This window comes from Oncorhynchus gorbuscha, linkage group LG26, assembly GCF_021184085.1.
Source record: "Oncorhynchus gorbuscha isolate QuinsamMale2020 ecotype Even-year linkage group LG26, OgorEven_v1.0, whole genome shotgun sequence".
NCBI lineage: Eukaryota > Metazoa > Chordata > Actinopteri > Salmoniformes > Salmonidae > Oncorhynchus > Oncorhynchus gorbuscha.
In genome coordinates, this window is record NC_060198.1 from 19,303,316 (window position 1) to 19,547,615 (window position 244,300).

At 42.7% G+C, this 244,300-nt stretch overlaps 4 protein-coding genes across 10 annotated transcripts; 1 reads left to right on the plus strand and 3 right to left on the minus strand.

Annotated features, from left to right (window-relative positions):
- Window positions 1-6,759: 6,759 nt before the first annotated feature.
- On the minus strand, window positions 6,760-115,225 carry LOC124015681 (signal-induced proliferation-associated 1-like protein 2). 6 transcript variants are annotated; one of them, XM_046331075.1, is made up of 23 exons: window positions 115,029-115,225; window positions 73,926-75,641; window positions 70,868-70,995; window positions 68,920-69,108; window positions 65,510-65,684; window positions 59,619-59,722; window positions 57,007-57,164; window positions 51,800-52,379; window positions 49,527-49,801; window positions 47,698-47,913; window positions 32,041-32,190; window positions 29,996-30,093; window positions 29,328-29,425; window positions 27,281-27,699; window positions 23,784-24,008; window positions 20,089-20,200; window positions 18,863-19,103; window positions 16,970-17,101; window positions 14,627-14,653; window positions 12,154-12,216; window positions 10,053-10,170; window positions 8,917-8,998; window positions 6,761-8,197 (listed from the first exon to the last, which is right to left on the minus strand). In XM_046331075.1, the coding sequence occupies exons 2-23, from the start codon at window positions 75,310-75,312 to the stop codon at window positions 8,048-8,050; spliced, it is 5,127 nt and encodes a 1,708-aa protein (XP_046187031.1). In that variant the 5' UTR covers window positions 75,313-75,641; window positions 115,029-115,225; the 3' UTR covers window positions 6,761-8,047. The 6 variants fall into 6 exon arrangements, with proteins under 6 accessions (XP_046187035.1, XP_046187031.1, XP_046187029.1 ...); XM_046331073.1 differs by having other exon boundaries at window positions 10,053-10,173; XM_046331079.1 differs by lacking the exon at window positions 23,784-24,008 and having other exon boundaries at window positions 6,760-8,197; window positions 10,053-10,173.
- Window positions 115,226-116,887: 1,662 nt separating this feature from the next.
- Window positions 116,888-154,342, minus strand: LOC124015682. Of its 2 annotated transcripts, XM_046331081.1 has the most exons (20): window positions 153,274-154,342; window positions 147,932-148,096; window positions 147,535-147,653; window positions 144,726-144,840; window positions 144,337-144,414; window positions 138,163-138,278; window positions 133,927-134,080; window positions 133,479-133,621; window positions 133,286-133,379; window positions 132,833-132,985; window positions 129,998-130,147; window positions 129,566-129,775; window positions 128,505-128,657; window positions 124,419-124,636; window positions 124,053-124,236; window positions 123,707-123,865; window positions 123,216-123,353; window positions 123,021-123,086; window positions 119,341-121,056; window positions 116,888-117,314 (listed from the first exon to the last, which is right to left on the minus strand). In XM_046331081.1, exons 1-19 carry the CDS (start codon window positions 153,760-153,762, stop codon window positions 119,365-119,367), a joined length of 4,596 nt encoding a protein of 1,531 aa, XP_046187037.1. In that variant the 5' UTR covers window positions 153,763-154,342; the 3' UTR covers window positions 116,888-117,314; window positions 119,341-119,364. The 2 variants fall into 2 exon arrangements, with proteins under 2 accessions (XP_046187037.1, XP_046187036.1); XM_046331080.1 differs by having other exon boundaries at window positions 123,021-123,353; window positions 153,274-154,341.
- Window positions 154,343-168,970: 14,628 nt separating this feature from the next.
- rrp36 (ribosomal RNA processing 36) lies at window positions 168,971-172,838 on the plus strand. The gene is made up of 8 exons (XM_046331036.1): window positions 168,971-169,120; window positions 169,675-170,113; window positions 170,387-170,519; window positions 170,772-170,838; window positions 171,152-171,256; window positions 171,459-171,536; window positions 171,632-171,749; window positions 172,148-172,838. Exons 1-8 carry the CDS (start codon window positions 169,118-169,120, stop codon window positions 172,282-172,284), a joined length of 1,080 nt encoding a protein of 359 aa, XP_046186992.1. The 5' UTR covers window positions 168,971-169,117; the 3' UTR covers window positions 172,285-172,838.
- Window positions 172,839-221,086: 48,248 nt separating this feature from the next.
- On the minus strand, window positions 221,087-226,006 carry tmem264 (transmembrane protein 264). Its single transcript, XM_046331215.1, has one exon. It carries the CDS (start codon window positions 224,543-224,545, stop codon window positions 223,517-223,519), a length of 1,029 nt encoding a protein of 342 aa, XP_046187171.1. The 5' UTR covers window positions 224,546-226,006; the 3' UTR covers window positions 221,087-223,516.
- Window positions 226,007-244,300: the final 18,294 nt, after the last annotated feature.

The following is a 244,300-nucleotide window of genomic DNA, read 5'->3' on the forward strand; positions in this document are numbered from 1 at the left end:
TGCTTTCCATTGTGTGTGTAGAACTCAGTGAAAAATACCAATGCATTGATCTTTTTTCCCTCTCTCGCAGCATTTTTTCATGAAATCAGGTCATCGAACCTATGAATTATAGATCCCTCTCCATGACAAACTCCGGCACTTACAACATTGCATAGCTTTCTTTTTCCCTTCGGTTGAACGCTTCTGTTCGGGATTTAGCGTGCCTTGTGCTTCGCAAGCATCTTTGTAAAGTGTTGTTCCATTAAGTCAACTATTCGTTCAAAACATGGGATCATTGGGAAGGATGGTACACAGCATCTTCTCATTTCGTGTCACACTTCTCGGGTCGGGGCTCTCATCCTAAAAACACTTTGTCATGCGGCAGGTGCTCTATCCGTTTCCCACGCAACCACCAAAGTGCTCAAAAATACTCTGATCGGCTCCACTGAGGAGAACGCTGGGGTTTTGAAATGGAAGGTGAAACATGAGCTAGAGTAAAGGGGGTGACAATGGTGCTCCATTCAATATTCAGCACTCCATCCATCCTATTTTTCTTCCATTGATCTTTAAAAAAAAGCTAACTTCGAACTATTCCACTGGCCCATTTGTCTTCCCCTACTTGCAGGATGCCTCTCCTGTTTGATCGCTTTTCTCCTCCTGTCCTTCTGTTTCTCTCGGGCCCTCATTTTTTTAACTCTCTTTTTCATCTCCAACCAAACCTTGCTACTCCTCCTGGACTTCAACAATGTGCATGCGTGTGTGTCTGCTCCCAATTGCATGTTTGAGTGGGTGTGTGTCTCTCTCGGTTCCTCCACTTTTTACATATGTGGCCAAACCATATGACAGAGAAGATGGCACCAAAGAACACTGCTGAGGTTTTACATTCTGCCAACCAATTGTGTAATTTTGTAATTTTTTGTGTGTTTTGTGTAACTTATTTTAAAAAACGTATTGTGTTCATAATTTTGCTGCTATTGTCTCTTATGATCGAAAATAACTTCTGGATATCAGAAAAGCGATTACTCAGCGCGGACTGGAATAAACTTTTTCCTTTAATGAATCCGACGAGAAAGATATCCTGCTTCGCCTGGAACAGGCCCGGATCCACGCCTTTTGCATGAAGAAAAGACGCCAGAAAAGAAGATGCAGATCAGGCATCCTTCTGAGAGTCCAGAGGTGAGCGAGCAAACTCCCATTCTGGAAAATAAAATTGATGAGCTTCTATTAAGATGATCCTACCAACTGGAAATTAAAAACTGTAACATCTTATGTTTCACCGAGACGTGGCTGAATGAAGAAACGGACAATATAGAGCTCGCGGGATATTCCATGCACCGGCAGAACAGAGACACTACCTCTGGTAAGACGAGGGGTGGGGGTGTGTGTCTTTTTGTCAATAACAGCTGGTGCGCGATGTCTAATATTAAAGAAGTCTAGAGGTATTGCTCGCCTGAGGTAGAGTACTTTATGATAAGCTGTCGACCACACTATCTACCAAGAGAGTTCTCATCTGTATTATTTGTAGCCGTCTTTACCACCACAAAGCGAAGCTGGCACAAAGACCGCTCTCATCCAACTCTACAAGGCCATAAGCAAAGACGAAAATGCTCACCTAGAAGCGGCACTCCTAGTGGCCGGGGACTTTAGGCAAACGTAAATCAGTTTTAACACATTTTTACCAGCATGTCACGTGCAACCAGGAAAAAAAATGCTAGACCACCTTTACTCCACACACAGAGATACATACAAAGCTCTTCTCCGCCCTCCATTTGGCAAATCTGACAATAATTCTATCCTCCTGATTCCTGCTTACAAGCAAAAACAAAATCAGGAAGTACCAGTGACTCGCTCAATACGGAAGTGGTCAGATGACATGGATGCTACACTACAGGACTGTTTTGAGAGCACAGACTGGAATATGTTCTGGGATTCATCCAATGGCATTGAAGAATACCTTAGTCATCGGCTTCATCAATAAGTGGGGCGGCAGGGTAACCTAGTGGTTAGAGCGTTGGACCCGTAACCGGAAGGTTGCAAGTTCAAATCCCGAGCTGACAAGGTACAAATCTGTTGTTCTGCCCCTGAACAGGCAGTTAACCCACTGTTCCTAGGCCGTCATTGAAAATAGGAATTTGTTCTTAAACCTGTTAAGTCTCCCCCTACTTTTTAGAACATTCTGTTAAAAATCGCACAACATTTCAGCGTCCTGCTACTCATGCCAGGAATATAGTATATGCATATGATTGGTATGTGTGGATAGAAAACACTCTGACGTTTCAAAAACTGGTTAAATCACGGCTGTGACTATAACAGAGCCTGCGTTTCATCGAAAAGTGCAAGAAAAACTAATCACTGAAAACTGGAAAAGTATCAATGCGCCACTTGCATGTATTGTTTATGGGAAACCAAATTACATGGGGCTGAGATTGCAAGTCCTACAGCTTCCACACGATGTCGCCAGTCTTGTCAATTGCCTGCGCTTTGTTTCTTGGTCAAACGAGTAAGAGAAAGCCCATTCCTTCCGGTCTCCGACAGGATGTTTTGGAGTAGAAATTTCTGAACATGATTTCAAGACGTGGAGCTATTGAATACACATCGCCCCGTGATCAATTTGATAGATTATTAACATTTACTAATACCTAAAGTTGGATTACAAAAGTATTTCGAAGTGTTTTGTGAAAGTTTATCGTAGACTTTTTTAATAAAAAAAAATGGCGTTGCGTTTTAAAACTGTGTTTTTTCCTTGATCACACACTCTTCATAGATCGATATTTAGGTATATATGGACCGATTTAATCGAAAAAAAGACTCAATAGTGATGTTTATGGGACATCTAGGAGTGCCAACAAAGAAGATCGTCAAAGGTAATGAATGTTTTATATTTTATTTCTGCGTTTTGTGTAGCGCCGGCTATGCTAATTATTTTGTTTACGTCCCCTTCGGGTATTTCGGGGTGTTGCATGCTATCAGATAATAGCTTCTCATGCTTTCGCCGAAAAGCATTTTAAAAATCTGACTTGTTGGCTGGATTCACAACGAGTGTAGCTTTAATTCAGTACCCTGCATGTGTGTTTTAATGAACGTTTGAGTTTTAACGAGTGCTATTAGCATTTAGCGTAGTGCATTTGCATTTCCAGATGGCTAGATGGGACGCATGCTGGTTAGAGCGTTGGACTCATAACCGGAAGGTTGCAAGTGCAAATCCCGAGCTGACAAGGTACAAATCTGTCGTTCTGCCCCTGAACAGGCAGTTAACCCACTGTTCCTAGGCCGTCATTGAAAATAAGAATTTGTTCTTAACTGACTTGCCTAGTTAAAAAATATATTTTTTAAAAAGTGCATCGATGACGTTGTCCCCACAGTGACTGTACGTACATACAGCTAAATGCATTTTATGCTCACTTCAAGGCAAACAACACTGAAGCATGCACGAGAGCACCAGCTGTTCTGGATGACTGTGTGATACCGCTCTCGGCAGCCGATGTGAACAAAACTTTCAAACAGATCAGCAATCACAAATCCGCTGCGACAGACGGATTACCAGGACGTGTACTCAAAGCATGCGCAAACCAACTGTCAAGTGTCTTCACCGACATTTTCAACCTCTCCCGAACCGAGTCTGTTATACCTACATGTTTCAAGCAGACCACCATAGTCCCTGTGCCCAAGGAAGTGAAGGTAACCTGCCTAAATTATTACCGCCCCATGGCACTCACATCGGTAGCCATGAAGTGCTTTGAAAGGCTGGGCATGGCTCACATCAACAGCATTCTCCCGGACACCATAGATCCTCTCCAATTTGCACACCGCCCCAACAGATCCGCAGATGACACAATCTCAATCGCACTCCACACTGCCCTTTCTCACCTGGACAAAAGGAACATCTTTGTGAGAATGCTGTTCATTGACTACAGCTCAGCGTTCAACACCATAGTGCCTACGAAGATCATCCCTAAGCTAAGGACTCTGGGACTAAACACTTCCCTCTGTAACTGGATCCTGGACTTTCTGACGGGCCACCCCCAGGTGGTAAGAGTAGGCAACAAGACATCTGCCACGCTGATCCTTGACACTGGGGCCCCACAGGGGTGTGTACTTAGTCCCCTCCTGTATTCCCTGTTCACCCACGGCTGCGTGGCCAAACATGACTCCAACACCATCATTAAGTTTGCTGACGACACAACCATGACCGACAACGATGAGACGGCCTATAGGGAGGAGATCGGAGAACTGTCAGTCTGGTGCCAGGACAACAACCTTCCCCTCAATGTGAGTAAGGAAAAGGAGCTGATCGTGGACTACAGGAAAAGGCAGGCCGGACAGGCCCCCATTAACATTGACGGGGCTGTAGTGGAGCGGGTTGAGAGTTTCAAGTTCCTTGGTGTCCGCATCACCATCGAACTATCATGGTCCAAACATACCAAGACAGTCGTGAAGAGGGCATGCCAAAAACATTTCCCCCTCGGGAGACTGAAAAGATTTGGCATTAGTCCCCAGATCCTCAACAGGTTCTACAGCTGCACCATCGAGAGCATGGCTGCATCACCGCCTGGTATGGCAACTGCTCGACATCTGACTGTAAGGCGCTACAGAGGGTAGTGTAAATGGCCCAGTACATCACTGGGGCCAAGCTACCTGCCATCCAGGACCTAAATAATAGGTGGTGTCAGAAGAAAGCCCATAAAATTGACTCCAGTCACCCAAGTTATAGACTGTTTTCTCTGCCAACGCACGGCAAGCGGTACCGGAGCGCCAAGTCTAGGACCAAAAGGCTACTCAACAGCTTCTACCCCCAAGCCATTGGACTGCTGAACAATTTATGAAAATCGCCACCGGACAATTAACATTGACCCCCCCCCCCCCCTTGTACACTGCTGCTTGTTACCTATGCATAGTCACTTCCCCCCACCTACATGTACAGATTACCTCAACTAGCCTGTACCCCGCACACTGACTCGGTACCAGCGCCCCCCTGTTTATAGCCTCGTTATTATTCTTATTGTTACTTTTTATTTTGGCCTACTTAGTAAACATGTTCTTCTTCTTGAACTGCACTGTTAGTTAAGGGCTTGTAAGTAAGCATTTCACTGTAAAGTCTACACTTGTATTCGGTACGTGGCAAATAAAGTTTGATTTGATGTGGAGAGGTGAGGTAATGGGACCTAAATTGGGTGGCTGGGGGCTGCAGGAGAGGCATCTGGGACATAGGCCTGCTGTTGTAGACAGGCTGGGCTGATATCTGTACAGACTTCCCCACCATACCACAGGTTATTGTCCCTAAGGGATGGGAATGTTCTCAATCTGCCATACATAATGGCTCATCTGTTGGACACAATGAGAGTATGTTGCCTTCTTAGTTGGACATGATAGGGATCCACCCCTTTTTAAAATGTTCACCAAAATGACATACCCAAATCTAACTGCTCAGGACATGCAAATTCTTGATACCATTTGAGAGGAAACACTTTGAAGTTTGTGGAAATGTGAAATTAATGTAGGAGAATATAACATAGATCTGGTAAAAGATAACACAAAATAAAATAAAAATTGTACCATCTTTGAAATGCAAGAGAAAGGCCATCATTTATTATTCCAGCCCAGGTGCAATTTAGATGTTGGTCACTAGATGGTAGCAGTATGTGCAAAGTTTTAGACTGGTCCAAAGAACTGTTCAAAATGTTGTATCAAGGCTGCCCAAATGTGCCTAATTGGTTTATTAATAATTTTTCAAACAATAACATGGTATTATTTCACTGTAATAGCTACTGTAAATTGGACAATGCAGTTAGATTAATAATTTAAGCTTTCTACCAATATCTGATACGTCTATGTCCTGGGAAATGTTTTTGTTACTTACAACCTCATGCTAATTACACTAGCGCACATTAGCTCAACCGTCGCGAGGGTGGGACACCGATCTGTAGAGATCCTTAAGAGGTAAACTGGTGTCGATCAAATCTAGGCCTTGTTTTCAGAATGTATTCAAGGTTTTCATAAGAGACTAGTTTGGTTGTGTGAGGTTTTAGGAAAATAATATAATATAATAATATAATAAATACTATACTCTGATTTCTCAACACACAAGACTTTCCAATATGTTAAGTCTAATCGAAAAGGAATAAAAGCAATTATAGTCCGATTACTATCGTGTGAATTCTCCAGTACAAGACACAAGTTTGACAGCTATTTGCACTGAGCAAAATAAGAGCTGATAGCCCTACTCCTCAGAGACCTCTGAGCCAAATACTTTACAGTACCATCATTTTGGGGCAAATCTATATTTTTTATTCTTTTAACATGGCTCCAGGATCCAGATCTGAAAATTCTATTGCGAAAGTATTATAATGATATTTCTTCTAAGCCATGAATAATTCAAGGTTTATCTAGATGATGCTTGTGGACACTGCCGGCCCATCTGGGTCTAACAAGATTTGATGATAGTGTACTACACTCCAGAATACCCATTTCCAGCCAGCCAGGCATCACTTTTTGCTAGATCCTTTGGAGAGAGGAGCTGTTTTGAATAATGGCCTGACCTATAAAAAAGGAAGGCACTATGCGGATTCCCAATTGTGCCGAAGATATGATCCCTGTACAAGTGTTACCCATAATTCAATACTCTAAACGACTGCATGCCACTTATCAAACAGTGTCTAGCACTGATTATAGTCAGGGGCATACTATAGGATGTCTGTTTAAGACACAATTTGTCTGCAAAACAACACGGAACATTACAAAAAAAATACCGTAATACTCACAAACGTTGTCGCTGGAATTAAATGTCACTGTTGAGTCCATTTGGTTTTTTCCAACATCCTACATTTATTAAAAAAGCAAACATTTTGTCCCATCTTTAACAAAACATCTTACAAAGAAAGAAAGGCTTACAAAACAACAGGCTGTATTCTAGCAGCATCCAAACGTTGGGCTTCCCAGAAATAACCCTTTATAAGTATATAGTATTTATATCTCATCTCTTGCCAACTATACAGACATTGCCAATAAGGAGCCATTAATTGTTTTAGTGCAGAAAGGATCAAAATACTCAATATTAAAATAAACAATTTGGAGGGTAAATTTAAATAAGAGTGTTAAATTACAAGACACTTTCTCTAAAGTACTGTACAAAGAACATCAAACACACTTTGGCATTGAAAATACATAATTCGTACACTTGGTGGTACCTTATGTACCTGCAAGTGTTCAGGATCAACTGCATAAGAATACTTTTCTCTGTGGCAAAAAGAAAAAGGTCATAAAATCATGGTAGACATCATTAGTGAGAGTGGTGGACAAGGTGTGGGGTTGGAAAAGGATGAGGGACTACAACAACAGAAAAGACTACAGTATCCATACACCACTGGTTAAAGTCAGGCACGTTTTTGTTCCTGCAAAATAAACACTTCCAAGTAATCCAATACAACCGCAATTTCGACAACACCACAATCAGTGCTAACCATTAATAACAGTTTTGTGACTATCACCATATTTATTGCTAGGACAATTTCATTTTTTTGTTCAAAAGTGGAGTATTTACAAAACTTATACAAGAACCTTGTAACACCTTAGTTATTTCCTGGTTATTACGTAATGCATTAAAAGTCAAGGTAAAGTTGAGTAAATGTATTTGGGTGAACTTCTTTTCATTGTTGTTTACTGAGGGAACCGATAAGTTTACACTTGCCTTATTCGACAAAAGAATATAGATTTCACATAAGTTACATTCATTTGTTTTTTTAAATTCACAATGTTCCTTCCTATAACCAAATATCAAAAAAACATGAGATCTGAAGCATTCTTCCCTTCCTCCCCTTTATTTTAACCTTCTATAAATGTATCTCTTTACCCTCCCCCTCCCCTTGGTATATTTACACTAATTCATGTTGTTGTTTTGATTACAAAACAATGCTACTAGCATTAGCACGCTAACTCGCAACTTCTCCCACTCATGCGATGGCTATTCACTTTGAATCACTGTAGACATCGTCCCTCTTGACACGCCACTGGCTCAGGTAATGTGGAGTTAACGGCCATGTTGCAGTGTGTCAGTGTTTTTTTTTTTTGTTGCTCAGGGCTTCTTGTTGTCGACCGAGTTTAGGAACCATTCGCTGAACTTCCTGAGCTGGCCGGCTGCCGTTTGGCTCTCCTCGTGCAGACGCATGTTGTCCTGACGCAAGTGCTGGACCTGCTCCTGCAACATGGCCTTGTCCTCTTGCTCCTGTGGAGAGGGAACACACACACACACACACACACACACACACACACACACACACACACACACACACACACACACACACACACACACACACACACACACACACACACACACACACACACACACACACACACACACACACACACACACACACACACAGGTTATTACGCAACCTGGCATGATGACATTGGCTATACATATGATCATCATTTGGCACAGTAGACAAGATTTGGCTTCATTGTGACATAATTGTCTGGTTGTACACTGGTTTTCTGAATGAGAATACAAAATATAACCAGATTACAAGCAACTGGTCTCTGTTGTAGCCAGGTAAAGATGCATATTATATGACGACGTCACCACATCATGGGAAAGCAATCATATTTTTGCTGTTTATCTGGTCAGATAAAGACCTATTTTTCTGGTTGCTGAAAAAACGGACAAAACGTCCTTTTTACAATCAATATTCCACCTGACTATGACAACTGGTTTTCGCTGGGGTTGTATGATTTACAACATACACCAACAGAGAAGCATACATTTTAAAACAACAGCTAATTGTACAGACCATTTTAGTGTATCATCGTAGTATACTGATTCACGTGTTTACTTTCATCCAAAGGGATGTGCAGCTATCAGCTAAATGACCATGTTATTATTGTTATACATGCTAAGCGATTCACTGGACACATTGCTGATGTGCTGCGGGGAGTTGACTATACCTTTCGCAGGTCGAACTGAAGCTGTCTGAGGATCTCTTCCAGTTGGATGACTTTGCCAGTGAGCAGAGCAGGAGAACCATCCCTATATAGAGATAGAGAGACAGGCTTCTTCATGTTTTGCGAGTCTATAGAGCAGTCTATAGAATTTGACCTCTTCGTTATGTCTGTCTTTATTGGTATATGCTTTTATACAGCATCAATTACACCACTCTTTGAAGTGGAGTATAACTACTGACAAAAAAATGGTATTGTTTACTAGCTAACTTCAGGTGTGACCAGGTCACTGACTTAAAACATATTTAAGTGAATAGTGTTGTAGGTCCACACTCAAGGTCATTTATGTGAAGTGAAGGTCATTTATGAAAATGTTTACATTTTTACAATTAAGCACCTTACTGTGATTGTTTTCAATTAAAATAGTCAAAAATAAACAAAAATAGCTTCTTAGCAAAGAGCCATTTTTCCAAGAAGGACTGCTAGGAGTGTCTGGGAGGGGTCTGAGTGAGGAGGAGAACATTGAAAACTAGCTGATATTGGCAGAGAGGTCTGGAACTCTTTCTTATTGGTCTATTAGCTCGTTTGTGTTGACACCAGGCAGGCCAAAACTCCATCCCACCAAAACAGGCAGAAATTTTAGGCAGTCTTTCAAAAAGCTCTTACACTAGAAAGGAATTATCATATTTTTCACAATTTCACAGTATTACTCCAACCACAATGTGATTTTTTTTAACACACACACACACACACACACACACACACACACACACACACACACACACACACACACACACACACACACACACACACACACACACACACACACACACACACACACACACACACACACACACACACACACACACACACACACACACACACACACACACACACGAGAGAAGGAAAAATCACATTTTTGACTACACTGGGCCTGTAATCGGAATATTTTGATCATAAAAGCGATTGATTCCTTTAGAGGAGGATGAACAATATTTCGGCATTCATGCTATTGTCAGTGCATTCAGTCAGTAAGTGGTGTTAAACATGCGCATATGTAAGACCTTCAATAACTAAATCCCTTCTCTACTAAGTCAAGCTCCTTTAACTGCCTGCCCCACCCAAAGGCGCAGTACACCTACCCTGCCTCCAGAGCGGCAGCCTCCGACGCAGCCACCCTCCGACTCAGCTCACGGGACAGCTCCATGGCCTGCTGGGCCTGCTCCACGTCCAACATGGAGCAGAGTGAACCCTGGTCCGCTGCTAAAGAAAACACACACACAATACTATTAAAGCCGCAATAGGTAACTTATTTTGGGGGGTAGATCTGTTCTATGTGCTCTATTTCTATGCATCCCTTTCTTACGTTTCGTTTTTTGCGACTTTTAGTTAGTTTTGCACACCAGCTTCAAATGGCTGAAAATACAGTCAACAAAAACATAAATGCAGCATTCAACAATTTCAAATATTTGACTGAGTTACATTTCATATAAGGAAATCATTAGATTTTTTATTATTATTATTATTATTATTAGGTCCTAATCTATAGATTTCACAGACACAAAAAAAAGGCAGAGGCGTGGATCAGAAAACCAGTCAATATCTGGTGTGACCACCATTTGCCTCATGCAGTACGACACATCTCCTTCGCATAGAGTTAATCTGGCTGTTGATTGTGGCCTGTGGAATGTTGTGCCATCCCCTTCAATGGTTGCGTGAAGTTGCTGGATATTGCCGGGAACTGGAACACGTGGTCGTACACGTCGATCCCGAGCATCCCATACATGTCTGGTGAGTATGCAAGCCATGAAAGAACTGGGACATTTTCAGCTTCCAGGAATTGTGTACAGATGGTGGAGGATGAATGGCACGACAATGGGCCTCAGGATCTCGTAACAGTATCTCAGTGCATTCAATTGGCCATTGATAAAATGCTTTTGTGTTGGTTGTCCGTAGCTTATGCCTGCCCATACCATAACCCCACTGCCACCATGGGGCACTCTGTTCACAACGTTGATATCAGCAAACCGCTTGCCCACATGGTCTGCGATTTTGAAGCTGGTTGGACGTATTACCAAGTTCTCTAAGACGACGTTGGAGGCGGCTTATGGTAGAGAAATTAACATTCTATTCTCTGACAACAGCTCTGGTATACATTCCTGAAGTTAGCCTGCCAATTGCATGGTCCCTCAAAACTTGAGACATCTGTGGCATTGTGTTGTGTAATTTTAGAGTGCCATTTTATTGACACCATCATAAGGTGTACCTGTGTAATGATCATGCTGTTTAATCAGCTTCTTGATATGCCACACCTATCAGGTGGATTTATTATCTTGGCAAATGAGAAATGCTCACTAACATGGATGTAAACACATCTTTGCACAAAATTTGAGAGAAATAAACTTTTTGTCCATGTGGAACATTTATTTCAGCTCATGAAACATGGGACCAAGACTTTACATTTTTGTTTAGTGTACAATGTTTTTGGTTGTGGAATATACATTTCACAGCAGTTTAGATGGTACAATGATTCTCTACACTACACTGCTTGATTTGTCACAAACTGAAATTTGTCAAATTATTAGAATTTTAGCAACCAGGAAATGGCGGAGAGATTTCTGCATAGCGTAGCTTTAAATACCATGACACACATCTCAACTTCAATAATGTTCTTAACTGCTGGGAAATGCCAGATTAGAAGAGGAGAGCAGTTTAATCAGGCGTGTTAGTGTAAGGCTGGAACAAAAGTTAGCAGGAGAAAATATCACAACAGAAGAAGTGGTTGAGGTAACACTAGGCAGAGGCACAAGGCAGAGGCACAAGGCAGAGGCACAAGGCAGAGGCACAAGGCAGAGGCACAAGGCAGAGGCACAAGGCAGAGGCACAAGGCAGAGGCACTAGGCAGAGGCACTAGGCAGAGGCACTAGGCAGAGGCACAAGGCAGAAGCACTGGGCAGAGGCACTGGGCAGAGGCACTAGGCAGCTAGAAGGTGGTGATAGATGTACAGTGGTAGTAGTAGCTGCTGTAGTGTTACAGAAATGCTCGTAAAAACCCTCATTTGATTTGGTTTCAACATTAAATAAAATTGTAGCAGTTGTGGAGGTCCCATAGCAGTAATAGCAAAAGCACCAACGGCAGTAAAGGTGAAAGAAGCTTTAATGCCAGTAACTAACTAGTGGTAGTAAAAGACAAGGAATTCCAGTGAAGAATAGAGTGCCTCGCGGAGCAAAATGTCATGTCACCTAGTGAGTCTTTTGGACAGTCTTTATCACACAGACGACTGGTATCCTTGTCGAGCTCCAAACCTGAAAACAGGAGACAGCACATCCCTCAGATACAGTTCAGTTACCCACACTGTGTACAGTCAACTTTCAGTGCAAATTAACCTACAGTAGCGCTTAAATGCTCCAAAAGCAATGTTCTAAGGAAAGGCACATTCTGGTGCAGCCCTTTTAAGCAGTCCAATCTTGCAACCATGAAGGTGGAGAGCGTGACTAATAGGGAGTGATGTAGAGTAGAATGGATCCTGTGGAGGTGCTATGGTTAGCTCCCATCCCTAAGCCTTTGCCAGAGTCTATCCTAAAAGCAACAATTATGGAGCTACTTTCTAATTTTTGCTATTTTTTGCATATTCTTTTATACTGAACATTATCAGATCTTCAACAAAACCTAATATTAGATAAAGGTTTAAGATCTGATAACATTCAGTATCAACAATATGCAAAAATAGAGAAAATAAGTAAGGGGGGAAAATACTTTTTCACAGCACTGTATTTACCACCTGGATCCACTCTCTCGGGGGGGGGGGGGGGGGGGGGGGGGGGGGGGGGTGAAGAGGGCACGAGCAGGCTGCGGGTTAAATATGAGAGCAAACTGGATTTCACACAGTTAAGGCCCCACTCACAGTATAATACACAGTGCCTTCGGACTGTATTCAGACCCCTTGACCGTTTCCACATTTTGTTACGTTTCAGTCTTTTAAAATGGATTTTGAAAAATGTACAAAAACTCAGCAATCTACACACAATACCCCACAATGACAAAGTGAAAACAGGTTTAGACATTTTTTACAAATGTATACAAAATAAAAAAACAGAAATACCTTATTTGCATAAGTATTTAGACTCTTTGCTATGAGACTCGAAATTGAGCTCATTTGCATCCCGTTTCCATTGATCATCCTTGAGATGTTTCTATAACTTGATTGGAAAATTCCATTGATTGGACATGATTTGGAAAGGCACACACCTGTCTATATAAGGTCCCACAGTTGACAGTGCATGGCAGAGAAAAAAAACAAGCCATGAGGTCGAAATAATTATCTGTAGAGCTCCAAGACAGGATTGTTTCGAGGCACAGATCACGGGGAAGGATCCAAAAAACATTTCTGCAGCATTGAAGAACACAGTGGCCTCCATCATTCTTAAATTGGAAGAAGTTTGGAATCACCAAGACTATCCTTAGAGCTGGGCGCCCAGTCAAACTGAGCAATCGGGGGAAAAGGGCCTGGGTCTGACAAAGCTCTTCTGTGGAGATTGGAGAACCTTCCAGAAGGACAACCATCTCTGCAGTACTCCACCAATCAGGCCTTTACAGTAGAGTGGCCAGACGGAAGCCACTCCTCAGTTAAAGGCACATGATACCCCGAGTTTGCCAAAAGGCACCTAATGGACTCTCGGACCATGAGAAACAAGATTCTCTGGTCTGATGAAACCAAGATTGACCTCTTTGGCCTGAATGCCAAGCGTCACCTCTGGAAGAAACCTGGCACCATCCCTACGGTGAAGCATGGTGGTGGCTGCATCATGCTGTGGTGGTGTTTTTCAGCATCACTGACTGGGAGACTAGTTGGGATCGAGGGAAAGATGAACGGAGCAAAGTACAGAGAGAGCCTTGATGAAAACCTGCTCCAGAGCACTCAGGACCTCAGACTGGGGCGAAGGTTCACCTTTCAACAGGACAATGACCCTATGCACACAGCCAAGACAACACCGGAGTGGTTCCAGGACAAGTCTCTGCATGTCCTTGAGTGGCCCAGCCAGAGCCCGGACTTGAACCCGTTCGAATATCTCTGGAGAGACCTGAAAATAGCTGTGCAGCAACGCTCCCTATCCAACCTGACAGAGCTTGAGAGGATCTGCAGAGAAGAATGATAGAACCTCCCCAAATACAGATGTGACAAGATTGTAGCATTTTATCAAAGAAAACTCAAGGCTGTAACTGCTGCCAAAGGTGGTTCAACAATATACTGAGTAATGGGTCTGAATACTTATGTAAATGTGATTTAATTGTTTTTATTCATTATTTTAATAAATTTGCAAAAATGTCCAAACCTGCTTTTGCGTTGTCATTATGTGGTATTGTGTGTAGATTGATGAGGGGAAAAAAACTGTTTAATTAATGTTTATGCTGTAACCTAACAAAATGTGTAAAAAGTCAAGGGGTCTGAATATTTTCCGAAGGCATTATAAGCCAGTGATTCTCAACTCCAGCTGTAAAGACCCACATGACTGCACATTTTTGTTCTAGCCCACAAAAACTAACACACTCGATTCAACTAGTCAACAACTCAAACAGCCCGTGGCTAAGTTGAATCAAGTGCATTAGCACTGGGCTAGAACAATAAAGCGCAGTCAGATGGGTTGTCGAGTGGAGAAACACTAGAAGCCAGTACCCTTCCTTAGTCACTGGCATGGCACAGCACACTATTGTTACCTTCCAGATAGAGAGCATAGGACAATTCTGGATAGGGAAGAAGACAAGAAAAAACAGACTAAGCTTGTGAAAAGTCAGAATAGCCTAGCAGATGTCCGAGTGGGCATCACATATCAATTTAGAAAGCCGGGGAAAATGAGGTTGAGGAAAGTGAGGTTAAGTTTCTTGCGAAAGGGCAGCACCAACCATCCCCCACCTGCATCAGTCTTCTCAATATGTGGATGGCGTTGAGAGGTGACGCGGATTTGGAATGTGGTATTTGATGACAGAAAGGAGGGAGAAGGGGAAAGGGATGGGAGCTGTTCTCGCTAAGATTATTCTCGCTAAGGAGGGAGAAGAGGGGAGAGAGAAAAAGGGGAGAGAGAGGGGTAAAGAGCGAGAGGGAAGAGAGATGAAAGTGGTTCTCACTAAAGATAAGTGTCTCACTGAAGTTGCTTCTGAGAGCCAAGCGAGAGACTGAAGCTTTGAAAACCGCCCATAATTACACGTCCCTCTTTCTTCCTTTTAACAATCACTCCGTTCTAATTGAGTCTCAACATTGGCTGAACATTGACCGAAGTAAATCACAGGTGAAGTGATTGTCATAGTGGAAAACAAAGAACACAAAAGAGGAAAAGGGGGAAAGTAAAAGAGGGAGATCTAGAACAGAGCCAGGTATTCCTTTTCCTTAAAAAGACTAGCCTATAGTGAGTTGGAAACAACTAAAACACCCCATGACATTCTCTCTGTAATGTTCAATATGGAAGACAAACAGTCTAAGTTAAATCTTGAGGTTAAGTTTATCATTGATAAATATGAATCACAACTGAAGAATGAGACGCACAAGGAGAGAGGAATGTCTGTGTTGTGTCTGCTCTGCTGCACTCTTGACTGTGAACCATTTGTCCTGTTCTAGCATGCGTAGGTCTACGGTAACATAAATAATGCTCGCTTGTTGCTACTAATGCTCACCCTGCCCTTTTCCCCCAGCATGCTAATGAGGGCTAGCATGCTAGAGTCTCTGCGCGCTTAGCAACACTGCCTTGAGAGCACACAGCGGGCGACACGAAACAAAACAAGCCAATTAAAACGACACGGCATAATAACGCCAGGGTCAACACTACCACGACTCTCCAAGACAATGAGTTCCCCCTCTTTTCTCTGGTGTTGACTTCTACACAAATCGAAGGCTGCTGTGCAGCCCGATGCTAATCCATGTCCCCGGCCCCGCCCCTCGTTGCTCAGGGTGAAAAAAACGTGGTCAACGGGTCCAAACTATCCAGTCTATAAACATCTGTTGGTCATGAAGGAAGCAGGAGCCATTTGCAGGAAAAAACAACATTGTGAGTACATCACCCTGTAATTCCAGATGACCAGAAACACAGTTGGACGAGGTAGCGAGGCTATAATTGCCAGAGAAAGTGTGCAAGCAAGAGGTGCAATTACGGCGCGAATTGGCAAAATGGTTCCTTGCTGTGCGCTCCATTGTCATACAATGCTTCGTTTCTCAAGTCCCCAAATACTCTCTCTCTCCTTCCACTTCCTGCTAATTAGCACCTCGAGGTAGACACAGACAATGGGAGAGACTGTGGATTTTGACTGGGTCAAGATTATATTGGGGGTCAATTTGAATTCACATCAAGTCGCTTCAGCAAATGAATTTGGCAGACTTGAATTGGATGACGGACATTGAAATCCCATCTGAACATTAAGAGAAAAGGAAAAACAACTTTTATAATGGTCTTTTCGCACTTTGAATTTCACGCCAAATTAGATACCTAAATTGACCAGAGTGGATTTGGACACCGAATAAAGGCCAGGAATTGTTGGCAGCAGCTAATGGGGATCCATAATAAATAAAAAATACTGAGTGAACAAAAGGGTAACAGTTCAAGCGCTGAAAGCCTGATGAGAACTGGGGACAAAAGATTTGACAGCCTTTGACAGTATGTCACCTGACAGGAAGAACCTTGGTAGCACCAAATGTTAAATCAGGTACCACTTACACCTAGCTAACATTTCTGCATTCCCAGAACATTTCTGCTAGGTAGGGAGATAACGTTTATGGTCGGTCAGGGGATAACATTTGTTGGTCCAGCTTTTAAGTGCTTTAAGAAAGTCTGTCTAAAGGGATATTTTCCTTTTGACATCGTCCAAACGTATCAATTCCGAACAAATGTGAAGATTCCCCTTCTGATGTTCTCACATCACAACCAAATGGGTACCTGACAAAAAAAAATCCATACTGTTCTAGGCCATGTTAATTGTTAGCTGGGTAAGCTTTTGGGAGCATCAAAAGGTCAAACAGTGAATAAGTACTCAGTTTTGTTTAATGATGATGATGAATCTAGACGTTGTCCTTACCTTCAAAAGCTCTTGCGGCATCAACAAGATGGGACCAGTCCAGGCCAGACACTGCTTCCGGGAGAGGCATCAGACCGCCATCAGCCATTTTGCAGCGGTCGGCCAGGGAGCTGTCAGAGAACCACAGCTCATCTGTAGAGATGAGACATTCGGGTTTAGATAAGTGACTGACAAGCTCACCGATTTGGTTCTCTCTCCCTCTCTCTCTTTCCCCCTCTCCCTTCTGTCTACCGATAATTAGACATCAGTGCTCATCCATTCTCCACTTGGAACACCTGCTCCTATAATAAGCCCAAACTGCCTGCAGATTTCCAAAGTCATTTCAGGGTTTTAGGTTTCAAAGTCAGTAAAAACACAAGTAGAGTTTAAATAAGATAATACTCTTAACGAATGAAAGACAGGCACTTTCCTCCAAAGCATAAGACAAACATCACAGAGTTATCCATACGACTTGTATCACCTTTTTTAGAGACATCTGGAATTCCCCTTGAAGCAAATACAACTCAGCCTGTTCAATTTGCACCAAATTGACTGTGCGAGACAAACCCCCACCCAAAATGTAAAAAAAAAGCTAAACAATTACACTCTCAAGGTGCACTTCTGCTTGGAAAACTGCCAAGAACATGGTTACTTTTTTAAAACCCAATGTCAGTCTGTTGAAAACTGATCAGAGGACGGAGACGAAGGGGGAGCTTCCCCCCGTCAGACAGACAATTCACCTGCATCTAGGGGACACCCCCAGGGGTCAGCTTTGGCGAACATACTCACACAAACCTTGGCATACAAATGTGTGCATAAAAACACACATACGCACCTTAATCTCGCACACAGCTGGAGATTCATGATGCACCCCCCCCCCCCCATAGAGTTAAGGCGATCTGAATAAGACACAGCAATCACATATCCACACACACACAACCTACACCCTCCAAGGTGTGTGCTTGTGTGTGTGTGGGGGTATTCAGCCCCTGTGTGTCATTGTGAAATACCACAAGTGGTTAGAATGTGACAGACAGTGGGTTAATATAGGGTTAATATCTTGCATACTCAGCAAGATATTCAGCACATACCGGGATGTTTTTCCCAGTGGAAAATATCCAATATCTTGCCGTGTTTCTTATAAACAGAGTAAACTTTTTAAAATAGGTTTGCACAAGACAGATGGGAAATTGAAAGTGGCATAAGCTGTAGCTATTACAATGGGTCTAGTTCAGCTTCAAGTTCAGCTTCAGACTGGCAAGGGCGTTTGCATTTAATTGACCACAATGAGCTCGCAGCTAGATATTTTTTATTTCTATGGCCTTAATTTGAAAATCAAAATGGCTGCCCTGCCACTTTGTTTACTATAAAGCTGAGGAATGAGTCTGGAGAAATATAAAAGTGGCTGTAAATATCACAGAGTAGGCCTTTAAGTGCTTTTCAGGAGTAGGTGAATGCAGCTGTCCACTGTCCATTTAATGTGTTTGTCCATTTGCCCTGTTTGCGTTCCATCTTTGGCAGATACATGATTTCGTAACATGTGTTCCATTCCTAAATGAATGTCTGAATCAATGAAATGTACTCCAGGGTTTCCCTAATATATAATAAAATGTAGGGCAAATGTGGTACTTTTACACCGACTATACAGTTTGGACATATTTCGATTTTCAGGTAAAAGGGGCCATGGCGGTATTAGCGGTATTAGCTGAATATGGTGAGTTCGAGCCGGGCTGGAAGAATATATATACATCCTGTAGCTCTCTAGGAGAAAGGTTGGCCATCCCTATTACCTCTCAACCACATATATAGATTAAAGTATACATTATCTGTTCTATTAGATTCTGTTTTCACAACTGACAAGACCTAGCTAGCGAGAGACTACGCCACCCCTACCCTAAATGGGCAGACACTCACTCTTGTGTAGCGGCGCCCCATGGCTGTGGCCGAGGTTCACGCGAGGTGGCAGGGTGCTGTGGTGGGGCTCAGTGGGGGTGCTGAACAGGATATCGTTGGGCAGGGCCTGGTCCAGGAGAGAGCTCCGAGAGCTGACCAGGGACAGGTTTTTCCTGTAGCTGCTGCACAGGCTCTCGTCCGACAGGGTCCGGTACAGGGACCTCCGTGGGGACATGGGCAGGCCGCCAGGACCAGTCAGACTCTGCGGGAAGGGATGGAGAAAATGAGGGAGGGAAAAGGGTGACCGAAAATGCTGAGACATTTTACATCTTGGAGGGCTGCACCACGGAAGGGGTGATTCAAGCTCCAACTGGTTGTGCTAAACTAGGAAAAAAACTGCCTGAATCTTCCACAAAATTGGCAAAACAGTAACTTCGGTCTACCACAGTGCCAAAAATGAGAGCCGATAATTTCCCCTCAATTTTATAACGCTAGCTTCCCTGCGCATAGTAGTTGGTATCAATGCAGGGCATCAGATAATAATGAAAGACTTGCATCTTCCACTTATTACAGGAGGGTATGTCAAGACTATTGACTATTAATTTGCTGGCAGCCATTTTCCTGTGATGTATTTTTCAATCAGTGAACAAAGAGGACTGAAGAGCAGCTTGCTTGCTCCCAGATCAAATCCATTTGTATCAACCCCTTCCCATTCTACCTCCACCCTTGTTTCCTGGCCACATTGTCTTCTTCTAATTCCCCAAGAGCCTTTACATCAAGTGGTGTATTTTTTCTGACGCTAGGCCGGTGGTATTGAACGGTAGATGTCTAAATTAACCTTTCGACAGGCGGAGGGAAGCTCTGCTAGAAAAAGGGTAGCCCAAGTCTGGCACCTTATAATCCCCCTTGGTTTTAATTTCAGTTCATTTGAAAACGGCGGCGGCCTTGATTTTTAATATCACAAGCAATCTGAATGGATTATGTCAAGCGGAGGAAGGAGCCGACTGAAGGAGGGAAGGAAATTGAAGCAAGACACTCATTGTCAGGGGAGGAAATGGCTAACACTACACTAGATAATGCTGTCAGCTCTATTTATTAAATTTCTATCTGCGACATTCAAACATTTCCTTTAACTGAACACAGCCCAGAAAGCATACGAATGAACCACAGAGTCAGAGTGAACCAAGTAGAGTGAACTAGTGAACCAAGTAGAGTGTGGAGAAAAACTAGCGGGAGCAGGGGCTCACCTTGCCACGCCCCCCCTCCCCAGGGGGACTGTCGGGCAGCATCATCTTCAGGAAGGCCTCTCTGGTCAGGCTGGGCTGGACCTGGCTGTCTGCACCCAGCATGGCCCGCAGCCTGCTCCCCAGGGGAGGATGGGGGATGCAATGGAGAGCGGGAGGGAGGGGAAGACAAAGAGGCGGAAGAGAGAAAAGAGATCGAGATAGGGATGAGTGAAAAGGGGTTAAAATGAAGAACGATGGTAAGGTAGAGAATGTAACGAGACAGTGAGGGTAGAGAGAAAGTGGGGTGGAGAAAGGAGGGAAGAGAGAGATCGGGATGAGAAACGAGAGAGAGAGAGGGTGTATATTGGAGGCAACAAAAAAAAAAGGTAAGAGAGATGCATTAGAGACAAGCTTATCAGTTTCACTGAAACTTTCTTGTGAAAGCTATTGTACAAGGGTAGGTGGAAGGCAGCCTTTCCTGAACAAAGAACAGGTGTCTAAAATTCCTGGTCAAACGCAGTGCACGACATCTGGAATAGAGGGTCATTTGCACACAAAGGTGCGGTAGAGGGGGCATAGTGACACGTGTGGGAGAGTAAAGGACATTACTGAACAGTAAGACCGAAAACAGTAAGACATATATAGAAGCATAAAGCTATCAAAAGTAAGACGAGGCAGCACATTACACTGCTCTTTGGGAAGGACAAAATAATAAAACAAGGTCATAAGAAATAAGTATACTACCAGAACTACTGTAAAGGGTTATTGAAAGTTGAATATCAACACACACACACAAATGGGGAGTAATTTATTACAATATGCCGTCCGGAACCATTCAATCACAGTGCTTCAACTGGAGGTCATCTAGTTTGGGGAGTTGCGGTTTCCAGGTAAACACATAGAGTGAGGGTGGGGTGTCACGGAAGGCACAGTTTGCATTGTGTACAGACACCATGCGAATGACAAAGTGGGTAGACTTATTTTACCAGCCCATTTCAACCGGGCTCTGTCCAATATTTATTAAGAAATTACACACTTAACTTGGAGACTTCCACACAACCAAATGGTTATTTTAATCTCAAGAAACAGGTAAATATTATATATATCTCAATTTTACAATGTCATTTCTTAGTGAATACAAAGTAAATAGTGGACTGTAAAATAAAGCATAGGTAAGAGGTTTATTGACCAAAGAGGGTTCCGTAACGCTAGTGTACCTGGATCTCAGTGTTAGAGTCTTTAGTAGGAAAGACAATACACCTTCCATTCCACTGACGTAGAAAACCCCAAGTGAAAAAAGGAGGGAAATCATGTACATTGAGATGTAAACAAAAAATCTGTATACATGGCTGATATGCAAGCATATTGCTGTCAAAAGTCTTATGCTATATGGTCATACCTCAAATAAAATTGGCCTTATAAAGAAGACTATGTTATAAACCTGTTACTTTTGTGTTAATTGTTTCTGTACAGGGGTAAGTACACTAACTACTTGTTCTTGCATACATAGTACAAACTAATTACATACAGTGGGGCAAACAGGTGTTGCTGACAGGTGTATAAAAATGTAGCACACAACCATGCAATCTTTGGAAAAAAACATGCAACCATAGACAAACATTGGCAGTAGAATGGCTGAAGAGCCATTTACTGAAGAGCTCAGTAACTTTCATCATAGGATGTCAAATTTCTTCCCTGCTAGAGCTGCCCCGGGCAACTGTAAGTGCTGTTATTGTGAAGTGGAAACGTCTAGGAGCAACATTGGCTCAGCCGAAGTGGTAGGCCACACAAGCTCACAGAAGGGGACCCCGAGTGCTGAAACCTTGGTTGCAACACTCACTACCGAGCTCCAAACTGCCTCTGGATGAAACATCAGCACAAGAACGGTTTGTCTGGAGCTTCATAAAATGGGTTTCCATGGCAAAGCAGACGCACTCAAGCCTAAGATCACCATGCACAATGCAAAGCGTCGGGAGGAGTGGTGTAAAGCTCACCGCCATTGGACTTTGCAGCAGTGGAAATGCTTTCTCTGGAATGATGATTCACCCTTCACCGATGGGCGTGGAATATCTTTCCTTCTTAATGCGTTTGAGACAAATCAGTTGTGTTGTGACAAGGTAGGGGTGGTATACAGAAGATGGCCCTATTTGGTAAAATACCAAATCCATATTATGGAAAGAACAGCTCAAATAAGCAAAGAGAAACGACAGTCCATCATTGCTTTAAGACATGAAGGTCAGTCAATGAGGAACATTTCAAGAACTTCGAAAGTTTCTTCAAGTGCCATCGCAAAAACCATCAAGCGCTATGATGAAACTGGCTCTCATGAGGACCGCCACAGGAAAGGAAGACCCAGAGTTACCTCTGCTGCAGAGGATAAATTCATTACAGTTAATTCCATAAATTAACTTTCAACAAGGCATTCCAGGTGACTACCCCTTGAAGTGCAAAGCTGTAATCAAGGTGTAGGGTGGCTACCTTGAAGAATCTTACATTTAAAATATATATTTGGATTTGTTTAACAGTTTTTTGGTTATTACATGATTCCATATGTGTTATGTGATAGTTTTGATGTCTTAGCTATTATTCTACAATGTAGAAAATAGTCAAAATAAAGAAAAAACTTTCACAATTTAAAAACATGGGTATTAGAAATTATGCAGACAATTACATTGATGGAAGCTATGCTCGCAGGGCGCCAGTTGGGGAAACATGTTCTAGATTAATCATGCTTCACCATTTAGCAGTCCGACGGACCAATCTGGGTTTGGTAGATGCCAGGACAACGCTACCTGCCCCAATGCATAGAGCCAACTATAATGTTTGTGGAGGCGGAATTATGGTCTGGGGCTGTTTTTCATGGTTCGGAAGCAAGTCCCAGCAGCAATGTTCCAACATCTAGTGGAAAGCCTTCCCAGAAGAGTGGAGGCTGTTATAGCAGCAAAGGGGGGACCAACTTCATATTAACGCCCATGATTTTGGAATGAGATGTTCGATGAGCAGGTCTCCACATACCTTTTTTCATGCAGTAGCTGCAGCAATCCAAACTTGTTTGGTATTATCTATGTGCAGTCCCATCTAAAATAATATATATGTTTATTTTGGGGGCTCTTTGCACACTACAAAGACTGTTTTGTGAACTGAAAATATCAGAAAAGGTTGCACTAGCCGATGGACACTTGACACTAGCTAAATGAGAGACCGTACTCGAGAACACTGCTTCAACTCCTACTTATCAATAAGATGGGACATGTGTCAAGAGGATTCTGTCAGAGCATCAAGTAATCAGAGGTTACTTTTAATATGGCTGTCCCCTTTGATCAGAACCTGCCTAAAATGGGGGCCTTTGGTTAGTATGGCTTGCCACCTTTTCAACAGGACCAAAGCAGGCAGTTTGTCAGCTCGCCATCTTTTTTTACCAGTTCAGTTAACTTAACCAAGAAAGACCGTCAACCTGGCCAAAGGTTAGCAGGAAAGTACTAGTAAAGTTGACACGGGTACGCACTTGTGGCTTCTTTATTAAAATATGACGATGGGGTTTATTTCAACGGGTTACGTAGAGTCGAGGCTGAAAACGTGTCAGTCTGGCAGGGAGAAAAATGATGTGTGGCACTGGCAACTATTATGATGCTATAGAGCATATTGACAGTACTCTAGGAGCAAATTACATGTCCAAGTAAGAATACAACCCCACAAAACACTGCTTATTTTCTCACCCGTAGTCTTTTGGCCTGCCCAGATCCTCCATTGGAGAGCCATCCACGGCTTTCTTCCAGCCAATCAGATACTCTTTGCCTGGTGATTGGCGGGCGTGGATGGGATCATTAAGCCCCGCCCCTGTTACCGTGCTGCCGGAGGAGACTATGTAGACTTTGGAGGAGTCGACCGAGGTGGAGGTCTTAGGACCACGTTCCGAGGGGCTGCCTGAGTGCCGCGAGCCACTAGGAAAACCGAGACAGAGACATGTGATCACAGTTGTTCAATTACGTAAAATATGAATGGCTACCAAAAATCCAAGGTTTGGAATCAGTCCATTTTATATCAGAAAAGTCAGGGGATAATCAGGAGGGATAATTATGCCTCCTGAACTGAACTGACCCAAACCCTGCTACCCATATCAGTGGTTCTCCTCACGATGGGCTCTGTGTGGTTCTCGGGGCAGGTTTTGATCCTAACTCCTATGACTCCACTAGCCTACTTCAGCAGAATTCATGCCAACCCTGCGTATACGGACAACATAGTGATACGAATTGGGGCATGATGACACTGCACTGCTGCCACTGGCAGTGAAGGGCAAATGTGTCACACCTCATTAAATGCTGCATTGTGCCCACTGCGGGGGGAGGCAGGATCCTGCCATGGCCACAGTGAGCCTGCCACAACATGGCAGACCGGTCGTCATGATTAGCATAATCTTGTTCCCAGACACTTTCACCCCAAATGCACAAAGAGTCTGGTGGACCAACGCGTCAAACTTAGCCTTTGTTAGCCAATACAGAGAGCCTGGAGAAACTCCCAGCGCAGGCATTGGTTTAAATAGGCTTAATCTACCAACCAATCATCTCCCAGAATGCTTTCCCCTTCACTATCCCCCATATGCTAGCACACCACAAGCACAGAGCCACACCTCGCAGTCAGGTGTTTGTCTAAAATTCAATTACAAATACTTTACTCAGTAGAGCACTCCCATAGAATTCTATGGCCACTCCCATTAAGGCCAATTTAGAGTGGTTGATATCCCAGGATTATATAGGCTGGGCACAATACCCAGAGGACGAGGTTACTTTTATTCCGGTAGGAAACTGCACTTTGGCTCATCCAGTCTGACTTAAAATGGAGAACCTGATGTCACCGCTCAGCCTGGCACAGCATGAAAATGAAGACTATATCTGGTCTACCTGACCCCAAAATGGAGGTACTGGTGTCACCTCTCAGCCTTGCCCAGCAGGAAACTGCAGACTATATCTGGTCTACCTGACCCCAAAATGGAGGTACTGGTGTCACCTCTCAGCCTGGCACAGCAGTAAAATGAAGACTATATCTGGTCCACCTGACCCCAAAATGGAGGTACTGGTGTCACCTCTCAGCCTGGCCCATCATGAAAATGAAGACTATATCTGGTCTACCTGACCCCAAAATGGAGGTACTGGTGTCACCTCTCAGCCTGGCACAGCAGGAAACTGCAGAGTTAGGCAGGAAACTGTCTACACCGTTTCATTCTGTCTGATCCAAAAATGAAGGACATGAAATGTTGGAAAGGTAACCAGGCTACTGTGCACAAACTTAGAGAGGACGTGCGAGAATAATGGATTGGGAATCTGGTAGGGAGATTGTGATGATGACGACGGTGGTTTCTGCTTAGTCGCTGGCTAAGTAGGTTAGCTGGCTACTTTAGCTGCGTCATTATCGATGTGATGTGCCCAGTGTCTATGTGAATTAATAAAACAATCTATTGTGTAGGCACAGCAATGACCTATTTAGCCTTACTCACAGTAATGGACTGGCCATCTGGAGCACACGAAATGGCTAACACTAGAGAATCATGTCAGCTCTATTTATTACATTTATATCTGCAATGTTCCAAACATTTCCTTTCACTGAACACAGCATACGAATGAACCAGAGAGTCAGAGTGATGGTGAACCAAGGAGTCTGGAGAAAAACTATAAGGAGCAGGGGCTCCCGTTCACGAGAAGTTGAGCTATCTAGCAAGAGAAGTCCACCCAGGAAAACTCCCAAAATCAACATGAAAAAGTAACACCACCACACAAAAGAAACGCAAAAGGTAGGGCCGGAAAGTTAGGGGACAGCGCCAATGCTAACATCAACGTGCATGTAAGCCCATTCCGAGGAGGATGCCATAGCCCCGGGTCATTGCCTAGCAGAAGAAGACAGTGACAGCATAGTTGACGATTGTGAGCCTTGCAACAGCAAAAGTCAGTGCAGCCGAAGCGCTAGGCAAATGGGGATCCAGGGAGGGAGAAATGGGTAACACAACATCAATATTGGGAAAACTAACGAGGCTAACTAACTATACCAGCAACATAATAAATACCAGCCAGACCGTTTCTTGATTAATGTACATGCCAGCCATAGTAATTTCAAGCCCTATTCCTCAACCTTTGTTGAATAGGAACAACAACATATGATTTCATATTTTTATCATATTTTTATTATGTACTTGAGCTTGTGTCTTTAAAAGTGAGTACAGCTCAGCAATTTATAACTATTTTTTTTACCAGAAAGGTGCGATCTTTATCTTTCTTGGAGTATGCGGCATTACTAGCTATTGTTTTTGGCATAAATAATTACTTTTGGGAATGTATATTTAGGCAGAATTCTACATTTTTACATTACATTCAACAGGTTCATGTTTGTTTGAAGCCCTACAATTGACATTAGTGAAATCAAATCAAACTTTATTGGTCACATACACATATTTAGCAGATGTTATTGCGGGTGTAGTGAAATGCTTGAAAAGGCAGCCTTTGACACAGCACAGCTGCCTTTTATTTATACATTTTATGATGATTAATTCTGACTAAACTTATTGCTTCCACTATGTTGTTATATTTATAATCTGTAGCTAAAACAACTATGAATTACAAGTGAATGGTTGTGCTAAGCTAGAGGACAGTGAGCTGCTGAGAAAACTGCTCGTCCAATAAGGTAGCCAGGACATATTTTTCTATAACTTGCTTACATACCATTCTCTTTACGCCCAAATTTGGTGTGTCTTTTTCTGGTTCACTGTGTTGTCTGTAGTAGTGTTGTCTACTGCTTTGACAGAGTGAAGCCAGCCAGCCCTCTCTGAAAAAGAGCCAGCCAGTGCTCTGTCTCACTGAGTATTCTAGCTACTATATATCTTCTCCGTTTTATTGCCTGTGGTTGAATTGGAATGAAAAAGGTACCAGTACTGATTTACATTTTCCAGTACCAGGTTTAGAGTGAATATTCTACAAGAGGTGGCGATGATCAAGCAGAATAACATGTCAGATGCTGGTACTGAGTATCGGTGAGTCGTTGTCAACAATTCAAGCGCTGGTCATTGGTCAGATAAAAGGGATCCATTCAGCCTCTTGGTGTATGGTGATGTTGCCCCTAGACACTGATCATGGATCAGTTTGGCGTTTTCCCCACTAATGGATTGGGAGAGTGGAAGCTGATACTAGATCTGTCCTTTGGGGAACTTTATTTTGGAACTACACCTTACCTGGACATGGAGGAAATCTCACTCAGGTCGCCCAGGCTCCCGTCCGTTACGTGCCCAGTCGAAGTGGCCTGGGTGCTGTAGCCTTGTGAAGTCAATCCTCCTTCCGGCGTCCCCGCTCCATGGTAACCCCCCGCCCCGTGGTACTCCAGCACCCACTGTTCCCCTCGGGCATTCTGGGGGACTGGCCGGCCAGCCGAGGCCCCCGGTACACCACCTCCGCCGCAGCCGGGTAGAGGGGGAGGTGGCGGGGGCATGCAAGGTGCCGTGTCGATGCCGCTGTCGGTAGACGCGCCCTTGATGTAGATGAGGCCCAGGGCATCGGGGTCCATGGGGTCACCAGAGCCAAAGCGCTTGTCGTCGCTGCTGCCGCTGGAGGCATTGCTGGAGAGTGTATTGCTGCTGGAGTGGCTGGAGCCAGACTGGGGGAAGAGATGGCGATCAAAACACAACAACAGTTAGTGGTTAGCAGAATTCATTTGTGTCTGAAAATTAGCGGTTAAATCCTTGCTTCGTCCATTCTTGTTTTCTCAGTCCCTCTGAAAGAGCATTGGAGTAAAGGATCCAAGACCTCGCCCTCCGACCTCCAATGACCTTTGAGAGGAATTGAGGAAACAAGGATTCGGCAGCTAGCATACATAGGCTGTGTGTCCTTACACCACAATTCAATCAAATCTTAGATAAAATCAGAAAAACACATTGTGGGTTTATTCACTGGTTCAGAATGTATTATGAAATTGGGGCCCTGGAAATGTTTGGTACAATTTACTATTGTAATTACTCATTGTTACAATGTATTTACATCAGTAAATTACTCCACTCCTAACCCTAATCTAATCCACCAAGTCGTGTGGGAAAATGACCAACATACCACTTCACAGGCCTTTTAGTGTAACAAAACTGCATTTCAGTTAAAACATAATTTTCTTGTTGCTAGACTATATGTGGTTTGGACTTTAAACCATTCGCATTTTGATTTAATAGAGCTATCCAGCCAATGAGCTTCCTACTCCTGTTAAGAGAGCTATATTCATAGCCGACTTGGGTCTCATTTCAACTACACCGTAGTAAAATAAATAATTCCTGAAGCTGCAATTAATTGAAAATCCCATAAACCAAGCCATTCCAAATGGGTTAGGAGGGCATATGAAACTTTAATGCGCTTTGCATAGGGAGACAAGTACATTCTACCCCTCTTTCTGTTTATCCAGGGCCAATTGTTGGGAAGCTTCCTCATTTGTAGTAACACTAATGAAAAATAAATAACGCACATGAATCGATATTCACCATGCGTAGCCATTACTTGCAATACACTTTTACAGGGCCGTATGGGTAACCAAGCCGTTCTCTACTGCCAGGTGTGACCCTAAAGATCAGATGACTATACGTACGGTATCATGACCCATCTGTCTAGGGTGTCGTGTTGCGGTCCAAACCGAAGACCATGCATGTTGCTCGTAGGGGATAAGGTGGTCTGCGAGCGGGGGCGGCAGGGTAGCCTAGTGGTTAGAGCGCTGGACTAGTAACCGGAAGGCTGCAAGTTCAAACCCCCGAGCTGACAAGGTACAAATCTGTCATTCTGCCCCTGAACAGGCAGTTAACCCACTGTTCCTAGGCCGTCATTGAAAATAAGAATTTGTTCTTAACTGACTTGCCTGGTTAAATAAAGGTCAAATAAAAAAATAAAAATAGCTAGGTCTACCAAAGCCTTTATCAACTGACGGGACTCCTATGGGATACGTTCACCAAATGGCCATGATGTTCTGTCATTGGATGACATCAATGCTTTCATATGAAACATTTGATTATTTAAACTAACTGATTTTGTCCTGAAAAAAAGTGTTACAAGACACACTTTCCATTGATGCTCCATTGATGCTCAAATGTAGGCATATGTATTGCATGAGATGACATAGACGCAACAACAAACTAACCCAAATCCAGCATGACAAGAAAAAAGCGTTACAGTGTAAAATTACATTTAATCTGGCAACCCTCAATAAACATTAAGATAACATTAAGATAACTCTTTCCAAGTATGAGTACTCACATGTTGGTATTTATTGGGGGAGTCCTTTGCTCCTGGTCTCGGCTGGCTTCTCTCCCTCATGTTCAGAATCTTTGTGGAGGGATGGTGCCACTTGGCCTCTGCAAAAGAGGAATAAGACCATTTGTGAATTGTTTGTTTTTTTAGATATCATTTTCTCATTAAAATACTTGTGGTGCAATTTCTACAATACTGTCCACCAGAGTTGATGTCAGGAACTATTATATATTCACTAGGAACCAAACAGATTGAAGTGGGGAGGGACTACCTGAATGTGCCCAATAAGAAACGCCTGTTTTCCTTTCCCTAGTTGCCATTATTGGCATTTTTTCAATGCAGTTCGTGAAATGCCAAAAAATGAATTGGAATGGCAGTTATTTGGTCATTCTATTTTGTGTTATAGGCTATGAAAGCACATTTGTCATTTGTTGACATCACAACATGACACATTTGGTAACACTTAATGTGAATGACAATCGTGAATCTATAAGAATGACAGTTAATATTGCTTTCTGTTTTGTCTGTCTCCAGCTGACCTATTCGCTAAAGTGCATTTCTACTGACAGGCAAGTGAGTCTCTTTCATAGCACAGTTGATAATGATGATGAAAATGATATTGGTGAAACATGATGCTTATGATGGTGCTGGTGATGAAGAAAAGTAACTCATACCTGCAGATCTGGTCCTCTCCAGCTTGGGCTCCCTCTCTCTCCGGCCCTCTCCCTCCTTGTCGCTCGGCTGGTCCAGGAGCAGTGCAGGGGACTGGCATCTACACGTGCACGAAAGAAGGATATGACAAAGCTAGCGGTATCAGCAAATCTTCAAAAGTGGGAGGAAATATGTGATGTCTTTGCTGAACATTCTAACCATGAAGACCATCAGTGACGCACAGGTCAGCCATTTGTTATTTGCCCAAACAAACTCAGTTAACTGAACCCGCACCTGAATGATCCAATGTAGAGCTGCACTGGCAGCTTATTAAAAGGGTTGGCAACCTTTGTCCTGGAGTGACGTAGGAACTTCAAATGTTTTTGATTTAACCGACCTGGATGACCAGGTGTTTTGCATTTAGACAATCATTTAACTGACCATTTTACCTCAGTTGGTCAGGTGTGGTACCTAATCGGAGCAAAATCCTGCGGCACTCCAAGAACAGGGTTGCCTACCCATGCCTTACCTAATCACAACTGTATCAACTTTCAATGCAATACTTTTGTCAAATGAGAACTGGTGTCCTAAACTCAGGCCTCAAAGAGAAAAGAGAATGCTAAGCAGAATATCATGGCTCCCAAACATTACAATTGAGAAAATGTGTTCAAATTATAGTCTTCCCCCACAGCATCCTCAATGCTTTGCCATTGCTTTAGAACCTTTTAAGTGCATTGTAATACTTATCAACCCCACTTCCTGCTTTTCACACCACTGGCCATTGTTTCACTGTTTCTCACCACTTGGCTAGTCGCACTGAGCTATTTCAAACCTTTCCCTTGGTGTGTAACAGTATCCGTTAAGCTGCGGCCGCCCAGACACATTTCCACAACGGATGCTGTGGGGATATTGAAGGAATGCCTTTGGCCTGGAAACTATAACTTGGTCTGGACTGCCGTAGGTCAAGGAATGGGGGTCCTGGAAGAACCAGGATGGGGAGGTAGTAATGGTATTGTTTTGTCCTAGATAGAGGAGATGGCCTATCATATGACACAACTGGTCCCACTACATATACTGAATGTATGGGTCACTGTATTCAATATATACACTATGCTGAATATATGGGCCGATGTACTGAATATAAACACTATACTGATGCTTCTGAATTGTTTGGTCTCTGGTGTTTTAGGCTGGGTATCTGTAAAGTACTTTGTGACAACAGCTGAGGGATAAAGGGCTTTTAAAATAAATGTGATTGAATTTGATTGATTCATATACAGTATGAGTCACTGTGAATGCTGAACAGTTATGAAAATGGCTTTGGATACAAATGCTAAATGACCATAGTATTATTATAGTCCTCTTTCTCTATAGATTATGTGCCATCTTCCGTATGCCCAGGAGGGAATAGTCTGGTTTAAAGGAGTAGAAATATGTATTGAACTTTCGATGTAAATATATAGCCTGTAGCATTATTCATATTAATTTTATTATTCATATGAATTGTGCATTATTCTGTGTTTCTATATATTATGTACTTTGTCTTTTTAAGCACATGACCAAATTCATTTCCCCCTGTTGGGATAATGAAGTTGATCTAATCTAGGAGCAAAGAAAAGCACCTAATTGCATTTTATTAGATGACAGCCATCTCTCCCATTTATTTGTGCTCGGGGTCTGTAGACCCAATGCTCATAGCTGTAGGCCTATCTGTAACCGGGACACACAGCAGATGCCATCAAATATGGACTTGATTATATTGAGAAACGTAAACATCGAATAAACTTTGATTTTGGACTAAACTATCCCTTTAAACAGAATGGTGGGCGGGGTTTCCACTTTTGCTACTATTTCATTGGCACCATTGCCCCAGACAAGCTAAATCAAGCGCAGATACAGTATTTGAATATAATTGTATTCAAACCCAGTCTGCTGTGTACGTAACTCTCCATGGAAGGGTGAGGCTTGAGGTGGAGAGTTTGCTAAAATGTACACCGTAGTTGTCCTAAAATATACACCACAGCTGTCATAAAATGTGCACCGCAGCACTGTGCTCCAATGCACTTACACGTTAATGCATCCCGCCTTCTGGGACCAGGTGCCACAGGGTCCGGGGTCACTGGACGTGGACTGGTTGCTGGGGGAGCTGCAGTACAGTTGTCCTGGTTCCCGACTGCTACAGGAGGCCGTAGGGGAGATCTCATATTCCTGCAGTACCCTGAAAAAACACAAAAATAACATTTAGGGGACATGTAACCAAAATGGGCCTCAACCGCTAAAGTGCCCCACCTGTAGGCTACAGCTCCAATGGCCCTGTTAAATGGAAAGGGTTAGTTGTTTGTTTGATTCTCAAAAGGGCCACACACTCGGTCTAAGGAAACAATTTGACTGTACCTAGCAGACCAAACTAAATTGGCCACTGGGTGGGTCACTTGGGATAAATGCATCTGCTAAACGACCGTGTTATCACTCCTATTATTCTCAGAGTTGTGAAAACAAAATAAAAGAGCTGTCAAGACAATGTCAGGCATGTCAATACAACTCATCACCTAGTCTGGACGTATGATGCATGTGCTCCTGATGTTTGTTTGTTTAGTATATCATTATGTGTATTATGCCAAAGGTCAAACTACACAGTGTAGATAAGAACGTTTATATATATTTTTTAAAAGGAGGGTTTATTTGATACAGACAATACAAATAGTAGGTCAACCGTTATACTGTGATGATAGAGTGCTTGGGGAAATACTTGCGGAACATAGCGTAAGTAAGCAGTTAGGCAAAGTGTTATTCTTAGCCTGAACACACTGTTCCAAGCCTTCGGGGCGTGGGAGATGCTCGAGCCTCCGACTCGTGAAACCCGACTCTCCCGCCAGACCGGGAAGAACGCTGAGACCTCGAAAAAAACACATCATATGGAAAAGCTGAGATGGGATCGTAAATGTGCAATGGAGAAGCTCGCATAATGGAGGTTATATAGGCCAGAGAGGGAGTAAAGGATGAGGAGGTGTGAAAGGTATCTTCAATGCTTGCATCTTCAGCAGCATTGGAGCAGGCCTGCTTTACAAGGCGTTGACAGCTGCAAATTGAGTCCCGCTCCCTCTTAATTAGCTGGCAAAACTCTGATTAGGAGTCGAAGCCACAAAGTGTTTGAATTCAAACGATCCCCACGCAATAAACATATGCAGTGTCTCCATGTATGTTTGTCATGCAGGTGATAGAGGACCCAAAAGCGACTTAACAGAAACAGAGTTTATTCAAGTCCAAACAGGGAATAACAGAAATCCTCTAGTCTGTAGAGGGGAATAACAAGAGAAGCGGCCACAGACTGCAGGTCGCTTCGGGTAGGCGCAGGCCGTAGTTGACAGAGACACCTGCTCACACGCAGCATCTGATGAAGGCAAAAAACACGACAGGACAGGGCGAAACACAATCACAGCACGGTGAATACTAAACAAGGAACCGACGGGACAGGAACGGAACACAAAGGAATAAATAGGGACTCTAATCAGGGGAAAGGATCGGGAACAGGTGTGGGAAGACTAAATGATGATTAGGGGAATAGGAACAGCTGGGAGCAGGAACGGAACGATAGAGAGAAGAGAGAGCGAGAGAGTGAGAGAGGGAGGGGGAGAGAGAGGGATAGAAAGAGGGAAAGAACCAAATAAGACCAGCAGAGGGAAACGAATAGAATGGGGAGCACAGGGACAAGACATGATAATAAATGACAAACATGACAGTACCCCCCACTCACCGAGCGCCTCCTGGCGCACTCGAGGAGGAATCCTGGCGGCAACGGAGGAAATCATCGATGAGTGAACGGTCCAGCACGTCCCGAGACGGAACCCAACTCCTCTCCTCAGGACCGTAACCCTCCCAATCCACTAAGTATTGGTGACCCCGTCCCCGAGAACGCATGTCCATGATCTTATGTACCTTGTAAATAGGTGCGCTCTCGACAAGGACGGGAGGGGGAGGGAAGACGAACGGGGGTGCGAAGAAAGGGCTTAACACAGGAGACATGGAAGACAGGATGGACGCGACGAAGATGTCGCGGAAGAAGCAGTCGCACAGCGACAGGATTGACGACCTGGGAGACACGGAACGGACCAATGAACCGCGGAGTCAACTTACGAGAAGCTGTCGTAAGAGGAAGGTTGCGAGTGGAAAGCCACACTCTCTGGCCGCAACAATACCTTGGACTCTTAATCCTGCGTTTATTGGCGGCTCTCACAGTCCTCCCCGCAGACAAAGGCAGACCGGTAATGAAGTCTAAGGCGATGTGAGACCATGGTCGAGAAGGAATGGGGAGCGGTCTGAGACGACCGGCAGGAGGAGAGTTACCCGACTTAGTCTGCGCGCAGTCCGAACAAGCAGCCACGAAACGGCGCGTGTCACGCTCCTGAGTCGGCCACCAAAAGCGCTGGCGAATAGACGCAAGAGTGCCTCCAACACCGGGATGACCAGCTAACTTGGCAGAGTGAGCCCACTGAAGAACAGCCAGACGAGTGGAAACAGGAACGAAAAGGAGGTTACTAGGACAAGCGCGCGGCGACGCAGTGTGCGTGAGTGCTTGCTTAACCTGTCCTTCAATTCCCCAGACTGTTAACCCGACAACACGCCCATAAGGAAGAATCCCCTCGGGATCAGTAGAAGCCACAGAAGAACTAAACAGACGGGATAAGGCATCAGGCTTGGTGTTCTTGCTACCCGGACGGTAAGAAATCACAAACTCGAAACGAGCGAAAAACAACGCCCAACGAGCTTGACGGGCATTAAGTCGTTTGGCAGAACGGATGTACTCAAGGTTCTTATGGTCTGTCCAAACGACAAAAGGAACGGTCGCCCCCTCCAACCACTGTCGCCATTCGCCTAGGGCTAAGCGGATGGCGAGCAGTTCACGGTTACCCACATCATAGTTGCGCTCAGATGGCGACAGGCGATGAGAAAAATAAGCGCAAGGATGAACCTTATCGTCAGACTGGAAGCGCTGGGATAGAATGGCTCCCACGCCTACCTCTGAAGCGTCAACCTCGACAATGAATTGTCTAGTGACGTCAGGAGTAACGAGGATAGGAGCGGACGTAAAACGTTCTTTTAGAAGATCAAAAGCTCCCTGGGCGGAACCGGACCACTTAAAACACGTCTTGACAGAAGTAAGAGCTGTGAGAGGGGCAGCAACTTGACCGAAATTACGAATGAAACGCCGATAGAAATTAGCGAAACCTAAAAAGCGCTGCAACTCGACACGTGACCTTGGAACGGGCCAATCACTGACAGCTTGGACCTTAGCGGAATCCATCTGAATGCCTTCAGCGGAAATAACGGAACCGAGAAAAGTAACGGAGGAGACATGAAAAGAGCACTTCTCAGCCTTTACGTAGAGACAATTCTCTAAAAGGCGCTGTAGAACACGTCGAACGTGCTGAACATGAATCTCGAGTGACGGAGAAAAAATCAGGATATCGTCAAGATAGACAAAAACAAAAATGTTCAGCATGTCTCTCAGAACATCATTAACTAATGCCTGAAAAACAGCTGGCGCATTGGCGAGACCGAACGGCAGAACCCGGTACTCAAAATGCCCTAACGGAGTGTTAAACGCCGTTTTCCACTCGTCCCCCTCTCTGATGCGCACGAGATGGTAAGCGTTACGAAGGTCCAACTTAGTAAAGCACCTGGCTCCCTGCAGAATCTCGAAGGCTGATGACATAAGGGGAAGCGGATAACGATTCTTAACCGTTATGTCATTCAGCCCTCGATAATCCACGCAGGGGCGCAGAGTACCGTCCTTCTTCTTAACAAAAAAGAACCCCGCCCCGGCCGGAGAAGAAGAAGGCACTATGGTACCGGCGTCAAGAGACACAGACAAATAATCCTCGAGAGCCTTACGTTCGGGAGCCGACAGAGAGTATAGTCTACCTCGAGGGGGAGTGGTCCCCGGAAGGAGATCAATACTACAATCATACGACCGGTGAGGAGGAAGGGAGTTGGCTCGGGACCGACTGAAGACCGTGCGCAGATCATGATATTCCTCCGGCACTCCTGTCAAATCGCCAGGTTCCTCCTGAGAAGTAGGGACAGAAGAAACGGGAGGGATGGCAGACATTAAACACTTCACATGACAAGAAACGTTCCAGGATAGGATAGAATTACTAGACCAATTAATAGAAGGATTATGACATACTAGCCAGGGATGACCCAAAACAACAGGTGTAAACGGTGAACGGAAAATCAAAAAAGAAATAGTCTCACTGTGGTTACCAGATACTGTGAGAGTTAAAGGTAGTGTCTCAAATTTGATACTGGGAAGATGACTACCATTTAAGGCAAACATGGGCGTAGGCTTGTCTAACGGTCTGAAAGGAATGTTATGTTTCCGAACCCATGCTTCGTCCATGAAACAACCCTCAGCCCCAGAGTCAATCAAGGCACTGCATGTAGCACCCGAACCGGTCCAGCGTAGATGGACCGACATAGTAGTACAAGATCTAGATGAAGAGACCTGAGTAGTAGCGCTCACCAGTAGCCCTCCGCTTACTGATGGGCTCTGGCCTCTTACTGGACATGAATTAACAAAATGTCCAGCAACTCCGCAATAGAGGCACAGGTGGTTGGTGATCCTCCGTTCCCTCTCCTTAGTCGAGATGCGAATCCCTCCCAGCTGCATGGGCTCAGTCTCAAAGCCAGAGGAGGGAGATGGTTGCGATGCGGAGCAGGGAAACACCGTTGATGCGAGCTCTCTTCCACGAGCCCGGTGACGAAGATCTACCCGTCGTTCTATGCGGATGGCGAGAGCAATCAAAGAGTCCACATCTGAAGGAACCTCCCGGGAGAGAATCTCATCCTTAACCACTGCGTGGAGTCCCTCCAGAAAACGAGCGAGCAGCGCCGGCTCGTTCCACTCACTAGAGGCAGCAAGAGTGCGAAACTCAATAGAATAATCCGTTATGGACCGTTCACCTTGGCATAAGGAAGCCAGGGCCCTAGAAGCCTCCCTACCAAAAACTGAACGGTCAAAAACCCGAATCATCTCCTCTTTAAAGTTCTGGAACTTGTTAGAGCAATCAGCCCTTGCCTCCCAGATAGCTGTGCCCCATTCTCGAGCCCGGCCAGTAAGGAGTGAAATGACGTAAGCAACCCGAGCTCTCTCTCTAGAGTATGTGTTGGGTTGGAGAGAGAACACAATCTCACACTGCGTGAGAAAGGAGCGGCACTCAGTGGGCTGCCCGGAGTAGCAAGGTGGGTTATTAACCCTAGGTTCTGGAGGCTCGGCAGGCCAGGAAGTAACAGGTGGCACGAGACGTAGACTCTGGAACTGTCCAGAGAGGTCGGAAACCTGAGCGGCCAGGTTCTCCACGGCATGGCGAGCAGCAGACAATTCCTGCTCGTGTCTGCCGAGCATGGCTCCTTGGATCTTGACGGCAGTGTAACGAGCGTCTGAAGTCGCTGGGTCCATTCCTTGGTCGGTTCCTTCTGTCATGCAGGTGATAGAGGACCCAAAAGCGACTTAACAGAAACAGAGTTTATTCAAGTCCAAACAGGGAATAACAGAAATCCTCTAGTCTGTAGAGGGGAATAACAAGAGAAGCGGCCACAGACTGCAGGTCGCTTCGGGTAGGCGCAGGCCGTAGTTGACAGAGACACCTGCTCACACGCAGCATCTGATGAAGGCAAAAACACGACAGGACAGGGCGAAACACAATCACAGCACGGTGAATACTAAACAAGGAACCGACGGGACAGGAACGGAACACAAAGGAATAAATAGGGACTCTAATCAGGGGAAAGGATCGGGAACAGGTGTGGGAAGACTAAATGATGATTAGGGGAATAGGAACAGCTGGGAGCAGGAACGGAACGATAGAGAGAAGAGAGAGCGAGAGAGTGAGAGAGGGAGGGAGAGAGAGGGATAGAAAGAGGGAAAGAACCAAATAAGACCAGCAGAGGGAAACGAATAGAATGGGGAGCACAGGGACAAGACATGATAATAAATGACAAACATGACAGTACCCCCACTCACCGAGCGCCTCCTGGCGCACTCGAGGAGGAATCCTGGCGGCAACGGAGGAAATCATCGATGAGTGAACGGTCCAGCACGTCCCGAGACGGAACCCAACTCCTCTCCTCAGGACCGTAACCCTCCCAATCCACTAAGTATTGGTGACCCGTCCCCGAGAACGCATGTCCATGATCTTATGTACCTTGTAAATAGGTGCGCTCTCGACAAGGACGGGAGGGGGGAGGGAAGACGAACGGGGTGCGAAGAAAGGGCTTAACACAGGAGACATGGAAGACAGGATGGACGCGACGAAGATGTCGCGGAAGAAGCAGTCGCACAGCGACAGGATTGACGACCTGGGAGACACGGAACGGACCAATGAACCGCGGAGTCAACTTACGAGAAGCTGTCGTAAGAGGAAGGTTGCGAGTGGAAAGCCACACTCTCTGGCCGCAACAATACCTTGGACTCTTAATCCTGCGTTTATTGGCGGCTCTCACAGTCTTCCCCGCAGACAAAGGCAGACCGGTAATGAAGTCTAAGGCGATGTGAGACCATGGTCGAGAAGGAATGGGGAGCGGTCTGAGACGACCGGCAGGAGGAGAGTTACCCGACTTAGTCTGCGCGCAGTCCGAACAAGCAGCCACGAAACGGCGCGTGTCACGCTCCTGAGTCGGCCACCAAAAGCGCTGGCGAATAGACGCAAGAGTGCCTCGAACACCGGGATGACCAGCTAACTTGGCAGAGTGAGCCCACTGAAGAACAGCCAGACGAGTGGAAACAGGAACGAAAAGGAGGTTACTAGGACAAGCGCGCGGCGACGCAGTGTGCGTGAGTGCTTGCTTAACCTGTCTTTCAATTCCCCAGACTGTTAACCCGACAACACGCCCATAAGGAAGAATCCCCTCGGGATCAGTAGAAGCCACAGAAGAACTAAACAGACGGGATAAGGCATCAGGCTTGGTGTTCTTGCTACCCGGACGGTAAGAAATCACAAACTCGAAACGAGCGAAAAACAACGCCCAACGAGCTTGACGGGCATTAAGTCGTTTGGCAGAACGGATGTACTCAAGGTTCTTATGGTCTGTCCAAACGACAAAAGGAACGGTCGCCCCCTCCAACCACTGTCGCCATTCGCCTAGGGCTAAGCGGATGGCGAGCAGTTCACGGTTACCCACATCATAGTTGCGCTCAGATGGCGACAGGCGATGAGAAAAATAAGCGCAAGGATGAACCTTATCGTCAGACTGGAAGCGCTGGGATAGAATGGCTCCCACGCCTACCTCTGAAGCGTCAACCTCGACAATGAATTGTCTAGTGACGTCAGGAGTAACGAGGATAGGAGCGGACGTAAAACGTTCTTTTAGAAGATCAAAAGCTCCCTGGGCGGAACCGGACCACTTAAAACACGTCTTGACAGAAGTAAGAGCTGTGAGAGGGGCAGCAACTTGACCGAAATTACGAATGAAACGCCGATAGAAATTAGCGAAACCTAAAAAGCGCTGCAACTCGACACGTGACCTTGGAACGGGCCAATCACTGACAGCTTGGACCTTAGCGGAATCCATCTGAATGCCTTCAGCGGAAATAACGGAACCGAGAAAAGTAACGGAGGAGACATGAAAAGAGCACTTCTCAGCCTTTACGTAGAGACAATTCTCTAAAAGGCGCTGTAGAACACGTCGAACGTGCTGAACATGAATCTCGAGTGACGGAGAAAAAATCAGGATATCGTCAAGATAGACAAAAACAAAGATGTTCAGCATGTCTCTCAGAACATCATTAACTAATGCCTGAAAAACAGCTGGCGCATTGGCGAGACCGAACGGCAGAACCCGGTACTCAAAATGCCCTAACGGAGTGTTAAACGCCGTTTTCCACTCGTCCCCCTCTCTGATGCGCACGAGATGGTAAGCGTTACGAAGGTCCAACTTAGTAAAGCACCTGGCTCCCTGCAGAATCTCGAAGGCTGATGACATAAGGGGAAGCGGATAACGATTCTTAACCGTTATGTCATTCAGCCCTCGATAATCCACGCAGGGGCGCAGAGTACCGTCCTTCTTCTTAACAAAAAGAACCCCGCCCCGGCCGGAGAGGAAGAAGGCACTATGGTACCGGCGTCAAGAGACACAGACAAATAATCCTCGAGAGCCTTACGTTCGGGAGCCGACAGAGAGTATAGTCTACCTCGAGGAGGAGTGGTCCCCGGAAGGAGATCAATACTACAATCATACGACCGGTGAGGAGGAAGGGAGTTGGCTCGGGACCGACTGAAGACCGTGCGCAGATCATGATATTCCTCCGGCACTCCTGTCAAATCGCCAGGTTCCTCCTGAGAAGTAGGGACAGAAGAAACGGGAGGGATGGCAGACATTAAACACTTCACATGACAAGAAACGTTCCAGGATAGGATAGAATTACTAGACCAATTAATAGAAGGATTATGACATACTAGCCAGGGATGACCCAAAACAACAGGTGTAAACGGTGAACGGAAAATCAAAAAAGAAATAGTCTCACTGTGGTTACCAGATACTGTGAGAGTTAAAGGTAGTGTCTCAAATTTGATACTGGGAAGATGACTACCATCTAAGGCAAACATGGGCGTAGGCTTGTCTAACGGTCTGAAAGGAATGTTATGTTTCCGAACCCATGCTTCGTCCATGAAACAACCCTCAGCCCCAGAGTCAATCAAGGCACTGCATGTAGCACCCGAACCGGTCCAGCGTAGATGGACCGACATAGTAGTACAAGATCTAGATGAAGAGACCTGAGTAGTAGCGCTCACCAGTAGCCCTCCGCTTACTGATGGGCTCTGGCCTCTTACTGGACATGAATTAACAAAATGTCCAGCAACTCCGCAATAGAGGCACAGGCGGTTGGTGATCCTCCGTTCCCTCTCCTTAGTCGAGATGCGAATCCCTCCCAGCTGCATGGGCTCAGTCTCAAAGCCAGAGGAGGGAGATGGTTGCGATGCGGAGCAGGGAAACACCGTTGATGCGAGCTCTCTTCCACGAGCCCGGTGACGAAGATCTACCCGTCGTTCTATGCGGATGGCGAGAGCAATCAAAGAGTCCACATCTGAAGGAACCTCCCGGGAGAGAATCTCATCCTTAACCACTGCGTGGAGTCCCTCCAGAAAACGAGCGAGCAGCGCCGGCTCGTTCCACTCACTAGAGGCAGCAAGAGTGCGAAACTCAATAGAATAATCCGTTATGGACCGTTCACCTTGGCATAAGGAAGCCAGGGCCCTAGAAGCCTCCCTACCAAAAACTGAACGGTCAAAAACCCGAATCATCTCCTCTTTAAAGTTCTGGAACTTGTTAGAGCAATCAGCCCTTGCCTCCCAGATAGCTGTGCCCCATTCTCGAGCCCGGCCAGTAAGGAGTGAAATGACGTAAGCAACCCGAGCTCTCTCTCTAGAGTATGTGTTGGGTTGGAGAGAGAACACAATCTCACACTGCGTGAGAAAGGAGCGGCACTCAGTGGGCTGCCCGGAGTAGCAAGGTGGGTTATTAACCCTAGGTTCTGGAGGCTCGGCAGGCCAGGAAGTAACAGGTGGCACGAGACGTAGACTCTGGAACTGTCCAGAGAGGTCGGAAACCTGAGCGGCCAGGTTCTCCACGGCATGGCGAGCAGCAGACAATTCCTGCTCGTGTCTGCCGAGCATGGCTCCTTGGATCTTGACGGCAGTGTAACGAGCGTCTGAAGTCGCTGGGTCCATTCCTTGGTCGGTTCCTTCTGTCATGCAGGTGATAGAGGACCCAAAAGCGACTTAACAGAAACAGAGTTTATTCAAGTCCAAACAGGGAATAACAGAAATCCTCTAGTCTGTAGAGGGGAATAACAAGAGAAGCGGCCACAGACTGCAGGTCGCTTCGGGTAGGCGCAGGCCGTAGTTGACAGAGACACCTGCTCACACGCAGCATCTGATGAAGGCAAAAAAACACGACAGGACAGGGCGAAACACAATCACAGCACGGTGAATACTAAACAAGGAACCGACGGGACAGGAACGGAACACAAAGGAATAAATAGGGACTCTAATCAGGGGAAAGGATCGGGAACAGGTGTGGGAAGACTAAATGATGATTAGGGGAATAGGAACAGCTGGGAGCAGGAACGGAACGATAGAGAGAAGAGAGAGCGAGAGAGTGAGAGAGGGAGGGGGGAGAGAGAGGGATAGAAAGAGGGAAAGAACCAAATAAGACCAGCAGAGGGAAACGAATAGAATGGGGAGCACAGGGACAAGACATGATAATAAATGACAAACATGACAATGTTTCCCTTAGGAAAACATGTCACCTTAATGGATCCATTGTACTACCTCAGAGTCTATCACATTTTTTTTGTAGAACCCAGGCAAAGTGTTACATATGACAAATATGGTATGGTAAAAGTGTGCGGGAAATGTAATGTTACATAAATCATAACCCAGAAATCAGTTTTATATTTCCTGCTGGTAACGGTGTGGTGACTCCCGGTATGCTCCACAGCGCTTATAAGAACCAGTATGTTACTATTAGAGGTTGACCGATTAATCGGAATGGCCGATTAATTAGGGCCGATTTCAAGTTGTCATAACAATCTGAAATCGGTATTTTTGGGCACCGATTTCCGATATTTTAATAAATTTGATTTTTTATACCCTTATTAAACTAGGCAAGTCAGTATTTTCAATGATGGCCGAGGAACGGTGGGTTAACTGCCTTGTTCAGGGGCAGAACGACAGATTTTCACCTTGTCAGCTCAGGGGATCCAATTTTGCAACCGTACTGTTAACTAGCCCAATGCTCTAACCATTGCACTCCACGATTAGCCTGCCTGTTACGCGTATGCAGTAGAAGCCAAGGTAAATTGCTAGCTAGCATTAAACTTATCTTATACAAAACAATCAATCATAATCACTAGTTATAATTACTAATCCAGTTTAGCAGGCAATATTAACCAGGTGAAATTGTGTCATTTCTCTTGCGTTCATTGCATGCAGAGTCAGGGTATATGCAACAGTTTGGGCTGCCTGGCTCATTGCCAGAATTTTACGTAATTATGGCATAACATTGAAGGTTGTGCAATGTAACAAGAATATTTAGACTTAGGGATGCCACCCGTTAGATAAAATACCGAACGGTTCCGTATTCCACTGAAATAATAAACGTTTTGTTTTTTCGAAATGATAGTTTCCGGATTCGACCATATTAATGACCAAAGGCTCGTATTTCTGTGTGTTATTGTGTTATAATTAAGTCTGATTTGATAGAGCAGTCTGACTGAGCAGCAGCAGGCCCGTAATCATTCATTCAAAGAGCACTTTCGTGCATTTTGCCAGCAGCTCTTCGCAAGCACAGTTAATGACTTGAAGCCTATCAGCCTAATGGCTGGTGTAATCAATGTGAAATGGCTAGTTAGTTAGCTGGGTGTGTGCTAATACTGTTTCAAACGTCACTCGCTTTTAGATTTGGAGTAGTTATTCCACTTACGTTGCAAGGGCTGCGGCTTTTGTGGGGTGATGGGTAATGATGCTTCGAGTGTGGCTGTTGTCGATGTGTTCCTGGTTCAAGCCCAGGTAGGGGCGAGGAGGGGATGGAAGCTATACTGTTACACTGGCAATACTATAGTGCCTATAAGAACATCAATAGTCAAAGGTACAATGGGGCAAAAAAGTATTTAGTCAGCCACCAATTGTTCAAGTTCTCCCACTTAAAACGATGAGAGAGGCCTGTAATTGTCATCATAGGTACACTTCATCTATGACAGACAAAATTAGGAAAAAAAATCCAGAAAATCACATTGTAGGATTTTTCATTTATTTATTTGCAGATTATAGTGGAAAATAAGTATTTGGTCAATAACAAAAGTTTATCTCAATACTTTGTTATATACCCTTTGTTGGCAATGACAGAGGTCAAACATTTTCTGTAAGTATTCACAAGGTTTTCACACACTGTTGCTGGTATTTTGGCCCATTCCTCCATGCAGATCTCCTCTAGCGCAGTGATGTTTTGGGGCTGTTGCTGGGCAACACAGACTTTCAACTCCCTCCAAAGATTTTCTATGGGGTTGAGATCTGGAGACTGGCTAGGCCACTCCAGGACCTTGAAATGCTTCTTACGAAGCCACTCCTTTGTTGCCCGGGTGGTGTGTTTGGGATGATTGTCATGCTGAAAGACCCAGCCACGTTTCATCTTCAATGCCCTTGCTGATGGAACTATGTTTTCACTCAAAATCTCACGATACATGGCCCCATTCATTCTTTCCTTTACACGGATCAGTCGTCCTGGTCCCTTTGCAGAAAAACAGCCCCAAAGCATGATGTTTCCACCTCCATACTTCACAGTAGGTATGCTGTTCTTTGGATGCAACATCTTTTTAAGTGGGAGAACTTGCACAATTGGTGGCTGACTAAATACCTTTTTGCCCCACTGTATATGAAATACAAATGGTACAGAGAGAAATAGTCCTATGAATACTATATTAACTACAACCTAAAACCTCTTACCTTGGAAAATTGAAGTCTCACGTTAAAAGGAACCACCAACTTTCATATGTTCTCATGTTCTGAGCAAGGAACTTTAAACGTTAGCTTTTTTACATGGCACATATTTTACATGGCACATATTGCATATTAGCACATATTACTTTCTTCTCCAACACATTGTTTTTGCATTATTTAAAACAAATTGAACATGTTTCATTATTTATTTGAGGCTGAATTGATTTTATTGATGTATTAAATTAAAATAAGTTTTAATTCAGTATTGTTGTAGTTGTCATTATTACAAATGTAAAATATATATATATATATAAACAAAAACAATTGGCCGATTACTTGGCATCGGCTTTTTTTGGTCCTCCAATAATCGGTATTGGCGTTGAAAAATCATAATCGGTCGACCTCTAGTTATTATATTAACTGGTCTGGTCCGAAACGTAGACTGAGAAGGCTAGTTGGAAATACGTGGTCATTTAAAATGTGATATATTGTTTTTATTTTCAAGACATTACGGTCACATTGAAAATTATAACTTTGTTCTAAAAGCTTTCCCCCTTAAGCGTAGCTCAAAGCGCTAACTAAAACCCACATAATAAAAAAGACAATGACTAGTTGGTCAGGATTTTATGATTTTATGATTTTATTTTATTATGGGCGGCAATTTTAGTACTCATCACTGCATTCTCTACCAGAAAGTTTGTTGGCCCTCTGATGTCATGTAGGTTGATACATTGCTATGTTTTAAGTGGGACTAACATATTCACTAAACTTTAGACACCCGGTCTCAGGGATGGCGAAATCTGATAATTCCTTTGGTAACTCAGCTTTTAGTTTTCTGGCACCTTATTTTGTGGAACAATCTTTAACATTTTCTTAAATGTGATGTTTTGGTGCCTCTAGGGTAATTCAGAAAGCTGATTGAGTACCTTATTACTGATGAATGTAATTTCACAACAACCATTTGGTTCCCAGACTGCCACCAGAAGAGTTTGTAGCGAAGCAAACCACCCATTTCCTTTAACATGTCTATAATATACACTGACTGTACAAAACTTTAAGAACACCTTCCTAATATTGAGTTGCGCGCACCCCCCCCCTCTCCGTCAGAACAGCCTCAATTCCTCAGGGCATGGACTCTACAAGGTGTCAAAAGCATTCCACAGGGATGCTCGCCCACATTGACACCAATTGTGTTGAGTCAATAAGGGATCAAAGCTTTCATCTGGATTCACCTGGTCAGTCTATGTCATGGAAAGAGCAGGTCTTCACAATATTTTGTACACTCAGTGTAGACTTGTAAAGTCTTTCATAACAGACATATACAAGGACACTCCAATCTGAAAATAGAGTTCTCTCCTGAGAGGCCAATCCATTCCGCAATCAATCCTGTGAAACCACTGACTAGAAGGGAATCACTTAATCTCAATTTTCCGCCAGCAAACAGGCTGTGCTTTTCTTTCTACAAAAGGTCAAACTCATCCCACACAATTGCACTACTCCTACATATACCGGTATGCTTGCATGCGCACATACAGTTGTCACACAGTTGTAAATGGACATGCACACACTGATTAGATGTAACACCACAGATACGCATGGCATGAACACACACGCGTGTTCAACCTGATATGTAATGCAACACTACCCTGAAAGACCAGTGCTGAGGTAGCCTTACTGTAGCTGTGTGTGTGTGTGTGTGTGTGTGTGTGTGTGTGTGTGTGTGTGTGTGTGTGTGTGTGTGTGTGTGTGTGTGTGTGTGTGTGTGTGTGTGTGTGTGTGTGTGTGTGTGTGTGTGTGTGTGTGTGTGTGTGTGTGTGTGTGTGCAGACAATCGTGGACAGTCCACAGCAGAGGGGCAGTGCAGGGCTGCAAACAAGCACCTCGACACTCCAGAGCTCAATAAAACATTCACACACCATGACACCCTGCTAGCTAACACCCCCCCTTCCCCCATGCTGTGTGCCATGTTAAATAACAGGGGCACAACATGGAGGTCGATCCTCAACCCTCAGACAGAGTGAGAAACATACACTCTAAATACAGGGTAAAGAAAGTCGATGCTTATGGAGTGATATTAGTGCCAACAAAATGAAACATTTCATAACACAAATTCAACATGATTAAATTCTGATAAAAATTATGTTGCCACTAAAATCACTCCATAAAACATGACCCAACATAAGAGCAAAAATAAAACACTAGGAAAAACCGTAGAGTTTATTCTGTTTGTTTATCTGTTATTATTATATCACAGTGCCAAAGAGCACTTCTCATCTACATTCAGCATTGATTCAGTTGTTTTCTCTAGTCCTGGGACCCACTGTGTGTGCAAATACCATCTGAAACAATGTCTATGAGAAACACTGATTTAAGTATAGTAGCCACAGTATGTTAGAGTTGGAATTAGAGCTGGGTCGAGTTCATTAGGCATGAACGGTAGAAAACAGACGAACAGGGGCGGTTTACCTAGACTTGTCAAATAAAAGCTCATTCCCGTTTTCCATTGTAAATCATTTTAGAACACTTTGTTGGTTTCCCTAATGCCCCTTCCGCCATCTTGTTTTTCTTCCTGTCAGAGCCCAGTCTCAGTTTCCCAGTCATGTTTTTGCCACTTGCTAATTTTATGCTAATCAAATTACAAAAACCATGACCTCATTATGCACAGCCCATGCTAATATCGTGCAGTGTCAGTGATACTAAGAATAGAGATGCCATTGTGTTTGTCGAGAAAATTATACAATTTCACTGACAAAGACAAGTCGGCAATGAGTCCCATTCAATTATTTGTACAGGTTCTTGGGATGAGTCAGACATGGTTGGCCAGCAAATCTGTATATGTACATGAACATACTTTCAGAATTGGAGTGACTCTTCATTGCCAAGCAAAGAAGCATGCTTGATGTAATATAGCTGAAGTCTCTTTTGGTGACACACTTTGAGCATGATTATGAGTGTCAAAGGCAGGGATACTAAAATCTGGCCTCAAGACAAGAAGTACTGCTGATGTAAATTCTTTGTTCTAAGCAGGGACTGATTAAGATTGAGATTCTAGCACTAACTAGCACTAACCAAACAGTGACAATGAGTTTACTCTGTTCGAAAAAAAGAAAAAAAAACATCAGGACTTTGGCCATCCAGGCTCAAATGTGAGTACCTCGGATCTAGGGTGCTGGAACTAGGAACTATGAGCCAATTGAGTCAAAGAAGATGGAAGTGGGTGCTGAGGTGTACCTGGTCCCGTCCTGTTGCTTCCTGTCGAAGGAGGTGCTGCGGGAGATGGCCCCCTGGGCGTAATGGAACATCTGCTGCCCGGGGCTGGGGCCCTGTGTGGGGGAGGTCCGGGACATGGATGGGCCACCACCCGGGGCTGCCGAGACGCGGTGCCAGCCGGCAGTCGTGGTAGTCTTGTACTCCACCACGGGGATGCGGTACATCTCCGAGCAGCTCCTGATAGAACAAATCAAAAAGACACATTAACAATTGAGCGTCTTATTATACTGTAAGAGCATGTGTAGGTGTTGTTACATGTTAATATGTACGTCTAATGTAAAAAAAAAAAAAGAAGTATGACGCAATCCTCATAGGTAACTCTAAGTCAATAGGAGATTTATGTGGATGTTTGGCAGATGGACTGCATTTTAAGTGTTAGGTATTTTGAGATTTTTCACTGCCAGAAATTTGTGGAGAGGTTGAAAAATGAGTTTTAATGACTCCAACCTAAGTGTATGTTACTTCCGACTTCAACTGTATATAGACATTTGGTTAAAAGGGGACATTATACTGATCAATAAAATGTTTGAGACTATGGTAAACATTACATTTTGGTTTGTTGTCAGAATTCCATCAGAACACAGAGTACAGCAGTGCCGTCATAACTTGATTGATGTGACGGCTAACATGTTCTGGCAGTTGTGCAGGTGAGCAATAACACTGTCAAGAGCCATTATTCCACACTGAAGACAGGGGAGTGCAAGCCACTAACAGGAATAAGAATTATTGATGTAAACCCCAAAAGGTTATAGTGGTCGAAGTCGTGGGAAATCGATGAAGTAATGATACAAACAGTGTTTAAAGTAGCAATTTTTATTTTGCCAGTGGCAACTTAAGATACTACAAACACAAACATCCAAGAAGCAAAGTTAAAAATAAAGGGACATACTCACCAAGACCCAAACCCTGCACTTTTGAGAAAAATAAAGTTACAGAATAAACCTTTAAAGATTGAGTTGGTTATATACTGAACAAAAATATCAACGCAACATGTAAAGTGTTGGTCCCATGAGCTGAAATAAAATACCCCATAAATGTTCCATATGCACAAAAGCTTATTTCTCTCAAAGTTTGTGCACAAATTTGCATACATCCATGTTGGTGAGCATTTCTCATTTTCCAAGATAATCCATCCGCCTGATAGATGTGGCATATCAAGAAGCTGATTAAACAGCATGACCATTACACAGCTGCACCTTCTGCTAGGGACAACAAAAGGCCACTAAAATGTGCAGTTTTGTCACAACACAATGCCACAGATGTCTCAAGTTGAGGGAGCATGCTAACTAAAGGAATGTCCAACAGAGCTGTTGCCAGAGAATTGAATGTTAATTTCTCTACCATAAGCCGCCTCTCCAATGTTGTTTTAGAGAACGTCCAACCGGCCTCACAACCACAGACTACGGGTAAACATGTCAGCCCAGGACCTCCACATCCAACTTCTTCACCTGCGGGATTGTCTGAAACCAGCCACCCGGACAGCTGATGAAACTGATGAGTATGTATGTCTGTAATAAAGCCCTTTTGCTGTGAAAAACGAATTCTGATTGGCTGGGCCTGGCTCCCAAGTGGATGGACTTATGCACTCCCATGGCTGTGCCCCTGCCCAGTCATGTGAAATCCATACATTAGGGCCTAATGAATTTATTTAAATTGACTGATTTCCTTATATGAACTGTACCTCAGTAAAATCATTGAAATTGTTGCATGTTGCGTTTATATTTTTGTTCAGTGTAAGAATAAAACCCCGCTTAGTTTAAGTGCAAATGAGATGGTGGTGTTTAACCTACCTCCTGGGCGTGCCGTCTTCGTGGGGCTGGACGATGACCACACTGACTGTGTTGGATGTGCGCAGCAAGTCGATCATCTGCTCGTGGGATAGTGTGGCCACAGCCACCTTGCAGATCTCCATCAGCCGGCTGCCCGGACGGAGACCCACCTGCCAGGCGAAGCCGAAAGGCTCCACGTCCGCCACCACGCCCTCGAAGTTGACGTGGAATCCCAGCTGGCCCAGACCGTTTCGCCGAAGGGTCATCTCCACTGTCTCGCAGCCCCGGGTGACAATCTAGGACGACATGACCAAGAGAGTCAATTTCAGCCTACTCTGATCTAATGGCTTTATTAGGGATTATCCATGTTGGCAACTGTTTTGATAAATTATGAGCATTACCTTATAAAGCCTACTGTAGATCAACCTTTACCCCAGTTAACCTCATGGGGGGGCAGTAATTAGCAACTTTGTAGTTTGATCTACTCCACACAAAAACAAAACTTTAAAATCGCACCGAAGCCAATGAGAACTTAAATCATTATCCCTTTCCAAGATGAAGTTGGTTGAAAAGACTAAAGGGCTCCATTCAATCAAACTTGACAACAAAAACTAAATATAGTCCAAAAGTGGCCTGAGCTGGCCTCTTGAAGCGCAGGAAACAGTTACGGGATTTGACAATTTTTTTTGCCAACAACAGAAGAAATCATTTCAGAATAAACCAGCCAAAACACAATGTGAAGCTCTGCAGAGATTAGGGTCGTCACCATGCCAAAGGAAGAAAAAAAACACCATCTCTGTTTGGAGTGGCAACGTGTTACTATTTTTCATCCAGACTCTCCAGTTCTTCACCCCTTTTTGGAGTCTTAAAGCCCTGGGCGTCTGAGGCTAATGGTATCATGACAACCCTAGCAGATGCTTTAGACACCTTTGGATTATCCCATTTAACTGAAATGTAAAGGGCCTGGGACAGAGCACTCAGGGACACCCGACCCCATACGACCTCTCGTCTCCCCCAAAATAACACAATTATCAACCAAATGATTAAATCAATTCCAGGCCAAAAAAAAGCAGGAGGAAAGTACATGCCCTGGCAGGCGTTTATTACAAACAGTGATTCAAGAACAGTAACTTCTAACAACAAACACATGTTGTGAGGCTGAGGTAAAGTGGCGGTATAATGGGGGACATCTGCTGACTAAACCTCTGTGACTTGGGCCGGCTCCCAGGATTTGAGTAATCTTCTCACTGCAGCGTTAACCCAAAGTAAACCATTTAACCTAACAAGATCTTTTCACATCAGATATTTTACAGATCTGATTGGTCAAAATACCAATTAGTGAAAAAATATCAGAATTGGGCTGCCTGTCTAAACGCAGCCAAATACTAAGGTACAAGGTTTTATGCAAGTGTCTTATGATATTAAACTACAGTTCAAAAGTTTGGGGTCACTTAGAAATGTCCTTGTTTTTGAAAGAAAAGCACATTTGTTTTGTCCGTTAAAATATCAAATTGATCAGAAATACAGTGTAGACATTGTTAATAATGTTGTAAATGACTATTGTAGCTGGAAATGGCTGATTTTTAATGGAATATCTACATGGGCTTACAGATGCCTATTATCAGCAACCTGATCACTCCTGTGTTCGTTCCAATGGCACGTTGTGTTAGGTAATCCAAGCCTTTTAAAATTATAAACTTAGATTAGCTAACACAATGTGCCATTGGAACACAGGAGTGATGGTTGCTGATAATGGGCCTCTATGTAGATAGTCCATTTTTAAAAATATATATATATATTTATTTTTTATATATATATTTTTAAAATCGGTCGTTCCCAGCTTTAATAGTCATTTACAACATTAACAATGTCTACCCTGTATTTCTGATCAATTTGATGTTATTTTAATGGACGGAAAACTTATTTTACTTTCAAAAACAAGGACCCCAAACTTTTGAACGGTAGTGTATGTCTCAGGCAGAAGTGGCCAATCTTCTCTCTGGGCCATTGTGGGTACAGCCAAGCAGAAACAAACAAACCCGAACCCAATTTTCAAGTGATAAACTAAACCTACTCTTCAGTAAATACTTGGAGAATTTGAATTATATATGTTCCTTGTGGATCCGATTGGCGACCACTAGTTTAAAGAACTTTAACACTTAAGCCTGGACTAAATATCACTCAATGGAAAATCTTAATTGAAAATACTGCTTAGTCCAGTAATAGGCTTAACCTGTGTACAGGATGTGTAGCACTGAATGATGTTGTCTTTTAGCCTAACACAACCTTCTTACCTCCAACCTCTGCATGATCTCCCGGACGTCGTCCAAGCATCCTTCCTGCGTGGAGAACACCACACACTCGCCTCGCTCGTAGAAGAGCCGGACGCTCCCAGATGTTGCGCTCCAACCGAGGACGTCGCGGCAGTAGCAGTTGAACACCACCTCCTTGGACGCCTCTTCAATCAGCACCACAAACTCATTGGAGACGGCCAGCAGGCAGCCAATGTCCGCCGACTGGCCAAAGTCCCGGGCCACCACGGCCCAAGTGACTGCCCCGTAGCTCTGGAGGTGGGCGTTCCGCCGGGGTCGGCTGCGCTCCTTCTTCTTGACACCCAACGAGATGAAGCTAAACTTGGCCGCTGAAGAGTCCACGGGGTTGGCGCTTACAAAGTTCTCGGACAAATCTTTCAGGTACTCTTGGCGCGTGCGCATGGCCATGGCGCGGAACTTGTCCGACTTATGCACCGCATTCTCACCGTTCATCATCTTGGCCAGAAGGAAGACCCGGAACATGGCCGACTTTGGGAAGAGCACCCCCTGGGGGATGGGAGGACCAAAGGCGGGCACGTCTTTAGATCTGGTGACCGCCACACTAAAATAAAGACAAACAGCTATTTTAATCCCTCTGTCGTTTTCCATCACAATATTTTATAAGTAACACAAACAGGTCAAAACAATACATCTGAGAGAGAATTGTTGGGGGGGAATTTGAATTAAAGCCACTTTCCGGAAATGGAAAGGTTACAAACTGTTGTTCTGCTAACCCAAAGGGCAATTATAAGAGCAGAACAAGTGGTTTCATGATCAACTGTACGTCATATTAGATAGCTAAAGTGCTGTTCCATTGCGTGAATATAATTGACTACACAAGCTTAATTTTAAAATCCTCTATTATAAATAGTATAATGTATATAGACTCTCATTTTTTTCAACTGTATTATTGACTTGTTAATCGTTTACTCCATGTGTAACTCTGTGTTGTCTGTTCACACTGCTATGCTTTATCTTGGTCAGGTCGCAGTTGCAAATGAGAACTTGTTCTCAACTAGCCTACCTGGTTAAATAAAGGTGAAATACTTGTTTCCAGTAGTCTGAGAGCCTTTAGGTGCCTTTTGGCAAACTCCAAGTGGGCTGTCCTGTGCCTTTTGCTGCGGAGTGGCTTCCGTCTGGCCACCATAGAGTCCTGATTGGTGGAGTGCTGCAGAGATGTCCTTCTGGAAAGTTCTCCCATCCACACAGAGGAACTCTGGAGCTCTGTCAGAGTGAGCATTGGGTTTTTGGTCACCTCACTGACCAAGGCCCTTCTCCCCCAATTGCTCAGTTTGGCCGAGCGGCCAGCTTTAGGAAGAGTCTTGGCGATTCCAATCTTCTTGCATTTAAGAATGATGGAGGCCACTGTGTTCTTGGGGACCTTCAATGCTGCAGACATTTTTTTGGTACCCTTCCCCAGATCTGTACCTCAACACATTCCTGTCTTGGAGCTCTACAGACAATTTCTTCAGCTTCATTGCTTGGTTTTTGCTCTGACATTTACTGTCAATTGTGGGACCTTATATAGACTGGTGTGTGCCTTTCCAAATCATGTTCAATCAATTGAATTTGCCACAGGTGGACTCTAATCAAGTTGTAGAGACATCAAGGATGATCAATGGAAACAGGATGCACCGGAGCTCAATTTCAAGTCTCATAGATGATTTCCATAATTATTCAAACCTTTTGTGATCTGTTTATTTATTTGTTTAAATTTACAAAGTTTCCTAAAAATCTGTTTTCGCTTCAGCATTATGGGTTATTGTACGTAGATTGATGAGGAAAACAATTCATTTGATACATTTTAGAGTAAGGCTGCAACGTAACAAAATGTGGGAAAAGGGGTCCGAAAACTTTACAAATGCACTGTACATACAAAATGTGGGTTAACCAGTATGTAAACACTATTAAAGTGACCAGTGTTCAATGTCTATGTACAAAGGGCAGCAGTCTAAGGAGCAGGGGTAGAGTACCACGTGGTAGTCGGCTAGAACAGTGACTAAGTGTCAGGGCAGGGGACTGAGGGGAGGCCGGCTAGTGGGGACTGTAACAGTCTGATGGCCTGGAGATACAAGTAGGGTCTCAGTTTCTCGGTCCCAGCTTTGATGCACCTGTACGGTCTCTGCCTTCAAGATGGTAGCGGCGTGAACAGGCTGTGGCTCGGGTGGCTGAGGTCCTTAATGATCTTATTGGTATTCCCGTGACACTGGGTGCTGTAGATGGAGGGCATTCCCGGAGGGCAGGCAGTGTACTCCCGGTGACGTGTTGGGCTGACCACACCACCCTCTGGAGAGCCCTGCAGTTGCGGGCGGAGCAATTGCCGTACCATGCGGTGATACAGCCCGACAGGATGCTCACAATGGTGAATCTGTAGAAGTTTGTGAGGGTCTAAAGGCGTCCTGCATGTTTCAGTTCGGCCTAAGTCGGCAAATGAGTGTGTTCGCATAATCCCTTCTGAACTGTTTCATCTGGGAAGCATGCGGATGCCTTCAGGGACCAAGCTGAATTTCTTCAGCCTCCTGAAGTTGAAGAGGCACTGTTGCTTCTTCTTCACCATGCTCTCAGTGTGAAGGGACCATTTCAGGCTCTCTGTGATGTGTACGCTGAGGAACGTGTACTTTTCACTTCCACTGCGGCCGTCGATGTGGATTGGGGAGTGCTCTCTCTGCTGTCTCCTGTAGTCCACAATCAGCTCCTTCGTTTTGAAGACGTTGAGATTATTTTCCTGACACCACTCCACCCAGTTCCCTCACCTTCTCACTGTAGGCCGTCTCATCGTTGTTGGTTATCAGGCCTACAATCGTCAGCAAACCTAATGATTGAGTTGGAGAAATGAGTGGCCACACTGTCAAGAGTAAACAGGGAGCACAGAAGGGGCTGAGCACACACCGCTGTGAAGACCAGTGTTGAAGACCAACAACACCTCTGCCACTCTGCCTAACCCTACCACTTGGGGTCGGCCCGTCAGGAAATCCAGGACCAAGTTACACAGGGAAGGGTTCAGACCAATGCCCTGAGCCTCTTTCATCAGAGCGCTTGATGGTTTTGCGACTGCACTTGAAGAAACATTCAAAGTTCTTGAAATGTTCCATGTTGACTGACCTTCATGTTTTAAAGTAATGGACTGTCGTTTCTCTTTGCTTATTTTAGCTGTTCTTGCCATAATATGCACTTGGTATTTGACCAAATAGGGCTATCTTCTGTAAAACCACCCCTACCTTGTGACAACACAACTGATTGGCTCAAACACATTAAGAAGGAAAGAAATTCCACAAATGAACTTTTAACAAGGCACACCTGTTAATTTAAATGCATTCTAGGTGACTACCTTATGAAGCTGGTTGAGAGAATGCCAAGATTGATTACAGCTTTGCACAAAGGTTGGCTACTTTGAAGAATCTCAAATATAAAATATTTAGATTTGTTTAACACTTGTTTGGTTACTATATGATTCCATATGTGTTATTTCATAGTTTTGATGTCTTCACTACTATTTTACAAAGTAGAAAATAGTAAAAATAAAGAAAAACCCTGGAATGAGTAGGTGTGTCCAAACTTTTGGGTGCCAGGTAAGGTAGAGGTGATAAGATCCTTAACTAGTCTCTCAAAGCACATCATGATAACAGAAGTGAGTGCTATGGGGTGATAGACATTTAGTTCAATTACCTTTGCTTTATTGGGTACAGGAATAATGGTGGACATGTTGATGCAAGTGGGGACAACAGACTGGGATATGGAGATAAAATATGTCTGTAAACACTTCAGCCAGCTGGTCTGCTTTGAGGATGTGGCCCTGGCAGCCTTGCAAGGGTTAACATGCTTCAATTACTTACTTACGTCAGCCACGGAGGACGGAGTCTTGGTGAGCGTCGGTAGGTATGTCAACATCTTTATGTTTTTTTCCTCGAAGCGGGTGAAAGTGTTAAGCTCGTCCAGGAGCGAGGTGTAGGTGTCCACAACGTGGCTGGCTTTCCTTTCATAAGCTGTGATTTTCTGGAGTCCCTGCCACATATACCTCATGTTGGAGCAGTTTAATACAACTCCACTGTGTAATGTTGTTTTTCCTCTTGATTGCGTTACTGAGGTCATAGCTGGCCTGCTTGTACAGGTCCACATTCCCAGTCACCTTGCCATGGTTAAATGCGATGTTTCACACTTTTAGTTTTGCGCGAATGCCGCAATCTATTCACGGTTTTTGGTTTAGATGAGTTCTAATCGTCACAGTGGGACAACATCCTCTATGCACTTCCTTATGAACCCAGTCAGTGTGTACATCAATACTACTATTCTAAGGAGGCGACCCGGAATATTTCCAGGTCCGCGCGATCAAAACAATCTTGAAGCATAGATTTCGATTGGTCAGACCAACATTGAGCAGTCCATACCATGGGAGCTTCCTGTACCCATTTTTCCTATAGGTGGGCAGGAGCAGAACAGAGGTGTGGTCCAATTTGCCGAAGGGAGGGATGGGGGATGGCCTTGTAGCCCGCCTCAAAAGGGAGAGTAGCAATGATCCACAGTCCGTGTTGCGCATGTAGCACAGGAGATGTGTTGATTGGATTTTGGTGGCCGTTTCCTCAGATTTCCTTTATTAAAGTCCCCAGTTACAATAAATGCGGCCTCAGGATAAGCGGTTTCCAGTTTGTACATAGAAAAGTGTAGTTCCTTGAGAGCCGTCGCAGTGTCGGCTTGGTGGGGAATATATACGGCAATGACGATGACCGAATAAATGTATTTTGGCGGGTAATGCGGTCGGCATTTGATGGGGAGGTATTCCAAATTGGGAGAACGTTACCACAATCACACAGTTGTTAATCATGAAACATTCTTTTTTTTTGACTGTACGATGGACAGAGAACCCTGCTGGCTGAATGGACAATATATCCACAGTCATGATTCTGTAAAAAAAAGTCTATGTTATACAGTCCCTGATGTCTCTCTGGAAAGAGATCATATCCCTAAGCTTGTCTACTTTATTGTCCAAGGACTGAACGTTAGCGATGGAGGGAGTTGACACTTTATTCAACAATCATTAATAGAGGTACTTATTAAAATGATTGGATTGCAGCCTTATTGAAATTGGGCCCTGAGGTACCTGAATGCTTGAATCAATACAAGTTCATTGAAACCAGCTTTACACATCTCTCACAGCATGTATTTTAGAAGTATCAGCGGTATGCTTTGCTCACCTGTAGCAAACATTTTCTGTGCAAGGGTTGTGAACTCTGACAATGATGAACACGTGCTGGAAGTGTGAGCGAATGTTTTTGGGAGTGAAGGGAAGAGCACCAGGTTCCTGGAAGATGACGGTGACGATGTCATTTCCAATGTGCCTCTTCCTCAGTAGCTAAATGGCAAGAAAAGGAAACGGAAAAGAAAAAGCACATTAGAATTCAGAAAAATAAATGCCCTTACAGTACATGAGAGACTAGGACAAGGTCTCAAAGGCTGATGAAGACCTAATTGATGGAAATCTATCCCACTCTAGAACACAAGTCAAGCTGTGAAGTGGTCAAGGAAAGGATATGGAGGACAGTAAACCATGTTTATTTGGAGTCTATCAGAGGGCCTGTGGGAGCTATAGTACTGTCATATTGCTTATACCTCTCATATCCTTGGCAATAAACAGAAGTGCTAAAGGCAGTGGCTAGGGTCCAGGGGTTTCTAACAGGGCGATAGCTTCCTCACCAGGAGGCCATAATCTGTTAAATCCCTTGGTGTAGGTGGTAAACAAACGGGATGAGGGGTGGAATTGGCTGGATAAAGGGGCTCAAGTAGTGGCAGAGCCTCTGCCGACCTTGGGGGGGGCTTACGGCTAATCTCAGAAATCAAATGGGATCCCAGGGGGGGAATGAAACTTCAAATCCTAATAATCAAGGCCCAAGACACATGCGAAGCCCAAGACACTTGGCCCGTTCTGATTTCGGAAAGCTCAGAAAGACACTGGCCCTCGTTCCTGTATAGGTGCCTTTCTATGAACGCTGGGCAGATTGTGGCATATGTCCAGGAATCAGGATTGCCAAATGGCCACAGCTTTAAGATGGCCTTAAAAATCTTTATTAATGTAATTTAATTTCAGACTTGCAGAATAGTCCATTAATATAAAAAAAAAACTGTGATCCGAATGCTGTTCTCAAGAGCTTTATGTAAGATACTGCTTACAACTGCAAAGCAAATAGAATCAACATGGTGCACGTGTCAATTCATTTACAGGGCGAGTTACTATGGTCTCGATAGAAAGCCCCACCCAGGCATATTCACAGACACCAAGCAGAGTGGGGAATTGAATTAAGGAGTGCATGCGAAATTGTTGTCGTGGCAACATCTCCAGAAATACCATTACCAATTAACATGTCACTGACTGGGGGAAATTATGCGCAACTCTGAAATGATGAGTGCCAATTTCTAATATTGGAGAGCAGATTGTGACTAAAGGATCAACATGGCAAGCTACCTGTTGTAGTAAAGGGGTAGAAACTATAAGAAATGTTCATGACAATGATCACTGTAGTGACGATTAAAAAAAAGGGTTGCATTTAGAGTTAACTTCACTAACAAGTGATTAAAAAAATATTCTTCACAGCAGCTTAAAAACTGTGAACTTGACTTGAGTTTCTGGGGGGGGGGGGGGGTTATTTGGCTAACATATGGAATTGTTTTAAGATGGTCATATCAAGGATCATTTAGCCATTTGATTTAGAATTTTAGAACCCCTTTAGGTATCCCCCCCAAAATATTCAAACAATATTTGATGAAACATTGAATTTGGGTTTACTGAATTTAGCCGATAGAAACACATTGATAACATAATCATACATGTAAAAACAGATCCTTTTTAGATCCTTTTTTTACTAAGTTTGTTTTGAAGTGTCTGTCCTATATCTGAGTGATATAAGATCAGGAAACTATTTTATTATTTTTGCACATATTTACCCCATTATTTGGGCACTAAACTATTTCCATATATACTTTAATTTTGTAACATTTTGTAACTAGTACCGGGTTGCCAGTTAAACCCATGCAATAAAATAGATACAACTATTTTAGACGGACTTTGATGGGAATTTTTTTTAATGCCAATTAGATTGTCGCAGAGTCGAGGAAATGAACTCAAGATGGTTATGTGCAGTGGTGTAAAGTACTTAAGTAAAAAATACTTTGAAGTACTACTTAAGTAACTTTTACTTTACTTCATTCCAACAGAAAATAATGTACTATTTACCCCATACATTTTCCTTGACACCCAAAAGTACTCGTTATAATTTGAATGCTTAGCAGGACAGGAAAATGGTCCAATTCACACGCTGATCAAGAGAACATCCCTGGTCATCCCATACTAAGTTATCTTTACTTTTACTCAAGTATGACAATTGGGTACTTTTTCCACCACTGGTTATGTGCACATTTCAAGTTTAAATTCAGCCCTTAATGTTTCAAAAACTGACCTACGAGATCCTTGTGTTAATTATCAAAAAGGTGTTAAATTGCTCTTGTGGCACTCCAAAATCTGGCTTTAGGGGCAGTTACAACAATATTCAAAAACCTGTGGCAGTGACATGTGCCAAGACCAATCTCTCAGATGACTTACACAAATGTTGGGGGGGCCCACTGTGTGTTGACACAGATTGACTAGAGCTGCTTTAAAAGGGATACTTTGGGATGTTGGCAATGAGGCCTTTTAGCTACTGTCCCAGAGTCAGATGAACTTGTGGATAAAAATGTTACTCATCCGTGTCCAGTATGAAGGAAGTTATAGGTAGCTTTGCTAGCAGATAACCATAGACTTCCAGGGTCCACTCACCTGTTGTCTGTTGTTGGGGGTGTAGGGGAGCAGTGTGGACACGTGGAACATCAGCTCATAGTCTTTGTAAGTAGTGTAGAGAGAATGTGTTCCAGTGGAATCCGCTGTAACACCCAAACAAAGAATTTAGGTCAGAGCAGCTCTAAACAATAGAATTGAAAATAATGTAATACTGCAGTCTCTGGGAAAAATGATCTGCAATAAGATCATTGCGTTCTGCAACAATAATCCTGTGGTATTGCCAGGGACGGCCCAATTGTTTTCGTGAGGCCCCCCATTATTAGTCAAATAACGATAATACAGTGCAAATGATTTTTTTTAAACAAATGTACACAGGACCACTGGGCTGACCACCTATCTTGCATTTGCCTGAAATGCCCTATGGCCAGTCTATTTCTGGGTATTTCTAAATGGCCCGTTCTCTTTCCCTAGACCTCAGAAACGACACTGGCCCTGGTTCCTGTATAGGTGGCTTTATATGAATGCTGGGCAGATTGCGTGTTATGTCTAGGAATCAGGATTGACAGACGGACACAGCTTTAAGATGGCATAAAATCTTGATTGCTGTAACTGAATTTCAGACCTCCAGAATAATCCAAAAACAGTGATCTGAATGATATCCCCAAGAGCATTACGCAAGATACTGCTTAGAACAGCAAAGCAAACAAAACCAGCAGGGTACACATGACAATACATTTATATAGAGTGTTGCTATGGTTTAGATAGAAAAGACCCACCCGGGTTTATTCACAGAAACCAAGTCAAATCAAGCTTTATTTATACAGCTCATTTCAGACATGTAAATGCAACTAAATGTGCTTCACAGGAAATATTTACTATACAACAAACATAAGAATAAAAAAGAGTGACAAAAACTGAATGACTAAAAAGCACCCGAAGGAAAAGCAAAGCTAAAAAGATATGTTTTAAGATCTCATATACAGTTGAAGTTTACATACATTTTAATGACTCCAACCTAAGTGTGTCTTTCAACCACTCCACAATTTTCTTGTTAACTTCTTTGGGACTGGGGGGCAGTATTGAGTAGCTTGGATAATAAGGTGCCCAGAGTAAACTGCCTGCTACTCAGGCCCAAAAGCTATAATATGCATATAATTAGTAGATTTGGACAGAAAACACTGAAGTTTCTAAAACTGTTTGAATGATGTCTGTGAGTATAACAGAACTCAAATGGCAGGTAAAAACCTTGAGAAAAAATCCAACCAGGAAGTTGTAAATCTGAGGTTTGTAGTTTTTCACGTCATTGCCTTTTATTTTTTATTTCACCTTTATTTAACCAGGTAGGCTAGTTGAGAACAAGTTCTCATGTGCAACTGCGACCTGGCCAAGATAAAGCAAAGCAGTGTGACACAGACAACAACAGAGTTACACATGTAGTAAACAATAACAATAACAAGCCAATAACACAATAAACAAGTCAATGACAGAGTAGAAAAAAGAAAGTCTATATACAGTGTGTGCAAAAGGCATGAGGAGGTAGGCAATAAATAGGCCATAGGAGCAAATAATTACAATTTAGCAGATTAACACTGGAGTGATACATGAGCAGATGTTGATGTGCAAGTAGAGATACTGGTGTGCAAAAGAGCAGAAAAGTAAATAAAATAAAAACAGTATGGGGATGAGGTAGGTAGATTGGGTGGGCTATTTACAGATGGACTATGTACAGCTTCAGCGATCGGTTAGCTGCTCAGATAGTTGGTGAGGAAAATAAAAAAGTCTCCAACTTCAGTGGTTTTTGCAATTCGTTCCAGTCACTGGCAGCAGAGAACTGGAAGTAAAGGCAGCCAAATTAGGTGTTGGCTTTGGGGATGATCAGTGAGATATACCTGCTGGAACGTGTGGGTGTTGTTATCATGACCAGTGAACTGAGATGATAAGGCGGAGCTTTACCTAGCATAGACTTATAGATGACCTGGAGCCAGTGGGTCTGGCGACGAATATGTAGCGAGGGCCAGCCGACTAGAGCATATAGGACGCAGTGGTGGGTGGTATAAGGTGATTTGGTAACAAAACGGATGGCACTGTGATAGACTGCATCCAGTTTGCTGAGTAGAGTGTTGGAAGCTATTTTGTAGATGACATCACTGAAGTCACGGATCGGTAGGATAGTCAGTTTTACTAGGGTAAGTGTGGCGGCATGAGTGAAGGAGGCTTTGTTGCGAAATTAGAAAGCTGATTCTAGATTTGATTTTAGATTGGAGATGTTTAATATGAGTCTGGAAGGAGAGTTTACAGTCTAGCCAGACACCTAGGTATTTATAGTTGTCCACATATTCTAGGTCAGAACCGTCCAGGATCGTGATGCTTGTCGGGCGGGCGGGTGCGGGCAGCGAACGGTTGAAAAGCATGCATTTGTTTTTTCTAGCGTTTAATAGCATTTGGAGGCCATGGAAGGAGTGTTGTGTGGCATTGAAACTCGTTTGGAGGTTTGTTAGCACATTGTCCAAGGAAAAGTATACAGAATGGTGTCATCTGAGTAGAGGTGGATCAGGGAATCGCCCGCTGCAAGAGCGACATCATACAGAGAAAAGAGTCGGCCCGAGAATTTAACCCTGTGGCACCTTCATAGAGACTGCCAGATGTCCGGACAACATGCCCTCCGATTTGACACACTGAACTCTGTATTCATTCTGTATTCGCCTATTCATGAACTGAAGTTCAATTTCAAAAGAAATAGCTAGCCAGCTTCTTAACCTTGTTGCTCAAAGCTAATGTTATAAGCAGCCAGCTAGCTTCATCTGGCTAGTGTGTTGTGAAGTTAAGGATTAGGCACAATAGTAGAATTTGCAGGTTGCCTTCAAAATAAAATAATGTAATTGACAGTGATGCAAATGAATACAAATAGTAGAATGATGCAAAAACTTTTATTTTGAAGGTTAACCGTAAAGTCCACTCGTGGCTATTCCTTACCAGCATCATAGCATACGTATCGATGAATCGTTGTGACATATGAAATACGAGTGGTAGTCTAATCAATGTGTATAATATATACGTAAAAAAATGTATGAACGCGTTAAATTATTACGTGACGTGCGGTCATAGTCAGGTCCTAATTGGTCAAAAAGCTTATTTGACACGTCAAATAGTATATTTTTTGACACGCAAAGACCCAAACAGTGTTCCATAGAAATCCTGGCTGAGAATGAAACGACTGAACAAACGTACCACGAAACAGCACAGGAAGTATGCGAAAGAAATAGGTTTTGATCATGTTTTACTGGTAATGGCGACATACGTAAATGCCAACAAAATCACTTTTTGGTCAGTGTGTGTGTGTAACCTTTATTTAACTAGGCAAGTCAGTTAAGAACAAATTCTTATTTAAAATGATGGCCTAGCCCTGCCAAACCCGGACAAAGCTGGACCAATTGTGCGCCGCCCTATGGGACTCCCAAACACGGCCAGATGTGATACAGCCTGAATTTGAACCAGGGATATATATATGCTAAATAACCCCACCGAACAAGAGCTTACGGCTCTTGAACCAACTATTCTTTGTTTGGACCAAATTTTTGCCGTTATCTGGAAAGAAGTTGGCGAAAATGGGACCGGGCTAGCTAGCATGAAAAGGCTCAAATCGGTATTCGCGCCCACTTTGAAGAGGCTAAAGGCAGGGACCTCCAGAACGACAAGTATTGCTCAGCAAGAAAAGAAACATAAATTTTTCAGGACCCTGACATTCAAAGATAATTCATAAGAATCCAAATAACGTCACAGATCTTCATTGTAAAGGGTTTAAACACGGTTTCCCCCGCTTGTTCAATGGCCATAAACAATTAAAGAACATGCACTTGTGGAACAGCTTACAGACAGTAGGCAATTAAGGTCACAGTTATGAAAACTTGGACCACTAAAGAGGCCTTTCTACTGACTCTGAAAAAAACACCAAAAGATAGATGCACAGGGTCCCTGTTCATCTGCGTGAACGTGCCTTAGGCATGCTGCAAGGGGGCATGAGGACTGTAGATGTGGCCAGGGCAATAAATTGCAACGTCCGTACTGTGAGACGCCTAAGACGGCACTGTAGCAGGACAGACAGCTCATCGCCCTCGCAGTGGCAGATCACGTGTAACAACACCTGCACAGGATCGGTACATCCAAACATCACACCCGTGGGACAGGTACAGGATGGCAACAACAACTGCCCGAGTTACACCAGGAACGCACAATCTCTCCATCAGCGCTCAGACTGTCCGCAAAAGGCAGAGAGAGGCTGGACTGAGGGCTTGTAGGCCTGTTGTAAGGCAGGTCCTCACCTGACATCACCGGCAACAGCGTCACCTATGGGCACAAACCCACCATCGCTGGACCAGGCAGGACTGGCAAAAAGTGCTCTCCACTGACGAGTCGCGTTGTCGTCATCACCGCCAACAGCGTCACCTATGGGCACAAACTCACCATCGCTGGACCAGACAGGACTGGCAAAAAGTGCTCTCCACTGACGAGTCGCGTTGTCGTCATCAGGGGTGATGGTCGGAGTCACGTTTATCGTCGAAGGAATGAGTGTTACACCGAGGCCTGTACTCTGGAACGGGATCGATTTGGAGGTGGAGGGTCTGTCATGGTCTGGGGCGGTGTGTCACAGCATCATCGGACTGAGCTTGTTGTCATTGCATGCAATCTCAACGCTGTGCATTACAGGGAAGACATCCTCCACCCTCATGTGGTACCCTTCCTGCAGGCTCATCCTGACATGACCCTCCAGCATGACACTGCCACCAGCCATACTGCTCGTTCTGTGCGTGATTTCCAACAAGATCGGAATGTCAGTGTTGGCCAGGGAAGAGCCCGGATCTCAATCCCATTGAGCACATCTGGGATCTGTTGGATCGGAGGGTGAGGGCTGGGGTCATTCCCCCCAGAAATGTCCGGGAACTTGCAGGTGCCTTGGTGGAAGATTGGAGTAACATCTCACAGCAAGAACTGGGAAATCTGGTGCAGCCCATGAGGAGGAGATGCACCTAATGCAGCTGGTGGTCACACCAGATACTGACTGTTACTTTTGATTTTGACCCCCCCTTTTCAGGGACACATTCCATTTCTGTTCGTCACGTCTGTGGATCTTGTTCAGTTTATGTCTCAGTTGTTGAATCTTGTTATGTTCATACAAATATTTTCACATGTTAAGTTTGCTGAAAATAAAACGCAGTTGACAGTGAGAGGACGTTTATGTTTTTTGCTAAGTTTATATACACATACGGGAATCAGTACCAATCAGTCCTGGTGTTGCCAGCATCAAGAAGCAGAAGGCAACAACAGCTCTGAAGTTGGCCAAACTCATACAGTACCTCCATATACTTTAGTCATATCTCCATATACAGTGGCTTGGTTTTCATGTTCAATGATAACTTGTTTCACATACTCTACACTTTCAAAGCAAAGGAGAAACAAAGTATAGGAGCTGTGTGGTTTTGGGTGTGGCGGAACAGTTCTCTTTGGAAACAGTATTGACTGATAGGAACAAACATGGAAGGTAGTCCTTCGCTGCTTTAGCAAAACTCTCCAAGGCACTTGTGTGTATATATATATTTTTTAAGTATTATTTTGTTTGCACTGTTTTAAATATCCTGGCCATGTAACTCCTTTTTCAGTGTACAGAGAGACATGGACTTTTTTTGTAGTTCTTTTGCAATCTACCACATTTATTTAATACAGAGAAAAGGACTAACTTCCAAGTTTGCTCCGATCAAAAGATATGTCATTCAAAACTGCATTATTCTTCTTTTCAGTTGGTCTGTACAAGATGATGTACAGTATGTGTCCAGCTGGGCCCTGCTCCTCTAACTTATTGCACATTTATCAACCATATGATAAATCAAATGCGAATAAAACAAACAAATGATGTGTGTGTTGCGCTGTGAACTTACTTTTGTTGTCCAGCTGGGCCCGGTACTTGGTGAAGCCCTTCAGCCTGACCCTCTGGCCCAGCAGCTCCAAGAACTCCTCCAGGGAAGGGCTGGCACTCTCATTGTTGTACATCTCCTCTTCGGTGCTCTGGCCCGCCTGGCAGTACATGATGCCCACCTTGTGCTGGAAGCTCAACTGGAACCACAAAGAACAATAGGATCTGCCCAAAATCTGTTAATTCCATGATAATGGGTGGAAGACCCTTGTAATATCGGGGTGGGTTAAAGAGACACCTATTTTTTGTTTATTATACAATAACATATCTATGGCATAACGCTTGTGAAACATTTCTAAAAATGTTTGGGCTCATGCCCAAATTATAGCAGGTGCTATTTTTCATAAGACACGTTATTTCAGCCCAAAATTGGAGATGAGATGGGCCATACAGTTTTCAACAATGCGTTCCTCCTTATCTGCACTCCTGATTGAAATGCTCTGTAGTGTCAGAGACGATTACCGGCGCCGGTCTATGGTGTCAAATTAGACTGAAACGCCCATGTAAGCACTCAGGGAGGAAGGGCTTTTTCAAGAGTTTTACCAGCCCAGTGGATTTTATCTCCTGCTCTCAATACCTATTACCTGACACCCGGTGCTGAGATTGTTCATTTTGATAGCTAGTGCTAAGTGCACTGTGGAGCAGACACACAAAAAAGAGGAAATCATTAGAGTGTGAGTGGCCTTCAGACTACAACTAATTGTTGGTCCTGAATCATTTAATAATCTTAGAAATGCTATAGGATGAAACGTTTTCTTTTGGGGTGTGTGGGGGAGGCTTGGGGTGTGTAGTGCGTATGTGCAAGACCAGGGATCAGTAGACCCTTGTGAAACAAAAGACAGTGGGGGTGCCCACTGCTCACAGCTCGGCAACACGACGAGACGAGCGTTCAAAAGAAACATTTATTAAAATCTAGAAAAGTCTCAATTTGCTTGGCTGGTCTCTTCTAACACAGGAAATAAAGGAAATAAAGGGGCTCGCATCCTGGTGCCGCTGCGGCAGTTGTCGTGGCAACACTGCAAAAAATTCAGTAGGAGCCGAGGCCATATCGTTTTGGATAAGGGGAACGGAAGCTGTGCCGCCTTAGTAAATTATTCACACTTGAGGGGGATGGGGGAAGTACTGCTTGTAAAGCGATGTTAGATTGCCATTGATTGATGTCTTCACTATATCTCCATGGTTGCTTAATGAGTAGCTAAAACAATAATAGCATTACAGTCCTACTTACAGTAGATATAACCGGTGAAAGCTTATTATGATATTATAAACATCACATCAATGACAGGTAATGTAATTAAACTTAATTGAATTAAGGAACATGTAATTCAACTTAAATCGAATTGAGGAATAAGAGATGTGACCGCTAGATATGGACAGAGGTCAAGATTCCCCCCTCCTCGCTCCCTGATAGATTTACAAACCACCCGCCACTTTCCCCAAATGAAAGAGGCTTGTATGAAACGTGATATCATCAATACTCTTATTGCACACTGATGCCATTTCTCCCCCTGCTGTTACATGCTTTAGGAATCGATCTGTCTCGATGCACGTCTCTGGTTACCCAGATATCCAGTTACACGGCAATACCGCTTATTGTTTTCCCCCTGTCCAGAGTTGAGTGAAACAATCAAAATCTGCAGTGTAATCCCTTGTTATAAGCGGAAATACTTACTTATGACAACAGTGACGTAGATTGTATTAGGATGTGTCATATTGTGCACTCATTTCCAATTCAAATACCGTAGTCATTTACACTACCGTTCAAAAGTTTGGGGTCACTTAGAAATGTCCTTGTTTTCCATGAAAACATACATGAAATTATTTGCAAAATTAACAGGAAATATAGTCAAGACGCTGACAGGTATAAATAATAATTTTTATTTAAATAATAGTGTCCTTCATACTTTTCTTTCGCCAAAGAATCCGCCAAAGAATCCTTAATTTTCAGCAATTACAGCATTGCAGACCTTAGACATTGTAGTTGTCAATTTGTTGAGGTAATCTGAAGAGATTTCACCCCATGCATACTGAAGCACCTCCCTCAAGTTGGATTGGCTTGATGGGCACTTCTTACGTGTCATACGGTCAAGCTGCTCCCACAACAGCTCAATAAGGTTGAGATCTGGTGACTGTGCTGGCCACTCCATTATAGACAGAATACCAGCTGACTGCTTCTTCCCTAAATATTTATTGCATAGTTTGGAGCTGTGCGTTGGGTCATTGTCCTGTTGTAGGAGGAAATTTGCTCCAATTAAGCGCTGTCCACAGGGTATCGCATGGAGTTGCAAAATGGAGTGATAGCCTTCCTTCTTAAAGATCCCTTTCACGCTGTACAAATCTCCCACTTTGCCTCCATCATGCTTGACAGATGGCATCAAGCACTCCTCTAGCATCTTTTCATTTTTTCTGCATGATGAGTTTCAGAATAAAGTTAATTGTTTCTGGACATTTTGAGCCTGTAATTGAACCCACAGATGCTGACGCTCCAGATACTCAACTAGTCTAAAGAAGGCCAGTTTTATTGCTTCTTTAATCAGAACAACAGATTTCAGCTGTGCTAACATAATTGCAAAAGGCCTCTCTTTTTGCAGCGCCAGCTGTGCCACCAGAGACTCTGGGTTCGCGCCCAGGCTCTGTCGTAACCGGCCGCGACCGGGAGGTCCGTGGGTTGACGCACAAATGGGCTAGCGTCGCCCGGGTTAGGGAGGGGTTGGCCGGTAGAGATATCCTTGTCTCATCGCGCACCAGCGTTTCCTGTGGCGAGCCGGGCGCAGTGTGCGCTAACCAAGGTTGCCAGGTGCACGGTGTTTCCTCCGACACATTGGTGCGGTTGGCTTCCGGGTTGGATGCGCACTGTGTTAAGAAGCAGTGCGGCTTGGTTGGGTTGGATACCACGAAATTGGGGTAAAATAAAAAATAAACATAATTGCAAAAGGGTTTTCTAATGATCAATTAGCCTTTTAAAATGCTAAACTTGGATTAGCTAACACAACCTACCATTGGAACACAAAAGTGATGGTTGCTGATAATGGGCCTCTGTACGCCTATGTAGATATTCCATAAAATAATATGAGCAGCTTCCAGCTACGATAGTCATTTACAACATTAATGTCTACATTGTTAACGGCCGAGCCATTTGGGCTACATATCACTGTAGAACTGATCAATTTGATGTTATTTTAGATGGGGGGGGGAGAAGAAAAAAAAGTGATCGTCTTTCAAAAGTGACCCAAACTTTTGAATGGTAGACTGACACACACTTTGAAAATATGGAGTAGTTTTATTACCTTTTTACATAATTTAAGCCAGCAAAATGAAGACTGTGCAAGAGGTGCGGAGACTTTCATAATCGACTGTATGTCTATGGTCACTCACCCCCTGTTGGTCCAGCTTGAGGAGCTGCTCAGGGACCTTGGGCGAGCTGGTGGCCAGCCTGAGACACTGGATGTTCAGCTCTGGGACCACATACTCCAACACCTCTTTCAGCGGTAGGCCCCTGGCCATACCATGCTTAGCAGTGGAGGGCACGGCGTCTTCCAGGATGGCCCCTCGGAGAGTGGTGAGCTGGGGAGGACAGAGAGAGAGGCTGGAGGTTAGCTGAGTGTCTAGCCCTGACGGTTGAGTCGAATTTCGAGTAACAATATATAACCTCATGAATAAAGTTGCAAATTATAAGTAAGTATAGATTATGAATAACTGTTTCATTATTTGCCAAGTTTAACCCACTAGAGTGTATTGATGCACCGGTGCATCAAAATTTTTCAGTTTAAGCTAGAGCTGCATCTCAATCCACCGCATCCACCTATGTCACCCTTCCACATCTGCGTGGAGTGGCCGATCTACAGCGCTGTTTGTCAGACCAGGAGACATCCCGAAGAAAAAATAAAAATAAAATCGGTCTTCTCCGTCTCTAGCATCCAAAAAGTTTGTCACAGGACTCGTTTGAAGTCGGTAACACTAATGTACTAACGTTTGTCTATAGTGGCCGAGCCGTTTGGGCTACAAATCACTGTAGAACTGTACGACCCTCACAAGTGTCACGGGATTCATCTAAACGTGACAAATTAATGGAAGTAGGGAGGTAGTTCTGTGCCAAAAAAAATATTTACTGAGCGTTCTTATCTCCTAGATAAAAGACAGAGACTTCAAAACATTATTCATTGTGATTCATTTTTTGGGGTATTTTTGGCCATTTATAAATGTGTAATTCAATGCGTTTCTATGGGTTACAATAGTAAAGGATGATCCATGGTGTGACCTTCTTAAAACAATTCCATATGGCAGCTTAGAAGCCCCCAACGGCTTAAGACTTAAGAATTGAGCACATAGAAGTATTACAATCATTACAATTCCTAGGGACTTAGATACAACATTGAAAGTTATTCATGAAGTGTAAGCATTTATAAAGGCTCATTCGTGAAAGTTGTTATTAAGGGTTCAGATTTGGTGTGGATGTCAGAATCTTTTCTGCACCCACGTTTCAAGAGCAACATGATTCTAAATAATGTTTGCAACACATTAAGTGAGTGGGAATCATTTAAGTGTTTGACTATCTTTAGTAATGCAGCTATGATGTTATTAAAGAAGTATTCCGTTTGGGGGGGGGGGTGCTTACAAATTATGAATAATATATATTTTTTTAACTACATCAGGAAGAAAACGTAAAAGACAAATTACTGTAATACATAAGAAACGTGAGTGATATATGGAGTAGTAAACTAGGATACTTGTGATGAAAAGAGAGTGCCTCCCTAAACAGCTTCAATTTCCCGCTGCATGCAGTTAACCCAGTGAACTAGGAGAGAGACGTTTAAGTTAGGGAATTAGCTTTTAGTCAAACTAAATAGATTAGCTTTTAGCATTAGCGTGTCATAAGAAGTGCAACTGCGAACTCCCCACTTACAGTGTCTCATGGGAGAACTAACATATCGTGGGATCAAACTTTCCCTTTAAGAGTTTAACTTCCATTAACTTGTCTAATGTCCCATTGGTTTTGATCATACAAAAAGTCTGCTCATCTAGTTGACTGTGTATAGTTTCAGAACAGATGTACCTTTTGGTTATTTTGTGATTATCTAGAGTTTAACTTTGGGGTACTGTGGAACTACTTGGTTAAGTTTGAATTTAATTTAGAGGTATTTCCTATTTCACACCATTTGTTGTGATATATTTAATTGATTATTCATTATGTATGAAGGTATGACAATATTCTACGACTTCAGCATAGTCAGCAATGTGAGAGTCCACAGTAAGAACCTGTGTACATCATACATTTTAGGACACCCTCAGCCTTAAATTACATCTACCCTTTTCAATTATTTACCTCGCTAGTCCGGAAGGTTACCCGGTAGTTGTACTGTGCTCCCTCCTTTCCCTCATCCAGCTTTTCCCGGCGGATACTGACCGCCACGGGGCCCAAGTTCTCATCCGTGCCAAAGTAGTTCTGGTGATCTGAGGGTAAATGGTAAACGACGGTACAACACAAATGTTAGCTGTGGTTTGGATTATGATAACATAAGAAATCTTTATTTCATTCACATAAAATAAAAATGTGGCTTTGGCACTCAGGTCAAATGTAAAAAATAAAATAGAATAAAAAGATTTGCAACAAACACAAGTTCAACTTAACATGATTTGCCTTTTGATTGGATGATCCTTTGCATTCCTTAAACTCCATGAATAGTGCCAACACATCATAGATTATAACACTAGCAAAGCCAGAAAAGTAAATCAAATTCACCAAATACATGGACCCACTGACATTGCTAACCCATAAAGAGATATGCCTTAACATAGTGTATCAATAAATCAATGAGTAGACAGATGCAATTCATGTAGTAATGCTCCCTTTACTGATGAATTGACAAGTAGGCATATGACCTTGCAGGGTTCGAAAAGACATGTAACTACAGGCTCATCTCAATAAAACCTGCACGGACTGAAACCAGCAATGCCCAAAACCTACACTGTAGGAAAAACAGTCTTTGTAGTTCCATTAACTTCAGTACGGGTTTCATTAAATTAATCCCTAAAATGAAGTGCATAACAATAAACATAAGTGGAAAGTAGAAAGTGTTGAAAAGGTAAATAAAAGGAGAGGAACAGGGGTGTCAAATTAATTTTGCCCCGTGGGCCACATTCGGATTTCAACGAGGTCCGGCAGGCCGCACTGGAAATGTGTTCAATTTCCTCTGTCAAAATGTACTCCCTGACTGTCTAGCTTTAACTTATGTGATTATTAGCAAGCTGGACAAAGTCAAGAAACTGTATAAATGTAGGCCTATTAACATGTCTACATAGTTGCGATGTGGTTTTAGTCATTTAGTCAAGTACACTACCTATATATATATAACCAAAAGTATGTGGACGCATGTTCAAATTAGTGGATTGAACCATTTCAGCCAGACCCATAGCTGACACGAGTAAAAATCAAACACACAGCCATGCAATCTCCATAGACGAGTGTTGGCAGTATAATGAAGAGCTCAGCGACTTCCAATGTGAGCAGTGTATATAGTTTGTTTTCCCACAACAACAAAAATCCCAAAAGAGCTTCAATGGTCTATATTATTTATAAAATATACAGCACATTTGAAAAGTATTCAGACCCCTTGACTTTTCCCACATTTTGTTACAGCCTTACTCTAAAATTGATGAAATAAAAAAACGGGGCGGCAGGTAGCCTAGTGGTTAGAGCGTTGGACTAGTAACCGAAAGGTTGCAAGATCGAATTCCCGAGCTGACAAGGTGAAAATCTGTCGTTCTGCCCCTGAACAAGGCAGTTAACCCACTGTTCCTAGGCCGTCATTGAAAATAAGAATTTGTTCTTAACTGACTTGCCTAGTGAAAGGAAAGAAAAATCAAATACAAATCTACACACAATACCCCATAAGGACATAATTGAAAACAGGTTTGTAGAAAGTTTTGACAAATGTATTAAAAATAAAAACAGAAATACATTATTTACACAAGTATTCAAACCCTTTGCTACAAGACTAGAAATTGAGCTCAGGTGCATCCTGTTTCCATTGATCATCCTTGAGAAGTTTCTACAAATTGATTGGAGTACACCTGTGCTAAATTCAATTGATTGGACATAATTTAGAAAAGGCACACACCTGTCTATTTAAGGTCCCACAGTTGACAGTGCATGTCAGAGCAAAAAACAAGCCATGAGTTTGTAGGAATTGGCCGTAGAGTTGAAGCACAGATCCAGGAAAGGGTATCAAAACATTTCTGCTGCATTGAACACAGTGGCCTCCATCATTCTTAACCAAGACTCTTCCCAGAGCTGGTCGCCTGGCCAAACTGAGCAATCAGGGGAGAAGGGCCTTGGTCAGGGAGGTGACCAAGAACCAGATGGTCACTGACAGAGATCCTCTGTGAAGGTGGGAGAACCTTCCAGAAGGACAACCATCTCTGCAGCACACCACCAATCAGGCCTTGTTATCAAAGATCCCACCATGTCGAACCAACAATTTATCTGTCTGCCTTTCGAAAATAATAACGAAACTTCCTGTTTCCATCATTGTTGTCATGATTTTTATAAGGTATGACTTTACTCGCTTAAAAAGTGTGGATTGAAACATGGTTATGAGGAGTATGTTGACACCAAGTTGTCTGTATCATGTACGGATCACAGATCATAAGGTATTACAGGAGGCATATAAAGGTCTAAAATAGGCCTAAAACGGCCACTTTCATCATGATTTTTTCATGATTGCGATACAAATGTAAAATGCATGTCAAACATTCTTCCTCCCAATGAAGTTTGTGAGAATTGCCAGAACAAAAACACCAAAAAATATTTTCCAACTAAGCTGGGGTGGAATCGCCCATCTTCAAGTTTAGCTAAAGTCTGTAAAATGGCTGAAAAAAGCTATTACCAACATCTTGGGTTTGATGTGGATGTTCATATGGCTAATATGAATTTATTTTCAACCTATGTATACTGACAAATGTAGAGGGAAAAAGTACTGCACTGCGGTGACTCAACCGTGACTATAGTCATCTCACGCAATGTCAATCACTGACTTATAAGCGACATTTAAGCACCTTTAAGTGCCCAGAAGTTATGGTCAACAAACAAGCTACACTTATGCCATCCAAAAAGCAGAGTGGAAAATTGCAGATTTTTTACATGTACCTGCAATTCTTTCCTCATTCAATGAGCAGGTCATAGATTTTCAGCAACATTTAGCTAAACATGGCCAGACTCTATGGCGTGTCTGCAAACATTGTGCATTTGTAAACACTGCAAAGCACATCGTAAATGAACTTGAAAAACTGAAAAGCCCCATCTGGCTCTTTCTTTAAGTTGCTACAGTACATTATAGTAGGGAAACAATTTAATATTAGGAGGTAATCAATGCCTCTCTTACCTTTATTGTAAAAGTACTTGTGGTAGTAGTAAGCCCCTTGGTCAATGTGTTCGATTATGTAGCGCTTGTACATGTCCCTGTGGAAAGCCTGGCTCTCCCTTGGCACCTCGAGCACCGACACCCCTGCGTTGGTGCACCGGGTGCTGAGCGACGATTCCACAGAGTAGCCTTGTCCTCCACCCCCATAGTTAGCAGCATAGTCTCCGCTCCCATAGCTGGCGCTGCTGGCTTTGCTCAGGGCCACCTTCCTCTCGCCCTCTCCACCAGTCTCGTTACGGAAGTACGGACAGCTGAGCACCAGGGTATTGCTCTTCCCATCCCCTTCATCTGCGTCCATGCTGGCCTTGTGGCCCAGGTCCTCGCAGCTGCCTACGGGTGACTCACAGATGGGCATGGGCGTGGCGCTGTCTCCCAGCCCAGAAGCCGGCGCCTGGCACTGAGAGGCAGCTGATGCCCCAGTGGTAGTGTTCTTCCTGCGACCCAGGTCAGCGCGGTTGGCCACCGCCTCGCTGATGTTGAAGAGGACGCTCTGCACATCGTAGTGGGCAAAGCACTTCTGGAAGCTCAGGGGCCTTCCGAAGCGCCCTCCGTACTCCTGGTCCAGGTACTCGCCCTCGCTCTTCACATTCCGCAGCCTCCGGAAGATGGAGGTGTCGGCCTTCTCCGCCTTCATGCGTTGGATGAAGGACTTCTCCCGCTCACGGCTGTAGAGCAGGGAGCTGTCCACGTAGTCGTAGCCCGGGATGCAGACAATGTCGCCTCGCGCGATCTGGGCGGCCGTCTGTAGGCTGGGTGACAGGGTGGTGTTGAGACGCAGCAGCTCCGGGAAACTCTGTGGAGGAGGCACGCGGGGTTGGTCCGAGCGGTCCTCCATGTGGTAGCCCCTCAGGGTTCCCACAAAGCCGTCGCTGGCGCCGGACAGACTCTGCTTGTCGAGAGAGGACGTGCTGCCATACTCACGGCGCAAGGTGGCCCCAGTGTTGGGGTTGATGGTGGTGTGATCCAAGTCTTCGGCGCCGATGTCACTAATGGTGACCTCGCTGTTGCTCCTCTTGATCCCAGGGAAGCCCTTCATGGGGGAGTGGCTCAGGAGGTCACACAGCGGATACTTGGTCTCTGGGAACTCGGCACGGAGTAACTCCTGATTCTTTTGGAGGATGACCTCTGTGCTAAGATTTGACGGTCCCTTCTGGAAGGTCGGCACCAGGCTGTCATAGCGTGGTGGAGGTTGTGACTCCCAGCCGTCCTTTCGCTGGGGCCAGTCCGACACCCTCGCCCGGACACCCATCTTGGGCATGGCTGGCGTTCCTTGCACGTTGGCATTTGGAGGTCCCATGGGCCCCTTTAACGCTTGGAGTTTCTTATTGAACAGGTTATCCGACTGCATCAAATGATTGGAGCCTTTGGTTCACCAGCTACTCCAGCAAGATTCGCTACGTCCTCAGTCCAGAGGCTAGGCGCAGGTACCTTACAGTCCCAAATTTCATGACTGGTTTCCAATACAAGCCATTTGCTCTGGAAACTGCGATCGGGTAGTACTAGGCAAAAACCCAAATCTGGGGTTTCACTTCACCAGGTCCATAATCCATAGAAAATGATTAGCTTGACAGATCTGCTTGGGTCTCTGAAGGACAGTGCAGCATAGAAGGTGAAGATCCTTTCCTGGTCCACATCAAGCCAATGACCGGCACATGGTGATCCTTTGTGGATTCAGATCTTAAAAAGTGAGAAAGATAACATGGTTAATTTAATTCAATTATAACATCAAAAATAAAAACAGAACTAAAATTGTATTTCAACAATTTGTACAAAGGCCTAAACACAATGAACATCAATTGTCATAGCTATTTCGGTTTAATCAATCGGACAGAGTGCCTACAAACAATGTCCATGTACCAATATTAGAACAAAATACATGTATTGCGGTGATGGGGTTTTTGGCAGCTTTTAACACATTGGGAATGGTGTGGCTGAAAGATTAAAGGCATTTTCAAGTTCAAAGGCTCATTTGCAATCATTTAGAATGAATTATTTCATGTCTCTTGGTGCTGCAAGCTACATGGCTGTAAATGGCCCACAACCTTGTTGAATTTGAAAGATTTATCGCAGTTATCTGATCTGTATTAATGTAACATTCCACACAGCCTATGCAAAAACAAGTAATGCCTCATAGGTCTTACAGAAGAGTAACAATGTCATATGATACGAATCATCCTATCACTCTCAAAGTAAACTGTTTATCACACAGCCTCTGGACTGTGGAGTCATTAAAAATGTTAGTTGTGGAGGGCAGGATTTCGGAAAACAGTATAAAACTGCCAACATTAACCAGTATTTGGTTAGTCATCTTGGAATGTGATTAACCGTGTGAACATGTGACCAACATTTCAACCTTCCTGATAAGTACTGTATGCAGTTGAAAGTGTTACTAATTAGAAATGACAACATTACTGTGGAATTGCCCTTATTAAAAATTGTAAAAAAGAGTGGAGGGAGTATGTTTATGTTAAGGATTCAGAGGATTTATTTCAAAACAGGCTACAATATTTGTGAACAAGGACAAATGTATATCCGTACCAGATTTGAATATCCATAATTCACCATTTCCTATAGTAAACATCAACAGATTTAACACCAGGGGGTATATTAATACCATGTTGGAAAATACCAGTCTGAATATGTCCCAAATGGTACCCTATTCCCTACATAGTCCCAGGTCAAAGCAGTGCACGATCTTTAGATAGGCCCCCAAAATTTGACCAGGCGGCATAGTCCCCCTACCCTTTGAGAATAAACACAGGACTTATCCTTTCATCTGTCTCTTTTGCCTCATTGTATTGAATGTTGAATGGTTCTGATTGGATGCTCATTTTAACTTTAAGGTTACCTTAGTGTAAAAAAATGTGAATAAATAAAGAGTATGATAACTAGAATAAAGTAACATCATGGATTTTTAAAATAAAATTTGTTATAGGATACTTTTGAAAGTGCCACACCCATTCAAACACCATGGACCTTTACTGACTAGTTTATAAATCAACACTCTTAGCAAGAGCCAGACAGACCATTGCACACTAATCAGTGTAGAAACACCTTTAACAGACGGCTGTTTAAGGTGTAAAAGTTATTCACTACAGAGGCAGCCGTGCTATGATTGGACCCGGAACACTGAGGGGGCCCAAGACGCAGCAACCGATGCCAATGACTCCCTGCTCCATTATTAAAAACACCCCAATAAAATGAGGAGGAGATCAAAGTGAGAAAAGAGCCCTCATTAAATGCATGGCCTTAATGTCCGACTGCTTGAGAGCAAACAGATCATGAAAGCGTGAGATGAAAACAGCGTGTGACATACTTTCTTCCCCCTTCAGTACTCGTCAGGAATCTTCTGAAAGGTTCCTGCCTCGGCAAAAGAAGACAACTTTGGTTCTGAGGCTTGAGTCAGTTGTCTGATCTACAAAGCCGAATTAAGTGGATATGGTTTAGAAGTACAAGTTCATGCTGCTTTACATATCAGTATGTATACTTCCTATTGGCCATCAAAAGCCTGACTGATGCTGCAGTAGGGTCTGACTGATTCTGGAAGTTAGGACAAGCTAAAGTATGATGGTGCACTGCATCGGATGCTTGATTCTTCAATATGTCAAAGCTTGTGTTTTAATATGTCTCAAATTAAAAATACATTTAAAAAAAAGCACATAGCACTCTATTAAGCGTTGCAATAAACTGTAATAAACTGCAATAAACACATAGTAATTACCAAGAGTCAGATAAATTGCATGAACATTGTGTTTAAGCATCAGTCAGTCACTAGATGGTCTTTAAAATAAGACCATCTAAAAAGGGGGGGGATTTATAATACCTTGGTTTTTTTTTTACATATAAACGTGGTCACAAATGAACGGGCGACACCGTCCATCAAACGTCAGCCTGAATGTAGGCTACAGTCTCACCACTGCTGGTTAATGACAGAACTGATGTGCGCTACAGTTGGTTCCATGAACCAGCGGGGCACACAGAGCTGGCCACTCACCCAAACATAACGGTAATCAAATGAGGGAACAGTGCAAATGTTAGGGTAGTGACATGGGAGCAACATTTGGCTGGGAGGCAGAGTAGTGCTGTTTTGCTTGAAATCTATAGAACGGACACTATCTACCCCAACTGGGGTACAGTGAAGTGGATGTCAGTACTGGGTATTGGATTCTGTGATTTGGGAGAGTTTGAGATTAATGGTGTGTGGCATCTAGAAATTAGCCAGGCCTAACTTATTGCTGGCTGCAGAGGTTTGTACTTGTTATGTCTGTATGTATGGCTCAAACCCATTTGACATACTGTTACACTGAACTATAGATTTGTGTGTGATCTGGACATTGTACTTGAGCTATTTTCCTATGTGATTAAGCTATAGTTTGCAGTACTACACATATATATTACACCTTTTACTTAATCTTTATTTAACTAGGCAAGTCAGTTAAGAACATATTCTTATTTTCAATGACGGCCTAGGAACGATGCAGAACGAGGCAGAACCTTGTCAGCTCGGGGATCCAATCTTGCAACCTCACAGTTAACTAGACCAACGCTCTAACCACCTGCCTCACGAGGAGCCCGCCTGTTATGCGAATGCAGTAAGCCATGGTAAGTTGCTAGCTAGCATTAAACTTATCTTATAAAAAACAATCAATCGACTGTCGTTGCACCAATGTGTACTTGACCATAAACACAGATGCCTTTCTTAAAATCAATACACAAGTATATATTTTTTAAACCTGCATATTTAGCTAAAAGAAATCCAGGTTAGCAGGCAATATTAACCAGGTGAAATTGTGTCACTTCTCTTGCGTTCATTGCACGCAAAGTCAGGGTATATGCAACAGTTTGGGCCGCCTCACTCTATTATGACATAACATTGAAGGTTGTGCAATGTAACCGGGATATTTAGACTCATCATCGCTTATATTTAGCCAATATTGATCAGTTACCTTGTCCTATGGATATCTACACAGTTATACAATTGGCAAGGTGGTGTAAGTCTACACGAAACACAGACCTTATTTTAATTGATTCTAAAAATATCCTATGGAATAAATGAATGAAGGAACCGCTTTTCAGATTTTGCTAGAAGGTGTCATGGGAATTATGACTCGCACTTTGGTAGTCAATTCTTACCATGTCAATTATTAAAATAGGATTTCCTGCATATAAAAATAAGAGTTTTTGTTTTCAACATTCATCACAGGTAACTGAAACTCTATTTTTATTATTCAAACAGTTGAGAGAAGTCGCTCTGGATAAGAGCGTCTGCTAAATGACTTAAATGTAAATGAGAGTATTTGTCTCCAAAGCAGACTCTTCAGTGTCATTGTCACTTCAGAGCTGTGTGTGTGTGTGTGTGTGTGTGTGTGTGTGTGTGTGTGTGTGTGTGTGTGTGTGTGTGTGTGTGTGTGTGTGTGTGTGTGTGTGTGTGTGTGTGTGTGTGTGTGTGTGTGTGTGTGTGTGTGTGTTTTACAGATGGCAGAGAAAAGCAGAGCACCAGTGTGGGACTATTACACGGAATTGGCACCAGGGAATGCAAGGTGTCTTATTTGTGATAAAGATGTAAGCATGGGGTCAAAAATACCACCCTGTGGAATCACCTTAAGAACACCCATCCAAAAGCCGATATGTATTATATTAAGTTAAAATAAAAGTGTTCATTGTTCATTCAGTATTGTTGCAATTGTCATTATTACAAAAATGTGTGTACATATGTACACGGTTTTTTTGTTTTTTTAATCGGCCGATTAATCGGCATCCGATTTTTTTGTTGTCCTTCAATAAATCGGTAGCGGCGTTGAAAATCATAATCGGTGGACCTCTAATGAGGTGGGCAACAGAAGAAATTACAGAGAAAGGAGGTCAGTGAGCAGTGGAAGCTTTGCAGCCAGTTCCAAAACCCCCAGAGACAGACAGACAACCCCATCATTCCTTTGTTCTCTTTACCATTAAAAATGATTCAGGAAAGTAAAACATACTGTATATATTTGGGGGGGATTTCAAATCGAGATTCAAATTCACACCAAGGGATTGGCCGCAATATGCCTTGAAGCCTTCGAATCAATGGGCTCACGTGTCTCCAACTGCTGACTGGGCCCGTATCCAAACCAAGGGGCAAGAAAACAAGGGCGTCTAGCCTGCTTCCAACACCGTACATGGGGTGCATCCCATTAACTGGCAACCCAACCTGGCATTCACATAACCTCACACATCAATAAGACAGAGCTAAGATAGCATGGACCCCATCCATCTTCCCACTGCTTGTCTGCTTTGCCTTGTTAGGTGCACTAGCCTAAGTACCCAGGCATTCTAAGCCCCTGGAAGAACTACGAGATACTCCCAGTCACAGGGCCTAATGCATTCCATGCCAGGGGAAGTTTCTCCAGGATTTATTCCAAGCGGAGGCAGGCAGGATGGGGTGGGGTGGGGGATCAGTTCACATACACATTCCAGTGCGGTCCTCCGATATGCACTCCACCACGACATACTTGCGTATGTTTGATTTTGATTTCCTGAAGCAGAGACAAATCAGTGTGTGTTTACTTTAAAATGACTACTCCCCCAAGAAGGCAGGTTGGTTGGGGGGTTGGAGAGGTTGGTCAGCCATCGAGAACACTGTGCGGCTGTTTAGTTGTGGGGCTGTAGCTAGTTATGGTCCTTCAGTAGCTCAGTTGGTAGAGCATGGCGCTTGTAATGCCAGGGTAGTGGGTTCGATTCCCGGGACCACCCATACGTAGAATGTATGCACACATGACTGTAAGTCGCTTTGGATAAAAGCATCTGCTAAATGGCATATATATATATGAAGAGGGGCAGCGGTGGTAGTGGTAGGTGGGCCAAATGTAGGTATGGAGAAAGGCCATAAATAAACAAAAAGAGAGGAAATGCAGACATCAAGGAAGTGAATGTAAACACTGATGGCTCTGCAGGAGCTAACTGAAAGACGGACCCCTGGGAAGGTTCCAGGGAGGCACATATGGGTGGGTTGTGGGGAGGATAGTGCATCTGGACATTAACATTGGTTTTGTTATTGTTGTGGCTAATTTCCTCTTCTGCTGGTCTCTCTGTTTACTATATAAAACAGGCCAGCTAACTTTTCTAAATATTTTTTAAATCATTTGAATTGAGTATGGTTTAATCGACGTAACAAAAAAACACAAAATAAGTTGTTTAACTGACTTTGTCAGACCTAACCTAGGTACAACAGATCCATTTATTGTATGGGACACTTAAAATGTGCCTTTAGAGGCCATGCAATTCAGTTCTCATCTATAAAACAAAAACAATTTAGATTAAGAGTCGATATTAACAAAGGAAATTAAAGGACTAACAGTACAGTTAAGATAGCAATAACAACTGTACCATAGCGACACAGAATACGTTAGAGGAAAAACAAAAAGAAATGGAGGAACTTATTCGAGATAAGATACAGTGCAATATATTATAAAAATAAAGCGAACTGTATGGAATATGGGGAAAAAATGCACCAAAATCTTTTTCAATCTTCAATATAGAAATGCTATCAAATTGTTTTTATTGAAACTTGTTAAAAATGAAGTCACGCATGATTCACCAAATTATATTTTGAAAGAGGAAGTAAAGTACTTTAAGAATAGGTTTTCGTTTCAGTCTCCTCCATCTCCACTGACCGATGCTAATTGTATGGATTTTTTTCCTAATAATAATGTCAAATTCACATGAGTCTTTCTGTACAGATGTTAAATCCAAATTACAGAGGAGGAACTTCTTGATGCAATTAAAGCCTTTAAGGCTGTGGAAACTCCAGGGCTGGATGGCATACCAGTGGAAGTACACCAAACTTTTTTTGATATACACAGAGGACCACTATTAGCATGTTTTAACCACTCCCATATAATGGTAGATTATACGGACACGCAAAAGAAGGTCTGATATCATTATTACTGAAACAGGATCCAAGTGTTGTATATATAAATATCCAGTCCATTAAAAAAATTGGAGGCCTCTTACACTTCAGTGTTCTGATGCAAAAATCCTATCAAAATGCTTGGCACATAGAATTTAAAAAATATTGTCAAATATTATTCATCCTAGTCAGACAGGTTTTTTACATGGAAGATACATTGGAGATAATATAAGACAAGTACGGGAAACAATAGAATACTATGAAATATCCGGGACACCAGGTCTGGTTTTCATAGCCGATTTTGAAAAGACTATTGATAAAGTACGACTGGAGTTTATATATAAATGCCTAGAATATTTCAATTTTGCGGAATCTCTTACAAAATGGGTTAAAGTTATGTATAGTTACCCTAGGCGTAAAATAGTAAATAATTGCTGCATCTCAGAAAGTATTAAACTGTCAAGAGGCGTAAAACAAGGTTGTCCACTATCGGCATATCTATTTATTATCGTCATCGAAATCTTAGCTATTAAAATGAGATCCAACAATAATATTAAGGGATTAGAAATCCAGGGCTTAAAAACTAAGGTGTCATTGTACGCTGATGATTCATGTTTTCTTTAAAAACCACAATTAGAATCCTTCCACGGCCTCAGAGGATCAAGCTCATTTTCGGTCACAGGTCCAGGAATGGCTGAAGGATTGCAATATTTGCCTAGAACTAAACGCTGCAGATAGCAATACTGGGTGATTTGAAAAGCCATAATCAATCAATCAATAATATAATAACTATTTTAGCTAAAATGTTTACCTTTAATTTACAATCTGCAGAAGCTATGAGAATAGAAATTATCAGAACTTTTGTGAAGAATCATAGCAATGTTGAAAAATGTATGGCAAATAGAAATCCAAAGAAGATGGTGTTGGGAGACAGATTGGTGCGTTTGAATGGAGCTGAGGGGTGGGACTAATAACAAGATAACCAATGTAAAATATACAGGGTCTGTAAAATGTATATAGTTTCAGAAATATTGTTAAAATGGCACAGTTACAGGTGGAAATCAAACTGGATGGGAATCAGAAAAAGAGGATGGACTAAAAACAAACAAGATATAACTATTGTAAAATAGATTGTTTGTAAAATGTGTATAAGATGTATGGACTGAAGGTAGAAGCCTGAGTGTTGTTGTTTATTAGTTTGCTCCAATTGGGGGAAGGGTGGTGGGGTTTTCGGTGAATAAAACATGTATATTCAAAAAAAAATGTTTTTATCTATATGGGTATGTATTTGAATGTTTATGTATGCAAATGTATGGGCATATACAGTGTGAAGAACAAGTATTTGATAAATTGCAAAATCGGCAGTGTTTCCTACTTACAAAGCATGTAATGTAATAAGGTCTGCAATTGCTATCATAGGTACACTTCAACTGTGAGAGACGGAATCTAAAACAAAAATCCAGAAAATCACATTGTATGATTTTTAAGTAATTAATTTGTATTTTATTGCATGACATAAGTATTTGATCACCTACCAACCAGTAAGTATTTCAGATCTCACAGACCTGTTTTTCTTTAAGAAGCCCTCCTGTTCTCCACTCAGTACCTGTATTAACTGCACCTGTTTGAACTCGTTACCTGTATAAAAGACACCTGTCCACACACTCAAACAGGCTGCCGGCACTGGGGAGTTACAGTTCATTGAGGGAACCATGAATGCCAACATGTACTGTGACATACTGAAGTAGAGCATGATCCCCCTCCCTTCGGAGACTGGGCCGCAGGGCAGTATTCCAACATGATATAATGACCCCAAGATGACCACTGCCTTGCTAAAGAAGCTGAGGGTAAAGGTGATGGACTGGCCAAGCATGTCTCCAGACCTAAATCCTATTGAGCATCTGTGGGGCATCCTCAAATGGAAGGCGGAGGGGTGCAAGGTCTCTAACATCCAATCCACCTGCTTCGTGATGTCATCATGTAGGAGTGGAAGAGGACTCCAGTGGCAACCTGTGAAGCTCTGGGGAACTCCATGCCCAAGTGGGTTAAGGTAGTGCTGGATGTTGATGGTGGCCACACAAAATATATTGACACTTTGGGCCCAATTTGGACATTTTCACTTAGGGGTGTACTCACTTTTGTTGCCAACAATTTAGGCATTAATGGCTGTGTGTTGAGTTATTTTGAAGGGACAGCAAATTTACACTGTTATACAAGCTGTACACTCACTACTTTACATTGTAGCAAAGTGTCATTTCTTCAGTGTTGTCACATTTAAAGATATAATCATATTTACAGAAATGTGAGGGGTGTACTCACTTTTGTGATATACTGTATATATAAAATAGCAAAACTATATATATTTACCCCAAAAATATATGAGGGATTGGGAATGCAGAGAATTGCATTGATGGAAGCAACAATTTTGCCGCAATATTAAGCTGATCCACCCCAAAAAATAAAACCTGTTTAGATTTATTAACCAGACAATCTAGTTATATATGGTTGTTTATAAAAGTTAGCTGGCTAAAGCAGTGATCCTGCTTTATAGTATACCCCTCAGCACCTACCCTGAGCTACTTGAGATCATAGTAGCATTGAGTAAATATGTCTTTACCCCAATAGCCACATAAAATCACAAACTAACGGTCCTGGGTACTGGAGATATACAAAGTAGACCGCCCTCACATGGATGCTTTTAGTGTAAAAAATCATGTGTGTACATGTAGTAGCTTTTTTTATGGCAAGCTGTTACTGAATTAGGCCCATACAGTCTGTGATGAGTGAGATGAGAAGTAAGGAGATAACAATCTGAAAAATCAATTTTCATATCACTACTCCCCGGTGGGCAAAACTGGGCTGAGCTGGCTGAAATGACGCAGTTACAGGTTATATGTTTATTGGATTCTCACAGTGGTTGCTCTTCCATATCCTAAATGTATATGGAATAGCTATCCATGTTGGAGTATAAAGTACTGTATCATTACTTTCAATCAGCCTATGTCAGCAATCTCTAGCAGTTTTTTGGCAAACCAAGTGGTCAACGTTAAGGGCTGCCAATAAAGCTATCGTTGAGTTTTTTTGAAAGTGGGATGGCCATGCTCTGGCTCTGCTGACTGGCCCAGTTGACTTGGATCAGCTGTTCAAATAAATCAATGCCAGAACGCACCAGAAGCCCTTTTCAACCTGTGAACCTACCCCCCAGCCAACATAACCCTTCACAGCTGAGCTCTAGGCAAGCTGCCACATGGAACCAAGATATGGGTTTTTTGTTTGCATAGATAAAGCACTGATGACATCTTTAAACAAGTTATGGGATTTATGGGAACTGTATGTTGGGCTGTTGTTTGATATAGCAACATGGTGCTCCAGGCTCGATCACATCGAGCCCACGCAAGGAGCTCCAGCTGAGATGGAACTGCTGGACTAGGACAATGTTGACTTTTGTTTGTTTCATTTAGGGGGTCTGACATTTTGTTCAACTCCCCCATCTGGACTTCTCATGTTGGAAACACTCCCACTTTGTTCTCCTTCTTTCCCTTAAGAGCAAGCCTTGGAATGCGGGGGCAATTAAGTGTGCTAAGGCTCAGTTATTCTAATTTCTAACTTTAAAGTAATACCTACCATATGCCTTGCAGCATGCAACAATGCCACTCTTCGAGGCTAAGGACCAGACGGGGATGTGACTGTGTCATTACAAAACAACTTGGGACGAGTTTCCTACATATAGCACAAGGATGGGATGGCCAAGAACCAAAACCTTTCAACTGCTGCTGTGTCTATCTATAAAATGGCTCAATCATGCTCCATGCATTCCCCTTTTCTTTTTTGTTAACTTCAGCATACGAAACACTGAACCCAAACTCAGTCCTGGAGGGCCAGTATGGAAGCACTAGACTCTTCAAGATGTCTTAAATGTATGCACATCGTTGGGAAAAAATGACAAAATCACCTGAAAGGCAGCATCAAATCATTGAGAGCATAATTTTTTTAATATGAGTTGAAGACAAGACCAGCATATACGGCAGTCTCTCAAAACCAGGTTGAGAGGGAGAAAGCCATGTTTTTGAAGGGGACATATTCTGGAATGAGACTGAGTAAATGGACAACAGGTGAGCCTGAAGATGCAGATTAAAAGGCGCACAGGTTAGTCAGGCATTGTTTGGAAAGGACCGCTGCTCGAGATAAGACTGTTTACTGTGTCACTGCATCTTATAGACAAAAGCGAGGAAAACAGTAGTAGGACCTCGTCATCACCAAACAGTACAGCTGCAACACCAATATGATGTTAACAGCATACACAGGCCTGTGGACAAATGTCTCTGCGTGATGGTAACTGTTAGCTGAGTAACAAGAAACACAAAAGAAATGGGTCAGCCCTTGGTTAATGACATCAGTTGTTTTTGTTTTTTTCACCTTTATTTAACCAGGTAGGCCAGTTGAGAACAAGTTCTCATTTACAACGGCGACCGAGACAAGATAAAGCAAAGCAGTGCGACAAAAACAACAGAGTTACACATGGGATAAACAAACGTACAGTCAATAACACAATAGACAAATCTATGTACAGTGTGTGCAAATGTAGTAAGATTAGGGACGACAATAAATAGGCCATAAAGGCAAAATAATTACAATTTAGCACTTTTTTATTTTATTTTACCTTTATTTAACTAGGCAAGTCAGTTAAGAACAAATTCTTATTTTCAGTGACGGCCTAGGAACAGTGGGTTAACTGCCTGTTCAGGGGAAGAACAACAGATTTGTACCTTGTCAGCTCGGGTGTTTGAACTAGCAACCTTCCGGTTACTAGTCCAACGCTCTAACGACTAGGCTACCCTGCCGCCGCAATTAATACTGGATAGATAGATGTGCAGATGATGATGTGCAAGTAGAGATACTGTGGTGCTGGGGAGCAACAACAAAAATAACAATATGGGGATGCGGTAGTTGGGTGGGCTATTTGCAGATGGGCTGTGTACAGGTGCAGTGATCGGTAAGCTGCTGACAGCTGATGCTTAAAGTTATTGAGGGAGATAAGTCTCCAGCTTCAGTCATTTTTGCAATTTGTTCCAGTCTTTTACAGCAGAGAACTGGAAGGAAAGTCAGCCAAAGGGGTGTTGGCTTTGGGGATGACCAGTGAAATATACCGCGTGCTATGGGTGGGTGTTGCTATGGTGACTACTGAGCTGAGATAAGGCGGGGCTTTACCTAGCAAAGACTTATAGATGACCTGGAGCCAGTGGGTTTGGCGACGAATATGTAGCAAGGGCCAGCCAACGAGAGCATACAGGTTGCAGAGGTTGGTGGCATATGGGGCTTTGGTAATAAAACAGATGGCACTGTGATAGACTACATGCAGTTTGCTGAGTAGAGTGTTGGAAGCTATTTTTGTAAATGTCATCACCGAAGTCAAGGATGTCAGTTTTACGAGGGTTGCCACTCATAACTCGCCTGGTTTTGGGCTCTTCCAACTTGTTGCTGTTGCAGACACTTTGAATCTGGGCGTGAGGGTGTGAGGGAGTTTTACAGGTTGGTAGTCATTTAGGCAGGTTACCTTAGTGTTCTTGGGCTGATGGACTATGGCGGTCTGCTTGAAACATGTTGGTATTACAGACTCGGACAGGTTGAAAACACTTGCCAGTTTCTCAACGCATGCTCGGAGTACACGTTCTGTCAATCCGTCTGGCCCTGCGCCCTTGTGAATTTTGACTTGTTTAAATGTCTTACTCACATCGGCTGCAGAGAGCGTGATTACACAGTCATCTGGAACAGCTGGTCCTCTCATACATGTTTCAGTGTTACTTGCCTTAAAGCGAGCATAGAAGTAATTTAGCTCATCTGGTAGGCTCGGGTCACTGGGCAGCTCTCAGCTGTTTTTATCTTTGTCGTCTAATAGTTTGCGGGCCCTGCAACATTTGACGAGAGTCGGAGCCGGTGTAGTACGATTTGAATCTTTGTCCAGTATTGACGCTTTGCCTAGTTGGTGGTTCGTCGGAGGCCATAGCAGGATTTCTTGTAAGCTTCCGGATTAGAGTCCTGCTCCTTGAAAGTGGCAGCTCTACCCTTTAGCTCAGTGTGGATGTTGAATGTAATCCATGGCTTCTGGTTGGGGTATGTACGTACATTCACTGTGGGGACAATGTCATCTATGCACTTATTAATGAAGCCAGTGACTGATGTGGTGTACTCCTCAATGCCACTGGAAGAATCCCGGAAGATATTCCAGTCTGTGCTGGCAAAACAGTCCTGTCGTTTAGCATCTGAACACTGTTTTTATTGACCGAGTCACTGCTGCTTCATGCTTTAATCTTTGTATGTAAACAGGAATCAGGAGGATAGAATTATGATCAGATATACCAAATGGACAGCGGGCTTTGTACACATCTCTGTGTGTTGAGTAAAGGTGGTCTAGAGTTGTTTTCCCTCTGGTTGCACATTTAACATGCTGCTAGAAATGAGGTAAAACAGATTAAAGTTTCTCTGCATTAAAGTCTCCGGCCACTAGGAGCGCCGCTTCTGGCTGAGCGTTTTCCTGTTTTCTTTTGGTGTTATACAGTCCATGGTGGTATGTAGACAGCTAAGAAGATTATATATGAAAACTCTCTTAGTAGATAGTGTGGTCTACAGCTTATCCGTGAGACTTCATTAGATATCGTGCACCAGCTGTTGTTTACAAATATACATAGACCGCCACCCCTTGTCTTACCAGAGGCTGCTGTTCTATCCTGCCGATGCAGTGTGTAACCCTGCCAGCTGTATGTTAATCATGTTATTGTTCAGCCACGACTCAGTGAAACATAAGATATTACAGTTAATGTCCTGTTGGTAGGATATATGTGCTTTTAGTTTGGCCAATTTATTATTCAGCGATTGTACGTTGGCCAGGATGGCAAAGCCAGATTAGCCAATTGTCGGCGGATCCTCACAAGGCATCCCGATTTCTTTCCGACATATCTCTTCAGTCTTTTTCTCCTGCGACTTAAGAGGATGAGGGCCTCGCCGGGTGTCTGGAGTAAATCCTTCTCGTCCGATTCATTAAAGAAAATGAATCGGACGAGATTATTCGTCCAGTTCAAGGTGAGTAATCTCTGTTCTGATTTACAGAAGCTCTTTCCGGTCATAAGAGAACAGTAGCAGCAGCATTATGTACAAAATAGTTTTAAAAAATCATTTTTTGTAACTTAACAAAATGGCACGGTTGGTTAAGAGCCCATGAAATGGCAGCCATCCTCTCCGGCGCCAGTGCTAAGGGCAGTGCTCTGTCCAATGGAAATGGTAGCAGAGATAGAGTAGGAGAGTGAAACGAGAAGGACAGTTTTTCGCAAGCCTATTTTCCCGCCAGGATTTCCCCATAGAGCTTGAGGAAAGCAGTCTGTTTCATTGTCTGTTGACAAAAAATTAACCCCATTGGGTGGAAGCGAGGAGGAATCATCATCATTCATTCTGGAATGCTAATGAAAAAGAAAAACGAGGGAAAGAGAGGCGGCAACTGAAGTCTCCTATGAATATGAAAAAGGAGAAGGAAAAAAAACAGAGCAGCAGGTAGCTTGATTGCATTTCAGTCGCTCTGCTTCTCTTGAATGAAGGCAAGTCAGTCATCCCATATCGGGCTATAGCTAGGCCTAGTTGTCGAACAATAACACCTTTAAGGAGAAGTAGATCCATCCACCCCCAAATTTCGACCATCTGGTGACAGAAGGAGCACTGAACAGAGAGCTAGTGAGACTCCCCTCACACCCTACTGTGAGAGGGATGGGATGTGTAGCTAGCTATCCCCGGGTGTCCTTCCCTAAACAAATGCCCACACTCTCCAACTGCCGAACTGATTGGGAGGCATTAGCATGTGTATAGAGAAAAGGGACACCATGACATTCAGTTTATCAGGACAGCAGATACATCCGGATTGTGTCGCCCAAAATAACCCCGGTCTACATTGCACCACCCCCAACTTCTGAGGGACTGAAAGGGTCTTTAGAGGGGGGGGCAACAGGATTGAAGAAGGGCCTTTCAACATATTCTGGGGGGACACAATAAAAGAACAGAGCCCCTTTAAGTTCTGGAGGTTTAAAAAGAAAAATGCAAAGGAGGCAAAGGATCTGGTGCTTTCAGAGCCTCCAATAGGACCTTCTCTGGGCTGCATATTTTTGACTTCCTGTGGATTGCAGCGAAGGAATAGGACAAAGGTATGGAGGGTGAGTGATTTTTCATAGAGATCAGAATGTACAATTCAGTCTCGATTTCGGCCTGTGTGTATGGGTATACGTGCGGGTCTGTACATGCATTTGTGCATCTGCACTCAATTCATCTAACCACTCCCTTTCACTTGGGAGCTTGTTTTGAAAGCGTTACCAAGTCTGACGAGATCATCTGGGATCAACCAAAGTCTAAGAGAAACATCCTCGACAAGAGCTTGATGCTTCTGCTTAATCCTTAAGTACACCGCCACCAGTGCCTCTATTTAGACAGACTAGAGCGATCGGTCTCTAAGTCAATAAGTAACCCTTCCTAATCTCTTTTACACTGGTCTTAACTGTATAAACGTCTTACAATGCAGGGTTTGATGCCGAGTGCTTGATTCTGTGTGAAAACGTCTGCCTGGTGCAACCTAAACAGGCAAAAAGAGAAATCTTGTTCAGTTTGTTTAGATTCTAGGGTGGGGGGCTCTAAATAATGCTAATTTAATCATTATCCGACATGTTTAAAATGCAGTGGTATGTTTTACAGTGGTAAATATGAAAACAAATACCCCCACCTCTCAGTCATGGTTTAAACCATATTTGTATGTGGCGGCGTTGTCCAATCAGTAGTGCTGAATTTCGGCCACAGCTGAGCTCCTTTACACAGTTTCCTGTGTACTTCCTCCTTTTTCGCCATTTGTTTGCAATGTGTCCTTAAAAAAAACTGCCTATGATTTTATTCCAAAGCATTAGATTTATCCTTTGATATATCATTGTTTGCTTTTGTCAGTCAGCTGTTAAGAGTGCTCATTGCTTTGTGTTTCAAGTGTACTCCGTGCCCATAAGTAGATTTGTTTAAATAAATATTTGTTTTCTTTCAGCTGATGGTTGACAATATCACTAGACAACTAGCCAAAAGCTGGAGAACAATGCGCATCCAATCCATCCAACAAATATACGTTAATTACAGTAGGTGTATAGTTAACTCTTTCGGTTAGAAGCATTCGATTTCGCAATGGCATAGGCCTAAATGATTTTGGATTGTTTTCATGGTGAAACATTACGTAGGCATAGTTACACATACAGGACATTTTCCGAGACCTCTAAGATCAATGATTCATACAGGGTTCAATTGTTCAATTGTTAAAGTTCAATTGTTAAATGCTTAATAATGACAAATAACACTGTCAAAATTGTAATTAATGTAAGGAACGGTAGTGTTTTGTCACACAATCTGTAAAGACTCCAAGCATTAATACATTAAGCACTATTTATTTTTACCAGTACACACTGGCTACCAGTAGTCCTATTTGAAGAAGTTCAAAGTAATACACATTGTAGCCTTGTTTAGTAAGTTGACCGTGTGTGTTAGGGTGACCATCACGTTTTCCCCGGGACAGTTTGACGCATTTTAGGTGTCCCGACTTATCAGACCACAAAAAAAGTCAATTTGTCTATTAATGTAACAGATGTCCATTTACCGTCATAAAATGGTGCAAGTATACACGCAGTTTGTATACTGGAAATATTTTAGAGTGGATGAACATGCACAGGTAGCCTACTTTTTTAATTGATTTGTTTGACAGTCAGATGAAAATATCATGACTGGTTGTATTCATGCCACAATAAAAAGGTCATTCATTTTTACTGTTTAAATTAGGTGTTGATTATTAGGCTCAGACCACCCCCCACCCTCCCTAATGTCACGGTGTATTTCCCACTCTGCTTAGGGGTCACACGTGACACCAAAGATCGGAGTCCAGGAGTTGACACAATATTAAAACTAGCGTTAATGTTACTTATCGTTTCAGAGTGCATCAAAACGCCACACAACAATGGTTTAAGCATCAGAAAAACGTCAATGGTAGGCAGTCCCAGTGGTTACAATTGTATGATTACTTTGTCAGTCTTTTGCTCAATCACGCAACAGCAGAATGCGTGAAAACCTTTAGAAGGCTTGTCTCATCAAAACCCATTTTGGTTGAGGGTCAGACACCTCTCTCATTGTAGGTAAAATATGTGGTTCCCATGAGACTAATCCATATTTAACACAAACACGAATCACCAGCGGTTGTTCTCCACACCCCATTGAAAACTTTCCAACAGACAAGTCTGTATTTTAAAATAGATCTCTGTGGGTGAGACATTGGAGGTGTGTGTGTGTGTGTGTGTGTGTGTGTGTGTGTGTGTGTGTGTGTGTGTGTGTGTGTGTGTGTGTTCGGGGGGGGACAGCCAGCGTTTCAGTCTGGTGGAGTGCTGTAGATCACTGCCTCCCATATCAGACAGCTGTCAATTATGTGTTGTCTGTGGGCAGAGAGAGGACAAGAGACAGAAATAAGACAGTGTGAGGCCGAAATGGACAGAGGCAAAGTAAAGAGAAGGAAAGCAATAAGAGTGGGAGTGATAAAGATGGACAGAGGGAGAAAAAGTCATATGGGGAATAATAAGAGGGGGAGGGATTCAAATGGAGACCGAATGACAGACATGGAAGGAGAGAGAGAACAGGAGAAAGACAGTCCTTGGATCAACCCTTTGTCTCCTAACACCAAACAGATCCTAACACATATATGGACACGTTCACTCTGCAGCCACAACAACCAGAGACTAAAAAAGAACCCAGATTGTTTATCAACATACACTACATACATTACACCGGTCCAGCTGACACTTGGCATTGCACATGGGAATCTTAGGCTTGTGAGTGGCTGCTCAGCCATGGAAACCTATTTCATGATTCTCCCGACAAACCGTTATTGTGCTGACATTGCGTCCATAGGAAGCTGTCACTCAATAGTGAGTGTTGCAACAGAGGACAGATGATTTTTACACTGAACTCTTCAGCACTCGATGGTCCCGTTCTGTGAGCTTGTGTGGCCTACCACTTCGCAGCTGAGCCATTGTTGCTCCAAGATGTTTCCACTTCACAATAACCGGACTTACGGTTGACCGGGGCAGCTCCAGCAGGGCATACATTTGATAAACTGACTTGTTGGAAAGGTGGCATCCTAAGACGGTGCCATGTTGAAAGTTAATGAGCTTTTGAGGAAGGCCATTCTACTGCTAATGTTTGTCTGTGGAGAATGCATGGCTGTGTACTCGATTTTATACACCTCTCAGCAAATGGGTGTGACTGAAATAGCCAAGTCCACTAATTTGAAGGTGTCCACATACGTTTGTGTATATAGTACAGTTTCCATTTGAAAGAGGGCGTGGCAATGTAACTGTGTGCCAGTGATGTTAATGGACAAAGCCATCAATCACAGGACACCATTCATTTCTATGTGAAACAAACCAAATTCAAATCGGTTAAGATGGCATCTCATGGAAACATAACATGAACGGTTTGAGCTACTGCAGAAAGTGAGGTTGCAGACTTGCTCTGTGTTACCCCTTCTCATTGAGTAACTCAAGGCCGACCAGGGTACTGCAGGGCGCCATTACAAACTCAATTATCCTCATAACTTCTGTGTGCGATTTTAAAATAATTGGTTCAATGACACAGTGCATTCGGAAAAGATTCAGACCCATGATCTTTTCCATATTTTGTTACGTTACAGCCATATCATAAAATTGATAAAATAAAATAAAAACAAATCTACACACAATACCCCATCATGACAAAGCGAAAACAGGTTTAGAAATGTGTGCAAATGTATTCAAAATAAATTTAAATGCCATATTTACATACAGTGGCAAGAAAAAGTATCTGAACCCTCTGGAAATACCTGGATTTCTGCATAAATTGGTCACAACAATAGACAAACACAATCTGCTTATACTAATAACACACCAACAATTATATGTATTCATGCATTTATTGAACACACCGTGTAAACATTCACAGTGCAGGGTGGGAGAAGTATGTGAACCTTTGGATTTTATAACTGGTTGACCCTCTGCACAACAGTCAGGAGGTATTTGACCATTCCTCTTTACAAAACGGTTTCATTTCAGCAAAACTGCTCTCGAGGTCATGCCTCAGCATCTCAATCGGGTTGAGGTCAGGACTCAGACTGGACCACTCCAGACGGCGTATTTTCTTCTGTTGAAGCCATTCTGTTGTTGATTTACTCCTGTGTTTTGAGTCTATGTCCTGTCGCATAACTCAACTTCTGTTGAGCTTCAATTGGCGCGCAGATAACCTTACATTCTGCTGTCTTGATAAACTTGGGAATTCATTTTTCCGTCGATGATAGCAAGCTGTCCAGGCCCTGAGGCAGCAAAGCAGCCCCAAACCATGATGCTCCCTCCAACCATACTTCACAGTTGGGATGAGGTTTTTATGTTGGTGTGCTGTGCCTTTTTTCTCCACAGACAGTGTTGTGTGTTCTTTCCAAACAAAGTTCACATCAAGCATAGTTCACATCAGGCAATGCTTCTTGTGAATAGCAAACTCACATTTTGTGAGTGTTTTTTTATAGGTCAAGGCAGCTCTAACCAACATCTCCAATCTCGTCTCATTGACTGAACTCCAGGTTAGCAGACTCCTGACTCCAATTAACTTTTGTCATTAGCCTAGGGGTTCGCATACATTTTCCAACGTAAACTGTGAATGTTTAAATTATGTATTCAATATAGACAATACAAATACAATAATGCGTGTGTTATTAGTTTAAGTTTGTGACTCAGATGAAGATCAGAATAATTTGATGGCCAATTTATGCAGAAGTCCAGGTAATTCCAAAGGGTTCACATACTTTTTCTTGCCACTAAGTATTAGGACCCTTTGCTATTAGACTCTAAATTGAGCTCAGGTGCGTTCTGTTTCCATTGATCATCCTTGAGATGTTTCTATAACTTGGAGTCCACAAGTGGTAAATTCAATTGATTGAATATAATTTAGAAAAGGCACACACACCAGTCTACACAAGGTCCCAGTTGACAGTGCATGTCGGTGCAAAAACCAAGACGAGGTCAAAGGAATTGTCCGTAAAGCTCCAAGACAGGATTTTGTCTGGGCACATTGGGAAGGGTACCAAAACATTTCTGCAGCATTAAAAGGTCCCCCGAGAACACAGTGACCCCTATCATTTCTTAAAATGGAAGAAGTTTGGAACCACCTAGACTATCCCTAGAGCTGGCCGCCTGGCCAAACGGAGCAATCGGGGGAGAAGGGCCTTGGTCAGGGAGGTGACTAAGAACCTGATGGTCAGTGACAGAACTCTAGAGTTACTCTGAGAAGAGAAGGGAAAACCTTCCAGAAGGACAACCAACTCTGCAGCACTCCATGAATCAGGCCTTTATGGATGAGTGGCCAGACGTTAGCCACTCTTCAGTAAAAAGCACATGACAGCCCGCTTGGTTTGCCAAAAGGCACCTAAAGGACTCTCATACCATGAGAAACAAGACTGAACTCTTTAACCTGAATACCAAGCATCATGTATGGAGGAAACCAGGCACTGCTCATCACTCTACAGTGAAGAATGGTGGTGGCAGCATCATACTGTGGGGATGTTTTTCAGCGGCAGGGACTCGGAGAATAGTCAGGATTGAGGGAAAGAGAAATGGAGCAAAGTACAAAGAGAACCTTGATGAAAACCTGCTCCGGAGTGCTCAGAACCTCAGACTGGGGCAAAGGTTCACCTTCCAACAGGACAACGACCCTAAGCACACAGCCAAGACAACGCAGGAGTGGCTTCGGGACAATTCAGTGTGGACCAGCCAGATCCCAGACTTTAACCCGATTGAACATCTCTGGAAATGGCTGTGAAGCGTCATCCAACCTGACAAAACTTGAGAGGATCTGCAGAGAAGAGAGACCCTCCCCCCAAAATGTTTTTCCATTCACTATAACGGAGGTTCCTATTGTTTTCTGCTAACAATTACATGATGTACCGCTGTCGGCCTTAAACTGCTGTGGCTTCAATGAGAGGGGGCAGTCCTTCTCCCCTATGTGCAGTTGGCCACCACGCAAAGCAAACATTTTGCAATGGGAAAAAACGGTTTCTTATTGGACAAGTACAGGTAGTGCCTCCCTGTTTCAGTCTGTGTTATTCTGTTTGTTACCTAATGAATATGACCTAGTTACCCACCATCTGCAGAGGAAAGCAGTGCCAGCCACAAGTTGAGGGATCTGTTGGACTGGTGACCGAGTGTGATCACAATAATTCACATAAGTGAAACAGTGCAGGAAAGAGGGATGGGTAACAAAATTATTAGGCAATATTGGAATGGGGAAGAGAGTGGAAGTATATTAGGTAGAGATAAACCAAGAGAGATGGAGATTGTATGGTCACAGTGAGTATGTTTATGCCTCTCTTCTTCCGTCTCTAGGCAACAACCAACCGATTGGACTATTTTCTTCAGAGACAGCAACCGGTCGGCTGGGAAGGCGTGCACCGTATCATTGAAGAGGAATTTGATTGACAGAATGTGCCTCTCCGTTTGGCTTAAGGCCTGTTGGGAAACCATTTTAGAGGGGGATAGACTGTAATTTAAGGCTCTTTCAAGCCTGCATAAAGTGTGGCATTGCTTCAACACATCTGGTGGTTGGGTGTGTGTGTGTGGGAAAGAGTGGGAGTATTGGGGGGGTGGGGGGGGGTTGGCAGGGGGGATAGTCAGCAGATGTTTCTACCACCTGACACTCCCATGTTAAAGAAGTGACGTGCCAACTGTTTTGCAGCCCGCTGTGCCAAAGTCAAAATTCTACGAGTTCGTGGTCCACTTGAGTAAAAACAGGGCGTGTTGCATTTGTGTGAGAATGTTAAAGGGGTAGTGAAGGGGGGAGGTGGCAGCTTGGTCCAACAAAATTACACACAAATGATCATAAACTTTGTAACTAGCTGAAATAAATGTTTTGCTCCAGAGACAGCATAACAGTCTAGTTGAATGTAGAGCAAGTTATTTCCATTCCTTTGTATGCTAGTGGAGGGGTATGGAATGTCCATTCATCATCTAGGGAGAGAAGAAACGGAGCAGTCTAACTTTACAGTAGACTGTAGGTTTCATCAACCAGGCTTGCTTTATCATCATCCAGGCTTACTTTATCATCATCATCATCCAGGCTTGCTTTAATCATCATCATTAGCATCATCATCATCCAGGCTTGCTTTATCATCATCATCCAGGCTTGCTTTATCATCAACCAGGCTTGCTTTAATCATCATCATCATCTAGTCTTGCCTTATCATCATTCAGGCTTGCTTTATCATCATCATTCCTCAGGCTTGCTTGATCATCATCCAGGCTTGCTTTATCATCATCATCATCATTATCAACCAGGCTTGCTTTATCATCATCATCATCATCCAGGCTTGCTTTATCATCATCCAGGCTTGCTTTATCATCATCCAGGCTTGCTTTATCATCATCCAGGCTTGCTTTATCATCATCCAGACTTGCTTTATCATCAACCAGGCTTGCTTTATCATCAACCAGGCTTGCCTTATCATCCAGGCTTGCTTTATCATCAACCAGGCTTGCTTTAATAATCATCATCATCTAGGCTTGCCTTATCATCATTCAGGCTTGCTTTATCATCGTCATCATCCAGGCTTGCTTTATCATCATTCCTCAGGCTTGCTTGATCATCATCCAGGCTTGCTTTATCATCATCATCATTATCAACCAGGCTTGCTTTATCATCATCATCATCATCCAGGCTTGCTTTATCAACATCATCATCCAGGCTTGCTTTATCATCATCCAGGCTTGCTTTATCATCAACCAGGCTTGCCTTATCATCCAGGCTTGCTTTATCATCATCCTCATCCTCATCCAGGCTTGCTTGCTTTATCATTCAAATATCCTCTACGGTACAGTGAAAATACAAATAAAACGCTTCATTTGTTTTCACGGACTCTCAAAGCTCCCATCCTAAATCCTATCTCACACACGCACAGGGTGCGAGCGAGGTTGGTTGCATGCAGCGCTAATGACGTAAGCAATTTAGCTATTGCTAGCTTTAATTACCGTCTCCCCCCTCCATGGAGCCAGAACACCTGCACTATGTAAGCTCTGAAGTGGATGGGAAGCTTGACGCTAATGACAGACAGACTGGGGGTTCTCTTGTGGTGGTTACTGCAGCGTATTAGACATTGCTGTATGACATGTAGGTCTCGCTGAGAGAGTACAGTCGGCCTTTGAAGGGACTGGAGCTTTCTTTAAGGCTAGACCCAAAGCATTTTAGTTGGTTGGCCTCCAAGCTCTAGCCTGTTCGAACGTTTGTCTGAGCTGTAGGCTGTGGACAAATCCTGTGGTGGTTGTCATGGCCATAGGAGTTGGCAAGGCAGCAAAAACTGATATGGTTTTTCTTAGTCTTTGTTTTTACAGGTCACACATGTACAAGAGTGGTGCGAAAATGGAAACGGTGTTTTTTTGCATATAGCAATGAGACATAGAGGCATAGAGTGGGTCACGGCCAGGGATCAGACATTACTGATAGCTAACCTGGAGAATTAGGCATACGTGCCTTGCTCATGTGCAGATCAACAGATTTTTCACCTAGTCAGCTCAGGGATTCAAACTAGCAACCTTGTGGTTACTGGCCCAATGCTCTAACCGCTAGGCTATCTGCCACCCTGAGATAGGGTGCAGAGTGTGACAGGGTGTGTGCGAGTCATGTGTGAGTCACTGACTGGATTTTCAGAACTCCCTTTTACAGTGTTTTCCTGTTCCAGACTGATAGCAAAAGAGTACATCTGTACGTGGTGAATTTGTACAGCCGAACAGATGATGTTTCTACAAACTGACCAGTGGCCATTGCAGTGTTTTCCACAAGCACATCTGTACGTGGTGAATTTGTACAGCCGAACAGATGATGTTTCTACAAACTGACCAGTGGCCATTGCAGTGTTTTCCACAAGCACATGGAGTAGCCAGCCAAATAGAAATAGTAACCAGCCAGGCTCCCCCGGGTTGGGGGGGGGGATTTTCTTTGCAGAACAAGCTCTATTTTGGTTGCCTCTGGAACATTCAGGAAATTTGGGATGCGCGATATGTCGGTGAACATATCAGAATCGTCCAATACTAGCAAAAAATGCCAACATGGACCCGATGTCTAGTTTAACGCTGATGTGCAAAACTGATGTCAAAGCTGACGTGCATACCTATATAAACGTCGGTACATGGAGGAATTACGCCACGTAAAATGTAGCTCTACACGTGCAACACAGCATTCCTCACCTAGCCCAGTGTCTGCTGTGTGGTTCGAGTGGTCAACAAGTCGAGCAGTCATTTGAAAGAGTAAAAACATTTCAACGAGACAACTCAAATTGGAAATCCATTAAAGCCAAGATAATTGAATTCATTGCCCTTGACAATCAACCGTTCTCTGTTGTGGGTGATGTTGGCGTTTGCCGACTGATCGAACACCGGTACACACAACCAAGTGCGCTATTTTTCAGATGTTGCCCTACTGCAGTTACACAGTAATAGCGTCACTGCAATTAGTTTCATGACTGACATGTGGACCAGCCATATCGGCCCCATGAGCATGCGGAATCTGACAGCACAGTGGGCCGTCGAGGATTTCGTACTGAGGAAAGTCGTATTGCATGATCATGAATATGCTGGTTGGCATACCGCTGCTGCCATTTCAGTGGCATTTGAGAACAGTTTTGAAACATGTACACACTAGCTAGCTCCAGTCAAACAACTGACTCAAAAAATAAGCTCATCGACTGCTCCTGCAGCAGACGTGATACCCTCTGTCATGGCATTCAAACGCCTGCTCAACAAAACTGCCGACACAGGCTGTGAACAAGTGATTTGGTGACATTCTCGCTTTACTATGTCGCCACCATGCTAGATGCTATGTACAAGGGCCACCACTTCGATACGGACATACGTAAATGGCAACAAAATAACTTTTTGGTCAGTGTGGTGTGTGTAATCTTTAACAAGACAATTAAGAACAATTTCTTATTTACAATGATAACATTCAGTCAAACCCGGACGACGCTGGGCCAATTGTGAGCTGCGCTATGGGACACCCAATCACAACCGGATGTGATACAGCCTAGATTCTAACCAGGGACTGTAGTGACACCTCTTGCACTGAGATGCAGTGGCTTAGACCGCTGCGTCCATGTGTGTGTGTTAACTATTTAACTGTACTAGAATGCTTAACCTCTTACAGCTACCCCGATACTTTTTTCAATTTATGAAATCTTTTCAAAACCCAAATCTAACTTCCTGTAGCTCAGGCCCAGGACCAAGGATTTGTTTCATTTGAAAGAAAACACTGAGGTGTGTGTCAATGTGAATTGAATGTAAGAGAATACAACACAAGAGATCTGGTTTAGACAATACAATGAAAAAAAAACATACATATTTTTCATTGTTGTATCATCATCTTTAAAATGAACAAGACAAAACAAACATTCAGATAGGATGATGGGGACAACTTCAGTGAAAAACATAAGAGGGCAACAGTACTTGTGCAAAGTTTCAGAATGATAACTTCCAAAAGGAGTGTGCTACATGACATTTACCATTTATCCAGGCATCCCACACAAGTAGCCCAAATGTACCCAAGTGGCCAAATTGGTGAAGTTATACATGAATGGAATAACTATATACAAAATACCAAAATGGTATTCTAACACACCCCCCGCAAAAAAAACTTTTTGAGAAAAAACACACAAAAAAAATATACATTTACAAAATAACACTTTCAATATTTGGAAGACCCTCAGTCCTCTACACAATATTGTGCTGCTGATGCCAGGTGCCATAGCAGTCTCTTTCTGCTGTAAAGCAGAGGGTCATCAAGCATGTGGTGCAGGTGATTGGGGACTTCATTTTGCAAAGAACACAGCGACGCCTCCATGCTGTGCCCTTTTGGCCCTGAGGCACATCCATGCCTGCAGAAATACATTTGGTCAGATGAACACCACTTTTGGCAGGAGCTGGATGAACCAGCTTCAGTGGGGGATGGACACCTTGGCACTGGGGGCTCCCATTCGGAGTCATTGTCACTGTGAAAGAAAATGTTCAGTTAGAATAGTTTCACATATGAGCCCTGTATCAACAGGTATAATAAACAGATATATAGAGAGTACAGGGAACATAAGGTTGAATATAATATTATAGACCTGCTGGATCTACTGTCTCATTTATATTATGACAGACCAGCTAGATCTACTGTCTCCATTTTACTTTGGCCATTGTTGTGGGCCTGCAGTCCCCTCAAATAGGCTCTCATTTCACAAATATTATTTTATATTATTAATTTCAAACAACGGCATTGGCATGAGAAAAACTTACCAGTCCAAAACGGTGTCCTCTCCGTTCAAAAAAATATTCCTCCATTTGGGAATTGCTAAATGAATCGTCCTCCAACAATCTCGGTCTCACTTTCCCGATCAATTTCTTCTAAAATTGTGTGTACATCTGTATATCTAGACTTAGATTTAGCTTTCCCTGACTTAGTCGCCATACTGATTGATATATAAACAGCTGAAGATGCGCTTTACCAAAACAATGCTGTGCGTAACATGCGTGGCTCCTTCTGGTATGAATCTTCAATGGCGAATTAACCTCTTTATGCCGGAGTTTACTACATGGGTTGGTCTTCCAACACATAAGCATTACATATTACCGTTTACCTCAGCTCATTGGCGATATACCCAGCTAGATTTCAAGAGGATCAGTGGTCATTGGGTTAAAATACAGTCAGTCAATCAACAAAACAGAGGTCATATCATTGGTGCACAGTGATGTCATTATAATATATAATAATAATAATAATATAATAATATAATAATTACTTGTCTTCAAATCGGTTTCTTTCAGTCAATCAGTCAAAAGTTGTTACAAACAAACCAGTTGATTGCAATGAAACCAAACATGACTGGAAAAGTCATGTTTAGTGTGTGTATTTACATTGAATGTGTCGTCGAAAATGGAATGAGACGGAATTCATGACACAAGCGGTTCACAAAATGTTTTGTGATAGGCTATAAAAATGGATTTTATCAAACAAAAGACCATTCATTGTGTAACAATGAGCATTGGGATTGCAAACAGAGGAAGATCGTCAAAGGTAAACGATTTATTTTATTGCAGTTTGTGATTTTGTTACGCCTGTGCTGGTTGAAATAGTTGTTTTAATGGGGCTCTATCCTCAGATAATTGCATCGTATTCTTTCGCAGTAAATTATTTTTTAAATCTGACAACGCAGTTGGATTAGCAAGATTCTAGGCTTTCGAAACACGTGAGACACTTGTATTTTCATGAATGTTTAATATGACTATTTATGTAGCAATCACCGTATGTTGTCGAATTTCATCCCGCTAACGGGTTCGGTGCGCAGAGAGGTTAAATGGCCGTCTAAATGTTTAATATCGGTTATCGCTTTTTTATTTTTGAATGGAAAATATCCAAAACATGTCATATCGGTGCATCACTAGAGGAAATAACACCGATCAAATGTTCACACTTTCACAGTGTTACTTGCATCAGCTGTTGTACAATATCATATAAAAACAGAAGAGTCTGCGGACAGCCACAGGCATCAAGCTTCCTCTAAAGATGCATTTTCTAAGCTATTTGCAATACAGGTGTTAAACATGGGCTTTGCTACACAGAAAGCAGTAGATGACTACTCCATTGTCAACACTTGGATTAAGATCATTAGACATATATAAACATGAAAAACGTGAAAAAGTATTTCCCCCCTTTCTGATTCTTTTGATACTGAACGTTATCAGATCTTCAACCAAAACCTAATATTAGATAAAGGGAAACAGTGAACAAATAACAATTACATACTTATGTCATAAACAACGTTATGCAATATCGAATGCCCTGTGCGAAAAAGTAATTGCGCCCTTACATTCAAGAACTGGTTGTGCCACCTTTAGCTGCAACGACTGCAACCAAATGCATCCTGTAAATAAATAAAAAAATGTGTGTTTATTAATTTTTTTAACTACGGTTCCCTTTGTCTAATATTATGTTTTGGTTGAAGATCTGAACATTCAGTATAAAAAACAAATATGCAATTAGAGACTATCAGAAAGGGGGAAAATACTTTCACAGCACTGAACATCATTAGCTTTTTAAAAAACAATTAAATATGTTTATTTTATCACGCTCAGTGCAGAAATGTTAATGTAACCAGAGTACACACAACACACAGGTAAAGAGAGGTAGGATCGACAGCAGTCTCAAACCAGCAATGTTTCACTGTTGTCACTCACTGTGACTGACAGGCACTGTCCTATGATGTTCAACAATTTGTCAGGTATCTCGCTCCATACTTTCTCCCGCTAAAATGAAAGATATGCATCTTCTAGCGATCTATTGATAGGACTCCTGTATCAGTAGGATCGTAAGAAAATCCATACGGAAATTGTTAGGATCATAAGAAAAGCCATGCGTGAAACATAAACATTAAAATTCATCTGTGAACATATGTTACACCATGTTACGATCACAAAATTGGGTTGAAAAGGGGGGTAAAATACAAACAAACAAATTCCATTCTCTACTACTCCTCTGAGCTCTGTCTGCAATCATAACCAGTAGTATCTACCAGGAAAAATGAAACACATAATAATAATAGTAATAATAATAAAGATGTTTGGTGAATCTATGAATTATTAATGACCACTGGAGTCTTTGCATCACTCAAAATCTTGCCAAAGCATATTCTGTAGGAGGGGTTAATATACATTTTTCATTTGACATGATTTATATGAATTGGGTCATGAACATTCTTTGAAATTAACAAGGGAGAGGTTAAACGTAGGCTAAGTCTGGCATAAGCTTATTCCCACACTACAATAAGTAGAACGGGGTTTCCTCTGACACATTGGTGCGGCGGGCTTGCCGGGTTAAGCGGGTATTAAGAAGCACGGTTTGGCGGGTCATGTTTTGGAGGACGTATGACTCGACCTTCACCTCCCGACCCCATTGGGGAGTTGCAGCGATGAGACGAGCTCGAAATTGGGGAGAAAAGGGGGGTAAAATACAACTTTTTTTAAGGGAAAAGTGCAGTAGCAAGAAAGGTAGAGGTCAGATTGAGAGAGAACTGAGCATCAGAAAACAGAGAGAGAAAGAAATCATTAGAGAGAGAGAAGACGCAGCAGACAGCCATTGAAAAAATATAAAATATTGAGGGTGAGAGGGAGAGAGCAGACTAAAAGCCTCAAGAGACAAAGAGCAGAAATAAGACAATGACAGAGGAAGAGTGGAGAGAGTGAGTGAGTGAATGCATGTTTAATGCCCCATTGGGTACATCAGAGCCCTTCCCCGACTGGAGGCGGTCACATCAGTAGATTCTAGGAAGCAGGATTGGGAAGCCTCAACCAAGACAGATTGAACTACTACACCCCCCCCTCTCCTCTACTCAGGGAAAAGGCCTGTCTGCATCAAGGCTTCCTTCAGCAAACATGTCTCCAGGAGCAGTATGTCTAGTCTCTGAAGAGTCACCTTTGACCTCTCGAGTGTGCCAGAGCTAATGATCTCATAAAAAGACATGCCTTTTTAAAGGAGGCAGGTACTCAGATAAAATGTGTATCCTGGGTTAGGAAAGAAAGAGGGGAAAAGAGCATACAAGGCTTTTGGGAAATGCTGATGACTATAAGAATAAAATATTTCTCTGGTGTTATATTACTAGTTGAAATGCCTGTGTGTTTTGGAGCTACTCTGGAAGTGCACAATGAGTGCTGAGTAGGGGAGGATTAGTCAGCCCTACAAATTCCTGCGCCCACACCCACACCATATATAAACCAGATACCAAAACACAACAGTCTAGTAACAAACAGACATATGCCCGAACACCCACCTAACACATGATTTTCCAATTACGAGAAACTCGCACATCCAACAACACATGGACCATATAGACGTCGAAAACCTGGGCCCCATGAATGATATCAAAGAGTATTTTTGCCCATTGTGGAGTGAATTTGAACAGCGCCACAGTGGCTCTTTCTGCGTTTTGACCTATGGCCTTTGAGTGTTCATGGCCGTGTTGGCCAGAAATGTCCATTGAATAATCACGTATGAAGACGCCATCATCCTAAATCCAAAAAGTCTTACTTTTGGGAGTGATTACCATTGCAAACTACGCAAAGGGCATGTTATCCGGTGATCACGGTCACTACCCATTATCTGCAGTTGCAACTAATTAAGCCTGTTGAAACTGCTCTCGGGTCCACGTCGCCGCTCTTGATTAGCGACCATAATTCCAATTAACCTCGAAACGGATGGGGTCATCTTCCATCTAATGGTTCCCTTTGTAGAACGGAAAACTCCCCATGTGACGGCACACAAGAGACGCCACCGGTAATCGGTTCATCAGTGGCTCGTCGTGAGGGCGAGTTCACTATATACATTTCCACAGTTGCCGGAATGGCTTCGAGTGGATGGCCGAAGTGGGATATTGATGGGCTTCCTGGTTGGCGGGGTCAACTTGGGGTTAATGTTACCCGGCAGGATGTGGGTGGCAGAATTGTGAAGCTGGCGATACGCATTCCATGAATTATGAATTAAATCCATAGACAAGCCTATATGACGAGCCATAGACAAGTCTACCCATAGACAGAACTCTTGGTGAGTAAGACACGGAGCAGCACTTTTAAAAGATTTAGCTTCTCTGTTTGAAGCATATGGTGGAATCACTGGACTGAGATTTTTTTTATAAATAAAAATAAAAACAGCTCTTCCTGTGTGGTTGAGGCCTACTGTGCTGAGTACCCTCTACAAATACATCCAAAGGTAGCAGAGAAGATTTAGAAGACTTAGGTACGCAATAACATTTCAACTGGTCGGTAGCTAAAATTTGTGTTATTGTATCCCCAAAGCTTCTTACAAAATCCCTTTTGGGAGCAGCAAACAGTTTAGTGTGGTGGCAGGGATAAATGTTTGAAGAATTGAAAAAAACAGATAGATGGTGAAATCAAAACATAATACTTTAAAACCTATAAGGAAACTGTAATTAAAAAAGCATGACAACAAAAATAGGACTCGATACCAATCCAAAGCCACTAGTCGGTCACACTGTTGGTAAATGACTACATAAGGAAACATCGGTCATGAGGCCTTATGACTGGTAGGTAGTAAAAGCTGGGTGAAATGGCCTAAAAATCATATTTAGATTTTTTCCAAATTGATGGGCGATTCATGATATACATCTCAATTTCTTCAAACGTTCTCTAAATAAGCTTTGTTGGAAAATTTAAAAAAGGTCAATGCACTGCATTGCAAACAGGCAGGAATAATCTAATGAATTCAGGGCGTGAAACATTATACCTAGGCTAAATAAGCATTCCACAATCATAACACACACAAATAATTTAATTATTTTATCAAAATAGTTTAATTATTAACCTGCTTTTTTGCAATAATCACAGATCTGGCTTTGAAGTCAGTCTTCGAAAATTAGATTGTTGGTTACAAATTTAACCTGAACCATGCACATCCACTAGTAATGACCACCTTATGGCAGGCATTGTAGGAAATTAACACGTCTCCTACACAACCTCTCAAGCATTAGGAATTGGTGTCTGTGTGAGAGTGGGAAGGTGCACAGTTCACACAGCACAGAAGAAGTGAAGAAGACGAGACCAAAAACACACCACACTCATGAAAACTAACGGAAAATGATTATTGCGATACAGGCATTGCACTAAAACATAAATTTGAATTCATTTATGATACATCGCACGGCCCCAGTTGGTAGTCATGCATTAGTCTGACGATATTGCCTGATTCAGAACATTCCTATAACATACAAGCCAACATGGTGACAGTAATCAAAACCATTAGAGCCAATATGGTTGTTTAGCATCCAAAGCCACTTAGGCCTCCTAAAAGGGAATCAAACCCACACCCTTGGTGTGCCAAGCACCATCCTCTAACCAACTAAGTTCTTCTTGGTTCCTATAACTGAACCACCAATATGCTGTCATCTTTTTCTACCTTTTGACTTGTCTACCAAAAATGTTCAAAGACACCCGTACATAGAATGTATGCACACATGACTGTAAGTCGCTTTGGATAAAAGCGTCTGCTAAATGGCATATATTATTATTATTATATTATTACAACTTGTGTTTGCTAGTAATCGTCCTTTAAAACTACAAATCGGCAACAAACAACGTCCTGCCAATATCAGCACATCCATAATTTCCCTCAGCCAGCTCTGCTCAGTGGGACTTGATCAGATGACTTCCCATCCCAATTCATAAACGACATCAGCAGAGATAGAAGAGTCAAGTGATCCAAGAGTGTCAAAGGAGATCCCTGAGGGCTTCCATTTGAGATGTCACTTTCGCCTCAGTGAGGAGAAGGAATGCAGGGAGGGAAGGCCGGTAATCTTCTTTTTATCTCCCGTTCGAGGCTGGGGCCAGTGAGGTCAGTACCTGGCTTCTGCTCTGGGCCGGAGAAGACACAACACATCCCCCCAGGTTGTTTCGCCTCAGAGGCTGCAGTTAACCGTAGCACGGCCAGAGGGGTTATCACAAGCTTGAGTTCAGGGTCATTGACATGGCTTTGCTTTCCTGACGTTGTATGGAAATATCTGGTAAGTTGGGCTTAGTTTTTATCTGAAAGATTGAACAATGCAACAACTTTTTCATGGTGTCCTTTATGTTAGCCCTTGCCCTTTAAAATGTTTCAGTCATTGAACGGTCATTCAGCCAAATGATACATAAGAAAAACAAAGACCCTTCTCTTCATCTTTCACAAATATATGGAAAACATCTGGTAGATGTCTGGTAAAGCTGCCCCTGCAACCTATCATAGGTGGCGGATGTCGAACTATAGGGATGAGGTGAGAACACCTCTCTGGGAGCCAAACAGAAAAGACTTCATTGCAGCCTTTTGATTGAGTTAAACCCCTGATTGGATGTGGCTGACCCCCACGTCTGTCAATTTGGTGCATTGAGGCACCGTAACCCCCCAAAATCACCCCATGATTACAATTGGGTGCGGTCTACAAATGGGTCTAACAATGTCATAACCCACCCAGTGTCATTCTGTCATTATCCCAATAATAATTCTAATGATAGTGTATCCCAGGGAAAAAAAGGACATTGTTGTACTATTATTTTATCACCATCCACTAAACGACGAAGAATAACAATACTCGAAGACGACAGATTTGTTATGAAAGCAGTCAGAGCAAACTAATCTTCCTTTACAGCACAAGAAAAAGGTTAAGGAGGATTACATAAATTAAATCAAGCATATCGGGCTCATCATCCACCCACACAAACGAACCCACAAAGAAAAATAGAAATGCCATGGGATATCACATCAGTGTAATATGGCGGGAAGTGTAGGCCACAAACAACATCATTTGTACTCTGCTGTCGAGGACATTTAGTCTACATCCTCATTAATTGTTAGACAAATGGCTCGAAAGTGATCTCCTCTGGCAATGAAGAATGGAAATACTAAATGGTTCCCCGGTCGTTGCTGAAATAACACAAACTGTGGGACTCCCATTTGGAGTTGATAGCTCTGAGGGACCAAATATATTAAACTACGATTAGTAAATCGAGCAAACAAATGATGCAAAGCATAGAAATAGAGAGTAATGTCCCCAAAGGGCTAATGTATGCATTAATACAACAACAAAGTCGCTTGTCATTCACTAATAATTGCAGAACCATTGTCAAACTGTCATCTGAAAAAAAGCCTTGCTCAATCCTCAAATGCATTAGTAGTGTTGAAGGGGAAAATAACACAAGAAATTTGTCAGCACAGCTGCCAAGATCTAATAGAAAACTTAAACGAGACGTTGACCAAATATGATATGACCAGTTAAGACAAGCCCCAGATGATTGTCGATGTAGACTCCCACACTACTGCTTTGTAGCTCGTCACTACTCAATAGTTACGAAGGCCTCCAAGTGTCACAACACTAAATAAACCCGTCTGTCTTTTGATTGCATACACCTCAATGACAACAGCAGTTGTTGCTTTACCAACCTTTTGACAGGTGTTTCTACAATAGCATAAAGGCTTCTCATTCTTTCTTTTCATAGACCCATCAAGCTCGATTCGTTGTTTTGCATTTCCCAGATGGACACCAACCAAGGATCAATTAGAGGTTATTAAGAGGTGAAATTAATCAAATTTTCACCCGGAGGCAATTGCTGACATCCTGAAAACAGCTTCGACCTTGGGGAAATTAAAGGTGGCCGTCTACTTTTAAACACAGTTTGTTTTAAGCAACGTTGCACTTGTCTTTTTTAGTAGTTTGATGTAAAGGTCAAAATGTCTAAGATCTTAAAGTTACTTTCATTGAGAACTCTGGAAACAAAGTGTGCACTTAGCAACTGTATCAGCCCTGGCCTACTATTACGACTAACTCAAAGATTCAATAACCATAAATTCATCCAAATTAAAATGTTGCAAAAATAAACTCTCAGCAGTCAAAAATACCATTTTGCGCAAACCAATTAAACAAATACACGTACAAAAGGCCAAAAGTCCTCAATTATACTTGTCAGCAAGATTGCATACAGCATCCATTTGTCATATCTAATTTGAAACGCATCCAAACCGGGAGGTTGATTCAACACCGCCCCAGCTAAAGCACACAAGCATTCAGACACACTTCATTGGTCCACAGTCATTTTCAAAATATTAAACATGGTTTCAACAGATTCTTTTCTGGGTGAAAATAAAAAGAACGTGTGGATGTGACTCCTATGAATGGAGATCGGCGATCTATTCTATTGGTGTGGTAGATAGTGGTGATGCTTTGTCGTCAGTTTTTAAACCGTCTTTAATAGGAACAAACGCGTCTCTGAGGAGAAGTCGAATTAGATCTCAGTGTGGGCTATGGTGTCAGGTGTCGAGGCAGATGGCTGCATGTTTGGAAAAGGCCTTGCCAGCAGCTTGATCCACTCCCTTGAGAGTATGTGGTGCTGGATAGAGAGAATGTCAGATGATAGCGTAGAGGTTCCAAAATGTTACAGAGACTGGGAATGCGGTTACAACACACAAGCAGGCTAAACGGTATCCTTAGCCTGCTGTTAATCCCATTTCCTTACAGGAGTGTATGAGAATAGCAGTAGTGTTTGATTCAAGCCATTCATATTTTTCCAAGGATCCACCGAGAAGAAACTCTAAAATGTAGAGTTGTCCCATCTAGAAAGTTAATCAAAGGTTGCTTCAGTATTCAAATATTTCATTGGTTTAACTCCTTACGCTTAAGTCTATCCACTTAATTGACCTTAAACCTTGACTGTGGTCCGTGACCTAAGTCAATCACCTGACCAGTTTATGGCGCCAGCCCAAACACCGCGCAGGCCCAGTCACCGTAGAGTAATTACAGCTAATAATAGATTAAACACACAAACGAGTCGAGTGAATAAAGCAGTCCACACTGGTAAACCTGTTAATCCCATTTTTCAACCTGCAAGGGCTATGGCCCCCCGTGACTGACTAGCTGGGCTGGCTGGAAAAGTAGGCTGCTAAGACCAGGTGATTCACGTTTGAATGTCACCGCGATCAGTAGAGCGGAAGTCAGAGGCCTTTCCCCGAGCTGGCATTGCCTCTTCAGGGCTCTCTGCTGCTATCATGGGGAAGGATCCATTTTAATTTCCATCGACTTGCAACTAAACTCTCTATGGGGTTTACGGAGGAGTGGCGCCTGCCTGGCCACAGACTCCTTTCACCTGTGGTATGGAGAATTGGGAATGAAGGGAGGTGATTGTGGAGGCAGCTCCTCCCTCCAGCTTCACGGTGAAATCAAATCATTGAAGACCACAGGGTGGCCCAGATGAAGGGAGGACAACGGGGAGTCCAGCAGAGACTTCCGGACTCCATGCAGGGACACCAAGAAAAGGCCTGGCTACCGCTGTCCATCTCACAGATGGCCCCGGCTAGCTAATCCCAGTCTGCGGCCGTGCATTCCCTTGTTACCAGATACCGGATCACAAGAGTTGATGAAGGCCCTTTAAAAATGTGTTTACCCAGTCCTAAAACCCCTTGTCTGTAACACTATCATGCAGCCTTTCTAGTCAGGCACGTTGAAATAGGTCTACAAGCTGGCCTGCGGTCAGGTTACACATGTGGATGATTCGATGTGCAGACTATCGCCAGTGGCCATTTTCCTGTTCTGCACCACACAGGATGTGTGTACAGAGAAAAAAAGTGTGCGGCACAAAGTTGCAGACACCTGGTTAGGAATTGAAATATGTGCAGTACACTACTGGGCAGGGCAAGAAAAAGGTCAAGTGAAGGACAAGAGGAGAACTTGTTTAGTCTACAGCAGTATGGCACCGAGTCCTTCCTCTCTTGACCTTGTTTGGAGGAACACGAAACACATCAGGCTTGATTCTCTCACTTCATTATCTATAATCATGTAAACCATGCACATGATCTTCCCTGCCAAGTAGGATACTGGCGATGAGCTCACACTCCAATTATTTAACCTCCCCGGGGGAACCAAAGAAGCAGAGTACAAGGAGGTGGGGAATATGGAGACGAGTTGAGAAACTTGACCCGCAAACAACAGATCCAGATAACATTATACCCCCAATGCCCTACAGTAAGGAGTACTGAGTTTCCAAATATCAAGAGTGGAAAGGAGGAAAAGGCAACGCAGATAAGGATTACTTTCATCTACAGTGAACACCTTGCTGAGGGACGAATTTCCTTGGCCTGCTCAAGGGGACCTTAATGCAGACAGAAAATACCCTGAATACACTGCTCTGGAGTGTGGGCTGCATCTATAAACGGGCTTGGCTTGTCTCAGCTGTCCAGCATTCCAGGAACAGGATTAGAAAACAAAAGCTGTGCCTTTTAATTAGCTGCCTCCAGTAAAGAAAGTTGGAGCCCCATTGAGCAGACTTGAGTGCTGACAGGTACTTTTGCAAATTCAGATAAAAGGAGCTAATCTGGCCAAACAAATCACCCATAAGCTTGTCCTCTCAGGCGCTTGGCAATACAAATGCTATTGATTTTAGCCATATGAGGGTATGCAAGCTAGAATTGGTTGCCAGTTTTTAGCATTTTAGGCATGTTGGTGAGTGGAAGTATTTTGGGAGCCAAAGGACCGTGTTTCCATAGCCATTTTTTAGGGATTCTCGTGTGTTTTGGGGACTTCATATTTAGGAAAAAGCTAATCGAGGCTAATGTATTCTTGGCTGCCTCTTGAACTACCAAGGTCTATTCTGGAGAAAACGACTCCTTTTTTTCAAAGTTGAGCTTCTGTCAGATTAGTTCTCATGGCCGATAAACCACTTCACAAGTCATGGTGTTTGACATCTCAAACACACAAAGCATCAGCGAGCTATAAGAAGATGTACTTAGCAGGCGTTTCTCCAAAAGTCTGAAATCAAAAGTACCGCGTTGTAGGCTGATGAAGACAACAGCTGGACTGTCAAGGTTAACACTGCCACACTAGGTAGAAGAAACAGACGTAGCTTCAATATAAACCAAACCCTTACACAGGTACCTACTAGTTTAGTTGACAAATTGTCGAAATATATGCTTGTGTGTATGAGACTTATTTTGATAGCATAATAATACCATCATCATCACTACGCTATCAAAACACAATTTTTAGCAACAGCCTACATTCTTAGGATAGTTTAATTTTAAACTATACAAAATGTCTTGTAGAGCAAACTTAGCCAATTTGAGAAAGCATACTCAGTGGTGTAGTGGAGGGTATACGCAAGTATATGGCGTATAACCATTTATCTTCAATGGTCATTGCATATAATCACTTCTTAATGCCCAGGATGCATACCATCAGAGATGGAAATATCCATTTGAAATGTAGAAAGTGATCCAAAGATGCAACAACCATCATGGGTTGCCAATATGACTAGGATAATGCCTTTGGTTGCTTGACAATAAAAGAAAGTGGAAAGAAAACTAATTGAACAGGATAATACTTATGAGGAAGGCTTTAAAAAATAAATTGCCTCCACATTTCTATGGTGGAATTTTAGCTATAGGCTACTTTGAAGCTAGGTAAGAAATGCCTCAATAATATGAAATAAAATGTCAGGTTTCTAACAATTAAGGAACAGGAAAAATATTGCAATGCTAATGATGGGCCTATCAAATCAAATGTATTTATATAGCCCTTCGTAGATCAGCTGATATCTCAAAGTGCTCCAGCCTAAAACCCCAAACAGCAAGCAATGCAGGTGTTGAAGCACGTTGTCTAGGAAAAACTCCCTAGAAAGGCCAAAGCCTATGAAGAAACCTAGAGAGGAACCAGGCTATGAGGGTGGCCAGCCCTCTTCTGGCTGTGCTGGGTGGAGATAACAGAACATAGCCAATATGTTCAAATGTTGATAAATGACCAGCATGGTCAAATAATAGTTCTGGGACATATCTGCCTATCCGTCCTCATGCCTATCCGTCCTCAGGTAGATGGAAAGGCTTTCCCAAAAACCTTCTCAGTTAACTGTTAACTAGCTACAAAGTAGCCTATGCCTACCTTGCAAAATAATATCATGATTATTATTATCAATCCAGTGGCCATTTGTTTTGCAAACTCCATCTCCTGTGCAACAGAAACACCACTAACCACAGTGTTTAGGTACCTGAGCCTTTGAATGAAAGGGAAACTACACTCAAAAATAAAAATGTCATACATTTTTTCCCAGGTCTCAAAAGTTGTCTCCTGATGTGGTTTATGCATTGTTGTGGACTTAGAATATTCTATTTAAAAAGGCGTGAGAGCGTAAACCTGAGAGAAAACCAACATGAAACCTGTGAATTTCTGACTCTGTTGACAGACTTATTTATCTGTTTCAATAGTAGGCCCAAGATGTACTCTTAAGGAGCCTAACATTGCCTTTACTCCTAAAAGGTCAAAGGACCTTGTGTTATTTTCAGAGGTAGACTGGCTCTGGCTGCCAAAACAGCCAAATGCTCCATCCAAACAGAAATTGATTCTCAATTGCAATAGGATTCTAGAAAAACAAACCGCTTTACTTTCCTATCCCAACAAAATACTTTCACAAATGCAAAAAAAATAATATTTGGTCATAATATATACACAAACTGTTTCCGAATATTTCTCCACTGGAAGCATGCGGGCCTTTAAGCATACTGCATGCTTCTGCTAGGGGTCCCAAAATAGGGTGCTTCGCTAGAAAAACTAGAAGAAAAAAAAAGAGACAATAGTACTTGAGACGCCATAGCCAGATACACTTCCTCAAAATAGTCTGAATTAATCTAAAATAACTGAAGAAATCTGTCATTTTTTCACTTTTCTGTCAAGGAGATCATAGTTGGGCAATTTTACATCTATGTTTAGTGCAGTTTTTCTCAAGTACATTTTTTTGCATAAAAAACAATTAGTCTCTCCTTGAATTACAAACACTTAATTGAACAATCCCTTCTGTTGACCAATCCCCAATCTTCCTCAACCGAGTTCGGCTTACCTCGAGAGAAAAAAAATTGTGCATGAACAACCGGAAAAAACCTTACCGAAGACCGAAAACGTCACAAAATGTCGTCATAATACATGCAGGAACTGTTCCAGACGGGAAGTATGCGGACGCCTTTAGCTTGTCCTGACTTAAAGACCAACATAGGATGTATCATTTTAGGTGTGTATGTCATTGTTTCGCATAGAATTCTTCACAAAAAAGTTTGTATAATTTTGGCTAAATGTTTGTATACCCACTTCACACCACAGTCGTTTTTACCCAACATAACATGCAGTGAGTTTTGCAAACAATCAACATTTAACTCAAAGGAAAGAAGTTGGAACTAGCGCTGTTATTTGTACAATATCAAGAAGCCGTATCGTATCAATTCTGGATTCAAAATATATGTCCAGTTTACAATTTATGAACGGTGTTTTGCTTCTAATGAAAAGTTAATGTAATTTAGGCTAGAGAGCCCGCTGTTGAGGGCGAACTCACAGCACAATAGAATCGCAGAACCTTTTCAGATCTCGTTGTTGTTTTTACCATTATACACCAGATTTAGATGGTCAGGCCGACTTTTAAAGTTGCATTCGGTTATACCATTTGAACAATACCAATTCATGCCAAAGTGTAATTCTTATAAATGTGGCTACTTTAATCGAATTACTTAAACAACAAAAAAGATCTTACCTCAGACGAGATCTAGATAACTCCAATACCATTTTATCCAAAACGATTAACTTGAAGGCTTAACATCCTAGTTGAAGAATAAACTGTGTTTACCAAAGACTTTTTGCAATTGCAACTAGACAAAGCCCCGTCCCTACAATTCATGATCTGTATCAATAGGCCTAGCTGTGTCTGTCTATACAACTAGTTTCTGTTGAGTCGCGCTGGCAGCATCGGCAGAAGTCCCGCCTATCCCATGCGGTCATTTGTTTAGGGATAGGCTGGCCTACCGTGACGTTATTGCTCGTTTGTTCTCTGAGATGTCAATCATCACTTGTAATTGCTGAAACATAGACACAACTAATGCAGAAAGAATGAGTAAAATCATACAGAATACAGTAATGAAAACATGAGCATAAGTAATAGTAGTGACACATTATCTTTCCTGTACTGCTCGACAATGAATTCACATTGGTCCACATTGTGTCCACATAAAGTAGCTTATCTAAATGAAGGCTCTTAAATGGTCTATTACTGGCCCCAACTGGAAGTTTGCACAGCCACGAATTGGACTACAAGTTGCCTTGCTTTTTGTAACAATAATAAAGTGAATATATCTGAGCCTGACCATCTAAAATGTCTACTCGTAAAAGGCAATCTTCCTAGATACTTCAAATTCATTGAACGAGTATGAGAGGTTGAACTTCTTCATGATAACCTGAAATAGGTTTCTCTATTACAACTAATAAACGGACAAACCACTTCAATTCAATATGAACAGCGACTGCAAATTATCTTTGATTTATTTATTTTTTCTTTACAAAAGTGATTACAATTATAAATGATAGTCTACTGTACAGCAGATTAAAATAGGTATCAATGGCAGTTCTTTCTTTATGTGCCCTGCATGCAATTCATACACAGTTGAAAGAAATCAGACACCAATTGGCATTAAAGAGAAGGAGCAAATACATTTTGATCGTCTTGTATGGTATTCAATGGGGTAAGTCTATTCAGTTCAGTGTATTGCACTACTTGTGACCCTGCATCAAGTGTCTGATTGTTTCAATATAGTAATGTGTATTGTTTTATGTTGTATCAGGCAGTCAATTCATGGTAACAGCCAGTAACCAATGGAAAGAGTCACAAAGATTGTAATGCTTCGGCCCTCCATTGTCCATTGACATCCATCAATTATTGAGTGGAAAGCCATCTTTGGTATGGGACGTTTGGTATGGGATGTCCTGACTCTCTGTGGTCTCTAAAGATCCCATGGCACTTATAAGAGTAGGGGTGTTAACCCCCGATGTCCTGGCTAAATTCCCAATCTGGCCTTCATACCATCATGACCACCTAATCATCCCCAGCTTCCAATTGGCTCATTCATCACCCCCTCCTCTCCCATGTAACTATTCCCCAGGTCATTGCTGTAAATGAGAATGTGTAACTTACCTGGTAAAATAAGGGTTAAAAAAAGGGTTGAGGATACCAAGTCAAAATCACAGGTAAGAGTTTAATATGGGGAATTCTGTCTAATTTCCCTTATTAAAGAACAGTACATGCATGACTACTTTGGTCTTGTATGAATGTTTTCAGTCTCCTGTAGTGAGATTCTTGCAGACTGTAAAGTCTAAAGTACTTAAGTATTTTGGGGGGGATATCTGTACTTTACTATTTATATTTTTGCCAACTTTTAATTTTTAATTCCTAAAGAAAATAATATACTTTTTACTCCATACATTTTCCCTGACACCCAAAGTACTATCCGTCAATTAAAACATTTGTTTTATTATTGTGCCATCTGGTTTGCTAAATATAAGCAATTTGAAGTGGTTTATACTTTTACTTTTGATACTTAAGTACATTTTAGCAATTCAATTTACTTTTGATACTTAAGTATATTTAAAACCAAATACCTTTGGACTTTTACTCAAGTAATAGTGTACTGTTTGACTTGAGTCATTTTCTATTAAGGTATGACAATTGAGTACTTTTTCCACCACTGCTGCTTGCACACGATAGTCCTCTAATGTCACTGAGACAATGTGAAGTAAAAGTCCATTTGGAGTCAAGATTGGAAAAGGGGGAGAATAAACTGATCATAGATCTGGGTCCGAATCCCACAAAGCATCTCAGAGTAGGAGTGCTGATCTAGGATCTGTCATATAATCTTATTCATTATGATCTAAAAAAAAGCAAACTAATCCTAGATCAGCACTCCTACTCGGAGACGCTATACGTTTAGGGGCACTTTAATCTCTGGCTGGTTGGTCACTGGTCTGTGCTTCAGTGTGGCATGGTCACCACCTGGTGGGAGAAGAAGGAACATGAGAATACATTGAGGATTAAAATTGAGTTGTTCAAGGCAAAACCAGTTCAATCTCTTTCAGACAATTGTTCACTCAGAATGTTCAGGCTGTATCAAAAGGTGTTAAAATGGTGTTAAAACAGACATGCATACACTTCAAGCTTTTCCTAATGCGGTGTCCATGTAGAACTTGATTTAGAATTGAAATGTAAAAGTCTGAAATCTAAATCAATGTTACTTAAAGTGGGACAAAAAAGTATTTAGTCAGCAACCAATTGTGCAAGTTCTCCCACTTAAAAATATGAGAGGCTTGTAAATTTCATCATAGGTACACTTCAACTTTGACAGACAAAATTAGAAGAAAAAAAATCTGAAAATCACGTTGTAGGATTTTTAATTAATTGATTTGCAAATTAGGGTGGAAAATAAGTATTTGGTCACCTACAAACAAGCAAGATTTCTGGCTCTCACAGACCTGTAACTTCTTATTTAAGAGGCTCCTCTGTCCTCCACTCGTTACCTGTATTAATGGCACCTGTTGGAACGTGTTATCAGTATAAAAGACACATGTCCACAACCTCAAACAGTCACACTCCAAACTCCACTTTGGCCAAGACCAAAGAGCTGTCAAAGGACAACAAAAACAAAATTGTAGACCTGCACCAGGCTGGGAAGACTGAATCTGCAATAGGTAAGCAACTTGGTTTGAAGAAATCAACTGTGGGAGCAATTATTAGGAAATGGAAGACATACAAGACCACTGATAATCTCCCTCGATCTGGGGCTCCACGCAAGATCTCACCCTGTGGGGTCAAAATTATCACAAGAACGGTGAGCAAAAATCCCAGAACCACACGGGGGGCCATTGTGAATGACCTGCAGAGAGCTGGGACCAAAGTAACAAAGCCTACCATCAGTAACACACTACGCCGCCAGGGACTCAAATCCTGCAGTGCCAGACGTACTGGCTTAAGCAGCGGGACACATGTCCAGGCCCGTCTCAAGTTTGCTTGAGAGCATTTGGATGATCCAGAAGAAGATTGGGAGAATGTCATATGGTCAGATGAAACCAAAATATAACTTTTTGGTAAAAACTCAACTCGTTATGTTTGGAGGACAAAGAATGCGGAGTTTCATCCAAAGAACACCATACCTACTATGAAGCATGGGGCTGGAAACATCATGCTTTGGGGCTGTTTTTCTGCAAAGGGACCAGGACGACTGGTCCGTGTAAAGGAAAGAATGAATGGGGCCATGTATCGTGAGATTTTGAGTGAAAACCTCCTTCCATCAGCAAGGGCATTGAAGATGAAACGTGGCTGGGTCTTTCAGCATGACAATGATTACAAACACACAGCCTGTGCAACGAAGGAGTGGCTTCGTAAGAAGCATTTCAAGGTCCTGGAGTGGCTTAGCCAGTCTCCAGATCTCAACCTCATAGAAAATCTTTGGAGGGAGTTGAAAGTCTGTGTTGCCCAGCAATAGCCCCAAAACATCACTGCTCTAGAGAAGATCTGCATGGAGGAATGGGCCAAAATACCAGCAACAGTGTGTGAAAACCTTGTGAAGACGTTTGACCTCTGTCATTGCCAACAAAGGGTATATAACAAAGTATTGAGATAAACTTTTGTTATTGACCAAATACTTATTTTCCACCATAATTTGCAAATAAATTTGTAAAAAATCCTACAATGGGATTTTCAGGATTTTTTTTCTTCTCATTTTGTCTGTCATAGTTAAAGTGTACCTATGATGAAAATTACAGGCCTCTCATCTTTTTAAGTGGGAGAACTTGCACAATTGGTGGCTGACTAAATTTTTTTTTGCCCCACTGTATTTACTTAGGCTACACTTTGCAGTATGAAATCAGCTGGTTTGTGTGTAGAAATATTAATGCAAGAATGTATGTATATTACACTATTGCAGATGCATTGTGTGTGCGTGTGTGCGTGTTTGTGTGTGTGTGTGTGTTATGAGTGCAGATATATACAAATATAAGATGGACACTTTTGTTGATCTACATACCTCGTATTTTTGGACCACAGTAATTCAAGGCGCTCTTTCCCGGTCTGTGCCATTCCAAATATCCTCCAGCTCCTCTTCCTCCTCCTCAAACTGCCAATGATCAGGATGAATATGATCTGGTTCTCTTTTGGGTGAAGTTTCTTTTTCCAATACCATCATTGGTGCGGAGCTGTCGGAGCACACGCAACAGTTGTCCTCAGAGCACACAATGACTCGTCCAGACCTGCGCACACCCATCCATGTGGAGTCTTCAGACACAGTAGACAAGACCTTGATCTCTACAACTCGAAGTGCACTTTGGAAAGTGAATTGTCTCTTTGCAGAAGGGAAGTATATGTGGTTATTGAGGTCTTGAATCTTAGTGTGAACACTTAAACAGTTGTGCTTGTGGTTCTGTGACGGTTCAGTGCGGGTGTGGTCATGCATCGAGCTGCTGCAGTTTGGTTCAGTGCGTTGTTTGTTAGAGTCCAAAATGGCCACTGGAATAGAAATCTCAACCCTATCCTCATCGTGGATACCAACAGTGCTGGAGAAAATGTTCTCATGTCCAGCAGCAAGGGCAGGACTCCTTGTGGCACATCTTAGGTCGTGATAGACGTCATCTTTCTCAGGAAGCGAGATACACTGAACCAAAAGAGAAACAGACTCTGCGCTCACCTTCTGCGAGTCCTGCCTTGCTGTTTCGCAGCTCCTTTCCTCTTTTGGACTGAGGGTGAAAGTATGTCCAATCACTTTGTGAGTCTGACTGAGTGTGTTTGAGTCTGCCAATTTGTATAGATTCAAAGGTGAACCATTTTGACCAGCAAAGTCCCCTGTTTTGCATATACTTTCCTCCCCTGGACTGAGGGTGAAATTCTGCCCAATCACTTTCTGAGTTCGACTGAGTGTATTTGATCCTGGCGGTCTACATAGAATCGAAGGTGAACCATTCGGACTGTCATGTTCCCCATCAGCTTCAAGATGCCTTTCCTTCTCTGGACTAAGGGCAAAAGTCTGTCCAATTACTTTGGACGATACGTGAGTCTGACCGAGTGTGTTTAAGATATACAGATTCAAAGGTGGACTGGCATGGTCCCCATTGGCTTCAGAAGGCACTTTCTCTGTTGTGAGGTCTTTTGCACCTATCTGTGAGATTTTCCCCCAATCCTTGGGTAGGTCAAAGCTCAACATCGACCCAAGAGGGATAACGCCATAGTGGCTCTTGTCTTGCCTAATGGTCATCTCATTGGGCCCATGCAAGAAATGCCCCTGGATGGTAGGAACGGTAGGAATGCTTGACTTATCTGAAGAGTTTCCATCTATGACACTCACCACAGAATTATTTTTGATATACAGTTGGAGTTCTGTATTAACTGGACTCCCTTGTTTGGCATGGCATTCCTTCTTATCCTCCAGTGGCCAGGTGTAGGCTCTGTGTGTGTCGCCGATGGGCACGGTAGTAACCCCCTCCGGCTTGGGCATTCCGATAATGCCAGTCACAGTGTGCCTGTGTGTAATTTTCTTCCTCCTCTTCATCGGTCCCTTCAGGTTTAAGGTAGAGGTGGTACTGGTTCTGGGTAAGGTGGGGAGCAAGACAGTCCTGACTTGGGGTATGAAAGTGGCTTTGGTTGAGCTTGTGGAAATGGTGGTCGACATGTGGCTCGTGTCTGTGATATGAGGCGATGCCACCTCTTCAAAAACAGGACTTCCATCTGTGACTTGCAGATAGGTGCTCACCTGAAAAAGATTAAGATAATTGGATGTATTAAAATACAAAACTCTGCAAAATGAGACTTTCATTATCCTTGAAGTTAAATGCTTATGCAACCATGATCAAAGACATTTTAGATTAATTTACGAAGAACCAATTTGATACTCATGCAAACTTTATGAAATATGTAGTTGATTCTGTAGGAAAATACTGTACGTTATTTTAAGACATTACTTCAGCTGCAAGCCTTCAAAGTGGGATCACACATTCTGCAAAACTTATCAAAATCACATGGAGATGAGGTGGTCTCATAGCCAGCTGCAGTGGCAATGGCTTGACCATGACTAATCCACTGAGTGTGAGCCAAGTTGATGAAACACCACTTCTGGAATGGGGGACCTTACAGAAATCTTACAGCACATTCCTTTACTAATAGCCGCTCTAGGCCATTAGGATCAGCTCTCCCTATCCCAGTCTAAAGCTTTTTAAGATAAACACAATAGAAATGTGCCTGAAAGTCTTGAGGTTCTACTAGATGTTTTGTGTTAAAATACACTGCATGGCCAAAAGTATGTGGACACCTGCTCGTCGATCATGGGCATTAATATGGAGTTGGTCCCCACTTTTGCTGCTATAATAGCCTCCACTCTTCTGGGAAGGCTTTTCACTAGATGTTGGAACATTGCTGTGGGGACTTGCTTCCATTCAGCAATAAGAACATTAGTGAGGCTCGCAATTGGCATTTCAATTCATCCTAAAGGTGTTTGATGGGGTTGAGTTCAGGGCTCTCTGCAGACCAGTCAAGTTCTTCCACACCGATCCCGACAAACCATTTCTGTATGGACCTCACTTTGTGCACGGGGTCATTGTCATGCTTAAACTGGAAAGGGCCTTCCCCAAATTGTTGCCACAAAGTTGAAGTTAACCAATCATCTAGAACAGAGGTGGGCAACTTCAATCCTCTAGGGCCTGATTGGTGTCACACTTTTTCTACATCCCTAGCAAACACAGCTGATTAATCAAATTGCATATTAAAAATGAAGATCATGATTAGGTGATTATTGGAGTCAGGTGGGTAAGCTGGGGCAAAACTGTGACACCAATCAGGCCCCCGATGACTGGAATTGCCCACTCCTGGTCTAGAGTGTCACTGTATGCTGTAGGGTTAATATTCCCTTCCCTGTACCTAAGGGGCCTTGGCTGAACCATGGAAAAACAGCCCCAGACCATTATTCCTCCTCCCCCAAACGTTACAGTTGGCACTATGCATTGGGGCAGGTAGCGTTCCCCTGGTATCCGCCAAACCCCGATTTTGTTTGTTGAACTGCCAGATGGTGAAGTGTGTGTGTGCAGCTGCTCGGCCATGGAAATCCATTTCATGAAGCTCCCGACAAACAGTTCTTGCGCTGGCGTAGCTTCCAGAGGCAGTTTGGAACTCGATAGTGAATGTTGCAACCAAGGACAGACGATTTTTCCGCGCTTCACACTCGGCGGTCCGTTCTGTGAGCTTGTGGGGCCAACCACTTCGCGGCTGAGCCGTTGTTGCTTCTAGACGTTTCCACTTACAGTTGACCAGGGCAGAAATGTTCAAACTGACTTGTTTGGAAGGTGGCATCCTATGACGGTGCCACATGGAATGTCACTGAGCTTTTCAGTATAAGCCATTCTACTGCCAATGTTTGTCTACGGACATTGCATGGCGGTGTGCTCAATTTTATACACCCGTTAGCAACAGGTGTGGATGAAATAGCCGAATCCACTAATTTGAAGGGGTGTCCACATACATTTGGCCATGTTGTGTATTTGTGCCTTTTAGGTAGACTTGACAGTATAACATCATCGTACACGTTGGGTCAACTACCTGCTTACAGACATCTACAGCAACATAATTCAAATTTGACTGTTGTCCAAAACTTTGCATCCTCCCTTTTAATTTGGTTGATGTTGTCTTGTGGTATGTACATATGAATATGTGGTGATCTGTACTCACCCTATGCACAGGTTCCACTGCCTGCCTTGGCTCCACTGGCCCCTGTTGCAGACTGCCCCCTGGTGGCTGTTGATCAAAACTGAGGATGAGGTTGATGCTGCTGCCCAGTGAGGTGACAGTAGCACAGGGCTCTTCAAGGATAATGCTGGGCGAATTTACTGCCACAGCCAAGGGGATGTGTGGTGTGACGTTTACCAGCTTGGCAAAGTTTTCTCCATGGTGACCTATCCCCGGTTGGGATTTTTGTGGTCCTTCAAACCTGCTCGCCACCATCAGCCTGTGCTTTGTGGACAGTCTTTCCGAGGACTTGTGTTCTGCCAGAGAGGATAGATTCTGCAAAGAAAACCAAAGATTTTTGTTCAATAACTCTAATTTCAAGTATTTTTACAATTATTTTTTAGGTTTTGTGCAATAAGCCTTGATCCTTAGGAGCATATTTTGCCAAGATTTGGGCAGGTTGAATATCGTCAGAAAGCACGTGGTCTTCTATACACATGTACACAGTAGCTTCACCACAGCGATATAGTTCAGTGCATTAAATGTGTCGAATTCTAATAGAGAACAGTGGTATTGTTCTGAAAGAATTTGTTATTACGAATAAATATCGTATTGATGTGAAAGCAGGGATATCCTTTTATTATTTATTATTATAATACATTATTTAGGGGGTAGCAGGGATATCCTACCTGGGGTTGGCCTTGTGAAAATCTGGTTGCGTCTCCCTGAGGGGCATCACTTCTTCTTGAATCACCTGACCTCTCCCGACCTAGCTGGTCTTTCTGTGCCCTCCAGTACACCAGGATCCATCCCAGCATGCTTTGCAGTTCCTCAGTCCTCTCCTTTATCTGTAGAAACAGTTGCCAGATATTTTCAGTCTCTTCTAATGGTTGGGTCATTTGGGGTTTGTGCTAATAGACTAGTTCCAATTTTAAAACAAGGGAAAGTAGAAAATAATTTAATTAATCAGTCTTTTCAAAGGCTGTAGTCCACAGGGCAAAATATGTTTGTGACACCTGTTGTAAAATAACTCACAATATCTGCCAAGTGATGTCGCTCCTTGATAAGCTTCTGCCCAGCAGCAGCGAGCTTGTCAAACTCGTCAAACTTCTGCTCTATCCTCAGATCTAGCTCAGATGGAACACTTGATTCTGCCAATCTCCACTGCTGGGCTGAAGCCTCTGAGAAAATGCAAGTCTGTGTGTCCTCTGTCCATGAGCTGTATGGGAGGGAGAGGAGAGGGGGGGGGGCTCAGTAGGTAAATTGGTTATTACAATAAGCATTCATGAGCACTAAACATATACATGTACATTATTCAGGACAAAACAGGTGCAACATTCCAGTTGAACCAATTGTACCAAGAACAATATTTGACATCACACTGTATGTGTAATCCCTTACATCATGGACAGGTAGGCCCTAAGAAAATCTTGCAGTTGCCGAAATTGTTGGAGGTTGCATTGGTTCTCTGCGATGCTCCAGCCCAACTCCTGCCAAGCTTGCTGGGTCGCATGGACGTTCTCCCCCAAAGCCCCTGCCATCTCAGGTAGGAGGACCTGTAGTTGCGAAGCCAGTCCCTCAATCTCCTCCACCTCCTCTTTTATGACCTGATAGTCCCTCTGAAAGAAGATCATACTGTATGTTGTATACTGTATGTGGAACAATTACACTCTCGCAGGTGAGTTGAACTAATAACTAATAACAAATAACGCCTGTCATAATCTTATGATAGATAATGGACATAGGGTTGTATTCTGCTATAAAAACAAAATCTATATTTTTTCCTGGTCTTTCAATCTACAGAGGGACACCATGGCTAGTATGATTGAACTCATCATGTATCATGACTGGATAGCCAAGATTACACTATTGACAGCTTATGCTGGATAGTTTGAGAGAAATATCCTTTATTAATGATGTTCGAAATTTTAACACAGGTGTAAAGTCTATGACTGAGATGAGATCTGACAATTCTAGAGTTTTTTTAAAATACAATGCTATGGAGCGTTAAAGAAAGCTGAAGCATACACAATATCTCTGAAGACACTGGACTGAACAGTGCATTCAGACCTCTAGACTTTTTCCACATTTTGTTACGTTACAGCACTATTCAAACATTTTTTGCAAATGTATTAAATAAAACATTGAAATATAACATTTACATAAGTATTTATACCCTTTACACAGTACTTTGTTGAAGCACCTTTGGCAGAAATTACAGCCTTGAGTCTTCTTGGGTATGATGCCTCAAGCTTGGCACATCTGTATTTGTGGAGTTTCTCTCATTCTCTGCAGATCCTCTCAAGCTCTGTCAGGTTGGATAGGGATCGTCGCTGCACAGCTATTTTCAGGTCTCTCCAGAGATGTTTGATCAGGTTCAAGTCCGGTCTCTGGCTGGGCCACTCAAGGACATTCAGAGACTGTCCTGAAGCCACTCCTACGCTGTCTTGGCTGTGTGCTTAGGGTTGTTGTCCTGTTGGAAGGTGGACCTTTGCCCATTCTAAGGTCCTGAGTGCTCTGGAGCAGGTTTTCATCAAGAATCTCTCTGTAGTTAGCTCCATTCATCTTTGCCTCGATCCTGACTAGTCTCCCAGTCCCAGCTGCTGAAAAACATCCCCACAGCATGATGCTGCCACCACCATGCTTCACCTTAGGGATGGTGTCAGGTTTCCTCCAGACATGACGCTTGGCATTCAGACCATTCAGATTTCAATCTTGCTTTCATCAGACCAGAGAATCTTGTTTCTCATGGTCTGAGTCCTTTAGGTGCCTTTGGCAAACTCCAAGCGGGATGTCATGTGCCTTTTACTGAGGAGTGGCTTCCGTCTGGCCAGTCTACCATAAAGGCCTGATTGGTAGAGTGCTGTAGAGATGGTTGTCCTCGTGGAAGACTCTCCCATCTCCACAGAGAAAGTTTGGAGCTCTGTCAGAGTGACCATCGGGTTCTTGGTCCCCTCCCTGACCAAGAACCTTCTCCCCCGATGGCTCAGTTTGGCCGGGCGGCCAGCTCTAGGAAGTCTTGGTGGTTCCAATCTTCTTCCATTTTAGAATGATGGAGGTCAGCCTCCCGAATGGCGCGGCAGTCTAAGGCACTGTGCTTGAGACGTCACTACAGACCTGGGTTCAATCCCAGGCTGTGTCACAGCCGGCCTTGACCGGTTGGCAGGGTTGCGGCTTGGCAGGGTTGTGTTTCGGAGGACGCATGGCTCTCTACCTTCACCTCGCTCCAACTTCCGGGTTGGAAAGTTCAGAGACTGTCTGTGATTTATTTCGACTGTCTCCTCACCACGCGCTCTCACCACTGGTGTCCCCCCAGGGCTCTGTTCTAGGCCCTCTCCTATTCTCGCTATACACCAAGTCACTTGGCTCTGTCATAACCTCACATGGTCTCTCCTATCATTGCTATGCAGACGACACACAATTAATCTTCTCCTTTCCCCCTTCTGATGACCAGGTGGCGAAATCGCATCTCTGCATGTCTGGCAGACATATCAGTGTGGATGACGGATCACCACCTCAAGCTGAACCTCGGCAAGACGGAGCTGCTCTTCCTCCCGGGGAAGGACTGCCCGTTCCATGATCTCGCCATCACGGTTGACAACTCCATTGTGTCCTCCTCCCAGAGCGCTAAGAACCTTGGCGTGATCCTGGACAACACCCGGTCGTTCTCAACTAACATCAAGGCGGTGGCCCGTTCCTGTAGGTTCATGCTCTACAACATCCGCAGAGTACGACCCTGCCTCACACAGGAAGCGGCGCAGGTCCTAATCCAGGCACTTGTCATCTCCCGTCTGGATTACTGCAACTCGCTGTTGGCTGGGCTCCTGCCTGTGCCATTAAACCCCTACAACTCATCCAGAACGCCGCAGCCCGTCTGGTGTTCAACCTTCCCAAGTTCTCTCACGTCACCCCGCTCCTCCGCTCTCTCCACTTGCTTCCAGTTGAAGCTCGCATCCGCTACAAGACCATGGTGCTTGCCTACGGAGCTGTGAGGGGAACGGCACCTCAGTACCTCCAGGCTCTGATCAGGCCCTACACCCAAACAAGGGCACTGCGTTCATCCACTTCTGGCCTGCTCGCCTCCCTACCGCTGAGGAAGTACAGTTCCCGCTCAGCCCAGTCAAAACTGTTCACTGCTCTGGCCCCCCAATGGTGGAACAAACTCCCTCACGACGCCAGGACAGCGGAGTCTATCACCACCTTCCAGAGACACCTGAAACCCCACCTCTTTAAGGAATACCTAGGATAGGATAAGTAATCCTTCTCACCCCCCTTTAAGATTTAGATGCACTATTGTAAAGTGACTGTTCTACTGGATGTCATAAGGTGAATGCACCAATTTGTAAGTCGCTCTGGATAAGAGCGTCTGCTAAATGACTTAAATGTAATGTAAATGTAACTATCACAAAGAAACATAAAAAATAAATAAATAGAATGATGGAGGCCACTTCTTTGGGAACTTTAGGTTTTTAAATCATTGTCAGCTCAAGCGATCTCAAGCAAAACCCATTGCTTGACTATACTCCCAGACTAACGGCAGGACGTTAGTGGAAACCACATCCCTTTACAGAAAGACAGCATTACTAGAACAGACATGTCTTACTATTAGTTAAGTATATAATCGTTAATTATTCATATCAAACAAATTTGAGATTTTTGGTTCCAACCACTGTGTCTTTGTGAGACGCAGAGTAGGTGAACGGATGATCTCGGCATTTGTAGTTCCCATGGTGAAGCATGGAGGAGGTGGTGTGATGATACTTTGCTGGTGACACTGTCTGTGATTTATTTCGAATTCAAGGCACACTTAACCAGCATGGCTACCACAGCATTCTGCAGTGATACGCCATCCCATCTGGTTTGCGCTTAGTGGGACTATCATTTGGATAATGACCTAAAATTCACCTCCAGGCTGTGCGAGGGCTATTTTAACAAGAAGGAGAGTGATGGTGTGCTGCATCAGATGACCTGGCCTGCACAATCACCCAACCTCAAACCAATTGTGATGGTTTGGGATGAGTTGGACCACAGAGTGAAGGAAAAGCAGTCAACAAGTGCTCAGCATATGTGGGAACTCCTTCAAGACTGTTGGAAAATCATTCCAGATGAAGCTGGTTGAGAGAATGCCAAGGGTGTGCAAAGCTGTCATCGAGGCAAAGGGTGGCTACTTAGATTCTTCAAAAATATAAAACCTATTTTAATTTGTTTAAAACTTTTTTGGTTACTACATGATAGTAAAAATAAAGAAAAACCCTTGAATGAATAAGTGTGTCCAAACTTTTGACTGGTACCCTATCAGATGACAGGTCCTGGGAATCAAACCCACTATCCTGGCATTGCAAGCACCATGCTCTAACAACTGAGCTACAGAGGACCACATCCAAATCAAAAACTGTTCAGTCAACCTGACTCCTAAGTTCTTTGATGTCTTGGACTTTAATAGAGGGAATGTCCTCTTTTTAACACACATACATATACTGTATATACCTCTAGCTCATCCTGTTGCTCCTGCAGTCCCTCGAGTTCAGAACTATTGGGCTCACATCTGACCGCCATGTCTGTCTCAGTGTCCAGAATGTCCATGCTGAACTCTGCACACCTGGACAAGAGCTGGTTGATGCGCAGCTTCAGTGTTGATTGCTATAGTAGAGGAGAGGAGACGAAAGGAGAGAAGAGAACAGAGGAGAGGGGGCATTGCAGATTTTTATTTTAGCCCATAGGTAAAGAATGACTTTGTGCTTGTAGAGTTTCACAAACTGAACAATAGTAGCAGAAACAGCTTGTCTTTACTAGCATTGACTGGTTACACTACTTCAACCAGTCAATGCTAGTAAAATCAGTCTGTTTCTGTTACTATTGTTCAGTTTGTGAAACTCTACAAGCACAGTGTGCAAATTTGTGGTGTTTTTGTATGTTAAAAGCAACAGAAAATAATCATATAATAAATGCCATTTAGCAGACAATTTTATCCAAAGGGACTTAGTCATGCATGCATATTTCACTTATGGGGGTTCCTGGGAAACAAACCCATTATCCTGGCGTTGCAAGCACCATACTCTACCAACTGAGCTACAGAGGACCACATCCAAATAAAAAACTGTTCAGTTAACTCCTATCTGACTCATAAGTTCTTGGATGTCTTGACTTTGATAGAGGGAATGTCCTCTTTTCTCCACTGCTTCACCAAGATCCTCCAGGACCCCCACTAATTCCTCCATAGGGTGGTCCATGCACCCCTGGTCATCCATTTGTCCAGTAAGGGTCTGCCATGATACTCAAATAATTATTCAGTATTTTGGTAGATTGTGGCTGTATTAATCTAATTGAGTTATCTGATGATAGAATTGGAGTGTGGTTAGCTTTGCCTGCAAGGCCAGTGACCATGTCTTGTTGAGGTCTAAAAGGAGGTTTAGTGGGAGTGTATGTATCTAGAAGAAGAAAAACACCCCACCTTCCTTTTACGGAGGTTTGAGGAAACGGACTTGCAAGGAGGACATTAATAAAGTGGCATTGGAAATCCACGCGAATGGAAAAAGCTGAAACCTTACCTGTTCCTCTACCTCACAATGATCAAAGTTTTCATCCTGGTCAAGACACCTAAGCAGCTCTGTCAGCATTCCTCTGTTCTTTTCCTCCAATGTCTCAGAGAGATCCTTGACTTCTGGGACGCTCCAGAATTCCACGTTTTCCGTGGTTGCCTTGTATTCTGACATGCGTCCTTCGAGCCGATCCTTGTCTGTCTCATGATTGTCATCCTTCTACAAAGGATAGCATGGATTTGTCTTCAGTACTGCATACATTGCCCTCTGGGAACCAAAGAGTGTCTCAGAATAGGAGTGCTGATCTAGGATCAGGTCCCCCTATCCATATAATCTTATTAATATGATGTAAAATACGTAACTGATCCTACATCAGCACTCCGACTTTGAGACACTTTTAATACAGGCCCAGATCAGTATATAGACACCAATAATCAATACCTCCAAGTTGAGCCTCTCAGAGCTGTTTGCATCAATCATGCTTCTATGATGTCTTCTCCTCAGAACTTCCCATAGCGTCTCCACTTGGCCAAGGAGGTCCTCCATCTTCACACCACCTTTGTGCTGACCTTGGGTTGACCCTGGCTTTTCCTGTACCAAAGCATGGAACATAAATCTTTGCTCTAGTCGATTATGTCATTTTGTAGGATAAAATAAAATATTTTCCATTTTAACAGTCACATTTATACATTTCTGAATTGTAAATTCTATTGGTGAATAGGAAAATAATGAAAGTAATGTTCAATTTAAACCCTTTGCCAGAATTAAAGACCCCAACTCTGATAGCCCCTGCAAATCTCATCATACATATACTGAACAAAAATATAAACGCAACATGCAACAGTCAAACGTTTCAATAAGTTACAGTTCATATAAGGAAGTAATTAAATTGAAATAAATGAATTAGGCCCTAATCTATGGGTTTCACATGACTGGAAATACATATATGGATCTGTTGGTCATAGATACCTTATCAGAAGGATCTGGTGTGCCCACCATTTGCCTCATGCAGCGCAACACATCTCCTTCACACTGAGCTGATCAGGCTGTTGATTGTGGCCTGTGGAATGAAGTCCCACTCCTCTTCAATGACTGTGCAAAGTTGCTGGATATTGGCGGGAACTAGAACACGCTGTCGTATTCCCAAACATTTAATCGGTGACATGTCTGGTGAGTATGCAGGCCATCGAAGAACTGGGACATTTGCATCATCCAATAATTCTGAACAGATCCTTGCAACACAGGGCCGTGCATTTTAATGCTGAAACATGAGGTTATTGGCGGCGGATGAATGGCACGACACTGGGCCTCAGGATCTTGTCATGGCATTCAAATTGCCATCGGTAAAATGCAATTTTGTTTGTTGTCTGTAGCTCATGCCTGTTGACATCAGCATAACAGCATAACCCAACTGAGACCATGGGGCACTCTGTTCACAACGTTGACATCGACAAACTGCTCACCCACACAATGGCATACACGCTATTTGCCATCTACCCAGTACAGTTGAAACCAGGATTCATCCATGAAGAGCACACTTCTCCAGTATGCCAGTGGCCATGGAAGGTGAGCAGTTGCCCACTGAAGTCAGTTACAACACCGAACTGCAGTCAGGTTAAGACCCTGGTGAGAATGACGAGCACTCGGATGAGCTTCCCTGAGACGGTTTCTGACAGTTTGTGCAGAATTTCTTTCAGTTGTACAAACCCAGAGTTTCATCAGCTGGGCGGGTGTCTGGTCTCAGACGATCCCGCAGGTGAAGATGCCGGGTGTGGATGTCCTGGGTTGGCGTGGTTATGCGTGGTCTGCGGTTGTGAGGACGGTTGGACGTACTGCCAAATTCTCTAAAACTACATTGGAGACAGCTTATGGTAGAGAAATGGACATTCAATTATCTGACAGCTATCTTAACAGCTCTGGTGGACTCTCCTGCAGTCAGCATACCAATTGCACTCTCCCTCAAAACTTGAAACATCTGTGGCAGTGTTGTGTGGCAAAACTGCACATTATAGAGTGGCCTTTTATTGTCCCCAGAACAATGTGGACCTATGTAATAATCAGTGGCAACCCGTCATTCACGGCAGGTGACCCACATTTGCAAAAATATATAAATAAATGTATATATATTATTTTTTCCTCCTTTTTTTGAGGGGGGGCTTGCCTGTTTGCATGTTCTTTTGGTAGGCTCACGGTCATTAGCCACAGAAATTACGTCAAATCACGTTCCATGTCCAGTAGCTGTGATTGGACTGATCATGTTAATGTCTTACTTTCATAATTTTAGCTAGCAGTCATCATCATGATTCGTGAATCAAGTCTACTGGCAAATCCTTTTTAATCCTTGTCATATGAAGAAATATAATGATGAGAAAATATAGATAAAATGTATCGATGCACATCGGCCATTGGACATAAACATTACACAACAATTTGGAAATAGCAAATTCAACAATGAGTTGTTTGGAAGGAATCAGTGACAGTGGCTAATCGCAAGCATTGCAGTTGGGAAGTCAGAGCGGGAAAATACGTTTTGAACGGTCATCCAACTCGGAATTGTAAATAATATTTATTGATGACAATTTGCCAAAGGACAACAAGGTGATTCCAAAAATGTTTTATGTACTGCTGCATAATTTATGTAATATGCCCGGGTGATATGGTCAGCCATATCATCTTTGTTTTTTAAAAGGCAGTAACGAGGCTGAATGAATTGTGTCGCTGCCAGACAAGGCTCTGCTGATAGCCAGGTGTAGCGATGGCAAGGATTGACTCCATTGTGCTGGAAAGAAAGCTCTGCTGTTGTGACAGCTTTATGTAGGCACTCAGAGTTTGTGGGCACCACTTGTCGCCATTTATAGTGCAATTCATGTATTGTTTAGTGTTGTTTTGTGTAGTAGCTTTGCTGGCATGCATTAAAAAAAAAGTTTTTGTTTGCCCCAACAAGATTTAAATGCTAAAATCGCCACTGGTATTGATCATGCTGTTTAATCAGCTTCTTGATATGCCACGCCTGTCGGGTGGATGTATTATCTTGGAAAATGAGAAATGCTCACTAACATGGATGTAAACAAATTTATGCTGAAAATTTGAGAGAAATAAGATTTTTGTGCATATGGAAATATTCTGCGATATTTTAATTCAGCTCATGAAACATGGGTCCAACACTTTACATTTATATTTTTGTTCAGTATAAATTTCCCAATGTAACACTTTCTGAATCCGACAAGTACTGTCGCAAAGACTGCATATTATGCAAAGAAAAGCTACAAGACTTACTCCCTTGGACAGGTCTAAGCAAATCGTGTTCGAAACAACATTGTCCTCGTCAATATCAGCTGGCAGGTTTTTAGTCACATCTGGACAACACAGACTGGCTGTGTGGTGGCTGGGGGTTGACATAGCAAGGTTGTCTTTCAGCCATGACAGAGTCTTCAACCAAGAAACAGGGAAGTGAGGAAACGGAAGAGGAAGAGAGAAAACAAGAGGAGGAAGTGACGTTTGGTTAACCCAGTGGGATGCATCCAGGCCCAAATTCAATAATTTGCAGATGAAGGAAAACACTGGGGGTTCACTCTCAATGTTTACACCGTATCAACGTTGTAAACCCCGTTAAAATCAACACACCTTGTTCATCTCGAGGACATTGTCATTGGATATTTACTCTAAAGTATTAGTTCTGGTACTGTAGTAGCAGACCACAAGAAACACCAGAAATCAATCCATAGCTACCTTATCAGCAGATGTGGTAGAATTTTGCAACTGAGTACCAAGTTCTGATTGGCAATCTGGAGAACAAGTGTTAAAATGGGTTGTCTGGTCCTTTCTGCAAAGCAAGCACATACGTTAACTTAATGTTCTGCTTAAAGTGTCATTAACAATTTAATCTGGTTTCAAAAAACAAGAAGCTGATGAAAGTCTATACCCTTGTCTCTCCACACGCCGTCTTCCAATCAAGTCATCCAGATAGCTGGTGGTGTCACAGGAGACTCGGGCATAGCTTTTGAAAGGCTGTTCTTCAACTTGACAAACAGTCAGCTTCCTGGGGACACCACAGTCTTTCATGTTCTAAAAAAGAAGGAAATTACATAGGTAATTAGTAGGTCATATAATTAGAGTTAAAATGCTATTTCACAGAGGTATCAAGTACCACCTATTCTGATGATTTACCCGTTTCATAACAGTTCACCCAAATTACACCCCATATTACAAAATTACATATTAGTTTTTAATCGACTGCTTTAAAGGTAAGGAAACCTATATGTAATGTTGTAATGTGGGTGAGCTATCTTCATTTTGTAATTTGAGTTAACTATCCCTTTAACTACTTTTAAAGAGAATTTCCTAGTCATTTGAAAAATGGATCTGCTGACCTCGAACCCTTTGAGACGGTTCTGTTCCTCTTTGATGTCCTTTCCTATGGTCCTCTGGGCCTCATGTTCCGTATCTCTGGTTGGACTCTGTGAGCCAGGTTCATCACAGGAGAAGTCTATGTCAAGGGTGGTGAGCAAATCTGGCCACTCGCTCCTGCATGGCAAAACATTATGGGTTACTTATTGTAGCCCTGGTTCTATCAATGATTGTGACCCTACCCTACTTCATCCAGAAGGCCAGTTGATACTCTCAGTGCTAGGTTCATTGGTAATGAAATAGAACAGTAAATGTGAGTGACTGGGCTAAAATCGTAATAAAGCAAGAACAAGCTGTTGTTGTGGTTTCGGATAGAGAACTAACTCAAAATTGTCTTGAGAAAAGTCACTGTCCGAAATGCTGCCAACAATAAACATGCAGAGGTAGTCATGTGTCCGGAAGTAGTCTTTTACAATGTACGATATTATGCTCATTCTCCACAGCAAACATTGGTGTACTGTATCCACCCCGGTGATATACTAGGGAAATTGTTTCCTGAGGCTTCTATTTTCAGCCCCACAAAGAAGATGAGAGAAAAGCATTGTGGTGTGGAGTGTTAAAATAAAACACATACTGCATGTTAGTGCTTTTAATGTAGGCAGATTGGAAACAAAGGGGTAAATAGATGTGGGGGAGAGGTCAGAAGGGTAGACACGAAGGTTGAACTCTGGACTCCAGGGCTGTGGTACATAGCGAAGGGAGTAATACCACTTAATCACGGCTTAGCACGTATTGTCATGCATTAGAGACAATATGTCCAAAGTGGATCATTTGTGGCAGCATGCGGATGCCTGTTAATCAGTTTTACTGTATATTCTATAGGGTTTAAGTCATACCCACAAGTTTGAGCACTCCTCAACATGTCTAGAGCGCTTTTGCTTGGAGACGTGTCACATGACTCAGAAATCCCAGGATGAACAACATTGACTGGATCCACCAGATAAGCTGAATTAGCTAATGACATGTTATGCAACCATGACAATCTGAACAGACAGAGGGCTTTGTCCTTGGAGTGACTGACTGGGGCTGGCAGGGGTATAAAGTAATGATGTCACCCCCCTCTGAAGGGGTGAGGTCATGGTTTCAGGAAAGTGCTTTTGTTTTTGAAAGAAACTATAAAATAGAGACGGAACAGCTGGGAGGAGTCAGAAATCTTGGAATCAAAAAGGAACATTTTGTGTATGTCGTGTCTTGTCGGTTGTCTTTAATTCGAACGTTCTTTCTCGCTGGCGCCCATTAAGGAAATCTATTTCCAGTTTTGGCATAAGATTAAGGAAATCTATTTCCAGTTTTGACATAAGAGAGCCCATTGCCGCCCTTACAACAAAAATACAATGTTTGTGATTTTGATACTCACTGGACAGAAATGGGCACACCTCTCCACACAGATGCTTGGAATGTGGGTCATCTGTTTATATTTCAAAGGTTTGATACCCGAAAATGTTATGGTTCAATGGGTTAAGAAATGTGTTAATGCCTCTGTAAACCATACAGTTTAAATCCAAAATCTGAGGTAGAACATTTGTAATTAAACTTACAAAATGTGACTTTAAAGGCAGAAGTGCATTTAACCCACAATCGAATGACCAACATGGTAACTGACCAGTATAATTCTGTTCAATAAGCTTTATAAGCTACATCCGTTTGTATCCCTGGTCACTAGGCCATACCATACTTATGAGGCACCCTGCACACATCTGCTGAAGAAATTAGGAGCAGGTTTATCGTATAGTATAATCTCCCCCCAAAATGTCTTTCTCGATATTCATCCATATCTCATTTTGGCACCAGCTCCTACACAGAACACATTCACTGTGACACAGGGGCTTGCGAAATCCATGTCATGTTTAAAGTTGGAGCATTGCATAATACAAAGAGAATGTCAAGAATGAATTCCCCTGATTTGATTCCATGGCGATTATTTGGACAGCATTTGTTATGAGTGAAACTCAGACTATGGCTTATTAGGGCAAGAATCATTTCAATGTCGGCTTCAGTTGCCATTAGGGCATTGGTTCTAATGTCAGAATGTCTTGTTAGTTACGCAACGAGTGTTAGTAGAAAAACAATCATCTTATTCACCGAGTATGTTTTCCATTTAATCCAATTGTAAACATCAAACCTTTTCATCTGGAATACATATTCCATGAGTTCATCCAGACGTAAACTGTTAAGCAATGTTTATCAACATGTTGAAAAGTTCAGAGTCGACGTGTGGGTTGGGTCAAAAGGGCTGCCCATTTTATATAATAATATCATTATACTGTAGCAACGGCTCACTAACTCAGTTATTGGTGACCTCCATTGATGACTTTATTCAGCACTACCATATGTAAGCGATTTTATGGAAAAATAGCAATGGTGTGAAGTACTTAAGTAAAAATAAAAAATACATTTTTGGGGTAACTTTTACTTCTACTACATTCCTAAAGAAAAAATGTACTTTTTACTCCATGCATTTTCCCTGACACCCAAAAGTACTCGTTACATTTGGAATGTTTTTCAGGACAGGAAAATGGTCCAATTCACACACTTATCAAGAGAACATCCCTGGTCATTCCTACTGCCTCTGATCTGGCGGACTCACTAAACACAAATACTTTGTTTGTAAATGATGTCTTAGTGTGTCCATGGCTATCCGTAAGTAAATAAAAAAACATAAATTTTGCCATCTGGTTTGCTTAATATAAGGCATTTGAAATGATTTTTCTTCTTTTTTTTTTATTCTTAAGTATATTTTAGCAATTACATTTACTTTTGTTACTTAAAACCAAATACTTTAAGACTTTTACTCAAGTTGTATTTTACTGGGTGACTTTCACTTTTACTTGAGTCATTTTCCATGAAGATATCTTTATTTTTTACTTAAGTATGACAATTGGGTACATTTTCCACCTGGTTAAGCAACCTGGTTGTCAGACTGTGGTTTCAGGAGCGAAATATACACAATAAACCAATAGGGTTGAGTGATGCAAACATATCCTCACTTGAACATTTGAACCTTGCCCCTAATTTAAATTGTATTTGTGAGTGTTTATTTCTATGTTAATTGTATTCCATGGTTCCTACTTAACATACATTATTCATATCATGCAATAGTTGAGATCTGATTCCACCAATTCACCTGAACCAGTTAAGTGTGTAGTAACTGAGTGTTTGTGTCTGAATTGGTATTGGCTAAAGAGGTAATTGTAGGCCCCTCCCACTAAATGAGATAATGAGCTACAGATGTTTTAAATGTTTGTGGGAGAGTGCCAGTGGGGAAGAGAGGTAAGCAACGATAGACCAGTGAAGATTATTATTTTATTCTGGGGCTTAAATCTTTTAGTCCATGTTTTTACCATTTTAGCGCTGCCATTTTGAAGCCTGTTTTTGTATTTATATATTTATTGAAAATAAATCTCCCAATTTGGAAGAAACCGTTCCAGTTCTTTTAGTAAAACCCTTTTTATGTGAAGGGCATTGGCCAGCCCTGTCACAGTTAAATCAGGTGTTTCAGGAGTTATGTTACAACCACCGTTCTCCAACCAAACAGGAACCATGTGTGAACGTTGCAAACATTCTCAAAATCCTTTGATGTTAGTATTTGATCTTACATTTATAGCAAATATTGCCATAATATATAGATACGATGATAGATGGCATCCTTGTAACACACCCCTAGATAATGCGATATTAGATCAGTGTTTCCCGAGTTCCCCCAACAACACACATTGTGAACCTGGACAAGCACATCTGATTCTACTTAAGTAATCATCAAGTTGAATCAGGTGTTTTTATCCAGGGATACAACAAATGTGTGATGTTGGGGATACTCAAGGCCTGGAGTTAGGAAACACTGTATTATATAATAGAAGGACTTGAAATGGCACCCTATTCTCTATATAATGCACTACTTTTGACCAGAGTCACATGGGCCTTGGTCAAAAATAGTGAACTACAGTATATAGGGAATAGGGAAGCCATTAGAGCAAGGCTTCCCAAACTTGGTCCTCGGGACCACAAGGGCTGCACATTTTGTTTTTTGCCCTAGCACAAGACGGCTGATTCAAATAATCAACTAATCATCAACCTTTGATAATTTGAATTAGCTGTGTAGTGCTAGGGCAAAAACCAAAATGTGCACTACTTGGGGTCCCGAGGACCAATTTTAGGAAACGCATTAGAGAAACATTATGGGCTTTAGGACCCTCCATTACCCACTACCCTCCTGGAGAAGGCCCCAGCTCTCCTGCACCTCAGCCTGCTTCCGTGTCACTCTGGCAGCCAGGGTAGGGTGGAGGTCCGAAAGGCGGGAAACAGTCTCGTTCAGCATCTGGAGAGAGTGTGGTCGAGGAGGGGATGGGGGTAGGGGATGGATGTGACACAATTCATTTACAGTTGATTTACAGTCTTGGAAAACGACCCACGTTCTTTAAAATGGAAGTCTTATGGTTAGATTTGACACAGAAGTGTAACACCACTTCATCTATGGTTAAGGGGGAAACTGTTATGCAGGTGAATGAGGACCCAAAAGCGACTTGGCGAAAACAGAGTCTTTAATCCAGTTAAAGGAAATAGCAATACTCCTAGACAAATCGGAGCGGTAAATAAAGCATAAAAAACAATTCCACTCGTAATCACGAGAACTGACTGGAGACTCGATAATAAACTGCAGGTTGCCTCGGGAAGGCACTTGACCGTAGCAGACTCAGACACCTGCTCACCACGCAGCATCTGAGGGAAACACGACACGACAGGGCGATACAAAGACACAGCACGGTGAACAATATACAAGGATCCGACAGGGCAGAAACGGAAAACAAGGGGAGAAATAGGGACTCTAATCAGGGGAAAAGATAGGGAACAGGTGTGGGAAGACTAAATGATTGATTAGGGGAATAGGAACAGCTGGGAGCAGGAACGGAACGATAGAGAGAAGAGAGAGAGGGAGGGAGAGAGAAAAAGGGGAACGAACCTAAAAAGACCAGCAGGGGGAAAACGAACAGAAGGAAAAGCAAAATGACAAGACAATATAAGACAAAACATGACAGTACCCCCCCCACTCACCGAGCGCCTCCTGGCGCACTCGAGGAGGAATCCTGGCGGCAACGGAGGAAATCATCAATCAGTGAACGGTCCAGCACGTCCCGAGACGGAACCCAACTCCTCTCCTCAGGACCGTAAACCCTCCCAATCCACTAAGTATTGGTGACCCCGTCCCCGAGAACGCATGTCCATGATCCTACGTACCTTGTAAATAGGTGCGCTCTCGACAAGGACGGGAGGGGGGGGGAGGGAAGACGAACGGGGGTGCGAAGAAAGGGCTTGACACAGGAGACATGGAAGACAGGATGGACGCGACGAAGATGTCGCGGAAGAAGCAGTCGCACAGCGACAGGATTGACGACCTGGGAGACACGGAACGGACCAATGAACCGCGGAGTCAACTTACGAGAAGCTGTCATAAGAGGAAGGTTGCGAGTGGAAAGCCACACTCTCTGGCCGCAACAATACCTTGGACTCTTAATCCTACGTTTATTGGCGGCTCTCACAGTCTGTGCCCTGTAACGGCAAAGTGCAGACCTCACCCTCCTCCAGGTGCGCTCACAACGTTGGACAAACGCTTGAGCGGAGGGAACGCTGGACTCGGCAAGCTGGGATGAGAACAGAGGAGGCTGGTAACCCAGACTACTCTGAAACGGAGATAACCCGGTAGCAGACGAAGGAAGCGAGTTGTGAGCGTATTCTGCCCAGGGGAGCTGTTCTGCCCAAGACGCAGGGTTTCTGAAAGAAAGGCTGCGTAGTATGCGTCCAATCGTCTGATTGGCCCTCTCTGCTTGACCGTTAGACTGGGGATGAAACCCGGAAGAGAGACTGACGGACGCACCAATCAAACGACAGAACTCCCTCCAAAACTGTGACGTGAATTGCGGACCTCTGTCTGAAACGGCGTCTAACGGGAGGCCATGAATTCTGAACACATTCTCGATGATGATTTGTGCCGTCTCCTTAGCGGAAGGAAGTTTAGCGAGAGGAATGAAATGTGCCGCCTTAGAGAACCTATCGACAACCGTAAGAATCACAGTCTTCCCCGCAGACAAAGGCAGACCGGTAATGAAGTCTAGGGCGATGTGAGACCATGGTCGAGAAGGAATGGGAAGCGGTATGAGACGACCGGCAGGAGGAGAGTTACCTGACTTAGTCTGCGCGCAGTCCGAACAAGCAGCCACGAAACGGCGCGTGTCACGCTCCTGAGTCGGCCACCAAAAGCGCTGGCGAATAGAAGCAAGAGTGCCTCGAACACCGGGATGACCAGCTAACTTGGCAGAGTGAGCCCACTGAAGAACAGCCAGACGAGTGGAAACAGGAACGAAAAGAAGGTTACTAGGACAAGCGCGTGGCGATGCAGTGTGCGTGAGTGCTTGCTTAACCTGTCTTTCAATTCCCCAGACTGTCAACCCGACAACACGCCCATAAGGAAGAATCCCCTCGGGATCAGTAGAAGTCACAGAAGAACTAAAAAGACGGGATAAGGCATCAGGCTTGGTGTTCTTGCTACCCGGACGGTAAGAAATCACAAACTCGAAACGAGCGAAAAATAACGCCCAACGAGCTTGACGAGCATTAAGTCGTTTGGCAGAACGGATGTACTCAAGGTTCTTATGGTCTGTCCAAACGACAAAAGGAACGGTCGCCCCCTCCAACCACTGTCGCCATTCGCCTAGGGCTAAGCGGATGGCGAGCAGTTCGCGGTTACCCACATCATAGTTGCGTTCAGATGGCGACAGGCGATGAGAAAAATAAGCGCAAGGATGAACCTTATCGTCAGACTGGAAGCGCTGGGATAGAATGGCTCCCACGCCTACCTCTGAAGCGTCAACCTCGACAATGAATTGTCTAGTGACGTCAGGAGTAACGAGGATAGGAGCAGACGTAAAACGTTCTTTTAGAAGATCAAAAGCTCCCTGGGCGGAACTGGACCACTTAAAACACGTCTTGACAGAAGTAAGAGCTGTGAGAGGGGCAGCAACTTGACCGAAATTACGAATGAAACGCCGATAGAAATTAGCGAAACCTAGAAAGCGCTGCAACTCGACACGTGACCTAGGAACGGGCCACTCACTGACAGCTTGGACCTTAGCGGAATCCATCTGAATGCCTTCAGCGGAAATAACGGAACCGAGAAAAGTAACGGAGGAGACATGAAAAGAGCACTTCTCAGCCTTCACGTAGAGACAATTCTCTAAAAGGCGCTGGAGAACACGTCGAACGTGCTGAACATGAATCTCGAGTGACGGTGAAAAAATCAGGATGTCGTCAAGGTAGACAAAAACAAAGATGTTCAGCATGTCTCTCAGAACATCATTAACTAATGCCTGAAAAACAGCTGGCGCATTGGCGAGACCAAACGGCAGAACCCGGTACTCAAAATGCCCTAACGGAGTGTTAAACGCCGTTTTCCACTCGTCCCTCTCTCTGATGCGCACGAGATGGTAAGCGTTACGAAGGTCCAACTTAGTAAAGCACCTGGCTCCCTGCAGAATCTCGAAGGCTGATGACATAAGGGGAAGTGGATAACGATTCTTAACCGTTATGTCATTCAGCCCTCGATAATCCACGCAGGGGCGCAGAGTACCGTCCTTTTTCTTAACAAAAAAAAACCCCGGCCGGAGAGGAAGAAGGCACTATGGTACCGGCGTCAAGAGACACAGACAAATAATCCTCGAGAGCCTTACGTTTGGGAGCCGACAGAGAGTATAGTCTACCCCGAGGAGGAGTGGTCCCCGGAAGGAGATCAATACTACAATCATACGACTGGTGAGGAGGAAGGGAGTTGGCTCGGGACCGACTGAAGACCGTGCGCAGATCATGATATTCCTCCGGCACTCCTGTCAAATCGCCAGGTTCCTCCTGAGAAGTGGGGACAGAAGAAATGGGAGGGATGGCAGACATTAAACACTTCACATGACAAGAAACGTTCCAGGATAGGATAGAATTACTAGACCAATTAATAGAAGGATTATGACATACTAGCCAGGGATGACCCAAAACAACAGGTGTAAAAGGTGAATGAAAAATCAAAAAAGAAATACTGTGTCTCACTGTGGTTACCAGATACTGTGAGGGTTAAAGGTAGTGTCTCAAATCTGATACAGGGAAGATGACTACCATCTAAGGCGAACATGGGCGTAGGCTTGTCTAACTGTCTGAAAGGAATGTCATGTTTCCGAGCCCATGCTTCGTCCATGAAACAACCCTCAGCCCCAGAGTCTATCAAGGCACTGCATGTAGCACCCGAACCGGTCCAGCGTAGATGGACCGACATAGTAGTACAGGATCTAGATGGAGAGACCTGAGTAGTAGCGCTCACCAGTAGCCCTCCGCTTACTGATGAGCTCTGGCTTTTACTGGACATGAATTGACAAAATGTCCATCAAATCCGCAATAGAGGCACAGGCGGTTGGTGATCCTCCGTTCCCTCTCCTTAGTCGAGATGCGAATACCTCCCAGCTGCATGGGCTCAGTCTCTGAGCCAGAGGAGGGAGATGGTTGCGATGCGGAGCAGGGAAACACCGTTGACGCGAGCTCTCTTCCACGAGCTTGGTGACGAAGATCTACCCGTCGTTCTATGCGGATGGCGAGAGCAATCAAAGAGTCCACACTGGAAGGAACCTCCCGGGAGAGAATCTCATCTTTAACCACTGCGTGGAGTCCCTCCAGAAAACCAGCGAGCAGCGCCGGCTCGTTCCAGTCACTAGAGGCAGCAAGAGTGCGAAACTCTATAGAGTAATCCGTTATGGATCGATCACCTTGGCATAGAGAAGCCAGGGCCCTAGAAGCCTCCCTACCAAAAACTGAACGGTCAAAAACCCGAATCATCTCCTCTTTAAAGTTCTGGTAATTGTTTGAACAATCAGCCCTTGCCTCCCAGATAGCTGTGCCCCACTCTCGAGCCCGGCCAGTAAGGAGTGAAATGACGTAAGCAACCCGAGCTCTCTCTCTAGAGTATGTGTTGGGTTGGAGAGAGAACACAATATCACACTGGGTGAGAAAGGAGCGGCACTCCTTGGGCTGCCCGGAGTAGCAAGGTGGGTTATTAACCCTAGGTTCCGGAGGCTCGGCAGACCAGGAAGTAACAGGTGGCACGAGACGAAGACTCTGGAACTGTCCAGAGAGGTCGGAAACCTGAGCGGCCAGGTTCTCCATGGCATGACGAGCAGCAGACAATTCCTGCTCGTGTCTGCCGAGCATGGCTCCTTGGATCTCGACGGCAGTGTTACGAGCGTCTGTAGTCGCTGGGTCCATTCTTTGGTCGGATCCTTCTGTTATGCAGGTGAATGAGGACCCAAAAGCGACTTGGCGAAAACAGAGTCTTTAATCCAGTTAAAGGAAATAGCAATACTCCTAGACAAATCGGAGCGGTAAATAAAGCATAAAAAAACAATTCCACTCGTAATCACGAGAACTGACTGGAGACTCGATAATAAACTGCAGGTTGCCTCGGGAAGGCACTTGACCGTAGCAGACTCAGACACCTGCTCACCACGCAGCATCTGAGGGAAACACGACACGACAGGGCGATACAAAGACACAGCACGGTGAACAATATACAAGGATCCGACAGGGCAGAAACGGAAAACAAGGGGAGAAATAGGGACTCTAATCAGGGGAAAAGATAGGGAACAGGTGTGGGAAGACTAAATGATTGATTAGGGGAATAGGAACAGCTGGGAGCAGGAACGGAACGATAGAGAGAAGAGAGAGAGGGAGGGAGAGAGAAAAAGGGAAACGAACCTAAAAAGACCAGCAGGGGGAAAACGAACAGAAGGAAAAGCAAAATGACAAGACAATATAAGACAAAACATGACAGAAACGCCACAAAAAGATGCAGAAAAGGTCTAGGAAGGAGTAGTCTAGATTTTAGTGTTATGTTTCACTGTCTTATGATAGTTTCTCTCTACTTAGGATTGAAGTAGTCTTGAGTACTGAGCAGGTGGCCTAGTGGTTAGAGCATTGGGCCAGTAACCGAAAGGTTGCTAGATCGAATCCCTGAGCTGACAAGGTAAAAAATATGTTGTCCTGCCCCTGAACAAGGCAGTTAACCCACTGTTCCTAGGCCATCATTGTAAATAAGAATTTGTTCTTAACTGACTTGCCAAGTTAAATAAAGGTTACAAAATGTGCTTACACCATACACATACTACTACAGTGTATTCCTTTTAAATTCCTATTGGAGTACATTTGAGTATTTTCCATGATAACATTTGTAAACGACCAGTATTTCACTTGAAATGGAACTGAACACAACCCTGATGTATGAATGATGCATTGCTGCATTTCACCATAAATGCATGAATTATTCTGAGCTACATTCCCCATGTGCCGCTCACCATGATTTGGCTGGCAATATTGTAGATCTCTGTCTGACCGCAGCTCCCCTGGTTATCGGATCCAGACAGGACGCTTCTCTACCAAACAAACCAAATAACATAGAGTCAATGTGTAATAACGTGTAATTACAAAACAATGATAATCTGCAGAACCTTGGGACCACATTTCCACATACCATTCAAATAATAAAGAGGAACTATGGAGTAAAACGATCTTATATTTGGGGTTATGATGTTATGATGGGGACAGTTGTACTAAGCTCATGGCGCATATATTTTTCAAGAATCAATCAAACTTTTAACAGCATGTAAATATTGCAGATTGTACCTTTACAGGATCACTGGTGCAAAATAGGACTCTTGTCCAAATTCCTATTCTGCCTTTTTACCTTCCTGTTGATGGTGCAGATGATGGTGTCAGCCTGTTGGTAGAAGGAGGAGACGTCCAGAGCCAGTTTGAGGTCTTGGTGATAGTTACTTAACAGTGACTGGAACCTCAGCCAGCTACCAAAGAGATACAGTATCTAGTTCAGTGCTTTGGGAATGGGATCACAATGGGGTCAAATTCCCAGATATGACTTGAAATCCAAGATGGATGTGAAAGTAATTCAAGTCAGACCAAGGACTGCTACATAACATGGAAAGCTGTAGTTACATAGGAGTAGATAGGAAAACAACATGTTAACAGTAGCCATAACAAATATACATCCATAGCACCAAGAACAAAGTATATGTAGCCTAGTCAAGGACTCTAACCCAGACGCTTATAAGAAATAGGGTTAGGGTTAGGGTTAGTATGCCTTCCGACAAACCATCAAACAGGCAAAGCGTCAATACAGGACTAAGATTAAATCGTACTCCACTGACTCTGACGCTCGTCGGATGTGGCAGGGCTTGCAAACTATTACGGACTACAAAGGGAAGCAGAGCCGCGAGCTGCCCAGAGACACGAGCCTACCAGTCAAACTAAATATCTTATAGGCTTGTTTCGAGGCAAGCAGCACTGAAGCATGCATGAGAGTATCAGCTGTTCCGGATGACTGTGTGATCATGCACTCCGTAGCAGACGTGAGTAAGACCTTTAAACTATTTAACATTCACAAGGCCACAGGGCCAGACAGATTACCAGGATGTGTACTCTGAGCATGCACTGACCAACTGGCAAGTGTCTTCACTGACATTTTCAACCTGTCCCTGACCGAGTCTGTAATACCAACATGTTCCAAGCAGACCACCGTAGTCCCTGTACCCAAGAACACCAAGGTAACCTACATAAATGACTGCCGACCCATAGCACTCACGTCTGTATTCATGAAGTGCTTTGAAAGGCTAGTCATGGCTCAGATCAACACCAGTATCCCAGAAACCCTAGACCCTCTCCAATTTGCATACCGCCCCAACAGATCCACAGATGATGCAATCTCTATTGCACTCCACACTGCCCTTACCCACCTGGAGAAAAGGAACACCTACGTGAGAATACTATTCATTGACCACAGCTCAGCATTCAACACCATAGTGCCCTCAAAGCTCATCACGAAGCTAAGGACCCTGGGACTAAACACCTCCCTCCAACTGGATCCTGGACTTCCTGATGGGCCGCCCCCAGGTGGTAAAGGGTAGGTAACAACACATTGCCACGCTGATGATCAACACAGGGCCCCTCAGGGGTGCATGCTCAGTCCCCTCCTGTACTCCCTGTTCACCCATGACTGCATGGCCAAGCACCAACATTAAGTTTGCCGACGACACAACAGTGGTAGGCCTGGTCACCAACAACGATGAGACAGCCTATAGGGAGGAGGTCAGAGACCTGGCATTGTGGTGCCAGAATAACAACCTCTCCCTCAACGTGATCAAGACAAAGGAGATGATTGTGGACTACAAGAAAAGGAGGACCAAGCACGCCCCTATTCTCACTGACGGGGCTGCAGTAGAGCAGGTTGAGAGCTTCAAGTTGCTTGGTGTCCACATCACCAACAACCTAACATGGTCCAAACACACCAAGACAGTTGTGAAGAGGGCATGACAACATCTAATCCCCCCCAGGAGACTGAAAAGATCTGGCATGGGTCCACAGATCCTCAAAATGTTCTACAGCTGCACCATCTGACTGGTTGCATCACCCACCGCCTGATATTGCTACTGCTCAGTCTCCGACCGCAAGGCACTACAGAGGGTAGTGCGTACGGCCCAGTACATCACTGAGGCCAAGCTTCCTGCCATCCAGGACCTTTATACCAGGCGGTGTCAGAGAACGACTCTCAGCCACCCTTGTCATAGATGGTTCTCTCTGCTACCGCACGGCACGTGCTACCGGAGTGCCAAGTCTAGGTCCAAAAGGCTTCTTAACAGCTTCCACCCCCAAGCCATAAGACTCCTGAACAGCTAATCAAATGGCTACCCAGACTATTTGCTATTCCCCCCCCAGCCTCATTTTTACATTGCTGCTACTCACTGTTTATTATCCATTCATAGTCACTTTACCTCTACCGACATGTACATATTATCTCAATTACATCGGCTAACCGGTGCCCCCGCACATTGACTCTGTACCAGTACCCCCTGTATATAGCCTCATTACTAACCGGTGCCCCCGCACATTGACTCTGTACCAGTACCCCCTGTATATAGCCTCATTACTAACCGGTGCCCCCGCACATTGACTCTGTACCAGTACCCCCTGTATATAGCCTCATTACTAACCGGTGCCCCCGCACATTGACTCTGTACCAGTACCCCCTGTATATAGCCTCATTACTAACCGGTGCCCCCGCACATTGACTCTGTACCAGTACCCCCTGTATATAGCCTCACTACTGTTATTTTATTGTTGCTCCTTTTTTTTGTGTGTTATTTTTCTATTTTTCTTATTTATTCATTTCTTACTTCAGTTTGTTTTAGTAAATACTTTAACACTTTTTCTCTTAAAATTATAATGTTGGATAAGTGCTTGTAAGTAAGCATTTCACAGTAAAGTCTACACCTGTTGTATTCGGCGCATGTGACAAATGGAATTTAATTTGATTTAGCCATAGAGAGAAAAAAAAACTATAATAAAGCACGAGTGGCCATGATTTATCATGAGTATATCACAGCCTAGGGGCCTCGAATGCTTTACTGTTATTGCTTTATTTTGTAATTAAAGTAAGGTGCTATTGATGTATCTTGCTCAAACAGTCAAAAATGGGACTTTACGTTTGGTTAACGGTGTTCTCTCCAGAAGGGATTTTGTTGCCTTCTGTCTGTTGCAGTCTCTTCCTCTTCTCTCCCTCGTGGCCGGTCTCCACGTCAAGCGTCTCGTACTGATGTCCATCCTATAGAGGACATTAGAAAGGAAGAATCTGTGAACCAGTACACTCAATGCATGGTTCTGACACTTGAGGGCATGTATGTGGATACAGTACAATATTGTAGGAAGTAAATGTAATCAATGTGTAGTGCATAAAGGCCCATGACATGATAACATTTCTTTATCCATTCCAGGGTGCACATTTTTGTTTTAGCCCAGCACTAACACACCAAGGTCTGTTAGTCCTTGGTTAGAATAACATATTTTTTTATGGATTGAGATACACTTAATTATGAGCTGTACCTGTTTTATGTCCAGACTTCTCGTCATCTGTATGAGGGAATTCTCAATGTCCTTTAGGTCTCGCTGTTGGGTCGGTGACGCGTCCTCTGGGTCCTGCAAAGGACATCCAAGGACACTACAGCCATACTTCAGATCCCGAAGCTTCCTCTTGAACCAAGAGTCCACCTGTGTAGAAACACAATTGAGTAATAACAAGTCTTTAAAATCAAGTTGATACGAAATTAGTTCAAGGGATTTTTACTGTAGCAGATATGCTCTTACAATAAAGTATCTATCCATGATGACATGATTACATTTGATGAGTACTGTGCCTTTAGTGAGGAGATTACTGTTTATAAATACAGAAAATATACTGAAAAGAGTATATAAAAATATACTGGAACACTGATTTAGGTGTTTTGCTAACTAAACAGTTTGGAACCCGGGATTAAACATCTGGAAGTGAGCAAGCAAAAAGGAGTAAATGTACTATTATTGATAGTCATTTGTTACAAAGTAAATCTGCAATATAATCATGAAATATATTATTGCTAGTCAAAAAAGAACAAGCCTGCAATATATCATGAATTACATTCCTTTACATTTCCCAATATAATTTATACAGACATGTCAAATTGCAAGCATTGCAGGTGCACTGAGAGACAGTTGCAAGCCTGTGGTACTCATTATTCTTGTGTTTTACAATTGCACAAATAAATCAAAAAGAAGTGATGAAGTAAAAAGACGACTCTAGCTCCCACTCCTTACATTTCTTTTTGGACAGTTACATTTTATGACGGTCTTGTAAACAAGATGAATTGGTCCCATTTGGGTAATATATATATATATATCAGTTGAAGTCGGAAGTTTTCTTGTTGACAAATTATAGTTTTGCCAAGTCGGTTAGGACATCTACTTTGTGCATGACACAAGTAATTTTTCCAACAATTGTCTACAGACAGATTATTTCACTGTATCACAATTCCAGTGAGTCTGAAGTGTACATACACTAAGTTGATTGTGCCTTTAAGCAGCTTGGAAAATTCCAGAAAATGTCATGACTTTAGAAGCTTCTGATAGGCTAATTAACATCATTTGAGTCAATTGGAGGTGTACCAGTGGATGTATTTCAAGGCCTATCTTCAAACTCAGTGCCTCTTTGCTTGAAATCATAGGAAAATCAATAGAAATCAGCCAAGACCTCATAAAGAAAATTGTAGACCTCTACAAGTCTGGTTCATCCTTGGGAGCAATTTACAAATGCCTGAAAGTACCACGTTTATCTGTACAAACAATAGTTGTCATGTTTTGTCTTATATTGTCTTGTCATTTTGCTTTTTCTTCTGTTCGTTTTCCCCCTGCTGGTCTTTTTAGGTTCGTTCCCCTTTTTCTCTCTCCCTCTCTCTCTCTCTTCTCTCTATCGTTCCGTTCCTGCTCCCAGCTGTTCCTATTCCCCTAATCAATCATTTAGTCTTCCCACACCTGTTCCCTATCTTTTCCCCTGATTAGAGTCCCTATTTCTCCCCTTGTTTTCCGTTTCTGTCCTGTCGGATCCTTGTATATTGTTCACCGTGCTGTGTCTTTGTATCGCCCTGTCGTGTCGTGTTTCCCTCAGATGCTGCGTGGTGAGCAGGTGTCTGAGTCTGCTACGGTCAAGTGCCTTCCCGAGGCAACCTGCAGTTCATGATCGAGTCTCCAGTCTGTTCTCGTCATTACGAGTGGAGTTGTTCTTTATGCTTTATTTACCGCTCCGAATTGTCTAGGAGTATTGAATATTTACTTTACTGGATTAAAGACTCTGTTTTCGCCAAGTCGCTTTTGGGTCCTCATTCACCTGCATAACAATAGTATGCAAGTATAAACACCATGGGACCATGCAGCAGTCATACCAATCATGTCTCCTAGAGATGAATGTACTTTGGTGTGAAAAGTGCAAATCAATCCCAGAACAACAGCAAACGACCTAGTAAAGATGCAGGAGGAAATAGGTACAAAAGTATTTATATCCACAGTAAAACGAGTCCTATATCAGCATAACCTGAAAGGCTGCTCAGCAAGGAAGAAGTCACTGCTCCAAAACCGTCATAAAAAAAGCTTGACTACGGTTTGCAACTGCACATGGGGACAAAGATCATACTTTTTGGAGAAATGTCCTCTGGTCTTGATGAAACAAAAATATAACTGTTTGGCCATAACGACCGTCGTTATGTTTGGAGGAAAAAGCTTACAAGCTGAAGAACACCATCCCAAACGTGAAGCACGGGGGTGGCAGCATCATGTGGTGGGGGTGCTTTGCTGCAGGAGGGACTGGTACACTTCACAAAATATATGGCATCATGAGGCAGGAAAATTCTGTGTATATATTGAAGCAACATCTCAAGACATCAGTCAGGAAGTTAAAGCTTGGTCGCAAATGGGTCTTCCAAATGGATAATGACCCCAAGCATACTTCCAAAGTTGTGGCACAATGGCTTAAGGACAAAAAAGTCAAGGTATTGGAGTAGCCATCACAAAGCCCTAAACTCAATCCTATAGAACATCTGTGGGCAGAACTGAAAAAGCGTGTGCAAGCAAGGAGGCCTACAAAACTGACTCAGTTACACCAGCTCTGTCAGGAGGAATGGGCCAAAATTCGCCCAACTTATTGTGGGAAGCTTGTGGAAGACTACCCAAAATGTTCGACCCAAGTTAAACAATTTAATGTCAATACTACCAAATACTAACTGAGTGTATGTAAACTTCTGACCCACGTGGATTGTGATTAAAGAAATAAAAGCTGGAAATAAATAATTCTCTACTATTATTCTGACATTTCACATTCTTAAAATAAAGTTTTCATCCTATCTGACCTAAGACAGGGAATTTTTACTATGATTAAATATCAGGAATTGTGAAAAGCTGAGTTTAAATGTATTTGGCTAAAGTGTATGTAAACTTCCCGACTTCAACTGTATATACACACTACACTGTATATACACACAACAGTTCAAAAGTTGTTTTTTAAAGAAAAGCACATGGTCTACATTGTATTTTTGATCAATTTGATGTTATTTGATGTTATTTTAATGAACAAAAAATGTATTTTTCTTTCAAAACAAGGACATTTCTAAGTGACCCCAAACTTTTGAACAGTGGTATATATACTGAACAAAAATATAAACACAACATCTAAGGTGTTTGTCCCATGTTTCGTGATCTGAAATAAAATATCTCAAAAATGTTGTGCCATTCATCTGCCGCTGTCACCTCATATTTCAGCATGATAATGCACGGTGCCATGTCGCAAGGATCTGCACACAATTCCTGGAAGATGAAATCATTTTCTGCGAGCTCCAGAGCACTACTCCATCGCCATCTTTGCGATTTCGTAACCTTAACCTTAAGCTTGAGGAACCTTTTCCCTGTCTGTCGCCGTTCTCCCTTTGCCATGCCAATGCATTCTGTACTGATGACCTCATGCAAAACGTTGAATGATGCATATTATCTTTCCGAGACCTCTTACATCATCACAGTATGGAGCTAAATCATGGAGCAACCTGCTGCTGGTTCCCTACGGTCTCCACAATAATCTGAAACTTGTTAGGCCTGCCTGCTTTTCATTTTAGAAAGATATTTGTTTTCCTGGAACGTAATGTACTGTATTTTCTGCAGTGAAATACACACTTTGGTAACAGTTTACTTAAAGCTTGCAGTTATAATGCAGTATGATGCGTTGATAAGCTTGTATATGAGCTTTTATAATGTTTTACCATAATGCGTCTCTGTAAGCCCTGTTGAACAGGTTTCATGTAAGAACTGTAACACAAGTTTCACCATGTTGCAAGATTTCCATGTGCCTTCCACAGGTTGACCACAAAACGGAATGCACATACCCTGTAGTATTTGGATAGCTTTACCTGGCTATAAACAATGTGTCTATTTAGTCTTGGGCCCTTGAAAAGTTGAAAACTTCAAGAGATGTAGACATTGTCATGCGAAACAGGGAAATGTACAGACAGATGCACAGAAACGGACCCCCAGAGCTATACTCAATCCTGGTGAAAAATGGAACTTGTGTACTAAACACAGCGATGAGATAACGCAGGCTTTGTGTGACTCAGCCAGCCCACCTACACAGGGCCGAGATGAAGAACGAAGAGAGCCAAAGCCATGATCTCATCTCAAAATAATTGCTCCTCTTCTCGCTGTTGGGGCGTTCCTTTTCCCCTCCCACTGTCCTTTTGCTAGTTGCATGCTCAGCATTGAAAACTGTAACCATTGGACTGTTGTCTGTATAAATATCTAACTTAATTTTCCGGTTTGCTTCAAATGTATATCATGCTTTCTGAGTGCATAAAATATGCATGGTATGTGATAATAAGTACACGATCTTCCTCATTTGTAAGCTTATTTTGGCATGCTTGTGCCACTGAAGTGGAACTTATGGAACATGTGGAGTTATATTTCAAAATAGTTGGTCAATGTCGCCATTAAAAACAATCAGGGTCCCCTTAAATTCCTAAAGGTACTCGCAAATATTGAAATAACCTGTTTGCCAGCTGTGGATCTGGAGAAACACTTAATCACAGGTACAACTTCAGTTTGGCATCATTATATCCACCAACGCAATGTGCCTGATTGCTATTTTTATCATGCAACCCCTTCAATTATGGAATTGGGAGTCGTTTATTCTGTGGAAATAACCAGTTCATCCGAAACGTGGCCTTTTGCCTAGCTTAATGAAAGCCTGCTGATGATCTCATAGCTCGAGAATACAGTGTGGATAATGCAACACTGAGGTAATAGTGCACACATTCTGTGTGTGTGTGGAGGTTTCATGCTGGAACAATGTAATTTATGGTGGTGTTTATATCATGTTGCTTTTGGTAACAGCCGATAAAACAGTATCTTGTGTTGCAGGGTGGAAGGCGCCCAACGGAAAGATTCTGATGTTGTTACTCAGCTTAGTCAGTAACGCAAATCCAGTAATTATTAGTATGTTAAAAAAACACTTATGTAATGACAGCATTACATAGTATGTGAAATGAGGGAGAAAAACATTACTTACACTGGGTTTTGTGGTTATGGATTTAATTCCCAATCCTCCTATTGCCTTTTGGCTCTGGACTTACTTACTTTCAAGTAAACAAGTCAATTAATTTGCTTTCAGAAAGCTTGAGAATGGTTAACACGGGTCACATTGACCAACAGAAACAAAACAAATGTCCATAACACTGGTTGAGACATTCACCATTTCTATTTCAAAGTCAATTGATTTGAACCAGGTGATTTGAAATGTACATTAGTTGGTGCTGGCTTGTAGCCTATCCCAACTCAATAACATGTGAGACACCATGAATAAAACAACTGTAATCCAAGGTTACCTTAGACTGAGTGTTGGACCTCTTATCCAAGTCGTCCTCTCCCATCAAGGATGGCGGTTTTGGGTGAACACTGTTGTGGTTGCTTCGGATCGTCTCCGACGTGGATCTAACGGAAGTGGCCAGGTCAGAGTCACACAAGGACATGTCGGGGGCTGTCTCAACGTTCCGGCAAATAGCAATCTTCCTGATGGATCTAGAGGATGCAGTGGGGGACACAGAATTCCTGTCCTCCTCCACTCTCTCATCCTGATGTCCCTCTGGTGTTGATGCGTAGACCTGGGTGGCCACTTGTGGGAGTTCCGAGTTCCCAGGCCACCCCTGGGACTGGCCCATGTAAAGGGACATTTGGTCGTGTAGCTCCAACTTGTTCGGAGCAGCAGACTTCGGCAGATAGACGTCCACGAACTCCTGGCATTTGGCTTCGGAGGGGACAGACAGCCTGGTCCCAATGGTAAAGGGTTGGATTTTTCTGACGACACCCTCAGACATGGTTTTTGATAGCGGTTTAGTCTAGATGGGCATACTGTGACAAGAGTCACAAAACAATACAGATATCTCACCTCATGTACGGCAATGTCCAGTATCAGAAGTTCAGAATGAGAGGAAAAAAACAGATGAATTATCGAATAAACAACGCTCTTTTCCCCAAAAAATTGTCAAAAGCAAAACTCACTCAAAAAGCCGCCCACCTCCTTGCACCTCATGGAGAGGAAGACAAGTACAGGACACACAATAGAACGTCCCCTCCAGTCTGTTTCAAAGTTATCAACTGAGCTACAGCGCCTGTGTCATGTCAGGGGAAACCAATATGAGAAGGCGAGGAGGGAGGAGTGCCTCTTCTGAGCAAACACCAAGCCAATAGTGAGAGAGAGCGACAGAAAGAGAGAGAGAAATCTGAGTGAAAAGGGAAAGTGTCTGGCTTGCTGCCTGGGTGCTCTCTTAGAAAAAAAGAGAAAAAAGGAAGGGAAAGAGAGGGGGGAAGTTTCATTAAAGAGGAGTGAGGTCACCACTTTCTGTCAAGGGCTGGGCAGAGTCAGAGTGATTGAGGGTTGTAAACTGGAGCTGTAAAAACTTCCTCCCCAAACAAAAAGCTCCATGCTCAGATATGAGTAGAGTAACAGAGGGGTAAAATGTTCTCTTGCTCTCTCTCTCGCTCTCACTCTTTCTCATTCTGGTCTCGCCTGCTCACAGCTGGACAATGAGGTAATGCTTTTAACAAGAACAACAAACATGAAGCACCTCTAGATCTCACGTCTGCAGTCTGCTCTCTCTCTCTTTATCTCTCTCCATAAATGGTCAAATTGTCAAATGTTTGCTCTACAAAGACTAAAGGTGAGGGTATTTGCTTGTTCTCAAACTTGCTTCAAGAATCAATTGTCTTTTCTAACAGTTTTCACACTTTTTCATAACAATCCCTATGAGTTTGTTTTGAGGAGTAACAAAATCCAATGCAATTTTCCACTTATTTTTCTAATTCCACATTCACAGTCCAAACATTTACAGACACACATAGGAAACACATTGTGCTTACTCAGGCCTCAGGCTTCCACTTGATTTGAACCAGGTGTCCTATCAGGCTACTGTAACATCCTCTGTACTTCTTTGGCAATCAATTACAGGTATTTTCCACGTTATAAGCCACAGGCCTATACTGTATGTGGACTGGACTTATACAATGTTGTTTGTTCTTATAGGAACAGGAGAAAATACCTGTCATTGTTTCATGAAGATGGATTGGGGTTTTGTAGAAAGAAGATTTATTTTTGTTTTCTCAAATATTTCACTGTGTAATCCTATACTCTGGTGGAACTGCGTTCACATATTTGCCTTGTACAAGATGTTGATTTATGAACGCGACACAATTACACCATGCTAACTTGCTCACTCTCACAAATGAACACTTCTCATGTTTGTATTTTACCCTTACACCCCATGCCCCCTTTCTCTCGAGGCTCAACTGAAGTCAACTGACTTTGGGTCAACCCCATGAGGACCAAAAATACTTAAGGCATGAAACAGCCCTGTCCATTTACTGTTCCAAGAACCAACCGTCTTATGTACTGTAGCTACATGACCTCAAATTCCTATGGCTATAGCTCACCCCTTACAATGACAGCTCTTGTTTTGCTGATAGCAAGAACAAAGAGTTCAGTCACATACTCCTACATTTTCAACACTTATTCCAACATGGGTTACTAGACATTTTAATTTTTCCATGATGCTAATGAAACATTAAACATTCCAGAATAAATGTCAATATGCAGTATCTAAATATAAATATGACCATCTTGATCCTACCATAAAACAAACTCTATGGGGCGGTTTTGCGGACACAGATTAAGCCAAATCCTAGGCAAATTCTCACTTTTAAACTGAACAAATGTATATTACATTTCTCAGACATGGTTTAAAATAGTCTCAGACTTGCCCAAGTCTAGATTTTAAAAGTCTGATTTCCAGAAAGACGATTATAATTAATTTAGATCTAAGTGAAAGCTTAAATTAAACCTGGCCAAAAAAATGTATTACCTGGACCATTTCAATGATGATCAACGAGCACCACCAAGGCTAGACAGAAGGGCGATTAAATCAATTTTCGTGATTGTTTCCGTAAATACAAAGAAAATGCAGCTGACATTGAGGTTTTTGGCATCTGGAACCTTCCACTGTGAAACAGGAGATTTGTGTGGTGCAAGTGAACAGACAGTTTGCAGAATAGTCCACAAAGTCTACAATGCGAACTGAATGACAAGTACATGAAGTTCTATTATGTTGTTACCCAAGCCAACTACAAGGTAGAATTATATGAATATGGGTACTTCCCTGGAGTCATTAGCTGTATAGATGGAAGTCATATTCCCATCTACAGCAGATGCTGAGAAGTACAGGTCGCTCTGGATAAGAGCGTCTGCTAAATGACTTAAATGTAAATGTAAATGTACAGGAATCTTAAAAACTGTACAAAGTATGTCCACTCCCAATTTGCAGTTCTCCAACATTGTTGCACGTCGGAAAGGTGCAACTCCAGAACAGCTCAGCTTGAAGGAAGACAATATAGTGGAATCATACTTGGTGACAGCGGGTATGCACAGACCAACTTATTGTTCAACCCCTATCTTCCTGCAATAGGACCTGAGCAACAACGGTACAACCAAGCTCATATTCGCACCAGAGGTGCAGTGGAGCACATTTATATGGAGACGTCAGCATGCTTATAGAAAAGGGAACTCAACATGTACTGCACTGACACAAATTACTGTACTGTTAGATTTCAGTGCAGCCTTTGAAATTATTGACCATTACATGTTGTTGAAAAACACATGTGTTGTGGCTTTTCATCCTCTGCCATATCTTGGATTCAGAGCTCTCTATCTAATAGAACTCAAATGGTTTTCTTTATTGGAAGCTTCTCTAATGTCAAATATGTAAAGTGTGGTGTACCTCACAGCATGTCTCTAGGCCCTCTACTCTTTTATTGGTATCAATGACCTGCCACTGGCATTAAACAAGGCATGTGTGTCCATATACGCATCAGCAACCACAGCTAATGAAGTCACTACAACCCTTAACAAAGAGTCGCAGTCTGTTTTGGAATGGGCAGGCAGTAATAAACTGGTTCTGAACATCTCTAAAACTAAGAGCATTGCATTTGGTACAAAACATTCCATAAGTTCTAGACCTCAGCTGAATATGGTAATGAACAGTGTGGCTGTTGAACAAGTTTAGGAGACTAAACTACTTGGTGTTACCTTAGATTTTAAACTGTCATGGTCAAAACATATACAGTGCCTTGCGAAAGTATTCGGCCCCCTTGAACTTTGCGACCTTTTGCCACATTTCAGGCTTCAAACATAAAGATATAAAACGGTATTTTTTTGTGAAGAATCAACAACAAGTGGGACACAATCATGAAGTGGAACGACATTTATTGGATATTTCAAACTTTTTTAACAAATCAAAAACTGAAAAATTGGGCGTGTAAAATTATTCAGCCCCCTTAAGTTAATACTTTGTAGCGCCACCTTTTGCTTGCGATAACAGCTGTAAGTCGCTTGCGGTATGTCTCTATCAGTTTTGCACATCGAGAGACTGACATTTTTTCCCATTCCTCCTTGCAAAACAGCTCGAGCTCAGTGAGGTTGGATGCAGAGCATTTGTGAACAGCAGTTTTCAGTTCTTTCCACAGATTCTCGATTGGATTCAGGTCTAGACTTTAACTTGGCCATTCTAACACCTGGATATGTTTATTTTTGAACCATTCCACTGTAGATTTTGCTTTATGTTTTGGATCATTGTCTTGTTGGAAGACAAATCTCCGTCCCAGTCTCAGGTCTTTTGCAGACTCCATCAGGTTTTCTTCCAGAATGGTCCTGTATTTGGCTCCATCCTTCTTCCCATCAATTTTAACCATCTTCCCTGTCCCTGCTGAAGAAAAGCAGGCTCAAACCATGATGCTGCCACCACCATGTTTGACAGTGGGGATGGTGTGTTCAGGGTGATGAGCTGTGTTGCTTTTACGCCAAACATAATGTTTTGCATGGTTGCCAAAAAGTTCAATTTTGGTTTCATCTGACCAGAGCACCTTCTTCCACATGTTTGGTGTGTCTCCCAGGTGGCTTGTGGCAAACTTTAAACAACACTTTTTATGGATATCTTTATGAAATGGCTTTCTTCTTGCCACTCTTCCATAAAGGCCAGATTTGTGCAATATACGACTGATTGTTGTCCTATGGACAGAGTCTCCCACCTCAGCTGTAGATCTCTGCAGTTCATCCAGAGTGATCATGGGCCTCTTGGCTGCATCTCTGATCAGTCTTCTCCTTGTATGAGCTGAAAGTTTAGAGAGACGGCCAGGTCTTGGTAGATTTGCAGTGGTCTGATACTCCTTCCATTTCAATATTATCGCTTGCACAGTGCTCCTTGGGATGTTTAAAGCTTGGGAAATCTTTTTTGTATCCAAATCCAGCTTTAAACTTCTTCACAACAGTATCTCGGACCTGCCTGGTGTGTTCCTTGTACTTCATGATGCTCTCTGTGCTTTTAACGGACCTCTGAGACTATCACAGTGCAGGTGCATTTATACGGAGACTTGATTACACACAGGTGGATTTTATTTATCATCATTAGTCATTTAGGTCAGCATTGGATCATTCAGAGATCCTCACTGAACTTCTGGAGAGAGTTTGCTGCACTGAAAGTAAAGGGGCTGAATAATTTTGCACGCCCAATTTTTCAGTTTTTGATTTGTTAAAAAAGTTTGAAATACCCAATAAATGTCGTTCCACTTCATGATTGTATCCCACTTGTTGTTGATTCTTCACAAAAAAATACAGTTTTATATCTTTATGTTTGAACCCTGAAATGTGGCAAAAGGTCGCAAAGTTCAAGGGGGCCGAATACTTTCGCGAGGCACTGTAGATTCAATGATTGTAAAGATGGGGAGAGTTCTGTATGTAATAAAGAGATGCTCTGCTTTTTTGACACCACACTCCAAAAAGCAAGTCCTGCAGGCTCTAGTTTTGTCTTATCTTGATTATTGTCCAGTCGTGTGGTCGAGTGCTGCAAGGAAATACCTAGTTAAGCTGCAGCTGGCCCAGAACCGAGTGGCACTTCTTGCTCTTCATTGTAATCAGAGGGCTGATATAAATACTATGCATGCCAGTCTCTCTTGGCTAAGAGTTGAGGAGAGACTGACTGCATCCCTTCTTTTTATAAGATACATTAATGTGTTGAAAATTCCAAATAGTTTCCATAGTAAACTTACACACAGCTCTGACACACACATTTACCCCACCAGACATGCCACCAGGGTTCTTTTTACAGTCCCAAAATCCAGAACAAATTCAAGAAAGCGTGCAGTATTTTATAGAGCCATTATTGCATGGAATCTCATATTGCTCAAATGAACAGCAAACCTGGTTTTAAAAAAACAGATTAAGTAACACTTCACAGCACAATGCCTCTTCCCGATTTGACCTAGATAGTTTGTGTGTATGTACTGACGTGTAGGCTGTGTGTGTCTTTAAAATATTTTTGATGTAGTTCTGTCCTTGAGCTGTTCTTGTCTATGAATGTTCTATATTATGTCATTTTTGTGTGGACCCCAGGAAGAGTAACTGCTGCTTTTGCAACAGCTAATGGGGCTCCTAATAAAATACCAAAAATACCAAATGGAAGAGTCGTTTCTAGTGTCTCACAAACACATTGCAGTTTCAACCAAGAAGATGCAGCATTGTCATAATTGCAACAGCAGTGCTTCATAATTACCTCAAACAGCATGGCTGCCCAGATCCTCGCACTGAAGATGAAGATTACCCATTTGTTTCCATGGCTTAAGACAGAATCTTGACAGAAATGGACAACCCTGCAGAGATGCTTTTGCTATGCAGCACAGCTCAAGTGATTTACATTTACATTACATTTAAGTCATTTAGCAGACGCTCTTATCCAGAGCGACTTTGGTGCATTCACCTTATGACATCCAGTGGAACAGTCACTTTACAATAGTGTATCTAAATCTTAAAGGGGGGGGGGGGGGGGGGGGGGTGAGAGGGATTACTTATCCTATCCTAGGTATTCCTTAAAGAGGTGGGGTTTCAGGTGTCTCCGGAAGGTGGTGATTGACTCTGCTGTCCTGGCGTCGTGAGGGAGTTTGTTCCACCATTGGGGGGGCCAGAGCACCGAACAGTTTTGACTGGGCTGAGCGGGAGCTGTACTTCCTCAGTGGTAGGGAGGCGAGCAGGCCAGAGGTGGATGAACGCAGTGCCCTTGTTTGGGTGTAGGGCCTGATCAGAGCCTGGAGGTACTGAGGTGCCGTTCCCCTCACAGCTCCGTAGGCAAGCACCATGGTCTTGTAGCGGATGTGAGCTTCAACTGGAAGCCAGTGGAGAGAATGGAGGAGCGGGGTGACGTGAGAGAACTTGGGAAGGTTGAACACCAGACGGGCTGCGGCGTTCTGGATGAGTTGAAGGGGTTTAATGGCACAGGCAGGGAGCCCAGCCAACAGCGAGTTGCAGTAATCCAGACGGGAGATGACAAGTGCCTGGATTAGGACCTGCGCCGCTTCCTGTGTGAGGCAGGGTCGTACTCTGCGGATGTTGTAGAGCATGAACCTACAGGAACGGGCCACCGCCTTGATGTTAGTTGAGAACGACAGGGTGTTGTCCAGGATCATGCCAAGGTTCTTAGCGCTCTGGGAGGAGGACACAATGGAGTTGTCAACCGTGATGGCGAGATCATGGAACGGGCAGTACTTCCCCAGGAGGAAGAGCAGCTCCGTCTTGCCGAGGTTCAGCTTGAGGTGGTGATCCGTCATCCACACTGATATGTCTGCCAGACATGCAGAGATGCGATTCGCCACCTGGTCATCAGAAGTGGGAAAGGAGAAGATTAATTGTGTGTCGTCTGCATAGCAATGATAGGAGAGACCATGTGAGGTTATGACAGAGCCAAGTGACTTGGTGTATAGCGAGAATAGGAGAGGGCCTAGAACAGAGCCCTGGGGGACACCAGTGGTGAGAGCGCGTGGTGAGGAGACAGATTCTCGCCACGCCACCTGGTAGGAGCGACCTGTCAGGTTGGACGCAATCCAAGCGTGGGCCGCGCCGATGATGCCCAACTCGGAGAGGGTGGAGAGGAGGATCTGATGGTTCACAGTATCGAAGGCAGCCGATAGATCTAGAAGGATGAGAGCAGAGGAGAGAGAGTTAGCTTTAGCAGTGCGGAGCGCCTCCGTGATACAGAGGAGAGCAGTCTCAGTTGAATGACTAGTCTTGAAACCTGACTGATTTGGATCAAGAAGGTCATTCAGAGAGAGATAGCGGGAGAGCTGGCCAAGGACGGCACGTTCAAGAGTTTTGGAGAGAAAAGAAAGAAGGGATACTGGTCTGTAATTGTTGACATCGGAGGGATCGAGTGTAGGTTTTTTCAGAAGGGGTGCAACTCTCGCTCTCTTGAAGACGGAAGGGACGTAGCCAGCGGTCAGGGATGAGTTGATGAGCGAGGTGAGGTAAGGGAGAAGGTCTCCGGAAATGGTCTGGAGAAGAGAGGAGGGGATAGGGTCAAGCGGGCAGGTTGTTGGGCGGCCGGCCGTCACAAGACGCAAGATTTCATCTGGAGAGAGAGGGGAGAAAGAGGTCAGAGCACAGGGTAGGGCAGTGTGAGCAGAACCAGCGGTGTCGTTTGACTTAGCAAACGAGGATCGGATGTCGTCGACCTTCTTTTCAAAATGGTTGACGAAGTCATCTGCAGAGAGGGAGGAGGGGGGGAGGAGGATTCAGGAGGGAGGAGAAGGTGCCAAAGAACTTCCTAGGGTTAGAGGCAGATGCTTGGAATTTAGAGTGGTATAAAGTGGCTTTAGCAGCAGAGACAGAGGAGGAAAATGTAGAGAGGAGGGAGTGAAAGGATGCCAGGTCCGCAGGGAGGCGAGTTTTCCTCCATTTCCGCTCGGCTGCCCGGAGCCCTGTTCTGTGAGCTCGCAATGAGTCATCGAGCCACGGAGCGGGAGGGGAGGACCGAGCCGGCCTGGAGGATAGGGGACATAGAGAGTCAAAGGATGCAGAGAGGGAGGAGAGGAGGGTTGAGGAGGCAGAATCAGGAGATAGGTTGGAGAAGGTTTGAGCAGAGGGAAGAGATGATAGGATGGAAGAGGAGAGAGTAGCGGGGGAGAGAGAGCGAAGGTTGGGACGGCGCGATACCATCCGAGTAGGGGCAGTGTGGGAGGTGTTGGATGAGAGCGAGAGGGAAAGGATTACAAGGTAGTGGTCGGAGACTTGGAGGGGAGTTGCAATGAGGTTAGTGGAAGAACAGCATCTAGGTCATGAGGTCGAGCGTATTGCCTGCCTTGTGAGTAGGGGGGGAAGGTGAGAGGGTGAGGTCAAAAGAGGAGAGGAGTGGAAAGAAGGAGGCAGAGAGGAATGAGTCAAAGGTAGACGTGGGGAGGTTAAAGTCGCCCAGAACTGTGAGAGGTGAGCCGTCCTCAGGAAAGGAGCTTATCAAGGCATCAAGCTCATTGATGAACTCTCTGAGGGGACCTGGAGGGCGATAAATGATAACGATGTTAAGCTTGAAAGGTGCTGGTAACTGTGACAGCATGGAATTCAAAGGAGGCGATAGACAGATGGGTAAGGGGAGAAAGAGAGAATGACCACTTGGGAGAGATGAGGATCCCGATGCCACCACCCCGCTGACCAGAAGCTCTCGGGGTGTGCGAGAACACGTGGGCGGACGAAGAGAGAGCAGTAGGAGTAGCAGTGTTGTCTGTGGTGATCCATGTTTCCGTCAGTGCCAAGAAGTCGAGGGACTGGAGGGAGGCATAGGCTGAGATGAACTCTGCCTTGTTGGCCGCAGATCGGCAGTTCCAGAGGCTACCGGAGACCTGGAACTCCACGTGGGTCGTGCGCGCTGGGACCACCAGATTAGGGTGGCCGCGGCCACGCGGTGTGGAGCGTTTGTATGGTCTGTGCAGAGAGGAGAGAACAGGGATAGACAGACACATAGTTGACAGGCTACAGAAGAGGCTACGCTAATGCAAAGGAGATTGGAATGACAAGTGGACTACACGTCTCGAATGTTCAGAAAGTTAAGCTTACGTAGCAAGAATCTTATTGACTAAAATGATTAAAATGATACAGTACTGCTGAAGTAGGCTAGCTGGCAGTGGGTGCGTTGTTGACACTACACTAATCAAGTCGTTCCGTTGAGTGTAATAGTTTCTACAGTGCTGCTATTCGGGGGCTAGCTGGCTAGCTAGCAGTGTTGTTTACGTTACGTTGCGTTAAAAGAACGACAATAGCTGGCTAGCTAACCTAGAAAATCGCTCTAGACTACACAATTATCTTTGATACAAAGACGGCTATGTAGCTAGCTATGTAGCTAGCTATGATTGAAGCAAACAATAGCCATGGATTGGTAACAAAAAGGTTATTATTCACAAATGGAAATATTTGGATCCCAAACTGGTGCTGGTTCGAGAAGAACCTGCTTCTGGTTTCCCTACAAATGGTAGTTCAGGCACTATTTTTTATTGTGTTCTGTTGATGAATCATGCTGTTTGTTCTCTATAATTGGGTGGTTTGACACAATTCGCTTCAAGAGGGTCTTTTCAGTCACTGAAATTTGTTTAATGTTTTCTTTTACCTCCATCCATTGCTTGGTTTAGGTGACTTGCTTATGTATTCGTGTCCTATCCCTGATTTTTGAAGCAGCCTCAGGTCAGCACCAAGTGCACATCATTAATCTAATTAGGCTTCACAAAGATTAACTGGTTAGTCCTTATTTACCTTAGTCTGAGACTCCCCAGTCTATAATTAATTCATCTGAAGTTAAGCAACATCTCAGAAAGCTATTTTTTAATCTGGATTAATTTAAGAAGAATTAGTTTACTTACCTGATTTAAATTAAACTTTGTCTGGAAAACTGCTCCTACAAAAGTATGTTTACTTTTCACAGCTACTGTCATGACGCCGAAATAGGTCCCTCTCCTTGTTCGGACGACGTTCGGCGGTCAATGTCTTCTAGCCATTGCTGATCCACTTTTAACTTTCCTTTTGTTTTTTCTTCGTTTTCTTCACACCTGGTTTCATTCCCCAATTACATGTTCATGTATTTAACCCTCTGTTTCCCCCATGTTCCCCCACGTAATGGCTGGTTTTCGACGGGTGCTGTTTTCATCCGTGCGTAATGGATTACCTTTTATTGTTGATCAAGTGTATTGTTACCTTGTGCCTTTATTTTGAGTAAAGTACGTTGCTCACTCATTCTGCTCTCCTACACCTGACTTCATGCACCAGCTACACCCACCTTCTGAGAGAATCACACACCCAACCATATGGAGACAGCAGGAGCAGACACCCCCGTATTAGGGGTAGAGGAGCGCGTCCAGCAGCATGCGGCTATGCTACAACATCTCGGCACCACCATGGATCGCATCCTTCAGACTATGGATCGTTGGGAGAGAAGAGGAGCTCCTCCAGCGCCTCCACCAGCCCCACCAAGGGCACCACTACTCACCCCTCCTTCACCCGGTCCCAGTGGGATTCGGCTCACTCTTCTGAGGGAGTATAATGGGACGGCTGCAGGATGTCAGGGGTTCCTACTCCAGCTGGAGCTCTACCTGGCAACCGTCCACCTGGCTCCTTCGGGCCGTGAGAGCGTGTCCGCCCTCGCCTCCTGTCTCTCAGGGAAAGCCCTGGAGTGTGCCAACGCCGTATGGGGGGAAGGAGAAGCGGTGCTGGACCAATTCAAGGATTTCACCCGCTGCTTCACCTGAACGTCTCGTCCACCTTAGGCAGGGGACGAGGAGCGCACAGTAGTTCGCTTTGGACTTTCGGACCCTGGCCGCCGGCGCGGGACAGGGCCCAAATCGATCACTACCATTGTAGTTTGCGCGAGGACGTCCGTCGGGAGTTGGCCTGCAGGGACACCACTCTCACCTTTGACCAGCTGGTGAACCTGACCATCCGGTTGGATTACCTGCTGGATACCCGTGGACGTCCAGATTGGGGTATGTAGATCCCATCCCCCATTACCACCGCTCCTACGCCCATGGAGCTGGGAGGTGCTGCACTTAGGGCGACCGGAGGAGGGGCCGGTCCATGCACCATCTGTGGCCGCAGAGTGTACACTGCCGGTCGGTGCTAGGGAGGTTCCTCTGGGAGTCAAGGCAGTAGGCAAGGCACTCTCGTGTCACCCCAGGTGAGTTGGTACCAGGCTCACCCAGAGCCCTCTGTTACACACATGTATTTGTATATTAATTTTCCTGAGTTTTCCCCGCATTCCCAGCATAAGGCGCTCGTAGATTCAGGCACAGCTGGGAACTTTATAGACAGATCCTTTGCCCATAGTTTAGGGATCCATATTAGTCACGAAGGTGCTTGGGGAGGTGTTTAGAGGTTTCCGTTGGTGATACTACGGTGGAAAGTCCAGGCCAGGTCTCCACCGTGCACATCCCCTCTGAAACAGACGATTTGGCTCTTGCCTTCTGTTAAAAAAAAGGATGACTCAAATACCACCCCATCGACGGGGGGATTGCTCGATAAATCTCCTGGTAGATGCAGCACTTCTCAGGAGTCACGTGTATCCCCTGTCACAGGAGGAGATGGAGGCTATGGAAACATATTTCTCCGCATCCCTGGGGCAGGGGTACATTTGGTCCTCCACTTCACTTGCCTCCTCAAGTTTCTTGTTTGTGAAGAAGAAGGATGGAGGTCTGCGCCCGTGTATTGACTAACGAGGTATCAACCAGATCACTGTTAGGTACAGTTACCCGCTACCTATCATAGCCAGTGCGATTGAGTCAGTGCACGGAGCGCGCTTTTTCACCAAATTGGATCTCAGGAGTGCTTACAACCTGGTGCATATCCGGGAGGGAGACGAGTGGAAGACGGCTTTCAGTACCACCTCTGGGCGCTATGAGTACCTCGTTATGCCGTACGGTTGATGAATGCTCCATCAGTCTTTCAGGCCTTTGTAGACGAGATTTTCAGGGACCTGCACAGGCATGGTGTAGTGGTGTATATTGATGACATCCTGATATACTCCGCTACACTCGCCGAGCATGTGTCCCTGGTGCGCAGGGTGCTTGGTCGACTGTTGGAGCATGACCTATACGTCAAGGCTGAGAAATGTCTGTTCTTCCAACAGTCTGTCTCCTTCCTAGGGTACTGCATTTCCACTTCAGGGGTGGAGATGGAGAGTGAAAGCATTTAATCCGTGCGTAATTGGCCAACTCCCACCACGGTAAAGGAGGTGCAGTGGTTTCTAGGATTTGCCAGAGGTTTATCCGGGGCTTTGGTCAGGTAGCGGCTCCCATTACCTCAATGCTGAAGGGGGGACAGGGGCGTTTGCAGTGGTCGGCTGAGGCGGAAAGGGCTTTTGGTCAGCTGAAAGCTTGGTTTACCTCGACTCCCGTGCTGGCTCATCTGGATCCCTCTTTGGTGTTCATTGTGAAGGTGGACGCGTCCGAGGCTGGGATAGGATTCGTGCTCTCTTACTCCACCAAAGCTCCGCCCTGTGCCTTCTTTTCGAAGAAGCTCAGCCAGGCGGCACGAAACTATGACGTGGGGGACCGGGAGCTGTTGGCTGTCATCAAGGCCTTGAAGGCGTGGAAACATTGGCTTGAGGGGGCTAAACACCCTTTTCTCATCTGGACTGACAAGCGCAATCCTGAGAACATCCGGGCGGCGAGAAGACTGAACCCTCGCCAGGCAAGGTGGGCCATGTTTTTTACCCGGGTGTTACGTATAGAGCTCAATCCCCTCCAATGTCCAGCTGGGCGTCTGTATGTTCCGTCGAGCAGGAGGAAACATAAACCCTCACGTCCTTAGCCAAAGTGGACCACCAGTACTTCCCACTAAGACAGCGCACTGTCCGACCGATGCCTGGATGACCAGAGGAGGGTGACGTGTGTGCCTAATAGATCAGCCGGTCGCGGACAGCAGACGGAACGTACAGAGGCCCAGCTGGACATTGGAGGCGATTGGGCTCTGTACGTTCCGTCTGCTGTCCGCGACCGGCTGATCTTTTAGGCACACACGTCACCCTCCTCTGGTCATCCGGGCATCGGTCGGACAGTGCCGTCTTAGTGGGAAATACTGGTGGTCCACTTTGGACGTGAGGGTTTATGTTTCCTCCTGCTCGGTGTGCGCCCAGTGCAAGCCCCTAGGCACTTGCCCAGAGGGAAGTTACAACCCTTACCCGTTCCACAACGGCCGTGGTCGCACCTGTCGGTGGATTTCCTAATAGATTTTCCTCCCTCACAGGATAACACCACGATCCTCGTCGTTGTGGATCGGTTTTCTATGTCCTGCCGTCTTCTCCATTTGCCAGGTCTCCCTACGGCCCTACAGACTGCGGAGGCCCTGTTTACACACGTCTTCCGGCACTACGGGGTGCCTAAGGACATAGTATCTGATCGAGGTCCCCAGTTGATGTCAAGGGTCTGGAGGGCGTTCATGTAACGTCTGGCGGTCTCGGTCAGCCTTACCTCAGGTTTTCACCCCGAGAGTAACAGGCAGGTGGAGAGAGTGAACCAAGATGTGGGTAGGTTTATGTTGTCTTATTGCCAGGACGGCAATAGACGGCAATGGGCGGCGTACGTGGCCACTCCTCCACTAGCCTCTCCCCCTTCCAGTGGGTACTGGGGTACCAGCTGGTTCTGGCGCCTTGGCATCAGAGCCAGATCGAGGCTCCTGCGGTGGACGACTGGTTTAGGTACGCTGAGGAGAAATGGGACGCCGCTCATGTGCACCTTCAGTGGGCCGTGAGGCGCCAAAAAACAGCGCAGATCGCCACCGCAGTGAGGACCGGGTCTGGCTCTCGATCCGAAACCTGCCCCTCCGCCTGCCTTGCCGGAAGCAGGGACCACGGATTGTGGGGCCATTCACAGTCCTGAGGAGACTGAACGAGGTTTGTTACTGGTTACAGCTTCCCCCCGATTACCGCATTAACCCCTCGTTCCATGTGTCTCTCCTCAGGCCGGTGGTGGCTGGCCTGCTCCAGGATTCTGAGGTGCGGGATGTTCCTCCGCCCCCTCTGAACATCGAGGGGGCCCCGGGGCGTACTCCGTTCGTTACATACCTGATTCGAGACGTTGGGCGAGGGGCCTTCAGTACCTCGTGGCCTGGGAGGGGTATGGTCCGGAGAAGAGATGCTGGGTTCCGGTGGAGGACGTGTTGGATCCTTCAATGCTGCAAGAGTTCCACCGTCTCCATCCGGATCGCCTTGCGCGTCGCCCTCCGGGTCGTCCCCGAGGTCGGTGTCGACGCGCTGCTAGGGCGTCAGTGGTGGGGGGGGTTTACTGTCACGACTTCCGCCGAAGTCGGTCCCTCTCCTTGTTCGGGCAGTGTTCGAAGGTTGACGTCACCGACCTTCTAGCCATCACTGATCCATTTTTTATTTTTCATTGGTTTTGTCTTGTCTTCCATCACACCCGGTTCCAATCCCATCAATTACATGTTGTATATTTAACCCTCTGTTTCCCCTCATGTCCTTGTCGGTAATTGTTTGATTGTATGTATTGGTACTAGTTATGTTCTGGTGTGCGACAAAGTCATAATTATGGCTAAACCCTACCCATTTCCACAATTTCTCTTCTTAAAATGTGATTTTAAACCTAACCCTAACTAATGAAGGCCACATTTGATTCGTTGGACCTTCCGCACATTTGGGCATAAGTGTCTGGGAACGAGATTAGGTGTAATGTGACTAACATGACTACACTTCAGAGCATGGGCCATCCGACAGCACATGTCACATGTTTATATCATATTCGACATAAGTGGGTTATGTCACATTTGATAATGGTGATTGTCACACAGTTATGCCACATTTATGAAGCCTGTATAATGCATGGCATATGGTTATAGATGATTTGTAACACATTCATGTAGTGTTTATGAAGGCATTATGAAGCCTTTATAAACTGAACATCATTTAAAGCGGGGGCGTTTTTTTTCCACTCTGCAAGTGAGCCTACCTACCAATGAGAATGACAAAAAAGTTTGAGCAGTGTTGTCCAATTTTATCGAGAATAAAGCTCTGAAGTGGATCGGGGGATGATCAACACATTCTTGTTAGTATAGACAGAGAAAGGTGCCTTGAATTAGAAAATGTCAGCATTGTAACAAGGTCAAATTTAAGGTAACACACATCTTTGGGCCCGCGTCTGCCTGTATCTCAATATCTATTCAACAGTGCCCCCGTTGGTCGATTAAATATTGCACGGGAATCAGTCAGACTCAGAGTAGCTAGCTAGCTAACAGTACACAACTAAAACCCACGTGGATAACATTTTGGGCTGGTTGCTATTATAGTTCGTTTCTAAGTTAGGATCGTCGTTCATATAATGGTAAGTCGTTAACGTACCTACTTAATAACTCTTTCGCCAAAAACAATACCGTGTTATATTCACCGTTGTTGTTGGTTTGACTTTTTATTGCAAGCTAGCCACTATAGCTAACGTTAACTAACATTAGCCATGCAAGACAAGGCCTCTCTAAAGCCTGGTACTCGAGTTGTGTTCTATTCGGGGGGAGAGTGAACGCCGGGGACTTGCGTTGAGAGACATTATTTCTGGAGTGGCTTTCCAATGTAGCGCACGGCAATTTGTTTTAGGGGTTTTCTGTAACCTTTTTCAGCATAGACAGGTGAGCCAATCAATCACATTGATTTATAAAGCCACCGTTTCTAAGGAGTCTAAATAGGCGTGCTGTTTCTGGTACCTGTTTGTCTACGTGTTGCTAGAACGTGCCTCGTAGCAACATGTTATGTGTAGAGGTGTTTCACCCTTTGTGTTATTGTTTAAAATATCAAAGTAGGCTACCTAAATCTATTTCAGGCCCCATGCACTTTGTAAGCGAGTGAGCTAAGGCTTTACTACAACTCCTATGTGTCTTTTCACAGGCCACAATGTCCTCCGGGCACCAGAAAGCAACTATGAAGCGAAAGCAACATCAAGAAGTGGCTGTCACTGTGTCTAGGTTGGATAACAAGTCAAAAAAGACCAAAAGTCTGTCAAATAAAGCCCCTGACAGTAGTGGTGAAGACTCTGAACTGGAAGAAAACTTTGCCTTACTCAGTAAAAAGAGCTCCTCAGGTATGATCGAGGAAGACCAGGAAGAGTCTAGACGAGAGAAAGATGAGTACCGTTTGAGTGGTGGAGAAGCTCTTGAGGATGCCAGTGAAGAAGAGGCTTATGATGAAAATGCAGAGAGTGATGGTGTTGACCAGACAGGTTTGGGTAGTGACACTGAGGACTCTGAAGATGTCGATGATGACGCAGAACAACTGGAATCGGTAAACTGCAGTGGTGAAATACAAACACAAGACGACATTAAAAAAGGTAAATCGTAGGCATAGTTTCATTCACTGCAGTTGATCTCCCAGGAATAAATGTCAAGGTATTTTATTTATTTTTATTTAACCATTATTTAACTAGGCAAGTCAGTTAAGAACTCATTCTTATTTACTATATCCATACAGAACTATAACTATACAATTTGTAACCAAATGGAAATGGTCTGCATTTGAAGTTTCAATTTATACATAATAAGGTTATAAAATATTCTCGACTAGTGAAATGCGAGCCAGTGAATCCTTCATTTTACTTTTACAGAGCTTTCAACAATGTCTTTTGAGGACATTATGAAGCTTCAAAACAAGGTGGGGACAAAGGTCTATAATGAAATAGCCTACGGAACAACCAAGGCAAAACAAACTCCCACAAAGAAACGCCTCAACAAGAATAGGTAATGTCCAATTGTCTGTTCACCTTCATGCCTTAGAATAAGGCCATTCCAATAGCTGAGTTGGAGCATGGATGGCATTCTAAATATGTGTTATGGGTTTTTGATTCCTTTATGAACCTCATTTTTATTCAGTATCTGTATATGTTGAGTGTAAGTCATTTTGGAGAAAATCTGTTATTTCTTTACTATGGGGATGGTGTATGTATTTAAACTCCTAACAATCCTTTCTCATACATTGTTTTTCTTTTTAAGGCCCATGGAGATATCAGCCAAGAGGCCAGCCCCTTTTCTCAGACAAGTAGTTCCTGTCAAGAAATCAGTAAGGCACTTCTGAAGTATTTTGTAGATTGACATCTCCATCTCTTGCTTTTTTGCTTTTGACCTCTCAAACCATCTTGTTGCATGCTGTCTTTTATTTATTTAACTAGGCAAGTTAGTTAAGAACAAATTCATATTTGCAATGACGGCCTACTGGGGAACAGTGGGTTAACTGCCTTGTTCAAGGGCAGAACGACAGATTTTTACCTTGTCAGCTCGGGGATTCGGTTGCTGGACCCAACGCTCTAACCACTAGGCTACCTGCCGCCCCAGGTGTAATTGTAATTGTCTGTCACTTTCCCCTTCCCCCCCAGGTGTCAAGAGATCCTCGATTTGACGATCTATCTGGTGAATACAAACCGGAGATCTTTGAGAAAACGTACAGATTCATCAACGACATCAAACAGCACGAGAGAGATGTATGAAAACGATCAATTCTAATCAGTCCATATTTGTCTAGTCCATATCAGTCCGTTTTTCATTTTAGGCAACATACATTTGAAATAAGACTTGATTTGCATTATCTCTTGTACAACATGGTCCTGCTTGTCCTCAAGATGTTTTACATTTGACTATCATTGAATTGTGTTCATTCTTTGTGGTGTGTATATATATATATAGGTAGTGCAGAAGAAGCTCAAGAAACCACTAAAGAGCAACCAAAAGAAGGAGAAACTTCAGTTCCTGTTGAAAAGAATGGTGAGTTAACTGCTGAACACACACAACCATGCAAAGCAATTTTAGAATGAGGGCTACTTTTCTATATAATTCACCCGATTCCTTCTCATATTCAGGAGAACCAGGAGCGGGCCCGGAAGAGCCGGGAACAGCAGCGTGATAAGGAGCTAGAGTTCAAGAGGAAGCAGAGAGAGATGGCGGGCCAGGGACTGAAGCCTTTCTTCCTCAAGAAATGTAAGTTGGGATGTAAAGCATGACATTCTATTCTATTTCTTGTACTCTGAAGCCTATTTATTCTTCTCTATAGACATTATTTTTCTATTTTGTAAACCTCTTAACTTCAGATATGATACAGTTCTATAATCAAGGCAACAACAATGCAATATTGTTGAACCCCTCAGAATTTGCCACTAGACTATAATACAATGCTGTACCCTGTTTGGTTGGGTGGGGAATCTCTTGTGTTTTTTTCACATTGTAAATCAGAGATAATACAATGGAATAAGAGACTGTATCGCTGTCCAAACGCCATCTTCATTGACCACAAGACTCTGGTTGTAGAAATGCTATTACGGTGAAAGCGCAGATAGGATACTCAAAAACCTTACTCTGCTCTCTTAACCCTCTTACAGCTGACAAGAAGAAGCTGGAACTGGCGGAGAAGTACAGCGAACTGAAGAAGAGCGGCAAGCTGGAAAACTTCCTCAGCAAGAAGAGGAAGAGGAATGCTGGCAAAGACCGCAGGAAGCTGCCTTTCCAGCAGAAGTGACTGTCCTGAAACTGGCCCAGGGACAGTCTTGCTCTTTTGTTTGTCCTGATGATGATGATGGTAGGACATTTTGGCCTCAGAAGCTGTCCCAGCAACAGTTTACACTGCTTTGTTTTTACTAAGGGCCAATCTACCCAGGGGCCGCTCTTCTATCTTGAGATTCATGTGAGTAACTGAACTGGTCTGAATCCCATTAACAATGTATGATTTATGTGAGAGTCTAAGATGCTTGCATGCATCTTAAGTTTGAACTGAGCCAATAAGGTTAGGAGAGGGCTGACAGAGACCGAAGCCAAGCGAATGCGGCCCTATCATGGCCATGGAGGTGTCCCATGGGAGAGGACTTAATCACAACTACGGTATATTATCTAGTACTTCATATCGTCTTCCCGTATTTGCTCACCGGTGAGGAATTTCTGAAAGCACACTGTTGATTTTGTATGTTTTTATGAGGACTTCCAATGCAAATACATATGGTTGGTATTTATGTTGTTATTTCATTGGAACATGCAGAAGGGTCATTTTTGTATTAAATATATACGTCATTGCCAATATCATGAGTGTCAATCCTCTTGTCAACCAAACCTAGCATCTATGTTATAATCATTCATTGACAAACTTGGTTGGATGGCACTTAGTGGGGAGAACAAGTATTTGATACACTGCCGATTTTGCAGGTTTTCCTACTTACAAAGCATAGATGTCTGTAAGTTTTTATCATAGGTACACTTCAACTGTGAGAGACAGAATCTAAAATAAAAATCCAGATAAATCACACTATGATTAAGTAATTAATTTGCATTTTATTGCATTACACAAGTATTTGATACATCAGAAAAGCAGAACTTAATATTTGGTACAGAAACCTTTGTTTGCAATTACAGAGATCATACGTTTCCTGTAGTTCTTGATCAGGTTTGCACACACTGCAGCAGGGATTTTGGCCCACTCTCCATACAGACCTTCTCCAGATCCTTCAGGTTTCGGGGCTGTCGCTGGGCAATACGGACTTTCAGCTCCCTCCAAAGATTTTCAATTGGGTTCAGGTCTGGAGAGTGGCTAGGCCACTCGAGGACCTTGAGATGCTTCTTACGGAGCCACTCCTTATTTGCCCTGGCTATGTGTTTCGGGTCGTTGTCATGCTGGAAGAACAAGCCACGACCCATCTTCAATGCTCTTACTGAGGGAAGGAGGTTGTTGGCCAAGATCTCGTGATATATGGCCCCATCCATCCTCCCCTCAATACGGTGCAGTCATCCTGTCCCCTTTGCAGAAAAGCATCCCCAAAGAATGATGTTTCCACCTCCATGCTTCATGGTTGGGATAGTGTTCTTGGGGTTGTACTCATCCTTCTTCTTCCTCCAAACACAGCGAGTGGAGTTTAGACCAAAAAGCTCTATTTTTGTCTCAGACCACATGACCTTCTCCCATTCCTCCTCTGGATTATCCAGATGGTCATTGGCAAACTTCAGACGGGCCTGGACATGTGCTGGCTTGAGCAGGCGTAGTGTGTTACTAATGGTCTGTGAGAGCCGGAATTCCTACTGGTTGGTAGGTGATCAAATACTTATGTAATGTAATAAAATGCTAATTAATTACTTAAAAATCATACAATGTGATTTTCTGGATTTTTGTTTTAGATTCTGTCTCTCACAGTTGATGTGTACCTATGATAAAAAAATACAGACCTCTACGCGCTTTGTAAGTAGGAAACACTGCCGATTTAGCAGGTTATGAAATACTTGTTCTCCCTACTGTAAGTGCACTCACTTTGTCAAGTCAATGTTTTCACCAATGATGAGTCCCATCTGATCCATTTTGTGTGTTGTTCAAGACTGTATCCTGACTAAAAACACTTTTTGTTTATTGAATGGGTTTACTTGCAAGAAAATGGGTTAGATGGGTAATTTAATGGGTTTACTTGCAAGAAAATGGGTTAGATGGGTCATAAACATAATTATTTGTTGAGTACTGAACCACTAAACTCAGCCATGTACTTGTCCCCTGTACACATGTGGCATTCCATTAGGTGCATGGAGCTGTTTTTTAAATTCCAAAGTCCCTCAGTGCTGGCCTATACTACTCGTGATTGATTGATCTGTTGTTAAGACTTCTCTAACCCTTGTGCATGTTGTGTTTTGATGTAAAAAAAATCTAGATAATCTTGATCCCACTGGAAGGGTGGATTTAGAAATGTGAAAGGCACTAAAACCAATACATTACTGTAAGGTGGGGAGGTTTAAAAAACCTAAAAGGAAGGTGCAGTGTGTTAAATTGACTGCTGTGAAGGTATGTGGTGTCTTTGTCTATGCCGGATTAAGTGATATGACATGCTATTCTATAAAATCCTTTCTCTGTAATTAATATTACCTGACTGAGATAATCATGTAAATGTAATTAACTAGAAAGTCGGGGCAGCACAAAATAATATTTATAGAGCAGTTATCTTCTGAATAAACTCTTAAAGACCGAGTAATAATTTACATCAATAGCAGTCAATATTAATTGTCACCTTATTTCAGTCTCATCTGAAATATTGTAAATGATTGGTTATCTTCACAAACCCTGGTAAACAAGTTGAATCAGCAATACAAAATTTGCTTTAATTATTTATTTACTAAATACCTAACTAATCAAACAGAATTACATATACACAGAATGAATCATACCTTGATTACATATTACGTCATAAAGGAAAACGTCCCTAGCGGGCGGAACAGATATGCCAGCTGGTTACGCAAAGAAAAGGGGTCTGGGTTTGAGTGAAAGAGCGGGAAGACTGAGGAACAAAAGGAGAAGTGATATCTCTATCGTAAATACAGTATCTTATGCATTCTAAATTACCGCCCATTTGGAAAAGGAAAATGTAATAAGTATTTACTCTGAGTTGCGCTTCGGTAGGTTGGTGGTAGGTGGAAGGCTGTGTTGCCCAACAGAGTCCTTTGTCCTTTGAAGAATGTATCTGCAGGAAATTGGATACGTTGTAGTAACGTCGTTGTGTGGTAGATGGGAAAGTCTGTCTGTTCTTTCCTAGCCCACGTTTGCAGCTGCTGTTGCTAACTCAACGGCTAGGAGGTATCACTTCTGTAGTGAATACGATTTCAAAGTTCATACCATTCGCAACCAAAGCTCACACTGAGGTTGGCTTCGTTCTGTAGTTATTATCTGAACCATTCTGACATCGGACCGTCGTCCTCACATCCTCGGAACAGGAGGTTACATTCTCTATATAGTGGAGGGAGAAGGGTGTGTTTTCACAGTTTTATAACCCATGTCTCTTCACAGGGACGGGCCACTGATTGAGAAGAGCCCTAACCTTATGAAAACCCAAATCTCTCATTTGGAAGCTAAAATTCGATTTCATCTCTTCACCAATAATTTTATTTTCAAACATTTCAATTGAACAACTACAATGTGTAGAGTTTGTCATCCTATCATTGATGAGAATGTCTCAGATGACAACCGAACTGACATCATATTCATTAAGTACCAACGCATATGTTCAAGTGGTCGGATTACCAGAATATGGTTCATTTCCCCCCACATTCTGATGTTCCCAGAATCTCTATGTTAACCAAAGGATTTTCAAATGTCACGTCAGTAGGGTAGAGAGAGGAAAAGGGGGGGGAGAGGTATTTATGACTGTCATAAACCTACCCCCAGGCCAACGTCATGACAGTGGTCAGTATAATTTAATAATTGAGTCCTTGTGGTTTACGTAACTGTTATGATTAATGAGTGAAGAGGTGTGGAGTCAGGCACAGAGAGCAAAAGGAAGTGGGAAAAACACGCTTTAATGTCCAGGAAAAATAACAAGAACAAAAGTAGGAAACAAATGATCAGAAATAATAACGGACAGCGCGAAACCCGAAAATGCAAACAAAATCACTAACACAAAACAGACGAACAATACAAAAACAACAAACAGAATGTGAAAACCTATACAGCCTATCTGGTGACTACAAACACAGAAACAGGAACAATCACCCACAAAATACTCAAAGAATATGGCTGCCTAAATATGGTTCCCAATCAGAGACAACGATAATCACCTGACTCTGATTGAGAACCGCCTCAGGCAGCCATAGACTATGCTAGACACCCCACAAAAACCCCATGACAAAAACGCACCACAATAACCCATGTCACACCCTGGCCTGACCCAATAAATGAAGACAAACATACATTACTTCGACCAGGGCGTGACAGTAACTGTTTCCCATGACAGTGTATAAGTAGTAACGACTTTTCAGTAGATGGCAAGGTGTAGGCCTGTTCAAGGCACTGAACATCTGTTACCTTCACATTGTGTTATCTGGATCAGATTGACCCCATCCTTTTCTGAAAAACTCATTCGGAACGATTGATCTCATCCTCGATTGCAAAATAGGGGATTACAGAATCTGGATCATTCTTTGACAAATTAAAAACAATTAAAAACGGGGTCCTGGCAGGTCACTTCCACCCTCAACTGCTTTCTGACTTCTTCACAGACTGAAACAATTGGACCATTGGTAAATTATTTTGAAAGGAGAAGAACATGAGGTTAGTCTGCAGAATGATTCCCTATTGTTGTGATTGCCACTGCTCTAGGACACGGGAGTTCAAATACTATTTGAAATATCAAATACTAAGGCTGTTTTTGATTGAGCCTGCCTGTTTTAATGGAACCAGTGATCCCAAAAGTTGGCTAAAGTCAACTCTGAAATAATTTGAAAGCTTTCAAATTGTGTTAGTGAGTGAATCTGTCCCATGATTATGAGATTGAGAGATTAAGTTAAAATATTCCAGTATATCCCCAAAAATATGGAGGTATTGATGTTCTTGTTGCCAGTAGTTGTATTCCTTACATGTTGTCACAGACTTGTTGATGCTGAAGGCGCTGACTGAAGAGCAACTAGAAATATTTCAGCCTGTAGCCTGAATTTCCTGTAGGAAGCCAGCTAGAGAACGATGTCAGGCAGGACACGGTGATGGAGAGCTACCGTGATGAGGGAACAGTAAAGATCACCTTGGACATCCTGGTAAAATTGAAGATAAACCAGAATTACATAGCTGAGAGATGTTACAGGTCAAAAGGTTTAGAACACCTCATTCAAGGGTTTTTCTTTATTTGGACTATTTTCAAACATTGTAGAATAATAGTGAAGACATCAAAACTGAAATAACACATGGAATCATGTAGTACCCAAAAAAGTGTTGAACAAATCCAAATATATTTTATATTCTTCAAAGTTGCCATGATGACAGCTTTGCACACTCTTGGCATTCTCTCAACCAGCTTCATGAGGTAGTCACCTGGAATGCATTTCAATTAACAGGTGTGCCTTAAAAGTTCATTTGTGGAATTTATTTCCTTAATGTGTTGTTTGAGCCAATCAGTTGTGTTGTGACAAGGTAGGGAGGTATACAGAAGATGGCCCTATTTGGTAAAAGACGAAGTCCATATTCAGTCAATACGGAAAATTTCAAGAATTTTGAACGTTTCAAGCGCAGACGCAGAAACAATCAAGCGCTGTGATGAAACTGGCTCTCATGAGGACCCCCACAGTAATGGAAGACCCAGAGTTATCTCTGCTGCAGAGGATAATTTCATTAGAGTTACCAGCCTCAGAAATTACAGCCCAAATAATTGCTTCACAGAATTCAAGGAACAGACACATCAAAACATAAACTGTTCAGAGGAGACTGTGTGAATCAGGCCTTCATTGTCGAATTGCTGCAAAAAAACACTACTAAAGGACACCAATAATAAGAAGAGACTTGCTTGTGCCAAGAAACACGAGCAATGTCTATATTGAGAGTCCAAATTGGAGATTTTTGGTTCCAACCGCCATGTCTTTGTGAGGACAATGACCCAACAAATCAAATGTATTTATATAGCCCTTCTTACATCAGCTGATATATCAAAGTGCTGTACAGAAACCCAGCTTAAAACCCCCGCAAGCAATGCAGGTGTAGAAGCACGGTAGCTAGGAAAAACTCCCTAGAAAGGCCAGAACTTAGGAAGAAACCTAGAGAGGAACCAGGCTATGAGGGGTGGCCTCTTCTGGCTGTGCCGGGTGGAGATTATAACAGAACATGGCCAAGATGTTCAAATGATCATGGTCATGGTCAAATAATAATAATCACAGTAGTTGTCGAGGGTACAACAAGTCAGCACCTCAGGAGTAAATGTCAGTTGTCTTTTCATGGCCGATCATTGAGAGTATCTCTACCGCTCCTGCTGTCTCTAGAGAGTTGAAAACAGTAGGTCTGGGACAGGTAGCACGTCCGGTGAACAGGTCAGGGTTCCATAGCCGCAGGCAGAACAGTTGAAACTGGAGAAGCAGCATGGCCAGGTGGACTGGGGACAGCAAGGAGTCATCAGGCCAGGTAGTCCTGAGACATGGTCCTAGGGCTCAGGTCCTCCGAGAGAGAGAAAGAGAGAATTAGAGAGAGCATACTTAAATTCACACAGGACACCGGATAAGACAGGAGAAATACTCCAGATATAACATATTGACCCTAGCCCCCCGACACATAAACTACTGCAGCATAAATACTGGAGGCTGAGACAGGAGGGGTCAGGAGACACTGTGGCCCTATCCGATGATACCCCCGGACATTGCCAAACAGGCAGGATATAACCCCACCCACTTTGCCAAAGCACAACCCCCACACCACTAGAGGGATATCTTCAACCACCAACTTACCATCCTGAGACAAGGCCGAGTATAGCCCGCAAAGATCTCCGCCACGGCGCAACCCGGGGGGGAGGGGGGGGCGCCAACCCAACCCACCTCCAGGCTGTGTAAGGGCTATTTTACCAAGAAAGAGAGTGATGGAGTGCTGCATCATATGACCTGGTCTCCACAATCACCCAACCTCAACCAAATTTAGATGGTTTGGGATGAGTCGGACCGCAGAGTGGAGGAAAAGCAGCCAACAAGTGCTTAGCATATGTGGGAACTCCTTCAAGACTGTTGGAAAAGCATTCCAGTTGAAGCTGGTTAAGACAATGCCAAAAGTGTACAAAGCTGTCATCAAGGCAAAGGGTGGCTACTTTTAAAAATCTCAAATATAAAATATATTTTGATTTGTTTAACACTTCTTTTGGTACTACATGATTCCATTTGTGTTATTTCATAGTTTTGTTGTCTTCACTATTATTCTACAATATAGAAAATAGTCAAAATAAAGAAAAACCCTTGAATGAGTAGGTGTTCTAAACTTTTTGACTGGTAGTGTAGATGAACATGCAGTATAAACTGTGATCATTTTACTTTTAGACATTTTGCAGGCTCATTATAATGAATGGAATGGTATCAAACATGGAAACCAGGACCTGTGTCCACAAAGCCTCTCAGAAAAGGTCCTAGGAATTCTGTTAAAACCTGTTTTAAGACAAGAAAAAAACTCCCATGTCAGCGTCATTTTTAGGATGATGTTATGACACTGCTAAGACAAACTCTGAGCCAGGAGTAAAATCCCCCCCCCCCGGTTTTAATATGATAACTGATGATCAAAGGGCCCCACCCCGGTTGGTAATTCGACCGGGGTGCCTACTACAAGTTTAGATAGCTGGCCACTAGACTAACTTACCAATCAAGACAAATTTGCGGACATGGGCTAATTGAGTGACTGCTGGTGCACAGCCAAATTTCAAATGTGTACCTCATGTACTATACTGTTTCACGTAGGTCTAGATTATGTAAAGGTTGATCATATAGAAATACCAAAACATTATTTCAACAACTCCAAAGCAATTGCCTGTCTATGGCGCAGGAACTACTGACTCGCTGCCTTTTTCTATTTTCAAGACATCTGCTGATAACACTTAACCCCATAAAGTTGTTTTTCACCACCTTGACATTTTGGTTTCTACAGGCATTTCTGTAATGAGCACCATGAAGTGTTTTAAATCTATTGATTCAGCACACTGTCAGCTACAATAAATATAATGTCAAAACAAACTTTTGAGGAATTTATATGAGCGATAATGTGCCGTAAATGCAAAAAATGAAACAACTGATGTTGAATTGCTACATTTTTTATTGTGAAAAGCACTGCAATACATTATGAACAAGATATCCAATGTAAGACTGGTTTCCCCAGGTCTTGATTACCTATAAGTTTTAGGTGCCACAGTTGAAAGTGCATGTCAGAGCAAAAACCAAGCCATGAGGTCGAAGGAATTGTCCGTAGAGCTCTGAGACAGGATTGTGTCGAGGAACAAGGGTACCAAAAAATGTCTGCAGAATTGAAGGTCCCCAAGAACACAGTGGCCTCCATCATTCTTAAATGGAAGAAGTTTGGAACCGCCAAGACTTCCTAGAGCTGGCTGCCTGGCCAAACTGAGCAATCGGGGGAGTAGGGCCTTGTTCAGGCAGGTGACCAAGAAACCGATGGTCACTCTGACAGAGCTCCAGAGTTCCTTGATCCTTGATGAAAACCTGCACCAGAGCGCTCCGGACCTCAGACTGGGGCGAAGGTTCACCTTCCAACAGGACAACGAACCTAAGCGCACAGCCAAGACAACGCAGCAGTGGTTTTGGGACAAGTCTCTGAATGTCCTTGAGTGGTCCAGCCAGAGCCCGGACATGAACCCGATCGAACATCTCTGGAGAGACCTGAAAATAGCTGTGCAGCGATGCTCCCTAATCCAACCTGACAGAGCTTGAGAGGATCTGCAGAGAAGAATGGGAGAAACTCCCCAACTACAGGTGTGTCAAGCTTGTAGCGTCATACCCAAGAAGACTCAAGGCTGTAATCTCTGCCAAAGGTGCTTCAACAAAGTACTGAGTGAAGTGTCTGAATGCTTATGTAAATGTGACATTTGATTTATTTTTATAAATTCGAAAAAAAAATCTAAAACCCTGTTTTTGATATGTCATGAGGTATTGTGTGTAGATTGAAGAGGAATAAAAACAATTTAATACATTTTATAATAAGGTTGTAACTTAACAAAATGTGGAAAAGTCAAGCGGTCTGAATACTTTCGTAACAAAAGTTTACTTTTGAGGTCTGAAACGCATCACTTTACATGGAAAGGAAGCGGTTAAGAAGGTTACACCTCCTTAAACTCACATCATTGTGTATATCTAACAATCTAGCTTCATCCTTTGGATGGTAGCGTTACTATACCATAGAATGACAACACTGTCTATGCTCAATTTTCATTGGCTTATGAAAATAAAGGGCCGAGATCGAGTTCCATATGTGGTACCACTGTTTTCAACTCGACCGTAATTCAATTTTGGTGATTTTCTTTTACCATTAATCATAACAACAGTATAAGTAATCCTTAATGTACTGTCATGCACCTTCTATTTGGAACGATTCTTGAAAAGGACTGAAATTTACAATTGTAATGCATTACTCATTTGATACTGAAGATTTTTATAGACAAAATCATGCGGCTTTCTGTGGATCTAAGAATTTAATAGTCAATTCTCCATGGCGTCTCCATACAAAAAAAATCTGGGCATAAGCAAATATAGGTGAAAAATCTATATTCTGGTCATGTTCACATTGTAACACTGAATAAAACATAGAATAAACAATATTATGATGTAATTGAAACACTCATTGGAACATTAGAGTACTTTAGAGGTCTGAAAAATGTCTGATATAGAGTTGAATGGGGGAACCTGGTTACCGACATTTACAGCCCAAAACCACTCCCTTTTCCCGGGAAAAAATAACTTTGAGAAACCAGTAAATTATAAGAAATTATTTATATGAACAGCATGGCGTGAAATGGAAATGTTAAATTGTATGCCATGTCGAAATCGGGCTTCTCTACGGCCTCTGCATGACGAATCATCAATGCTCGTGGTGGGGACAAACAGCTCATCTCAGTATGGAGCGCAGTTCACAATGCACCTGGATCCATCATTTTATCACGGTAACTTTTTTTCTTATGACAGGTAGGCCTGCATTTGCTGCAACATAGTGTATGCTACAGTAATATAAAGACCGAATGCGGGTCTAATTTACCCATCTCCATCTGGATGTCGGGAATCACATTTTTACTTAATTTTATTGCAGCTGCAGAGTTTTAAAACGGCCTAGCACTCAAATACTGTTGCTTTAAATCAGTGCACGCGCGAGCACTCTGGCAAGATCTTGTTTGCTGGTTGTGAAATACAGCAGCCAATAGAACTCAAGGAGAGTTTGAAAGAAGAGCGAGCGTGCAGAAGCAACAACAGAGGTAGAGGAGGTCGGCTAATAACATTAGGGGAAATATTACGAAAGGTATATATGCGTCAGCCTCAGTGGTGTAAGGGTGTTGGTTAGGGTGTTGATACACCAAGTTCTTAATAAAAGAACTCCAGCGCACAGAGGAGAGAGAAACATAAACATCACATTTGATAAAAATTTAGCTTATGCAGAGAGAGGGTGTGCATTTAGTTTGATAAAGATGGAATGAAGGTTTTATTACAGGCTAAGAGCAGTGAATATTTGATGAATACAAAAAAAGAAAGATTTGAGTCACGTGGTGAAAATAAAGAAACGCATGGGACATTTACTGTAAATCCGATAAGGCGCTTTTGATTAATGTATTTAAGCCTATAGCTTTATACATATTTTCTGATAAAAGTATTGCCAACCATGACCAGAAAATGTTTGACTGTCCATGGGTAGGATATACCTGAAAGATGTGGAACATGTCCCCCTTCCGCAGGTGAGGAATGATTATGAATCGAGAGAATTGTGACACTCGTCCCGTCAGCACGCACACTTTTGGCCGACATATCAAAATGCATAGGGAATATGTAGTTTGGATAGCGTTTGCACATGGGCGACATGTGCCAATTAAAATCAGAATAAAATGTTGATGCCTGGCCGACATATAAACGATGTAGAACGCTATTCATACTACATCTTCCCGATGTATCATGTATACATCGTGACTACGTTGGGCAGACGTATGTGTGCTATCTACGGCCAACACAGTGATGATGAGCAAATGGAAATGGAACGCGATCTACTAACGATATAACGCTGTCAGGTCAAAATCGGGAAAATGTATGTGTGCTGTCTGGGGGGCTTATCACCACTTTAGGGCACCACTATCCCGATGCCGATAGAGGGCGGCTTCAAAACATTCATAACAATGGCATGACCGTGACCGAGTGATGGAGGTGCAACCTATGAATACCTTGGGTTATAGGGAAATAATGCACCCTCAAGAATGCCCTTCAAGCCAATAAGAAAGGAGTATTCAGCAATGCCATGGTAAAGTACATATACATGGTATAAGTGGGACTTATATTATATTATAAATATTTATGAGGCAGATTTGATTTGATTTGCCGCGGCTGCCGCTTAAGACTGCTTCCCTGCAGGTTTGACCTGGTTCAGGGGCCTAGCCCTGAGTTTTGACAGACTGCTGCGCTGCCAAAGTCCCCCAATTCCAGTTTAGGATCTCTTCCCTAAACTGCTTGATGGTGGTGCATTTAGGGCAGACAAATCCTAGTACGTTTTTCAGTTCCACCATATCCTCATCTTGTAATTATGTGGAAATCATCTCGCACATAACACACTTGTGCCCAGCCATGGATAAAAAAAATCACCTTGTCCCAGATACATTTACACCGTTATCAAAATGTCACACCAGGGTAAGCCTACACAAAACAGTTGTAAAATGCCCTATGGGAAAAATGAATGGGAACCATTTCCCTGTTTGACCACTAGGTGTTATGGGTAATATGACACCTCCACTGTGGGTCTCTATGCCTAAACAGTTTTATCAAAGCAACAGAACTGTGACATTCTGGGAGAACGACTGTGTTTAGTTAACTTCAAATAATTTATCAGTGATAATTCAGTAACAGAGTCTCTTTCACTCATTGAGGGTTGATTGACTGATATACTAGCATTACAGAATTTAAACTGAACTACAAATGTATTGGGGATGCATGGGCCATGCCACAGAATTTTGGCCAACCAATTGCAGCACTCCATTGGATAGCAACTGTAGTCAAGTCTGACACATCAGACAAGTTTAAATCATGTTTAAATCCTATGAAAGCCAGTGAGGGCTATGGCAAAAACTACATTTTCTTTCAAAAATAAAATGTTTTAATGGTTAAATATACTGAACAAAAATAAATGTAGTGTTGGTTTCTCTCCAATTTTGTGCACACATTTGTTTACATCCCTGTTAGTGAGCATTTCTCCTTTGCCAAGATAATCCATCCACCTGACAGGTGTGGCATATCAAGAAGCTGATGAAACAGCATGATCATTACACAGGTGCACCTTGTGCAGGGACAATAAAAGGCCACTCTAAAATGTGCAGTTTTGTCAAACAACACAATGTCACAAGTTTTGAGGGAACATGGAATTGGCATGCTGACTGCAGGAAAGTCCACCAGGGCTGTTGCCAGTGAATATAATGCAAATTTACCATAAACGGCTTCCAACTTCGTTTTAAAGAATTTGGCAGTACGTCCAACCGGCCTCACAACCGCAGACCACATGTAGCCACGCCAGTCCAGGACCTTCACATCTGGCTTCTTCAGATGCGGGATCGTCTGAGACCAGCCACCCAGACAGCTGATGAAACTAATAATTATTTGTCTGTAATAATTTTTGTGGGAATAAAACTCATTCTGATTGGCTGGGCCTGGCTCCCCAGTGGGTGGGCCTATGCCCTTCCTATGCCCTTCCCGTGGCTGCACCCCTGCCCAGTCATGTGAAATCCATAGATTAGGGCCTATTTTTATTTATTTCAATTGACTGATTTCCTTATATGAAAATAATTGAAATTGTTGCATTTTGTGTTTAGATTTTTGTTCAGTATAATTGAACAGTGCACCAGGAGTACTTGCTACTGTGATTCCTGAAATGCAAAGCCTTTTGATGGAGTATTTTTGGAATCTGAAAATATACTTGTGATACATTGTTTGCTAGCTTAGCTGGTTAGCTAGTTCGAGAAAAGAAAACACTGATGTGGTTGTCTGGTTAACCTTACAGGGGGAGATTGAAATTAAAGGGGGAGAAGTGTTATAGTGTGGACTCTATATTACATTCAATATGTATTGTACTTACCGGCAGTACAGTATAATTGCTATTTATGTGTGCATGGGTATTATAAGCATTGGCATAGACTGTGACCTTCCCCCTTTGATGAGGACATCACCCAAAGTCGGATCTGTTCAAGGTGTATTTCTTAGGTTGAAAATAAAGGAGTTATATAGAAATGCATGTGGGCATTCCTTGTCAAGTTACTACATTATGGAATGAAGGTTTTATTACAGGCTAAGAGCAGTGAATATGTTATGAATATATTTACAAAAAAAGGTAACATTTGAGCCATGTGGTGAAAATAATGCATGGGACATTAACTGTAAATCAGAAAATGCACTTTTATTAATTTATTTAAGCCTATAGGCTTTATACAAATTCTGATAAAAGTATTGCCAATCATGACCCAAAAATGTGTGACTGTCCATGGGTAGGCTATGCCTAAAAGATGTGAAACGTGCCCCGCGGGCGAGGAATGATTATGCTTCGAGAGAAGGCATCAGCACACACACCTTCAGACGACGTATCAAAATGCGTAGGGAATATGTAGTTTGGAGAGCGTTTGCACATAGGCAAGACGCCGCCGAGACATCAGAATAGAATGTGGATGTCTGGCCGACGTATAAACGATGTAGAATTTAGAATGTAGTCATTCAAAATACATCTGCAAGGCGTCTTGCCAATGTCCTAAAACTCTCCTTACTACATATTCCTGATGTATCATGTACACATCGTGCCTACGTTGGGCAGACGCGTGCTATCTGGGTCCCAATTTCGATGTCTACACGATCTACGGCCGACTCTGTGATGCTGACCTCCCATACTTACAGCCCCCCTCCTGCCGACCTTCTACATGGAACGCAATCTACTAACAATACACTGATGTCAGGCCGACATCGGCGAGCTGTATGTGTGCTGTCTGAGGGACTTATCACCACTTCAGTTTACCACTATCCAGCCACCGATAGAGTGCGGCTTGAGATTGTTCAGAACAATGGCATGATGCTGCTGTTCTGACATGACTTTCATTCATCTGATGATTGTTATGTATCGAATCAACTAAGTATGTTTAATTGTTACTCGATTAAATTAATAATGTAACAATTAACTCGTTAGTATTTCGGGCACCATGGAAGAAGTTGTTTAATGAGTTACCATCTCCTGAATTAAACTAGATGATATATAAGATATATATCGATCATTTATTAATCATTACCTCATTTCAGTCCCATACATCTGAACGTCGCATACTCCTTGCATTAGCACAAACCCAAGCTTTACTGATCATTCCATACCACACAAATTGATTTAATTGTTTATTTACTAACTAACGAGATGATAACACAGGACACACATGCGCACACACACACTTAATACGATGGAAACAGGTCCCTAGTGGACTAATGACAACATGACTGCTTGTTTATGAAAAGAGGGAGGAGTAGAGAGGAACAAAGTGTCAAAGAAAGAGAGACAAACTTATACACTTGGAACTACACTCACAGTAATCATAATACTTTGCCACGAATCGCCACCCGTTTGGGGTAATAAGTAATGAATGTATTTACGTGTTTGAATGTCTTCCTTCCTCGTGTATCTCTGTTGGTCCCAGACCTTTGTGAAAAGTGTTCCGTTGGGCCTTCTCCAGTGCTCTTAAGTGTAAGGCTCTGATTGTCCACAAGAGGTCACAATGTCCTTATTAGTTGTCCGTGGCTTCAATCTCTTGTCCTGTTGTCTTAAGCAGATCTAACAGAATGGGGTTTACTTTCCTCTGAAGACAGCTAATCAGCCGTGTCAATGATCCCCAGTGGGGTGATGTGAGCAGTGTAGTTGATGATTTTAAGAGAGTAACAGGGTGGTCCTATTCACTTTCTTAGATACAGTATTTAGAACAGCTACTCATTGATTGTTAGAGAGGCTACTTTGTCATCTTCACCTCGTGTTGATTTTCAGGGTCGTAACCAATGGAGACTTAAGCTGCAACTTGTCCTTCTGGTCTGATATGTTAATTCTCAACTCATCCTTTATACACTCTGGTAGGGGTGTTTCCGTCATGCTGACACGCTCGCTGAACTCCCTCAGGTGTGGCTACTGACTGGGCAAAGTATCCTCAAAACTATGTTCTCATTATAAAACTAAAATCACATAATTCTTATTTTAACAAAAATATTCTCTTCATCCATGATATTTCCTACACAACGTAAAGGATGAAAACCTGACATACACAGTGTGAAAACTCTTCAAGTTACAATATGTATTTATTTATTTCATTTTATACCATTTTTAATGACATCACAAAATAGACATTCATTTTCCATATTTCATCTCTCATCATTCCCCACATTTGGATGTTAGAAATATTGTTCCAGTGTTCACTTTTAGACGTTAAAGTTTTTGGGCAGCAAAATGTCTCTGTAGTAAAGATTCCAATCACCTCTACTGAAGACCAAAATAAAAGTCCTCTGCTGCATACAATTTACGACCAGGCGTGAGGTGTCATAAAACCCCCACATCAATCCCTCCTCCCCTCTACGAGTGAGAGGGGTTTGGTGAAAGGCAGATCCATTGTAAACCTGATCGTTGGATCCTCACAGGAGAGTCATGGCACAGCCTAGTGACGGAGGTGCAACCTATGAATACAGTGCATTATATGGAAATAAAGCACGCTCTAGAACACCCTTCAAGCCAATAAGAAAGGAATATTCAGCAATGCCATGGTATAAGTACATATACAGTGGGGAGAACAAGTATTTGATACACTGCCGATTTTGCAGGTTTTCCAACTTACAAAGAATGTAGAGGTCTGTAATGTTTATCATAGGTACACTTCAACTGTGAGGGACGGAATCTAAAACAAAAATCCAGAAAATCACATTGTGTGATTTTTTAGTTATTAATTAGCTTTCGCCAAAAAGCTTTTTTGAAATCTGACACTCCATGTAGATTAACAACAAACTAAGCTGTATTTTGCTGTATTGCACTTGTGATTTCATGAAAATTAAATATTTTTAGTAAGTTAATTTGAATTTGGCGCTCTGCAATTCAGCGGATGTTGACGAAAATGATCCCGCTAACGGGATGGGTGCACCAAGAAGTTAGCACCATCCATTTTGGATTTCTATTTGCCATATATTTTTCAACTGTGCTGTGATGCTTCAGAAAAGTACTGAACCTTTTATTCTCATAGTTCCCACAGATTGCAAATTAAAGATATATTTTTTTGCTGAAATAATAATTATATTATTAATTGATTGACTATGACATGTCAAATCACCCATTATTGCTATCTTCAGCGTTAGCTCTAGGTAAAATGTTGCCATTCCTGGATTTGAGACCAAAAACAAGCTTCACATGGACATTACCAAAATAAAATGATCTAATGACTCTGCGTCCTCGCAGCAAAATCTGCAGGCTTAAATAACCAATCTTCTATTGGTTGCAAGACTTTTGTATTAGAAGTTTTGAATCCGTCAATTCATGTGCCATGGAATCGGTACATAGAAAATCTCTCCCCAACTATTTTGCAATTAAATGGCACAGCTGTCAATTCTTTGGATCTTAAATGAAATTGGAATATGTTTTTATTTATCACAATTTGTTTTACCATTTATGGTGTTTAATGCAGTGCCGACAGACAAGTTCCTTACTTTTTCCCCCTTTTTCCCCTTGCCTCTTCCATTTTTGTGGTAATGCTGCAATTAGTTGGTTGTAATTTTGAGTAGAGCAGACATTTCCATATGTCTGTGTTAGCTGCATGTGTGACATAACTCCACCAAATCCAATCCATGTTTATTTGTCACGTGAGCCGAATACAACAGGTGTAGGTAGACCTTACAGTGAAATGCTTACTTACAGGCTCTAACCGATAGTGTGCAAAAATATATGTGTGTTTTTTATTTTACCTTTATTTTACTAGGCAAGTCAGTTAAGAACAAATTCTTATTTTCAATGACGGCCTAGGAACAGTGGGTTAACTGCCTGTTCAGGGGCAGAACGACAGATTTGTACCTTGTCAGCTCAGGGATTTGAACTTGCAACCTTCCGGTTACTAGTCCAACGCTATAACCACTAGGCTACCCTGCCACCGTGTGTGTGTGTGTGTGTGTGTGTGTGTGTGTGTGTGTGTGTGTGTGTGTGTGTGTGTGTGTGTGTGTGTGTGTGTGTGTGTGTGTGTGTGTGTGTGTGTGTGTGTGTGTGTGTGTGTGTGTGTGTGTGTGTGTGTGTGTGTGTGTGTGTGTGTGTGTGTGTGTGTGTGTGTGTGTGTGTGTGTGTGTGTGTGTGTGTGTGTGTGTGTGTGTGTGTGTGTGTGTGCGAGCGTGTAAGTAAAGAAATAATACAACAGTAAAAAGACATTTGAAAATAGGAGTAGCAAGGCTATATACAGCCACAAGTTAGTCAGGCTTATTCAGGTAGTATGTACATGTAGGTATGGTTAAAGTGACTATGCATATATGATGAACAGATAATAGAAGTAGCGTAAAATAGGGGTTGGCGGGTGGTGAGACACAATGCAGATAGCCCGGTTAGCCAATGTGCGGGAGCACTGGTTGGTCGGGCCAATTCAGGTAGTACGTACATGAACGTATAGTTAAAGTGACTATTCATATAAGATAAACAGAGAGTAGCAGCAGCGTAAAAGAGGGGTGGGACACAATGCAAATAGTCCGGGTAACCATTTGGTTACCTGTTCAGGAGTCTTATGGATTGGGGGTAAAAACTGTTGCGAAGCCTTTTTGTCCTAGACTTGGCACTCCGGTACCGCTTGCCATGCGGTAGTAGAGAGAACAGTCTATGACTGGGGTCGCTGGGGTCTTTGACAAATGTTAGGGCCTTCCTCTGGCACCACCTGTTGCAGAGGTCCTGGATGGCAGGCAGCTTTGCTCCAGTGATGTACTGGGCCGTACGCACTAACCTCTGAAGTGCCTTGCAGTCGGAGGCCGAGCAATTGCTGTACCATGCAGTGATGCAACCAGTACATGATGCAACCATGCTCTCGATGCTGTAGAACATTTTGAGGATCTCAGGACCCATGCCAAATATTTTCAGTTTCCTGAGGGGGAATACGCTTTGTCGTGCCCTCTTCCCAACTGTCTTGGTGTGTTTGGACCATGTTAGTTTGTTGTTGATGTGGACACCAAGGAACTTGAAGCTCTCAACCTGCTCCACTACAGCCCCGTCGATGAGAATGGGGGCGTGCTCGGTGCTCCTTGTCCTGTAGTCCACAATCATCTCCTTAGTCTTGGTTACGTTGAGGGATAGGTTGTTATTCTGGCACCAGTCTTATTTATGATATAATTTACAAAAATTATACCTTTTTTAAACATCTTATCAAAAAATATGTTTTTTTTAATCAATTAGTATATTTGAATTTAACCACAATATTTGTTGTATTATTTGTTCTGTCTTTTCAGGTGGATTAAATTGAATTTGCAACCAACCTTCTAAGGCTTGTTGGAAAAATAACGATATTTTGGAGATTATTTTGTTTTCAAATATCTGAAAGTGAGCATGTGTAATCTGAATAAAGGGAAAAAGGCCATTCTTGAGACATTCTTACTAGAGAACCAATCCAGATTGAAGTATAACTTTTGTATGACTGATGCCTTTAGTGAGAGGTCTAATGTTTTAATATTTAATCATTTCTGACCTCCGAATTCATATTCGCTATATAAATAGGCCCTTTTAATTGTGTCTGGCTTGCCATTACAAATACAATTGAATATATATTGAATAATATTCATATAATTTAAAAGCAGTTCACTAGGTGTAGGCAAAACCATAAGCAAATAGGTAAACTGTGATGTGACTAAAGAGTTAATCATGGTGATTTTTCTATAAATAGACAGGTAATTTCCTTTCCATGGTAGCAAGATCTTATCTATTTCTTCTAACTTTCTATAAACATTTATTGTGAGATAATTTCTTTCTTTCAGGATTTGTATACCGAGTATGTCCACATCCCCGTCAGACCATTTTATTGGTAAACTACAGGGTAATATAAAAGTAGCATTTTTTTGTGATCCAATACATAATATATCATAATTTGATTTTAATCCAGAGGATAGCAAAAGTATCTAGATCCTCTATGTGGCTGTGTATGGATTCTAATTGTAGTTTTAAAAGAAAACATGAATCATCAGCGTAGAATGACACCTTTGTCTAAACCACGGATTTCTGATTCCCTTAATATTATTGTTGGATCAAATTTTAACATCTAACCAATAATAAATAGATATGCCGATAGTGGACAACCTTGTTTTACTCCTCTTGACAGTTTAAAACTTTCTGAGATGTAGCCATTATTTACTATTTTACATCTATGGTTACTATACATACAGTAACTTTAACACATTTTAAAAGAGATTCTCCAAAATTCAAGTATTCTAGGCATTTATATATAAACTCCAGTCGTACTTTGTCAGAAGCCTTTTCAAAATCAGCTATGAAAACCAGGCCTGGTGTCCCCGATATTTCATAGTATTCTATTATGTAAAAAACCTGTCTGATTAGGATTAATAATATCTGACAATAACTTTTTAATTCCATGCGCCAAGCATTTAGCTAGAATTTTTACATCACAACACTGAAATGTAAGAGGCCTCCAATTTTTTAAATGGACTAGATATTTATAAATACAACACTTGGATCCTGTTTCAGTAATAATGAAATCAGACCTTGTTGTGTGTCGATAATCTAGTGTTTATATAGGAGTGGTTAAAACATGCTAATAATGGTCCTCTGAGTATATCAAAAAGTTTGGTATATTTCCACTGGTATGTCATCCAGCCTTGGAGTTTTCCCAGCCTTAAAGGCTTTAATTGCATCAAGAAGTAATTTGTAATTTGGCCTTCACATGAGTCTTTCTGTACAGATATGAATTTTACATTATTATTAGGAAGAAAATCCATACAATTAGCTTTGGTTAGTGGAGATGGAGGAGACTGAAATGAAAACCTATCCTTAAAGTACTTTACTTCCTCTTTCAAAATATAATTTGGTGAATCATTAATCATTTCTCAGATTATTACCAATCCCACAAACTATGACTACAAACACCTAGAAAAGGCTACTCTCCTCGATGTTATCCTCACAAATAATCCTGATAGGTATCAGTCTGGTGTTTTCTGTAATGACATTAGTGATCACTGTTTTACAGCCAGTGTTCGTAATGACTGCTCAGTGAAACGACCTGTCCTGATTTGTCATAGACGCTTGCTAAAAAACTTTAATGAAAAAGTCTTCCTTCATGACCTGGCCTCTGTAAAATGGTATAGAAATCTGCTTGATCCCCTCCGTTGAAGACGCTTGGACCTTCTTTTTTGATATTTTCAGTGGTATTGTTAGCAAACACACCCCCATAAAAAAATGGAATTAAAAAACAGGTTCAGCCCCTGGTTCGACTGTGATCTTGCAGTTACCCCACCTCAAGAATTGAATTTGGCGAAAGGCTCGACACACGCATACTCAGGCTGACTGGCTCTCGTTCAGGTAAATGAGAAATAAGTACACTCAGGCTATTTGGAAGGACAAAGTTAGTTATTTTAACCTCTCTGGGGTAGGGGGCAGTATTTTCACGTCTGGATGAAAAGCATGCCCAAAGTAAACTGCCTGTTACTCAGGCCCAGATGCTAGGATATGCATATGCATTTGGATAGGAAACACTCTAAAGTTTCGAAAACTGTTAAAATTATGTCTGTGAGTATAACAGAACTGATATGGCAGGCGAAACTCCGAGGACAAACCATCCAGCAAAAAAAAATAGTCAGCCTAACAGTGTTTCCAATGGCTGTCATGTTTATTATGAGGCGAAATCCTCCCAGATTGCAGTTCCTAGGGCTTCCACTAGATGTCAACAGTCGTTAGAAAGAGTTTCAGGCTGGTTTTTGGAAAAATGAGCTAGAAGTTGTATTTTTTCTAAGTGGCTCCCATTTTGGCTGTAGTGTTTCCATGCGCTTGGATGAAAGTACATTCTTTGTTATTTATCTCCGATAATGAACATACTATTCTCCGTCTTAAATTGTATCGTTTATTTACCTATTAGGGTACCTAAGGTTTGATTATAAACGTTGTTTGACGTTTTTGGATAAGTTTATTGGTAACGTTCGGGATTCATTTTGTATGCATTTTGAAGGAGGATTATTTAATGAAGCGTGCCAGCTAAACGGAGTTTTTATGGATATAAAGAAAGACATTATCGAACAAAAGGATCATTTGTGATGTAACTGGGACCTTTTGGAGTGCCAACAGAAAATCTTCAACGGAAAGGCATTTTTTATATCGCTATTTCTGACTTTCGTGTCGCACCTGCCTGGTTGAAAAATGTTTTTCATGCTTTTGTATGCGGGTCGCTGTCCTCAGATAATTGCATGGTGTGCTTTTGCCGTAAAGCCTTTTTGAAATCTGACACAGCGGCTGGATTAACAAGAAGTTGCGCTTTATTTTGATGTATAATACTTGTATTTATATGAATGTTAAATATTTATATTTCTGTCATTTGAATTTTGCGCTCTGCAATTTCGCCAGGTGGGACGTTACCTGCCCATAAGAAGGATCGGTGTCCCCCTCACGGGACGGTTGAGCTAATGTGCGCTAATGTGATTAGCATCACGTTTTAAGTAACAAGACATTTTACCAGGACTAGACATATCTGATATGGGCGGAAAGCTTCAATTCTTGTTAATCTAACTGCACTGTTCAATTTACAGTAGCTATTACAGCTATTGTTTGAGGGGAGTAGACAGATATGAACTGAAAAATGTATTAATAAACCAATTAGGCACATTTGGGCAGTCTTGATACAAATCTTGAACAGATATGCAATGGTTCATTGAATCAGTCTAAAAATACACTGCTGACATCTAGTGGCCAAAATCTAAATTGTGCCTAAACTGGAATAATACAGTGTGGCCTTTCTCTTGCATTTCAAAGACGGAACAACAACAAAAAAACAAATGATTTTTTCTTTGTATTATCTTTTATCAGGTCTAATATGTTATATTCTCCTACATTCCTTTCACATTTCCATAAACTTCAAAGTGTTTCCTTTCAAATGGTATCAAGAATATGCATATCCTTGCTTCAGGCCCTGAACTACTGGCAGTTAGATTTGGGTATGTCATTTTAGGCGGAAATTGGAAAAAAAGAGTCTGATCCTTTTAATTGACTTGCCTAGTTAAATAAAACGTTAAATACATTTTTTTTATGTATGCTGCCACGTCGTAGTGTAATTCATAAGAATGACACTGAGTAAATAGTCTTTGGAATTCTCTTAGAAAATAATTTTAACTATCCAATATCTGGTAGAAGGGAGATCTGAAGTATGATGCAAATGCAAATTTTCTAAGGACCATTTACCCAGCAGCATCTTTCCTATCCAAATTGAAAGGACATGGATACAGCATTCTATAAACACAGTCATCAGAGCAACAGGGTGTCCATCCTTTAGGTCCAGACCTGCTTCTGGAAAGCTTCAACCTGTGAAGGCAGCCCCACTCTTAACAAACTGCAACATATAAAGGCTTTCATACAGTGCACCATATAAAATGTCTTCTTAAGCACTAGATGCTTGACAAATCATACGGCGTTGCCATACTGTATAAAGGTCGCCTCTAAGGTCCACTGTTTGTGGAACCCTGCTTACAATAAAGATAGAGTGCATATTTCTTGATTCTTGTTATTAATTGTGTACTTGTTTGACATTTTTACTGCATTGTTAGGAGCTATTAACACAAGAATTCAGCTGCATCCGTTATAACATCTGCTAAACTGTGTATGCTACCAATAAACTGAGTTTATTTTTCTCTCTCTCTCTGTGTGTGTGTGTGTGTGTGTGTGTGTGTGTGTGTGTGTGTGTGTGTGTGTGTGTGTGTGTGTGTGTGTGTGTGTGTGTGTGTGTGTGTGTGTGTGTGTGTGTGTGTGTGTGTGTGTGTGTGTGTGTGTGTGTGTGTGTGTGTGTGTGTGCATGCGTGTGGGAATGGTGACTGGGCCCATCTTTGCGTCTGTGCATGTTGACACTGAGGAATGAAGTAACTAGGTGTGAGAGATTATTTGATACATGTAGTCACATGCCACTGTCCTCCCTTCCACTGGCATTCTGTTATGTTTAGCTGATAACGTTTTTCTTTCTGTCGTCTGGGGGTCAAAGCAAGTGTAAAACTCTGGACTCTCTCTCCCTCTCCCCATTTACTTTAACTAGCATCCTCACCCACTGAGCACCAAATGACACCGGATGTCCATGGACGCTGAAAAGTAGAAATTTGGTAAGTCCGCCCTTGCCATGACTTCAATGTCCACATATGGAACATTTCTGGAATCTTTTTTTTCAGCTCATGAAACATGGGACCAACACTTTACATGTTGCGTTAATATTTTTGTTCAGTGTAGGTTGTAAATCTCATTGATCAACGTCTCAACCAAATATTACCACATTTATCACATTGAAATAGCATGGTGTGACCAGTTGGGAGACTATTTAACTCAACCTGGGTATGAGTATAGGAAAACTCTGTGGTAATATAAGGCACACATACACCAATTTATAGAAGGCGACGCTGCTAAGTGGTCCATTCATTTCAATGGGGCGGTGGGCAGTGAAACCCTAGGAATTACATCAAAATACACAAAATATACTTTAAATACATATGGTAAAAAAAACGTGTATCTTTAAATGCATTGAGTACCACAGTATGAGTCATAATAATATAAAACCTAGCGGTAGAACACAGAAACGGTTCCAATAGTTTTTTCACCATTCATTTTTGCATCTAGGATTGTAGAACTACTTCATATAAGGTTTGTGTTTCATGTAGGCTTACCCTGGTGAGACTTTTTCATAACCGCACAAATCGCTGTTGGACATTGTAACTTTTATTTATATATTCACCTGTAATTTTGCTAATGGCTATCATGCAGAACTGTTGTTAGCTATAGTAGCTGCTTAGGACATTTTTCTAGATAACCACAAACTGTAGTTACGTGTACAACGCATGTTACCTTCCTTACAAGTAAAAAGAAAACCAGCATAGGCTAGCATTAATGACTGTTGTGACTTTTTTACTGACAAGTCTTTAGTGAGCTAACCAGCTCATCCGGTGAGGATGATTATATTTTCACCAGATCATCCGGTGAGGCACCCAGTATCCCAGACCCCATGACCCAAAGCCCAGACTCCTGCACATCCATCCCTGTAGCCATTTGCCTTGATGCGTAACCGGATGGTCTGGTGCCCTCCTCCTCGTTATATGTGCCCTATTTTACAGACAACACCCCATCCAACGACCGAGGACCCTTTTTAGCAGTGGAGAAGTAATTCACTTGGCTCTAACCACTGCTCTATAATTCCACCAGCCTTTCTCTACTCATAGTGTGCCAGTTGGGGTTGGTGCGCTGTCCAACTGTTGCCTGCCAGCCAGGATGCCTTCATTTCCCAGGTGCCCTTGTTTTTTATAATGCCTGGTACAGACAGGGATCGCAGGGAGGGTAGTGGTTGTTCTGGCTCAGATTCAAGGAGAAATGCCTTTGCTGAAGATCCTCCTCTGTGGTCTCTCGGGACAGAGGGATGTAGTCTTCGGCTGGGCACAGGTAATCCACTGACTGCACCTGATTGTGCACAGCTGGCTTCCTGCACTCGCATTCCACATCTGTATGGCCGATATTGTGAAGCGCCAAAATAGGCTACATAGCTATACTTATGAGCTCCATGGAGGCATTTGCATGTAGTACAGAGAATGCCCTGGTCACCTATATAGACATGGCCAGAGGAAGGATGTTAAGTGCCACATGCCTTTCAATGCATGACTTTGAACACCTTGAAAAGCATTTGTTGTAAGACATGTGCTATATAAATAAAGCTTGATTTGATTGATAACAATACAGCTGTACTGTAGAATATTTAATAAACACATTTTGATAACTTGAGATTTGATCATTTGACATATCAATCACATTTTATTTTATTTTTTTATTTTACCTTTATTTATCTAGGCAAGTCAGTTAATAACAAATTCTTATTTGCAATGACGGCCTAGGAACAGTGGGTTAACTGCCTGTTCATGGGCAGAACGACAGATTTGTACCTTGTCAGCTCAGGGGTTTGAACTTGCAACCTTCCGGTTACTAGTCCAACGCTCTAACCACTAGGCTACCCTATAAATCAAGACTGTGAATGCATGTACAACCCCAAATAAATAAATACTGCCATTGAAGATGTGTCTCTGGTCATGAAACTACAATACATGCTGAATGTCTGAACAAAGTCACTTCTGAATGTCAATAGATTTTAAAAAATTCATTCTCATCAATGACAACATTCTAGAACGGCGTTATCACTCAGGGCAATCTGGTTAATGATTATTATATTAATTAAGTTTACAAACATTTATCTAGGCTAAGTAAAACAAAATCATTGTTTGACCTACTGCTCTGCTAACTAGCTACCTACCGTGTAGTCAGTGGCTAGCTAAGACAGGGAAAGGGGACATAAGAAGTAAATGGACTGGACACAGTTCTCTGATCGTGCTGGTGAACAGTAGCTGACAGTGTCAACTAGAGATGATGCGCAGGATGCGCATATTTTGGAGGGTAAAGGAGAATATATTAATAAAACTCACCTTGTACAAGAGAGAATTACACGGTTATCAAAATGTCACGCCAGGGTAAGCCTACTCAAAACACAGACCTTATATGAAGTAGTTCTAAAATCCCAGATGCAAAAATGAATGGTGAAAATATGATAGGAACCATTGTCTGGTTTTATCGCTAGGTTTTATGGGTATTATGATGCAACCACTGTGCCAGACTATATATCTATATATTAATGAATCACTAATATTGTTTAATACTTAAAGTGTTTATAGATGTGTAATGTATGTTTTATGAAGGTATGATTCATGTCAATTGTTACAGAGTAATAATGCTGATTTCCTGTGCATATAGTTTTGGTATGCAGGCTCAACTTTGTCAGCGAAGTTCCATTAGATGGTTTCTAAGGAGTCATTTCATTCAAGGTCATATAATGTCGACGTTGAATGCTGCGTTGATAATGGGAAAAAATATTTTCACAAACCAATAAATGAGAATTCATTGACACTCATTGTTTTTTCACCTCGAATCATGGTACCTTGTACACACCATTCTAACAACCTTGCATTTAAGGAGCATTGTAATGCGATGCAACATTTCATAGATCATTACATTTGTACTGAAATCATTTAAAAACTTTTAAATCCTGGCACCAGTCGCTGTAAACAGTGACCCACTTCGGTTTGTGGATGACTTCCTATACCTGAGCAGCCTCAACAGCAAGGACAGCAGGGCTCAAAAAGGGCATCAAGGCAAGATTGAGAAAAGCTCAGGGTGTCTTTTCCCAACTCCATCTGTGTAATGCTGCGGGTGTCGTGGGTGTGGAGTCAAACGCAGGAGACAGAGAGTGCAATGCTGTGCGTCTTTAATAGCACCAACGCACCACAGGGTGCTCACAATAGTAACGGCCCCAAACACAGGGAATGAAAATGTACAACGGAAAAGTCACGACCAGGCACTAACACGTACCTCTACAACAGAGCCGAAGGTTACACTGAAATAATCCCGCACAACAACCAGGCGGGCCGGCTGTCTAATAAAGACAAACTAATCATATATAAACAGGTGCTACCAATCAACATACAAGGAGGGGGAGGAAAGACAATCAGTGGCAGCTAATAGGCCGGTGACGACGACCGCCGAGCGCCACTCGTGACAATCTGGACGACCAAACAGTACAGCCTTAAAGTAAAGATCCACCTATACAACAGCAATGGAAAACCTGTCCTGTTGTATGGGTCTGAATGCTCGCGGGTCGTCAATGTAGACATTTAGAAAGTTGAAGCATTCCATAATGGATGCCTCAGAAGAATCTGCTGCATTTTCTGGCCAAATAAAATCACCAACCTCGAACTCTACAGGAATACCAAAAGACAGAATATCACCCATCAAGTCAAGATCAGAATAATGTGTTGCCTTGGCCATGGTTTCAGAATCACAATCCCCAAAAGTCCCTAAGGTGGATTCCACCAGGGTCAAGAGAACCTGGTAGGCCTAAAGCTAACTGCACCAGAACTGTGGTGGGTGAGATGGCCAAGATTAACCCCTCGTAGGGCGAGGGGCAAACACGGGCCTCATTGTAATCTCATGTCCCATAGTAGTTGAGTACACTATTGAGTACACTAAGTACACTATATATAAAAAAGTATGTGGACACCCTTTCAAATTAGTGGCTTTGACTACTTCAGCCACACCTGTTGCTGACGAGTGTATAACATTGAGCACACAGCCATGCAATCTCCATAGACAACTGACTTTCAACGTGGAATTGACTTTCAACGTGGAACAGTCCTAGGATGCCACCTTTCCAACAAGTCAGTTCTGCCCTGCTGTTATTGTGAAGTGGAAACATCTAGGAGCCACAACGGCTCAGCCGCCAAATGGTAGGCCACACAAGCTCAGAGAACGGGACCGCCGAGTGCGGAAGTGCGTAGCGCCAAAAATAGTTTGTCCTCAGCTGCAAAATTGACTACCTAGTTCCAAACAGACTTTGGAAGTGTCGTCAGCACAAATATTGTTCGTCTGGAGCTTCGTGAAATGGGTTTCCATGGCCTTGCAGTCGTACACAAGACTAAGATCATCATGCGCAATGACAAGCGTCGGCTGGAGTGGGGTAAAGCTCGCCCCCGTTGGACTCTGGAGCAGTGGAAACGCATTCTCTGGAGTGATGAATCACACTTCACCATCTGGCAGTCTGACAGACAAATCTAGGTTTGGCCTATGCCAGGAGAACCTGCCCCAATCCACAGTGCCAACTGTAAAGTTTAATGCTCTGGGGTTGTTTTTCATGGTACGGCCTAGGTCAGTGAAAGGAAATCTTAACGCTACAGCTTACAATGACAGTCTAGACGATTCTGTGCTTCCAACTTTGTGGCAACAGTTTGGGGAAGGCCAAATCCTATTTCAGCATGACAAAGCCCCTGTGCACGAAGTGAAGTCCATAGAGAAATGGTTTGTTGAGATCGGTGTGGATGAACCTGACTGGCCTGAACAGAGCCCTGACCTCCTTAAATGTGAAGACTGTTATTTTATCATCAATTCTCTGTGTAATTATTATTACGTAATTAAACTAATCATGTAAACTTTAATTAACTAGGAAGTCAGGCACCACGGAAAAATGTTTTCCTGAATTGACTCTTCAGATATTTTCACATCTTATAGATTAGTCTTCTATTAATGTATCATTATTACCTCATCAGTTCTCATTACTGAACGTCGCAAACCCTTGGATATCTGCATGAACCCTAGCCTAAATGATGAATCAGCGATATACAAATTTGCTTAATTATTTATTTACTAACTACATAATCACAGCAATATATAACAAATAAACAGTAGATATTGGTTACGAACACAATGCATTGATAAAGTCCCTAGCGGACAAAATAGATATGACGGCTTGGTTGACAAGGGAAGGGGTTGTGAACCGCTCATTCGAAAATACATTTCAATTTACATATTTACAAGTGTATGTCTTGTTGTCTCTTTCTGTGGTCGCCGGTCCGTCTGCTGGAGAGAGTCGACAGAAAAGTCTCTGGTTGCGTTCCCCAGGAGTCACAGTGTGTTGTAGTTGTTACAATGGATGCTTCAGAGGACCATTAGGAACTGTTCTTAGGTCGAATGCGTTTACCAGATTAAAGTATTTACAGCTGCAGTCTGCGAAATTGTTCTTTAGTTTGTTGATTTCTTTGCCATTTCAACGTGAGAATGATCTCCGCATTCTCTGTTCTTGTCCTTGGTTGTAGCCATTCCAATGTGGGGACTCCGTCTCGGTGTTCTCTGACTTAATGTACATTTTGTAGGAAGTGGGTTTTACACTCTGTGGAAGAAGGGGTTATATGACGCCCAATGTGATGTCTGGCTTCACGACTAGTTAAACGTTATAAGAAAATCCATACTAACATTTAGAAGGCTAACATTACATTTAATCTTTTCACAAATAGTTTCATATGTAATCATGTGTTTTACACAATATTTAGATGTAAACCCCATAATTAGGAAGTGTACACAACCAAAGACACAGTAGTGAGTGTTTCCTGTCTTTCATGAGATCACCAAATTAAACACACTCGTCATGACTGTCCCTTAAGTGTCCACGGACCACTCCCACATTCTCAAATATATAAATATAATTTAATTATTCAAACTTTTGATGTCAAAGGGTCTCTCGGTGTTCCACAGTTTACATTCCAATCTAGAACACTACAGAGCATGGAGGCAGCGTATTTTATGACCGCCCATAAAACAGCCGACTTCCCAATCTCCCCCTCTACAAGAGAGAGAGCAAGCTGTAGAGCGGACCCACTGATCCTTCAGATCGTCACAGGAGAGTTATGACACCTCATCCGCATTGAACACCTTTGGAATGAATTGGACTGAGAGACAGGCCTAATCGCCCATCGGAGTCTGACCTCACTAATGCTCTTGTGGCTGAATGGAAGCAAGTCCCTGCAGCAATGTTCCAACATCCAGTGGAACGCCTTCCCAGAAAAGTATAGGCTGTTATAGCGGCAAAGAGGGGACCAACTCCATATCAATGCCCGTGATTTTGGAATGAGATGTTCAACATACTCATGTAGTGTAAGTAATATGGCACACCTCAAGTTGAAACGGTCTAATTGCTTTACTGTATATCTTTGCTAATTTATTTTTTAAGGTTTAAGTTTGTGCCAGTGCAGAATACAAAACATTGAAATTGTCAATTTGCTATCATATTACAAGCCAAGCTGAAGAAAGAACAACCTACAGATTATTCAGCAGTCCATTATATACCAATACCTAAGGTAATGTCAGAATGGAGTGATATTAGTGCCTACAGAAAATGATTCTGAATTGAAAATGATACAAAATTCTAAACTAAATTTTCCATGAAAAAAATGGTGGGACTTCCTTTAGCTCTTTAAACTTATTTTTGTGGTTGTGTGATTAGAACGCTTATTTACAACGTCCAGTTTCGATTGACGCAATAGTCAGCATTTGAGCTGGCCACTGTTTTTTCACAGAAACATTTTGCACTACCACAGTCCTTACAAAGTTATGTCCTGAATGTGACCTGTTCATTTTTGGACGCAATGTTCAGACATTCACAGAAGTGACACCCAGAGCGTGACACCCAGAATGCATTGTATAATGTCAACAAACATGGCACCACACATAGCTGGAAAATAGCTTAGCGTTAGCTCATTATAATCTGTCATGTTTTGTCATATATTGTCTTGTCTTGTCCTTGTGCTTCCCCTTCTGTTCGTTTCCCCCTGCTGGTCTTATTAGGTTCTTTCCCTCTTTCTATCCCTCTCTCTCCCCCTCCCTCTCTCCCTCTCTCGCTCTCTCTCTCTATCGTTCCGTTCCTGCTCCCAGCTGTTCCTCATTCTCCTAACTACCTCATTTACTCTTTTCACACCTGTCCCCTATTTTGCCCTCTGATTAGAGTCCCTATTTCTCCCTCTGTTTTCCGCTTCTGTCCTTGTCGGATCCTTGCTTGATGTTCGCTGTTCTGTGTCCTTGTTCCGCTCTGTCGTGTTTTACCTTCTTCAGAAGCTGCGTGTGAGCAGGTGTCAATGTCAGCTACGGCCGGTGCCTTCCCGAAACGACCTGCAGTCTGTGGTCGCGTCTCCAGTCATTCCTCTCTACTGACGAGTGGATTTCAGTTTTCCTGTGTTTGCTTTTGCCTTGATAATATCCAGGATTATCGCTTTTGTCTAAGACTGGAATAAAGACTCTGTTTCCGTTAAGTCGCTTTTGGGTCCTCATTCACCTGCATAACAATAATCATTCCAACCTTCAAAAAAGTATTTTACACACATCATAGGTGTCCATTATAATCTATGCAATAATCAGAATGCATTAGTTGTCACCAGTACTTGAAAACATGGTGAATAAAATTGTAAATGCCAGCCAGAAAATGTGCCAGTTCGTGCAAGACTGCGCAAATGTCTGCATACTTGATCTGCGGAAACCTAGGGAAGTGCTTGGGCTCTCCTCAAAGAGAGAAGTTTGTCCGGCTCAGTAAAGCCTCAAACATAAATTGTCCGCAACACTGAAATGGGATACTTCTATGTAAATTAATGATGAGGCGGAACACACCTTAATTCAAACTGTTGTTAGGAAATAAAACCTTGTTAGAAAATAATTTTTGAAAATGAGAAGTTGAAACATAGATAGATAATAGATAATATAGATAATTATAAGGCAGCACGTGTTAACTGTCCTGTTTTGCTTAACAATCATATTTTGGAACAGTGAGTGCATTCTGACTTCACGTGTATGGAAAATAGTATTTAGATCCCATTAATGATTAAATTCACAGTCAAATTCTGTTGCAACTAAAATCACTACATATGGCAGCCCTCACCTTCAGTCCTTGTCGTCGCTTGTTGTTGTTGTACAAGGAGTATATGCCTCTCTGTGTTGGTTCACTCATACTGTTATTACTGGAATGAAAGGTAACTATAGCAACATGACAGAGACCCGTGAGAGCAAGGAGTGCCGACAGTAAGACATTAGATTCCCATCTCAGTGAAGTCGGTGATGACTCAACCCATGACTAGGGTAAACAATGAGGATGATGGGAGGGAGAGTCAAGAGGATGACTCAAGACAACCGAACTGCTGTTGTTGAGTTCACTCTGCAAGTTTGTGTTTGCGAGTGTGCGAGCCCCTTCCATGCCCGCAACATTAATTCTGCCAAAATTAAATAGCTGCTGGTCTCGCTCTCTCCCCAGCTCACTGCGCTGCCCCCTGCTCCCTATGCTCTGTGTGTGTGAGTATCCATAAATGGGTGGAATGTTTACTTACCAAAATAATGTGCGCTCATCCAAGAGTTAGAAAACAGATGGGGTTGGTTTACAATCACATGATTATTGACATGTAATTTATATTTTGTCACCAATTTTGTTTTGAAAACAAATACATTTGCACAATAAGCACTTCTTGGCTCTTCTTGGTTAGCTACCTAGCGAATTTGAGTCATATTAGCACAGATGCGACAACTCAAAACAACTCAACAAGATAAAAAAAGTGGAAAATTCCATATGAATTATTATTATTATTTTTTACTGCATTTATACACAATTTAAAAACTCTTACATGCAATTTGGAGAACAGCAAAAACAAGTATGAACCCTCTGACATCATAAACTACAAACCGATGTCCCTTCTTTATTTTCTTTCCAAAACACTTGAGAATAATGTCTCTGACCAACTCTCTCGTTATCTCTCTCAGAACGATCCTCTTGACCTTAGCCACTCAGGCTTCAAGGCAGCTCACTCAACTGAGACTGCTCTCCTCTGTGTCACAGAGGCTCTCCACTTTGTCAAAGCTAACTATCTCTCCTCTGTTCTCATCCTCCTAGATACAGTGCCGTGCGAATGTATTCGGCCCCCTTGAACTTTGCGACCTTTTGCCACATTTCAGGCTTCAAACATAAAGATATAAAACTGTATTTTTTTGTGAAGGATCAACATCAAGTGGGACACAATTATGAAGTGGAACGACATTTATTGGATATTTCAAACTTTTTTAACAAATCAAAAACTGAAAAATTGGGCGTGCAAAACTATTCAGCCCCTTTACTTTCAGTGCAGCAAACTCTCTCCAGAAGTTCAGTGAGGATCTCTGAATGATCCAATGTTGACCTAAATGACTAATGATGATAAATACAATCCACCTATGTGTAATCAAGTCTCCGTATAAATGCACCTGCACTGTGATAGTCTCAGAGGTCCGTTAAAAGCGCAGAGAGCATCATGAAGAACAAGGAACACACCAGGCAGGTCCGAGATAATGTTGTGAAGAAGTTTAAAGCCAGATTTGGATACAAAAAGATTTCCCAAGCTTTAAACATCCCAAGCAGCACTGTGCAAGCGATAATATCGAAATGGAAGGAGTATCAGGCCACTGCAAATCTACCAAGACCTGGCCGTCCCTCTAAACTTTCAGCTCATACAAGGAGAAGACTGATCAGAGATGCAGCCAAGAGGCCCATGATCACTCTGGATGAACTGCAGAGATCTACAGCTGAGGTGGGAGACTCTGTCCATAGGACAACAATGTCGTATATGGCACAAATCTGGCCTTTATGGAAGAGTGGCAAGAAGAAAGCCATTTCTTAAAGATATCCATAAAAAGTGTTGTTTAAAGTTTGCCACAAGCCACCTGGGAGACACACCAAACATGTGGAAGAAGGTGCTCTGGTCAGATGAAACCAAAATTGAACTTTTTGGCAACAATGCAAAACGTTATGTTTGGCGTAAAAGCAACACAGCTCATCACCCTGAACACACCATCCCCACTGTCAAACATGGTGGTGGCAGCATCATGGTTTGGGCCTGCTTTTCTTCAGCAGGGACAGGGAAGATGGTTAAAATTGATGGGAAGATGGATGGAGCCAAATACAGGACCATTCTGGAAGAAAACCTGATGGAGTCTGCAAAAGACCTGAGCCTGGGACGGAGATTTGTCTTCCAACAAGACAATGATCCAAAACATAAAGCAAAATCTACAATGGAATGGTTCAAAAAGAAACATATCCAGGTGTTAGAATGGCCAAGTCAAAGTCCAGACCTGAATCCAATCGAGAATCTGTGGAAAGAACTGAAAACTGCTGTTCACAAATGCTCTCCATCCAACCTCACTGAGATCGAGCTGTGTTGCAAGGAAGAATGGGAAAAAATGTCAGTCTCTCGATGTGCAAAACTGATAGAGACATACCCCAAGTGACTTACAGCTGTAATCGCAGCAAAAGGTGGCGCTACAAAGTATTAACTTAAGGGGGCTGAATAATTTCGCACGCCCAATTTTTCAGTTTTTGATTTGTTAAAAAAGTTTGAAATATCCAATAAATGTCGTTCCACTTCATGATTGTGTCCCACTTGTTGTTGATTCTTCACAAAAAAATACCGTTTTATATCTTTTTGTTTGAAGCCTGAAATGTGGCAAAAGGTCGCAAAGTTCAAGGGGGCCGAATACTTTCGCAAGGCACTGTATATCTGCTACCTTCGACACTATGGACCATCAGATCCTCTTCTCCACCCTCTCAGGGTTCGGCGTCTCAGGCTCAGCACATTCCTGGATTGCATCCTACCTAGCAGGTCTCTCCTACCAGGTGGCGTGGAGAAGATCAGTGTCTTGACCACGTGCTCTCACTTCTGATGTCCCCCCAGGGCTCGGTTCTAGGCCCTCTCCTCTTTTATTTCTACATCAAGTCGCTCAGCTCTGTCATATCCTCACATGGTCTCGCTATCATTGATATGCGGATGACACTAAACTACTCTTCTCCACCCCCCCCCTTCTGACACCCAGGTGGCGACGCATTTTCTGTGTGCCTGGCAGACATCTGATCTTGGATGTCGGCCCACCACCTCAATCTCAACCTCAACAAAACAGAGCTACTCTTCCTCCCAGGAAAGGCCTGCCCGCTCCAAGACCTCTCCATCACAGTTGACAACTCCACAGTGTCCCCCTCCCAGAGTGCAAAGAACCTTGGTGGGACCCCGGACAACACCCTGTCATTCTCTGCAAACATCAAAGCAGTGACTCGCTCCTGCAGGTTCATGCTCTACAACATCCGCAGAGTACAACCTTTCCTCACGCAGAAAGGGGAGCAGGTCCTAATCCAGCCACTTGTCATCTCCCGTCTAGACTATTACAACTCTCTGTTGGCTGGCCTTCCCGTTTGTGCCATCAAACCCCTGCAACTTGTCCAGACTTGTCCCCAGTCCACAAAGCCGCAGCCCACCAGATGTTCAACCTTCCTAAGTTCTACCATGTCACCCCCTCCTCCGCACACTCCACTACTTCCAGTCAAATCTCACATCATCTTCAAGACCCTGATGCTTGCCTATGGAGCAGCTAGGGCAAATGCACCTCATTATCTTCTGACACACTCTGGTGTCTTGGCCCTCCCATCCCTACGGGAGGGCAGCTCCGCTCAGCCCAGTCAGCTCTTCTCTGTCCCTGCACCCCAATGTTGGATCAAGCTTCCCCCTAAAGTCAGGACAGCGGAGTCCCTGCTCATATTGCTAAAACATCTGCAAACCTACCTCCTTGAAGAGTATCTAAAAATAACTCTCATGGTAATCAAGATATATTAGTGTTTTATTTTTCCTCCACTTTGACATAACACTGTATTTTGTGTATATCGTTGGCCAAAAAATGACAATTCTAATTAATTTTAATCCCATCTTGTAACACAAAAAAATGAAGAAAGATAATAATAATAATAATAATAGGTGCAGAATAATAGGTGCAGAAGCATATGTAGGTGAATGTGTGTGCGTGTGCGTGCGTGTTTATGTGTTTATGTGTGTGAGAACAGAGACCTGAGAGTGTGCATATAGTCAGTGCAGATAGTATATTAATGAGGGTGAGCAGCCATTGGTTAGCTGTTCAACAGTCTTATTGCTTGGAGATAGAACCTGTCTCTGAGTCTGTTGGTCTGAGACCTGATGCTCTGGTACTGCTTGCCAGACAGTATGCGGAGAGAACAGTGCATGGCTGGTTTGGCTGATGTCTTTGGGTATTGTCCGGGCCTTCCTCAGACATCGCCTGATATGAATTTCCTGGATATCCAGTGATGCACTGAGCCGTCCGCACCATTCTCTGTAGAGACTTGTGGTTGTGAAAAGTGCAGTTGCCATACCAGGTGGTCATGCAGCCAGTCAAGTTGCCCTCGATGGTGCAGCATTAGAACTTCTTGAGGATCTGAGGGCCCATGCCAAGTCTCTTCAGCCTCATGAGGGAGAAGAAGCACCCTCTTCACGACTGTGCCAGTGTGTGTGAACCATCTGTGATATGGACACAAAGGAACTTGAAGCTCTTGGCCTGCTCCACTGCAGACCAGTCGATGTGGATGGGGGCATACTTGTTGAGGGAGAGATTATTGTCCTGGCACCATACTGCCAGGTGTCTGACCACCTCCCTATACACTAAAAATAAAAGGTTTCTGGATAATTTAAGGTAAATAAATTTACTTAAGGTTCCCTTACGATAATTTAAAAGTAACCTTAGGGTCCATTAAATAACCCATTCTCTAACACCAGTTATTTGTAAACCTTTGTAAACGTAAGGGTTGCTTTGAAGAACCCTTTTTTAAAGAGGGGTTTGTTTTGGAACCAGAAGTGTGCTTATGAGTAAAGTGCACTTGGTCAAAAGATGCACTTGAAATAGGAAGAGCGTGGATGGTTGGATACACAACAGGTGAGAGACTGCAACGGATCTACATGGAAGTTGAGTAAACATTAGCTATTCGCTAGCTAAGATAATAATTAATAATAATCAAAAAGATATTTTTAAAAATGCATAATGTAATGTACCGTAAAACTTAAATTAAATCACTGAACACAACAGGTGCTTATTAGAGACAGGCTTCTATTTGAGCCAGGCATCTATTTTTATTTTATTTTATTAAATATATATAATATATATATATATATATATATATATATATATATATATATATATATATATATATATATATATATATATATATATTCCATGTGTAACTCTGTGTTGTTGTATGTGTCAAACTGCTTTGCTTTATCTTGGCCAGGTCGCAGTTGCAAATGAGAACTTGTTCTCAACCAGCCTACCTAGATTTTGCTCATTTGCTTAGTTAATTGTTTAATTCCAGCATTTACTTCCAGCATTTTAATAAATGTCTTCATGTCCTGCACTAATGTGTTATCATTTACACACAATTTGTCACGTTTCTTCTGTCTTAGTATAAAAAAAACATTTCCTTGACAGAATAAATATTCTCCTCTTTGACTGCGCATTTTCGGCAGTTCTTACTTTCGCTATTGGTCGATTTCTAGGGGTCTGCACTCCCGAAGTTGTTGACTGTTTTTGTTCTCGCCAGTTAGCTAGCAGTTCTCAGCTGTTAGCAGCAAATGGCTAGCAGTTTCTTACTGGTGATAGAAACAGATGATTGCCATAACTTTTTTGAGTCATTACTGAATTATTTAATGTAGCAAATCAAACATTAAACCTCATAATAATCAATTCAAGGTAATTCATTTAGAGCCCATGATTATTTTTGAGACTGCCTTTTAAGTTTTTCATCAGCTAGCCAAGCTACATACCCTGTAATGTTACCTGGTAATTGTTGCATAATTGGTGGTATGTTTTAGCCAACGTTAGCTAACTAGCTAGCTAGCGAGTTAAAGTTTGTGTAATGTTAGCTAACTTTAGCTAGCTAATTTATATTCAATATTGAGAAATGTTAGTCCTCATTTAAACCCATGATTCACTCTTTCCATCTCCTTCCATCCTCCTTCAGTCCCCATCTTATTCTGCCCCTGTCCAGTTAAATTGTAAAGTTTGGGTGCTGTTACTCCTGTCCTCCATACTCTCCTTCTCTATTTTGTCTTGTCATAATCACTGCAGCTAATAGCATAGCACATACTCAACTTTTACTTGATGATAATCAACGGCAACAATCAATATAATTTGTATTACAAACAGAATTGTTAGTCTAAATGTAATCTTGTATGTTTCTCTTTTGCTTTATGTACTCCACTACCCGGCAATACATGGATGTGTGCACAGCGCTCATTCAAAATTACCCCTCATTGAGAGACCAGACGGGAAGGGAAATGCAAGAATTCTTCAAATGTCCTACTCACATTAATTCACACACTAATAACCTTTCTACATCATTGTGACTACCCAGACCATAATGTGTTGTCATGGATGTTTTCCTCACATTGTTATTCCATCACATTTCCAGCAGCATAACAAGACCATCTCTAATTATGTAATTGACTAAGTCTGCTCCTCTGACCTCGGTCCCAATAATCCGTCATGACATTTCTTATGTAACGTTACGCCAGGGTTCCCATGGGTCCATGAAATCCTTGAAAGTTTGTGAAAATTAGAAAAAAAATCAAGGCCTTGAAAGTTTTTGAAAATAGACATAAATAGACATTGGGTCATTGAAAGTGCTTGAATTTAGATATTATATTTTGTGCAAGAATAGAAATTTAAGTTCTCCAGATATTTTTTTTAACTTAACCTCAGTAATAGGCTACGTTCCGCTGTCTGCAAATCTTGATTCCCAATGAAAACTCATTGAAAAGAGGGTGACCTCAAAAAAAAATCTGAATGGTCTGTCCTCGGCGTTTCGCCTGCTACATTAGTTATGTTATACTCACAGACATGATTCAAACAGTTTTAGAAACTTCAGAGTGTTTTCTATCCAAATCTACTAATAATATGCGTATCGTAACTTCTGGGGATGAGTAGCAGGCAGCTGAATTTGGGCATGCTTTTCATCCAAAATTCAAAATTCTGCCCCCTATCCTAGAGAAGTTAAAAGCAGGTAGGTCCTGTCATGTATTGTATTGTCATGTCTTGTCCCTGTGCTTTCTCTTCTCTTCGTTTCCCCCTGCTGGTCTTATTAGGTTTCTTTCTCTCTCTCTATTCCTCTCTCTCTCTATCGTTCCGTTCCTGCTCCCAGCTGTTCCTCATTCTCCTAACGACCTCGTTTACTCTTTCACACCTGTCCCCTATTTTGCCCTCTGATTAAGTCTCTATTTCTCTCTCTGTTTCTGCTTCTGTCCTTGTCGGATTCTTGTTTGCCGTTTGCTGTACCCGTGTTCCGTTCTGTTGTATTCTGCCTCGTCTTCAGATACTGCGTGTGAGCAGGTGTCTCTATCCTCTACGGCCCGCGCCTACCTGAAGGGACCTGCAGTCTGTTGCCGCAAGCCCTGCAACTCTCCCCAACTAAGAGGATTTATGTTTTCCCTGTTTGGACATTTCCTGTTAAGGATTGAGGATTATGTTTTCTCTGTTTGGACTTTAATAAACTCAGTTTCTGTTAAGTCGCTTTTGGGTCCTCACTCACCTGCATAACAGGTCCTACCCCTGGTAACATGTAGAAAGGAATACAACAATCATACTTAGTTAATAACGTTAATTAATGAGCTAGATTATTCCATCTCTTCGTGGTTGGTAATTCATTTCAACGTACAGTATTATTCTGTCAAATTAACGTTTGCTATGTTGTTGTCAGCTAACTTATCTAGATGTCTCAGTCAGTTCTCTCACAGAATCACACCTGTCAATATAGTGCTAGCTAGCTAACGTTAGCTAAATTGTTAACGTTGCGTTGGCCAAGTTGTGGCAAGCAAAGCTGGACAGTGAACATTTTAAAATAAACGACAGTTTGCTAATGTTAGCCGAAAGTTTACATTTAGTTAAAGGACCTTCACTAGAGTTGTTAGTGACAACGTTTCATGATTAATGCAGGCTAACGTTAGCCAGCTAGCAAGTCATTCATCAGACTTGGACACTTATTTTCTTACAGCTCCCACTCTATTGAACTATGTGGAAAAGTTATCGTCATCTACTTCACCACCTAGACAATCTTCTACAATTACTACCACATTCAACACCTCCTCAAGACAGTCCGTCATAACTGGCCTTCCCAAAGAGGACACATTGCGGGCTGAGACATTGTGGTGTCTGAATATGATGGCGTCTCACTACTCTTTCCACTCTATCTAGTGAACGCACGGGTGAGTGGCATGGTTTATAAACTGTCACATGTAACATAAAATTATTTTTTAGGAAGATGTTATGTTTGTTTTCATATTTCATGTTATCTCTCTGTGACACACATACACACACGTTTACACACAGGCTAGAAACAGGAATGTGTTTGATTTCAAACTTTTTTTTACTCTTAGGTGTGCTGATCTCAGTGATGTTCCCAGACAGTGCAATAGCCAAGACCTTCGCATGCGGGGCAACAAAGTCCAGCTATGTGTGCACACATGGCTTGGCTCCTCATTTCTAGCACTCGTAGTCTAAAAAACTGTCTGCTGGGGAGGAGGACTATGTACTTCTTGATGAAAGCCTTAACAGAAAAACACAGTCAAAAGCAGTGCGACTTTCACATCCCATTTACGGGATGAGGACAAAGTTGTGACGAGATTTTATGATTCTAAATTTATGGGACATGCGACTGCATTGGACCTTAAAGCGGTCTATGAGAAGAGCATGTACCAACTTCTGAAGGATAATCCAGCCCGCAGGGAGGACTACTTTAACATCATTGGATCATCAGATGCCCCAGTGCCACTTACGTTTTGCTAGATATGGTGGTTGAAAATGCACCCGTACTTGAAGAGCTTTAGAGTTTTTACCCCATATGGCAACATATGTGAAGGATGTAGAGAAGAGATGTTCAAATCAGGCACTTAAGTCCTTTGAGGTGATTCAGGGGGACGTTAAGGACCCTCTCATGACAGCAAAATGAAATGAATCTTGTCAGTGAGCAAAGAAGTGACATGATTCCACACGCTACCAAACCGATAAGCCCATGGTGCCGTTTCTCTCTACAGACTTGTTCAAGTTGCTTAAGAGCTTGATGAGCAGATTCATTAAGCCAGACCTCTTGAAGGAAGCGAAGACTTCTTGATGTCGAGGTGAGCCAGTCATCTAATCACATTGACTCCTCACAGGTCAACTTGAGCTTTGTTACTCGAAGAATTGTGAGAAAACATTGGACTTCAAAATCGCTTGCAAGAAGTGTATGCTCACAACTGTTAACCTCTCTTGGGTAGGGAGCAGTATTTTCACGTCCGGATGAAAAGCGTGCCCAGAGTAAACTGCCTGCTACTCAGGCCCAGAAGCTAATATATGCATATTATTAGAAGATTTTTGTGGAATCGATTCCACACACGCTACCAGACCAATAAGCCCACTGTGCCATTTCTCTCTACAGACTTGTTCAAGTTGCTTAAGAGCTTGATGAGCAGATTCATTAAGCCAGACCTCTTGAAAGAAGCAAAGACAAGGAGAGCTCTACCATCAGTCCTGTGTCATGCCAACAGTAAAGCATCCTGAGACCATTCATGTGTGGAGTTGCTTCTCAGCCAAGGGAGTGGGCAGTTTGGTGACGAACAATGCCTTTTCCAGCATGATGGAGCACCTTGCCATAAGGCAAAAGTGATAACTAAGTGGTTCAGGGAACAAAACATCAATATTTTGGGTCCATGGACCAGGAAACTCCCCAGGCTTTAATCCCATAGAGAACTTGTGGTCAATACTCAAGAGGCGGGTGGACAAACAAAACCCCACAAATTCTGACAAACTCCAAGCATTGACTATGCAAGAATGGGCTGCCATCAGTGGCCCAGAAGTTAATTGACAGCATGCCAGGGCGGATTGCAGAGGTCTTGAAAAAGAAGGGTCAACACTGCAAATATTGACTCTTTGCATCAACTTCATGTAATTGTCAATAAAAGCCTTGGACACTTATGAACTGCTTGTAATTATAATTCAGTATTCCATAGCTACATCTTACAAAAACATCTAAAGACACTCAAGCAGCAAACTTGGTGGAAATTGATATTTGTGTCATTCTCAAAACCATCTAGCCATGACTGTATTTTGTGAAGTGCACCAGTCCCTCCTGCAGCAAAGCACCTCCACAACATGATGCTGCCACCCCGTGCTTCACGGTTGGGATGGTGTTCTTCGGCTTGCAAGCATCCCTTTTTCCTCCAAACACAACAATGGTCATTATGGCCAAACAGTTTTATTTTTGCTTCATCAGACCAGAGGACATTTCTCCAAAAAGTACGATCTTTGTCATCATGTGCAGTTGCAAACTGTAGTCTGGCTTTTTTATGGCGGTTTTGGAGCAGTGACTTCTTCCTTGCTGAGCAACCTTTCAGGTTGAGCAGCCTTTCATTTTACTGTGGATATACTTTTGTACCTGTTTCCTCCAGCATTTTCACAAGGTCCTTTGCTGTTATTCTGGGATTGATTTGCACTTTTCGCACCAAGGTACGTTCATCTCTAGGAGACAGAACGCGTCTCCTTCCTGAGCAGTATGACGGCTACGTGGTCCCATGGTGTTTATATTTGCGTTCAATTGTTTGTACAGATGAACGTGGTACCTTCAGGTGTTTGGAAATTGCTCCCAAGGATGAACCAGACTCGTGGAGGTCTACAATTATTTTTCTGAGGTCTTGGCTGATTTCTTTTGATTTTACCATGATGTCAAGCAAAGAGGCACTGAGTTTGAAGTTAGGCCTTGAAATACATCCACAGGTACTCCTCCAATTGAGTCAGGCTAATTGACATCATTTATCCGAGGCTTCTAAAGCCATGACATCAATTTTCCAAGCTTTTTAAAGGCAGTCAACTTTGTGTATGTAAACTTCTGACCCACTGGAATTCTGATACAGTGAATTATACGTGAAACAATCTGTCTGTAAGGAATTGTTGGGAAAATTACTTGTGTCATACACAAAGTAGATGTCTTAACCGACTTGCCAAAACTATAGTTTGTTAACAAGAAATGTATGGTTGAAAAATGAGTATTAATGACTCCAATCTAAAGTGTATGCAAACTTCCAACTTCAACTGTAAATGGAATGGTATCAAACACATGGTTTCCATGTGGTTGATAGCATTCAATTGACTCCATTCCTGCCATTATTATGAGCCGTCCTCCCCTCAGCAGCCACCATTGATATAGTTATATCTCTATCATATTGAGGTGTCTAGCTATAAAATAAACTCGGTGTCTTCGCTAGACAAACATGCAGAGAGAGGGGAGCAGTGAGAAAAAATGGGTGACAGTGAGAGAGAGGTGGGAAGAGAGTGGAAGACAGAGAGATGGAGAGAGAGAAAGATGGCAGTGCAAATATACTTAGACTTTAGTATTTCAACAACTCTTCTCTTCTAACTTGTTAGGCAATCGTAGCTACCTAGTGCCATTAGTTTTATCACCAAAGCCCCATACACTACCCACCATTGCGACCTGTACGCTCTCGTTGGTTGGCCCTCGCTTCATACTCATCGCCAAACCCACTGGCTACAGGTTATCTACAAGTCTCTGCTAGGTAAAGCCCTTATCTCAGCTCACTGGTCACCATAGCAGCACCCACTCGTAGCACGCACTCCAGCAGGTATATCTCACTGGTCACCCCCAAAGCCAATTCCTCCTTTGGTCGTCTTTCCTTCCAGTTCTCTGCTGCCCATGACTGGAACGAATTGCAAAAATCTCTGAAGCTGGAGACTCAGAACTCCCTCACTAGCTTTAAGCACCAGCTGTCAGAGCAGTTTACAGATCACTGCACCTGTACATAGCCCATCTGTAAACAGCCCATCTATCTACCTACCTCATCCCCATACTGGTATTTATTTATTTATTTATTTTGAACCTTTGCACCCCAGTATCTCTACCTGCACATTCATCTACCATTCCAGTGTTTAAATGCTATATTGTAATTACTTCGCCATCATGGCCTATTTAATTCCTTAACTTACCTCATTTGCACTCACTGTATATAGACTTTTTCTTTTCTTTTGTTCTACTGTATTATTGACTGTATATTTTGTTTATTCCATGTGTAACTCTGTTTTTGTTGTATGTGTCGAATTGCTACGCTTTATCTTGGCCAGGTCGCAGTTGCAAATGAGAACTTGTTCTCAACTAGCCTACCTGGTTAATAAATAAAGGTGAAATACCTACAGAGGTAGGATGGCTAGCCACACAGGAGGGTGATTGTTACTAAGGTGGAGAAGGAGGCCATGCTGACAGAAATGCATTTTGGACATTTCGGGGTGAAATGCATGAATGCCAAATTCAACCTATGCTTTTTTTGATGGGTAGACAGCTGGGCAAGTGAAATAAAAATTTTGTTTATCAACCACATAATATTATATTTGAAATTATTATGATTTAAATTAATATATCAGAGAGCACACAACGATTCAATTTGTCACTTTTTGCTTAAAGGGCAGTACCATGTCTAGCCTGCCAGAAGTTTGAGAGGGCGAAAACTTGTGGCGCTGGAGTTTGAGCCCATCAAAGTTATCTCACCATGGACCATGACACATGATCGGTCAGTGTCCCAATTCAAATTTTGCCCTGATAAAATGTTTTGTAATGGTTTCTTCATTTGACCACAGCAGAGTTAAATATTATAGTGTGTGCGTGCGTGCGTGCGTCAGTGTGTGTGTGTGTGTGTGTGTGTGTGTGTGTGTGTGTGTGTGTGTGTGTGTGTGTGTGTGTGTGTGTGTGTGTGTGTGTGTGTGTGTGTGTGTGTGTGTGTGTGTGTGTGTGTGTGTGTGTGTGTGTGTGTGTGTGTGTGTGTGTGTGTGTGTGTGTGTGTGTGTGTGTGTGTGTGTGTGTGTGTGCGTGTCAGTATCCTTACAAATACGAAAATCTTCAGACTGTATAACACAGATACGGGTAAGAATAAAGTAATCTTCTCTCTAACACTTTAAATGTTAGGGGTTGACCTCATCGGAAACGTCACGAAATCCAGGAATGGCAACAGCTGGTGCCTGCCTGCGACCGATCACTTTACCAAGTGGATGGAGGCAATACCCATTAAGGTCAGTAAAGGAAGAGTATGTGCTTAACTCTAAATTCCCTTCTGTAACCCATTAAAAATAGATTTTCGTTTTGAATATTACCCATTAAGGACGAGACTAGTGAGGCCACTTCCAAGGCGATGGTGGACTATCTTTAACACCCACGGTTCTCCTGAGGTCATCTTGAGTGACTGAGGTCATGAACGCTGGAACAAGGTACAGCTGTTAAAGGTTATATTCTATCATCAATGGTTTGTTTTATTAATTTGTTACAATTAGTTTTTCCATGGTACATAAATCAGACATATTTCAATATCTTACATTGTCAATAGATATCGCTTTCCTACCCCATCCTCTAGGTTTGGTGAATGGACCAACCAGACTGCCATGGGCTAGTCCCTAGATTGGTACCAGAAAGGGTGGGAGAACAACCTGAAGGTAATTCTCTTTGCACACAACAGCAGCATCCAGGCCAGGTATGGACGGGAGCCGCAGCTGTTGACTGAGGTAAACAATACAATTGTACATTAAATTATTGCATATGCTGTAGTCTTTCAAATGTGTGATTGACTTAGTGTCGTTGTTTGTCTATTGCTAATTTTGTATAACATACTTTCAGATCATTGAAACCCCACCTGGTGTGGTGGAAATTGTCCAATCAGATCAGAACGCCTTTGAGTACTACCTTCAGGCACGGACTGAGAAGGAAGTGGAGGTTTTATACCAGATAAAAATGATTGCCCGCTGTTAATAACACGACACTAATCCATCAAATCTTCTCACAGTAAAGTGCAACCTGTGTGTTTGCTTGCTTACGTCTCTGTCTCCTACCCTGTTCCCTTTAACTCTGCTCCTGTTCTCCAGGAACTAGGGGTTCTGCCCAACACCCAGACGTGGATCCACCTGATGTCCTCCATTACCAACCACCCTCCCAACTTTTCATTACATCATCTACAGCTACTGTTGTTGTCATTATCTGCTAATAAAGTTTTCTTGCTCTATCATACTGGACACATACTGGATACACAGATGAACTAAAAACGCTAGCACTCTGCAAACACTCAGAAAAAAAGAGAGCAGCAGTGTCTGGACATTGCAGTCTCCCTCTTCAAGTCCCCCTTCTGAGACTGGCTGCCTGTTGAGAACAAGTGACAGGCAGAATTCCACACACCAGAATTCAGTATGTGATTGCCATGTAAAAACAATCTGTACCAAAACCTAACAAAGTTTGTATTCAAATCTTAAATATTGCCAGGTTGGTTTTCATAGCTGTTTCACAAGGTGTTCATTCTTATAAGTTGTAAGGTGGTATTTTGATGGTATTTATTTGTTCCATGTTATTCATTACTGTGTCCTAGGACCTACAATAGATCCATATATGAGCTATACGAGATAGAAAAAAAATCACAGTAGAGGAATACTGAAATGATATTATTTCAGTGTAGACAAGGGAAAGGCAGGTTCAAATATAAACATGACAGCCAGACAAACCAGTGTTTTAATCAAACTGATTTACATATGAATTTAAGGTAAGTAAGGTAAGTAACTTTAATGTGTCAAGTATTTTCTTTGCCATTTCCGAAACGTAGAAATGTCTAAGACATGGATTTCATGTTTTAATGTTAACAAGGTACCAAAAGTAGTTTGAATTAATGTTTTCATTTTATTAACTAAACATAACTGGTTTAAACAGTGAAATCCGCCTTGTTTGCATAGTGATGATGAAAAGAACGTAATTTAGGCTGTAATGATCTCCAGAATGCTAATCATTAGTGTCACGTTCGTCATAACAAGGAGACCAAGGCGCAGCGTGATAAGAATACATTCTTCTTTTAATGAAGAAAAAACATTAAACCGACTAACAAAGAAACAAACAACAACCGTGACACTACAATAACAAGTGCTGACAGGCAACTACTCATAGACAATAACCCACAAAAGCAAAATGGAAAATGGCAACCTAAATAGGTTCCCCAATCAGAGACAACGATAAACAGCTGTCTCTGATTGGGAACCAATTCAGGCCACCGTAGACCTATAATAAACCTAGACTAACAAACAACCCCTAGATATACAAAAAAACCTAGACAGGACAAACAAGCATACCCACCCTCGTCACACCCTGACCTGACCAAAATAATACATAAAACATAGACAACTAAGGTCAGGGCGTGACAATTAGGTCATCACACCGTTGTTATAGCAACGCTAATAGTTTATAAAATTCTATTGTGACGTAGAGGGGGGACACTATTTGGCCAGGGTGACATTATTTGGCATGACAGGCCCCGTGTTGAGGGTCAGTGTGGCGGAGGTGTTGTTGCCTACCCTCACCATCTGGGGTCGGCCTGTCAGTAAGTTCAGGATCCAGTTGCAGAGGGATGTGTTCAGTCCCAGGGTCCCAAGCTTGGAGGGGACTACAGATGTATGCTCTTCATTTGATCACTCTGCTGTTGCTGAGAATTTTCCTGCGCCAGAGGATTTACATAAATTCATGAACGCTGAGCTGTATTCAATGAACAGCATTCTCACATAGGTATTCCTCATAGGTATTAGGTATTTGACTGCAGACTTGCAGTGTGATGTTTGTGTCTTTTGGGCAAACATCAGTTTTTGCAGTGAAATTATGGGTCAAAAGAAAAACTTGCACAAGGTAATGTAATTTCCTTGGTGATGATGAGGATGAATGGCATTTGTTATTGAAATTTCTTTCAGGCGATTTTGACGCAGGCAAGTGTGGCGTGCCGTGACATGATGTAACGCATGCAAAACAATACTGCATATGTATTTGTGCATATATATATATATATATATATATATATATATATATATATATATATATATATATATATATATATATATATATATATATATATATATATATAATATGTGTGAGTACGGGTCAGATTTGTACCCGTCTGAGGACCTCAAGACCACTCCACTTTCATTCACCCATTCCTTATAGACAACCTCAGCAACATACGCCTCCTAAAACATGACCAACTGCCAAGCAGCAGTGTACATTTTGCCCTTGATCATATTTAAATGAAGTTTATCATATTTTATTATTTTCCCCTAAGGGTCCAAAAAGCGAGGGATGAATCGCGAGCTGAAATATTTAGTTGGAACATTGCCTGCATATTGTAATACTTACCCTATAAATAATGTGATTTTAAGGGTTCAAAGCGTAACTGTAAAACAAAGAGTGCTGTTGTAAAGGCATTGTAAAACAATATCAGAGAACAATACAGAAGGAAATGTAATGATCTCGCTAGCAACAGTTATATAATCATGAACTTATCTTCCTCATACTGCAGATATCAGTCATTACAAGATATTGGGTAGCCATGGATACCACACCAATTATGCAGCATGGTCTTTCTGAGAAAACTGTATAAACAGAATTTTTATATGGTGTATTGGGCCTTTCTCAAACATAGAGCTCATACTGTTCGGAATATATTCGGAATATATATATATTCTCTAGCCATTCTGAATGCAGAGGGGTCATGCCCTTATATTTTGAGGGAGCACTGATTGCCAAATTCAAGGTATTTGGATTAATTATGCACTTGATATAGTTTTTCTTATGTACAGTGGGGAGAACAAGTATTTGATACACTGCAGATTCTGCATGTTTTCCTACTTAGAAAAGCCTCGGTAGCATCACGCTTTGAAGCGGGACAAAGTTAAGGATTCAGGAAAGCTTCCTCTTGCAATTGTGAATTGGGAGGATTCTCATGTACATTTGTGCCATTGTGGCAGATATTCTGCGAGGCACATTGCTGTCCTCAAAATTGTATTCTGTATTTATTATTTTACTGTCAAAGGGATTGTCTCATTTGGCCGAGTTTGGCCAGTGGTATAGACATTGTGACCCTGTGTGATATTCTCTCAATACTGTGTCAATAAGAGGGAAACATTCACATTCAAATAACATTTTAACCTAAAAATAATTGGTCAGAAAAAAAGAAGTTACTTGATTTTATTGAAAATATGCTTAATTGAGAATATGTGTTGTAAAAGTAAAAAGAAAATCTTGCACCCCGACCAAATTAGAAGCCCAGCCTTGTTCTAAAATGTTCTGCCATTGTAATCCTTTGGGCGGACAGTGTCATCTTTTTTAAATGTGATAATATAATTCTCTCTCATAACCGCTGCAGTTGTCTGCTACGTGGACAGTCAGACTTTGGCAGCTGGTTTTGAATGTCGTCCCAGTCCAAGCTGGGGAAGATGGGAAGGCGGAATTCAGGGATTCGCTGAGAATATCTCTCTTCGATAAAACGTCTTGTTGTGGAATTATTCTAATCAAAAGGAGAGACTTTTACATTTCTTCAAAACAAGTAAACTTTATTATTTAATTACTGCAGTAATGGAGCTTGCCAACAACCCTCCTGTAGGTGATTCGCTGAGAGCCAAACCAGCCACAGCATTTTATAGCAAAGTCCATCCTCCTGGATGTTCATGACAAATCACAGATGTATGATTGGGTCACAAAGTTCAGATTTGTATGAAAGATACTAATAATTCACAGCAAACAGTATCTGCTGTAAAGACTATTCTCATTGTGTAGAGACCAGGGTCTGGCCCCCAACTCCACACTGGAGCCATCTCCCTCTGGTACCCCAGTATAGAAACATTAACTCATGCTATGGTCTTGTTAGGCTTTATCACCCAAGGACATCATAAATCTTCTGTCAGTTTTCAATCTCCCAGAGGCTCATCCTCAGTAGAACACATACAGATGAAAAAGTTTTGCATAAAACAACCATTTGACAGCATAACAGTATTATAGTATTAATAACAGTATTATAACATAATCTTGTAATTTCTCCACCATATTCTTCTTTCATTACAAATGTCTGTCTTTGTAGTCATACACATACAACTAAGCTGAAAAGCTCAGCTTCATAAGGACGTGTCAGAACAAGTTAGCGGGCATCGCCCATTTTCATTTTCAATACATATTTGATAAATGCCTATTTTCAGAGACACATATACCAGTCGCATTAAAGTATTTTCTTAAATCTTATTTTGTTGACCACAGTGAACAGTAAGAAATCGTCTAAGAAAAAAAGTCAACTTCTCTTAGCAAAATAAAAAAAAATTGGAAAAGAAAATGCCTTCAAATTGCTCCTTTTTCTTTTAAAGCTCTTCAGTGTTACTCATATCGCTTAATCGAATGCAAAATACATAACAATCACAACCTGAACTCTTTCAATGCAGGGCTCATTTATCAAAGACAAGTCAGTCAATACAAATGGTTCACATTGACACTCAAACAGCATTAGAACAAAAACAGTTTGGAAAGGAGGACTGGTCAGAGTAAAAGTACGCTACTGTTCATTGAACTGCCTCTACAATGCTGAAATAAATAATAAACACAGACATTTTCAGTAGAGTGTGCGGAATGTCTTTCATTTACTTTATCCAGAATCCAGCACATTCATATTTTTAGGTAGTTTTACAGGTGCACAAAGAGACACAAATCATCCCCAAATTGAAAGATACATCATACTTTGTTCTGCACAACATCTTATTAAAATATAAGTATCCCTTTCCTCTAGGGGATCGGTGTCCCTATACCAGGACGGTTGTTGCTAATGTGCGCTAATGTGACTAGACTAACTTTCCAGGACATAGACATGTCTTATATGGGCAGAAAGCTTAAATTCTGAATAATCTAACTGAAGTGTCCAATTTACAGAAGCTATTACAGTGAAAAATACCATGCTATTGTTTGAGGAGAGGACACAACAACAATAAAAATATATCACGGCAACTGGTTTGATACATTCAACCTCAAAAGGTAAATAAATGTAGTTACATTCAATAATTTTGCTGAGGGTCCCAGAGATAAAATGTAGCGTAGTTTCGTTTGATAAAATCCATTTTTATATTCAAATGTAGGAACTGGGTTCTACAATTTGAATCCCTGCTGTGTCTGGCCCAACACACACCTGGCCATCTAGATGTGTGAAGGTTGGTGTCTTTTCTTTAGGGAAGCTAATTATCCATCATTTATAACATTCCTGGGAGTGTGTAAATTGAAATATTTTATTACCATATCATTTTTGAATGTTCTCTATAGTTATGTACTTGAAAATATATAAATTGACCAATTTGGCACATTTGGGCAGACTTGATACAATTGCATTTTGATACAATTGCATATTGTGCAGTAATATAATGCTTCATTGGATCAGTCTGAAACTTTGCACAAACACTGCTGCCAAAATCTAAATTGCGCCTAAAGTCCTATGCGATTTAATGGCCTTTCTCTTGCATTTCTAAGATGATGGAACAGATGATGTTTAATATCTTTTACCAGATCTAATGTGTTATATTCTCCTACATTAATTTGACATTTCCACAAACTTCAAAGGTTTTACTTTCAAATGGTATCAATAATATGCATATCCTTGCTTCAGATCCTGAGCTACAGGCCGTTAGATTTCGGTATGTCATTTTAGTCAAACATTTAATAAAAGGATCCGATACTTAAGAAGATCCTTTCATTCTTGTTTTTTGTTCTCCATTAGATCATCATCATTGGGGGGGGGACACATTCACTTCTCCCTATAGTCATTTTCTCCCTTGTCCTAGGAAATGATGCAACACCTTGTTGTGACCCTACACAGTGCTTCCTTGTGTCAACTGTTCTGGTAACCCTTTACTGAAGCCCTGCAAGCATCATGCTTAATAACTTGTTAAAGGCAAGAATTAGTCTTTTATAATGTCCTATAATAAAGCTTATAATATGTTATGTATCTTTATCCCTTTCTCACCAAGACCTGTGTCACGTTTGCTCAACCACTGTGTCACTCACACACACCATCTCTTCAGGAAACTTTGTGAAGTCTTGAATTACTACTTGGGGTGGCATGGGCATCGGCATGGGCACAGGCATAGTCACTTTCGGGCCGTGGACAACGCAATTCTTCTGCATCTCTACCCCAAGAGCGGGAGACGGGACCTCACCGAGATGCCTCCGATACTGGACAAAACTGCACGTCTTAAGAACAATGGCGATCACATTTTTACCCATCAGTATTCCAGACACCCTGGAGTCCCTATAGAAAACCATGTTCCCGCCTCGAATGAAGAGAGTGATAATGTTAATAGTCACCAGGCTGAGAATCGGGTAGAGCATCATCTTATGGGGCACAATGTTCACCCCTTGCATGCTGATCTCGCTCAGCGACACACACGGCAGCACCAGCAGCAGGATGTAGCAGTAGAAGAACATGAGTCCCTCCACCCATAGGGGGAGCCCTCTCCTCTGAGGCTCCCATAGGTTGGCCTGCACGTCCAGGACGTCGAGCAAGTCCACCACCACCCAGAAGAGTCGACACCGGATCTCCTCTTTCTTCTTCTGCGGCCGCACGTACTCCATGTGGTCGATGGCCACCAACGTGATGTAGACGACGGGCACGCAGATGGACAGAAGCAATGTCAGTGCCTTCCGTGCCACCCCGTCCACGCCGCCGCCAGTCCAACCGTCCAAACTTGCCCTCTTCCCGTCCTCGGCCTTGTAGTTCTGGTAGACAAAGTAGACCTTGATCTCCAGGACGAAGACATAGAAGAACCATAGGATCATGGTGTAGCCACGCTTGGAGGTGCGCACCTCGGAACCCACCCACACAGCCACGTAGCGTAGGACAAGGAGGAAGCAGATGTCCCCCACAAGGACCATGATGCACACACCAATCTTCCTGGGCCCCTGGTTCTGCTCCACCAGGTAGGCGTCCATCAGCGCCATGCTACCCATGATCAAGATGGCCGACAAGCACACATGAGGCTTGTTGGTGGGCGGTGGTGGCACCATACTGACCAGGTGGTGAAGGTCAAAGAGAAAAATAGGTCCAAGAAAGAAGTGAAACCAATGTAATAAAATATCAAATAAATGAAGGTTGTGGGTCAAAGCAAAAACCTGGCTTCAAAGAGGGTTGTGTACTATAATAAACGTGTGGTAGCTGTCTCTGTTCATCAGTTCATTTTAGTCCTGTTGGTTGAATCAGGTATATACCACCAGTTGGTTCAGATAGTTTTAGTCCTATCAGATGAGTAGAAAGTCAGGTCCACTTGCATGACCTGCCATCAGTTCCCCCAAAATACCCTCGTAAATATGAATAGTTAACTTTGAAACCGCATTGCTGCCTAGGGACTGTAATAAAAAAAATCCTTACTGCCAATAGTTTTTGCCCTAACTCTAAAACTCTACACTCTACACACAATACATCCACGTCATTGATTTGTAGTCCTTTAGTATCTGCAGTAACTGGGAATTGCTCTACTTTAATTGCTCTACTTTAATTGCTCTATACTTTAATGTTCATGTAATTCTGTCAGTGGTTGATATCATTTTAGATGTTGAACATTGTAGATAAGCTGCCGCATAAAAAGCTCTTCCCGAGCAGTAAGAAAAAGCGCCACTGGTTTCAGCAATGCACTTACACTTACGTCTCCAGTCACAATCAATCATAAGGATTCGCAGCGTTATATTTCCGGTTGGATGCCAATGTGGAATTGGGAACTCCAGCACTAATTCCATACAGTGGCACGGAGTGAAAAAACATGATGGATATGGTTCATTATTTGAGTATTGAATGTCCACTGCCACAAATGATAGGTTTCGTCTCCATTGTAATCCTCACACGTTCCCAACACTGTGATATTCCCAATATATTGTGTTGACAAAAGGAAATGAACAACTGCGATTCCAATGTTGTCTTTCCGCTGACACACAAAATCCTCCCCCGAACTCCCCCTTTTGAGTCACAAAAGGGATCAGGGACCAGTGTGTGCAACCTCAAAAAGAAAGGACTGATAAAAGTTTATCTTTCATGTTGAATCCCTGAAAAACAACAAGCCTCTTGTCCTTTTCAATAACAAGTGCTCTCACTTCAAAGATGCTCTCTCCCCTTGACAACCGAAAGCTCTTCATGCGGAACGATAAAAATAATGTGTCCCTTTGATCAACTATCTGTTCTATGTGAGTGTCCTAGAATGTCCACCGGAGTGCGGTCAACCCTCGAATGCCGGACGTGCCCTACTGCCCATTGAGACACACACACGGCCATCAACGAAAAGCCCTTTTCCCTCCTTTGTCATCTTCTTTCCCCCTCCGAAAAGGAGTTGCGAATGGCCATCACATTGCCACAGCATTGTCAACTCTCCCTGTTTCAAATGTCCTCTAATGTGAAAATGTCTAAATATTTGCCCTCCTTGCTCCTACTTGAGGTTCTGTTTGTCTGTGCCTTCTCAAACTAGGTCTGCTGGAATCTCTTTTCGCCCCTCCTCTCTTGCCTCTCTTCCTTCCCCCACTCGTGTGCGCTCAGCCGTTGGATGGCGAAGAGGCATGCTCAGAAAGCCACAGCTGCAGGACGAGAGAGAGAGCGAGGGAAAGAGAGATAGGGATGTAAGGGAGCGATGGTGATGGTCATGTGTGAGCTGCTTCCTGCCATCAAATGCTCTTCTCTTTTTTCATCCCTTCTTTTCCCCTCCTGGCCCATGCTCTTTAAAGCCCTCGTCCCTCTCCTTCAGAGTGACTGATCCCTGCTGTGAAGTCCACCCAACCCCTCAGATGTCGAGATCTTCCTTTTATCAGGGGAGGGCAAAGACGCTCGGGGGGGGGGGATATTAAATATCATACAAATCACACACACACACTCCACTGAGACGAGTGACACACACCCCCACACACACAAATCACACACACACTCCACTGAGACGAGTGACACACACCCCCCCACACACAAATCACACGTCCCCTCCAGCGGCCCCCTGTGTGTGTGCCCCCCATGTGTGTGTGTGTGTGTGTGTGTGTGTGTGTGTGTGTGTGTGTGTGTGTGTGTGTGTGTGTGTGTGTGTGTGTGTGTGTGTGTGTGTGAGAGAGAGAGAGAGAGAGAGAGAGAGAGAGAGAGAGAGAGAGAGAGAGAGAGAGAGAGAGAGAGAGAGAGAGAGAGAGAGAGAGAGAGAGAGAGAGAGAAAGAGAAGAAGGGGGAGGCTAAGCATTGGCTGCTCTTTCAGAACCTTTGCACTGATTTCTTCAAGGGAACACAGCGATGAGAGACAAGAGATACTCAGAGCACTTAATATATCACCATCCATCCAAAATGTGTGGTGCAACTATACACAATTTATAACAATAATGACAGGGGAGCATAGAAATAGAATCATCAATAACTTAGAAATAGAATCATGGAACAGTGACCTGAACATTGACTTAAATGAGGATGCCTGTTACAGAAATCATATTTCTATGGATGATAATTCATGCCTTACTCATTACAAGCCATAACCTGTACCTCAACATCACAATCTCTCTTTTTGGAAAGACAGGCTCTTTCATTATTGATGAAAGACTTCTCTTTTCCAGAATTAACAGAAGGATCGTCAGGCGTAAATAATAAATGGGCAAGAGGGAGGGCTAGCAGTGTGTGAAGGAGCTAGCTGCCCAGTCCCAGCGCTTCGCTAGGCTAATTAAGCATGTAATAATAAATGGGGATGGAGAGATGGAGGGCTGGCGCCACACTAGGTCTTTGAGCCAGTGTGGGGGAGCGTTAGCCCCAGCGCTAGGCTACGCTATGCTAATAAGGCATGTTTGATCACTTGGCATAAATCCGAACATCGGACTGTTAAGACACCCCCAGGGGACAGGTTCTGTGATGCATTACTCCCAAATATGAGCACACAGGTGGGGGGCTTGATCGGGGTTGGAGTGGGGTGTCGGGAAAGCCACCGCCACCGGCCATCAGTTTATTGGATCGCGTGTCATTGACTCCAGGCACTCTCCCTGCCGTGAATGCTTATACTAAACTATCTAAAACCTGTGAAGCAGAGACAGACTATCGTCCTTACCCACTATAGTGAGGCACGAGCTGTATCCGAGTAGAAATGGAAAGTGTTTTCCACCAAGTAGATACATGTGTTAATTGTGCTTTGTAGCCTCTCTCTCTCCTGTGGGTTCCTTTTTCTAAGAAATACTCCCTGAAACTAGGATTGGTGTTTCATTGAGGTAACCACTTATTTTCATTAGTATTCTCTTAATTGTATCTCTTAAATGTTTTAATGTGTGTTTAATCTGTCAATTTGAATGTGCCAAAACAATAAAATCATTTAAATAACTAATAAATATTGCACTTTAGTTCTATTACATGTTTTGTCATGACTTGGTTGGATATTCTTATGGTTTTTGTCACTGTCAACATTATCACAGCCAAGACCACTTAAAAATATACAATTATGTATAATCAATCGCAATGACACTGTGAGAGCTTTCAGCAAGCGCTAAAGTGCTTTCTTACGATGTAATTGTGTTTGAACAGGGAAAATGGGACTCGTGATATTATAACATATCAAAAGGAATAACAGCTTGTTTGTTGGTTATTGCTATGGAAACTCCAAGGAGTGTCTAAATTCCTTTATTTGCAACCAGCACCAGCCCCTTTCTTCTATTCAATGCGCAAAGTGCCCAAAGTAGCTCCAACTCAATTACTGTAAGCAAATGCAAAATGTGATGTTCTCAAACCGTATTTTCTCAAAGAGGCAATAAACTATGAGGGCGATATAAGAGTTCCACAGCATCCAACAACATGCATTACACATATGACTTCACCCTCCAATAAATTGGATGAACTAATGAAAAAATTATTTCTAGCTGAGAAAAAAATACCTTTGGAGGATTTTGGAGTCTCAAGGACTGTTTGATACAGGGGTGGAATTTCTGTTGCTCGCATAATTGTATCAACAGAATTGAAGGTGTAAGTGAGCAATTTGGGCAACATCGCACTCAACACCATCCAAACACAACATAATCTGATACCTGACACAGCTCAAATAGCACATAATAAGTCTATGAATCGTATCATCCCAGTTGCAACTTTTGTGAGTAGGGGTGGAATTGGAACGTGTCGTTCAGAAAGGGAGTTCAGTGCGGTGTATGGAAATCATTTTGACATGCAAAGAAATTAGTTTTTTTGTGAACCTCCAAAATGTTACAATTACACTTCTCAAAGTGACATTTCCAAATCCCACCTGTCTGTGAGCATTAGGTTGTCTGATTGGCTGGGGAAACACCGGAAACTCACGACATAGTCACCTGTACCTTGTGGAGAGAAAGTACCTACGATTCCTAAAATGTCCACTGGGGGCCAGCGATATTCTTAGCAACAGCTCGTCTACTACTTGCGTCTGACCTACTTCTTCCGTCACCGTGAAATATTGGTCCTGCCAGTTGGAGAGCTGTTACTGGAGTCTCATTGCCCCTCCATGTGGTTTACTTTTAAAGACCCTGCCTCCAAATAAAAGCCCATTTTCCAGCTGTTGCAAGCCTGGGTCCCGTGTCCATCTGCTGTGCTGTGGTCATTGGTGTGGATATAACATCCGGAAAATTGTGCTACATGTTTCCTGTGATACATATTTGTTTCTGCATGTGTTTGTATACATAAGAAGGACATATGTCCCGTGAAATGCATATGGGTGGTATAATCCACACACTATACCACGTGCCTCATTTATTTATCTGGACTCACATGTGCCACTCGGGGGCACAGAAGTAGAAAGCTGCAGTAGATACCCCGTTGTATCCCAAATGGAACACTATTGCCTATGTAGAACAGTATTTCTCATAGGGCTCTGGTAGAAAGTAGTGCACTATGTAGGGAAAAGGGTGCTATTTGGGACGCAGTCCCAGTGAACCCCATGGAGAGAGGCTGTCCATTAATGACGATGGCCATTTATGTTAAAGGACACTTCAAGTTCCATTGTCATTTTTTCCCCTTTGAAAACAATATTTTTTCCTTTGAGAACATTGGTGGTTATTTATAACATGACACCACAACTGTTCATGTCACCTTTTTCTTTACAGAAAGAACAGAGAAAGACAAATCATGTTTAATGTAGCCTGCTGCACTAGAGTTAATTACCATATTGGATACTGAATCACATTTGCTTGACCGTGGGAAATGTACCACATACGTTTTATAAAAAATCCCTTTACGTGTATGTTTTTGAACAGAAGAAATAGGCCTACCTTCACAATTTCTGAGACTCATGGAAGTTCAATTATCACAGAATAAACATGATAAGACTTCAATCATATGCCTCCTGTTTCTGCATCTGGGTTTCGCCTTGTGCCTTGACACACCTGCTCTCTCCATGACATAGGCCGACCAGGTGAATCCAGGTGAAAGCTATGATCCCTTATTGATGTAATTCATTAAATCCACTTCAATCCGTGTAGATGAAGGGGAGGAGACAGATTTAAGAAGGATTTGTAAGCCTTGAGACAATGGAGACATGGATTGTGTGTGTGTGCCACTCAGAGGGTGAATGGGTAAGACAAAATATTTAAGTGGCTTGGAACGGGGTATGGTAGTAGGTGCCAGGCGCCCCGGTTTGTGTCAAGACCTGCAAAACTAACAGCGTTACATAGTGTTTCCATAACTTTCCTCCAAATGGATTATGTCCAGCCATAGAGAGAAACCATATGGAAGAATGTGATGGTAGCACTTTGTTATGGTAACACGGTGATGGTAGCATTGTTAGACATTCTACTTTAGTAATTGCATAATAATGAAGTTGCGTTGTTGTTGTTATTACACAGACAGTATAAGCAGCCGTCTGTTTTCTTCCTGTGTTATTACAAAAAACACTCAACTCCATTACTATGTTTTTTACTTTAAGTCCCCTCTTCATTAGGTGTTTTGGCTCTGCAATTATAATGCAGTTATTAAGAAGTACCTTATTAATAAAATGTTGAAACTACTTTAAAAGCACAGTGTTGCTACACGGGAATAAGAACAACAATATTGGGACTCATAAAACGAGTGTACAAAGTCAAATTGGGATAGAAATGAGTCATCAGAATCTTTCATTTTTCATTTTAATGACCACGTGAGTCAGTAATCAGACCAAGATTCCCAGACACCAGAAATCTTACAAATGTATCGTCTGACCCACAAATGTGTTATTTAAAAAAAAGTTTTAGGTGGGATGGAAACATGAAAAAGTAATGAAAAGATGCTCTGGAAATGCAAATGGAGGAATCAAATTAGCCCAATTTACTCCGCCTTAGATTTCCTCAGAAGCACACCCAAAACCAGTGTCAACAGTAGGTCCAAATATTCTTATAGCGTAGTTCTTTCCCTCGTCTCCTTTTTCTACTTGGCCCAATGGGTCTGGACTAAATAGGTGCCAGCAGTGACGTGGAAACATGCGGTTCATCTAAAAAGTGGCCTCCTCTCCTCCTCTCCTCTCCTTTTTCTGCACTGACCTCAAAACACAGGATAGGTCAGAGTAATGTTGTGGTTGCCACCAGGAATGTGCTTTTGTTATTTTACGTCGGTGCAGATGAAGGAAAGGAGATGAGGAGAGGACGCCACTTTAGACTATTGAGATGCACCCCTATATACAATCCTTTCCTCTCACCTATCAGAGGTCACAAGGGGACTTTAAAAGAAAATATGTTTTCAAGGGTTATACTGTTGTAATATGAATTAGATTAGGAGTGTTTGTAACATTTGATTGTGCAATTTAATGTCATTCATTTAGGAGAAATCAGATGTAGGACATGTTTTGCAAGCCTGGCATTGCATCTCCTTTGCAAAAACAGAACTGAGGCTCTATCGGTGCTTCTAAAGCCTTAAGCTGTTTATGAATGTGTTACATGGTTCATATGCTCAGCAGGGTGCCTGAAGCGTTACCTAAGTAGATGTTTCTCTCAGCATGGCTGCCTTTACTTTGAATGTCCACTCTTATATCTTGAGCTTATATTCCATAGTGTGTGGATGTTTATTTTGCAAAGAGGTAATGCACACAGACACACACGCACACACACACACACACACACACACACACACACACACACACACACACACACACACACACACACACACACACACACACACACACACACACACACACACACACACACACACACACACACACACACACACACACACACACACACACACACACACACACACACACATCCAAAATCCTCAAGATTCCACTCATGAGTGTAAAATTGCATCTGGCATCCAGAGGCATTTACACCGCGGACACACCACTTCCCACAGTTCTTTGCATTTCCCGCTGTCACATGATAAAAAACGTTGACACATTTTTCTGGCATTTTCTCTGCTTGTGTACTTGGCATGAGATGTTTACTCTTTCTCTGCTGAAGGAGGTAAACTATCTGTTTTCCTCAACTCCAAATCAAATACAGACTATAAAACTATAATCCTGGACATAATAATATATAATAATAATATAATAATAATATATGCCATTTAGCAGACGCTTTTATCCAAAGCGACTTACAGTCATGTGTGCATACATTCTACGTATGGGTGGTCCCGGGGATCGAACCCACTACCCTGGCGTTACAAGCGCCATGCTCTACCAACTGAGCTACATAATTAAGTTAATTAATTAAATGTACTACACAACTCCCCAAACAATTCTCAAAGCCTGGTGGGATAACAAACAAGTCTTACTAAGTTTTAAATTATCATCCATTTTGGTAAAAAAAACTAAATGTACTTAATAGGAAATGTACCTAATTTAAGCAACACATAACGATTACTAATTGATTGGCTTGATGAATTAAATATAATGGGTCTATTGATATTGTCAACTGCATGTATATGTGAATTATCAATTATATACATTAAATCTGTCTCATTGGGACTCGAGGGACAGTGTCTGCATCAGCCAACAGGCACATGCTTCCTGCTAGCTAGTCCAAACTCTCAGCCATCCACTTACCCTAGCTTACTTCAAAGCAGCGGGAGAGGAAAGAGGCCACACATTAGCATACATTTACATACCTACAGATGCACCCTAATTTGTGGCAGCTGATGGTTTAAATACTTCTCATTGGGAGAGATGCATGGGCGTAATTTCCACTAGGGACTAAACCTGGGTTCAAATACTATTTGACATCTCTTAAATACTTTGTGCATTTGCCCCAGTCAGCCTGGAGTGCCAGGTGGGTGGGGTTTGCAGGTTTGTGGCTATTCTACTGGTCCATTAAGCCAGACAAGCTCAATTAAGCACATATAAAGTGTCACATCCTGATATGTTTCACCTGTCTTGTGCTTGACTCCACCCCCATCCAGGGGTCTCCTATTTTCCCCATTATCCCCTGTGTATTTATACCTGTTTTTCTGTTTCTGTTGCCAGTTCGAATTGTTTTGTCAGGCCTTACCAGCATGTTTCCCACGTCTCCTATTCTCAAGTTTTTGTTTTCTAGTCTACCCAGGTTCTGACCTTTCTGCCTGTCCTGTCCTGACCCTGAGCCTGCGTGCCATCCTGTATTTGCCTGACTCTGATCTGGTTTACGATCCTCTGACTGCCCTCGACCTGCCTTTTGCCTGCCCCTTAGTGATAATAAATATTCCTCCCCCTCCTACGTCTGCATCTGATTCATATCCAGAGTCGTGATAATAAAGCACGTGAAATGACTTCAAATATTATTTAAATCCAGGTCAGCAAGGGAGTAAGGACGCACACACGTACATTGTAAAGTTAAATGTTACTCCCGAACACTTTTCTCTAGTGATGCCATCATTTATTTCCCAATTAGATAGTGTAGAAATGTATGAAATGAGCCTTGAATGGCAATTTGGTAAGAGCTTTGAATAGCAATGCGGGAAGGCCCCCAGAACCATTGTCTGATGTTGCTCCCCCACATTTTAAATGCAAGTTTTGTGGGAATGCTAATTTAAGACCTTTTAGATCACAATGAAAAAGGTTACATGATCAGCCCTTTCAAGCTGAAGGGAGTAAAACAGAATGGGGCGTTCTGTCTTTCATTCTAAAGTACATGTAAAAGGAATGTTATGTTTCAATTCCCTCTCTAATCTCAAGACGTCAAAGAGATAAAAGAGCTGATAGAAGTCATTATAAACCCATGAGTGTTCCAGTAACTCACACGTTGTCTTTGCCCATAAGGCGCTATCCCCTCTATTATTTCTGTCTTTAAGCTTGTAACTGTAAGTCAGCAATAAACCGAAAGAAGTGTCTAAAACCGGACATTTTTTCACACAAAAACAAATCGGGTACTTTCGTTGTCTTGTCCCTTGCATCCGGGCTCAGAAATCAATTTCAATCTCCATAAAATGTGGGTGTGTTTAGCGGTAAACCGATTAGTGTTTGATGTTTCAGTATCTGGCCTTAGACCAATATACATCCCCTCTAGATTAAACAAAAAGTGTGTGTGTGTGTGTGTGTGTGTGTGTGTGTGTGTGTGTGTGTGTGTGTGTGTGTGTGTGTGTGTGTGTGTGTGTGTGTGTGTGTGTGTGTGTGTGTGTGTGTGTGTGTGTGTGTGTGTGTGTGTGTGTGTGTGTGTGTGTGTGTGTGTGTGTGTGTGTGTGTGTGTGTGTGTGTGTGTGAAGCACCGTGAGGAAACAGTCTTTGGAGACTCGCTAACTCATGTGTTCCAGATTATTGTGTTACTGACACTATTTAAAGTCGTTGTAGGCCATAAACAGATTTACGTTACCAATTTCTCACAGATCCCAAATTATTTTGACAAGGATTCTTCAATGTGTCCACACTACATGATTTTAAAAAAATGTTTCTTTCAAAAGACCAGCCTGCTACCAAAGACACTATAGTTGTCAGAATAAATCAAGTCAAGATACAAGGATTTCACATACAGTATGAACATTTTGTTGGGCATTTCTTAAACACGTATCAGGAACAATGAAATATCAAACAATTTATACAAATGTCAGAAGACTGTGGACACAACACTCACACCATCAATAAATTACACAAAGTAAGACATCGCCCTGGATAATTCAGTCAGCTTTGATAACTTTAACCAGTCTGTTCATCTTCTATCTTCAACTCATTGGCCTTCTGGTTGTCAAAATAGCTTTCTGTATATACCAGCTCTTCCCCTTAGGAAGTGCTTTGGACTCTCATCTGAAAAAGTGTGTGTATATACAGTATGAGACTCTGAGCACACAACCAGGTCAGAAAGACTGTTCCGGTGTTCTGGAGCCAGGCGGGTAATTGTCCGGAGGATGACATCCTTCTTCTTCATGCTTCAGTGAGTTTTGCCTGCCTATGCTTCTCCCGCAGCTGCACAGGTAATCTGAAAACCCTTGCACGGTGCATGGGACCCTTCATTTCCATCCGTTTCCTCGCAGTCTGCACAGGTCACTTTAATGGATGCGGACGGCCCTTGACACTACGAGGTTTTAATGTGTTTAGATTGCCTTCGTGAAGATGAGAGGTGAGAGACCCTCATTCTACTAAGATCCATCTGCGGTCGTGGGAAAACATTACCTGAACCTTCTTGGTGAGATGGTGATAATGCAGTCATAAGCATGTCATAACGGAGTTATAAGCGGTTATACACTCTTACAAAAAAGGGATTATAAAAGGGTTCTTTGGCAGTCCCCATAGGAGAATCCTTTTTGTTTTTAGGCAGGACCCTTTTGGGCTCCATGTAGAACCCTTTCCACAGAGGAAAGGGTTTTACAGAGAACCCCGGGAAGGTTTATACCTGCAACCAAAAGGGTTCTACCTGGAACCAAAGGGTTCTGCTATGGGGACAATCCGAAGAACCCTTTTAGGTTCTAGATAGCACATTTTTTTCTAAGATACAATATCAATCCTTGACTTACTTCTGCCAGGGCAGGGGGTAGTATCGGGGTACTCACCACTGGGAGTCCAGGTAGAAGTTGCCATCCGTTACAGATCTAGAATCGGCTGACCCACCCCAAATCCAAACCTTCCAAGGGCAACTTCACCTTACTCCCCACTGGGTCAGACAGCAAAGGACGAAAGCATGTCGGAGCAAGAACACAGCACTTAAAAGTACCAGGGAGCACAGAAGTTAGAGTTAGAGTTTTTTTGAAAATCCCGATAAAAAAAGATCATATAACACAACCATCTAAAAGCCTTAATAATTTAAAGTTTCAATACTTGAATTTGCCACGTGTATCAGTCATTTTGTTACAAGACATGGCCAAAGATAGTGGGGCTCCTTTTAATGTTTTTATTTTGTAACAAATCAGCAATTGAATTTGGTTTATCAAGTTCTGATGTTTTAAAATGTATCAAATAATCTGAGCTTGAATAAAAATGAATGAACTTCAAAGACCCGGAAGCAATGAAAAACGTTTTGTTTGGTCGATAGAACCATAAATAAGGTATTTTGAGATTACAGTACAGTCGCTGTTAAAGGAGACGTCATGAATGCCCAGAAATGGCATTGTACTGTAATTAAACAGTTGATTATACTGCAGTATAAATAGCTGGGGACTGGGTCCAAGATGCCTGACCGTTGTTTTCAACATCATTTACTCACGCTCACATACACTGATTCATGGACCGTCTATATCTGGGTTGCATCCGGTTTACACGGCCCAAATTCACATTTACACTAGCATTCAGTGCGCACAGGCAGCAGGGCAAGCAGCGACGACGTAATCAAGTCATCCAAAAACATGACAGACATTAGATTCATATAAAATTGAAATATCTTCAGCCGTGGGTGATGAAAAAGAAATCGGCCTCAGCAACAATTCTTTCAATGATTCAATGGATGTTTTTATGTACAAAGGTGACGAATAAAGTTTCTTATTAAGAGTTTTCAAATATGATTTCTCTATGTTGCCATCTATGGAAATTGTCTTTCTGGGACGGGCGTCAGTTAAACTCAAGTACAGAAGCAAGGCTGTAGGAGCAGTTGAAACCGTGGTTATGGATTGGACGTTTTTTTATGTATTTCTCACCAATGGGGTTTGAGGGTTAATGAATTATTGATAGCTTCCTTGTGAATTCAATGCTTTATAGTGCAAATTTGAGTGCATTCTTAACATGACACCACATTCTTATGATCTCATAGTCATAGGCTATAGTCAAAGTGTTAATGTCTTACAAAAATGTACAAAGTATGACTTGACAATAATAAATACATTTAATTGTTAATGCTTCAACTTTTACTGTGTTCTCCCTCATATGGTAGTATTTTCCCCTGAACACTCAATCCAAAATGGCCGCCAATTCTGTCACCAAGGTCCGGAGAATTATCCGGCACCTTGCCGTCACCCCTGCCTCCCTCCCAGACTATCTCCTAATCCACTAAATTCTTTCCTCAGCTCACCTATCCTAACCCACCACATAATAATTACTCATTTCTACCCACCCCTCTTATGCAATGTATATTGAATTAAAGCCCGTCTTCAAGCCTCTCCCTCCCACTCCCTCAACCCTAAAGACCATCCTTTAGGAGCCTGCTGAGTCATTGATTGGATTGTGAAGGGGTCTCAGAGCAAATTAGACTATACCAACCCGCTATAAAATGGCCGACCACGTGACAGGACATCCTCTCAGCTAATCTCCATTGGAGCGTAGCTAATGGGATGTGTGCATTGATTTTGCTGTGTCATGGTCGTTGCCTCAATACTTTACAGTGATGATTGTATCAGCACTGATCAAACATTAATCTAGAATATTTCAGATATTAAGGCAATCACCTCCATTTCAGAAGCCAATAGCGCCAATTTGACCAGGATGGATGGAGAACTTGCATTTTTGTTTTAGTCATGCGCGGTATTGTCAATAGGGGCAGAGTAATGGAAGGTTCAGTCAGATGGATGACATCAATACTAACATAAATACTTTTAAACAGATACTTGCTGTCAAGGAATTGAACACACACTATAATACACCATAAAAAGGAATTGAGGGGCCCCTCCATTCCAAATCAATAGCATGTTGACGTTGACCCCTTTTGATTGGTAAAAAAGGTCAGTTCACAGTTCATATTTTGCCCATGGTATAAAACTACTATTCCCAGACCAAAAATGATTAACTATGAACTAATCAGGAACTATACATAATCAAAGTACTGTAGGCATGATATATTCCTATTAATTAATGCTGTAACCATGATGAAAGACCATCTCAGACTGTTCAGGACATTGAGGAGAATGGTGTCTATATTAGGAGGCATATCAGAGGCAACTCCTGCTGAGAATGAAAGAATTTATGCTGAGACGGAGGCGTTCATAATATGGAGACCGTAGTGGAGGATTCTCACACATTGTCCTGCTGACAGTCAGCTAGGCCCTACAGGAGGTTAAAGCCCTTTGGGCCAGCTGGCTAACTCACTCAGTTCACCAGCCCTCTAACACAAATGGACCTCCAGGGAACCTCAATGTCAGCCAGAGGTCGCAGGCCATTTGTCACGACTTCCTCCGAAGTCGGTTCCTCTCCTTGTTTGGGTGGCGCTCGGTGTCGCCGGTCTTCTAGCCATCATCGATCCACTTTTCATTTTCCATTTGTTTTGTCTTGTCTTCCCACACACCTGGTCTCAATTCCCTCATTAAATGTTGTGTATTTACCCTCTGTTCCCCCCATGTCTTTGTGCAGAATTGTTTATTGTAAGTGCATGTGCACGTTTTCTCTGGTGCGCGACGGGCTTTGTACACATTTGTTTGTTGTTCTGGTTTCCGGTGCTTTTATGAATAATACTGCTCCGTTGATTACCCAGTTTTGCTCTCCTGCGCCTGTCATCACTGCCGCCAGTTACGCACTCCCTTACACCATTATCTATCATTGTTCAATACTACTGTATATAAAGTCGTATTTCCTTCCACATTTTGTGCCAAATTTCTGCTGTCTCCATCCTTATCTGATTCCAGGAACCAGCAGGTATGTTCAACCTTTCAATCTCTGAAATGATGCTACAGTATGCAGAGTAGCCCACTGTGTTACTGTAAATACAGCTCTTGGAGATTAGATTATCCCACCCCCGATCTAACCTCAACCATTAGAAGATTTAGGAAATATCTGATCCTATGGCAGTTGTGGGGAGGGGTAACCTACCTAACTAAACCACACCACTGTTTTCTCGTAAGTGTCAATTGTTGCACAACACTACCTGAATAACTTGTTGGGAAAAAGAAACCTCTGCATGTTTCTCTCCCCCTAAGCATGTTACAATTTCTATTCCTTATTCAAACTAAGCAAATGCTTACCATAGAGTTGGTTTTGTAAATTGCAAGGTGGTAGACCGCCCCAAAACACACACACACACACACACACACACACACACACACACACACACACACACACACACACACACACACACACACACACACACACACACACACACACACACACACACACACACACACACACACACACACACACACACAGTCACACACACAGTCACACACACCAACCAACCAAGCGCTGAGTCCCTGGGAGACCCCCTCTGATGTTTTTTAGGAACGTCTCCATCCTCCCAGCATGCAACAGTGCCCGGAGCAAGAGCTTCAAAGGCTCAGCAACATGTGAAACAATATATCTCATATCTCACACGTCCTCCTGTGCCATTCTTATCCTGTGTGTGTGTGTGTGCATTCAAAATCCTGCGTCATCGCTTGTAGGATCGCTTGTGTGTTTCGACACAGCGATCTGTCAGTCACACTGTTAAAATTCTGTACATGTCTCTCGTATTAAGAACCAAAGTGGTCTTGATGGCACCAGTTTTGACAGACATGCTGGGTAAATACAGCTTCAGCTGGGTTATCTCCCAGGAGCACCGATTACAAACGGTAGAGTAGGGCAAGGTTGCATTCCAAATAGGTTTAGAGTATATGAGCCCTGGTCAAAAGTAGTGCACTGAAATGTTAATAGGTGGCATTTGGGACATAACCCAAGGGCTCCACTTGTCATGTTGTCTTCATAAAACATGCATAGCACGTCCACAGGGAAACCCTTAAAGGAGCGTACAAAAAATGTATAATAAGTTGCATGGGTGAGAATTAATTACAGTGAGTACACAAGACTGTTGGACTGTGTTGGTGTTAACATTTTGTGCTAATTAGCATCCCTGATGTATTGGTACATCTGTCTTGTAGTGTGACAGCGAAGGTGCTTTTTTATTGATTCGGGGCACCAGAACAGCAGTCAAAGAGTGACCAATACTGTCTTCATATTTCAGAGCTTAATTTAAGTTTTAAACATGTTTTTATCCTTTAGGGGAGAGTGGGGTAAGTTGAGCCATTTTTTACATTAAGCATTAATCCTTCAAAGGAAATATGGTATTTGTTCTTACAAAGATATCTACATATATTTCAGGATGTTGTGTATTCAGGGAAATAATCCATTTTGAAAATATAGCTTGTCCAAAAAAAGTTATCTTGGCACAACTTACCACTGGTATGGGGTAAGTTGACCCACAGGACATGGTAAATTAAGCAGACAAAAATGTTTGTACTGAATGAAATATAGCCCACTACTTTTTTTAAACCATGTCAATCTTTATTTCCCAAAGACAATTAAACACATTCACCATTGCTTTTTTGTGTGTGTTTGAATCAATGTAAGCACCTTTTAAAACAGGCTTCACCATTTAAAAAAATACTTTTAACATAGGCCAGGCCCTGTTGTTACCTCATATCCCAGCGATAATGCTTTGTATTGCGCCTGGGAAGAAAACGCTTCAATTTGCCATTGGTTCAACCATTGCCACAAGGATGCACTTTCATGCTAGGTTTAGAACCTCATATTGAAGCTCGTAGAGACTCTTGGCCTCTCTAACTTTCTTACCACTTTTTTTCCATGTGGATTCTTCCTTCAAAGACTCCATGAAATGATGACCTCTTCCGAAATATTTGGTCAAATTATTAATTTTGTGTATGGTTTCCAAGAAACAAGGGTGGCTCAACTTACCCCTTTGGCTCAACTTACCCCACTCTCCCCTACAAACAACGGAGAAAAACAACCTTCGATTTTTGGGTTATGATACGGTAAGACAGTCGTACTTAGCTCATCCCGGATTTATAAGTGATGGTCTTCCAAAATCAGCCGACTGTATCCTTATTGAAATACTATTAGAATGAATTAAATATAGCAGATTGTACATTTAACACATTCCCTCTGGCACTCGGATTGGGCAGCTGTTTTTGTTTATGCACCCATCCAGCATCTTGCAGAAAGCCAAAGGCCTGGGGCCTCATTTCTGACTGTTGCATACAGTAAATTTAACACTAAATCAGATCTGTCATTAAAACGGTGTGCGAGTGAACGAGCATTATATCTCCGCCTGAACACCCATGGTGACAATAACGCCCTTATTTGCTGTATACTTTGGAAGTAGTGGAATTAGGCCAAGACAGTATCTAAAGGAAATACACTACATTACCAAATGTATGTGGACACCTGCTCGTCGCACATCTTATTCCAAAATCATGGGCATTAACATGGAGTTGGTCCCCTCTTTTCTGCTATAACAGCTTCTGGGAAGGCATTCCACTAGATGCTGGAAAAATGGCTGTGGGGACTTGCTTCCATTCAGCCACAAGAGCATTAGTGAGGTCGGGCGATTAGGCCTGGCTCGCAGTCGGCGTTCCAATTCATCAGAAAGGTGTTCGATGTGGTTGTGGTCAGGGCTCTGTCCAGGCCAGTAAAGTTCTTCCACACCGATCTCGACAAACCATTTCTGTATGGACCTCGCTTTGTGTACGGGGGCATTGTTATGCTGAAACAGTAAAGGGCCTTTCCAAAACTGTTGCCACAATTTTGGAAACACAGAATCATCTAGAATGTCATTGTATGCTGTAGCATTAAGATTTCCATTCACTGGAACTAAGGGGCCTAACCCGAACCATGAAAAACAGCCCCATACCATTATTCCATTCAGCAATAGGGGAGTGATTGTTTCCTACAAGATACACAAAACGTGTACTTTGTAGAAATCTTTGAAAAGCTAGTCAAATAAAGAGCTTTTTGTGTCTTAAAGGGCCAGTGTTGTATTTTGAAACAGGCTTGAAGATGCTAAGTAGCCAATAGGCAGAGGGTAACATAATTTGTCTGATTCTCTCTTATATTGGTATGAGACTAATAATTCTGCACAGACTTTTCACAACATTCAAGTTTGCGCTCAGCAGAACTGAAATTTGCTCAGTGCCGAACATTGTGTATTATGTATTATATTTATAAATTAAATATTTTGCTACGCAACACATTTCACATTACAGTATTCCGACATAGCCTACAAACGTCAATGGAAAAGGTGAACTGTCTGTTATACCATTAAATTGTGTTTTGGACCGGATCGCATATAGCAAAATAGGCTGCTTGAAATAGCTTATCTAATTTATTTACAACTTGGATGTAGGTCAAATTAAATCAGAGATGGGACAAATGATAGCCTATTATACCTTCTTGTTGTGCCTGCCTATAGGCTATTTTGCGAGTAGCCTATCACAATCAGAAAAGTTGAGGAATTTATTCTGCAATGATCATGGAAATATATGCCTATTCCTAATTATTTTAGATGATTGCATCTTGTTATTATATTTCACTAGGTTTACCTGTTCTTTTGTTTTGAATAAGTGTCATCATATGTTCCCCATTTGTACAAGGCTAACACTAGGGTACTTTTGCCTTCTTGCAATGCAAGACTTCAACCACTAGAAATTGTGCACACGCATGGGCTAAAGTTTGTGGGAGGATAAGCTCATTCTCACATCAAATTCAGTTTTGATAAACGCAACCTTTTGCGTGAAAACTGGTGCACGCATGTTTTGGGGTATATTTTGTGTGGACAAAACTTTTAGAAATTAGGCCCCTGGTGTGCTCGGGCATAGTCATTTCCATTGACCTGAGAAAAAGATGATTTGATTAACTGGGACAGAAATGTAAGTGTTTGAGCACAGTGTTTTGAAGATGATCTGTCATTCAAAAAGTATACGGGTGCTCTCTACTGGTGGTGCTATAGTAAAGCTGTGAGTGTAACTCATAGACTTAGATAGACAGTGCTAGTGCCCCAAAGCCTTTAACCATTGACTGTAGACCCTGGGTGGGACTTCCTATGGGTTACGGAAAGGAGGTATCAACAAATAAATGTTACTCTTGAGCAAACATTAAATAACTGCAGGTAGCAGTAAATCACCAACCTTGTTTTTACACCTGTTCAGACAACTCACTCCAGGTGGCAGTATGCATCCTTTCAGTTTCTCCGACTAATAGAAGTTGGAGTAAAAGAAATTACTTGGGCGGAAGCCTAGCCTAGTGGTTAGAGCATTGGACGAGTAACTGAAAGGTTGCAAGATCAAATCCCCGAGCTGACAAGGTACAAATCTGTCGTTCTGCCCCTGAACAAGGCAGTTAATCAACTGTTCCAAGGCCGTCATTGAAAATAACAATTTGTTCTTAACTGGCTTGCCAAGTTAAATAAAGGTAAAATAAATAAAACTTTGAAATGAAGAAAGCCTTGGATCATTGCTATTCTAACTTCTGCAAATAATATAAGGCCCTCCCCCCCAAAAAGCTGACCACGACTCCATCTTGTTGCTCCCTGCCTACAGACAGAAACTAAAAGGTCTGGTCTGTTCAACGCTGGTCTGACCAATCTTATTCCACGCTTCGGTCACGTGGACTGGGATATGTTCCGCATTGCTTCCAACAACAACATTGACGAATACGCTGATTCGGTGAGTGAGTTCATTAGAAAGTGCATTGACGATATCGTTCCCATAGCAACGATTAAAACGTTCTCAAACCAGAAACTGTGGATTGATGGCAGCATTCGTGTGAAACTGAAAGCACGAACCACTGCTTTTAACCAGGGAAAGGTGACTGGAAACATGACCGAATACAAACAGTGTAGCTATTCCCTCCGCAAGGCAAAACAAGCTAAGTGTCAGTATAGAAACAAAGTAGTGTCACAATTCAACGGCTCAGACACAAGAGGTTTGTGGCAGGGTCTACAGTCAATCACAGACTAATAAAAGAAAACCAGCACCGTCACGGACCAGGATGTCTTGCTCCCAGGCAGACTAAAGAACTTTTTTGCCCGCTTTTAGGACAATACAGTGCCACTGACACTGCCCGCAACCAAAACCTGCGGACTCTCCTTCACTGCACCCGACGTGAGTAAAACATTTAAACGTGTTAACCCTTGCAAGGCGAGGCCCAGAGGGCATCCCCAGCCGTGTCCCCAGAGCATGCGCAGACCAGCTGGCTGGTGTGTTTACGGACATATTCAATCTATCCTTATCCCAGTCTGCTGTCCCCACGTGCTTCAAGAGAGCCACCATTGTTCCTGTTCCCAAGAAAGCTCAGGAGGGTGAAGAAATTCAGCTTGTCACCAAAAACACTCACAAATGTTTACAGATGCACAATCGAGAGCATCCTGTCGGGCTGTATCACCGCCTGGTATGGCAACTGCTCCACCCACAACCGTAAGGCTCTCCAGAGGGTAGTGAGGTCTGCACAATGCATCACCGGGGGAAAACTACCTGCCCTCCAGGACACCTACACCATCCGATGTCAAAGGAAGGCCATAAAGATCATCAAGGACAACAACCACCCGAGCCACTGCCTGTTCACCCCGCTATCATCCAGAATGCGAGGTCAGTACAGGTGCATCAAAGCAGGGACCGAGAGACTGAAAAACAGCTTCTATCTCAAGGCCATCAGACTGTTAAACAGCCACCACTAACATTGAGTGGCTGCTGCCAACATACTGACTCAACTCCAGCCACTTTAATAATGGAAATTGATGTAAAAAATGTAAACAATGCCACTTTTATGTTTA

Excerpts from the sequence above, each read along its gene's own strand:
- LOC124015682 (XM_046331080.1), bottom strand. The coding sequence starts at position 153,762 with ATGTCTGAGGGTGTCGTCAGAAAAATCCAACCCTTTACCATTGGGACC. Across the intron at positions 138,279-144,336 it reads ATATTGCCAGCCAAATCATG|ATGCTGAACGAGACTGTTTC; the intron begins GTGAGCGGCACA and ends CACTCTCTCCAG. Across the intron at positions 134,081-138,162 it reads CTTCTCCAGGAGGGTAGTGG|GAGCGAGTGGCCAGATTTGC; the intron begins GTAATGGAGGGT and ends TTTGCCATGCAG.
- tmem264 (XM_046331215.1), bottom strand. The coding sequence starts at position 224,545 with ATGGTGCCACCACCGCCCACCAACAAGCCTCATGTGTGCTTGTCGGCC.
- LOC124015681 (XM_046331073.1), bottom strand. The coding sequence starts at position 75,312 with ATGCAGTCGGATAACCTGTTCAATAAGAAACTCCAAGCGTTAAAGGGG. Across the intron at positions 29,426-29,995 it reads GGAGAGGACCAGATCTGCAG|AGGCCAAGTGGCACCATCCC; the intron begins GTATGAGTTACT and ends CCTCTTTTGCAG. Across the intron at positions 10,174-12,153 it reads CTGTCCAAAAGACTCACTAG|CAGCGGACCAGGGTTCACTC; the intron begins GTGACATGACAT and ends TGTTTTCTTTAG.
- rrp36 (XM_046331036.1), top strand. Across the intron at positions 171,537-171,631 it reads AGTTCCTGTTGAAAAGAATG|GAGAACCAGGAGCGGGCCCG; the intron begins GTGAGTTAACTG and ends TCTCATATTCAG. Across the intron at positions 171,750-172,147 it reads GCCTTTCTTCCTCAAGAAAT|CTGACAAGAAGAAGCTGGAA; the intron begins GTAAGTTGGGAT and ends ACCCTCTTACAG.